Below are 284828 nucleotides of genomic sequence, written 5' to 3' on the forward strand. Positions count from 1 at the left end.
CAGCCACTGCCTAGACTCACCAAAGCCAATAATTTGTGGGTTTTTCCTTATGTGTAACTGGATTTGCCATTCTGCTGTGTTTGTGTAGGATTGGGATGTGGGTTTTTGCTGAGCAGACAGCTGGAGAAATCTATTAAGCAGTGCTTTGTGCTCTCAAAGGTCTGACTCTGATGCCCTGTAACAGTTTCTGTGTCAGTCTGCAGACCCGACTTGCTGGAATTTCTAATATTGAATCCAAAATAATGCTGGTTGTTGGATACTGGACAAAGGGGCTGTTTTGTCAGGTTTGCCTTCAGAAGAAAATGCATTATTTTAATATTACTGCTTGCCCAAAGAACAACATATGCAGCCAAGAAGCAGAATTTGAAAGCATGAAGGGAAAATAGCTTTCAGTGTGGAAACTATTCAGCTCTAAGTCCTAGTAACAGTTTTAAGCGAAACATGGAATGAGAGGCTTTGTTATTTCTATCTCCTAGTCCTATCGAAATTATACACATGTTCTCACTAAAATTCAGAGGTAAATCATACTTGAAGTTCTAGCTAAGCCTTTATTTGGTCTCTGTGAATGCAATGTAGAAGCTGGAATTCAGCCAGAAGCTGTTATCACATGACGAAAGTGTCTCTGGAAGTTACTGACTTGTAAAGTGGAATTTGAGTTGTGTTTTCCCCATCTCCGTATATATGAAGGACTCTCACTATGCGGCAGCAGTTCTGGAACTTGAGTATTTGCTCCCAGGTCAAAGTTTATGTCAAGCAACATTAGAATAATTCCCTTGCATATAATGTAGTGTAAACAGGAGTAAAGGAAAGCACAACTTTGGCTTGATCTGCACTTGACTGTCTGCGCTGCTGCTGGCGTTCATTTAAACCAGATAAGGCTGTGGAGTATATTTGTAGTGAGAAGCAAGAGTGGGGCTGCTGGAGCGAGTCCAGAGGAGGCCATGAAGATGCACCTCCGCTCCGGAGCCAGGCTGAGAGAGCTGGGCTGGGGCAGCCTGGAGAAGAGAAGGCTCCTGAAGGGGAGACCTTAGAGCAGCTCCAGTGCCTAAAGGGGCTCCAGGAAACCTGGAGAGGGGCTTTGGCCAAGGGCCTGTAGGGACAGGCCAAGGGGAATGGCTTTAACCTGCCAGAGGGGAGATTGAGATGAGCTCTGAGGCAGAAGCTCTTCCCTGTGAGGGTGCTGAGGCGCTGGCACAGGGTGCTCAGAGCAGCTGTGCATTCAAGGATTCATGGGCTCTGGCCAATCTTGCTTATACTTGAAGTAGGGAGAAAAGCCAAAGCTCTTGCTATAAGGAATAATTATGTGAAAAACACAGATCTAGAGGTGTACCAAACCATAATTTCAGGTGCTGACAGTTTGTCCCAGCAGAAATAAACATAATGCTGGTAAAGATACTGTTGTTCATTTAAAATAGAACCTGGTAATGGATGTAATCAAAGCTTCCAAGAAGCTGCTTGACAGCTTTTCCATTGTTATTGTCCACGTTGCTGCCAGGGCCTTCCCTCCGTTATTGTTTTACTGTGGTGACAGAGGAGCAAGATGAGCAGCCAGCTGCCTGCCTTGGACTTGTACCCTGTATCCTCCTTCCCTATATCTGGTTGGCTTCATGGCCATTAATTTTCCAGTTACTTCATTCCACCTGTAGGTTTTCTTTCATCCTTCCAGAAAAAGTTGTTTTGAAATGAAAATAAGTGTTGTCTTTGGTTCCTGTTTGCTGATGTTATATTGACCCGATGGTGCCAGTCTTTGAGCACTGTGAAGCGTATTGATTTCTCCTCCATCCAGGTAACCCCGCTGGCCTGCCCAGGGCTAGAAGCTGTTTCCATGTTCAGAGTATATTGCTTGAAAATGAACTGAGATGATTTTTATTTTGTTTATGCTATTGCTTTGATATAAAATGTGATTTGGAAAGAAGAGTAAGTTACAGTTTGCCCATGAATGTTTTATAAGGCCACTTAAGCCATGAAATATTATCTTTACCCTTGCCCTTGGCAACAACGGAGAAGACAGATGAGAATTCACAAGATGTTCACATGCACAGCACTAGTTGTGACTATAAGTGGTCAAAATGAGCTCTCTAGCTCTCAAAGGCTTTATTCTGTGAAGTGACCCAGAAATGGTGATGAGGAGAGAAAGTGTTTGTCAGGGTACAAATCATGGGAGTGAGCTGGCAGCAAATATGGAAAAGGGGGGAAAAAAATAGGATGGAGAAGTCCTGGATAGAGTGAAGAGAGCGCAGGTAATCCAGCAGGCTGCATGCAAGTGCAGAGATTCATTTGCAGTGCTCATAGCTCTTGCTCCCCTTTTCATTTGTTGTAATTTAAAAGAGAATCCCAGCTATGGCCAGGATTTTCAATGGAGCCTGGACTGGGCTTTCAGTGATGTTTGGAATATTAATTCCTACAGCAGTTAATGTTGTAACTGTTGGGTTGCTTTGCTGTACAATCCCCCCTTTGCCATGGACCCTAACTATGAAAAAGATATACAAGTGCCATAGAGGATTTCATATTCGCAGCGCTCCTGCCTGATGAGAGGTAATTATTTTCTCTACTTTATGTGCTCTGTACTGAGTCACAGAAGGACCTTGGCCCAGAAGGACTTGCAGTTCTGAAGCCAAGGCTACAATGGAATTTAGACACTCAAGTCCAAGAGTGAAGTCCTCCAACCCCTGCCTCGTTAGTGAAGTGCCAAACATAATTGGTGCCTTTGCCAGGGCATGCGCAGGAACACTGCTGGTTTGATCTGTGGAAAAGCTGGATGCTTCCCTGCCTCTGCACCACTGATAGATAGTGCCTGCTTTGGATGGTGCTCTTTGAGGTTGGAGTAATGCAGATCCTCTGCCTGGGAACCCAGAGGAGCTTGAGCTGGCAGAAATTCCTATCTAACACTGTGTGTGAACAGGAGTTTACAAGGAGACGTACGAACTTTGCACATCCACCTCTCTTCTGCAAGCTTCCAGTGAGATCTGCAGTAAACAGCTGATCTAATAATATATTAAAGGAAAATAAATGTCTGAAGTACAAGCGTTGCCTTCAATCAGCTCTGCTCCATTTAACCAAGGCTTTCGTTGTAATGCAACACCATTCTGCGCCCATCCGAAAGAGACAGTCAATAGCAATGGCCTGAGCAGAAGAGAAGCACGAACGTGATGGCAGAGGTGGAACATGTGTTAGATCTGGAAGCTTCACCTTCAGCTTCAACATGAGTCATAGTGGCCTTGTCTAAATACTGTGGAAAAACTCGACTGTTGTTATGGCAGCAGTAGATGCTCTCAGAAGCCAGCAGCAACAATTGAGTTTTGTTCTCGTTTATTCTACATTTTATAGCTGACACTGGCAAAACCACCAGCTTCTTGGAGCACTGCCCGAGCAAGTGCTCTCTACTGATAGTGCCACTAATGGAACGAAAACAGTGATAGCGAGGAAGGGAAAGGGTTGGCCCAAAAAGCACCTTTTTGCAGGAACCTTTCTACTCCAGCCCTGGCAACGGAACGTGAGGGAGCAAGTACAGCAGCTGCTCCATGGATAAAGGGAATAACCTCAGCCTCCAAGAGTGCCAAGTCAGCACTTTTTACAGCTTTATATCAGTGTGAAAAAATGTGCAGAAAGAGGTGGTGCCACGCCAAAGCTGTGGTAAAACTGGCAGTGTCTCCTCTTTAAACCCAGGCACTATCCCACCACTGAACAATGGGCCAGCCTTGGGTTAGATAGCCAAATATTTAGGGATCCGGAGCACCTCTTTTGTGAGCAGAGACTTCAGGAGCTGGGCCTGTTTATAGAAGAGAAGACTGAAGAGTATTTTGTTAATGCATATAAATATCTCAAAGGTGGGTGCCAGGAGGACGGTGCCAGACTCTTTCCAGTGGTGCCCAGTGACAGGACAAGAAGCAATGGCCATAAACTAAAACACAAGAAGTTTCACCTGAACAGGAGGAAGAACTTCTTTCCATTGAGGGTGGCAAAGCACTGGAACAGGCTGCCCAGGGGGGTTGTGGAGTCTCTCTCTCTGGAGACATTCCAAACCCACCATGGACAGGTTCCTGTGTAACGTGCTTTGGGTGGCCCTGCCTTGGCAGGGGGTTGGAACTGGGTGATTTCCAGAGGTCCCTTCCAACCCAAACCATTCAGTGATTCTGTGAAGTATCTCCAGTTGGGTCAGCGTTGTTGGATTTTGCTAGTTTTAAAACTCCTCCACTGCACCCAGAGGTAATGCAGACAGACACTGAGATAGGTTGGCACTGAGACTGCAGGAAACCGGGTCAAATAGCTTCAGCTTGCTTATTTTCAGTCTTCCAACTTGCCGAAGCTTCAGCAATTAATTTGCTCCCAATATCAATTCTCTTGGCACACAGTATGCAAATCACGTGCAGTTGGGAGAGATTAAAGGTTGAGTAATTAAACTACATGGTGTAATTCCTGCAAAATAATAACAACCTCTTCAAGTGTGTTTATTTCCATTGCAGCTTAACCAAGGAAATCTCTACAAACAAGTCAAAATGTGTCACTGCTGTAACCTCAGCCAGAGAACCTGGAAAACAGGAAGGGAATGGGATTTTTTTTGTGCTCTCCATGAAAACAGAATGAACATGTAGAAGTTAAGACACTTCACTAAGTGTGTTTATAGCAAAAAGTCATGTTGCATGACAGTTTCTATGGAAACCTTTTTATAACTGAATGGCAGAACGTTTTAAAGTCTCATAAATGTCTTTTTAAGAACACATAGGGAAAGTTTAGCTTGCGTTGCATCCTTTATGCCAGTTTTCCATATTTAACAAGTTACAGCAGTTTTAAGGACAAAATATGGGGGTGTTTCAAATTCCATCTCTGCTGGCAGGGATAAATCACTGATGGGTTGATCAGAGCAAAACAAAGTGCTGGTAAGATGCCTGTTCACTCACTGTATGTACGAGTGATTCAGTTAATCATATCAAAGATTTTCTTATAATTAGCCAAAGACGGGGCTGTAAATAAGAAAGCAACAGAGATCATAGAATCCTGGAATGGTTTGGGTTGGGAGGGAGCTTAAAGCTCATCCAGTTCCAACCTGACACCTTCCACTAGAGCAGGTTGCTCCAAGTCCCTGTGTCCAACCTGGCCTTGAACACTGCCAGGGATGGGGCAGCCACAGCTTCTCTGGGAAAAGTCTGTGCCAGCGCCTCAGCACCCTCACAGGGAAGAACTTCTGCCTTAGATCTGCCCTGGACTTCCCCTTTTTCAGTTTGAATCCATCACCCCTTGTCCTACCACCACAGTCCCTGATGAAGAGTCCCTCTCCAGCATCCTTGTAGCCCCCTTCAGATACTGGAAGGCTGATTGATTTACCCTAGTGAACGCTTTAGTTCAATACTGTGATTTCACTATTTTTTGATGTGATATTATTTCACAATTTCCTCTGAACTATCACTCTCGGTTTACAGTTCCCAGAAAATGGGCCCTTACAGAGAGTTTGAGACAGAATGATTTGAAACTATGATTTTGCAGCACATTAACACAATAAAAACACTCTGTGGAGCAGTGTGGGGTTGTACCTGCTTTTGCTAGAAACTCAAGGAACAAAAGAGAGGGAAGACTGGTGATTCAAAGCAGGGAAGGCATTGATATATAGGAGAAAACATTGCTGAGGCTCCCCTGTGAGTATCTTGTCCTTTAGGGCTATGACTGTACTGAAAATATTTGTTTGATCTCATTTTCTTTTGTTCTCAGTTATTATTCAAGAAGCTGGATTTGGTTTGTGGTGGTTTATTTTGAGATTTACTCTCTTTTTTTGCTGTCTTCAGATATAATGTTCACACAGATCTGCTAATGATATATATTAGGCAACGAAGGTTATAAATTCTACTGCAAAGACCACGATTCCCAAAATAGACCATTACATTCTGTTTCAGCGTAATGATTTCCTCAGCATAGTTACTCACTTTGGAAGTTACAGCTCTTGCCTCTTTTATCTTTTCACTGTTTATTTGCAGACCACTGTGTTACAGAATGGAAACTCAGCAGAAGCTGCTAACCAGTCTGTTACTGAGGTAATCCATCACTTCTGAGACACTCAGGAGCAGTGTTACACCACATTTAATAGCTGTCGGGTTCCACTTAAAATGTTCAGCTGTGGGCAGAGTCACTTCAAGTGGTTTTGTGTCTGTGTGGAAAAATGTTTCAGGAGTAAAGAAACATCCCAATTGTGGGCATACGCAGCAGTACCTGACATATTCCAGGGATTGTATATGGTACATATAAGGCTCCCTCAAAGGAGCATGAGCCAAGTGAAAATATAAGTGTTTACTGGCAACACAATTCCAAGTGAAGCGTGTGGCTGTTGTGGTCTCTGAAGCAATCTGTTGCCCATCTGGCACCTCTCTGACAAGATGGGCACTGCTGGGATGCAATCTGATGGACCTGCAGTCTGATCCTGTATTTACTGCAATTCCTAAGTGCTTGGAGACTGAAGCATTAATCAAAATACCTGTGGTATTAAAAGGAGCTTAGCGGTTCATTTGGAGGACTTACCATGGCACAATACCTGTCTCAACAAAACTGCAGTCTAGACCTGCCAAGTTAGTTATTCTAATGGTTAATTAGTGAATTGCAACCCTGCAGAGCAAGCAAAGCCTGAGGCTCTGCTACCTGCAGAGAGGGGTTACAAAGTTCTTACTTCATCAGAATGCTGAAGGTATCAATTGCTCACTGTGCTGTTCTAGGTTAGTAATTTGATATGAAATTCCCTTTGTTTAACCATCCCCACTGTTACTGCACAGAATGTTACACTGAGAACACCAAACGTATTTAAATTCGTTAGAAAAATGGTGGAAGGAACTTCTTTTGGCACCTCTGGTATATTTTGGAGGCAATATGCATATGTGAGATATGCGATTGAGCATTAGATGATCATCACTGAACTGGTGCTGACAAGCGAATCTTCATCTTTTGGTTTCAAAGTCTCAGTTTCCTAATGAAACAGAAGGAGCAGCTAGAGCTGGAAACAGTGGGCACAATGCAGGCTGAAGAGGATGGTATTGGTTGCACTTTGTTCACCTGAAGTGGGGCTAGCAATCAGGGGGTTTATGGAGGCTTCAAATTCACAGCAGCTGATGGATTCCACACCGTCATTGCAGGAAACAGCAATCACATGGTTTCAGGTGTCAGAAAATTGTTTAGATTTCTCTTTTCTGTAAGAAATCACTTATCTAAAGAGCTCACAGATACTTCCCTAGTATCTTGTATACCTGAGAATATGAGATGGGCTTTTGAGATCCAGCAGATGTTCTAATCTTGGCTTTTATTGGCTCCCACAGTTCTATTTTAACACTCACATCTCATAAAAACGAAAAGATATACGTGGCTTGTGTTACTTCAAAGCTGCAGAAGCATGGGTAAATTAATCTGCAGCTTAGAAGAGCTACAAGAGCAACTGCTGTGGATGGCTACATTACTCTTAATTAACAAGGAATTTAATGAACTAAATTAAATTACTGCAAAGTGGCTTATCTGCACAATAGCATCAAGTCAGCAGTACAACCAAAGTTGCAGATCACTGTACTTTTCTGCTGGTTTTTAAGTTGTGCTTTTTGCTTTCGTGGCAATTTTGAAACATAATGAAAGCACATCAGAAACCTGAAGACTGTTTGGAGGACAAAGCTTAACAGGTAGGGCTTTGTTTTGAAAGCAACACAAAGTAACAGTATGCTTATACAGACATATCCACACAATGTCTGCACATAGCAGGAGGGTCTATAATCAACAAGATGAAATTCTTTGAGGAAAAAGATAACGTTCTTTAAGGAAAATACATACATGCAGCAGTCTCACTGTCGTCTTCCTCTCCTGGGTATATAGGATCGAGACAGTTACCACTTGCATTTTATCCTGAGCTGCAGCATCTGAAAGTGAAACAGAAATGGGGGTAGTAATGATCGTCCTGAAGACCCTTTCCTGCTCCTGTGGCAGGGGTCAGCAAGGACTCTTGAAGCTTAGCCAATGTATTTTCACTGTTCCAAAGTAGTTAGCAGTTAGAAAGAACAGAGCTGAGGGCAGTAAGGGCTGAGCTGAAGGAGGGCTGGCCAAAACCAGCAGAGAGGACAGTAACCTGTGCTACCAGCCCAGCGTTTTGGTACTTCTGCCCAGAAACTGTATGGCAAAATGGGAGAATTCCTGAAGGCAGAAGATTAACTTGTCAAATGAGAGAACTGCATGTCTGCAGTTGATAGGCATTGAGGTTGATGTTCGTGGAGGTTCAAACATACCAAACTCCATGGATATGTTTGTGGACGTTCAAAGGAGGTTGGATTATTGGCTTGCACAACGTCTCTGCTGTATTAATGTGCCCACTGATGCTCTGTGGGGGCAGCTCTAAATGGACCGGAGTGTTTTACTTTATTGATGCCTAATTTTGATTGTTCTTTTATTTAAAGTTACATTTTATTTCTCCAGGTACCTGCTTGAGGGTGTAGTTCAAATCATTGACATTTGGGGTCAGGAGGGACTATTCCCTCAGGACAGATCAGTTATTGGTGCTGATGCCTGCTTGGCTGATTTTGGTTGTCATATGAGGAGATGCATGGCCTAACTCATCCTTTTCGTGGACCACCTCCATGGACGTTGGCAACATCTTTGACCTTTCCTGCTTTCTTCCTGCAGCACTTTGTAATTGCTTTTTAGTGCAGGCAGTTCCTTAATCTACCTGTGCAACATCAACTACCTGTATACAGAATGAAATGTGAACACTGGGAGGGGAAAACAAGAGGAGTACTTTTACCTCCAGAGGACAATCTTTTAAATATGTATTCCTAAAGCAAGGAAAACACACTTCTCCAGAACTCTTTACAACTAATACTGCAGCAGTTTTGCCATTAATATCAAACTATTCATTTCTGAACTATTTCTTTTAGCAATGTGCTTTAACTTTTAATGAATTCCACTCAGCTACACCTGCAGCCTGGTGTAAAAGCCTAAAACAACAAGCAGGCAGCTTTTGAGAAGGAAATTGCTATAGGTAGGATTAATTATCAGTAGCGTACGGGTGAATCAGTGTGTCCACCTTCAAGCTGGCTAAATTAATAGTATAATTAATTACTCTGCTTTCACTCCTTCATTAGCTTCACTAAACTGTGTGATGTTTGAGCAGATCCATGATTTTACTTTAATAGCTTCATCTCGCAGTTATTTCTGAGGAGATAGTTGTGTGTTTCAGTGTTCCAGCTGCAACACATATTTCTAGCAGAGAAATCTTTTTCATGGTCCCAGAATAATTTACATCACATAATCTTTGACATGCTTCAGATAGGTTTTGAGGAGACAGTATTCAGTATCCCTGCTTCAACTGTATAGCTTCACCTCAAAATCAGTCTGTAAATGGTCAACAGCAGACTTTTCACTTATAGTTTTTTATCTTTCCCAAGGATAATTTTATAGACAGCATGATTAATACTTTGTAAATCCTTAGGACTTAAGAAGTCTATACCTCACAGCTTGTGCTGGAGAAGATACTTGGTAGTTTTAAAATGCAAATCATCTGCAAGTTTATAAAATACAAAGTATATACCTTATTATTCGTTATATTTCTTGTTATTATATTTCTTCTTATTATTTTTCTTATTATTCGGTTATATTTGTATATTCAATTATTTCTCAAAGAAAGGTGACTTAGAGAAGTCTTTTTCTAAGAATATGAAATTTTCCTTAGGTCAGATCTCACACTAACAATTTGTTCTAATAGTTTTTCCTGTTTCTTGGTGTAAGTATAAAGGCTATGCTAATGCTGTTCAGGACAGGCTGAATTTGGCAGTTCATAGAATCATAGAATGGTTATAGTTGCAAATTAAGACATTAAGATCATCAAATTCTCCTGTGACAAATACATGAACTATTTACAATGTCCTTCACACTTCTGATTTCCAAATCTTCATGAAACGTAATGCAAATAGTGAAGGAGGAACATTACCTGCTTAAAAAGATAATGGGAAAAGGAAGCCCTTGAACAACAGCCTGTCAGCCCTGACAATTTTTTTAATACTATATGAAAAAGAACAAAAAGTACTTTGATTGTTTGCTTAATAGGTTTTAAATTCATTTTAGAAGTAATGAAGATCAAAGATTCTTTGTAGCCTTAACTTGCTAGCTTTGCTTTGGACTAAAGCAGTTTCTAAAAACACTATTGTTATTTGGTGGTTGGTTTTTCTTTTTCCCCCCGTACCTGGAAATCCTATCTTTAAAATTGCACCTAGTCAAGAATTATCATCCAGAATTACTTGTCTTGGTAAGAACTTAGTCATATATACCCAATTTCTCTCAAAGTGAGTTTCCAGTTTCCTTTTTAAGACTACAGTTTTTCAAGTTTGGATTCTCTTTTCCCTGTTCTTTGTGGTCAGCTTCATAACTAAAAATGGATACAAATATCTAAATGAGTCTTCATTCATTTATAGCAATGATGACAACGTTAAGAGCTAAATTTACTGTGTTGTAAATGATGTTGCAAGTAACTATGCTAAGGAGGACTGAATTTTCCAAGAGAACAACATATTTTATTTATTTTAAAGCAAGTGCTGACTACCAGAGCGAAACATTTTTACAGATGGAGGCTTCATAGAAGAGGCAATTTCTCTTGCAGTGACTCGCAAGAATACTTTCCTTCTGTGGGGATTGTATTCTTTGCATTTCCTTTCCAAGCTCCATGCCTGCCCGTCCATCATTTCCTGGTGCTTTGCCACAACAGGGTGACTTTGGTTGCAAGCACAGCACCCAGCCCTTGGTTTACCCATTTGGGTGCTTTGTAATTTGTTTGGTATGTTTCTGATGAACATAAAATTAGAACAAGATCATCTTGGGCCTTTGCGCCTGCTCACCTCAGACAGAGCATGTGGGTTCACTTGAGATCGGCTTTATTTTGTTGTCAGTCTTGCATTTCAGTCTCTCTGGGTGAACTTGATTGATTGACGGAGCTGAACATGAGCAGCTTGTGCCCTGGCAGCCAAGGAGCCACCAGCATCCTGGCCTGTATCAGCACCAGTGTGGCAGCAGGGCCAGGGCAGTGATTGTCCCCCTGCGCTGGGCACTGGTGAGGCCGCACCTCGAATCCTGTGTCAGTTCTGGGCCCCTCACTGCAAGAGAGACATTGAGGTGCTGGAGCGGGGCCAGAGAAGGGCACCGGAGCTGGTGCAGGGCCTGGAGCACAAGTGTGATGAGGAACGGCTGAGGGACCTGGGGGGTTTAGTCTGGAGAAGAGAAGGCTCAGGGGGGACCTTATTGCTCTCTGCAACTTCCTGACAGGAGGATGGAGCCAGGAGGGGGCTGGTCTCTGCTCCCAGGGAACAAGGGATGGGACAAGAGGAAATGGCCTCAGGCTGCACCAGGGGAGGTTTAGATGGAGCTGAGGAACAATTCCTTCCCCAAAGGGTGCTCAGGCATTGGAACAGGCTGCCCAGGGCAGTGCTGGAGTCACCGTCCCTGTGAGTGTTCACACCCCGTGTAGCCGAGGCCTCAGTGCCATGGGTTAGTGGTGGCCTTGGCAGTGCTGGGGAATGGTTGGACTTGATGAGCTTAAAGGTCTTTTCCAATCCAGTTGATCCTATGATTCCATGACTTGTACCCAAGCAAGGAATTGACAGTAGGACTTGAGGGAAACGATGCCCTCTGCCTGAGGTGAGCCACATCATGCCTCACTGACAGAGGAGGACAGTGCCCGGGCCTTGACTTCCATTAGGTGGCTCTTGGGGTGATTTTGGAACCTCAAACTCTCCTCCTAAGACCTGAACTCAAGATACACAACTATGGGGAAGAAAATCACCCTCAGACCCACGTTTATCCCCACACATGTGGGGCACTACTCCCTCCACACACACCCCCCTCGGGTCGAGACGCCGCTGCGGGGGCTCAGCCTCCCCCGAGCGGGCGGCGGGCGCAGCCCACCCTTGGGGCGGGGCGGCGAGCGCGGCGGGGCCTGGCGTGGCTCCCGGCTCCCCGCGCCCCGCCGGCGGGCCGTGCCGTGCCCCGCGGCTTCCCCCGCCGCCCGCCCGCCCACCGTGGCTCCCCCCCCGCTCGCTCTGCAAGATGGCGGCAGCAGCCGAGCGCGGCGCGGAGCTGCCCGCGGAGCCGCCGCGGGGGGTTCGGCCGCCGCTGGGCCCCGAGGAGGTGGCGAAGCGCTTGGAGAGCACCCGGCGGGAGCTGAGCAACAGGCGCAAGATCCTGCTGAGGAACCTGCCGGCCGAGAGCAGCAGCCAGGTACGGCCGCCGCCGCCGCCTCCCTTCCGCCCGCGCTCCCGCCGCCTCAGGCGGGGCCGTGCCCCGGGGAGCGGGGCCGGGAGCCGCGGGGGAGCCGCTCCTCCGGGGCCGGTGTGGGTGAGGTGAGCGGCGGCCGCGCTCTTCGTCCCCGAGGAGTTGTGGGGCTGCGGTTCCCCTTCCTCCCGCCGCGGGTCCGCTCGGGCTTCTCCTCCCGACGCGTTCTTTGTTAGTGCCGGTAGCCGCGGTGCCTGCGGAGAGCGGCTCCAGCTCGTCCTCCCCGCGGCGGGAACCGTCGCCCTCACCCGCGGGGGGTGACGCCGGGCCGGGCTCGGCTCTCTCCTCCCCGCCTGTGGGAGCCGGGGTCGGGCTCCAGGCCATGAAGGAGCAACCCCAGCCCACGGCAAACGGGGGGGATATGAGGGGCAGCGCATTTTTCTGCACAGGGTGTGTAAATTAGCCGGGCTAATTAGTGCGCTAATTAATTACACTTGTGTGGCTGCTGCTGAGGGGAAGCAGCGGCCGGTGGGGCCGTTAGTGGTACTGGTGAGGTGACACCTGTGTGCTCGCCATCTCCAGAGGGGCAGGGTGACTTGAAGATCCTGCGACACATCCAGTTTCTGTGTGAAATCAAAGGTAAAAAGCTTCAAGCCTGGCTTTTTTGTGCCTCTGAGGTGAGCAGTGTGTAGTCAGGGAAAGTGTTTTCCTGCGATCTGTTGGTGGTTTAGGAAAATTATGCTCAAATTACTGCTATTTGTAGGAGAAGATCAGTGAACTCTTAAACCTAATGCGTGTGAGTCAGATTTTGAGGTGATTTAGTTGTGCAGTCGCTTCACCAACTCCTTAATGTTCAACTTGATGCACAAGTATAAAAAATATAATTACAGCTTTTATTCTAAACGGTTCCTTGTCTCTCTTCCCTTCTCCTTCTAAAGCACAGGCAATATTACTACCTATGGGTAAGTGCAGCACATGTACACTATTATTTTCTCTGTATCTCCACTAGAAAGGGACCCTTCATGTTAGAATCTTTCAGCGATCAGTGTAATTTGAGCCAGAGTACCCAGCTTGCCACTGCACTTGATGTTTTGTTCCTATGTAGATGGTGCCTTTCAGTCTGTTTGGCCGTGTTGTAGTGTGATTGTAGGTACTTAGAGCTTTAGATTTTGACAGTTTCGCTATGATCCTACACGATGTTTACATGGAGAGCCTCACCTCCATTTATAGCAACCTAATGACCTAATCAATGAGCAAACTCACAGCTTGGAAAACCCTGCTAATCTTCATCGTCACTTCAAGAAGCCAGCACAGTGACTGTGTTGACAGAGCGAGCTTACTGCCGTATCACACGATGCTTGCCGTGGATAGCCAGAACAGGATCACTTTGTCTGACACTCAAACAGTTGTGTTACTTATTCCTGTTGCACGCAGCAGGTACTTCATGAATTCACATGGTTAAAAGCACATCTCGCCTGCATGGAAGCTGTCAAGTTTGGCATTGCTCAGTCAGACAAAGAATGCTACAGAGAAATACTAGCGTGAAGGTCTGGTTTGGCAGCCTCACAGTGTTCTGGAAGTTTGCCATTTTGTTTTGATGACTTTAAAAGTGGCACTTGGATGCCTTCTTCTCCACATGTCAGGTTCTGATGTTCCCCTGTTATAGGCTAGAACACTGCCACCATGTACAGCTCCTCAAACACAGTTTCAGAAGATGTCATTTTAATTGTTAACATCATTGAGCTGTTGCTGTTGGCATGTAAAGGCAGGATAGTTGTGCTGTAGGGAGGAAGTTTCTGTCCTGGAGCACTTTTGGAAAGAAGTCTGTTTGTGGTCAGGTATGTTAAGTATACCTGTGTATTTGGCTGTCATTAAATTACCATGAAACTTACCATTTCTTATGTGAAATTAACACCCTTGGTAAACACTGCATATGTGTTTTGTCTGCTGGTTTCTTCTTGAAATGGTTGATTAGCCAAGTAAAATCAGATAACTGTTGCTAACCCGGCCAATTTATTCACCACTGAGAAAGAGATGCATCATTAAAATACAGCAAAGTCTTCCAGAATAGGTTTTCATAAATGAAATCACTCATCTTGAATCATTGGGGTGGTGGGTTTGCTATCATTTGTTATCATTACATGAAGAGTGAAATTAGGTTACAGACATTTTCCTGAGCCAGTTGTAGCTACATATTAACTTTTTTTATTATTGTACTTGTAATCTTCTCTTACCTTTGGAGTTCCACCTGTGCTAAACTCAATTAAAACCAAATTACTCTTAAGGCCACAGAAGAAATGTGCCTTAGCCATGAAGTTTCTGAACCAGAAGCAGAGTACCACAAGTTTGTAGTCTTAGAAACCAAACAAACAGACCTTGAAGTGTCAGAAGCATTCAGCACTTTGGATGCTGGGTGGCTATTCTTATGGGGCAAAGGTTGCTCACGTTTGAATCTTGGCAAGTGAGATTTCTCTCTCAATGCATTTGGCAACATCTGTGTTCCTAAGGAAGTCCAAAGCCTGTTTTCAGGAGGAAGGGCAGCCTGAAGAAAGCACTTTGCAGTCTGTCACACCAAGTAAGTCAGCGTTCCCCTGTGAGCTTTCTTCATTGAGTGTCAGTATGAAACAAATCCAAAGGGGAAACAAATTAAGTCAAAGTTATGTCAAGAAGATTCTTTCTGTGTTGGGCTTTATAGCTCAACCTGCAAATGTGTCCTTGTAGGACTGGTATTTATTCAAGCAATTCTCTCACTGCAGGCATGGAGAAAGGTATTTTTGTGACAGATCTGCAGTAAACATTTCTGTTAGCACCTTTGCTGTTCTTTGAAGGCAAAGTCAACATTTACCATTTAGTTGGCAAGCCAGTTGAGTTTGTACTGACCTGTCGTGGTGAAATCTTCCAGAACTGCCAGTTAGTTCCCCATATTCATCCTTGTTTGATTCCACCAGCACAGTACCTGAACTGTGCATGTTCTCCAACGTGTGGTATGATAATGACCTAAAAATGGACATACACTGTTGCTGTGACCTCCCTAGATCTTGAGATGAGGCACCATTGATATCTGTGCAGATTTGTGTTAATTTTTAGAGTGCTGACCCTATAAAATGAGACAGAAATGCACTTGTTACTGCTATAATTCCTGTTAGCAGTGTTGTGAGTAAAACAGCCTACCAGATCAATTCCTGTCTTTAAAGTCATGTTTTCTCTCCCTCGATCTGATGTTTTTCTATCCTGTAGCTATATGCAAACTGTATTCAAAATCTGCTCGGTATTTTGCTTTACTTATGGGACACTCCTCCTCTCAATCTGATGTTCTTGCTCCAAAGCTCAGGGAGATGTGTAATGTGATAACACTCCATGTACCAAGAATATGGGACCCCTGAGTGTTGTTCTGAAAGTACTTCAGATTTTGAGATAATATTGTAGCAGTGACTTCTGTTTTAAAGAGAATTCAGTACTGAGTATGGACCAGGCTGCACAGAGGGTCACAACGGGCCTTCCCATTTCATCAAGGAATGCATCAAGAACATTACACTCCATACCAGCCTTCACAGCCTTTGCAGAACATACTCTTCTAACTTGGAATTCTTCTTGCAACAGCGGGGAAGTGTTACGTGCTCTTACTGGAGTAATCATTTTATGGCTTCATTAGGATGAAGGGCTGTAAACAGGATCTAAGGAATCCTAGCAGGGCGGTGATACGTGATGTTTTACAGTAAGACAGACAAGATTGTCCCGTTGGTGTCAGACTCAGAAATGTCAGGTAGTGGATCTTGTCAGCATCAATAGCCTCTGATGCAGTGTTGTGGTAGTGTGATGTTTGTATCAAGAATCTTTGCCAAGAGACTTAAAGGTAAGCTTGGTTGCAGTAATTTATTCTGTTCTCGTCAGTGCTTGGCAATGAATTGGCAGTCTCTTGGTTGGATGTCTCTTGTGATTGCCTTGTTGTGTTTGCATCTCCCTGCACCTTCATCTCTGATGAATCAGCTAATCCGTGTCAATGGCAAGGAACGCAATCACATGTGATGTTCAGAGGCATGTATCACAAATTAAAGGTCCTTGGAGCTACCCTAAAACTGCTCTGAGTGCTCTGGGAGGCAGGAGGACTGCTCTGGGCAGAGGGAGGGCAGGAAACAATAACTTCCTCTCTCCTTTACTGGTAAGGAGATGCCGCGAACTTCAGGATGACCAGAGTGTAAGTGAAGTAAGTACCTTACTAAATGTGAAGTTTTATTTTGCTGGAATATTATATGGCAAATCAGTTTCTGTTTGTTTTTGTAATTACCCTGATGGATTAGAAGAATTGTTTTTGATTTCCCACAAGTCATTGTTTTTTCCCTGTTAGTGGTTCCTTATTTAAGTCTGATAACTCCCATAGGAGCCGTGGCTGTCCCAGCTGAGGAGCCAGTGCTGTAGCAGATGCACTTGCTTCCAACCAGTTTTTTCTGTGTTTGATTATCTTTAAATGACACCATATTACATGCACATTTCTGCTTTTCTTCTTGAACATCTGAGGCTAGGAAATAAATCTTCTGGAGGGGGTGTTCTATTTTAATGTAGGACATGCAGTAAAGTAGGGCTGATTTAATTATTTTAATACCCTGTAGTTCTTCTTTGGCATGACAGAACCTAAAGAAAGACAAAACATTGGGGTGTTGATAAGAAACTGGTGCAGTCCAGCCGGGACAGGGATTTATTTTGTGTTTTGGGACTTGATGTAACTGTCCAGGTTTCAGTTTTTTTCCACTGGGGTCTGTTCCTGATCAAAAGACAAATCACTACTTAGCAGGATGCTATTTCTGGTGGGGTTGTGGGTTTTCTTTTTTGCCTTGTGGATTAACCACAGTTTTTCCTTGGTTCTTTTTGATGGAAGGCCTTTAATGAAGTGTGCTGATTTGAGGAAGTGCTCTCTCCCAATCTGTTGGATGCCAGACGTTTAAGTAGAAGGGGCCTTTGTGTTTCAGTTAGTCCTTCGTCACACTGCCTGAACATGAAAGGCATATTTGCTGGATAGTGAGTAGCTTTCATGCCTTAGGATGTACGTGCTTTTTGATTTTCTTTATTGCTTTTCGTTTGCTTTGTGCTCTCTCATGTTACCTCTTCTATGTCTTTTTCATCTTTCATTTTTCTTGCATACCGCCCAGTATACCCAGGCTGATGGAATTGATTTCCAGTTCATAGTGTTCCTTTTATCAACACTAATATGTCTCTGGAAGATCAGAGAAATATGTTTTTCATTCCATGTCCATCACAAGTTTCCTGAGAAACTGTTGTTCTTCTGTCTTAACGTTTTCTTATATTACTTTAGTAAAGATCTTTGGAGGGCATGATCTTACAAAAGTGCGTCAGTTCTTAAACAAAGAGATTTGCCCCAAAGGCAGTTTATGGCCTAGAATCACAGGCTTGGGTTTATTTCAGGTGTCACAGTTTGTGACTGTTCATGGATGTGAAGAGGGCACGTGCTGAGCTTTAGGACACTCCTCAGTGCTCACCATTCCTGGATGCCTGGGCAGATAGACATCTGCTACATATCTTGGACTTGATCCTGCAGTTGTTGCTCATCTGAGGACTGTCTTTAATACAGCATTGAAAGAAACCTTGAAAATCTGTCAAAGAGGAGAACATACCGTATGGTACAGTGAGCATAATCTTTGCCATTGTGCTTGTTAGGAGCAAGGGAAGATTTATCTGGCAGTCGATGCCCAGTTGCTGAAAATTCAAGGACCTCCAACCTTTGTGGTCATAAGTAGACAGGAGATGTTTATTGCACTTTGCATCAGTCCTGGTGCTTTGTTATCTGACCTTCTTGTTGGTGCTCTGGTCTCTGCTTCTTACTCTCCAACAAAGCCTTTGGGATTTCCCCTCAGATTGTTACTTTAAACTGTGTTGATGTTCTGTTGCTTACTACCTTTTTTTTCGCCCTCCTTTTTTTGTTTTTAGTTTTATGTCTGCAGTGAAATCCACGTGTTGTATCATGGACTCAGGGATTTAGTGGTGTAAAATTAAATGAACACCCCATTATATCATTGTATAAAGCTTTTGCCTCAGAAGTCCTCCTCTTCCCTGTGCTTCCTGCACAATTGAAAACAAAGTCTCTTTTAGTTACGAGATGATTTCAAAGTCCTTTGTTAGCCAAACATATTATTTTGTTCAGCTACTTGAAAGATAATTGATTCCTGTTTCAAGAACATGCATGTGAAGTTTAGGCCTTCAGCTACTTAATGAGAGCCAAGTTATAGACCAGGCTTGTGGAGTGTTTTTATTGGAAGCACCACCAAAGTGAACTGTAGAAATCTGGCCAGGCACCGTTAGAATTGTTAAATAGTTTTGTTGCCAAAAGAACACAATCCAGTATTATATCCTGAGAGAGTTTAGGGTGCTGTAGGCTTTATATACAGGGTGTGTTGTTCCAGATGATGATTGAGTATTTCTTACATGTTTCTTCTCTTGCACTGTGAGATCCTGGGTATGAAAAGCTGATTTTATTAGAAATAATACATTGGGCTTTATTAATTTGATAAATAGGGCAAATGTGCCTGTCAAAGACTCCCTTTCTTTGCATTTAAAGCAGTGCAGGTAATGAACCATAGAGGCAGATCCTCTCGGAGGCAGGAATTCTGTCCGTTTGAGAGAGGCGAATTTCAAACTGATGGTACATGATAAAAACTCCTGTTGACGTTTTTCTACCCAAGACAAGACAGGACAGGCCAAGAACTGAAGTATTTCAAGACCACTTTTCTTACAGTAATAAATAATACATTTTAAAGCATATTCAGCCTGTATTTACTACTGGTTTCTCTTAAACTCCCTTGAATGTAGTAAGTTTTGCTTTTTCTGCTGATTTTGAAGTATGAGCCGATTATTTTCTAGTTAGGGTTTTAATATTTACAGATGCTAAGATTAACCACCTTTCAAAGTCTGGTTACAAGAACTTTGAAGGTTTAAGGGGCTGTATAGTAGCTAAGTATTATAGGTTACATTTCTGTTCCAACATATTTAACTAGAGCCGCTGGCATGGCCCATGTGTTTATGCAAGTGCTGTTACTCTGAGCAAACCCTCCCCTCTGTTTTCTTTCCTCCTCTCCCTTCCTGCAATATGTATCGGCCTTGCTTTGCCCAGGGACACATCCTCTGGGATCTGGCTGTCAGGGACTGCTCGGGCACAAACACACCTCCATGCCCAAGAGATGATGCCAATTTCTACATCAGGTTCAGGAGCAAACTTTGGGTCGCTCCTTGGAGCCAAGATAGGCACCTCTATAAACAGTGTTTGTGTTAGAAACTTCACAGGATCCACGGCTGCTGTATGTCTGCCACAAAGCTTGATAGATTCTTGCAAGTTTTGGTGTCAAAATATTATCATCTAGCCTGACATTCAGTGTGTGACTCTCATGGCAGCTCAACCTGCAGCATGCTGGTGATGTTGCCATTTTGTTTAGACTTAATATGGTGCAGTTAAACCAGATAAATCCTGATTATTAATGATAAAATATAGAGGATACATTCCAGGGGGTATTCTGGGCACAGTTATCTGTTGGTTGCAAGAATATTCATTGAAAGAAGGAAAATCTGTTGAAGTGAACTTGAGCAGTTATAGAAACTTTTGAGTTTTTAGACTAGTAGATTGATTCCTTTATAGAAGGGGAAAAAATCCTTTAGGAGAAGCATATTGTAAATGTTATGTGGAAAAAATACTAATAGTGGTCAGCAAGTGGTTTGGATGTGGATGTTGTGACCATGGGCAAAGTGTTGGCACTGGGGATGGCAGCCACTCCTTGCACGTGGTACCACCACTGAGTTTATTACTACAGCTTTACTAAACCTCATGTGATAGGAAGTGGTGAGCGCTTGTGGTGTTGCCCAGCACAAGGCAGTACCATGTTAAGGGTAACCTGGGGAGGGTGAAAGGTTGTCCTGCAGCAGAGCATAGGTAGGGGTGACACTTCCTCCATGGATATGTGCCATGGTGGTGGTAAGTCCTAGCATGGGGAGAGGGTTGATGTAGCTGGCCAGGGGTGTGGAGGCCGGGTGCTCCGGGTGCATGAGCCAGCAGGAGGTTGGGAATGGGAATGGGAATGAACCGCAGCTGTTTGTTTCTGCTGTGCTCAGGGAAACAGCCCTCCGCTTACATTCCATGCAAGTTAACAGGGTCGCACCAGGGAATATACCTGGCTTGGATGACCCGTTTCTGCTCCTGGAGTAAACACTCCTTCATGGCCCAAATACCAGGTAGCTGCATACACCAAAGGGACCAACTGCGTTCACTGCTGTTGGTGTACACTGTTTGGTGGCACAGAGCAGAAGCTGGTTAGGAACAGCGGGTAAAGTGTTCTTGTTGCTTTCCCTGATGGTTCTGTCTCTGAACTGTCAGGAATAAGAACTGTTACAACAATAAAACAGTGGAAGTGTTCATTCTTTTCCAGCAGACCCAAGTGCTGAGAAATGTTAAAGGTAAAGTTTAGAGAAGTGCCTCAGTTCAAAAGCTGGCTTAGTAATTATGAAAATATTATGAAGAACCTTAGTCTAATGCACACGGGTATTTACATAGCTGATTTGAAGGAATATACATTTGTTCAGGAGCTGGCACAGTGTGTTTTGTTTTTGTTAATTGTCACAAACAGGCTTTATGTAAAAAATGCTTTCAGTGAAATACAACAAAACCCAGTTCCAGGGGTAAAGGTCTGAGCCCTGCCATGGGGGCCAGGAGAGCACAAGACCAGGCGCCTTAAATTAGGTTTTCATTTTAAGTCTTCCGTATGTTTTCATCATTTTTTGCATGAGACCTCATTATTATCCACAGTGTTCAGTGCAGGCTGTTTTCCCTCTCAATTCAAGTTTCAAACAGTTACTGGGAAATCATGTGGAATCATCTGATTCACAGACAACTTTCAAAACAGTGTTCAGAGCCATTTGAAAGAATGTTTCGTGCTACTTAATCCTATGAAACTTTCAGAGTTACTCTTGTAATATAGAAAATATAAAAGGTCAGTGTGTCCCCTTTTTTTGAAGTGGGACAGAAATAACTTTTGTGGAGTGTTCAGTGCCACAATACAGCTGAGCTGTACAAAACTCTGCAAAGTGTCTTCTCAGCCTCTCATGACTGAGAAGAACTACCCTCTAATTGTTGTTAGAGAGATGTCTACTGTCAAATCTCCTGCTGGCCTTGAATATTTGAATTGTGCCTGGCCTATTTTGCTCTTCAGAAGCCACATCCTCATCACATCCCATTAGAGAATGTCTGGGAGCTGGAGAAATGCTCCCATATTTTATTAATGCAGTATTTGACAGCTGTTAAGTACTGAAACTAGAGATTGGTGCTCGCTTGACTAAAAGGTATATACCTGATACCGGTCACGGAGAACCCAATTAACCTTTAGGGTATATGTATTGAATTAGCAAACTGGCATGTAGGCTGGGCAACTGGAAATGGGCTGCAGTTAAACTTTCACACAAAGCTGGTTGATTATTTTGCTTACTCAAATGGCCTTTTGCTATTGTGTATGGGATTTATCCAACTAAACCAATCCAGGTTACTACTCGTGGTTTCTTCTTGGGGAGGATTAATGTTCATCTCTGCATTCTCACCACTGAACTAAATCATAGGTTTTGTTGGGCATGTGCATACACCTAGCTCTTGGTGAGGAGTAGCTACAGCAAATTGGTACACACTTCTTACACTTGCTCCTGTACCACCCCTCCCACACTCCTACTCTCTTCCCATTAATTAGTAGGAGCCAATAGTGCTCTTGGGATTGATTCCTCATTGAGCATCTGTGAAGTAACTGATAGAGGATACTTTCCAGGGGGTATTTGAGATGCAATTATCTATCTGCTGGTTGAAAGAATATTTATTGAAAGAGTAAAATATGTTAAAGTGAATTTGAGCACTTAGAGGAAACTAAAGCAACTGTTGTATTTCATGAGAGCATTGCCTGCCCGCAGTAAACTGCATGATGTGATGCTGCCGGTATTTCTTGCCTGTGTGGTATTTTAGCTGTACTTCAGAGACATTGTGGGGGTTTTGCTATCTCATGAGCTGTGATGTTATTTATCTTTATCAAAACACACTCAGCAGGAGACCCTGTTGTGCTTATGTGACTTTATGTAATGAAAAGTAAATTAATCAAACTCAGTAAGCCAGTTTTTCATGTGATTGCTGCAGTAGTATAACCAGCTCTAAAAACAAATGTTTGGTAGTGTTTCTATGGTGAAATCTTCTGTTTATTGGGTAAGTTTTTTGTTTGGTTTGGGTTTTTTTAAACGAAGATGGATTTATACACTTATGTGGTCTATTGAGTTATTTATCTGATGTTACTTGTACTTTTCTCTTTCAGGAAATCCATGACTTATTTAAAGATTATGAAATCAAGTATTGTTACGTGGACAGAAATAAAAGAACAGGTAAGAACTTACAATCTTGCAGTGTCATACATTTCAATTCTGTGGTGAAACTGGTGAGGAACATCATCTGCCATGTCTGAAGTCATCAACTTCTCTGCCATCACGTAGCCTGATGGTCCCTCAGTGCCTTTTTGGCTGCATAGTTTGTCGCCTTCTACTCAAACCAGTGGAAAGCTGGAAACTCCACTGATGTCAGCCAGAAATAGGTTGGTCCACTGTGGTGTATCTCAGTGTATTCCCTTAGTGTCTCTTTGGGAAAAGCTAACCCCAACTGTCTGATTTCCTTGATGTCCTGGTCCTAGGCCTTTCTTAGGGGAAACCACATGTGCCTGTGACATGATCAGGGGAAAACGTACCTAGCTTCTGCTGCATTTGTGTCAGGTAATACAAGCCGCGAGCCATTATTTCCTTCTTTGAAGGAAATGTTGTCCTGAATTAATTCCCGAATTATTAAAGTCTGAGCTTCCATTTACAAATGAATTCTCTAAACAGGGGATTCATGGAGTTTTAGTGCTTGCGAGGTACAGAAATGGACAAATATTTCTCTGCATGTTCCTGTCCTTCCAGATCACCAGAGGTCCCACAGCCTGGGCTATCTCCTGAGGCAACCTTGGTTTTCAGGACAGAATCTTAATGCAGTAGCTGTCATAGACTGATATCAGGATTTTGTGAGGATAAGGGTGTTTCTGACACCTCCCTCTAAGGAGCAAAAAAACTGCGCTTTACTGTCCCATTATCTTGCAAATTTGATTTCTGACTCTGGAATAAGGCCAGTTTATGTGTGGGGTACTATAGTCTGTAACAATAGACTGAACATCTGGGTTCAGCATGAAAGGAAACACTTGAAAATACTTGGAAAGAGTGAGAGCAAGATGAATTCATTTAATGTAGATGCTCTCATATATATTACTAGTTTTTTACTGTGTATTTGTGTTGGTTTTCAAGTGTATACATACATGTGTCTGTGTATATGTGTGGTACTTTGCCTATTCATATGATTTTTTGTATGTTTTACTGCATGACTGTGACAGGAATACACTGCAAGTGCTTCATGTTTTCTTAGCTTCTGACTTGGATAGATTAAATTACTTTATCTCTGGATTCATGAAGGCTTTAAAACTATCTTCAGAGGCCCTATTGACTCAGAATCAGCATTACTATACAGTCAAGAAAGTTCGTGAGCTTCTCAGCTCTTTCTACTCATGTTCTTTATATTACAGACTATTTTTGGTGTTAGTTTTGCTGTACAAGAAGCAAAGGCTCTGCTCGTGGTTTTGACTGTGTCTGGGGGTGTTCTATTTGTATTCACTCTGTCTTGGCCAACAGACACAACAGAGCAGTCATCCACCGAAAAGATGGACATACAGATTGTAGTGTGAACTGTTGGTATAAGGAATTCCATTTGTGTTGAGGTTTATATTTGCTGGGGGGGGTGTGTTTGTTTGGTTTTGGGTTTGGGGTTCTTTTAGATAGATTTAATGCCTTTTTAGTTTAATGGGCATAATTGGAGCTTTGTAGACTCTGTAGAATTCAGAGTTCCACTTAGAACTTCTAAATTCTCCTGAGTTTTCACTTGATTCCACAAACTAATTTAAGATTAATGATAAACTTGGGGAAGTAGCCCTGAACAACCACAAACACTGGGGAAAACCCCATCTTTATCTTACAAAAAGCTAACGGGATTTTTATACTTCACTTTCTATCCATATCTTCCATGTAACTATACTTAGAATACCAAATAGGATCCTGTTAGAGAAGTACGTAATGCTGTGTCAAGATACTGGAGAGCAAAATAATGTAAATCAGAAGTGCCATTTTAATGTATTTGAGAAGCATGTTGTCAATTTCCACGCCTTGTCAATCTCATCACTGGTACACTTCTTTGGTTACAAGAGACTGGAAAACGCTCTACGAAGGCATTGACCACGCTGTGGGAATCATCTGGCTGGTTGCAGGACCTGGATGGAAGAGAGATACAGTAGGGTTTGGAGCTCTCCTTTGCCCATGAGTGTGGGCACCTTTTGGCTCTCTATAGGATGAGGATGGGGTACAGGTATTATGGGTGTTGAGGACATCTCTTTATCCACAGCTCCATGTTCCTTCCAGCTGCCTGTGGGATCGTAGCATGTTATAGAGGTGGTGAGTGTTAGGTGCTCCCAGTGTCCATGCATCTAGCAACCTGATTGTGGTACACTTACATTGGGTGGTGTTAACTCTGCCTTTCCCTACAGCGGTGGGCATCTTCTCGAAGGTCTGTGGTCATGGGCAGGTACAACGGGTACTTTGCATCTATATTCCTTAGGAGCATGGGCATCTCTCTGTAGGATGAGGATGAAGTTACACGAGCAGTGGTTGCAGAAATACCTTCCTCCATGGGTGCAGGTACCGTCTGGCTGCGTGAGAGACCTGGATGTGGAAGAGGTACATCAGTGGGTGTAGCACTCGGTTTGCTGTGGGCACCTTCTCTTAGGCTGCTGGAGGAGGACATGTTAGAGATCGTGTGGATGCTGCAGAGCTCCCATTGTCCTTGGCTACGGGCACCTTCTGGCTGCGAGTGGGACCTGGATGGATTACAGATAATTTATGTGGTGGGACTCTCCTTTGGCCGTGAGCATTGGCACCTTCTGGCTGTCTGTAGGCTGAAGACGGGCTAGAGATTCGGTGGGTTTCCTGAAGCCTCTGAGTCTTTGCTTGCCCGTCTCCTCCTGTGCCAGTCTGGGCTGCTACAGCCTTTTCCTAGTGCCCAGGGCTGAACTGCTCAGGGAATCCTTACCTGTGCTGCAGGGCACAGAAAGCTCTGTGTCTGACTGATGGGTTGGGAGAGGCCGGGAGCCCTGGTGTGGTTGCATCCCTGTCCTGGAGCCGGTGTGGACTTGTGCGGAGAAGCTGCAGAGGAGAAGTGACGCTGCATTGCTGTGGGCAGCCCCAACATTACCGTGGACTTCCCGTGCAGGGCCTCTGCTCTCAGCCCTCACTCTCGTGCCTCCTGTGCTGCTGGTCTGGGCTGGTGCAGCCCTTTTTGTACCTGTTTGGTGCCTACGATGAGCCTTCTGTTGCCTGTTCCATGGGCATGAGAAGAGCAGGAGTGGTGCCGGAGGTCCCTTTGTCCATGGCAGTGAGAACCTTTGTGCTTTCTGTTGGCCTTGGATGAGAGACAGGTACAATGGGTGTTTTGGTTCTGCATTCCTCAGGAGCATATTCTGTCTGTAGGATGAGGATGAGCTTACAGAAAGAGTGGGTGTTGCAGAAGTCCCTTTCTCCATGGGTGCAGGTGCCATCTGGCTGCATGAGAGACCTGGATGTGGAAGACGTACATGAGTGGCTGTAGCTCTCGGTTTGCTGTGAGCACCTTCTCTCACGTTTGTGGAGGACGACGTGTTGGAGATCCTGTGGATGCTGCAGAGCTCCCATTGTCCTTGGCTACGGGCACCTTCTGGCTGCGAGTGGGACCTGGATGGGGAACAGATACTTTAGGTGGTGGGACCCTCCTTTGGCCATGAGCGTTGGCACCTTCTCATGGCTGTAGGATGAGGCAGGGGCACAGATAGGTGGGTTTGTTGGAGCCTCTGTGTCTTGTCTGCCTCGCCCTGTGCCAGTCTGGGTTCCTGCAGCCTTTTCACAGTGTCTGAGGCGCAGCTTGTTGCTGGGTCCTTTGTGATGTGGTGCAGGTGTGTTGGAGTTGACTTTGCCATGGTATCACCAGGGCTGCTGCCAGGATCTATTCTGGGGAGTTGCAGTGGGAGAGAAGTTTAAGTTTCCCCTTGCACATTCCTTTATGAAGCTCCTTGCAAACCCAGCGTGGGGTAGAGACAAGGAGTGTTTTACCTGTGCTGCAGGGCACAGAAAGCTCTGTGTCTGACTGTTGTGTTGGGAGAGGCCGGGAGCCCTGGTGTGGTTGCATCCCTGTCCTGGAGCCGGTGTGGACTTGTGCGGAGAAGCTGCAGAGGAGAAGTGACGCTGCGTTGCTGTGGGCAGCCCCAACATTGCCGTGGCCTTCCCGTGCAGGGCCTCTGCTCTCAGCCCTCGCTCTCGTGCCTCCTGTGCTGCCGGTCTGGGCTGGTGCAGCCCTTTTTGTACCTGTTTGGTGCCTACGATGAGCCTTCTGTTGCCTGTTCCATGGGCATGAGAAGAGCAGGAGTGGTGCCAGAGGTCCCTTTGTCCATGGCAGTGGGAACCTTTGTGCTTTCTGTTGGCCTTTGACGATGGACAGGTACAATGGGTGCTTTGGTTCTGCATTCCTCAGGAGCATATTCTGTCTGTAGGATGAGGACGAGCTTACAGAAAGAGCGGGTGTTGCAGAAGTCCCTTTCTCCATGGGTGCAGGTGTCGTCTGGCCGCATGAGAGAGCTGGATGTGGAAGAGGTACATGAGTGGCTGTAGCTCTCTGTTTGCCCAAGGCCATGGGCACCGTCTCTTAGGGTGTTGGGGGAGGATGTGTTAGAGATCATGTGGATGCTGCAGAGCTCCCATTGTCCATGGCTATGGGTAGTTTCTATCTGCGAGTGGGACCTGCATGTGTTACAGATACTTTAGGTGGTGGGACACTCATTTGGCCATGAGTGTTGGCACCTCCTGGCTCCCTGTAGGCTGAGGACGATGTTACAGAAACAGGGGGTGTTCGAGAAGCCCCTTTTTCCATGGGTGCAGGTACTCTCTGGCTGCATGAGAGACCTGGATGTGGAAGACGTACATGAGTGGCTGTAGCTCTCGGTTTGCTGTGGGCACCTTCTCTTAGGCTGTTGGAGGAGGACGTGTTGGGGATCATGTGGATGCTGCAAAGCTCCCATTGTGCTTGTCTACGGGCACCTTCTGGCTGCGAGTGGGACCTGGATGGGGAACAGATACTTTATGTGGTGGGACCCTCCTTTGGCCATGAGCGTTGGCACCTTCTCATGGCTGTAGGATGAGGCAGGGGCACAGATAGGTGGGTTTGTTGGAGCCGCTGCGTCTTTTCTCGTCCGCCTCGTCCTGTGCCAGTCTGGGTTCCTGCAGCCTTTTTACAGTGTCTGAGGCGCAGCTTGTCGCTGGGTCCTTTGTGACGTGGTGCAGGTGTGTTGGAGTTGACGTTGCCATGATATCACGAGGGCTGGTGCCAGGATCTGTTTTGGGGCGTTCCAGTTGGAGGGAAGTTTAAGTTTCCCCTTGCAGATTCCTTTACGAAGCTCCTTGCAAATCCAGCATGGGGTAGAGACCAGGAGTGTTTTACCTGTGCTGCAGGGCACAGAAATCCCTGTCTCTGACTGTAGGGTTGGGAGAGGCCGGGAGCCCTGGTGTGGTTGCATCCCTGTCCTGGAGCCGGTGTGGACTTGTGCGGAGAAGCTGCAGAGGAGAAGTGATGCTGCATTGCTGTGGGCAGCCCCAACATTGCCGTGGCCTTCCCGTGCAGGGCCTCTGCTCTCAGCCGTCACTCTCGTGCCTCCTGTGCTGCCGGTCTGGGCTGGTGCAGCCCTTTTTGTACCTGTTTGGTGCCTACGATGAGCCTTCTGTTGCCTGTTCCATGGGCATGAGAAGAGCAGGAGTGGTGCTGGAGGTCCCTTTGTCCATGGCAGTGGGAACCTTTGTGCTTTCTGTTGGCCTTGGATGAGGGACAGGTACAATGGGTGCTTTGGTTCTGCATTCCTCAGGAGCATATTCTGTCTGTAGGATGAGGACAAGCTTACAGAAAGAGTGGGTGTTGCAGAAGTCCCTTTCTCCATGGGTGCAGGTGTCGTCTGGCCGCAGGAGAGACCTGGATGTGGATGAGGTACATGAGTGGCTGTAGCTCTCTCTTTGCCCAAGACTGTGGCCTCTTTCTCTCAGTGGGAACCTTTGTGCTTTCTGTTGGCCTTGGATGGGGGACAGGTATAATGGGTGCTTTGGTTCTGCATTCCTCAGGAGCATATTCTGTCTGTAGGATGAGGACAAGCTTACAGAAAGAGTGGGTGTTGCAGAAGTCCCTTTCTCCATGGGTGCAGGTGTTGTCTGGCCGCATGAGAGAGCTGGATGTGGAAGAGGTACATGAGTGGCTGTAGCTCTCTCTTTGCCCAAGACTGTGGCCTCTTTCTCTCAGGGTGTTGGAGGAGGATGTTTTAGAGATCATGTGGATGCTGCAAAGCTCCCATTGTCCATGGCTACGGGCACCTTCTGGCTGCAAGTGGGGCCTGGATGGGTTACAGATACTTTAGGTGGTGGGACCCTCCTTTGGCCATGAGCGTTGGCACTTTCTCATGGCTCTCTGTAGGCTGAGGACGATGTTACAGAAACAGGGGGTGTTCGAGAAGCCCCTTTTTCCATGGGTGCAGGTACTCTCTGGCTGCATGAGAGACCTGGATGTGGAAGACGTACATGAGTGGCTGTAGCTCTCGGTTTGCTGTGGGCACCTTCTCTTAGGCTGTTGGAGGACGTGTTGGGGATCATGTGGATGCTGCGGAGCTCCCATTGTCCTTGTCTACGGGCACCTTCTGGCTGCGAGTGGGACCTGGATGGGGAACAGATACTTTAGGTGGTGGGACCCTCCTTTGGCCATGAGCTTTGGCACCTTCTCATGGCTGTAGGATGAGGCAGGGGCACAGATAGGTGGGTTTGTTGGAGCCGCTGCGTCTTTTCTCGTCCGCCTCGTCCTGTGCCAGTCTGGGTTCCTGCAGCCTTTTCACAGGGTCTGGGGTGCAGCTTGTTGCTGGGTCCTTTGTGACGTGGTGCAGGTGTGTTGGAGTTCACTTTGCCATGATATCACGAGGGCTGGTGCCAGGATCTGTTTTGGGGCGTTCCAGTTGGAGAGAAGTTTAAGTTTCCCCTTGCAGATTCCTTTACGAAGCTCCTTGCAAACCCAGCGTGGGGTAGAGACCAGGAGTGTTTTACCTGTTCTGCAGGGCACTGAGAGCTCTGTGTCTGACTGTTGTGTTGGGAGAGGCCGGGAGCCCTGGTGTGGTTGCATCCCTGTCCTGGAGCCGGTGTGGACTTGTGCGGAGAAGCTGCAGAGGAGAAGTGACGCTGCATTGCTGTGGGCAGCCCCAACATTGCCGTGGCCTTCCCGTGCAGGGCCTGTGCTCTCAGCCCTCGCTCTCGTGCCTCCTGTGCTGCCGGCCTGGGCTGGTGCAGCCCTTTTTGTACCTGTTTGGTGCCTACGATGAGCCTTCTGTTGCCTGTTCCATGGGCAGGAGAAGAGCAGGAGTGGTGCTGGAGGTCCCTTTGTCCATGGCAGTGGGAACCTTTGTGCTTTCTTTTGGCCTTGGATGAGAGACAGGTACAATGGGTGCTTTGGTTCTGCATTCCTCAGGAGCATATTCTGTCTGTAGGATGAGGACGAGCTTACAGAAAGAGCGGGTGTTGCAGAAGTCCCTTTCTCCATGGGTGCAGGTGCCATCTGGCCGCAGGAGAGAGCTGGATGTGGAAGAGGTACATGAGTGGCTGTAGCTCTCGGTTTGCCCAAGGCCGTGGGCACCGTCTCTTAGGGTGTTGGGGGAGGATGTGTTAGAGATCGTGTGGATGCTGCAAAACTCCCAGTGTCCTTGTCTACGGGCACCTTCTGGCTGCGAGTGGGACCTGGATGGGGAACAGATACTTTAGGTGGTGGGACCCTCCTTTGGCCATGAGCGTTGGCACCTTCTCATGGCTGTAGGATGAGGCAGGGGCACAGATAGGTGGGTTTGTTGGAGCCTCTGTGTCTTGTCTGCCTCGTCCTGTGCCAGTCTGGGTTCCTGCAGCCTTTTCACAGTGTCTGAGGTGCAGCTTGTCACTGGGTCCTTTGTGATGTGGTGCAGGTGTGTTAGAGTTGACTTTGCCAGGATATCACCAGTGCTGCTGCCAGGATCTGTTTTGGGGCGTTGCAGTGGGAGGGAAGTTTAAGTTTCCCCTTGCAGATTCCTTTACGAAGCTCCTTGCAAACCCAGCGTGGGGTAGAGACCAGGAGTGTTTTACCTGTTCTGCAGGGCACTGAGAGCTCTGTGTCTGACTGTTGTGTTGGGAGAGGCTGGGAGCCCTGGTGTGGTTACATCCCTGTCCTGGAGCCAGTGTGGACTTGTGCGGAGAAGCTGCAGAGGAGAAGTGACGCTGCGTTGCTGTGGGCAGCCCCAACATTGCCGTGGCCTTCCCGTGCAGGGCTCTACTCTCAACCCTCGCTCTCGTGCCTCCTGTGCTGCCGGTCTGGGCTGGTGCAGCCCTTTTTGTACCTGTTTGGTGCCTATGATGAGCCTTCTGTTGCCTGTTGCATGGGCAGGAGAAGTGAAGGGCTGGTGCCCGGATCTCTTTTGGTGTCCATAACGTCACCCACCCAACTGTTCTTTCCAGGTGCCTGTGGGACCAGAATAGTTGCAGCCATGGCGCTGTCGCAGCGCTGCTGTTGCCAGTGTCTTTGGGCACCTTCTCACTGGCTTTGGGACTGTGACAGGGTGCGGTGAATGTGGATGATGTGGTGCTCCCGGTGAGAGTGTCTGTGGGCACCTTTGAGCTTTTCCTGTGAGCTGGGTGTGGGCCAGATCCAGTGGGTGCTGTCGCTCTCCCTGTGCAAAAGGGCTGTGGTCAGCTTCTGGCTGTGTGAGGCTGAGGACGGGGCATAGATGCAGCGGGTGTGTTGGAGCCTCTGAGTCTTTGCTCGCTCGTCTCCTCATCTGCCAGCCTGTGCTGGTGCATCCTTTTTATAGGGGTCTGGTGCTGACTGTGTCACAAACCCCGTTGTGACGTGGAGTGTTATGAGCTGTCTGTTGGCTGTGGTGGTGCCATGGCATCAGCAGGGCTGCTGCCAGGACCTGTTTTGGGGATTTCCAAGGGGAGAGGATTTTAGAGATTCCATTTGCACGTTCCTTTGCGAAGCTCCTTGAAGCTAGACTGGGGTGGAGACCAGGAGTGTTTTACCTGTTCTGCAGGGCACAGAAATTTCTCTGGCTGACTCTTGGTTTGGAAGAGGGCAGGAGCCCTGATCTGGTTGCATCCCTGTCATGGAGCTTCTCAGGAGAAGCTGCAGAGGAGAAGTGACGCTGCATTGCTGCGGGCAGCCCCAACATTGCCGTGGCCTTCCCGTGCAGGGCCTCTGCTCTCAGCCCTCGCTCTCGTGCCTCCTCTTCTGGTGATCTGGGCTGGTGCAGCCCTTTTTGTACCTGTTTGGTGCCTACGATGAGCCTTCTGTTGCCTGTTGCATGGGCATGAGAAGAGCAGGAGTGGTGCCAGAGGTCCCTTTGTCCATGGCAGTGGGAACCTTTGTGCTTTCTCTTGGCCGTGGATGATGGACAGGTACAATGGGTGTTTTGGTTCTGCATTCCTCAGGAGCATATTCTGTCTGTAGGATGAGGACGAGCTTACAGAAAGAGCGGGTGTTGCAGAAGTCCCTTTCTCCATGGGTGCAGGTGTCGTCTGGCCGCATGAGAGAGCTGGATGTGGAAGAGGTACATGAGTGGCTGTAGCTCTCTCTTTGCCCAAGACTGTGGCCTCTTTCTCTCAGGGTGTTGGAGGAGGATGTTTTAGAGATCATGTGGATGCTGCAAAGCTCCCATTGTCCATGGCTACGGGTACCTTCTGTCTGTGAGTGAGGCCTGGATGGGTTACAGATACTTTAGGTGGTGGGACCCTCCTTTGGCCATGAGCGTTGGCACTTTCTCATGGCTCTCTGTAGGCTGAGGACGATGTTACAGAAACAGGGGGTGTTCGGGAAGCCCCTTTTTCCATGGGTGCAGGTACTCTCTGGCTGCATGAGAGACCTGGATGTGGAAGACGTACATGAGTGGCTGTAGCTCTCGGTTTGCTGTGGGTACCTTCTCTTAGGCTGTTGGAGGAGGATGTGTTGGAGATCATGTGGATGCCGCGGAGCTCCCATTGTCCTTGTCTACGGGCACCTTCTGGCTGCGAGTGGGACCTGGATGGGGAACAGATACTTTAGGTGGTGGGACCCTCCTTTGGCCATGAGCGTTGGCACCTTCTCATGGCTGTAGGATGAGGCAGGGGCACAGATAGGTGGGTTTGTTGGAGCCGCTGCGTCTTTTCTCGTCTGCCTCGCCCTGTGCCAGTCTGGGTTCCTGCAGCCTTTTCACAGTGTCTGGGATGCAGCTTGTTGCTGAGTCCTTTGTGACGTGGTGCAGGTGTGTTAGAGTTGACTTTGCCATGATATCACGAGGGCTGGTGCCAGGATCTGTTTTGGGGCGTTGCAGTTGGAGAGAAGTTTAAGTTTCCCCTTGCAGATTCCTTTACGAAGCTCCTTGCAAACCCAGCGTGGGGTAGAGACCAGGAGTGTTTTACCTGTTCTGCAGGGCACTGAGAGCTCTGTGTCTGACTGTTGTGTTGGGAGAGGCCGGGAGCCCTGGTGTGGTTGCATCCCTGTCCTGGAGCCGGTGTGGACTTGTGCGGAGAAGCTGCAGAGGAGAAGTGACGCTGCATTGCTGTGGGCAGCCCCAACATTGCCGTGGCCTTCCCGTGCAGGGCCTGTGCTCTCAGCCCTCGCTCTCGTGCCTCCTGTGCTGCCGGCCTGGGCTGGTGCAGCCCTTTTTGTACCTGTTTGGTGCCTACGATGAGCCTTCTGTTGCCTGTTCCATGGGCAGGAGAAGAGCAGGAGTGGTGCTGGAGGTCCCTTTGTCCATGGCAGTGGGAACCTTTGTGCTTTCTTTTGGCCTTGGATGAGAGACAGGTACAATGGGTGCTTTGGTTCTGCATTCCTCAGGAGCATATTCTGTCTGTAGGATGAGGACGAGCTTACAGAAAGAGCGGGTGTTGCAGAAGTCCCTTTCTCCATGGGTGCAGGTGCCATCTGGCCGCAGGAGAGAGCTGGATGTGGAAGAGGTACATGAGTGGCTGTAGCTCTCGGTTTGCCCAAGGCCGTGGGCACCGTCTCTTAGGGTGTTGGGGGAGGATGTGTTAGAGATCGTGTGGATGCTGCAAAACTCCCAGTGTCCTTGTCTACGGGCACCTTCTGGCTGCGAGTGGGACCTGGATGGGGAACAGATACTTTAGGTGGTGGGACCCTCCTTTGGCCATGAGCGTTGGCACCTTCTCATGGCTGTAGGATGAGGCAGGGGCACAGATAGGTGGGTTTGTTGGAGCCTCTGTGTCTTGTCTGCCTCGTCCTGTGCCAGTCTGGGTTCCTGCAGCCTTTTCACAGTGTCTGAGGTGCAGCTTGTCACTGGGTCCTTTGTGATGTGGTGCAGGTGTGTTAGAGTTGACTTTGCCAGGATATCACCAGTGCTGCTGCCAGGATCTGTTTTGGGGCGTTGCAGTGGGAGGGAAGTTTAAGTTTCCCCTTGCAGATTCCTTTACGAAGCTCCTTGCAAACCCAGCGTGGGGTAGAGACCAGGAGTGTTTTACCTGTTCTGCAGGGCACTGAGAGCTCTGTGTCTGACTGTTGTGTTGGGAGAGGCTGGGAGCCCTGGTGTGGTTACATCCCTGTCCTGGAGCCAGTGTGGACTTGTGCGGAGAAGCTGCAGAGGAGAAGTGACGCTGCGTTGCTGTGGGCAGCCCCAACATTGCCGTGGCCTTCCCGTGCAGGGCTCTACTCTCAACCCTCGCTCTCGTGCCTCCTGTGCTGCCGGTCTGGGCTGGTGCAGCCCTTTTTGTACCTGTTTGGTGCCTATGATGAGCCTTCTGTTGCCTGTTGCATGGGCAGGAGAAGTGAAGGGCTGGTGCCCGGATCTCTTTTGGTGTCCATAACGTCACCCACCCAACTGTTGTTTCCAGGTGCCTGTGGGACCAGAATAGTTGCAGCCATGGCGCTGTCGCAGCGCTGCTGTTGCCAGTGTCTTTGGGCACCTTCTCACTGGCTTTGGGACTGTGACAGGGTGCGGTGAATGTGGATGATGTGGTGCTCCCGGTGAGAGTGTCTGTGGGCACCTTTGAGCTTTTCCTGTGAGCTGGGTGTGGGCCAGATCCAGTGGGTGCTGTCGCTCTCCCTGTGCAAAAGGGCTGTGGTCAGCTTCTGGCTGTGTGAGGCTGAGGACGGGGCATAGATGCAGCGGGTGTGTTGGAGCCTCTGAGTCTTTGCTCGCTCGTCTCCTCATCTGCCAGCCTGTGCTGGTGCATCCTTTATATAGGGGTCTGGTGCTGACTGTGTCACAAACCCCGTTGTGACGTGGAGTGTTATGAGCTGTCTGTTGGCTGGGGTGGTGCTTTGACATCAGCAGGACTGGTGCCAGGATCTGTTTTGGGGATTTCCAATGGGAGAGGATTTTAGAGATTCCCTTTGCACATTCCTTTGCGAAGGTCCTTGAAACCTAGGCTGGGGTAGAGACCAGGAGTGTTTTACCTGTTCTGCAGGGCACAGAAATCTCTCTGGCTGACTCTTGGTTTGGAAGAGGGCAGGAGCCCTGATCTGGTTGCATCCCTGTCATGGAGCTTCTCAGGAGAAGCTGCAGAGGAGAAGTGACGCTGCGTTGCTGTGGGCAGCCCCAACATTGCCGTGGCCTTCCCGTGCAGGGCCTCTGCTCTCAGCCCTCGCTCTCGTGCCTCCTGTGCTGCCGGTCTGGGCTGGTGCATCCCTTTTTGTACCTGTTTGGGGCCTACAATGAGCCTTCTGTTGCCTGTTCCATGGGCATGAGAAGAGCAGGAGTGGTGCTGGAGGTCCCTTTGTCCATGGCACTGGGAACCTTTGTGCTTTCTGTTGGCCTTGGATGATGGACAGGTACAATGGGTGCTTTGGTTCTGCATTCCTCAGGAGCATATTCTGTCTGTAGGATGAGGATGAGCTTACAGAAAGAGCGGGTGTTGCAGAAGTCCCTTTCTCCACGGGTGCAGGTGTCGTCTGGCCGCATGAGAGAGCTGGATGTGGAAGAGGAACATGAGTGGCTGTAGCTCTCTCTTTGCCCAAGACTGTGGCCTCTTTCTCTCAGGGTGTTGGAGGAGGAGGTGTTAGAGATCATGTGGATGCTGCAGAGCTCCCATTGTCCATGGCTATGGGTAGTTTCTATCTGCGAGTGGGACCTGCATGTGTTACAGATACTTTAGGTGGTGGGACGCTCCTTTGGCCATGAGCGTTGGCACTTTCTCATGGCTCTCTGTAGGCTGAGGACGATGTTAAAAGAAACAGTAGGTGTTTGAGAAGCCCCTTGGTCCATGGGTGCAGGTACTCTCTGGCTGCATGAGAGACCTGGATGTGGAAGACGTACATGAGTGGCTGTAGCTCTCAGTTTGCTGTGGGCACCTTCTCTTAGGCTGTTGGAGGACGTGTTGGGGATCATGTGGATGCTGCGGAGCTCCCATTGTCCTTGTCTACGGGCACCTTCTGGCTGCGAGTGGGACCTGGATGGGGAACAGATACTTTAGGTGGTGGGACCCTCCTTTGGCCATGAGCGTTGGCACCTTCTCATGGCTGTAGGATGAGGCAGGGGCACAGATAGGTGGGTTTGTTGGAGCCGCTGCGTCTTTTCTCGTCCGCCTCGTCCTGTGCCAGTCTGGGTTCCTGCAGCCTTTTCACAGTGTCTGGGGTGCAGCTTTTCGCTGGGTCCTTTTGATGTGGTGCAGGTGTGTTGGAGTTGACTTTGCCATGATATCACCAGGGCTGCTGCCAGCATCTGTTTTGGGGCGTTGCAGTGGGAGGGAAGTTTAAGTTTCCCCTTGCAGATTCCTTTACGAAGCTCCTTGCAAACCCAGCGTGGGGTAGAGACCAGGAGTGTTTTACCTGTGCTGCAGGGCACTGAGAGCTCTCTGTCTGACTGATGGGTTGGGAGAGGCCGGGAGCCCTGGTGTGGTTGCATCCCTGTCCTGGAGCCGGTGTGGACTTGTGCGGAGAAGCTGCAGAGGAGAAGTGACGCTGCATTGCTGTGAGCAGCCCCAACATTGCCGTGGCCTTCCCGTGCAGGGCCTCTGCTCTCAGCCGTCACTCTCGTGCCTCCTGTGCTGCCGGTCTGGGCTGGTGCAGCCCTTTTTGTACCTGTTTGGTGCCTACGATGAGCCTTCTGTTGCCTGTTCCATGGGCAGGAGAAGAGCAGGAGTGGTGCTGGAGGTCCCTTTGTCCATGGCAGTGGGAACCTTTGTGCTTTCTGTTGGCCTTGGATGAGGGACAGGTACAATGGGTGTTTTGGTTCTGCATTCCTCAGGAGCATATTCTGTCTGTAGGATGAGGACAAGCTTACAGAAAGAGTGGGTGTTGCAGAAGTCCCTTTCTCCATGGGTGCAGGTGCCGTCTGGCCGCATGAGAGAGCTGGATGTGGATGAGGTACATGAGTGGCTGTAGCTCTCTCTTTGCCCAAGACTGTGGCCTCTTTCTCTCAGTGGGAACCTTTGTGCTTTCTGTTGGCCTTGGATGGGGGACAGGTATAATGGGTGCTTTGGTTCTGCATTCCTCAGGAGCATATTCTGTCTGTAGGATGAGGACAAGCTTACAGAAAGAGTGGGTGTTGCAGAAGTCCCTTTCTCCATGGGTGCAGGTGCCATCTGGCTGCATGAGAGACCTGGATGTGGAAGACGTACATGAGTGGCTGTAGCTCTCGGTTTGCTGTGGGCACCTTCTCTTAGGCTGTTGGAGGACGTGTTGGGGATCATGTGGATGCTGCGGAGCTCCCATTGTCCTTGTCTACGGGCACCTTCTGGCTGCGAGTGGGACCTGGATGGGGAACAGATACTTTAGGTGGTGGGACCCTCCTTTGGCCATGAGCGTTGGCACCTTCTCATGGCTGTAGGATGAGGCAGGGGCACAGATAGGTGGGTTTGTTGGAGCCGCTGCGTCTTTTCTCGTCTGCCTCGTCCTGTGCCAGTCTGGGTTCCTGCAGCCTTTTCACAGGGTCTGGGGTGCAGCTTGTTGCTGGGTCCTTTGTGACGTGGTGCAGGTGTGTTGGAGTTCACTTTGCCATGATATCACGAGGGCTGGTGCCAGGATCTGTTTTGGGGCGTTCCAGTTGGAGAGAAGTTTAAGTTTCCCCTTGCAGATTCCTTTACGAAGCTCCTTGCAAACCCAGCGTGGGGTAGAGACCAGGAGTGTTTTACCTGTTCTGCAGGGCACTGAGAGCTCTGTGTCTGACTGTTGTGTTGGGAGAGGCCGGGAGCCCTGGTGTGGTTGCATCCCTGTCCTGGAGCCGGTGTGGACTTGTGCGGAGAAGCTGCAGAGGAGAAGTGACGCTGCGTTGCTGTGGGCAGCCCCAACATTGCCGTGGCCTTCCCGTGCAGGGCCTCTGCTCTCAGCCCTCGCTCTCGTGCCTCCTGTGCTGCCGGTCTGGGCTGGTGCAGCCCTTTTTGTACCTGTTTGGTGCCTACGATGAGCCTTCTGTTGCCTGTTGCATGGGCAGGAGAAGTGAAGGGCTGGTGCCAGGATCTCTTTTGGTGTCCATAACGTCACCCACCCAACTGTTCTTTCCAGGTGCCTGTGGGAGCAGAATAGTTGCAGCCATGGCGCTGTCGCAGCGCTGCTGTTGCCAGTGTCTTTGGGCACCTTCTCACTGGCTTTGGGACTGTGACAGGGTGCGGTGAATGTGGATGATGTGGTGCTCCCGGTGAGAGTGTCTGTGGGCACCTTTGAGCTTTTCCTGTGAGCTGGGTGTGGGCCAGATCCAGTGGGTGCTGTCGCTCTCCCTGTGCAAAAGGGCTGTGGTCAGCTTCTGGCTGTGTGAGGCTGAGGACGGGGCATAGATGCAGCGGGTGTGTTGGAGCCTCTGAGTCTTTGCTCGCTCATCTCCTCATCTGCCAGCCTGTGCTGGTGCATCCTTTTTATAGGGGTCTGGTGCTGACTGTGTCACAAACCCCGTTGTGACGTGGAGTGTTATGAGCTGTCTGTTGGCTGTGGTGGTGCCATGGCATCAGCAGGGCTGCTGCCAGGACCTGTTTTGGGGATTTCCAAGGGGAGAGGATTTTAGAGATTCCATTTGCACGTTCCTTTGCGAAGCTCCTTGAAGCTAGACTGGGGTGGAGACCAGGAGTGTTTTACCTGTTCTGCAGGGCACAGAAATCTCTCTGGCTGACTCTTGGTTTGGAAGAGGGCAGGAGCCCTGATCTGGCTGCATCCCTGTCATGGAGCTTCTCAGGAGAAGCTGCAGAGGAGAAGTGACGCTGCATTGCTGCGGGCAGCCCCAACATTGCCGTGGCCTTCCCGTGCAGGGCCTCTGCTCTCAGCCCTCGCTCTCGTGCCTCCTCTTCTGGTGATCTGGGCTGGTGCAGCCCTTTTTGTACCTGTTTGGTGCCTACGATGAGCCTTCTGTTGCCTGTTGCATGGGCATGAGAAGAGCAGGAGTGGTGCCAGAGGTCCCTTTGTCCATGGCAGTGGGAACCTTTGTGCTTTCTCTTGGCCGTGGATGATGGACAGGTACAATGGGTGTTTTGGTTCTGCATTCCTCAGGAGCGTATTCTGTCTGTAGGATGAGGACGAGCTTACAGAAAGAGCGGGTGTTGCAGAAGTCCCTTTCTCCATGGGTGCAGGTGCCGTCTGGCCGCATGAGAGAGCTGGATGTGGAAGAGGTACATGAGTGGTTGTAGCTCTTGGTTTGCCCAAGGCCGTGGGCACCGTCTCTTAGGGTGTTGGGGGAGGATGTGTTAGAGATCGTGTGGATGCTGCAAAGCTCCCAATGTCCATGGCTACGGGCACCTTCTGGCTGCGAGTGGGGTCTGGATGGGTTACAGATACTTCATGTGGTGGGACACTCCTTTGGCCATGAGCGTTGGCACTTTCTAATGGCTCTCTGTAGGCTGAGGTCAATGTTACAGAAACAGGGGGTGTTCCAGAAGCCCCTTTGTCCATGGGTGCAGGTACTCTCTGGCTGCATGAGAGACCTGGATGTGGAAGAGGTACATGAGTGGCTGTAGCTCTCGGTTTGCTGTGGGCACCTTCTCTTAGGCTGTTGGAGGAGGACGTGTTGGGGATCATGTGAATGCTGCAAAGCTCCCATTGTCCTTGTCTACGGGCACCTTCTGGCTGCGAGTGGGACCTGGATGGGGAACAGATACTTTAGGTGGTGGGACCCTCCTTTGGCCATGAGCGTTGGCACTTTCTAATGGCTCTCTGTAGGCTGAGGTCAATGTTACAGAAACAGGGGGTATTCCAGAAGCCCCTTTGTCCATGGGTGCAGGTACTCTCTGGCTGCATGAGAGACCTGGATGTGGAAGACGTACATGAGTGGCTGTAGCTCTCGGTTTGCTGTGGGCACCTTCTCTTAGGCTGTTGGAGGAGGACGTGTTGGGGATCATGTGAATGCTGCAAAGCTCCCATTGTCCTTGTCTACGGGCACCTTCTGGCTGCGAGTGGGACCTGGATGGGGAACAGATACTTTAGGTGGTGGGACCCTCCTTTGGCCATGAGCGTTGGCACCTTCTCATGGCTGTAGGATGAGGCAGGGGCACAGATAGGTGGGTTTGTTGGAGCCTCTGTGTCTTGTCTGCCTCGTCCTGTGCCAGTCTGGGTTCCTGCAGCCTTTTCACAGTGTCTGAGGTGCAGCTTGTCACTGGGTCCTTTGTGATGTGGTGCAGGTGTGTTAGAGTTGACTTTGCCAGGATATCACCAGTGCTGCTGCCAGGATCTGTTTTGGGGCGTTGCAGTGGGAGGGAAGTTTAAGTTTCCCCTTGCAGATTCCTTTACGAAGCTCCTTGCAAACCCAGCGTGGGGTAGAGACCAGGAGTGTTTTACCTGTTCTGCAGGGCACTGAGAGCTCTGTGTCTGACTGTTGTGTTGGGAGAGGCTGGGAGCCCTGGTGTGGTTACATCCCTGTCCTGGAGCCAGTGTGGACTTGTGCGGAGAAGCTGCAGAGGAGAAGTGACGCTGCGTTGCTGTGGGCAGCCCCAACATTGCCGTGGCCTTCCCGTGCAGGGCTCTACTCTCAACCCTCGCTCTCGTGCCTCCTGTGCTGCCGGTCTGGGCTGGTGCAGCCCTTTTTGTACCTGTTTGGGGCCTACAATGAGCCTTCTGTTGCCTGTTCCATGGGCATGAGAAGAGCAGGAGTGGTGCCGGAGGTCCCTTTGTCCATGGCACTGGGAACCTTTGTGCTTTCTGTTGGCCTTGGATGATGTACAGGTACAATGGGTGCTTTGGTTCTGCATTCCTCAGGAGCATATTCTGTCTGTAGGATGAGGATGAGCTTACAGAAAGAGCGGGTGTTGCAGAAGTCCCTTTCTCCACGGGTGCAGGTGCCGTCTGGCCGCATGAGAGAGCTGGATGTGGAAGAGGTACATGAGTGGCTGTAGCTCTCTCTTTGCCCAAGACTGTGGCCTCTTTCTCTCAGGGTGTTGGAGGAGGAGGTGTTAGAGATCATGTGGATGCTGCAAAGCTCCCATTGTCCATGGCTATGGGTAGTTTCTATCTGCGAGTGGGACCTGCATGTGTTACAGATACTTTAGGTGGTGGGACGCTCCTTTGGCCATGAGCGTTGGCACTTTCTCATGGCTCTCTGTAGGCTGAGGACGATGTTAAAAGAAACAGTAGGTGTTTGAGAAGCCCCTTGGTCCATGGGTGCAGGTACTCTCTGGCTGCATGAGAGACCTGGATGTGGAAGACGTACATGAGTGGCTGTAGCTCTCAGTTTGCTGTGGGCACCTTCTCTTAGGCTGTTGGAGGACGTGTTGGGGATCATGTGGATGCTGCGGAGCTCCCATTGTCCTTGTCTACGGGCACCTTCTGGCTGCGAGTGGGACCTGGATGGGGAACAGATACTTTAGGTGGTGGGACCCTCCTTTGGCCATGAGCGTTGGCACCTTCTCATGGCTGTAGGATGAGGCAGGGGCACAGATAGGTGGGTTTGTTGGAGCCGCTGCGTCTTTTCTCGTCTGCCTCGTCCTGTGCCAGTCTGGGTTCCTGCAGCCTTTTCACAGTGTCTGGGGTGCAGCTTTTCGCTGGGTCCTTTTGATGTGGTGCAGGTGCGTTGGAGTTGACTTTGCCATGATATCACCAGGGCTGCTGCCAGCATCTGTTTTGGGGCGTTGCAGTGGGAGGGAAGTTTAAGTTTCCCCTTGCAGATTCCTTTACGAAGCTCCTTGCAAACCCAGCGTGGGGTAGAGACCAGGAGTGTTTTACCTGTGCTGCAGGGCACTGAGAGCTCTCTGTCTGACTGATGGGTTGGGAGAGGCCGGGAGCCCTGGTGTGGTTGCATCCCTGTCCTGGAGCCGGTGTGGACTTGTGCGGAGAAGCTGCAGAGGAGAAGTGACGCTGCGTTGCTGTGGGCAGCCCCAACATTGCCGTGGCCTTCCCGTGCAGGGCCTCTGCTCTCAGCCCTCGCTCTCATGCCTCCTCTTCTGGTGATCTGGGCTGGTGCAGCCCTTTTTGTACCTGTTTGTTGCCTACGATGAGCCTTCTGTTGCCTGTTGCATGGGCAGGAGAAGTGAAGGGCTGGTGCCCGGATCTGTTTTGGTGTCCAAAACGTCACCCACCCAACTGTTCTTTCCAGGTGCCTGTGGGAGCAGAATAGTTGCAGCCATGGCGCTGTCGCAGCGCTGCTGTTGCCAGTGTCTTTGGGCACCTTCTCACTGGCTTTGGGACTGTGACAGGGTGCGGTGAATGTGGATGATGTGGTGCTCCCGGTGAGAGTGTCTGTGGGCACCTTTGAGCTTTTCCTGTGAGCTGGGTGTGGGCCAGATCCAGTGGGTGCTGTCGCTCTCCCTGTGCAAAAGGGCTGTGGTCAGCTTCTGGCTGTGTGAGGCTGAGGACGGGGCATAGATGCAGCGGGTGTGTTGGAGCCTCTGAGTCTTTGCTCGCTCATCTCCTCATCTGCCAGCCTGTGCTGGTGCATCCTTTTTATAGGGGTCTGGTGCTGACTGTGTCACAAACCCCGTTGTGACGTGGAGTGTTATGAGCTATCTGTTGGCTGTGGTGGTGCCATGGCATCAGCAGGGCTGGTTCCCTGTTTTGGGGATTTCCAAGGGGAGAGGATTTTAGAGATTCCCTTTGCACGTTCATTTGCGAAGCTGCAGAGGAGAAGTGAAGCTGCATTTCTGTGGGCAGCTCCAGTGCCTTGGCCTTCCCCTCCACCATTTAAATAAATTGACACGTCATAAACATACATAATGTTACATAAACACTAAAATGAAAATTTGCTGTTTGAGTGTTTCCAGGGGAGGCCCCGGAGCTGCTGCGAGGGCTGGAGCAGCTCTGCTCTGGAGCCAGGCTGAGAGAGCTGGGCTGGGGCAGCCTGGAGAAGAGAAGGCTCCTGAAGGGGAGACCTTAGAGCAGCTCCAGTGCCTAAAGGGGCTCCAGGAAACCTGGAGAGGGGCTTTGGACAAGGGCCTGTAGGGCCAGGCCAAGGGGAATGGCTTTAAGCTGCCAGAGGGGAGATTGAGATGAGCTCTGAGGCAGCAGCTCTTCCCCGTGAGGGTGCTGAGGCGCTGGCACAGACTTTTCCCAGAGAAGCTGTGGCTGCCCCATCCCTGGCAGTGTTCAAGGCCAGGTTGGACACAGGGGCTTGGAGCAACCTGCTCTAGTGGAAGGTGTCCCTGCCCGTGGCAGGGGTTGGAACTGGAGGAGCTTTAAGCTCCCTTCCAACCAGTCTGGGATTCTGTGAATTCGTTAAAAATAATTGCTGGGGCAGGGTAAGGAAATGAAGTACCTCTGTGATCACTGTAAAGAAGAGCAGCTCAGTAATGGCTAAAAAACCTTAAAAGCAGCAGGTCATTCTTGCTGATGTTTCTGGAGGTTATCTTTCGTACCTTTGGCATAGAAGACATGTCCCATTGGCCCAGCCTGCATGCACAAGTGGCTGGCTATGCTGGTGCTTTCTGTATTTGAACTACATGACATGCATTTCTCTTTCTGTGAAATAAAGGAAAGTTTTCCCATGACTTCCCTGTGCTGTGCACATCTCTGTCCCTGGAAGAAAACACCTGAATTATCATCCAGCTGCTTGCTTCAGTGCAGACTATTACATCCTGTGATTCAACTGGTGTCAGGCAGGACATGCAGTGGGAGCACAGGAGTTTCCATCTGGACATTAGGAAACTCTTTTTCGCGATAAGGGTCATTGGCACTGTTATGGGTTAGTCACAGAGGGTATGGAGTCTCCATCTTTTGAGATACTAAGAACCCATGTGGATATGACCCTGCACAACCAGCTCTGGGTGGCCCTGCTTGAGCAGGGGATTGGACAAGAAGGCTTCAGAGGTGCCTTCAGCCTCATCCTGTCTGTGATTGTGTGAAATGCTTTGTGAACTGGAAACCCTCAAAAGATCCAGTAACCCCAAAGTGAGAAGTTATGGATACTGTCATCATAGATATTCGGTAGAACTAGTAATGTGTTGACTTTTGATTCCCAAATATAACATTTTGTGCTACAAGTAGTGAGATCATGTGTGTCTGTGTTTCTGTAGTCACTTTTCGAGTTCATTACTCATGATGTTGATAATACCATATGTTAAAAATGCATGTGTTGCATCTTCAGGAAAAATAAGAGTTTGGGATTGACCCTGTGACTTGCACTGGTGGGTTTGAGGGGTGGGAGAGGTGTAGTCATGACCTCTGAGGCTGGAGAGAAGCTATGGTTGGTTGATGAGAAACTTAACATGAGCTGCTTCAGTGTGCGCTTACAGCCCAGAAACGAACTGTGTCGTGGGCTGCATCAAAAGGAGCTCTTGTGATGCTCCCCACATGGAGCACTGTGTGCAGTTCTGGTGTCCTCAGCATAAGAAGTACATGGAGCTGTCGGAGCAAGTCCACAGGAGGCTATGAGGATGATCAGGGGCTGCAGCACCTCCTGTATGAAGACAGGCTGAGAAAGTTGGGGCTGTTCAGCCTGGAGAAGAGAAGCTGCGTGGAGACCTCAGAGCAGCTTCCAGTGTCTGAAGGGGGCTACAAGGTTGCTGGAGAGGGACTCTTCAGCAGGGACTGTAGTGATGGGACAAGGGGTGATGGGTTCAAAACTGAAACCGGAGAAGTTCAAGTTAGATATAAGGAAGAAGTTCTTCCCTGTGAGGGTGCTGAGGCTCTGGAACAGGGTGCCCAAAGCAGTGGTAAATTCCCCATCCCTGGCAGTGCTCAAGGCCAGGTTGGACAGAGCCTTGGGTGACATGGTCTAGGGTGAGGTGTCCCTGCCCAGGGCAGGGGGTTGGAACTGGGTGATGTTAAGGTCCTTTCCAACCCTGACTGTTCTATGATTCTGTGATTCTATGATGTATCTTGTTTTGGTCTCTTCCAGCATTCGTCACTCTGCTGAATGGAGAGCAGGCACAAAGCGCCATTCGGAAGTATCACCAGTATTCTCTTCGGGGAAAAGAGATCTCAGTGCAGCTCCAGCCAACAGATGCTTTGCTGTGCATTACCAATTTACCCATTTCATTTACATTGGAAGAGTTTGAAGAACTTGTGCGTGCTTATGGCAATGTCGAGAGGTGTTTCTTGGTCTACAACGAAGTTACTGGCCATTCCAAGGGCTACGGCTTTGTGGAATACATGAAGAAGGACTCCGCTGCCAAGGCCAGGCTGGAACTTCTGGGGAAACAGTTGGAGGAGAGCACTCTCTTTGCACAGTGGATGGATGTGAACCAGCTCACCACAAATCTTATTCACTCTAAGTGCCTTTGTGTAGAGAAATTTCAGAAAGACTGTGCTGACTCAAAAGAACTGATCCAAGCTTTCTCCCTAAAGTATAAACCTGTGTTCTGCCAGGTATGTTGAATTTGTATCTTCTGGAAGGTCAAGGTTGTCATTTAAGTAGCTCTGTATTTACATGCTTCCCTGCTTGCTGCCTAATACTTCTGTTTTTCATTTAAATAGTGCATGGTTCTGCATCTGCACTGCGATGTATGATGTGGTGCAGATGCTTTGTTGGTGTGGGTTTGCAGTGGTGGTCGGTGTTACCTGGGGATTCTGCAGGAGAAGGCTCCTGTGAGCACCAATAAAATGTTTGTAAGACATCCCCCTCCTCATGGATTTTATTGAAAATCAATTTAGAAATATTACATCCTTTAAACTAAACGTTGATGATGGGTTTATTCCTCAGTAAAGAAAGCAAGTGTATGAATGCCACAAGTGCCACATGTTCACATGATGGAGAATATATATATGTGTGTATAATTAATATATTTAAGAAACCTCTGCAAATATCTGATATGTTTTTTCCCTAGTTGAAGAAGATGTAGGCTTGGGATCTAGATCTTGGGATCTTGGTGCTACATCTTTTGCAAAGCTTGCAGGTACAGAAGAGTTGGATCCCTACTAGCCTTTGCAACCGTGAAGGTTTCCTTCTCATCTTCATAGAATCAACCAGGTTGGAAAAGAGCTTTAAGCTCATCAAGTCCAACCGTTCCCAGCAGTGCCAAGGCCACCACTAACCCATGGCACTGAGGCCTCGGCTACACGGGGTGTGAACACTTGCAGGGACGGTGACTCCAGCCCTGCCCTGGGCAGCCTGTTCCAATGCCTGAGCACCCTTTGGGGAAGGAATTGTTCCTCAGCTCCATCTAAACCTGCCCTGGTGCAGCTTGAGGCCGTTTCCTCTTGTCCCATCCCTTGTTCCTTGGGAGCAGAGACCAGCCCCCTCCTGGCTCCATCCTCCTGTCAGGCAGTTGCAGAGAGCGAGAAGGTCCCCCCTGAGCCTTCTCTTCTCCAGACTAAACCCCCCCAGGTTCTTCAGCCGTTCCTCATCAAACTTGTGCTCCAAGTTCCATGGCTTGTGAGATACTAGCCCACAAATAAAACGTTGCTCATTGAAGTGCTGCAGACCAGCATATCATAAACAGGCAGTAGAAAGAAAGCTTGCTTTATAGTCACGCAGTTGGGTATGACTTCAGTTGTTGATTTCAGGGTTTTTTTTTCTTAAGTATCTTGGAAAGCTGCTCAGGGATTAGCTTCAGGGATAAGTAATCAGAGATTCTCAGTATCTCAGACCAGAAGGTCCATTAGGCTGTCTAATCTGACCACCTGCAGGCTGTCACATTGTCCCCAGTGCTCTTTTCAAGCCCCAGTGATTTGTAGTTTGCTAAAGTCCATCCTTACATTTGCTTGATCCAAATATATCAGAAGATGCATAAATTGGAAGTAACTCCTTACAGAAACTGCCCGTCTCTTCATCTTTGTCTCTTTTCTCAGTTGACTGTATCTGGCTTTAGCTTCACCTCACTGATGACTAAACTGAGGATCTTTTGCTCCCCACTGTTTTCTTCCTCTAAGAAGGTATTAAATGCTGTCATCAAGTCACTTGCTCAATCTTTGTTTAATTAGCTGAACAGGTTGAGCTTTTCAAGTCTTTTACTTAAGAGTTGTTTTCCAGCTGTCAGATAAGCTGGAGGCTGTTATCAGCTCCCCCAACAAGTTTTCAACATCCTTTAACAATTCAGCTCAAAGAATAAGAGGCTGCTTTGATGAAGATGGTTTTCACCAACCTGTGCAGTTAGAGGCTTTTACATTACTTCTCAAATCATAATGATACATGGTGTAGGTGACGAGGAATTAAGGTGTATGCTTTTGAATTAGGAAATAGGCATGTAGTAAAAAATACATCTAAGAAAATATTCTTGCCATGTCCTCATATTACCTATCACTTGTAGAAATACACTCTGTAATAGACTAATAGGTAGATTGTAGAATCATAGAATCCCAGACTGCTTTGGGTTAGAAGGGGCCTTAAAGCTCATCCAGTCCCAACCCCCTGCCACGGGCAGGGACACCTTCCACTAGAGCAGGTTGCTCCAAGCCCCTGTGTCCAACCTGGCCTTGAACACTGCCAGGGATGGGGCAGCCACAGCTTCTCTGGGAAAAGTCTGTGCCAGCGCCTCAGCACCCTCACAGGGAACAGCTTCTGCCTTATACCAGACCTGAACTTCCCCTCTAAGTTTAAACCCATCACCCCTTGTCCTATGTACCAAACTAGGTGTGTTCTCCAGAGCTCTTCCCAGAGGCCGGTTTTTAGCAGTAGCATTAAAGATCTGACCACCCTCTTCTTCCAACTATTTGAGATTTATATTTCAGTTGTTAGTTTGTGGTACCTAATTGCTGGGAATAGGTGGGGAGATTTATCCAGTGAAATCTAGAGGATATTCCCTCTGTTCCACACTAGTATCAGTACATCATTTCTGTTCATTTTGGGATGAAGATTTTTGCCTCAGCTTTATTCCCTCCCTTCTCACCCCTTTTTTTTTTTTGTTTGATTTAAATCTGCTCATTCTGCTATAGAACTCTGCAAACAAAGGACAGAGCATTGTTTCACACATAAGCCTGTTTCCAGTCTGCTTGATTGATCAGTCTGGCATCTTCTCTTGGCATTAGGTACAACCACAGACTTCATATCCTCCTGAAAGGCAGCGTATATCAGTGGAATTCGCATTGTTACATGTTTCAACAAAATCATGTAGTGTGATGAACAGCATTTTTATTATTGGAGGCTTAAAACTGAACAATAATGAGTTTATAGTTCTTGCAAACTAAAGTCATTGTAGCATACAGCTGTATTTACAATTTCCTTCTCATTCCTTCTTTATTCTGAAAATACATGTTAAATACATTTCATAGCTCAGGTTCTCCATGAGATTAGACAGAAGTGAAGGTGGTAATTCAAGTAGATAGAGCATGCCAAATATCCTAAAAAGATACAATATTCAACTTACATCTAGCATGTTTGAGAAAGAAACGTACTGATTTGGGTAGGCGTTACCATAGGGTGTCAATTGCAAAGTATTTTGCAAGGGATGGGTGGAAATACTGCAAAGCAGTCCCTGAAATTCCCCATTTGATTCAATGTGTTGTGAAATGCTTCAGTTTGCTCAGGATGAAGACAGTAACATCGGTGACTTTGCGGTGGTGGAGTATGAAACTGCAGAGCAGGCAGAGAAGGTACAAGAACTCACCGATGGAATGACTATCAAAGGAAAGAGAGTGCAGGTGTCCTACTGTGCTCCAGGAGCCCCAGGCAGAAGCACGTTGGCAGCACTTATAGCAGCACAAAGGATGGTAAGATACTAGTAAATCTGTTTTCAGAATGAGTTTGATACACCTCGAGCAGCCCAGGGTGGGTCAGAGGGATTCAGCTGCTTTGCATCAGGAGAAGGAGCCAAGCTTTTGGAAGCATGAGCCTTTATTTGTACCTAGTCAGCTCAATGCAGTCTCCTTCCTAGGCAAAGCACAGCCATATACTGCAAGGAGGAAGGGTAAAATATGGCCATAAGGTATCACAAAATTACACTTACATAGCTCTTAATAAATTTAATTTTCTGTAAGAGAAATTGTTCCAGTTCAAAACAAAAGTAACTGGAAGTGGAGTCATTTGAGAAGCTAAAACTTGGTTTAAAACAGAGGGGCAAGAATTTGTCAATTTTAAGATAAATTTCAAGGTAGGAGGAATAGTTTAATTTCATGCTCGATAAAGAAGAAAGCTTTTTACACCCATGTCTTATCAAATTATTTCCTAGAAAATTGGATGTGATAAGTGTTACATGAAGCCGTCTTAGATGCAGAAGCAGAACAGTTTCATTACTTCAGCTAGCTTTAGCCCACATCTTTGTAAAAGAGATGAGTGGTGCTATTATAAGATAATATGTGATGTTCGTGTTAACAGTGCCTTTCATATTGCTCTTTATTCATAACTCTGTCTTGGTTTAAGGGGAAGAAAAGAAATGTGTCTCAGGAAGCTTGGGGGGAATAGTTTCTTAGGTGTTTCATTTGAGGAAAAGGAGCAGGAAAAGGAGCAGGCAACAGGGAAGGAGATGTTACTTCTGTGTACAATGAAATGTGTCTATGACCATCACACGAGTTTGAGGGATTTAAATGTATTCTTTGTTTTCTCCCGATTCTAACATCTTTGTGTCTCTCTCAATTGGAGATGAGGAACAACAGGAAGGGCTTGCTTCCAGAGCCAAATCCAGTGCAGATTATGAAAAGTTTTAATAACCCAGCGATGTTGCAAATGCTGCTGCAGCCCCAGTTGCGTGGACATGCTGTTAAACCTGGTAAGTGACTTTAAAACAACAGAGGTAAAAAGGGAAACCCTGCTCTTGGTGATACAAGGCTTTCAGCAAAGGAGAGAAGCAAGAATGCTGCTTTAAAATCTGTGCAGACACTGTTACAGTGTGTTTGTGGAGACACTTTCACATTTTATGAAAGCAAAAGCAAGAGGTCAATTGCTACACTACTGTGCTTAGGTAAAATTTGATGTTACCTAAAAATGTCCTCATAGTAACACTGTGGTCTCTGAAAGTTTGTATTAGAAATGGGTTTAAAATGAAATGTCTTTTGCAGACATCATTAAAATGGCAAATTTAAGTCTGATTCTAGATCTGAATCTTGTAGCCTGAGCCTTTTTCCTATTGTTTCCAGTGTAAAATCTTTATTCACTTGGATGCTACCATAGCTGTACACAGCATTTCATAGAATCATAGAATCAGCTAGGTTGGAAAAGACCTTTAAGATCATCAAGTCCAACCTTTACAAAGGTTAATGCCATTATTTCATAATTCGTTATTTCATAATTCATTATTTCATAAAAGACAGACATCACTGTCTTCTCAGTAGGGTGGATGTGAATAAACACATAAAAAGCAATCTTATCACATTTCAAGTAGTGAAAGTATTAGGAACAGATAACTTGAAGAGTCAAGTGGGGAACAGCTAAGAGTTTGTAATAATCTGCTGACAGAAAATACACAGAAATGGTGTGTGAAGTGACCACTTTAGTGAAGAAACACTTTAGCTAATACTGACCATTCAAAGCACTTTAGATAAAGCTGAGGTCTTGCAATCAGCTGCAGGCATTTCTGCTTCTTGGAGTGAAACTCTCATCTTTAGAGGAGCTCCTTGAGGGTACGTTTGATCTCTCGAATCAGATCAAAGCTGGGTGTATTGAAAAGTTTCATTTTAGTGACCTTTAGTACGCTGACCAGTATCATGGAAAGCAAATCTAGAAAATACAGAATAACTCATAAAGATTTGTACTTGCCTAGCTTATAATACACTGCAACTTTTTCTCATGTTTCTCAAGCAGTTCTTGGAGCATCTGCAGGTTTACCTCACCTTATAAATTCAGCAGTTGGGCCACCTTTTTTGCAGCTGAATAAAGTTCCTCAGGTATGTGAGAAAATAACTTTATCCAATAGATATTTATAGAGATCTCAGCATGAAAAATATACTCAAGGTTTCAAGAAATCACAACTAAAATCAAGTGTTCTTGTTAAAGCTGTCTTTAAGAAAAGCACTCTATTAGGAGTTGCCTATGGGGATGTAAGAGCAGACTGTGCTTGCTATCCACAAGTGAGTTATTTTACCTTAACTGAGCTTTTGATTTGCTACCACCTGCTGTTGTAGAGACAACTTGCTATTACTAGCAAAAAAATCCTCTTTGAATTGGAGCTTGAGGAGCATGGCACATCCATTTCTCTTGGAGCTGCTCACACACACTTCCTGTAAAGACTTGATTGTTTTATCTCACTCAAGTAACAAGCTTAGCATCATTATCTTCACTTTAAAGCTTGCAGGGACCAAAACGTGCTATACATGACATAAAAAATAGTGATTTGCTGATGTTACTTATGATTTTACTTAGTCAAAACCCCCCCAAGGTTATGTTTAAAGTGTTCTCAGAGTATCTGTAACTCCAGATGGAGATGGGAATTTCTGAAAGGTTTTCTGAACCTTCTTCTGAAAGTCTATTAGTTGTTATTTCTTCTGTTCTTTTGGCAAACACAAACTTACTGGTCTTGGAAAAGACCAAATTAAAATGCAGAGCTACTCCTTATGGTAAGTATATTTAGCTTTGCTATTTTTTTTTCTGCTAAAAACTGGTAGGCGAATACATTGATTTTGAATAAATACTACTTAATTTTGCCCCATCAAATGAGTTGCTTTTGTCCCGTACAGTGAAAAAAAGATGTGTTGGTTTTTGCTGGTACTTCATTTCAATGACATTTTCAATTGGTATATTTAGTCACTGCTGCTCTCTCTTCAGCCTTGGAGAGCCTTATGCTTCCTTGGAAGGCAATGCGAATGTTTTCTAATCACAGCTGGAGACAGGCATATTTTACACAGTTAACAGTGTGATTGATGATGATCCAGTGTCTCTTGCTTTAAGTGCTGCAGCCAAACAACTTAGTGTTTTCTCTTTAGAGTCTAGTTCTATTCCTGGGACCTTCCTGTCATTAAATTCACTCCAAACCTGGTCTAATAGCCTGAATTTTATGGATAGTGATTTGATTATGCCAATTACTTCCATTAGGCACATTTTTCTGTAACTCAGTGACTTCTTTCAGACTATTCTTTAGAGCCAGAGAACCAGGTCACTGTTTTTATTGCCTTGAAGTTCAGTATTGTCACAAGATAGAGGAACAGACAGTGTCCTGGCTTGACACTCTCCCCCCCTCCCCAGTCACACGCTGATTCAGCTTCCTGTATATCTTGGTTCTGCTAATTTCTATTGAAGGGTTTGTAAAGTAATATGATGAGAAGAAACAATATTTTTAGGAGGATTATGCCAGAACATTATAAAATAATTGAGGAAAAAAGATTCGACAGAGGGGAATTTGAACAAATGGGTTATCTTTCAACTCTGGAGGTAGCGTGACTTTCAACTTCATTTAGTTTCTCTTAGTTACAATATCATGAGCAAAATAATGCATTTTAAATGTTCTCAGTGATGTGTTTTCCTCAGTCATACAGCAGTTTATTAAATCTTTATTAACCCAGGGGCTTTCTTTTGAGGATACCAACCAAACTGATTCTCCACTTTGTATTTCTGCAAGTTTTGCAATTGAACTAACCCATTTTCTTTGTTGCCATAACCAAATTTAGAAGGAAAAACCACTAGTACTGGTGACACTAAACAGTCCTGGATGATTTCTGCTGGAAATCACCAAGACAAAATATGTAACTAATCTAGATATGGCACTTTTTTGTTTTAAATTGCACATTTCTAGTCCAGAAGACCATATTCTAGGCATAGAGGGGTTTTTCCTGGGGAATTTGACCCTAATACACAACGACACAACTTTGGCTTCAAAACATTTTGAAGTGTTTTGCAGGAGGCTACAAAATCTGCAAAGCCATGCATCAGGAGAGCTGCCTTTTTGGGTTCCATCTTCATTAGCTGCTTTTGGTGATCTTCCCTCTGTAGGAGACCTCAAAAAAATGAGGAGGGCTATATTTGTCATGATTTGACACAGTCAGTGTCTCATAGATCTATTCTTGCACTGCTGTACGAAAAGGTTTGTAGGGCAACCTATATTTTGCCTGGCAAATCATGCTCAGGAGCTGCTGCCAGAAGGACAGTTTTAGGCCCATGTTCAGCTAGCACAAATCATAATATGGTTTTGTGATCCAGAGCACATAATGCTGAATATATCAGTAGCAGAATCTGAATGTGGTGCCCCAAAGTTGGTGATGAACTGGCCCAGTTGTGGTGGCAAACTGATCCAGAATGGTTTTGAATGAAAAATACTAATACTTTATAGACTTGACAATTTGTAGGCACTGTGATTTGTAAGCTTTTTAATGGTTCTGGAATAGAATTTGATGTAGATGGTTGCCACTAAAAAGGGGGGAAAACCACACCTGGGTATTTCTCTTTGAAAGCAGAGGTACTGTTTGGTGACTGTAAAGCAAGGGCTCAGAGTCCCTGCCAGTTACAACCGAGTCCTGTAAGGTGTGTAGGTGTTTGGTGAGGATTAGGTATTAGAGTTGCAGTGCAAGGTACAATGCGAATGTTAACAAACAATGAAGCCCTTATTCATAGAGCTCATAATCCCCTGAAGTCCCTGTGTCTCATCTTTCTTACTGGCACTGTAGGTAACTCCCTTATCTAGTCTGTCTGTGGAGGCTTTAAACATATTCAGTTTTCCCTGTTGGCTTAGACACAGTCTGGATTGTATTTGGAGGATACTCTTGATCCTTTAAAAGCCATCAGAAAGCACAGTTGTGGTTGTGAGGTGAAAAAATGGGTTAGGAGGAAGGGAAGTTAAAAGAACTCAAAATAACTTTCTGTGAGTGAAGCAAAGATTTTGTTCTGTGGAGGAAACAGTTATTTTCCTTTGCTGCATTAACTCAGAAATTAATTTAAACTTCTTTAAGCAGTATCACCTGAGAATGTTTCCAGAATATTCTGTTTTCCAGGAGTGCCAACTAACACTTCTTTTAATAATTCCAGAGTTCACTTCTGGGGAGTGCATCTAACTTACTGCTGCAGAGCCCTGCTCACCTACCACTGCCGCAGCAGCAGCTGATGAAGATAGAAAACATTCAGGCTAATAGTGTAAGGACATCCCTTTAACTTCAACTGTCTTTGGACATTCTGATAACTGCTCAAACAATGTTTTTCATATAATTTTAACAGTTTTGTGTACCTGAAAGGATTAACTGAATGTGAGTTGTAAGAAACAGCTACAGACAGATTGTTTTATTCGTTGACACAGTTTTCTGTTCTTCCTTGTAGAAACCGGGTTTGTTGGGAGAACCTCCAACAATGCTCCTGCAGACAGTACTGGGAATAGGGGTAATGCCATCAGTGAGTTCAGGCCTGGGAACCCGTGGAGAAGCTCTGAAGTGTAAATGACATTTTATTTCCTATCAAATCAGTAGAAATGCTCAGCTCGAAGTGATGCACCTTACTTTTTCCTGCTGTAGCAATAGCATTCATATGTTGGAACCTTATCACTGCCCAATAAGGCAGGCAGGGAGCTGGGCAATAACACAGTTTATAGCTGTGTAGTTAAGCAAGGTAACAAGTTTTATATCCATAAAAACAGCTGTAACCTGCTGGTTTGAGCAGGAAACAAACTTGAAATACCTTGCCTTATTGCCTAGCTTCTCTCAACTCTGTCAGGAAAGAAGGAGTACACTGTGAAACTGGTTGAACATTTACAGGTTGTTAAATATTCAGTTACTACCATTTTTAGTACTCTTGGAATGTGTATTTAGGACTACGGTTTTGGGGGTTACTGTTTCAAAGCAGATAAATCTGAGTAGCTGAAGAGGCACCACAAATAGTTTGGGGGGGGCTTGCATTCATTTCATTAAGCAATAGAGCTTTAACATCCTGTCTGTGATGGATATCAGTTTTGAATGGAAATTCCTGTGCCAGGGATGCCCTCAATTTTTATGAGGAAAGATCAGTTGTGATACTGCTGAGTGCATCTTTCTTTGTTTCCCCCACTGAGAGCCACACATTCTTGCAGTTCTAGATGTGGGCTGAGTAATGGTGGTAACCAGAAGCAAGCAAAAAGCTTGCAGAGGGCAGGATGGGGAGGAAACCAATGCTGAATGTCTGGATTTCAGTTTTGGAGAATAGTTTCTGGCTCTTTTATTTGTCAAATCATTTTGCTATGCCAGTTGAGGTGGAGTTTTCCCCCTCTGTTCCAATACAGGATCCTCTAGGATGTTGTTCACAGGTTCTTTAAACGTGACAGGAAACACTAAGTAACTTACTGTCATAGCAAATGTTTAGAAAAGTCAGAGTTTTCTTCTCTTGTATTAGTTTTAAATAGAGTTGTTTGCTCCTGGGATGGGAAAAGAATAAAAGCTATCATCAGAATGCAGTGTGCTGGGGCAGCTGTAAACCAGATCTCTCAATGTTTTTCTCATCACTTAGTAAAAGCCACAAACAAAATGTACTGATAAATCTTGTCGAACAGAAAAGTTTCTCCATTTATGGTTGACTGCAGCGTCTAATCTGACTCCAATTCCAACAGCAGCAGCAGCAGCAGCAGGGGTGGGCATGCTGCCATTCTTCCCGAATCAGCACATTGTTGGACAAGCTATGCCAGGGCAAAATAATGCTCCAGATAAACCAGCGCCTACCGAAGCAGTTGTCTCGGGATCACAGCCCTATCACCATACCTTAACAAATCTTTCTGCGGGAGCTTTGAGGGGTGGACATGCCAAACAACAAAATCAACTAAAAAGTACTGATGCGAATTTGGGGGTAAGGAACATTGAACACAAATATTTCCTGGTTTTAACTTGTGTTTGGATTTTCTCTTTCTGATATTCACAAGCTGAAGAGTTAACTGCAACTGCTTGGGGTAATTCTTCACTATAAAATCAGCCAGATCACAGGATCATTCATGAGACGTTTTAAGGTCATTTCAGTTATAATAGGGAGAGAACAATAATGCTCTTTGGTGGTCCAAATGAATTAACAAAAGAATCTTTACAGTGCTGGAGGGGGTTTTTCCAGTGTGTATCCCTCATAGTATTTGATGATGAAATTATCTCAAGGGCAATGTCTCTTCTAAAGCTTGAAAATTGAGCTCGTGGTTGAATTTCATGACTAATCAGGAGCAATTGTGGTGGTATGGAAGGTGTTTGGGTTTCTAGGTGGTGTCTATATATATATATATGTTTATATATATGTGTATGTGTATGTAAATTTTCCTCTTTTAATTCATCCCCTCTTAGCCATAGCTGACATATTCTTAGTCTGCATCAGTTCCAAGGTTTACTCCCTTGAAGGCAGGAGATGGAGGATGATGGGATGGGATTTAAGTTGAACCAGAATGGTCTGTTTTTCTCAGAAGCTTTTTCCTGTCATTAACAAATTTACTTTTTTGTATAATATACATAAATACTTTGACATTTATGGGGAAACATGTTCTTCGTTCAGATCAGGTCTGTTTACCTTACATACTTTTCTGAAGGACCTGAAGTGATTAGATTAGGTACAGTATTGGTGTCTGGCTTTGATAGACAGCTTGGACAGCTTCAGAAAGGACACTTTACATTTTATATATATAGCCATATGTAGATACACATGGATGAAATACGTAGGGTGCATGTGTATACATATATAAAATCAGTTTTATTTTAGCATTTTGTTTAGTTAAAATAAATTAAACCATTAGAAGTTGAGATAATTCATTTATTTCTATGACTGTTGTTTATTAGAAAAAGTTCTTTTTTTAAATCCTAGTAGATGTTTTAGTTGTTCCCTTTTCTGCATCAATTGACAGAAGGCCCAGTTTGCAGAACTCCCTTCCTTGACGAGACAGGCGCAGTCTGTGCTGATACTGAAGGGTCACACTGAAACACCTGGTTTTGCATCTAGATGAAGGATTTCAGCACTCTGTTGATGCTTCTTGTGTTTAAAAACTGGCCTCATTGTCTTTGAAGAGTTGTTGATTAATACTATTCTACTTGAAACAGTATTATTGCATTAAAATAATGGATTTTTTTTCCTTAATGGGCTTTGAAAAAATGAGCAGATGTAGAGTAGAATACTGTATAAATGTTTTTGAGCTAAATGTTTCAGACAAGCTATGTAACATGCTATAGCTACTTCATCTTTACTTCAGGTATTTGTTCTAACATAACGTAGTTAAGTATGGGCTCATAAATGATCAGTAAGATGTGTTACAATGGCAGATCACAGACAGTGTCATCTCTCCAGGGTTCATTCTTCATAGAATCCTACAATGGTTTGGGTTGGAAGGGGCCTTAAAACTCATCCAGTTCCAACCCCTGCCACGGGCAGGGACACCTTCCACTAGAGCAGGTTGCTCCAAGCCCCTGTGTCCAACCTGGCCTTGAACACTGCCAGGGATGGGGCAGCCACAGCTTCTCTGGGCACCCTGTGCCAGCACCTCAGCACCCTCACAGGGAAGAGCTTCTGCCTTATACCTAGCCTAAATCTTCCATTTCAGTTTGAACCCATTGCCCTTTGTCCTGTTGCTACAGTCCCTGATGAAGAGTCCTCTAGGTGAGAAGAGTTGGTTTTGTCTTGGCCATGTACTTAATGCTAACTCCCTGCATCTGGAGTCATTATTATTCCTTTACTTGAATATAAAAGGTTTTCTTTTGTTTGTTTGTTTGAATACCCTTTAATAACTTGCAGTCTAAAGAGAAACATGCCTACAAAATTATTTGGCAAGAAAGAAGCACAGGCAGCGTGTCAGGTAACTGTCCCCACTATTTATTTTAAGTTTTCCTGTTATGTTTCATAGGGCTAAGAGTTTTTCAGAATCCTTCTTTGACACTTACCTTATATCTGACAGATGTGGTGTGAATCTAATGCAGTGACCTGCCCAATTGTTTTGCAGACTCCCTTGAAAAAACAGACTTCCCTACTAGGAGACCCACCAAAAGAAATCCGTCTTAGTACCAACCCCTACTTGAACTTGGCAAGTGTGTTGCCTGGTATATGTCTTCCAGGTAAGAAAACATTTAGTGGTTTTAGTTGCAAGTGTCCTTGACCAGAGTGTTGCAAATGGTTATTCTGTTTGGCAGGTAATTCCAGTGACCACATTTATCTTTAAGGAAATCTTGTCTGTCTCAAAACTTCAGTGTAATCTATCCTCATAGTTATTTTATTAGGGTAAATTTTCAGTGTTAATGGATTTACTGACATAGACAAGCTTCTATAAGGCCTTTCAGTTATTAGTAGCACTGATTAATTTTGAGCACAGCCTAATCTGAAGTAGCAAATCTCTGCTTTAATCCCAGAATATTGCTAAACAGTTTATACAAACCATGTATTCTTTGTGTTACAAACAGCAATTGCCAGCAAAGCCTCTAGTCCACCACAGCAGACTGGGCTTTCAAACAACATCGTGGATGCTGCTGTGTCTCAGGGAACTACATCACAACATGCAATGGAAAACTATTTGAATTACTCTCAGCAGCACGGGGAATACACACAGGTGAGTTGGCTTGATGCTGTCTCCTGAAGCTTGGTTTGTCCCTGGGAGCTCTGGTAGCAGGATTTTTGGCAGAGGGCTGCTCTGAGATCCCTCCCTGGGTTGCTCATTGTTTTTCTCTGTGTAGTGCTAATGCACTTCTTGTTTTTGTCTGTGTACTCTTAATGCATTTCTTGGCACACATGTGGCCTGATAGCCCTGCGTACAGTTAAACAGCATTGCCCAACGTCATCTCAACCACTCTGGAGTAGTTCTTAGGCTTTCCTACAACCAGAGCCCACCCTCTTGTTCAGATTGAACCTTGTCGGTCCTCCTCACTGACAGTTAATCTATCTCTTTCAGTGTACAGAACAGACTTAACACAAAGTACACCTAATGCCAGTCAAAAAACCCCTCATTACATTCCTTTCTGCAGTATCATAACCATGGATAGATTGCTTCTTGAGAGCCTGAATTCATTGCAGTTGACTAAAAAATGACTTAGAACTTTTGGCTTGGCTTTTGTCTGTCTTCCAAACCATGAAGTTTTTCTCTTTCCCTTCCCAAGAAGTTTTAAAGTCTTCCTGAGCTTTGGCTAGATCCCAGAGAAGAGTGTGTTCTGTGTACCAGAAGTTCCTGTACAGCTTGGGGAGTTTCTGCAGTCTCAGCCAGCTGGTTTCACTGCACTATGTACCCTGTTTGGTGAGCAGAGCATGGCCATTAGCGTGGAGGGCTGCCCCTTGTCTGAGGGTTATTGCAGTACTGAGAGCAAGATTTGGGTTTCCCAGACATTGGGACACTGTGAATTAACATTTCCGTATTTTCATTAGCCAGCACTGGTCTGTGTAGAATTATAATTATATACAAATCAAATAGGAGAGCAGGATCATAGTGATCCGTATAAAATCTGTGCTGAGACACCCACCCTGGCTCTGCTGTATGTCTCCTCCTGCCCTGATCTCTCCTCCTGTGGCAGGAGGCAGAAACAAGCTTTGTGCTTCCCTCTGCTGCTGGCAGGGAAAGCTGTGCTCCTCCCAAACTCCTGGGGTGGAGCAGGGCTGCTATGGGAGTCGATGGGTCTGGAGGATGGAGAGCGGGCACACGGGTGGGAACGGGTTGTTTTGTATTAGGAGGGTCTCAGCCTGGTCAGGAGGAGTTCGCTGCAGCAGGGAGCTGCATGTGCCAGGGCCAGACCCATCTCCTCATCAGATCAGATCTGGTGTATGTCTGGTGACAGATCTGGTGACAGTTGTGGGTTACAGAAGCACGAGGTATGTCCTGTGAGCCATTGTGCTGCGTGTTCCATGTAAGCACTAATGTAGTCTTGAACAGTTTGTTTGAACCTGACTATTGGCTTTAAATATATTTTGATGTCTCCTGGAGGTAGTTCTTAACCCTAAATCCTTAAAATACTATCCCAAAACTCAGTGGTATTGTAGTATGAGCATTCTTAATATTACCTGTAGTAACATGAAGGACTCAAATGATGTCACTGGGGTGCAGAGGTGCCACAGTCAACACACAGCTGTATTTTTGTACTGCCTGTTCATTCCACGTGAGAGAAACTGCATTGTACTTGTGTCTGCTGCCAAGGCAATGATGCCTCTTGTATCTTCTGAGCACTTAATGTAGTTTAAATGTTTGGTTTGAGCATTATCACTGGTGTTAAGCATGTTCTGATGCTTCTTGGAGAGCTTTGCCTTTTATTCTTTCTCATGTCCTGCGAGGCCATTCTAATTGCTTTCATTTAAAGTCATCTTAGTAGACAGCTAATGGGAAGAGGTTTTCTCCTCCTTTATAGGAGGCTGTTCAGCAGTGGTATCAGCATTATGCTCAGGCATATAACCCTACCCAAGCAAGAGTTGATGAATTTGACAATGAAGCCTCTGAGGTGAGAAATGATTCTGTTTTCTTCCTGTCTCCATTGGCTGTTTCACCCATCAGCTGCAAGGCTGCTTTTGGACTCTGGACACATGCTTTGGTTGTTGATAGTGGCTGCTGCTGCTGTTGGTACTGCAGGAATAAGGGGCTGGAGAGTGTGGGATGAATGGCACTGCATGGTCACGGTCACCTTCTGCAGGGCAGCCCTGCACAGTTACCTCCAGGATTCATACTCACGCTTCCGATTGTATCCGCCAGGAATATCCCTCTCTAAAATCCCACAATCCAAAGTTACCTGTACAGGTCAGGAGTGTATTAAAATACTCCTGCCAGGAAAGAGCACACCATGATGTTAGTTCCCAGTGAGTGGCTGAAGGATTGTTCTCACCAAGGCCATTACATGGCCCGAGGTGTCTGTGACTAATGAGAAGGCACACTTTGATTTTTTAAGGAATTGTGTAAACCATCCCCAAATCCTTTATTTTGCTCAAGAAATTGCTGCATGCCTGAGCTGCTGTGAACTACACGCTCCTTTCAGCAACTGAGTGTGGCTCAGATGTTTGTTTTCAAACCTGCTGAGTGCTCATTACTATACCAAGTAAAAATGAATCATTAAACCTTTTCTCTTTCACCTTCTGGATGATCGTGGATCCTGTTCTGCATTTAGGAATCTACAGGTGGATCTTACCCAGACTACAGTCCCTGCTTGCAGGTCATGCCTACACTTTACAGTGGAGCCCAGGGATCATACCAGCCAGGCAGCTTGCAGCTTCCTCCACAAACCCTATTAAATAAGGTGAGAGGAGAGACGGGGCAGAGCTGTTGCAGATGCAGCTGGAGGCAGCTGCTGGTGGAAGCGCTTCTTATTTGTCTCGTGCTGCCACCGAGTGGACTTTGGACCCACAACAAGCCAAGGCAGAGCTTTTCCACTGCATCCATACTCCTCAGGATCCCGGGTGGCTCAGGATCACACGCAGTTCCTGGTGGATGTGATAAATACAAGCAGTGGCTGGGCACAGTGTGCCAGCACCAGGCCCCCTCGGAGCCCTCCAACACCCTGGAGATCAGTGCTCCTCACTGCCCACAAACACCAAACTCCACAGGCAAAGAAAGATGAGGTGTTAGAGAACAAATGTCTTGGAAGGATGGTTTAGTAGAAGATCTCCCTGCCCATGGCAGGAGGGGTGAAAATAGATGAACTTTAAGGTTGCTTTCACCCCAAACCATTCTGTGGTCCTATGATCTGTGAGTGTGGATGTGCAAAAATGCCTTAGAGAGGATGTGAAGTAGGAAGTGAACAAGGGAGGAGGAAGTTGTTCACACTGGGTTTAGATAATTTTTTTTGGCCTGACTTGCAGATGTTTTGCAGTGAGTGCCACTGAGATAAAACCACTGAAGTGGAGTTAGCAAGTCAAGGCAGTGTCTAGGTTACCTACAGCCTCCACTTTGTAATACTCTTAACTGGGTCCTGGGAGGAAAAACCATTTTTATATGGCTTTCATTTGAAATCATAACAGACTTCAGCCAGACTCATTGAGTGAAGCTTCCTTCGTCTCTTGCACACTGTAGACCCTTAGTTTTCATCAATAAGAGATGTGGGAAGACTCCCACAAGGATGGGGATATGCTATGGAAGCAGAGAGGACCAGCTTACAGGAGGCTGGTTTACTACAGGGTGAGACAGTGGGGATTAAAGCTTTGCTCAGTCTGAACAAAGGACTTCTCATTTCCTGAGTGCTTCAGAAATCCTGAGGAATTCATACCCCCATGCTGTAAGTAAATCACATTGCTCCTGTATGTATGGATGGGAGAGACCTTAAAAGCTGGATTGTCATCTGGTTTGGAGTGGTTTCAGACAAGTGTGCCCAACAAGCTGCTGCCTTTGTGTATCCAGCTCCAACCATGAGACCCGTGATGATCTCTCTGAGGATGCTGACCTGGCTCTCCAGCCTCCAGGGCAGCTCATGGCCCTCTGCATGGTGTCTGGGCACACCAAGAGGAGCCACGGCTGCAGCAGCAATCGCAGCAGGGAGAGCTCAGGGGCCCAGCCTCCTGCCTGTCTCTATCGTGACAGTAAATCCTCACAGAGGTTAGTAGCTGGACTCAGCACATGATGTTCTGGCACTTAGAAACTCTCATCTCAGACTTGGCATGAGATTCCTGGTTTTCGGAGGAGATTTAGGAGCACACAACTGTAGCAATTCAGGGCTCCTAGGCAGGAGACAAGGCCTGCCCGGAGCTGGCTTTGACATGGTTTGGCTTAAAGATGGCCAAGGCCTGAACATGGTGCCATGGGCTGTGAAATCTCTAGCTCTGTGCAGCAAAAAAATTGAGCTTTCAGGTTCCCAAAGCTCTGATATGGCTGGAAACAAGTGGAATTGTAACAACAGGAGGAGATGGTCTGTGCTTTGAGCTAACTGAACCCTTCAGTTTATCTCCAGTCTAAAGAGGAAGGTTTGTGTGTGGAGGTGATGCTGAACAGTTGCTCAGAAGCTTGTCTTGATGCCAGATGCCATAGAAGGCAGAAGGAGAGCAGTTGGTCCCTTGGCACAGGCGAAACACAAAATCATTCCTGGAATCAGGAGATAAATCCTAGTGCAGAGGGCGCACAGGCTGGTCCCCATGAGGCTCGATGTCGGTTCAGTGTGTGCTCATATGTGCATGTGCTTGCTTTAACCCTGTAACCTGTTTTCCCCTGCTGCTGTGGGCTGTGTTTTGGAGGGCAGAAGGAGCATGGTTGGAGGCTGTATGAAGCATGTGTTGGTGATGCTGCGCTCTGCCACGTGAGCCAGGACATGTGCAGGGTCACAGTGCACGTGTGACAGCCCCATGGCTGTCAGAAGTGCAGGAGAGAGGATGAGGGGGGAACTAGAAGTCTTTTCCTCAAGCAGGTTCCTATTTATGATAATGACAAGTGCGTCCTAAAATGAACTTGGACTTAGCAGAGGGTAATTTGAGTTGTGAATTTGAATTAGCAAGGGATGCTTCTAGGATCTGCAAGGAAGGGTTTGGCTCAGGGACATTTGGTCAGCTCAGCTGTTCCTTTGATTAAGGCAATAGTATCCCTTTTGTGAAATGTGTTAAGGTCTCTAAAACACTCACTCCAGCATGAATCAGAATCCCACATCTTCTGATCTAGGAGCCAGACCTAACCCAGGACGCACAGTGTGGTTGAGCAGTTTGTGGTGAGCTCAGGTTCAGGTGATTGCTGCAGGCCAGATGTTCAGTGTTGTACAACAAGTGACTGTTTGAGCCATTTGGTAATGAAATTAATGACACGCTGGGGGAAAGAGAGAAGTAGAGCAGAGAAGCTGTGGCTGCCCCATCCCTGGCAGTGTTCAAGGCCAGGTTGGACACAGGGGCTTGGAGCAACCTGCTCTAGTGGAAGGTGCCCCTGCCTGTGGCAGAGGGTTGGAACTGGAGGAGCTTTAAGGTCCCTTCCAACACAAACCAGTTTGGGATTCTAGGATTCTGTGAAGTGATTAAAAGTCATTGATTAGGGTGGTGGGCTCTAATGTGTATGTGCAGCTTCTACTGCTGTAGGTGCATGGATGGTGCAACATCCTCCTGTGATGGATCCTGACCTGAAGGGGGCCCTGAACCTGAGCCTTGCATACCCCAAGATGCTCTTGCTGGTGGGGCAGCCTTAGGCCTCCTGTATCCTCACCAGAAACCCTGCTCTGAGACCCTCAGCGCTTCCTGTGTATCAGAGGGAAACATTTTAATTGAAGCTTTGATTAAAGAACCATTACTGCTCTCTCTTTCACTTCGGTACCACGTGTAAGCTCAGGTCTGCAAGTGGCAGATATTGTTACCCTTAATCCACAACACAAACCCGCTCTGGCTGGCTGGAAACCAAGCCCTGCAGCACCTGACTCACTGTGATAGCTGTGCCAGGACAGTTTAACCCTTTCAGCTCTCCATGAGAAAAGAAAGAGGAATGAAAGGTCGCCCACTGGTGCCTTACTTTAAGGGATGAAGGTGTCTGGAGCAGCATGGTGATGATCAGCATGGCTGTTACTTGGCTGCTTTTTAAACACACACTGTGGAGCAGGGCTGCCTGGCCCAGCCAGCCCTTTGCCCTCACAAAAACGCATGTTCAGTGGGGCACCAGTGCATTTACCATTGGGTTTTGATAGGGAAAGGGCACAAACACTTGACTCATGAGCTGTGTATAGCTGGACCTTAATGCCAAAGGAGTCGGGCCTTTGGAGTCGGTTACTGGCTCCCAGTCCTTGATAATTCCCAGCTTTATTTATTGACACCATTTGCTCTGGCTTATGTGTCACTTGTTTTCTTGTCCTCAGGCGGCTCCAACGAGAAGTGAGAAGCGAGGCTCCTCGTACCTGCTGTCCCCCCCAGAGCCCGGCCCCGTGGAGTACCTTGCGCAGCAGACTCAGGGCTCCGCAGTGCGTTACGCTGAATCCTCGCTGAAGAAGAAGCGTGTCTATTGACACCGACATCACCACTCCTGCCCCAGGGTGTGAGGGCAGGCTCTTGTACCTCTGCTATTTATTGCTGCCTTAACTTCAGACAAGTAATTCTTCTTTCTGTGTGGGTTAGAAGTATCCCAAGAGGAACACCCTCTGTAATGGGCACGTCTGCCGAGGAAGCGGTACGTATGGCGACAAGGTGAGCCGGGCCTCGGGAGTCGGACTTGCCTTCTGAAGGGAGGGAATGGAGTCTCCTTTGTCATCTGCCACTGACAGTCACAGTGGGCTGAGGCTGACAACACTGAGTAACTCAGTGAGTGTGGGGAGCTTCCCAGCTGAAAGCAATACAAGTCCTGAGGAGGGATTGCTGAGCCTTCCTCTTCTCCTCAGACCGAGGGAGTTAAAAGATGAAGTCTTGATAGTAATTTTTTTCTTATTTTTTTAACTCAGAATGTGGGGGTTTTTTCAGTCTTACTTTTTTCCAGGATTAAGAGTTCTGCATTTACAGCCTTTAAATTTTTACTATATTTCCTCTTAATCCTGGAATGGAGATGATACCAAATGTATTACCAGAGCCTCTGTGATGTTTTCAATAAATGTTTGTTAAAAGTAAGATGCTACACTGTGTGCTGCCTTGCAATAGGAAATTCAATGGGGCTAGGTGATACTTGGGCGATGCAGTAACCTTTATCTGCTTTTAGGCCAAGAATCCACAGCTTTTCCTTGGATAAGTCATTTGCAGTTTGTGAATGCAGCTGTGTAAAGCGGTGCATGTGGTTGAAGCACCGGAATCCTTCAGTGGGTAAGGCAGGTAACGGAGAGGGGACAAAAATCAACTGCCTGTTGTCCTTCTGGCTTCTTCTGGATTTGGATGATTCAGCTGGAGCAGAAACACCACCCCCCTACCCCTCAGATGATGGTTTAATCCTGCCTTCCTGCTCCTCACTGTATTTATTCATTTTTTCCAAGCATCTTACCTTTTGAAACTTGCTGTGCTCCAAAGCCTCCTAACACAGAGGAGCCTGGCTCTGGGTTTCACTCCTTACATACTACCTTTTGCATGTAGTAGTTCTCACTAGAGGAAACAATATTTACTCACTCACCTGTCCCAGGGTGCAGTAGAGACTTGCACCCATACACTGTGAAGCACAGCACCCTCAGTGTCCGGGCTGCATCTGCCCATCCCCCCAGCGTGAGTGTATTTATCTTTTTATATTTAAAAACTGTATTTTTAGCTTATTCATTAAGCAACTTAGACCAGAGTCTCTCTTTCCTGCTGTTCATCCTTGTAGCTGAAGACTTAGAAATCATTACTTTTGCAAGCAATGTTTTTGACAGATCAGTTATGAGCCAGCGCTCTGTGACAGCCCTGGGAATCCTGCTGCAGCTCCGTTTGGACTGAAGTCTGAGCACTGAGACCACAGCCCGGGTCCTTCTTAATCTTGCTGTAGGTAATACTGAAGCCATATTTAATAGTGATACTCAAAAAGCAACAACAACAAAAGTCTTCACTTCTGCCTTTTAAGCTTTGTGATGTGATCAGGTTGCATATTAAATTCAACATAGTTTCTACCTGGGTCAAGGCCAGGTTGGACGGGGCTTGGAGCAACCTGCTCTAGGGGAAGGTGTCCCTGCCCATGGCAGGGGGTTGGAACTGGATGAGCTTTAAGGTCCCTTCCCACCCAAAAAACTCTCAGCAGCTGTGCTGGTCGCCCAGCAGTGCAGGTTCCAGGGGTGTTCCTGCGGTTCTCCGGTGTGTGTTGATCAATGCACTTGTACTATTTTGTTCCAACTGTTTGTATATGCAACTTTTTCAACTTATTATGCTTCTCAATGGAAATAAATTGTTGGTACACAGTTAAAGTGGAGTTCTGTGGGAGGAAACCAGCTCTGGCCTACCTTTAAAGTAATCACTTCATGTGGGGCAAGCGTGTTTTGAAGTCAGCATGTTCTGATGCCATTAGAAGATCTTATTGTGGCCTTTCAATACCTTAAGGGGCCAACAAGAAAGCTGGAGAGGGGCTTTGGACAAGGGCAGGGACAGGACAAGGGGAATGGCTTTAACCTGCCAGAGGGGAGACAGAGATGAGCTCTTTGAGCAACTTCCAGTGGAAGGTGTCCCTGCCCATGGCAGGGGATTGGAACTAGACAGTCTTTAAGGTCCCTTCCAACCCACACCCTTCTGGGATTCTATGATCCCCAGGGAAGTTAGATTTAAAAATCTTTCTTTGATTTCTGATTTAAAAAGATAGGCACGTGGAGAAAAAAAAATTTATTAGATTTGTTTGTATAAAGAGTAACAAAGTGCTGACAGCTTGAAATCAGGGTCATAAGTGACATACATACAGAAAAAACAGGTAATACTGTAAAAATAAATCTGACCTCCTTGCAGCTCATAATTACAATTATATATATATATATATAAAAAGACATCTTTCTGTTTTGCCAGACCTATCTCCTCAAAGCATTTTCAAAACCTGGGAGAACATGAGGGCCCAGGTTCTAGGCCACGGGGCAGCAAAAGGTTTCCAGTTCAAGCACTGTTCCTCGAAGCCTGGTGGGTTCTCAGCGCCAAGCACCGTTCCCTCACTTCACCTGCTGATGGGGTAAATGCTAACTCTGGTCCTGACACCACAATGTAGGTGGTGGTCCCAGTCTGGCCCCACTGGCTTCCCGTTGGTTCCTGAAGCCTGCCACGAGCATGGTTTGAGTCCAGAAGCCAACCTAACAAAAGGCCAATCACCATCTCAGGCCAAATGAAGGACTTTAGAGAAGATCAGCTAAAATGATTTAACATGCTGGCCAAAGAAACCATTGACCAAACCCCCACGTGCGACATGCGCGGCCCCGCTGGTCACAGAAGGGCTGTTCCACATGCTCAAGGTCTTCTGCTCCTTGCCCCGGGTGCTCAGTCCTTGCTTTTAAGCTAATTCTTCGTGGTTAGGGGAGCTCTCCCTGCAGTCTGTACGTGGATTCCTTTTCTTTTCCATCCCCAAAACGTGTAATGAAGTTCACAGCTTCATTACACCACAGCTCACTTGCGGTGCCGGCTGAGAAGCATTTGCAGGCTTAATGGCTACATAACCAGTGGAAACTTCAGCAGTTACAAATGGATCATGTGGGAGGGGGACAGCAAATGTATTCATCCGGAAATGGGGTTTCTCACTGAAATGGGTAACTCTACATATTGAGCCATGCTTTTGGGGGGTTGCTTTTTTGACCATCACGGTCAAGTAATTCTTTTTTCACGACATGTAAGAGCTCAGACCTGCAGACTGGGTAAGACAAGCCCATTATTTTGTCTTCTCTGGGTTTTTATGGTAGAGGTGGTTTTCTGTGACTAGAAGTGCACATGCACTATTTGTCAGGCAAACGTCTTTTAAACCTCAAAACCCCATAAAAATTAACATACTGCATCAAATCCTCTTACATTTACTTACATAGTTCTGGTCTTCAAGGACTACACATGCCCAGCAGACTTGTTGCAATGCCACAGGTAGCACACAGAACATTTTTGGACGTCAGAGTAGTTCACATTGTGGCAAGACCATAATGGGCTAAAGCTAAAACTGCCTTGCAGTAACGGCAGCAAGAAGAGTTGAAGCTATTGTTTCTGCCATACCTTTTAATTCACTTGATCCAACTGTTGACTAAAATTCAAAAGGAAAACTATTGGAAAAAGAATCCTTTAAAACACATTAGCACAGTCAGAGTACAAATTACAGCAGGTATAAAAAAAACAATGAAAGGTTTTGGGCATTTATATTTTGACACACATTGAAAGTACTGACAGGATATACAAAAAAAAATGAATTACATTTTACTCATAATTGTTTCAAATCCTTGAATCAGATTGTGAAAGGTCGTCCGTTCGTCGTGCTTGAAGATCCAGCACTTCCTCATCAGCTGGTCCACCTAACGACAAGAGACATTTATAAAGGAGGAGTGAAACATACCAATCCACATCACTCTGTGATTCTCTGATTCAAATGAATCTAAGTTACTAACCCTGGAAATGTGCTTTGTTGCCTGGACAAAGCTTTTGGGAACCAACATTTTCCCCAAAATATGTTAAAAAGGCAACAGATAAGATTTAAAGGCCAGGTAGGATGGGGCTTGGAGCAACCTGCTCTAGTGGAAGGTGTCCCTGCCCGTGGCAGGGGGTTGGAAATGGATGAGCTTTAAGGTTCCTTCAACACAAACCAGGCTGGGATTCTGATTTTTTTTATCCAGTAAATATAATGGAGCAGATTCTCACTGCTAAGAAATGAACAGTGACAGAAACATGCCTCAGATTTTGACCAGAATTAGTACATGTTATTAGTAGGGGGATTTTTTGTTGAAGTAAAGGTGTGTGTTCAACAGTGCAAACAGCTGATGCAGTGGCAGTGCTGACAGCTTGAACCAATGCAACAGCATCACCACAGCCCATCCCCAGGGCAGAGTCTGGCTGTTGCCCGGCTCTACCAAGGGCAGGAGAAGATGGGCTGTGCATGGGGGTCTGTAACCGAGACTCTGCTGAGGTGTTGCTCAGTCTGGATTCTGCACACCCAGGAAACCCGTATTTCAAAAATCAGAAGGATTCTGAATGCATTTTACATGAATCCAGACACTAAAGCAAAGTTCTTCACCCCTCTGAAGGGATGTCGCAAACTTGGGAACATCAGTGTCAGAAAGCGTTTAAAAATCATGCTTAAACCCCCCAGAAATGCCTTTTTAGCAGGTTTTCCTACCAAGACGAGTCAGACCATGAATGTCTGGTGCTATTTGGTGCTAAAGGGCGAGCACCAATGCAACAAACACGTGGGTACAGCCATTACCTCCTCCGGGCAGCTGGGTGGCCGTGGCAAACGCTTCTCCTCCTGCAAGACACGCACCAGCCGTGCCACTGTCATCTGCCCCTGCGTGGGGCCGATCATTTTCAGGAACTCCTGTGGAAAGAAAGAGCTGTGTCAGCCTCACATCCGCCCATCCTGCACTAATCCAGGGAGTTCCAGCTTGACAGGAAGGTGAGATTTGCATCCCACAGCGAAAATGAACAGTAGGTGCTTATTGTAGAGACGCACCAGATACTCGCAGTAGAAAATAGTAACGTTTAAATACAGCTTCCTCGCCAGGATGTGCAGTCACCACTTGCCTCCATACAGGCTCTTTAGTGAAAGACAACTATAAGGGTTGTTTTTGTAAGATAAAGAGATTCATCCACTTCTTGTTTCCAAAAATAATAATTTATATTACATATAATATCTGATTAAAGCCACTTTAGCAGCGATTTCCTTCCCAACCACTTACTGCCATGGGGCTGGACTCCGAGTCACAGTAGGTCAGCAGCTCGTACAGTGTCACCCCAAACGACCAGACATCCGAGGCAATGTAGAACTTACTCTGAAGCAAGCATTCTGGAGCATACCTGCAGACACAGTGTGACAGTGTTAACCTTATCCAGAGCTGCACGGATCTATTCACACATCTGGATTTAAAGTGAACTAAAGAGACATGTTGTGCATTTGGAGAGTCCTTGCACGTAAATTACTGTGTCCATAGGGCTTGGGATGCCACAGAAGTAGTAAACGAAGGAGAACTGTTACACAGTGGGTCACTGAGAAACTAAAGGAGACTAAAAATCATGGGAATTAAGGCATTAAGTGCAGGAAGAAATGAATGGCACAGAGTAGGTAAGTGTAGTCTACCCAGTGCCTTCTACTTCCTCTGATATTGGATCTTCATTTATTTTCCTTTCTCTGATGTTGTATATTTAGGTCTCTTACCAAAACAGGAAAAATCTTCAGGACACCTAAAAGCCAAAGTCTGCAGGAGCAGACAAGTTACTGCACTGCGCAGTCTGGTTAAAGGAAATGAGTTATAAGTTACTACCAGAAGACAGGGCTGTCGAGGTCGTCTTTGACTGTGTAGTACTCCTTGTCCGTCTCAATTGCTTTGGTGAGACCAAAGTCCCCAATCTTCACTCTGTTCTCGCTTTCGACAAGGACGTTTCTTGCTGCCAAGTCACGATGCACGTACTGCCGGGAGCCCAGATAGTCCATTCCCTGAGAGACAAGAAAACCTTTACACTACTTGCTCCAACTTAAATCACTTCCTCCAACTTCCCCTTCGAATGCTCCCTTGTCCATCTGGCAATACTCTACTCAGGTTTTCCATGGCAGGTTCTCCGTGGCACTATAAAGATCCTTTTCTGACCCCACTTTCCCCTCCTTAAACTCTTTGGGTTCCTCATCTGTTGAGATTGATGTTTCTGCTTTGTGCTTTTTAAGTTTCCCCTTAAAAAGGGGAAAGCAGCCACCATCTTCAGGCCCTTCTCTCCACAGCAGCAGATCTTTGTGTGCTGCCAAAACTGACAGCTTGTGCCCATGTTTCTCCTCACTGCCCAGCTCACCACTAACCACAAACCCATCTTCTTATAGTGAACTTTCAGGCAAGGGGACCTGGTAATTCTTCCCTAGCTGAGCTTTGTGCCAGTAGCACCTGAAGCATGGGAGAGACTCCTTCAGGATTCAGGTCCTTGGGACAAAGGAAGGACAATGGTTTTGTTCATCAAGCAAGGCTCTCCTCCCACTCCCTCTATTCAATTAAACATTAAACCGCTCAAGCAGGAGAGCTGCAGGAAAGCTCTTGTGCCAGGCTCACCTTGCAGATCTGAACCGCGTATCGGAGAAGCTGTTTGAGATTGATTTTGTTCTTGTTCCGTGGCAGATACTCCTTCAGGCTCCCAGAAGGAAGAAATTCCATGATGAGTTTAATTCCACTTCCACCTAAAAACAGAGCGAGTGTTTAACGTGACCCTTCTCACATCATTAACACCAATAATTCGTGGACAAGCCACTGGTAGCATTTGTAATGGCTTTGCGTGACCGTGGCCAAAGACTATGGGCTAAATCCCAGTATCAGTCCCTGCACGATATAGTGGAGAATCTATCCCAGGCAGGACAGTTATTGAACTTAAAGTTCTTAAAGTTTTTAATATTGGCTTAGAACAATCACTACTGAAAAGCAAAACTATAGGAGAACAGAGCTCTCTGCTATGAATATCAGATGCTCCCAACACTGACCTCTGGCTTTAAGGGGTGCTGACCTGGCTGTGATGGCCAGCTCACTCCTGAACAGACCCCACCACCCTGCCCAGGTGCTCATTTTTGTACGGATTTGGTGAGAACATAAACCACGTTGGTCACATCCAGGTTTGCAAAGCATAGATATGGGCAGGAGAAGGCTTCAGAGATAAGCCCTGGGGGACATTGGAACAGGGTGCCCAGAGAAGCTGTGGCTGCCCCATCCCTGGCAGTGTTCAAGGCCAGGTTGGACACAGGGGCTTGGAGCAACCTGCTCTAGTGGAAGGTGTCCCTGCCCGTGGCAGGGGGTTGGAACTGGATGAGCTTTAAGGTCCCTTCCAACACAAACCAGGCTGGGATTCTATAATAAATTGCTGCTTTTTGTGAAGAAAGCAATCTAAACCCATAAGATTGAACTAAGACTGTTTTGCTTTTTAAAATGCTTCATTTTTAAAGGAAACCCCTTCTACTTCTAATGCGTACTTTTAATACTCTACATGAAGACTTACCATCTTCTGTGCAAATTCCCTTGTATTTGACAATGTTCTCATGATAAAGATTCCTCAAGATCTCTATTTCCTTCTTGAGATCAGCGATGTGATTCCCTCCACTCTCTGGCTTTAGGGATTTAACTGCCACTTGCTCCCCTGTATTGTCACCTTCTGGGTCATATCTGCAGAGTTCCACCTTGCCAAAGTGGCCCTGATTGTAAAAGAAAGAAGGGAGAGTGTTATTTATAAAACACAACTCTTGCTAAGCTCAGTGTTACTGACATGCTATTTTGGGGATTTATGACTCCCATCTTCCTGTTGTGACACAGAAAGCACATGCAGCTGTGTGTACACACACGTATCCCGTGTTCTGCTCCTGACATTCCTCTTACCTCTCCCAAATCCCGGATTCTTTTCAAGAATCGCTTCTCAAAGACAGTGGGATCCACCTCTGTAACAGGCTTCTTCTCCGAGACGATATCAGGATCTAGGGGTGGAAAAAAGTCCCAGATCAGACAGATTCGTGCCAGGACATCTTGGTCTTGACACTTGAAGGCATCCTTGCTCACTTCCAATCTGCTGTTCTTAGTGTGTCTATCCCTGCTGTCACAACTTCCCTTACTTAAATCCTGCCTCCTGTTTGACAGGGAATTCCTTCCACTTGTACATGCCAGTCTGTCACTTGCTCATCTTCCCCCTCGCCTTGTGGCTTGCTTGCTGGGTCTTTTTCCAGAGTGATTCTGTCTTCTCTTGGTACACTTCCCACTTCCTCACTTGGAAACTGGGTAGTTACTCAGCTTCCATGACTATTTGTTACTAGGTATGGGAGGCAAAATTATGCCCTTTATTGACTGACTGCTAGTTGCTTCTGTAGCAACTTCAGCATAAAATGACCCAGGAACCAGAGCTATCTGAGCCCTGTGGAGATCTCATGGAGCTCAGAGATTGGAAATAAAGCTATTTTATGAAATATGGACCATCAAATGAAATGGCAGTGACACCGATACAACTGCAGCCACACAAGCAGCATGAATTGAACACTCACATCCCACTTGCACTCATCTGTAGAAAGGGTTAGTTCCATTCCTGCGGGGACACCACACTCCCGTCATCAGTACAACCAGACACACAGGAGAATGCTGCTGGAAGGTCCTGACTTAGCCAAATAAAGCAGCCATCCTTATCCCTCCCTGCCCCTGACCACCAAAGCCAAGGCCTTACTTTGCTCCTCCAGCTTGTTGATGTCTCTCATGATTGCTCTGAAGAAGGGTCTCTGATGGGGGTCGTAGTTCATGCACTGCTTCATCAGGTCAGCCAGCTCCTTGCACGACGGTGTTGCCAACACAAAATGCCCCTCGTAGAACCTCTCCTTCTGTAAGGTACAAAAGGAAACTCCTGCATGAATTTCAGCTTTTAACTCGATACACCCATGTTCTACAGCAGAAGATGTGACCATTAGGTCCTTAACTTACTGTGAACTTCTACTTAACTTTGCCAAGGAAATCCTCCTCTTTAGCAATAACTCTAAACCATCTCCTACCCACAGAGAATTATTATTGTGCTGAATGTGGTGTAGTTTGGAGCAACCACTTAAAACACACGAAGTTCCTACAACACACTGAAGATTTTGCCTTTCAGAAGTGGATTTTTCCACCAAGTTTACCACGTTACTTATGCACTAGGACAAATGGCTGAGTGGAAATGCTCACCAGGGAAACAACACACACTGGCTGCTCCTCACAGCCCCTGGGAAGGTACCAGCTTCGAGGTAGATGGGATGAGGATGAGCTTTTCTAAGCTCTGCCTGCCACATGCAGGAAGGGGACTGCACCCAGGGCAGCAAGTTCCTTTCAGCCACCTCCTGTGACAACATCTCAGGCAGTGACTCAAGGATTCAGTCATTTCCTTCAGATGAGCAGCAGCTGCTTTGCTCCATCCCCTTCCCAACACAGCAACACTTCAAGAGAGAAAAAGCACATTTGGAACACATGCTGAGGGACTCCAGCAGCGCTGAACAGACACTGCAGCAGTGAGGCAGGATGAGGCTTGTTCAATGTCTTTTAGATTTCAGGGTGAATAATGGTGTCCCACAGGAGACTAGTTCTGAACCAATGTCCAAAAGACACAAGCAAGAACAGAAGAACCTAACTGCTTGCAAGCAGAACCTCCATCAGTCTGTAACTGGACACAGTGCTTAGGAAAGGGCACGTCTGAGAGCAGCAGCAGTTCTGTTTAACTGTTTGAAAATGCCCAGCAAGGTCAGGTTGAAGCAATAATGAGCAATTTTTATAGTAAGGACAAGAATTCCTGCTGCAACCTGTGGCAATTTACATGGATCAGCCCCTTACCAAGTCCAGCTGAGCTGGTTTTCCTATAAGTTGAAAGCAACTCAAGTTGGGTATGGAAGCTGTAGTGTCAAAGAGGGTGTACCCGAAATGTCAAGGTAAGATTTATGTAACACAGTTTTACCTCTGCTAATGTCTTGTCTTTCAGTGGTATTTCTCCATTATAGCAGATTTCCCACAGTGTTGTACCAAAACTCCACTTATCTGCTGCAACACTTAAATTTTTGGAGTCTTCAACACATTCAGGTGCAATCCAGGGGATTCGCTCAACACATTCTGAGATCAAGCAGAATAGAGGCATTCTGGAGTTAGAATCAAAGGACTAAATAAACAACCTTCTAACTCAGTTATTCTTGTCTAACACCTGCTTAAGTAACATAAACTAAAGCTGCACTACTTGTTCACCATCAGGGAAATCTTCATTGTCAAATCCCTGTTCTCAGAAGGGTGTTTCTGTGGCTTTTACAAGCTCTTGCCTTGAGCCATCCAGAAACTGAGATTCCTTCTGTATTATCTCACTTGACTTTACATGACTTTTTAAGAGAAATGAATACAACAGGCACCCACCACCAGCGACACTGCTTACTTTTCAGATTCATGAAAGCCAATTACTGCTATTCTAGAGCCAGTTCTAGCTGATATAAATGGTATTTATATATTCTTAGGCAGAAGATCTTCCCTGTGAGGGTGCTGAGGCGCTGGCACAGGGTGCCCAGAGAAGCTGTGGCTGCCCCATCACTGGCAGTGTTCAAGGCCACGTTGGACACAGGGGCTTGGAGCGACCTGCTCTAGTGGAAGGTGCCCCTGCCCGTGGCAGGGGGTTGGAGCTGGATGAGCTTTAAGGTCCCTTCCAATCCAAACCAGTCTGGGATTTTGTGATTCCTTCCTTTCCCCTTCCCCACCACACCAAAGAGAGAAATCCAATTCCTGTACCATACCTTGTCTGCTCAGCACAGTTATTGGTATTCCTGGGTCGCTCAGCTTTATGAAAGGACCATATTCCGTGTCGATTCCCTCTCTTGCCAGTAGGATGTTTTTAGTACACACATTTCCATGTACCAAATCCTTATCCTCCTGCGGGAAGGAAGGAAAAGAACAGTGAGTGCAGTTGTCAATGCTCTGCAAGTGCTCTGAGCTACGTACGGCATCGGGGAGCACTGAAAAATACCCCAAGCTGCAATCTAAAAATACAGCTTGAAAGAAATTATCCTAGAGAAAAAGGGGAGTAGGGAATCATACTGTTCACTCTTATGCACCATAATATTCCCTTTTCCACAAAAAGCATCATCGCAGGCATATGGCCTGTTTGGCCTGCTGATAAGAAGGAGCTCATCACCTCCTCTGAGAGTCTTTCTCCTTATTTAAAGCAACAATATGAATATAAAAGGAATATCCCACACATTGTACAGTCCCACCTGAGAAAGCAAATTCATCAGTTACTAATGCACATGGAAGCTGCAGCTGCAGGCAGTGCTTTTGTCAGGAGGTTTCTTACCAAGTAGCTCAGTGCACTTGCAAGTTGTTTGGCAACTTTGAACTTCCAAGGAGTTGTCAGAACTTCACTTTTCCGATGCATAAACAGATCCAGAGGCCCAAATTCAACAAACTCTTCAACCATGATGTCTACAAAGTCAGGAGCATAAAGTCAGTATTGCAATAACTGGTGTCTGGAGTGATCTAATGGCCTGTTACCATCTTCCTCTCTCCCCCAGGCACGATGGTTAGAGTATGTCTTCACCTTCCCCAAAGGTAATTTCAGTGCTCAGAGTCCAAATTAAAAGGCTGAGACGTGTGGCTTTATGTGGTAAATGAACAGTAAACCTGAAGCAAAGCATTTTAAAGACTACAGGGCAAAGCCTTCCCAAGGAGGTAACTTCTGCCAGAAGGCTGGTTTATATGGACACTACCACTATCTTTCTGGCATTTCAACCTCGAGTCATCCCATAAGGCACTTATTCAAAGACAGCATTGGAAGAGGAAACTTATTAGTAGAAAGGACTCTGCAGAAGCCTTGCTGTTCCAGTTCCACCTCTGTCTGCACTGAGAATTGAGGCAGCAACTGCCATCCCTATCTCCTCTCGTGCTAGCACTGAACTGAATGATGCCCAGCCCCTGCCAAGCCTGGAGAGATGTTCCCAGAACTCACTTTCAACATCACGGACGCAGACTCCATGGAGGAGGACAATGTGCTTGTGAGACACCTGCCTCATCATACTTGCTGTTTCAAAGAATGCCTGTTGGAAAGTGAAAGAGGTCAGCCATGAAACTGCTGGTCACTGTCACACTCATCCAAGTGTTTAACAGCGACAGAGCATCCAGTAACAAAAACATCTGTGGAAGATCACTGTGTTCTCTAGGAACCTACAGGGTCAGCAGTGGTGGGGATGTGCTTATGGTCTGCATGTGTGCAGGCTGAAGTCAGTGCTGGCGTGCTCCAGCCAGACCTGGCGCTGCTGCCTAATGAGTATCTCCAAAATGCTGGTCAGTGATGGATCTGACTGCCTAAAATGGTGAGATACATCTGCAACATTTCCCATCCCCTTAATATATGCACAACCTCTTCTTTTAAAGGCTTTTCATAGGTAGCCAAGTACAAGTGAGGCCACAGCTCTAGTACAACAGACAAAAAGGAAAAAACTTGCCAAAGAAATGTCTCTGTGGCTGGGGTCCAAGACTTTGAGGAGGACTTTAATCTCTTTTTCATTTTGATAGCCTTCATTCTCATCATCTTTGTAGTTGAGGATCCCTGAGTAAATCTGTGTTCTCGTCCCTCTTCCAAGATGTTCATCCTAAGATATAACACACAATAGATGTTTCAAACCAGGACATGAAGCAAACAAGGGTAGATTTACACCAGTATTTGGATCTGCATTCTATGCTGCCTCTCCAAATAGAGTGGACTTAGCCCTCCACTTGATCTAACAACCTACAGACTTACAATTAGCACAGTGAGAAACTAAGGCAGTGTGTTACCCTTTGCTGTAGTGGTCTCTCTCAGCATACTCACCACTGGAAACTCATCTGATACAAAAGGGCTACTATATCTCCGTTAACATCACACAGGTTCAGTGTGATTTAACATTATCAGACTAAACACCAAATGAATAAATAACTACCGGCCTCTTATTTACAATAAGCTGCTATTGAGGCAACCTTTAATGTCTTTCCAAAAGTTGGAGGAAGTAATACTTCAATGGAACGCTTTGTTTGGGAAAGCAATTTCCTCCTAAAATAACAGAGGATGCTGCTGTGGGATATTTTTGCAGGAAGCCTGCACGCTGACTGCACACTGTAAATATCAATACCAATATTAACATAATCTATATCTCTCTGGGCAGTGATGCAAGTTAACAAAAACCCCAAACCTTTCTATTTAACTGGAGCAGCTGATTGCATGATTGAAGAGCTCAGGTCCTTTAGAAGCATTAAATGGGATTTGTGCATTCGAGCCACTGTGTGGGTTTGAAGTTTATTCAGGATTTAGCATCACTGACTGAAACAACTGACAGAAAATTTGGGTGCTGAATCAGTTTGGAACACAAGATTTTGAATGCTGAGACTCTTCAGAGCTTTTGAATACTTCACCTTTGTTTTTTTACTGTAGGATATTATCCTAAATCTCCAAGCTGCCTGTTTCCTGAAACATGAGGCTTTAACAGATACAGCCACATTTAGCAACAAACCACCTGGGAAAAAACAGCTCTTAAGACTTTCATGGTGTTTTAAGAATGACCTTAGAAGCATCTCTCTCCACAGCCATTAGAAACCTGCTCAAATATCAATCTGATTCCTAGTGACAGGCATTACTCCCAAGCTGCTCTTCTTTTTCCACACAAGGACATGTAAACATTTAGATTCTGCAGTAAGAGGCTTTAAGACAAAAATAAGGATTCAAATTCAGTCTTGCTGAGGAGAAATGGGAGAGGAAGAAGCAGCTGGAATGGGGTGATTTTGTATTACTGGCCGGGGTACAGTGGGCTGCCACACTTGTTCAGCAGCTACCTACCTGCATGATTTCCTCCTTGAGGATTCGATGGAAGCTCAGCTGCCCCAGGTGATAGACTGGCTGCCATTCCTGTGCCTTCTTGGTTGCAACCAGCAAGTTGGAGATCTCTGGAAGGCAAGGAGAGAAAAGATTCTTTAAGACTTGTCAAAGATAACAGCATTCACCCTTCTCAGTCAGTAACATTGCTGCATATGCTCACTGCAAAGTAAAACCCCTAGATGAATGAGGAAGAGGGAGAAAAGAAGAAACTTTGACTTACGTTGTGCTCAAGTAACTTCTGTCATTCAACAGAGAATTCACTAAAGCAGAGCTACATATATTATATACACAATGTTAGTATTAGCCATATTGGGGCTGATATTAAGAAACTGAATAGTGTTTACTGCACAGAGAAATACCCAGGACTGAAAGAGGTGATACCTCTGCTGTACACTAAGTAAAATAGCACACATTCCCTCCTTCCCAGTGTGCAGATGGGTAAGGGGAAGCTGGAATCTCATTTCTTCTCTTCACTGCCTTGAAAACTTCTTGCACCCTTGGAAACACCAACAGTGTGTTTCCAGAGCACTGGAATTAAATTGAGGAATGGGAAATGGCAGAAGGAGAAGACTCAAAAGACTGGTTCTTCGTCCCCACTGCTTCTGGTCAGGGAGAGGCATGGTTAGATCCCAAAGCCTCGCACATGAGTTTTGTCTTCCTGTGTTGAACAGCAGGCATTATTTATTACAATACAATGGCCTTAGATGTCTGTGTGCATCTGGCCTTCCCATTCCTGTGAGCAGCACATGTGCACCAGGGCTAAAGTGGGATCTAGCACTCTGAAAACAACCAGTCATGAATCATACACTGGAAACCAGCTTTATTTCTGCATTATTCTTTGTGAATAACCAATTAAATAGATTCAAACAGAAGGAAAGAAAACTAAACAGGGAAGAGACAGAACAGGGAACAGCACAAATAACGTGCTGGATCCCACTGTAATTCCAGTGAAAAGCTGAAGTGGGCAGTCAACTCCTTGATTCATTTCATTTTATTCCAAATACCGCTGTCAAAACGTAGTCAAAATGTATAATCTCTCCATGCTCCAGACAGTTACCAAGGCGCCTCAAAGTGCTGCTTTAAGCTCAGTGCCCATCTACAGGGAACTCTCCTCTAAAGCCATCAGAACAAGCAGGTAATTAATGCAGCTCAGTTATTTCCCTTCTTCCAACAGGAAACCACTATCAGATCACACAATCACACCACTGTGTTTCCCTTTCATACAAAACTCAGCTGCAAGACACTTGTAGTTTATAGCAAACCATTTCAGTAAGTGCTGGCATTGGCAGTTTAACAAATGCAGGATTGTCCCAGCCCTCTCAAATCTGACCTCGCAGATGGATTTACTGACTCCAAGGCTGTTCTGCTTGCTAACAGTTGCAGACCAAGCTTTCCCTGCTGCTTCATGCCTAATAGGCTAAACAGCAGCTCAACATGAGAGCAAACAAGCTTCAAACCAGAGGTTGCCACACAACCACTGCAGGCTGCAACCCTCCTTTGGTAGAGGAACATGACGTGATGAATGGTGACACTGCCTGGCATACGTGACACGGTGGAGCAAAGAACCTTATATGGTTCCTGCTTCCCCACAGCACTTCAGCCCATGGCTCTGAGTCAGCTGTGCCATTTTCCTTTCAGACAAATCTAGAGTCCACCTCTGCAGGGCCAGCTTCTAGGTGGAAAAAGGGAAACTCAGTGTCATGTGAAAAGTTCACACAAAGGCGGCTCATGAGAAGCACCACCTCCTGAGCATCCTGTGCTAAGCTTGTAAAGTGGAAAGGAAGCCCCTAAAACCTTGTTCACGGGGCTTGGGTTTGCTTTTTGATAAGACTCCTCCTCCACAATGAAGGAAGAAACCTTAAATATCATTTCTTAAGTGACAAATGAGCTTCACATGAGGACACAGAACAAACGAGACACCAAGAATGCCTCTTATCCTTGGAGTTTGTTTTCTTTCAACAACAAAGTTTGTTGCTTCTCTTAAAGGACACACTACCTCTTGGTTTTGGTTGGCAGCACCTCTTCAGTGTAAAGCTTATGTTGTCTGTCCGAAGTATTTGTCCCTTCAGGTGATCCATCAGCTCTTTTAAGGATGAGAAAGATTTGCTGGATCCATGTAGGAAGTACCCACCTTTCTTCACTTCAATCTGGAAGTTCTTGTACTGGACTGAACTATTTACCATCTGTTATTAGGGGGAAAAAAACCAAAATTTAATCATTAAAGTGAAAGACTGTTAAGCCACAAAAACTTCCCAAAAGCCTTTGAAATTACATGTAGGACCAGTAATGACTTGCCTCTATGCCAGGGTCCTCTAACTGAACTCCAACAAAGTAGAAACAGCCCTAAAATTCCTGTAACCTTCAGTCCCAGGAACACTTATAATAACAGAGTGCAACTTAAAGATGCAATCATCTAATAAATTCTGGCGTCTGTGTTTTGCAGAGCCTGAGAGTATGTGGAAGCCCTGACTCTTCCTGAAGGAGTCTTCTCATCACTTGATCAAGAATTGCAGAAGCTGGACCATGGTTTCAACATCTCCACTTAAAAATAGCAAAACTCCCTTTCACAACCCAGATTGTTCAACAAGTGAAACAGGATTTCAGGCTGTTGCTCACACTTCCCAGTTTCAAAGGACTGAACTTTTGCACTTACCTATCTCAGCCCTTTCAAGGCCTCTGCCTCACCTCTACCGTATCACAGCTTCGTGTCACCTCTCCCTTTCCTCTTTAAGCCTCACAAAGAGGTCGAATGTTTTCCAAGACAAAATTAATTTCTTATTTCAATGCCTCAGTTGCCCTGTCTTTTACAAGACAGTGATGATCATCTAGTTCTTCCAGAAATGTCTACAGAAGATGAACCCAGTATCAAATTTCCCTTCTTGACCTCATGGTTGATTCTATTTACATGTATTTCTAAGGGAAGAACAGCAGCTTATATGTGTTTATGCTATTATTATCCTTGTGTGAACACCTGAAGTATTTTCTCCAAAGCAGCAAGTCAGAAGCAGACTTCAGCTGAACTTCTGTGCAGTTCCTGCATTCTTCTTTTCTACTTCTCACCATCACCATCTGGTTTCCTCACCTATCCCCACATCATGAGCTTTTGCTTATCAATCACCTTTCAAGAAGTATGTTCCACCAGCTAACTGTGTATCTATCTCCTTCTGTGGTGCTCTACATGTAAGGGCAACTGTCCTCATGCACTGTTCTTTTACAGTGTGACAGAAGAAATACATTCATATAATTAAACCCATGTTCAAGAAACATTAGCTAAGTTGCAGTGACAAGTTGTGTATGCCATCCTCACACCATATGAGTTTAAAATGCTTAATTTCAACCATGTTCTTGCACAGCTTTATTGCTATGAATGGAAATGTTCTGGGTGTCACGAATCATCTTTGTAGATACAGCATATTTGTAGAGGGTCTGGGGAAAATGAAGCTATGAGTACAATTCTCTACCCTCTGCTGCACCAGCTATCGCATGGACATAAGGGTGACTGCCCTAAAGAACACAAATGCATGAGCATGGATTGCAGGGAGCTGCTAGTCTTCAGCTCATCATCAGATTACTGCTGGGGCTCCACACTTAACGTACCTCTGAGCCTTCAGAACAAGTCACTGTCATGAGAATGTGGTTAAAGTTTGTGCAGCTCCACCTCAGCACATACATTCCTGCTTCGTTCCCTTCCTGGCGCAGCTTGTTGATGGCGTATTCCGTGCTGAAAGAGTCAAGGTACACATGAGGAAAACCAACCAATGAACAGTTGCATCTCAAATCTATTATTAGGAAACACACAGGAAAGTAATTTGGAACAAAAATGTGTAACAGCAACTTAGAAATATTTATATTATTATTATTAAACCATGATTTGTGCGCATTACACATACTCGCATTTAGCTGCACAGAGCAAGGGAAGAAACATTTGTTAAGCTCTTAGCATGCTTAACGGGGAAATTCCACATCCAACACAGTGCACACATAAACTCCCAGTTTGCTATATACTGCATCTTTAAACACACAAAGAAAAGGCAAAAAGGTGGAAGTGTTCAAGGCCAGGTTGGACACAGGGGCTTGGAGCAACCTGCTCTAGTGGAAGGTGTCCCTGCCCGTGGCAGGGGGTTGGAGCTGGATGAGCTTTAAGGTCCCTTCCAACCCAAACCAGTCTGGGATTCTATGATTCTATGAAAGGAAAATAATTGCTTTAGCTATTTAAAACAACAAAAGGCTTTGTTCAGCCACCCAAGGACTCCTGGGGTCAGTGTAAATACAGTTCAATGCTGTTTACGTAAAATATTCCCATCTGTTCAACAGACAATGATCTTCATCTCTATTAGTGAAGTAAGCCTCAAAACACTCCTATAATGAGGAAACACGGGGTTTAGAGATGAGTAAATTTATGTGGAGAGAAACAGTGATGGTCTTTTTCCACATAATCCTTAGCAAACTTAAGTTGTTCTACAACTTACAAAAACCTTTTGGTAATTAACAGCCTTCCAAATGTCCAATTTCCTCAGTGGATTCAGTATCCTCAGTGCAGCAGTATTACAGGACTAATTATTCAAGTGGAAAAATAACAATCAAACATTTTACTAACCAAATGGGTCCATGGCATCCGTTTTTTATGTTGTGCTCAATCAGTGGGGGAGCCACATCTGTGCAGAGGTAATGGTGAGCATCTGCTGTAAGTCTGAAGTACCCATCTATCAACGATGCGAACGACAGGGCCTCTTCATGTGAGGACAGCTTTAATTCCTACAACAAAAGGGTACTTTAGTAAAGAATTCTTATAGTTCTGATAAAACATTTCATGGTGTTTCAATATCCACAGATTTTTGCATAGAGTGGCTAAAAAATTGCCCAGAAACCTTCAACAGAAAACCACATTTAGGGAGCCAATGCTGGCTATCCTCTGTCTTCCCCACCCGTTACTGACTAGAAACTTTGGTTCTCCAGCATGATGTGTTCTGCTGTAATCCTACACAAGATCTCTAAGGCAAATTCTCGTGCCAGCCTTTGTGAAATGCCACAGTTCAGGAATAGGGCAGTCACATTGGACTTGAAGCCAAGAGCATTTAGGCAGCTCCCTTCCCAATTCTAACAGTGGGCAGCCTACAGCAAGAAGAATCACTTTGGACACTTAAATCGCATATCTAGAAACCTCCTCTCCTTCCTTCCCAGGTCCTCTCTGTATCTGTCTCCTCTTTGCCATCCTTGATGGGCACCTTTCTTGATGCTGCTTGTGGCTATCCAAGGTGTACACAGGAAGGCCATGGGCTGAGAAGTGCAGCAAGGAGGCCACCAGGCACTGGTGGTATGCAGTAACAAGCTTAGAGAATCAATGGTGCTCACCAACTTGCTGATCTTCTAACACTTCTGCATCTAGACAATGTTAGGGACAGCATATTTAACTGTTATTCAAGAGTTAAACTGTTCCTCAAGGAGGTTGTCACCTCTTGGGCCAATAACACTGCGTCACTAGAGCTTCCCAGGGGAGGGAAACCTATCCAAGGTTTGGTTCTTACCATCCTTTTGTTATCTTGCTTGTTAATGCTGACTGTAGACTCCTTGATGACAATGTGAGTGATTTCAGGAAAATAAGAGAAATTGTTCCATGTGTCTCGAATTTTGTGTTTTTCTTCGTCTTTTCTGGTTTTACCATCAGTTTTCTTCTTCTTCTCTTTCTCTGTCTGTACAGACTGCAAATAGATTTTGGATAAAAGTATACTAATAAAAACATGTACTTTTTAGCAAAGTGTTTTTACTGTAAAACAAAAATTGATGACAAATTAATTTTCCAGAGCTATTTAGTTCTCTTATGCTTTTTGCATTGAATTATCAATTCATTTACACGTTCAGAGTATCTGTATTGCAAGGATATACTTCTATCAAGAACTGTCCATAAGAGAGAGTTTTTATGAGGATGAAAGCAAGTGATCATTAGACAGGTGACTTTCCTCTCTCTTGGCAGGGCTGAAGGGTCACAGAAAGGTTCTCACTGAGATGAAAGTCTTTGCTTTAGGGATTTAAATAAGTACAATCTATAAATCAGCAGAAGCAGGAACCTTACAAGAAAGAGGCTGCATTTCTTGCAAGCTTTTCTGCTCAAATATCAATTCTTCCTTCCCTTCCCCCCCATTAATATTATCATTTAAAACAGAAATTCCCCATCAGAGATAGAGATAGTTAAGTTACATCTAAATGGAGTGAAACACAATAGTTTCTCCTACAAAAGATAGTTATCGGTAGGGTTCTCACCACTCTGGGGAACTGAGGCAAGCAAAAAGAGGTCTATTTTTCAAGCATTATATGTGGAGAAAAACCATAGAATGTGCCATAACCCCTTCAAACCCGGAGCATATTTATGTCCACAAAGTACAGAAGAGGGTTAAGCAAAGTCACCTCAATGAACAGCACTGAAACAGGGAACATCATGTAAAATATCACTGAGGTGAGAAAGCTTAGCTTTAATGTCACCGTATTTTAGTTTGTTTATGAAAAGTCTGCGAGTATGAGCAAATACAGCACCTGGGGTGCCATATACGGACAGTATTAAGACTATGGTATCAAGACAGAGCACCAAACCATAAGGAACCCCACAGATGTTAATCTTGCAAGACTTGTGTCTGGTCCGGCAGATACATAGAATCACAGGATGGTTTGTGTTGGAAAGGACCTTAAAGCTCATCCAGCTCCAACCCCCTGCCACGGGCAGGGACACCTTCCACTAGAGCAGGTTGCTCCAAGCCCCTGTGTCCAACCTGGCCTTGAGCACTGCCAGGGATGGAGAATTCACAACTTCCTTAGGGCAACCTGTTCCAGTGCCCAAACACTGTATAGTCTTTAATTATACAGTAGAGTCTCTAATTTTCCTGGTAAACAGGTTGCCCAGAGCCTGTGCAGTGCCCATCCTTGGAAGTTTTTGAGACCAGAATAGATAAAGCCCTGAACAACCTGGCCTGATCTCAAAGCTAACCGTGAACAGGGCGTTGGGACTAGACACCTCCTGAGGTCCCTTCCAACCTGCATAAATCCTACAAAAGAAGTCCTTCCAATAAAAAGCTGATCCACAGGGTCTGAAGATCATGACCACTTTTTACCAGTTGATATGCCCCCCAAAGCAATCCTCTAACTCCCATTTATCGAGGGATACTTACATTTGGCTTGAGCCTCCACTGAATTCCATTGTTTCCCGTTACGATGACTTCATACAGTGGGAGCACCTCATTGTCTCCACAATTAGATCTATTTATTTCATTCTCAGATGAAATCAGCAAAAAAGAAGTCTCAAAGATTTCTGCTCCATAATGTTTGGTCAAGGTCTCCATGGTTGACAGGTATTTCACTTTCAGATCCCGTGAAGTCACGCTACTGTCACAAATGGTTTTGTTGTTAAACTCTTTGAGGAAATGCTTGAAAACATTATTTATCCGAATCCTGGTTAAGAAATTCCTCTGTCTGATAGTCTTGTTCAGAGTTTCAGGAATGTAATGCTTGTAACTAGAAGGAAAAACAATGCTATGAGTTAATACTGTTGTCTCCTAAGCTTATAACTCTAAAATGTGCAGCTGCCTTACTTGGAACGTTACAGAGAACAAGATGCAGTAAACCACTGCGTAGCTGGCACTGTAACAGTAGTTTACAGCATTAATAGCCAACAGCAAGTCAGGTAATAACCTTATCTGAAAGCTTTTTAGTCAGATGGATACAGCCCACTTAAATCAATAATCAAATTGATTTATTCTAACTGTTTTCTCATTAGGTTGCCACTTAATGCTGTCATTTCTGACCCTACTAACCCAGAATCCTGAATTTACAGCAAGCCACTTGGTACCCAACACATCAGTGTGCTGGCTGCACTAGCTTCATAGATTTCAAATACTGTCCAGATGAGAAAAAACCTCAGGTTTTCTAATACATATCCCTATTGACAAGATGAGGAAGACCCACTTAGCAATAGTAGTGTTGGAACTTGTAACTCCTGTACAGTCAGACCCTGGAAGGTAAAATGCTTAAAATCCCTTCTGGAAGAAAAGTACAGCAGACCCAAGAGAGACAAAGAAGTTATCCCAGCTCACCTCATATCTTTGGGAAGCTCTGGAAGCTTCACATTTTTCTTGATGGCATAGTGAGAGATTGCAAGGACAGCCATGCCCAGACATTCGTTTTCAATTTCATGAACCTCTTGATCATTTTTAGGATCACGGATCGGTGCCAGGCCTTTCACCAAGTCATACTGACCCTTGACAGGAAGCAAGGAAACAAAAAGGCTGCCAGATTTGCCATGGTTTATCTATGAGCAAGCAATATGTCACAAGATCTGAGGCTCTCCTTGAGCAAGAAGAGTCACCCAAAACTGAAAGCCAGGACAGGAAGGGGTAGGAAGAGAAGGGAAGAGCTGTGCAGTAAACACAGTCTTTTCTTGGCCAGCAAAACAGAAACAGAGGCAAGCACTAGTGACCCACAAACCCTGCCTATTAGAGAAGAAACCAACATTTGTGCCTGACGGAAGTGTTTTACAACCACAGTTTGTGGAAGAGGTGGAATCACCACGTGGATTGTCACAGCATATCCATCCCACAGCAGTCCATAGCATTGTGGGTTTCACCAGGAACATGTGTAGACACCCAGGTAGAACACTACACTGCTCAGACGCTTCCAACACCCCTGTCCTCTTCTTTTATATATTAACCCACACCAAAAATTAACTTTTCTTGTAATTAGCTAAAGAAAGCATCACCCTATCCCGTTCTAGCACCATCACGACTTTTTTATTCTGCTACACAATAAGTACTTGGTGTGTCTGCTTTATCTCTGCCCTTCATCATAGCAGCCTTCCAATATCTGGAGGGGGCCTATAAGGATGCTGGGGAGGGACTCCTCCTTAGGGACTGTAGTGGTAGGACAAGGGGTAATGGCTTCAAACTTAAACAGGGTAAGTTTAGATTAGATATAAGGAAGAAGTTCTTTACAGTGAGGGTGGTGAAGCACTGGAATGGGTTGCCCAGGGAGGTTGTGGATGCTCCATCCCTGGCAGTGTTCAAGGCCAGGTTGGACAGAGCCTTGGGCGACATGGTTTAGTGTAAGGTGTCCCTGCCCATGGCAGGGGGGTTGGAACTAGATGATCTTAAGGTCCTTTCCAACCCTAACTATTCTATGATTCTATGATTCATCACCTCATGGCTGTTCTCTTCTCCTAAGTGACAGGACAAGAGGAAACGGCCTCAAGCTGCACCAGGGGAGGTTTAGATGGAGCTGAGGAACAATTCCTTCCCCAGAGGGTGCTCAGGCATTGGAACAGGCTGCCCAGGGCAGGGCTGGAGTCACCGTCCCTGCAAGTGTTCACACCCCGTGTAGCCGAGGCCTCAGTGCCATGGGTTAGTGGTGGCCTTGGCAGTGCTGGCCAACGGTGGGACTTGAGCTTAAAGGTCTTTTCCAACCTGATTCTGTGTCTCTATGAATCACAGAATACCAGGTTGGAAAGCACCTCAAGGATGAACCTCACACACAGTCTCTAAGCCACATCTCAAAACCAAAACTGCAAACTCTATGGCGGACGCTTTGCTCTGTGACTGAAAAATATTTGAGTTACCAGCAAAGACATTTCTGTTGCCTTATACTAGCATCAGTGTTTTTCTGACGTTGTCCTTTTCCTAATGTTATTACCCAAAAGTAAATGCTTAATGCAACATTGTCTGACAATATCCATTAGGGTCCCTACTCATTCCGCAACTTAAAACAGCGTTTTCATTCTTTTTGAGGAAAAAACAGTTGCTTTTTTAACTATTTTAGAATGCAAGCAGCACCGTTAAAATGCACACATAGCTGTAGCTAACTTGGGTGTTTTCTTTTATTGTGATTTCACCATAAAACAAGGATTCACTAGAGCAGCTTCATGTTATTTCTTTTGCTGAAGGACACAACCACGTTTCAAAGCCTGAACGTTCTGCAGTAATTATACTCAGAATTATACTCAGAATTAACAGTAAACAAGTTCTTCTCAGTACATTTAATTTGCTCATTTCACAAGCCTTCATCAACTTTAATGTTCCCATTTCTTTGGTGAAACCAGATAGTTTCTGGTTTCCAAAATCATTTGTGTGTATACAAACCTTTCTGTACACGAGCACAAGCTTCCCGAAATAGGGACCCTGCTTTACTTGCCATAACCAGCGTGCTGCCTGTACTGCCAACAAGGGGAGGCACAACACAAGGAAGGAAAAACAGCATGGAAGGGCTGTGTGACAGGGGTTATTACTAGTCCACGTTTTAATACCACACAGCAAACACCCTCATTAAAAGGACACCGTACTGTCAGTTTTAATACTCCTGCTCCTCTGCAGGACTACAGATGTCAAAGTTACTGCAAATGTTTCACAAAAGAAAAGGTGACAGCATTTATATCCAAAAATAGTTAATATTGAAAGAAAATATGCTATAAAAATATAGCCCTTTTTGGACAGTGAGATAGTTTCTTACACACCTTGCATATGGGTAGGTTGTTCTTCCTATAGCACATTTTCTCTCCACCACACAGAATTATGAAGAAAACACTTATCAATACTAACAGGTAATGTCACATGTACTTTGGAAGTCTGAAAATAGGTCTTTAAAGCAGCTTCTACTGGATCAAATAGGTTTTGTGTGACTACAATGGCAGAGACACTTGCAAGCAACCTCTTACCTGGGCAAAGATGTATTCTAATGAGTTTGCATCAAGAATAGGGGTTCCTTCTGGCCCTAGCTTCTTCTCATAGTTCTTTGCCTTCCTTGGGAAATGCCTCCACACTGAGGGTTCATTTTCACTTGTCCCATGCCAGTTTGTAAAGTAGTATCTTGCAAGAAAAGAGGAATAAACTTTAAAAACTTTCAGGGAAATCCTGTGTTTATATATGTATTTTAAACTTCTAAAAGAAAACCAGTTAAAAGTCAAAATCCATCAATCTTCTGCCCTGAGGTTGGAACTTAAGTGGTCACTGCCGAAACCTCATGCCTGGCCTGAGGAAATGGGGAAAAACTGGGGGAAAATGGTCTATTAGTCAAAGGTTTTCAGCATTTCCACTCAACAGGTATCTCACTCTAAATACAACACCATGCCTGGCTGCCTGTCACATCCTCCTGCGAGAAGCTGCCACTCAGATGACAGTTACGTTTCCATCACCTCTTACATTGCTTGAGCAGTGCAAGAGTGTTAATACTCTGTGCAATGGTTGGCATTAGCATTCCAAGGTAAAATGACTCCTCCAAAGGGCTAACAAGACTTCAGACCTCCTCATCTATTGGCAATGAAGCAATGAACAAGGCAAGACTGTGAGTACCCCCTACGGCTGGAGCGGGAAGCAGTGTGATGCTTCCCTGGAATTTTGGCTTCTCTCACTCCCTGGAATTGCTGCTTCCTGCTGGTTTCAATGGAGCTGGTGAAAAAGGCACTAATTCAAACCATCTGGCTTTAAAGGGACACAGTCAATTGTGTATATTGCAAACAAGCTTTTTACTCATATCCGTACACAAAGATATTTCACTGAAAACCTGCTAAAGGAGTTGGCATCTGCTAAAAATAAACTAGTTTAGAGTTTAAGCCTCTGTTAGCAACTTCTGAGAAATCTTTACTGAGAGGCAGAGAGAGTTGGAGCCAGGCTGAGAGAGCTGGGCTGGTTCAGCCTGGAGAAGAGAAGGCTCCTGAAGGGGAGACCTTAGAGCAGCTCCAGTGCCTAAAGGGGCTCCAGGAAACCTGGAGAGGGGCTTTGGCCAAGGGCCTGTAGGGACAGGCCAAGGGGAATGGCTTTAACCTGCCAGAGGGGAGACTGAGATGAGCTCTGAGGCAGCAGCTCTTCCCTGTGAAGGTGCTGAGGCGCTGGCACAGGGTGCCCAGAGAAGCTGTGGCTGCCCCATCCCTGGCAGTGTTCAAGGCCAGGTTGGACACAGGGGCTTGGAGCAACCTGCTCTAGTGGAAGGTGTCCCTGCCCATGGCAGGGGGTTGGAGCTGGAGGAGGTTTAAGGTCCCTTCCAACACAAACCAGTCTGGGATTCTGTGATTCTATGACGAATGAAGCATTACATATCAAATTACTGTTTCAGAGACTTTCTGTACTCTGTTTCTGTCCATCCTTTCTTTTTGATAAGTCTTTTTAAGTCCCCCAAAAGCCTGTAGCTATAGTGTGAGTTGGAACACCAAAACACAACGATGTCAAACACTCCTGACAATACTGAAGATACTGCAGAACTCCCGGGGAAGGAGCAGTTTTGCACTTCACCCAGTCAATCTGGCCAATGCTGGAGGGGGACCTGCTGCTCTCTTTCACCTATACCAGCTCTCGCAGTCCTTCCTTCCAGAGGTGCCAGAAACATGTCCACTAAGTCCCTTCTCTGCACCAAGAAACACTGATACCTCTGGCTTAAAACACAATGCAGCCATTGAGTAGTTAAACTCCTCCTCCATCAGCTGGTGTGATAACTAGTCCAGGATATTATGAAATTTTGTGGTTTCTGATGTTGTAGGTTTTTGTTCTTTTAAACTTGGGGCAAGTGAAAGAAATACAGGTCCAGTTAAAGAGTTCCTAGTGAAAAGCAAGTCCTTTTAAACTGCTACCAGAAGTACAGCAGCTGGCACAGATCCGATGGGGAAAGGAGGAGGACGGGAAGTTCACACAGTCAGAAACCAAACCTAAAGCTTTCAGCAGTGGGACAAAAATCAAAACATCTAAAAGCATTTGAAACTACTCAGTCACATACCTTCATTCTATATATACAATATTAATAGGACATAACTAAATCAAATCTATCAATGTAATTTCAGAAATAAGGTTGTCCACATAAAAATGATTTAATGACTAAATGATTATATACAGACTAACACAGTGCACTATTACATAAGGCCAGATCATTTTCCTTTTTCAAGAGGAATTCTGCCTCTTGCAGAGCTCAAAATAAACAACATTCATTTAGGGAACAGTTTCACAATCCTGCGTTGCTTGTCATTTTTCAGGGCTCTGCTCTGCTCTCAGTTCAGATGCCCAAGCCAAGACACACAATAGGTCAGAAATGAAAGGAAGGAAAATACCACTTCACCAATACAGTATTCCGAGGGAGATGGGAATCTTTAGATTTTAGTGCTTAACTCATATAGCCTCTTCTTAAATGCATATGAGATGATTTAAATACATAGTATTGGCCCCAAAGTTTGCCAAGTCTCATGCATGGAGTACATCTGACAAAAGAAATGTCCCTGCCAAACTTCAAATCCCAGCTCCAAAGCTTAAGAAAATAAACCACCAGAACTTTTAAATATAGAAAGCAGGGCATTTTCCATAGCTTCAGTCTATAAAATGGTAGAAGAAAAGAATTTCCAGAAAACAAAGTTCAGCATAGATTAATTTTGCCCATATACCTAACATTTGATAGTTATGAACAGCCTAAGGTCTGTAAGAGGGAGCTGTTCAAGCAGTTTTAGAGAAGGTGGTGGTACCCACCGTGCAGGTAGGATGCAGTAGGAATGAAAGAGCACCTGGAGGGAGCTCTCATCATTCACCCAAAGCAGAAACACATTAACACCAAACACAGCAGAAACTACTTTTTAATCATGCTTCTACTCAGAGATTTAAATTCCCACAACTACACTCTTAAAATACCACCTTCTTCTACAGAGAAAAACAGACCACATCAAGGAAATTCAATATTAGGGGAAAATACCCCAAACTTGCCTTAAACCAAGAAATTCTTTTATTATCCAGTATATGGTTAATCTGACTGTGTCTTAAAGCATGAAAAGGCACTTAATGCTCTGTAAGAGGCCATTAGAGTCCTCAGAGATTCTTTTAGAGAGTCACTCAATTCCATTACTGTATAGTGTTTATCTGCCAAACTTAATCACAGCTGTTTAAATCTGAGATTAGCGAAGGTTAAGTCATTAATACCACTAATAGACTGTGTTAAAGCAAAAAGACAAGACTATAGTATCCTCTTCCTCTTCTAAAAATAGGTATAGGTATCATCATTACTTGAAAAGCAAAGATCTTTTTGCTGACTGACAGTATTCTTTTTGTCTCATAACAGTTCATCCATCAAAAATAACAATTCCAGCCTGGTACAAATGCGATCAGAACTGACATAGCTTACGTTCAAAGATCCCATTTTCAAATCTCTCTTTGTATCTGCAATAAGCAAAGTGGTTGTTACTCTCTATCAAGCCTAGAAAACAGTTTGAACGCACAAACTGCAGTTTCTACAGGCCAGTTCTCCCATTAGCATGTACAAGTGACAGTCATGTTGTTTAGCTAGAGATTATCAGGAAAAAGGTGTTAACATGCTGTATTATCACTTCAAATTTTTTCTCTATAGCCCAAACTGACCATGTATGTATTACACTTCAAGGCAGAGGGAATATTACATAGAAGCTTATTTTCTCACAGTTGTACCTTGAAGAATCGACATGAATGCTCTGTGGACTTGCTTTAGGAAGATGGGTAAAGCTTCTGCACTAATTAATCCTGAAAGCAAAGTTTATTCTATATATTTTTCTCCTGTATCATACACTTACAGCTCATACTGATGCAAGAAGTCAGAATAAAACTCAAGAAAATAAGGCAGTATAACATGCAGAATTTGGTTTCTATCAAATCCTAAAAGGAGGACATCCTTTAGGTAGAGTATGTGAGAGTGCTCAACAGTTGCCAGCATTACTGCTTTCCTTTTCCAGTGGATGAGGGCTGATGTGCACATTCAGCCCCAGAGATCGAAACAGGCTACATTCTGTATTATAAGAATGCCACCTGAAGTCCAACGTGATGGTACGTGTTGGATAAATGGGAACAAAGGTTTCTGTGGTCTGATGTTTCCTCCAGTGTAGTGCGTGCCACCCACAGCGAAGTCACACGGATTCCCCTACAGCCCTAGAGGAGCATTTCATAAGCAGCAGCAGCATGTTGCTTTTTCCTTTCAAGTTAGTAGTAAAATTCCCACTGACTTCATTAGGAGCACAGCTCACTGTGGACACTTCAAATGGAAATTGAAACATGCGAAATACAGACCTAAGAAAACGTTTTTGAGCCTTTTGGTTTTCAGCTTTTAGCTAATTCCATCACAACAAGCTTTGTGAGTTCTTGTGGGTTTTCAGCTTCTGGGGCTTTTCTTCAAGGTTATGTAGCAAAGATGAAAACAAAAATCAGGTGACATTTTAAGCCTTTACAGTTAACTTCTTACCCTTGCTGTGAAAAGCAAGCTGCTTCCTTCGCTTTTGCTTTCCTGCTTCTTCAATAGAAGGAGTCGGAGCATCCACATATGGTTAAAGAATCATTTCTCAGATGTTTTACACTTACCTCATTCGATAATGGAGGCGGTATGATGTTTTTTCATCTATCTTAAAGAGCTGGTTTGGTGCATACCAAAGTCTTTTGTTCTCATCATACAGTGCAAAGAGATTGTGGCACAGAGGAGACACAGCTGTCAGAGAAAAGCAAACAAGCGTATGAATCACAAGGCTACAGTGCACATGCACACCCCAAAAATACAAATGCGTAAAGCAAATATCTGATCTTGCAAAACAGACCATAAAAAGAAACTGATACTAGGATTAGTTTAAAACAAACAGTAGGAAATTGTGGGTGAAGTGGAACTGCAAAGTGCACATTGGTTCACCCCATCGGTTATAGCGTGTATTAAACCTATTTCAGCTACTTCAAACATTAAACTTACTCTGAAATCCTGATTTTGCCAAAGGTTTTCTATCTTAAAAGGATCTAACTTGAAAATCTTCACCTTTTCCTGACCACAGAAATGGGTGTTTGAACAAAACCACTACTTTGTTCTCAGTTTTGTTTTGTTAATAAACTTTACTGCCATAGTCAAAAGAGAAGGATCTAGTGAAATGATGAAAATCCCCTTTTCGTTATCAAACAAGCAGAAAACAGAACGTGTCATTTTTCCATTCTTTGCTAGTTCAACAGAGGCTTTTCCAACAAAGAACAAGACTTGGACTTGTATGTCTGGGCTGACCTGCTTTAACCTTCGCATTTACATCACCCCAGACAAGAACAGGCTACGGTATGTTTCCAGGTCTACCCTTGTTTGAATTCCTTGCTTCAGTTTCCTGCTCAGTAGGAGGCAATAAGCCCTTGGTCAGGCAAGGAGCTCTCTGGCATGTGCTTAAGTGTCTTTCTGAAATCAGGCCAACTGCAGAGCACTTTGTTGGGGTCCTACAGGATTCAGTGAAACTATTTCTATTGTGAACTGTGGAGAGAGCAGAAAGGAAGAAGAGAAGCCAAGGAAACAAAAACTGAGAGGCCTAAAGGTGGGGTTGGGCAGCCACTGCCTTCTGCAGGTCAACAAGCAGTATGTAGATGCCACCAACAGATTAACATCCAAGTTGTGATTTGAAGGAAAGCTCATTTTAAGCCATTTCTTCAAAGGTTTTAAGCTGACAACCGAAATTACTGGGAGCAGTTGCACAGAATGTGGGTTCACACCCATACAAACAGCAGCAGTTCACAGCTCTTACATGCTGACATGAACAGGTGGATTTAAGTACTCCTCATTTTCATTAAAACTATTCAAAACCAATGTGAGTACTTATTTGATGAGGTTTGTCCTGCAGATTCCCATCATTCCTGTCTTTCCAATGGAAGAGAAGCAATTAGGCAAATGAACTGAAGGCCACCAAATGCTAGAGGAATCAAAATGGTATGGGAGAACATTTTAAAGCTGCAGGAAACCTTAGGCCCAGTTTGCCCGTTTATACAGCCAGATTCACCACTCCCATATCAGCTGAATGATATTTAGTGTTCCATGAAGCTTGGGGAACACAAAATTGGGATCAGGGCAGGAAAGAACCTTTAAATATAAAAGTACACTGGTTCCTGAGGCTGAAACATAGATTAAATCCACTAATTCCAGTAGAATTACATATATTCTATGTTTAAGTATTTTGCTGACTCAAGGACCACAGGACAAAGCAAGACATCTTCATCATACATTTATGCATTACTGCAATTGTGTGTAGTTCAGGTAATCTTAACTGGTGAGTAACTCTCTGCAAAGAAGTGTCAAGTAAAAGAAAACTAAAACTAGCAAATAGATTTTGGTTGGGTTTTTTTTTTCATTAGCCCTCTCCAAACTGTTTTATAAGATGGGACAGATCCTGACTAGTATATGAGGTAAAATGAGTTTTGTGTTAACTTCTATACAGTGTCTCCTCTTCTCTTAAAAGAAACCTAATCATTCCACCCAAATTGAGAAATCAGTACCTGTACCTGACACACAAGGGTGGGAGCTCATCACTTCAATGAATCTCAAGACAGTCTGTCCCACCATTTCTTCCACTCCAAAGAGTTTAAGAACTGCCCAAACCAACCCTAGACTACTAACATGAGTATTTCTTCTACAGACATTGACTTACATGCAGAGAAGGATGCATCTCTTTCAATACTGTCAGGCCTTGAGAACCTGAGAACTTAAAGAAAATCCATATACTCACAACACCTCTGGGCCGCTTCAATGCACAGCTCCTCTGAGGTGAACTCGCCACTGGTGTAACAAATGGGAGTTTTATCTTGCAGGTAGAAAAGTATTTCTAAACCCTGATGCTGAGCTTCCAGGTTTACTTCGCTCTTCTTTGTGCTCCTCATCTTCGCACAGAAAGCCATGGCTTTGCAATCTTCTTTTACGTTTAGATACTGAAAGAGGAGGAAAAATAGTTAAGCAAAATGCGAAGAAGAGTTTGTGAGAACACAAACCCATTGCTTAATGAGGGTACTGCATACTACTATGGGCTAAGCACAGCATTCCTCAAAGTCTTCACATTGGGGAACCTGATTATTCCAAATCAGCACTTTTCACAAAAGAGGAGAAAAGTGAAAAAAAGACACGTCAATGATTATTCTGTTTCTGGTAACTCTGTTCCAGGTAATTCCCTTCTGTTTTGGTGGTTCCACAACTATTCTACTAGAAGGTTTCTCTTCTTACTGTAAAGCAGGAATAACTTTCACATCCTTAAGAAGTTAACTGGCTGGAAAACAATACTTGAGGCTGGGTAATATAAACAGTACAATTTATATTTCCTTTAAAAATAGAAGCTCTTTTTGTTTTACAATCTCCTTAACAGCTAAATATTTGGTAGTTTTCTCCCCTCTCACCCTTTGTTTTTAAACTCCTGATACTTAACGTGTCACAGTGAAATGAGCATTATTGGAGAGTTGTTATTTATTATTACTTCTCTCTCTCCAGAAGGAAAGAGCAGCACTAAGTAGGTTTAATGCAATAGCTTTTAGGCTGCCAAGAACGCATAAAAGACAGCTCTGATCTGAAAGAAAATCTCTGTTGCATTTTATACCCAGTGCTTAAATAGAAAGAGCAGAAAGGAAATGGATGAACACACACTCCGGGTATTATGGGGTCTGTGTTCCATGTTTTACTAAGCTTTAGCTCAATTAATAACGAAAGCCCAAACCACAAAGTCTATAGTTTATGAAATTAATCCTCCCACCAAAAACCAAACAAAACCAAACCTCAAGAGCCAACACACCTGCATTTATGTGACTGTCTGATCCTCTACGCAACTGAAACGGATTATCTTCACGCTCTCCAAGGGCAACTTGACTTTGGCTGACAAAAAAAATACAAAACATGTCAGGATTTGCTTTGTACAGTTTCAGACACAAAATACATCGTCGGGCCACTTGAAATCCAAGGGAAACTTTCCATTAATATAACTGATAACTGAATCTAGCCTCAACCAAAGACACTCATAGCAAGCATCTAGCAGTCTGTGTAAGTGCACTGATTTCTTTTGGTTCTTTGGGTGCATTGACTGAGATGCAAACAAATGAGATGGTTATTCTTTCTTTTTCTCTCTTTTATTATATTTTCAGAGTGTCGACCATCAGTTTGGAGTCATACTCATTGCAACCCTCAGCTGTGCCACCAATGCAGCATTCTTCTCTTTGCTTTACCTCTTTCACAGCTTTTGAAGTCACCTACTTCTTCACATTTGTAACTACATATTGCTAATTCCATTTTCTCCCCAGTCTCTATTGTTTCTTCCCCATCCAAATTATCAGGGTTTTTTCTTTGTTTTAATCTCCTTTGCTCTGTGAAAAGTGCAGAGAATAAAGAAACTATTCAAGAGAGTATCATTGCAAGGGTCATATTTCTCTCAGCAGAACCTTCATAGAATCACAGAATCCCAGACTGGTTTGGGTTGGAAGGGGCCTTAAAGCTTTTCCAGTTCCAACCCCTTGCCACAGGCAGGGACACCTTCCACTAGACCAGGCACTGGAAGCTGCTCTAAGGTCTCCCCAGAGCCTTCTCTTCTCCAAGCTGAACAACCTGGCTTGCAGCCTGTGACTTCAGTGTCTTCAAGCAGCAGGAGCACCTTCCAAGACCCTACATTTGTTTTTTAAGCCTTATCCAACACCACAAACCACCTCAGTATCCTGGAGCTAGTTTGCAAAACTACTCCCACCCAAAATTAGAGGTTATCCTTGGCACCTGAAGCAAGCCAGGAAAATATCAATACCATATTTTCCATCTTTTTCCAATGGCAGGCGTGACAGTGCCTCTATTTAAAGCATTGTGTGACACCAGGGCTGTAAAATCAATGAGATGCTACAGGAATACTTCAGAAGCAGGTGATGAAAAAGTGGGCATTGGTAAGATGTCTCCCTAGTCCCAGCCCTGATGGTAGAGTGTAGAGCATCAGTGAAAAGAGCTGGCGTGCTTGGAAGGCATGGTTGTATGCTTCTTTCCAAAGGTGGACAGGCTGCTCCTTTCCCATTGGCATGGGGATAAGCCAGGTGGGGAAGAGTCTGGACTTCTCGAAGAGAAGAAGGATGTGAGAATCTGTTCTGCATCTCCAGAGAGACTCCTGTCCTCTGGCACCTGGGCTGCATCACTGCCCACCAGCCACAGCTCCATGCTCTCAAAGGGAAACCATCCATGGCTTCTCCTGGGGTAGGCACTAATTAAGTGTGACAGTAAACTCGATGTGACAAAATGTGTCTAAACTAAACATGACAGTAGTGCTGGGTTGGTTAAACATCACCCATCGCTCATCTGAGGCTGAAAGACTCCTCCGTTTGTATTCTCCATCCCTCCTTCTTCTCTGCCAAACATACTTGAACTAAATGTGCATTGCTTTTGCTGCCACAGCAGACTTCAACGACTATTGCTTTATAAGCCTTAGGCTTAGTCTGGAGAAAGTCTGACACTGCCACACATCTTCCCCTCTGCTTGGAAACTGCCCAACAAACATGATACTGCCATAGACAAAAAGATAATATTTAACAGCACAACACACGTTTACAATTGAATTGTGTGCTCCTTCCATCCGTGCCACTTTAATGCTAAATTTGAGTTTCCAGACACATTCCCTCAGCAATAATATGGGGAAGAAGTAATCGAGAGCGTGACTACTGGAACATTCAGACAAGGCAGGAATTATTTCTGCACAGCACCATCAAATTGAAATGCAAAAGGTTAAAGATATCAGCTTTAATCTAAGTGAAAACACTCCCTTTTAAACAGCATATCTTATAAGTGAAATTCAATATATTTTAATGTCTGTGTGGGCATAATATTCAAAAGGTTGTCCAGATGTTTGAAAATATGAAGGGAAATCTAAAACCATTGCTTTCTTGTGGATTCATAAATCAAAATTGTTGCCTTTCAACACAGGGTTCTTTGGTTTTGCTCAATAGCTCCTACTCTTGTTTCTAATCACAGCAGCAATTCCCAGAATGCAAAAAAAATCCACCCTCAAGTGCTGCTTCATTTACAATATGCTTTGGGGGATGAACCAAACCAACCAACATCCAATCTCTAACTTCCTAATGAGTTTTCCAGATATTCCCATGCTCAATGGAATTCACCTTTTTAAGAATGTGTCCTAATCTTCCAAAGTGTCTCCTCAAACAAGACTAATTCCTGCTGTCTCAGCAGCGGCAGCTCTCACCAGTCCTACACTGTAGTGTTATGGTACATACAGGTCACAGCACGTGGGGAGAGCCAGGACACCCCTTCACCCCTCCAGACCTTGCTGCCTGCAAGCACGTACCGGCGCATCTGACCCTTCCCTCTGTGTGACTCAGAGCTCCCCGCGGCCATTCCATTCGGGCTCTTGCAATCTCAGGCATCACATTACACATCATGCTTCATCTCCGAAATCTGAAGGGGATTTTTATCCTTTGACACTCAAAAGGGTTTAAAGCCTCAGGAGACCATTGTTTCTTGTGTGTATCCTGCAGATTATCTCCCTCCCTTGCAAGCATTTCCCTGATGAACTTACAGATACCTGCTGTATCCTTTCTCAGGCTGCATTTTGCTTGGCTTGTGCCATGTTCCACTGGTCTCTTCCTGCACCACAAGCTCCACTTACCCCTGCTCATTATGGCAGGATGCACTCGGTTTCTGCTGGGACTAGTCTGACTGACAGGACAGCATTTACTTTGTTCAGAGAGTATTTTCTCTTCACCTGATTTCTGTTTCTCATGGTGGAAACAATCTTTTGTTATGCACGCTGCAAAATATCATAGAATTCCAGACTGGTTTGTGTTGGAAAGGACATTAAAGCTCATCCAGCTCCAACCCCCTGCCATGGGCAGGGACACCTTCCACTAGAGCAGGTTGCTCCAAGCCCCTGTGTCCAACCTGGCCTTGAACACTGCCAGGGATGGGGCAGCCACAGCTTCTCTGGGCACCCTGTGCCAGCGCCTCAGCACCCTCACAGGGAAGAGCTTCTGCCTCAGAGCTCATCTCAATCTCCCCTCCGGCAGGTTAAAGCCATTCCCCTTGGCCTGTCCCTACAGGCCCTTGGCCAAAGCCCCTCTCCAGGTTTCCTGGAGCCCCTTTAGGCACTGGAGCTGCTCTAAGGTCTCCCCTTCAGGAGCCTTCTCTTCTCCAGGCTGCCCCAGCCCAGCTCTCTCAGCCTGGCTCCAGAGCAGAGCTGCTCCAGCCCTCGCAGCATCTTCATGGCCTCCTCTGGACTCACCCAGGGGAAGGCAGGATGGCTCTTCTCAAGATACCACTTGGTAACTCCACACCTCAAAACCTGATGCATTACAGCCTTTTGAGTACTCCCCAAAGCACAGGGTTTCTCTGGTCATTTAAAATCCTGACCAACATACACACACCAACCTGTCACCTTCTTTGAAGTCTGAATTTCAGGCTCAGAGTAACTCAGAGTGAGCACATCCCCACTCAGTGCACCACCAGCAGAGGGGGACAACAGTTCATCCTTCACCTAATGGGTGACAACCACAAAATGAGTGTTTTTCAGCACGCACAGGCACAAAACCAAAACCACTTGCCCATGATTGCCAAAACTCACATTTAATTTCTCTGAGGGAGGTCAGTGAACAGATCCTGGAGCCCAAAAAGCATTTTTTTTTTTTCCCTCATAGACAGATGAGGAAATATTATCATCACAATATTTTGGTATCAGGAAGATGAAAAGTTGCAAAATAGGAGGAGAGAGTTCTAAAGGTGGGTTCTTCAAAATTAGTTTGCTTCTGGTTTGACTATTAATCTATTAAGATAGTGAAATATATAGAGAGAATAATAATTGGTAAAACCTCAAGTTCCTGCCAAGGAACTGCCAAGATCTCCTTAGTAAAAGCAGAATGGTTCAAGTCCAATAGTCCTGGCATTTCTAAGGCAAAAAAAATCCCATAAATGTACAACACTATTTGTTAAATAACCCCCTGAAACTTTTGTGTGCCTCAAAAATCAAGGAAATCAAAGGTGGTGGCATAAATGCAATACTTCAGAAACTATCTGCAAATCTTCCTTGAACCATAGGGAAGAAGTTAAGCTGCTGTTGTGGAAGGAGGAGCCCAGGAAAGCCAGCCTGGCTCCAAAGTCTCTTGTGCAGTTGAGACATCTGCACCCAGCTCTACCAAGAGTTCCTCTCCACAAAATACCCTGAAACACAAAAAGAGCTTTGCTTCAATAAGGAAATGGGATAAAACTGTCAGTTGGGAGATAGTTCAAGATGTCAGATACCAACAGAAACCTGCTACAAGCTCCAAAGGGCCTTTTTAAGAAGACTTCTCACTCAGAAGACTGAGTTCCAACAAGGCTGTAGATGCCACATAGCTTGGGCTCCCCATCTGAGCATATAAAGGATGTGTTGGGTTTTTACCCCAGCCCTGTTTTCTCACTCTCAATGGGACACACTTCAAAATCTCCCAGCAGAACTGCTGCAATTCCGAAAAGAGAGGCAGGGAAAATGCCTGCCAGGAGAAATGCCCTCAGCTGCCTCAAAGCTGCTTCCCATCCCAGCAGGACCTCATGGACCCAGCACCCTTTGTTCTCCACTCACAAAACATCATGACAGGCAAAGGGAAAACACAAAACCTTCCACCATAAGCAAAGATCATGGCAGCGAAATGCAAAGATGGAAGGTCTGTTGCAGGGGCAAAAGTCCCTAAACTGTGAGGAGAGGAAAATCCCAGATAAAACCTGACCAAACCAGAACTGGCTTTGAAGCACCATTTGCAACCTCTTCCTCTTTTTTTCCCCTCTTCGATGATTTAGTTTCTGGTTTCATGACACGGACAGAGCCAGGGGATGTTTATGATTGTTTTTGCTAAGAATGTAACAGACAGGCTTTCCTTAGGCATGCAGGGCATAAACACTTGGTAGTAGTCATAGTTTATGTGAGCCCCAAAGGTCTCAATTATTATAGTTTTTCAACACACTAGTCAAGAACTTGTCACAGACCATTCTGAATGGGGGATACGTCTCATCTAGCATAACCTAGAACCTCTGGTAGTGTTCCAGGCCAGGTTCAAGAGGGCCTGGAGCAACCTGCTCTAGCGGAAGGTGTCCCTGCCACTAGATGAGCTTTAAGGTCCCTTCCAACCCAAACCATTCTATGATACTATGATAACCTATTAGAGACTCATTTAAAATAAAACCAGGTGCTCTACTTCATAAATTTTAACGAGAGAACATGACAGTAACAATACAATAGCAAAGCAGCACATTAAAATCCCAAATCACTGATGGGGCCATCGCACCACTGACTGACCACATCCTACAGCAGCCCTGGGAAGGCACAACCACCACTGCAGTAGACAAAGGTTGGACCAACCTTGATGAACTGCAGCTCACTGGAAAGAAAAAGGTAAGAAAGTAGAACATGACCATGCACAGAGCTCCTTCAGGTCTAAAACTCTTGGCCAACTAAGTCTGAGGACAGCAGAAGGTTCAGCCTATGGTGCCCATGTCTTCTTCTGACCTGTGGCTCTGCTCAGGTCTCAACACTCAGCTCTCAACACTCCCATTCACTAATAACAAACACTTTAAGACTCACTCTAACAACAACTATTGGTGCTCTTTTCTAGGGGGTGTTTCTTTCCAGTCATACTGAAGAACAAACAGGCTTTTAAATTATTCCTGGAAATTCAAGAACCCAAATGCTACAGGGCAGAATCAGGTTGCCTTTTAAACTCTATTTGGGTCCTTTCTGTGCACATGCAGTATTTCATCATCTTTATATATGTGAGCACATACTGTTTTTTCCCACAGGACTCTTCCACTGAATGTGTAATTCAGTATTTATTTCATTTTCTTCTTTTATTCAGAGTGATCTCACCACACGCTGCTCACCACTGGCCCCAAACCAGACTTACTAATTCCCCTTGGGTTTTTCTATAGTATTCATTCTGTGACATGACTGATCTATGTTGTAAAGCTTTGTTTTAAAAATGAAGCTGAGAGAGCATATAACAGAAATTTTCAGCAAAAATATATTAAAGCACAGCTTTTTTTCTTACGAAGTGAAAAACAGGGTGCATAGGATTATAGAATCATAGAATCACAGAACAGTTTGGGCTGGAAGAGACCTTAGAGCTCATCCAGTTCCAACCCCCTGCCACGGGCACGGACACCTTCCACTAGAGCAGGTTGCTCCAAGCCCCTGTGTCCAACCTGGCCTTGAACACTGCCAGGATGGGGCAGCCACAGCTTCTCTGGGAAAAGTCTGTGCCAGCGCCTCAGCACCCTCACAGGGAAGAGCTTCTGCCTCAGAGCTCATCTCAATCTCCCCTCTGGCAGGTTAAAGCCATTCCCCTTGGCCTGTCCCTACAGGCCCTTGGCCAAAGCCCCTCTCCAGGTTTCCTGGAGCCCCTTTAGGCACTGGAGCTGCTCTAAGGTCTCCCCTTCAGGAGCCTTCTCTTCTCCAGGCTGCCCCAGCCCAGTTCTCTCAGCAAGGCTCCAAAGCAGAGCTGCTCCAGCCCTCGCAGCATCTTGACCAGGACGGGGTACGTCAGCCAGCCTCCATTATTCACACACTTATGTTAATAGATGTTCTATATTTCCGTTTTTAGCAATGTAACTCTGAAAAGCAGAGGGGGCAGACTCCTGCTGTCTGCTTCACTCACCGATTGCTTCGGACCAGACCCAACTTCAGACCCAGACCTTAGGAACCCACTCAATTCACTGTCTCACTATGAGAATGAATCGTGCTCGTTTCCTCTGCTTTTCCAATGCACTTTCAGCAACTTCTCTGAATTTCATGACGTGTCACCCATGTGGAAAGAAGTTTTTCAGCTCGCTCAGAAAGCTGCCTGTTAATTTACCACCTTTATCGTCCCATCTGTAACGGCTGCCATCGATGTGTGAGCATGGACACGAACACAAAGTCACACTTCCCCCTGAATTCCCTGATTTTTCCAGCCTGATGTTCCTTTGGGTGTTTATAGTGACCAATAATTTCTATAGCTTGCTTCTAAACTATAAATGTGTGCAATTTCTGGTATAATAACAACTTTTAATAACACGATTCTTGAGAAGCTTACAATCTGTTACTAAATCCTTGTATAGTCAATACTAACCACTTTTCAGCTTAAACATTATCAGTTTAGCGGCAAACATATTCTTCTACCAAGCTTCAAGCCATCACGGAAACCTACCAAACAATGACATGAATTTTATGTAACTACCATGTAGCCAATACTCCAAAACCTATTACACACAAACTAGAGAAAGTTTTTTAGGTTTTTTTCCCTTACAAGCCAACCATCTAAATAAGAGCTTTATTACTAAGACTGATGCTAACGGGACTGAAGGGGGATTCCAGCCTTAAGAGATTTACATGGACAATCTGTTTTTATTCCTGCCCAGGACACAGCACTAATGATCCTTTTCCTTCCTTTATGTTCTTCTCCATGCCACTCACCTCCATCCCCACACCAGCACGCAGCTAGCAGCGTGCACCTTTCAGATGTGATGGAAGCTCGCTGGCAAAGAGCCACGTCATCTTCCCAGCAATGAAGCAGATCTTCAGGAAACACAGCCTCTTCCTGGTGGCACTGCACTGATTTAAGGGGTTTCCTGAAGTTCAGCTCAGATGCGTGGAAAACCTTTCAGGAAAATCAGTCGCTGTGGCAAAGACCTCCAAATCCATGTCTTTTGGGAAGAGAAAGTGTTATGGGTGTGCAAAGCTTGTTCCTTCTGGGTTTATCTGGCAAGTGATCCTCATCAGGTCACTAGAACTGGACGTGGCAAGACTACGGATGTGCTGTTCGTGCCCCAGTTAAAACTGCAGTGAAAGCTCACATCATGTGCCTCACAACTGGGGCAGAGAGTGAACACGGGGTCACGTACATCAGCTCCACTAATGCACAGGAACTCTTTCAACTCGAGAGTCTTTGGTTGTACACCCAAGCCCAAAGTCAGCACAGCACCTGGGTCTGCAAGGAGGTGCCGAAGCCCAGGGAATGGCTCTACCTTCTCCAGAGAGGAAAACACACTGTGTTCATTGCACAGATCCATCAAAAAGGCAGGGGTGAAAATGAACATAGACAGAATGGAAGAAAAATCACTACAACACACACAACATTCTCTGCCCACTGAAGACTACATTGGCACACAACTGTGCTGTGCATGTACATGGCGAGAGCAGCTGTCTGGCCAGGAGGGAGCTGGGGTTTAGAAGCACAAGGGGGTTCCTCATACAACACTGTGATGGGACTTCTACAAAGCTTCAACACCTACCCTCCTCCTCCCCAAAACAACCTAGTAATTCAAGGTACCTTTGCTTCCTGAATATTTAGGCACTACCAGTAGTTTTCCTAAGCAGGACATGCCACCAGGAGAGAGATAAAGCATTTTGATTGTCCATGTTTTCCAGATGAAGGTCTGTAACTGCAGAACCGGACTGGAGCAAGAGAAGTCACTTTGTCCTGCTCTCCCAAGCCTTAAAATCTCAGAAATGGCACCATGCTGAAATGTTCGACGAAGAAACCTGATGTCTGGGGACCCGCTATGCATCTATAGACTCTCCTCCAAGTTCTCCTCACAAGCCAAGTGTTCCATAAGCCACAGTCCATCCCACCTCCACCTTGTTCACTGATTTTATTTGCTCAGTAGTATGTGCATGTGGAAAAGAGACGAACCCCAGGTCCTAGATGTGCCATCCTGGCACCGCACTGTTCTTAGAGTAAGAGTACCCTCCCTGTTGCAAAACAGGTACAATGACCATCTCCACGATCCAGTGGTGCTCCTCAACAAGGAAATCCTACATTTTACTAACTTTCAAGGAAAAAGCAAGCTTAGATTTATTATGACAGCACCCGGATTTCCGATCACGTCTTAGATCTTTAGTAAGAAACAAACCAAAACAAGCAAACAGCTGATGTCTCACACAGCCAAGACGGGTGAGACAGCACAAGAAACCTTATCAGCATGTCTCTTCTGCAAATGAGTAGAGGAGAAGGAGAAATTCAGTGTCTTGCCCACTTACCCAGGAAATCAGCACCAGCATTGGTAACCAGCCTGGGTCTCCCACATCCCCCACTTGCAGCCTCCAACACGAGAGGTAGAATTAGAAGCGATAGTTCCTCCAAACACCAACGGTCTGAGTAGGTGGACTTCACACACGCTACTTTCTAGTTTGAGAGTATGTAAAACATGCAAAGGGGCTGGGACTTCTTGGTGACCACAGAGCTGCTGCAGAGCTCCCTCCTCTGAGACTCGCTGCCTGGTCACGGGCCACTCTAGCAGAGCTCCCAGCACCGTAACCACACACGGTCATTTCCATCATGTTCACAGCTCTGTGGCCACTTCCTTGAGAGCAGCTACAGATGCTCTAAGCCTTTTTCGCTTTCAAATCATGTCACAAAATGGAGACTTGTCCCAGATCTCTCCACCCCCTGCTTCCTCCTTCCTAGAGCTGGCAGCACTAACTGCACAGGCTGTGCATTACAGAGGTGGCAGCAAAGAGGGACTTGAAGCAAGCCCCATGCTCCCTCCTCATCCTCTATGCCATCCCCCACCACTTGGCCTCAGAGACGGAACTGGCGAGAGAGAAGATTTTGCTATACCAAAATGTCTTTACCTCAGAGGAGGAACTCACCCAGGGTCATCCTGCAATGGGGCTGAGCTGCCCAGAAGCAGTGCTGGCACTGCAGCACATCCCGAGGAGCAGGAGTTATTGATGTTCACCACAAGCAACCCCAGGTTGACCATACCAGCCCTCAGAAGAATGAACTGAAATACTGGCACATGTTTGCATTCTACCTGGCTTAAAAACAAGCGTCGCTAACTTGTTTAAGTGCTTATGGCAAGTCCAGAGGAGGCCACGGAGCTGCTGCGAGGGCTGGAGCAGCTCTGCTCTGGAGCCAGGCTGAGAGAGCTGGGTTGGGGCAGCCTGGAGAAGAGAAGGCTCCTGAAGGGGAGACCTTAGAGCAGCTCCAGTGCCTAAAGGGGCTCCAGGAAACCTGGAGAGGGGCTTTGGACAAGGGCCTGTAGGGACAGGCCAATAGGAATGGCTTTAACATGCCAGAGGGGAGATTGAGATGAGCTCTGAGGCAGAAGCTCTTCCCTGTGATGGTGCTGAGGCGCTGGCACAGGGTGCCCAGAGAAACTGTGACTTATAAAGGCCTTAAAGAGTTCTGTCAATGCGGTCAACATCTACTCTGCAAACGGCAAGACATTTGAATCCCCTCGATGGCTTTATTCATAAAGACTTCTGGTAGTCGTGTGCTTCCTGTGGTGGCTTTGCACTCTGGTAAGTGTTTTTTGATGGTTTGCCTTTTTCTTTTTTTCTTTTTGTAATGTGGTGAGAAGATATTGTTAAAGTTCCCTCTTCAGGGCTCACCATTTAAAACAAGTCATAAACAAAAGCAAACAAAACTTTACCAGTTATCTTTGTCTTTCTGCTCAGAGCAAACCACCAACAAAGACATCCCCTAACCAATAAACATTCTTTCTATAACACAGTTGCAAAACCATACAATTTCATAGCCACCTTGGGATTTTCTATCAACAGCAAAAGCAATTTGATCTTCAAAGTCTCCTTCCCCTCTCTTTGTTCTCTGCTCATCATTTAGTAAGTTACAATTACCCTGCTGTAATGCTGGTAGCCCCAACTGAACACTGCATGCAATGATGGTTGGAGGAGGTATGGCCAGATGATACAGAAACAGTCCCAGGGTTAAAGACAGTGTCCCAACTAAAGTCCTTTCCACTAGACACTATATACATACACTTTCCAATGCAACAAAGTAAAAAGCTGAGGTTTGAAGTGCAGAAATCCCTGTGAAGCAGCTGGTGCTCTGATAGCAGAGGAGGTGCTGATCGTAACTGTATGGTCCTGTAAGTCACAGCGGAAAAGCATCGGTAAGGCCATCACACATGGTAAAACAGGAGTGGAACAAGAAGAAAAACTCCAATGGGATTTCAGAGCTGAGCACAGATGACCTCTAGTTTTACCAACAGGGCTCCAGGTTAATCCAATTCAGGAAAAAACTTTAAGGTACAGCCTTACCTATGGCTACCAAATAAATGTCACCAATCTCAGAGAGGGGCTTTTGATGGTGTTCAAGGCCAGGTTGGACACAGGGGCTTGGAGCAACCTGCTCTAGGGGAAGGTGTCCCTGCCCGTGGCAGGGGGTTGGAGCTGTATGAGCTTTATGTCCCTTCCAACTCAAACCAGGCTGTGATTCTATGAAATACTAGCCTGAAAAGCAGCATTACCTCATCCTCTGCCAGGTATAAGCTGCATTATGATTTCTGCTACATCATTCAAACCACCACTTACTTTAGAAAACAGGTTGTAGCTCTCTTCTCCATGACTGTAAGCAGAGTGATTCCAGCTTTCCCTGCCCATCCCACTGACCACCCCATGCCACCACGGTCACACACTGTGCAGGCCAGAGAGTGACCTACCAATCCTCAGGTCTATGGGGAAATTGCTGCATTGCATCCACAGACCATTTTTTGTTGCTTCTGAGATAATTTATACACAGATGTTCTCTTGCAAGCGTTGCCATGGAAAGCCACAGCCATCTGAGATAGAAACAAGCTTTACAGTAGCTATGCCAATGCCACCCAGAGCTTTGAAAAACCAATACGCTGACCTCCAACTAAAACCTATCTGCTGGGGAACTAGTGAAAGAGTCACAGTAACATCTCATCCTTGCCTTCCTACACCTATTAACTACTGTATCTCGAAGCAGCTTTTGCTTTCTCAGACAGCAGGTTTCATTCTATTCACTACAGCAAACGGCAGTCACCATGCTTGAAAATAAAGGGTGGATTGCTGTTCCCACTGGTGCTAAAGCAGTTCACATATTGAGGGTGAATGTTCTAATGATGGTAAATGTAGCAACAAGGAGCTACTATTTAAAACTGAAAGCATTCAGGTTATCAAGGTAATGAATGCTCCAATAAACAATAGGGAAAAAGGTATCTGTATTTAGCCACATGGGTGCACCAGAGGCATGCTCAGAGGAAAGTGAACAATATGGAGTTTTCCAACCACAAAAGCTCCCATGGGAAGTTACTGGACTACACTGGATCACTGCATATAGAAAAAAAATGCTCTAAGTTTAGAAAAGTGGGAAGAGAGTGACAGGCTTAGCACATCATGTTAGAAACCAGCCAGCCCAAAGAAGAGGCCTCCAACAGTCCCACCTCTGCCTCCAAATGTGATGCCTGGGAATGAGACCCATACACTTGGACCAGAGCTGTGTGCTCTGGTCCTTATCTCCTTAAGGAGATCTGCTCACCAAACTGTGAGGACCGCAAAGCAGCTCAAATGTTGTATTTGCTTTTAGATGTCTTTGGAAAAGCAAACACTGGATGTAAGAGGCCGGCACATACATGACTCAGTGGGCTTCAGAATGGGAAGGGTCTGTGCAGATATTCACTGTCACTTTAGCTAATGAGTCCTAATGTCATCTTCCAGACACTGTATTTAGTTATCCACACATGTGGAAACAAACTAACAAGGCATACTTAGAATTATAGAACAGTTTGGGTTGGGAGGGACCTTAAAGTTCATCCCGTTCCATTCCCCCTGCCACGGGCAGGGACACCTTCCACTAGAGCAGGTTGCTCCAAGCCCCTGTGTCCAACCTGGCCTTGAACACTGCCAGGGATGGGGCAGCCACAGCTTCTCTGGGCACCTTGTGCCAGCACCTCACCTTTGGCAGGTTTCTCTTTGGCTCAAGAGAAATGCATCTAAAGTGCATTTCCTCCTGGTTCCCACCAGCATGACGGAGAGCAGAAGGAAGATCAGGCTTCAGAAAGGAAAACCAAAGTCAAGTTCTGACACTGCTATTGGAAGCTAACTGTATGTTTTAGCTTTTAATTTCACCAACTACTTCTCAACAGTACAGTGTGTACCCACTGGCATGCTCATACCTGTGTATACACTTCAAAGCATGTGTGACTGGAGCTGAGAAAAATTTACTGCCATTGAGACATAGTTTTTAATACATGTGGGAAATACATTTCTTTATTGCCCATCTGTGGGGATAAACGCACTTAGCAATTACTTTTTATTACTGACTAATCACCAGAATACACCTTTATTAATGGTTAGCTGTAAACATCTTTATCCCTCTTAGTCAGAGGAAGGAACTACGACTAGGTGCAATTGGCTTGTGTGAAGGAAAATGAGACATAACACTGAAGTCCCTCTAAGTTGATAAAAACCATCTTATGGATTTCTTTCCAGCTTATTTTCTGCTTTCCTCACCATCTCACCAAGGTCAGAGCTTCTTGGGGCAGGCAGCAGGTCAGCTCATCCACAGGGGCCCTGCTGCAGCCTTGCCACCAAAGACTTCTCAAGCTTCATTTCATGCATCCCAAAGGCCAACCAGGGGTGGCTGCAAGGGTGTGGGAAACAGAAGAGTGCAGAGAATGGTGTCTAAACCAACCTTTAGAGAGAAAGGATCACAGTGACAGAACTTGAAACTGGTTTATTTTTAGTCTTTGCCTGCAAAGCGATGGTGCAGGCACCCATCTCTTCAAGAAGCAGAGCAGAGTTGTACCTCTTCTTCCACAAATTAGCAGCGTGGGTATAACAACTTAAGAATGAGTTTGCAGTGACCTTTACTCACCTCAGCCTCAAGAAAGTGGTTTGTTAAGAAAGAACCTGTCTTCAAAACAGGTTTCTCAGACAGAGCTGAGAGGTGACACTGACAATACCTGCACATTGTCCTGTTTCCAATACATCTGGCTAAAAGCAGACACGGTGTCCTCCTCTCCTGTCACTCCAGACAATTGAGTCCAAGATCTATTTTACCTTATCCTGAAATGGAAGTCTGAAGTAGGCTGGATGAGGTTTCTGAGTCTTTCCTCTGACTGAGAAGGGATCTCAGCCATGTGCATCTAAGCTTGTCTCTTTAAACTGGAGATTCAGAAGCTGGATGAGCAGACTCTCCCCCCAGGATATACTTCAGTTTGCTTGCAATTACTATGATGTTCTCAGGCTTTAATGAATCCTTATATTGCCTACCTTACTTAAAAAGAGGAGGCAAGCCCAAAATATCACATGTAAAGGCAATAAAGAAATCACATGGTATAGATGTCTTTTTTCTCTGACAACAACTGTGACAAAGACTGAAAAAAACATCATCATTTTTCACAGTCGCAGGCTCTTTTCTTCGTAAACATCATCAAATACAAATAAATTGGCAGAAGCCACTTGCAACCAAGGATGCAAATTGTTGAAAGCCAAATGAAGCTATTTAGAAAGCTGAATAAACAACTCAAAGGCAAAGCTCTGCCAAAACACAAGGATCCTTATGTTTCTATTGGTGACCAAAAAGCAGAGTCTGAACTGTGGTGGCTCTTCAACAGCAAAGCCAGATGCTCTTTTTTCTGCTGTTTTGGCCTCCTGTGTCCAACCCTACAGATGGTGCCTGCTGCTTTTTCACTTACATGCTCACACAAACACAGTGATCAACTACTCCTTTAAATGCAAACATGGTGTCAAGTCACATCTGGAATGCCCTCTGGCTACTAAAACAGCACATGTCCTCCACGGTTTCGTACTGGTTCTCCTACAGGATTGCCTACCCTCACAGCAATCCCACATGCTGAAGGCCAGGCTGCCAACTGCTACAGTTAAAGTCTTAGCTAATAGGTTTTTTTTGCTTGAAATGGAGAAACACCCTGATATTCTTCTAGCATCAGTTTTATCTCCTGAGACAATTAAAGTAACTGTATCCTCAGCTGCATCAAAAAGAGTGTGACCAGCAGGTCAAAGGAGGTGATCCTGCCCCTCTACTCTGCTCTCGTGAGACCCTGCTTGCAGCACTGTGTGCAGTGCTGGTGTCCTCAAAGTAAGGAGGACATGGAGCTGTTGGAGCAAGTCCAGAGGAGGCCACAAGGATGGTCAAGGGCTGGAGCACCTCCTGTATGGAGACAGGCTGAGAACATTGGGGCTGTTCAGCCTGGAGAAGAGAAGCTGCGTGGAGACCTCAGAGCAGCTTCCAGTGTCTGAAGGGGTCTACAAGGATGCTGGAGAGGGACTCTTCATCAGGGACTGTAGCGATAGGACAAGGTGTGATGGGTTCAAACTGAAACAGGGGAGATTTACGTTGGATATAAGGAAGAAGTTCTTCCCTGTGAGGGTGCTGAGGCGCTGGCACAGGGTGCCCTGAGAAGCTGTGGCTGCCCCATCCCTGGCAGTGTTCAAGGCCAGGTTGGACACAGGGGCTTGGAGCAACCTGCTCTAGTGGAAGGTGTCCCTGCCCATGGCAGGGGTTGGGACTGGATGAGCTTTAAGGTCCTTTCCAACCCAAACCAGTCTGGGATTCTATGAGTGGATAAACTTGGCCTGCTTGAGCTGTGGAAGCCAAGATAACTTTTGTTATCAGCCTCTTGGGAAGAAAGGTTGACCTGTGGCATGTACAGCAAATATGTTGGCAGTCATCGGTGGGGGGAGCAAGGCAAGACACAATGATTTGTCCGTGTCGAGTCACAGCAGCAGTGTAATGCTCCTGCAGTCAAAACTGCTGCTGTGAGAGAGTCAGCGGAAGGGAGGGAGGGAGAACCAGAGCTAAGCCATGTCTGCTGCTCTCTGCTTCTAGGGAACTGAAATAAAATTATATCTGGACTGGAAAGTGAATTGACCATAGACTTTTATGAAACTGTTCTTGGCCAAAACTGGAAATTGAGAAACAGTGAGTTACTGCAAATGTTCATAATATAAAGACACTGCTGGGAATGCAGACAGACTCTGAAAATGGAAAAGCTTTTATTCATCTTGTTTTTGACTTTGAACAGACCTTATAGTTGTGCTTTGAAGAGTGCCACTTGCTATTCTGAAATAGTGTATGCTACTCAGACTTTGTTTTTCAGCTCTCGTACATTGTGCAAGCCTCACAGGAGGATGATTCTGTTCTTCTAAGGAAGACCACCAAGTCAGATGATTCAGCCCTACAAGAATTTTATAGAAGAGTGCAGTTGGTTGGTAAACTGGAAGAGATCTACAACTTTCTAGGTAGAGAAGCACTTAGACTGAAATTGTATGGGGTGAGATCCTGTGTATTGCCACTTCTCTGTCAAATGCTGAGTGTGGTGGAGTCTGTGGGTATGGATGAGTGTAAAAGACCAGCTCTAGTCATTCTGGGACCCAACCGTCAGTGATAGTGTAACTATGCAATCTGTAGTACAGACTCTCAAATCCATAAGCCAAGCAGGACTCCCTAAGGAAAGAAGTCATCCCACTGCTCACCGTTGTACACTAAAGGCACTGACGTGTATTACCATCTTTGAACCACTGTTCGACTCCGAGAGTTGGCACAACTCTTGGAGGTAAACATGTGAGATTTACTCCTATTTATCTGGTTAGTTAAAAATAGAGTATGTATTTGGCTAAGAGATTGAATTAATTGAGTGTAAATATTTAGTTTGCTCGACAGGGTGATACTGGGGTATAGCTCATAGTTGACAAAAGACTCACACCAGCGGTTCTTTTAATTGTAACAAGTACACCACGTCAAGCCACAGCATTCACAACTGAAGTGGATAGTGGAAATTCACTACACAACTTGTAGAAAATAATGGTTAGAACTTTAGATGGTTGAAAAAGTCCATAATTACTGATACGGCATCTTGAAAAGCCCTACTGCTTTGCTCAGATTATCAGTTCAGATAAATGCAACCTGGGGAAGTGCTTATGTCTGTGTTAATAGGCAGTGATGGAGGAGTGGACTGGATTTATGGTTCCTTCTCAGCCCTGTGTCCCTGCAGAACATGCTTCTTGTGGCAAAGTCTGCCTGTGCTTAAACACTACATAAAATCAGAGAGTGGTTTGGGTTGGAAGGGACCTTAAAGCTCATCCAGTTCCAACCCCCTGCCACGGGCAGGGACACCTTCCACTAGAGCAGGTTGCTCCAAGCCCCTGTGTCCAACCTGGCCTTGAACACTGCCAGGGATGGGGCAGCCACAGCTTCTCTGGGAAAAGTCTGTGCCAGCGCCTCAGCACCCTCACAGGGAAGAGCTTCTGCCTAAGAGCTCATCTCAATCTCCCCTCTGGCAGGTTAAAGCCATTCCCCTTGGCCTGTCCCTACAGGCCCTTGTCCAAAGCCCCTCTCCAGCTTTCCTGGAGCCCCTTTAGGCACTGGAGCTGCTCTAAGGTCTCCCCTTCAGGAGCCTTCTCTTCTCCAGGCTGCCCCAGCCCAGCTCTCTCAGCCTGGCTCCAGAGCAGAGCTGCTCCAGCCCTCGCAGCAGCTCCGGGGCCTCCTCTGGCCTCGCTCCAGCAGCTCCACGTCCCTCTTGTGCTGTTGCCCCAGAGCTGGATCAGGACTGCAGGGGGGGTCTCCCCAGAGCGCAGCAGAGGGGCAGAATCCCCTCCCTGACCTGCTGCTCACGCTCTGGGGGTGCAGCCCAGCACACGGGGGGGCAGTTCTGGGCTCAAGCACACACTGAAGCTGGGTCATGGGTCGATTCTTGTCAACCAACCACTCAACCAAACAGCCTCTGGTCTGAAGAGCTGTGACCCCAACCTCCCTCCTCAGCTCCAGTGCCAACACAGACCTCAAGGAACCTGGCTGCATTACGCGCATCAAGGAAAGAAAGCAATTTCCAGCTAACATTGATTTCACTGCTGCTCTGCAGCAAACACCTCAACCCATGGCTACAGTCATTCCTCCAACAACTTGCCATGAGATGCAAGGGCAGACCTGTGTAACAGCGAATCCACAAGCCACACTCTTGTACCTTCTCTGGCCCCAGCCCAAATCCTCAGTCAGCAGCAGTAAACAGGAAGCCACTGCTGAACTCCGTGACACACATGCGCACCCCAAGCAACCTCCTGAACTTGTTCCTCCTCCTGCAAATACAGCTGTCAACATCTGTAAAGAAGGGAGTCAGGGCTGCACCTCAGTGGTCAGAGCTCCATGAGCTGAACATGTCGCTGTCCTGGGAAGGGCAGCACCCTAAGGAACATGGAAATTGCAAGCAGGGTTTTACAACACAAAAGCTGTGACTTGTATATTCCACTGTGGCCAAAACCCAGGAATATTTTTTAATATATTAAATCAGGTCCTTTATGAAACAAACTTCTACTTCGTGAGGTTGAAAAGCACCCCTAGGTATTACCAAGCTACTCAACGCCACCCCTTCTCGCTGTTTCAGCTGTGCCACTGATCTGGTTGCAAGCTTTGCAAGGTCCAGCCTTGATGTCAATTTATCCATGCAGGTCTAGATGCGATGCCATGAATCCTGGACTGAAGCACTTCTGGAAGCATCAACCAGAACAACAATTATGCCAAGATCTTAAAAAAAAAAAAAAAAAAAATCTCAGAAAAGGCAGGACTGAAGACATCATTCCAAATCAATAAAATGAGCTGTTGCCACAAAAAGCAGCTTTAAGACCTTACTACAGCTTTTAAGTACCTTTCCTGTAAAGAGCTTAGTACAGTAAATGTGAGTAAGCAGATATTAAAAATAGCTGAGCAGGGACACTCTTGTTTGATCACTTTTAGCAGTGACTCAAACACTTATGACTCATGCCAAGTATATCCTGCTGTATCTGCTTTCCCAATGCTCACTGTAACAACTCCTGCTTTACATACTGGACATCACCACTGCCGATTTAGACACCTCTGGGACAGAGGGGTCATGTGTGTCAATACTCACCACTGAAATTTAATCTGAATTTTCTACATGTTCATTCAGCCTTCAGTGATGGTTTCTAAGTAAAACACTCACAGGATTATGCTACAAAAGGACTGAAAGCCAGCATTGAAAAGGACTAGAAATTAAGGAGTTGTCATGCTTAGTTTGACAAAAGGTTTGACAGGGAATTATCAAGCATCTCACTTCAGAACATACTTTCTTATCCTTTCTCCCTCCCAGCTGTAACCACACTGAGTTACTAAGTCACCTTCTAACAAGATTATCCTCCTAGTAATCCACAAGTCACATAGACAGGCTTTGTGAATGCAGTATCTCTGCTGTTCTTTGTTCAAACCACCCAAAAAAACAGAGAAAAAAACCCTTCTAAAGCACATCTAAGTCTTGTTTACCGGAGTTTACAGGAACAAGTGGTCACATATAGGGAATTTCCACCTAGTTAAATTCATAACTTTTAGACTTCAACTGTACATTTACGATCAAAACATCAGAGAAGGGAAAAGCCATTACAAAACCTTCTTAATAGATGTACAATTCAATCAAGACTGATCAAGCTGATCAGATATCAATTACAATCTTTAATACTACATACACACCGTAAGTAGCAATATGTGATCCTGTGTATTTTACATATAACTGGTCCTCCACAACTAGTTATGTGCTTAAAAATCATACATATATATATACACAACAAAGTCTTACCCAGACTTGCAGTAATATCCCCTGACCCAAATAATTGACAGTAATGCCTTAAGAGATCATAAAGAAAATGACAAAGGGAAGAAAACAGAGAGGCCAGTGGTAGCAAAGCAACATCATGTAGTTAATCCGCATATATATATATATGTTGGTTTTATATATTATATATATTATGAAGGATATGTATCTGAAGGATATCTATATCTCCTTCAGAAGTTATGTCAAGTTTTTATTCCATCTTCACTTCTCATTTGGCAATATAACAATGGTATGTTTCTTTTGGGGTTGAGTGGCTTTTTGGGGAAAAGAAAAGGCAGGAGGAGAATCACTACCCTGAAACCTCTATGAAAAATACTTTGTATTTTATGGAAGCCTCATGTTGTTGAGTGCTGTATTTGCACAAGTCTATTAGGTACCTTACGCATGAGTTATTCATAGTAACTTATACTGTGGAAGCCTTAAAAATCATCACTTTTCTGCTATTCTTTGCCAGAAAAAAAAGCATAAACACAAGTAGTTTGGGGGATATTTTCAGTGTAACTCAGAAAAAGAAGCTAGATAAACATTATGCCCAGACTGATCCATTTCTAACTATCAAACAGCATTTGCCTGCTTCCAAATCTAACAAAAACTAGCAGTGAAGACCAAGCTCAAATTGTCAAGTCAGAAAAACAGGAACTGTGCTCTAGAATTGGGGTTTTGTATTTCCCCTTTTGAACTTGGTACTAGAACTAACAATGTATTTTGCATCTATGAGAACATGAGACAAAATCATCTGAATTTGGGGGGGGGAGAGGGGGGAGGGTAAACTTCAAAGCAATTATTTGCTGCAAAAACTCAGTTCTAACTTCACCTAAACAGAGTAGCTTCACTCTATGTACTCTTCATACTTCTAGGAATGAGAGTGCATAGAAGAGTGAATACAGCTGAAAAGGAAGGGCTACCAGAGAGGTCCTCCGATGAAACTCCGCCACCAGAAAATTAGGAAATATGGAGGGGGAAAAAAAGAGAGAGGCAAGTCTGAGGCATATTAAATCACACCTCTCTCCTGTTTTATGCACTGTGATGAAATTGGGTGTTTTACAATTACAATTCTAAAGCCTTGATTTCAAAACTAAGCACTATGGAGAAAAGGAACTTTTCAGAGGCAGCTGGGCATTTCATGCTTTGCTCCAGGTCTGCAGCCAATCTGCAAATACCACAGTGCAGCTACTCTGGGCAATAGATGTTTAACTATAGTAGGCAATACTTGGTACAACTACTACTTTAGAGGGGGGAAAAAGGCATTCGGGAGCAAATTGTCTGTTAAAGCACATGCACTTCAGTAGGAGATTATGAAAACTAAAAGCAGAAAGCACTCTATGCATACAGTGCCTTCTGGTTTTCTGCCTGTCACAGCCTGTCAGATCTGCAGCGCAAGATGGCTACTGAAGCCTTGGCTCTACTCTTCACCATAGAAGTACTTCCTTCTCGCTGTCCTTAAAAGCAACTTAGAAATGTAAGTTGCTTTTTTTAGTAAAAGCAATTAGAAATTGAAATGCACATTCACATGAAGGAATCTTAACAAAGCCTCTTCCAAATTTCGTTATGTTGTTGGTTTATCCTGAAACATCTAAAATATCCCCAGTCCTAAACTGTTCAACCCTTACAAAAACTAGTGATACCACATCGAGCATTCCTCATCATTTACAGAAGCCTCATGGATTTTAGGGAGACTGGAAGCTTCACTCCAAACCACTGCCCTAAATCACTATAATTGCCATGTTATCCCATGAAAAAAAACAAACTTAAGATGCACCAACAGATTAAAAGAGTCATGCTTGACTTGTTTCAGAATTGAAACACCAGTCAAAAAAACCCTGGTAGTTTGTAACCTAATACACTGAAACAGTGTTTGTTACATGAAATACATCTCTGTATCAAAAGGTTAACTGGAGACCTCAAAGAAAATACAGAGAAATTAGTTACAAGTGATCTCTTAGGAAAAAAGTATCTGTAATTCCTGTAGTAACTTGGATGTATCACCCCTCCAGCACCTTTCTTAAGCAATCTGAGAATTATCAGATGAATTTCACAGAGAGGAAATACCCCATTTTCCAAACAACTACTCGAAATCTTTCCCTGTGTCTTACAACCTGGAAACCTGGCTGTTACCAAGCTGCATTTCTGCTCTGGTGGTTACTTGTATGTCGTGAAGTAAAATCAGTTCATTTTCTCACATGGCTAAATGCACCTAAGTTGTACTTAGCCAGAAACTACAAAGCCAACATTTCTTCTTATGTATGTGACTTCTGTGCATATGCAGTGTCATAACTTCGTATATTAAGTGGTTATCTTTAATATGCAAGGTTATTTGCAGTTAGAAACAGCCTACTGCATGTCTCTACCACTCTAGACACAGTCCTTCCATTCAAATAGAAAAAAAAAATAAATCATATCCCTCACTTTTAAGGGGAAATCAACTCAAAACCCCCCATGTGCTCCCAATCTATAGACATTTAACAACTCAGCAGTGCAGAACTTGTCACTTCCATGTTTGTGCATCACGATGACCAACACCACAACACACAACAACCCACACTGTGATCCTCACCTTTGTATCTCCCCAAATGTAGTGCTGGAGGCTCCTGGCCCTATTACTCAAGGATTACACAGATGACACTCAAACCCAGGTGATAATCCTACAGTAGTAATCCATCCTTGCAGGCTTCTGAGGCATACAGCAGTGGGGAAGAGGGGATCTCAGTGCTCCTCACAGTTTCTCCTTTCCACTCCAAAACGTGTCTATGCCAGCACTCAGGATGGGAGATGAACTTTGGAGATATATTTCACAGTTCCTGCTCTGGCAGGATCTTCACCTGCATGGAACGAGGATGTTCCTTGCATGAACGCCATGCCCATTCCACTCCACGCTGCTCCGCTCCTCTTAAATCACAGGCTTTTGGGCAGAAAGAAAGGTTCTCAACAATGCTTGTCAAAGGGGCTCATGCACAATTTTACATGACACCTACAGCTAGGAGAACCTCAAGTTTCTCATTTTCTGTTTTCTTACCAAGCCACCAGAAAGCTGACTCTCAATATCTACTGGCTTCCAACAAGAGCTCACAGCCTTTTTCCTCCTCCCTCCAGTGTTCAGTGTACAATTCATCTCTTCATATCTGTTGAAAATCTGGAAGCCTACTGGAACAAGACATGTAAAAAACACTCTCACGAGCAAATTCACCTGAATTTAAGCAAAAGGCCACAAGCCTTTGCCACAAAATCACCATGAGTAGAATTCAATTCCTAACATCTGCAAAGACAGAGAAATCCATGTTACACTATTTTGTTACCAGTCATAGCAAGCAAGCAAAAGTTCACTTAAATACAAGTGAGACTCAGGAAAACATTTTTCTTTGATGGTAATAGAGCTGATTTGTTGTGTTAAACACGTCAGAAATACAATACCACTCTTTTTCAGTCTCAAGAATTTCTGAGCACTAACAGATTGTGACCAGAGGTCACTGAAATCAGGGCAAAGGACTTCATTTGAGCTGCTTTAAACTTTGCTTTCTGCTAGTTAGCATCACATACTTGATCTAGATCCCTGGAAAATACTTTGGATAGGAACTCCGAAAGAGCCACCCTGCCATTTTAGCTAGGAATGGTGAAAGTTTAATTGAGAATTACAGAAGCCAAAACCACCATCTTTTAAATCTCAGAGATTCTTTTCTGTTTACTGTAACAAGAGAGCAAACAGATGCAGCAAGGGAAACAAAATAAGCATGCCAGATATTCCAATAACCAGATATTCCAATAACCAGCCATTCCCTACTGGTTGTTAGCATCTACTTAGGTTTTTTTAGAGGACTGAAACACACAAATTTAATCTGGCAAGAAATGTAACTACAGAATTAAATTGAAATTGATGTATTGAAATGTTGGGTTTATTAAACTACAACTTCCATGAAAAAAAAAATATACCAACTGCCTTTTTTAAGCTTCTGGAATTGAACAGGATCAAATGCAAATCAAACCAGGAAGAGACACCTCATCTGTAAACTAAGAAAACCTCCGTATGCAAATTCAAGAGAGAACTCTACACCAGCATTGCTAAGTCACCAGTTTATTGCAGAATGCTTACAGCCAAAGAACAGCCACCACACCAGGCTTCTCCACAGCATTTGACTTCTCAGGGCAAATTCCCAGGAGTTTAACTTCTCCTTCTATCCCTTTTAAAGACATTTCATAGCTCATCCCTAATTCTGGATGAGGATGAGATAGATGGGGGGGAAAGGGAATTGCCCCGTTGTAGCACATTTTATAGCTGGATGTTCATGGAGTAGACGGCTTGCTGCTCTACAGACCTATGCCATATTGTTCACAAGAGTTTGATTCTAAGTCAGTCCTGCAAAAAATAACCCTATTAACACAGGGATAGAACATATTAACATCTTAAGCCTTTGGATGGGGCTTAGCAAATTATACGTCAGTGTTTGTAGGTTATGCCCTCTCTGAAAGTCCACACCATGAGATGCCCCACTAAAACCAGAAGAGCTTTGTAGAACCACAAGTGTGTATTTGTTTATGTGATTGGGATCATTGTGTCAGTCTTACCTGCTAAATAAACCACTCTCAACTTCCCTTGTCTCTGAAGCTGAATAGCAATAGGTTTTGAAAAACAAACACCTTGCAGAACAAGTGCTGATTAAATTGCTGTAAAAACAGGAGCTGAAACATGTGGTAAATCTTATTTCCAGCCAGAGCCATGCAAAAATGCTGCAGTTCTAGCAAAAGCCTTTGCCAGCTTCAGAAAAACTAGGAGGACATCTGTTTGCATCTCAAGGACAAACTCACCACCAAGCTGGGGACAAATCAAGTTCTTTAGGTAATTACTCAGCTTCACTGACATACACCAGTTTGTCTGTGCAAACCAAATTGCACGGAACCCTAATGAAAAATAGGAGTTAACAGTGTGTATGGACACAAAAAGCATAGCAGTTTACATTAACCCCAATTAAATTTATCAAGCATTTAAATAACAAAGATATAATAGCTTGGAAAAGTCCTAAGGAATTTGTTCATTAGAGAAAGCACACAATGAGCCAGCATAGCAGAGGTGAAGGTAATGCATGATCCTGACTTCTCTCCCTAAAGAGAGAGAGTCCAGCCATAGATTCATTGCTTGGCCGCTCCTTCCCTTGTCACGTACAATTAATTCTCCAAGCATACAGAGCGAGAGGGTGGTTCTACCCAAATGCTTCTCTGCATGCTAAATGACGCATGAAGCACATCAACAGGTATATGCTGTGGTGCAAGACAAGCCTAGAGAAAGTTATTCAGGTTAGATATAAGGCAGAAGTTCTTCCCTGTGAGGGTGCTGAGGCACTGGAACAGGTTGCCCAAAGAAGTGGTAAATGCCCCATCCCTGGCAGTGCTCAAGGCCAGGTTGGACAGAGCCTTGGGTGACATGGTCTAGCGTGAGGCATCCCTGCCCACGGCAGGGGGTTGGAACTGGATCATCTTAAGGTCCCTTCTAACCCAAACCATTCTAGGATTCTATTTAGTTGGACTCTATGACGAAGTTAAAGTGCTCCCACTTAAAAGCATAATGGTGTTTCTTCTCCAGGATTTTCACAACACAGGGTCCAAGTTTGCACATCCCTACGGGAAGCAGGGGAGGGAGCTGATCAGAAGTGATCCGAGCTGGAACAGGTATCCATCAGAGCATGCTAGTTGCTCAACCGAAGGGGTGGCATGCCACAACAGGAGTGCCTCAAGAGAGCTCTGCTGTGATCTGCAATGTGAAACCACAGCCCCAGTGATACCCAGGCAGCATTGCTCACCTCCTCCCTCTGCACACACACCATAAGCTAAGAAAAATGTGGGCTCATTTCTCACTTAATTCCACAGCAAACTTGTACCAACACAGTGAGATCAAACCTGGAGATACCACACACTTTTATGGCAAAGTAAACTTTCAGTCAATACCAAAGGGTGAACAATTCATCTGTACACAGCCAAGCTAACATGACCCGTGTCTAAGGTTTTAGTTGTTTAAGGCTGTGCTTGAGTATTTAGGATTTAAAAGGTGCCTTTTTTTTAAGCTAAGTGAGCCCTCTGTTTGCTGATGTATCTTGCTTATATAGATGCAACTTGGCTGTGTTGTAAGTCACATGTACAGGAAGCTGAAAGGACTGTAAAACCCACAGGACTGTGTTTTCTTTTTAAACTTGGCAGAAGATAACTGTTCTTCTTCTGTAAAACTGAAGCCCTTCAAGTCAGCTATCCCTGTATGTCCTTTCACTTACCACCTGTGGCTTTGACAGTGAAGTCAAACCCATTCTCTCCTGTGTTAATCAGTTCCACACTTGTAGGGAAAGGTGTTCATGGCCATGAATTACTACTAAAATAAGGGCTGGTACAAAACACCACAAGCTGATTGCTTCCAGGTGATGCTGGTGGTAAGACAAAGGTAAGACAAAGAATCCCAATGCTTCTCCTAGCAACTTGCACCTACATACAACATGTTCATCAGGCTATGGGGGCTTGTTCTAGACTATCAATAAAAACAACCTCTATGTCCCCTTCATGAGGGCAATGGTACAGAAGCATGCACACAAGCATAAGTTTTCTTGGCAATGAACAGTTATGACCCTACAAAATAAATGGGGATCAGACAGGCCCCTTTTCTCTGACTATACCAGCACTTTCCAGAATGTGGATGAATATTGACTATTCCCTATCTTTAGGGGACAGAGTTATTAAGAGACTTCCTAAAAAATCAATACTAACAGTCAAATAAAATACATTTTAGCTATTCACTGACTAAGATAGGCATTGATGTTCCTAACAGAAAACCAGTTAAGAGAAGTGATGAGGTTATAGCACCATTTCAGAAGGTGCCCATTACAGCCTGCAGACCACTAAATAGACTTTACCATTAAAAACAGTGGAAGGCAGCAAGTGCTAAGTCTTGGAGTTGCTGCTGTGACTTCCATAAGCCTTCAGAAGAAAGAAGGGTAGAAGCTTCAAATAAGGAAAAAAAATATATAGTTTAATACAAATGCAACACAAATCAATAGCAGGGAAAGGCAAAAAGACAAACAGTGGATCTGTAACCTTCCATTTTCAATGAGGGTAACTCCTGAAGAAGAGTGCTCCAGCAGAGGTTATAGAGCCGTAAAGGGTGCCAACAGAGGCTGATACATACAGGTCAGGCTCACTGATTTAACAGCCTGGTTCCTTTTGAACTTTTAAACTCTCTAAATAGATGGGCTCTGGCAATTTCAAAATCATTGGTGTCTGTTTTGCTGTGTTTTGAGGAAAAGTGAAATACAGAAGTGTTCAGGAAGTGAAAGGTTATTTCTTGCGCATCTGCAGTAAACATGAAAGACAAGAAAATCATATCAACTGAACTGCAAATGCCAGCTTAGAGCTGTTCTTCATTAAAAACCTCAGAACTGAGGGTGGCCACACTTTCCTTCCATGCAGGAGGCCACCAGCTTGAGTTAAGATGCAAGAGCTTGACATCCTAGGGACAAAACCAAACCAACCTGTGCAAAATAGCAGATTTAATTATAAAAGACTGAGCCTAATGCAACACTTAAGCTAGATGGTACCTTTTATACTTCCCCCCACCGCTTCCCCCTTAAACACCTAATGCCCTACAAACTGAAGGGGCCTACAAGGATTCTGGAGAGGGACTCTCCATCAGGGACTGCAGCAATAGGACAAGGGGTGATGGGTTCAAACTGAAACAGGGGAAGTTCAAGTTAGATACAAGGAAGAAGTTCTTCCCTGTGAGGGTGGTGAGGTGCTGGAACAGGGTGCCCAAAGCAGTGGTAAATGCTCCATCCCCGGCAGTGTTCAAGGCTGGGTTGGACAGAGCCTTGGGCGACATGGTCTAGTGTGAGGTGTCCCTGCTCATAGCAGGCAGGTTGGAACTGGATGATTTTAAGGTCCTTTCCAACTCAAACCAATCTATGATTCTAAAATAGCAGATTTAAATATAAAAGGCTGAGCCTAATTCAGCACTTAAGCTAGATGGTACCTTTTATACTTCTTTTTCTCTTCTCCTTAAACATCTAATGCCATACAAACTAATATAACTTTACCAAAACCACCCAAACAAAAAAAGTCTGCTTTGAATTTGTTACCATCCCCTGGTAAAATCCCGAGGAGCGCAGAGATGGGTATTTCTGGCTGGCAAGCAACAGGAAATAATTTAGACTGTACAAGTGCCAAGGCTTTTAAGGTTTGTTTTGTTTAAGGTATCTCTTCATGCTGCTCATGTCTCAAAATGAGTATAGAAGTTTGTTCTGCCAAATTGATTTCCTGAAAAACTTGAGTCCACATACAAACAAGTGTTTTGCAAGTGTTCCCTCTCCTCTCACAATCCCCTGTGACTCCAAGTCACAGATCCAGCATGTTCTGCTTTATCTGCCTTACCTATAAATGTAGAAGGGTTACATCTGTCCTTCCTCCTGACGTGGAAGGTGTAAGGACTTTTTCAGCACTGCTGTCTCCAGCAGAGCCCCAGGCACAGTAGCTCTGCCAGCAGATCTAGGGACAACCTCCTAGGTTGAACAAGAACTCTTTCCTGTTCACAATAGCGTGAGTCAATATTATCTCAATACCCAGCCAGTAAAATTAAGTAGTTGAAAAGATCTGAAGTGGAAGATCAACAAAGTTATTTTGATAGATTATGCCCCAGCTTGAAGGGTTGTTATTAAGAGTATTGCTAATAAAATTAAGTATTACAATAGCTAAATTCCAACTGGGCCACCTGATGGGCAATCCAGACTCTGCACAGTGTTCAAATAGCTGGAAATGACAGGAAACAAAACATTCAAGGAACACTTTGAACAGCACTTGGTGTCCAAAACTGCTAAAAACTCACACTCTATTGATGTATTGGTGCGTCCGCAAGCCAGGGCCCCTCTCAGCTCCACTCTGCAAACAAGGGAGATTGCATACCAAGGTCTAAGGAATACGCAAATTTTCCTTTAGGAGTTTCCTCCTGGAAGTATGAGTAACATTTGTCACTTGGATTTTGTGTTCAAAGCCTTTGGGGACTGGGGAGGGAATGCAGTATTGCCAGGAGACAGTGGGGGAGAAAGGTGTGAAAGGAATAACCTGTGCCAGTGGCACAGCTGAGATTAAAACATCCCAAAGCTTCTAAACCCATGGAATGCTGCAGGATATGCTTCTCCAGCTGCAGACCGACTCCTCATCTTTGTGAACCTTCCTGTCCCCTCCTCCAGTACACACAGAGTCAACCAAAGTCTTGACTCACGGTAGATCCTACATGCTTCAGAAGTCAGAGAATATAGAATCATAGAATCTATTAGGTTGGAAAAGACCTTTAAGATCAACAAGTCCAACCATTCCCCAGCACTGCCAAGGCCACCACTAACTCATGTCACCAAGGGCCTCGTCTACACAGTTTGCGAACACTTCCAGGGACAGTGACTCTGCCAGTGCCCTGGGCAGCCTATTCCAATGCCTGACCAGCCCTACAGTGAAGAATTTCTTCCTAATAGCCAGTCTAAATACTGACTTGATCCCATGTATTAGCAGACCCTCCTTTATGTAGCAGGCCAGCTTCAAAGGAGAAGTCCAAAACACTCCACAAAGCAAATCTTTACGATAGATATGTGCATTTATGATAGATACGTGCATTTATGATAGATGAGCTTCTCAAAGCCAGTTGCCTTGTGAAAGCTTGTTCTCGACCAGCAAGCCCCTGCTGCTGCTTTGGGAGCTCCATAGCTACAGCAGAGCAGTGACTTGGTATTTCTCAGAGACTGTTTGTTTACTATCAGAACTGCTGACAAAGCAGAATCAACAGCAACCCAGAGCCACTTACTCCAACACAAACAATTCTCCTATTCTTTGGGAGCTGTAACAGCACTTGTTCAGAATCTTAACTCTGCAGTTAGGTTCCTCCTCAAACAAAAACTCCAATTTCATTTTCCCATGGCTTTTACTACTACTTCACTCCATAGTTTGCGATGATGCACAGATCTCTGGTTTTCCACTGACTTCCAGTTCTTTTCCTTTATTTCGTATCTTACCTTTCACATCCAGCAGGGAAAGAAAAAAAGAAGTCCAACAGACTAACAGAACGCTTTTATGGCCCAGCTGTTTTAAAGTGTAATCATCACCACCTAACATGCAGAGAACCATATTCACGTCACTTATCAAACAGCTCACTTGGTGTCAGAGGATGGTAAAAGGTAATAACAGGCAACAAACGCTACAGGATGTACTTTTCTCAAGTAGAAGCTGCTCTTCATTTCCTGCAGCTCAGTTTTTCTGTCAGTTATGCAGCTTAAATTACATTTATGTAACAGGTCCAGGGGTGAAAAAAGCCTCAAGAACTACTCTAGCTAGCTTATAAAACTGTAGTTTCATAAAACAGTAGTTTTATAAGCCTGAAGAAAAACTTCAAGACTTGTTCCTTAAAAATGCACCTGTTTTCAACAGACCAGGACATTAAAACCACTAAATCACACTTCCTCACTTTCCCCTTCCGATTTTGATCAAGAGGAATTGCAACCAACTTGCCCAAGAGAACCATCATCAGCCTCTTAATCCAATAAGCTCATACTTTTAGCACTGTTCCAGGTTTTTGGAGGGATGGGGTGTATGGGGAAAACAAATAGTGGCCAGGGTACCTACAGCACTGCTAAAGACATCAAGTGAGAGAGCAGAATAATCCCCCCTAATCTGTCGCTTCATGTAATCTATAGGAACTACCGCAATAGACGGAACAATTTAGTAGCCAAACACTCAAAATGCTGTTCTTTTGAGACCCCAATTTCTTTCTTGATAAGGTTCTGGCATATTGGTCTCAGCCTACTAGCAAAACCGAGTAGTATCAGTCCATGAAAAAGCTTTCTAAAAGGCAGGCTCTGGCTATTACCTGACTGAATCATGTGCTTGAACTGTAAAAGCCATTTTCTATCAATTTGGCAAGTGTTTGCCATTACCAATACCTGAAATCTAATTGCATTTTAAGTGCTTTAGAGATCTAGAGCAACTCTCAGTGTGTTTACAGGAATAATGCCAAATCTTTGAAGAAATTGCGAACTGTTGGAAAGACTACAAAAGAACAACTTGAATATTGACAGTTTATCATCCAGAAGATAACATTTTATCATTTTTAATTGCTGCTGCACATGAGACTAGGCAGGATCCAAGACCCAACTCAGCCTTCCCTCCATAACCTGGCTCCTCAGCATGCTTTGTGTTCCCATCTAAATACAAACCAGTCTAAAGGGTTTATTTTTACGCATAAGAGCTTTAACTTCTCAAAACAATTCAAACACCTTCCTCTATGTAAACACAGAGCAGCTCCTCGTGCAATTCACGCCCAACACAGCATTCAGATACAAGAATTCTCTGGGTTTGTGCTCTATTTTGAAGCTTTCTCTTCCTCACACCAAGATGGGCAGCAGTAAGGTGCCAAGAAATGTGAGGGCCAGTTCTGCAAGTGAAAAAGGTGTTTCACTTCCAAATCAAGGAAGGATGGGGAGGTATGTGGTAGGAAAGAGATGAAATCTTCCTGCCCACAAGAGCAGACATCACTGTCAGGATGCTGCCTATGACAACAGAAAGATTTTTTCCCCTCTACACAAAAAAGGGAAGCTGGTTTCTGTGAATTCAGTCTTTTACTTGAAAGACTGAACTACTACAGAAGTGTCCATCTAAGCTTACTTTATTAGTATCACTTAGTCTTCCAACCAAGAACCCTGGCTTACTTCCAGCCCTAAAGAGGTAAGGTAAAAGAATTGAAGCAAGTTAAATTGCACATTCTGTTTGACTATGGAAAAAAATTAATTTAAAACGTATGTTGATTTTAGCCACTGTTCAGGTACACTACAGCATTTTGCTTTGCAATTCATATAGGTTTGCTTTCCAAAGCTTTTGTACCAGATATTCTCTCCAGATCTTGCTTCCCATTTGTTTTTTAAACTAACTCATTGAGCAGACAAGCCAATTTGAACGTACAGAAACAGCATGTTCTTGAACAGCTCAACATTTATAGAACTTACTTCTCAAAAAAGGCCACTTTTATATTAATTCTGAAAGACTTTTGCAATGCAAGAGACTTCCAGGAGTTCACAGACTTAACATTGTTCCAGTTCTGTGTTTATACTCTTGTGCAAATTTAAACCCACTCACCCTGGCTTTTTATGAGCTTTTCACCTAACCTTTCCCAAAGGTCAAGTGTTTGCAGTTTTGCTCTGCATGTGCATAGTGTATTCTCTGTTCCACCAGGCTTTGGGGCAAACAGCTTGCAGATACTTAGATGAGATTTAGGAAGTGAATCGCTAAAAATATGTTGACAAAAACACTCATAAAATCTGCCTGTGATCACTAACTTTTAACACCACAAATGACAGCAAGAGCCCGCTGTGATCTGTTTGCTCAGATGTGAGCAGCACGTCCTTCAGTGGCTCTGTATTTCAAAGCACCTGTGTCAGTATCACCTAGCACAAACCCAGATCAAGGTGCAACTTCCTGCGTGTTTTAAAAACAAGTGCCAGGAGGAAATGCCAACCACTCCCCTTATATAGTCAAAACTGAACCCATCACTGAGCCCCAGCACCCATGAAGAAAATGGTACCAATACACATTCCGCTAAAGAATTAAACTGCTGAAAATCTTCTTCAAACAAGAGTTACACTGGGCTAATTGGGGTTAAGTTTAAACACTGGTGCAACTCAATTATTTCTACCTCCCCAACCAAAAAACCACAACTTTCTTGCACTGCACTTATCTGCCCCCCCAGGCTGCCTCAAAATTTACCCCTTATCTATCAGCCACGCTGTTAGCCACACACTTCCCCAGCAACGCTCCATCCTCCTTCTAAGCACACTCTGATTAAACAGAGCCAGGTCCAGCCTCTCCTGTCACATCCAGCAACTGCCAGGTTGTCTTTCTGCCACCAACTTACATGGTTAGCAGCAGGGTTGACGTACTTCAGGCTTCTGTGTCCTGGTCTCCTCATAGATGAGCTTTCGATCCTGACTCAACAGGGCTGTTTCCCCACACACGCACACAGAGCTGAATTATACTTTTAGGTGTCTGGAGAAGGCAGAATGTAGGTGCCACTTGGTAGTTACCTGCTCCGCATCCCTGCCTGTCCTTTTGGGTGATGGATACTCAACCCACAGGTAACCTGCCTGCTCGATGGCTGTCACCACCCTCAGAGGAAGGAGAACGGGTCTAAAAGATCACCAAAAAGTACCTCTACTCCTTCCACACAAACAGATGCCAGGCTGACAGCTGGACACAATCAAAGTCCCCAAGCTCTTAATTTGCACAGAAGCGTGAAGCAGTTGCAACTCCACTTGCAAAGCACACCGAGGCCTCCCGGCGGGTCCGAGCTCACTCAGGAGCACCCGGCTGCGCTCCAACTTCACCCATTTCCACCAGCGGCCAAAACCGAAGTTATTTCATTCCGGTTCCTCCTCTCGCCAAACACCGGCCTCCCACGCCGGGGCCGCCGCTCGCCAAAACGTGGCTCCTAAACCCCCTTCCCGGCCCGGCCGGGCTCGTCCCCGCTCCGCGCTGAGGGGAGCCCAGCGGCACCGCACACCCGAGCCGAGGCGCCGGGCCCGGCCGCCGCGCTGAGCCCGGGAAGGGGCCGCCGCGCCCGCCGGGGAAGCCCCACGCCTCCCCCGCGCCATCGGCCATCTCGGGAGCCTCCCTCCGGAGAAGCGCCCGCCGCCCGCACCGCCCTCCCCGGCTCCCCCTAGCCCAGGGCCCGGCCGGGGAGCCGCGGCAGCCCGCTCCGGCCCCACTCACCCCTTCCGTCGCGCCTGGCTGGGCGGGCGTAGCCGCTCAGCCGCGGCCCCGCGGGGCTGGGGGGCGGCTGGGCTCGGCCCGGTGCTGTCCGGTGCGGTCGGCAGCGAAGCCCCCGGGCGCTCGGCAGCAGCAGGGCGGCGGTCCCGGCACGGCGGCGGCTCCCGCCTGCGGAGCATGCGCCGGGCCGGGCCCGCCCGGGGGCGGTGCCTCGCCGCGGCCGCCTCCGGCGCTGAGGGGGCTGTGAGGGCAGAGGGTGTGATGGCGGCTTTAGCTCCGCTGCTGGGGTATTCTGCTGGCCCGCGGAGGCGGCTCAGGCCCTCGGCAGCCGCCGAGCCCCAGCGGGACGGTCCTACCTGGCCGCAGAAAGACAGAAAGAGGGAGTTAAAATGGATCTGTGTCCTGGGTGGTGTGAAGGGAGATGGAGAGTTCAGCGGGTGTGGTGGGTGCCCAGGTCGCACCTGGGTGTTTTAACACCAGGTGATTAAAAACACCTGTGTTGTGGCACAGCTTGGAAAGAGCTGAAGTTGTGGGGTTGTCTTCACCACCCCAGAGCTGAGGCCGTAGCTGTTATTTCCACAGGTCTCCATTGTCTGCCATGGTGTGGGCCGAGCTCTTGGCGTTATTTGGATTGTAGAATCCCAGACTGGTTTGTGTTGGAAGGGACCTTAAAGCTCACCCAGTTCCAACCCCTGCCACGGGCAGGGACACCTTCCACTAGAGCAGGTTGCTCCAAGCCCCTGTGTCCAACCTGGCCTTGAACACTGCCAGGGATGGGGCAGCCACAGCTTCTCTGGGAAAAGTCTGTGCCAGCGCCTCAGCACCCTCACAGGGAAGAGCTTCTGCCTCAGAGCTCATCTCAATCTCCCCTCTGGCAGGTTAAAGCCATTCCCCTTGGCCTGTCCCTACAGGCCCTTGGCCAAAGCCCCTCTCCAGGTTTCCTGGAGCCCCTTTAGGCACTGGGAGCTGCTCTAGGGTCTCCCCTTCAGGAGCCTTCTCTTCTCCAGGCTGCCCCAGCCCAGCTCTCTCAGCCTGGCTCCAGAGCAGAGCTGCTCCAGCCCTCGCAGCAGCTCCATGGCCTCCTCTGGACTCGCTCCAGCAGATCATCTGTAAAAACCCTACAATCCTATCTTTAACTTCACACAGACATGAATGACCCGGCGTAAACAACTTGGTGTTTACACCAAAATGAGGAGACACACACAGTTCTCCCCTCTGCACAGAAAAGAAATGGGTTTCTGCATTGCGGTTTCAAACTCTTCTTAAAGTGACAGGAAGCTGCACAAGTTATCAGCAAGAAGATGATTCAGTTCAATAAAATAATTTCCCCCTTCCCACACACATGTATTTGGCATTTTATTCTGAAAGAAGAACCAATCTGCTGCTGCCTTTTGGGAGAATTGGCCTAACAGCTGAATCAGTCAGTTAAAAAAACCCAACGCTCTGGTAAAGGTGCCCCCTTTCAGCATAATGGTTCATGTAATTCAGACTCATCAGAGCACACTGGTAACATCATTTTATCAAGTTCTTCTCATGCATGGCAGCACATGGGTGTGCAAGTCCCATTGCCATTACAAAGTGTTCAGACGCCAACACAGTTAATTGGTCCCAGCTCATCTGCCCCAGCTTGTGCCTCAGCAGTCATGAGTTTTGAAGCTCTTCTCCAGGAAATCAACCCAAACCTTTTCATCTCCCACATAGGAGCTGGGAGGCGAGACCTGACTGTGTGTGATTGCACATGTGTGCATGTGCAGCCTTACGGTATCTGAAGGGGGCCTACAAGGATGCTGGAGAGGGACTCTTCATCAGGGACTGTAGTGATAGGACAAGGGGTGATGGGTTCAAACTGAAACAGGGGAAGTTCAGGTCAGATCTTAGGCAGAAGTTCTTCCCTGTGAGGGTGCTGAGGCGCTGGCACAGGGTGCCCAGAGAAGCTGTGGCTGCCCCATCTCTGGCAGTGTTCAAGGCCAGGCTGGACACAGGGGCTTGGAGCAACCTGCTCTAGTGGAAGGTGTCCCTGCCCGTTGCAGGGGCTTGGAACTGGATGATCTTAAGGTCCTTTCCAACCCAAAACATTCCGTGATTCTACGATTCTATGTTGGGTGGTTGTAGTTTACAAACTAAAGGTAGATAATCATGGATTATTTCTTCCCCCTCTCCCAAGAGGAAACAAGCCAGTGCTTCCTCGCCTGTGTCCACAGCTGTCAGGGAACCAGCAGAGCATAATTTGGACACTTTCACCAAACATGATTTCACCATATTAAGCTTTTTCCTCAGCCACATGTCATCGTTGGGTCTGGATTAACCATGTGCTGTGGGTGCCTGGGAAAGCACTGGAGTCTCACCCCATTTCCATCACTCTGGTAACCTTAACTCGGGTTAGAAAAGAGCCTGAGGTTGGAAGGAGAGAGGTCATAATCTGCAGACGCGTGGCTGTGTCACAGCTCTCAGGTCTGACCTTTTCTTGTTCCCTGCTCCCCATGATCTGCCTGCAGAGGCTGGGCTTCTGTTGATTAGAATCAGAATCATAGAATCATAGAAAGGTTTGGGTTAGAAAGGACCTTAAAGATCATCTAGTTCTGACCCTCTGCCATGGGCAGGGACACCTTCCACTAGACCAGGTTTCATTCTTGCTAGCCCTTTCCATGACTTTGCCTTTATAATGATAAAACCAGGTTTTCTTGGTGGGTTTTCAGGCCAAATAACAGCAGATCTTTATTGTTATTTACATGCAGGGCTTGTTTCCCAGCACAGCAACTGATGCTGCGAATGTCCTTAAATCCTGAAGCTCAGGGTTGCAAAGCAAAGCCAAGGAGGTGGCTGTGACGGAAGGATTGCATAAAGGGCTTAGCCTGGGGCTGCTCCTGGCTGCAGCAGCTCAGAGGAGAGCAGCTTTACCTCTGCCTCCATCTAAATCGGTGCCCAGAGCCCAAGACCACATCCAGGAATGACCCAGGCTCCCAAAGGCCACGTTCTTCAGTGAGAATTCAACTCTTACATGGTCACAACCCCACTTTAAAAAATGGGGCTGAATTCCTATGGCACGTTCAGCCCCACAGAAATTGTGTATTCACAGTTGTGTATTCAGTCTCCTGGTCCTGCCTGCAATGTGAGCTTTTTGCCTTTTCTCCTTAACGTCAGGACACTGGTGCCTGCTGATTTCTACTTGCTGTTCTCTTGACATGTAACTGGAGGGAAATCAATGTGCTTCTAAAAATTACTCCAAGAACTATGTTAATAACAGGGGATGATTTCCAGCCTATGGACAAAACAGTCTGTTTTTACCACAACATACCATCCCATGGGAAAGATGTAATTTTGCATTAAAGCCTTTAAAGTAGTTTTCTCTGAGGAATTAATCACATGGATTTGCTTATAAAGAGAATAGGCTTGCAAAGAGCTGCAAAAAAGGCCTTCGATGAACAATAAGTTTTTCTTTCCCCTGTAAGTACTGTACCAGGGTGCAGTGATGGTTCAAAAGAATTATTTTGTATCTTGTGTTCTTTATTTTGCAACTTCCAGGGTGCGCTGATACCCTCCACAATAAAAAAAGCCAAAATACAGATGACTGCCTTGGTATTTGTGAATTAAAAATCAAATTCAAACAAATTCCCTGTTGTAGCCTTCTTTAAAGGAGGGGTAGGGATGGATGCAGAAATCATCCCTTACTTGCCTGCTCTGCAGTTTGGTTTTCAAGCTTCCAGAAGCCAAACTTCACCTTTGCCTCTGAAATGGTGATGTTTCAACACTACTTTAAACAGCATAAATGTTTAAAAGCCTTTTTTTGTGGCATTTCAAGGTACAGCAAGGGGCCCCGCATACAGTAAAGTGCTTTAAATCACTAACGCCATCAGCCTGGGATTGACTAGACCTTTACCTAAATGTGATTTAACACTATCTAAGTGGTTTCAGTTTGTCATTGATTTGTTCCTGGCAGTACTTCTGGAGCCTGGTTCTTCTCAAACGTCCTAGTGAAAATCAGGAGGAGGTAATGAAGTCAGAGGTCCTGTGTAATGTGTAAAATGGGCCGCTGACTTTCAATGTCAGCAATGCCTTGAACTGTAATAGCATTAGAAAATATTCTGAGAGTAATTCTCTGTGCTCTTGTATGCTTCTGCAGAGTTTAAGGCTGCGTTCAGTGCTGCTCAAATTAGAATTGATTTCTTAAACTATTATTTTTCCCCCCCAAAGAAACGCATCCTTCCATTTTTATCCCCAGGAAAAACAAAGTGGGAGTTACAAAGGAGAGCAAGTCGAGCATCTTTTCCTCAAAATCAATAAAACTGATCTTTTCACTTAAGAGTTACTTTTTCTAACACAGGCTTTGGTTCACCCTTTGGCTGGAGCATGGGAGCTGCCAGGCAGCAGGACCAGGAGGAGCAGAAGGAACAGAAGGAGCAGGAACAGAAGAAGGACTAGAAGAAGCAGGAGGAGCAGCCATCAGGCAGCATGGAGTTGGATCAGGCGAAGGGGCTCACACACCACCAACCTTAGGTGCTCCAAACCAGCCATTGGGTGCCTGTTGGATGGGTGAATTCACTCTGCACCCTCCTCCCCATTGTGTCTCCCCATCAATGAAGTGGGTACCACTTTACACCATCACCACCCAGTATGATCATTCTACGATTGCTTCTATGAGTATCCGAGAGACTGTGAGGCCCCCGGATGCTGCAGCAATGGGTGGGGGGGACTTGCCACAGGAGCTATATAAATAGATATGCGAGTGCACGAGTTCTTTCATCTGATCTGTTGCTGAATTTATCTTAAACTTCCTGTGCTCACATAACATGCGTGAACCCCTGTTTGTGACACTGTTTTCAGAGTGCTTGTCTCTGCTTGGAAAAGCAAGTGAGAGAGTTTATTTTGAGACATCAGGAATGTGTGAATTGCTTCTTCACAATTAACTACTACTAAATATGGTGCCAAACCCTTTGGGTTTTTAAGCTAAGCGGGGTTTCCAATAATCTCAACTTGGGGAAGGAGAAGTCCTTCATGTCAGTATTCCAAATTCACTTCGCAAAGGAATGATTAAATTCCATCCAAATGCCATCCAAAGCAGTGCTTGTTCTGAGGGTGCCGCGGCAGCTGCTGGAGGAGGCCAGGCTGCAGGGGGATTTCCTTCACAGGGCTGAAGCGGGCTGGCAGAGCAGTGTGGAGGAGGTGTAACACGGAGCTCTATTTCCCAACTGCCCAGGGGGATGGAGTTCGCTCACTGTGCTCCAAGCTTGGGAGAGTGGAGATGCTGATGCCGTGTCTCGGCCCTGCATCAGGCATGTTCATGTTGCTGCTTGCCTTCATCGCTGTTTTCTCACTGCCAGCTTTCTGGTTCTTCATTGTTCTCTTAACAAGCCAACACAACAGCACATTTTTCCCCCCCAAATTTCTTTACTGAAAAATATACCTTATGTTCAGCTGTTGTGCAGCAGAAACTGGGTTTGTGTGAAAAGCTGTAGAGCAGCTGCAAAGGCTGGATTTATACCAGTGCCCATGGCCTGGCAGCTGGCACACTGCAACCAGTGCAGCCTAAATCATGGAATCCCAGACTGGTTTGGGTTGAAGGGAGCTTAAAGCTCCTCCAGTTTCAACCCCCTGCCACGGGCAGGGACACCTTCCACTAGAGCAGGTTGCTCCAAGCCCCTGTGTCCAACCTGACCTTGAACACTGCCAGGGACGGGGCAGCCACAGCTTCTCTGGGCACCCTGTGCCAGCGCCTCAGCACCCTCACAGGGAAGAGCTTCTGCCTCAGAGCTCATCTCAGTCTCCCCTCCAGCAGGTTAAAGCCATTCCCCTTGGCTTGTCCCTACAGGCCCTTGTCCAAAGCCCCTCTTCAGGTTTCCTGGAGCCCCTTTAGGCACTGGAGCTGCTCTAAGGTCTCCCCTTAACGAGCCTTTTCCAGGCTGAACCAGCCCAGCTCTCTCAGCCTGGCTCCAGAGCAGAGCTGCTCCAGCCCTGACTTCTTGTCTCAGCCATCACTGCTCTGAGACAGAATGGAGTAGGGTGGTGATGGTGGCCAGCTCCAAATCCACTTCTGATACCCCTCCACTGAAGTAAGATTCGGTGAGTGACTTTTTATCATGCTTTAGGCAGACTAATAAAAGACAGAAAGTCAAATCAATACCGCCCAGAACCTCAAATGCATTTTCTTCAGCTCATCTATTTTCTAGCACAGCCATCTCCAGAAGGATGAGTTTGGTGCTGGCACAGTTCGCATGTACCCACTTGCTGCCTGGCTGCCTGCCAGCCACACCACTAGAGCTAGACACACTTGCTTATATACTAGTTCCATATAATAAATATAGATAGATATATATATAAATCCCAGAAAAAGCTACATGTGCAACAGTTGGCTTTTATAAGGACAAGTCTGGCACTAACTGGAACTGGAGGGGAGGGGCAAAGCAGAGCAGTGACCTCAACCAGAGCAATAATTAATGTTGTTTTTAATTCTAATTCAAGTTTTAGGGTTGGAAACACCGCCTTTGTCACCAAAGCATTCACCCTTCTGGAATGACACACAACATTGATTCACATCCCTCACGTTCCACAGATCCCAGACCTTGTTTACATGGCTGGGGGCAGTTCTCAGGTCAGTGTCCAGCATCCAGGTGCCCCCATCTCTTTCAGAACACACGTTAACGTGGAGCATGCAGCATGTCTGGGATCTTTAACAAGTGACTAGCAGCCAGGATATACAGCCCTGCTTGGACAACTTCCAAAGCACATTCTGTCGCTGCTGGTTTTCTCACATGTACTTTGGGAACTGCATTTCCTTGGTCTGTGTTATAAAGCTGCATTTTTAAGCGGCGTTTGCCATATTCCCCCTCCCTCCATTGTATGGAGATAGAGAATTAAGATCATGTTCCCATTAAGGTTGTTGCTCATAATGGCACAGAGGGTTTGGAAATACAGCCAGGAGGGCAAACAAACTCCAAACCTGGAGAAACTTGGACTTCTTCCCAAGCCCATTAAGGATGAACAGTCTCACCATCAGCAGCTGAGTGTTCCAGCCTTCGCCTTCATCCTGCTGTGCTGCTTAACCATGTGCATCATGGATTCAGCAGGACCATGCGGCTGTTGTGAGAGGGAATGGGAAGAGAAAAATGAACGATGTCAGTTGATCTGACAGAGCAAGGATTGCATTTGAATGGCACAGTCTACAGTGAGAGGGTAATGGTTACAGTGCATTTGGATATTGTTAGCTATGGGTTTCAAATGGACTGAGAGCATCCAGGCTGCAATACATCTGGTGAAAATAGCTGATGTTACCATTTCATTCCATGAAACCTGTGGAGGTGAAAAGTAGTATTTTTCTCCCATTTTATGTAACTGATTTTCCTCATTTCCTCTTAAGTGAAACACACTATATTTCATGCAATTATTTTAGAAGGCTGTGGAATGTTTCCTTTAACTTAGCTGAGTTAAAAGGGGTGAAAAAGTGATAAATCCTTAGACTAAGAAGGAACTAAACAGATATTATGTTCCTCTAATAAATTTTCAGATAAAACACCCACTGTGGATTGTGATTGAGTTTTTCTTTAATGGGAAGGCAAACGCAACTGCAGCAGGAAGTCACATTTACACCCAAAATTAATCAGTCTTCATTAGCAAACGTTCATTTCCAGGGTCCCCTGGAGCAGTGCATTTCAAACCAGGGTGCAGCAAGGCTTTGGGTGCTGGAGGGGCAGCATCACATGCTGCCTTGAGATGCTGCTGTTCTGCACTGGGCAGAAATTGTTCTAAAACAAACGTGACTTTTATTATCACTCTGGGAACGTGAAACCAACGCGTTTAAGGAAGTTGCTTGCATATGGAATACACCAGATCAGCAGGTAATCCCAGGCATGCATCAGAAACATGGACGTGGAGCCTCTCACGTTGCCCCTGCTGATCTGTGCCCATCTAAATCGGCACAGCCTTTATCAGTGTGCTTCCACAGGAAAGGTACTGACTCCTCCTCATCCACTTCCCTCTGGAAGGATCACTTCTGCTCTGGATCTCCAAAACACTGACCCTAAAGGGCATCTATGTGCTCCTGGTTTTGCTTGTGTGTTTTTGTTAAAGTCATGTTCTCTTTATGAAAAAAAAAATGCAGGAGGCAAGACTTCCAGTTATGGAAAACTGCTCCCTCTGTAACTTCAGAGTAACCATTAAAACTGCTCATGTTGAGCCCTGTTACTGGCCTCACCTACTCCTCTACCAGCCCTTTCTCCAGAGCTCTTTGCTATGAGCTCTTTTCTACCACCAGTCCAAAACTGCCTGTGCTGGTGCTGCCCTTGTGCGTGCAGCCCTCGACTCATTGCCAGAAACTTTCCACCATCATCAGCCCCAGGCTGGTCCCAGCAGAAAGGACGAGAGCCACGGATGGCATCTTCTTGGGTGGAGCAACACGATGGTGTTGGGATGGGGTCCATGGCTCTGTTGTCCACCCGAACACCTCAACCGGAACCATGTGCTCTCTCACAGATTGATTTTTAGGTAGGTGGAATCTGAAGCTTTGCAAATGTTTAAACACATGTCCCTCTTGAATTATTCAGTGTACTTTGCCTGCTCCTGGAGTTAATTAAAATGGAGGGTAGTCGATAGCAAGCTCTCACATTTACTGTAGGGAGAAGGCAGCAAACTGTAGCAGAGGGAGTGCTGATACCACCTGCCCTCTCCACCTCTCCTGCACCACAAGCTGCCACCCCACAATTGCTGCACTCCCTTAGCAGTAGAATCCTACAACGGTTTGGGTTGGAAGGGGCCTTAAAGCTCATCCAGCTCTCACCCCCTGCCACGGGCAGGGACACCTTCCACTAGAGCAGGTTGCTCCAAGCCTCTGTGTCCAACCTGGCCTTGCACACTGCCAGAGGTGGGGCAGCCACTGCTTCTCAGTACTGACCAGCAGCAGCACAGCACCAAATCTTTATGATTTTGCTTAATTTAAGGAGACCAGTGTGCGTGTGCACAGCACTGGGGACTCACCTATCCTGAGCTACGTTTGAGGCTGCAGTGCCCGATTTCAGATGACCTAGTGAACCACCCAAACCAAAGAGCTGTTTCCCTCCCAAGGGGCCTCATGCTCTTTTCTCCCTGTTCTCTGCTACAGTTGAATGAGGCTATTTCCAGTGTTAGATGCACACCCCTGTGTACCAAATAAAACCCAGACTAAGCGCAACTCTTGTCCTCTTGAAGCCAATGGGGAGCTCGAGATTGGGATCAGAATTTCGCCTATGATCTGAAGTACAGGTCTAAGACAAAGCCCTTTGGAGTCAAGAGGCGTCTCTCCCCTGGCTCCAGCAGTGTTAGGTCCCAGAAAGCTCTTAACAGTAGCCCAACTTAAATGCATTATCTCATGTAAGAGTATATTAATCCAGACATAGATACATGCCCCTCTCCTGCTCCTGCGAAATGTTATGAAGAGCAAACTATGCACCAAGTTGCACAATCCTGACTTTATCATCTGCCTGAATACAGCAACGACAGCAGTAACTGTGGCACTGTACCACACCGAAACACTCTGTTCCTGATGAGTGGTTTTGTCCCCAGTCAGACACCAATTAAAGTCACATTTTCCCTTGGTGAATCAAGCTAATGACAACAACATGGGGTTTACTATTACCCAACAACTCAGCTAGTCACTATCTCCTAAATGCGAGATACAGTCAGAAATATTTATGCATGAAGGAGAAATGATCGTGTCATCCCCTGTTCACACAGTACTTCTGGGGACTACTTTTCCCAGTAACGGGCACGTGTAATTGCTGTTACCATCCCTGCACAGTGTTTGCACTGGGTGGGAAAGGACCCCTCACCTGGAAAAAGGAGCAAGAACATAATCACACACTGACCCCGTTTTACTCTGAGAAAGTGAAAATATTATCACAGTTGAGCTGAGCATATTTGTAATGAATGAATACTGTTGAATTCTTGTGAAGCTCATGATCTCTTGCAGGGAGGATGCTCCAACAGCAGTGTTTGGAGCTGGCATGCCAAAAAGATACCTCCGCACCTGAAGAAAAATGATGTTGCATGGCTGAACTGGTGACGTTTCTGATCACACAGGCTGCACCAGGGGCTTCAGCAACTTGGTGTTTTCATTCTGCTTTGCCCAACATCTCCAGACTCATGTTCAGTGCCATGGTTTAACCTCAGCCAGCAACTGAGCCCCACACAGCTGCTCACTCTCTCTGCTGGTGGGATGGGAAAGAGAATCAGAAGGGTAGAAGTGAGCAAACTCGTGGGTTGAGATAATCATAGATTCCCAGACTGGTTTGGGTTGGAAGGGACCTTAAAGCTCATTTAGTTCCAACTCTCTGCCATGCCCAGGGACACCTTCCACTAGACCAGCTAAAGCAAAAGCTGTGCATGAGGAATTCATTCACCACTTCTCATCAGCAGGCCATTGTTCAGCCATCTCCAGGAAAGCAGGGCTCCATCACAATTAATGCTGACTTGAGAAGACAAACACTTTCTTCTTTACCCAGTTTTACATGCTTAGCAAGACATCCTATGGTCTGGAATGTCCCTTGGGTCAGCTGGGATCAGCTGTCCTGGCTGTGTCCCCTCCCAACTCCTTGTGTAGCTCCAGCCTACTCGCTGGTGGGTGGTGTGAGGAGTAGACTCTGTGTCTCGACTCTGTGTAAACGCTGCTCAGCAATAATGAAAACATCTCTGCATTACTAACACTGTTTTCAGCACAAATCCAAAATATAGCCCCATACCAGCTACTATGAAGAAAACTAACTCCACCCTAGCCTAAACCAGCACATACAGAAATTGCCTAACCTGACCTAAAAACAAGTTACATTCTGGTACATCTAATATTTGCACATATGGGGACATTGCAATTAGGCTACTTGATTTGTAAAGATGTTTAAGCAAGAAGGTCTGGATTAAAGTTCAGGGTCAAGTGCTCTGCACTAGCCAGAGAGGATCTGAATGAACAGTAATTAAAACAGTCTGATTCACATGGGGCACTACTGCACTTCGAAACAACAACTGTGTGCTTGAAACTCCGCTGGGAAGGATTCTTTCTATTTTAGTACTATTAAACTGAGGCTTTTTAGTACAGATGCTTCACACTGAACAGTCACAGAAGTCACAGCCTTTAAAAAAAGGCATTTTGGGGAAAGGCAACATCCTCACCTGGTTTCAGGGCTGGGTGCAGGCTGACAATGGAAGTCTTCTATCCTGACAGCAGCTGGCCAGCTTGCTCAGGGTAGAAACTTGGACCTTTAAAAGGAGGATTTGTGGATGAGAGGCAGGAACAGAACAGCCACCCTTCCCTGCAGCTCCATAGCCCCAAGGAGATGTCACAGGAGCAGAGCTTCTGCTCTCCTTATAAGAAACGTGGGTGGGAAGGAGACGGCCTCCAGATGGGAAAAGGGACTTTCCTGATGAAACAGCCTGAGAACCACCGGGTTAGAACAAATCCATCTGGAATGACAGCAGAGACATGTCACGAGCAAACTGCCTTGCCTTCGGATCAAACCCATCCATTACAGACAGCTTTATCACAAAACGGATGGGCCTCAGAGACCTTCCTGCTGAGCAGACAGCGATGGGACGGATCACTGTTTGCATGTTGTTTACATCTTTGCTTTAACATCATTTGTGGGAGGAAGTGCTTCACTGCCAAAAAAGACTTGATAGTTGCATTGTTTGCGTGCAGCAATATTTAGGCATAGCAAACCCACCAGTATTTGTAAGAAGTCTGTCCCATTATGATATCAGTGTGAAGCTACAGGAAGAAGAGATGGACTCTCCATCCGCTGAGCTTGAGGGAGATAAAGGCTCCCAGTAAATCTCATTGGAGAGGTGTTGTTTTCAGGCACAGACAGTGTTTCAGTTCCTGTCCCATGCCAGAACTCGGAGCTGTACTTCTTGTAACAGGAAACGAGAATCACAGTCTGAAGCCAGAGGCACATGTCATTTGAACAGGATCTTTGCTCTCTTTTCACCAGTACTCAACGTATGCCCCAGCATACAGTGAGCAGCTCTGCTGCACGTCCCTCTAAACCAGCCAGGTTGGTCATTAACCCTCCAATCTGACCCAAGGCTTGGTAGGTGAGGACCTGGTCCATAACAAACCCTATATCTGCCTCTGTGCAGTCATCTTACTTCCCATGGGAAGGAGGGAGGACGTGGCTGACCGCCACACTATTTCCAGCTCCAAACTCCACTGCTGCCTGTATTTCTCCAAGGAAAAGGGATGCACATTCCCTGAGCACCTGCTGGATCCTCAAACAACAGCAGAAATAGGTACAAAGAGATGAAACCCAGTCCTAGCCAGCCTGCAAGCTTACAAATGCTCCCACCCACAAGATCCCACAGCTCCTCTTCTCTCCCATTCATCCTGTAACCAAAACAGGAGTTTGGCACAGCACGTGGAAGAGGAGCTGCTGTTGTACAGCGAGGAATGGCTGCAGCCACGGGAGACGACCACCTCTCCTTTTTGGAATGAGCATATTCCTTCCCTGGTCAGGGGGTCCCTGCAGGCTTCAGAAAGAAGCAGAGAGGAAGGTGAGGGTGACTCTTCTCAGACTTTAATCCATCTAGAACTTAAACTCTTGGTAGCAGGATGTCTTTTCTGTCATTTGCAGTACCTACTACACCAGAGTCCTCCTCCAGACACAGGCTCAAGCCACTTTCACAACAGCAGTAATAATTTCCCCCGTTAAATGGCGCACGCTGGCAAAACGTTCCACCAGAGCTGTACAGCACTGACCCCGTCTGGGCCCTCAGACATCGCCAGCAGCACCGTCTGGCAGACCCCTTCCAGTAACGAAGATCAAAGGAATAACAAAACCCGTCTAATTGCCATGTTGGAGCAGAGCACTGATTGAGCTAATCCCCATTCTCTCCCTGGAGCAGTGAGGGCTGTGCAGGAAAGCAGAGGGCAAAGCCCTGGACAGTCATGAATCATCCAGTTTAGAAGGAAGACTTTTCCTAAATACCACCAGGTCAATGACCACGCTTAATGCTGATATCAGGAATTAATTGGGACCTCTGGAGATTGCTGCACCAGCCTCGGCAGCCTGAGGGCCATCCACTTCCCTGGGATGAGGGGGATCTGGGGAACAGGCATTGCAGTAACAAGTCTCTGCTTATTTTACACAAACCCCCCCGGATTTCACACTCCCCAACACAATCCGGCCCGCGGGGCCCCTCTGCTGTCATACACCAGCACTGCAGCCCGGCCCCTACTCCTACATCTTTTAATCCACATGGCACAAAAATCAGACCAGCTTCAACCAAGAGCAGGTTCCCCCCCAAAAAAATCATCTTTTCTAGATATTTAAATAACATCGTTATAGAAATGACCCGGGAAATTTGCAGTCTGTCTCTTGCTGGGGCAGAGAAGCCCAAGCAAACCCTGCAAGGGACAGTACCAGATGCATCGCTATCCTGCATTGCATTGTCCTCACCAGACTTTGAAGTAACCTCTGCCTTACCATCTATTTCATAGAATCCCAGACTGGTTTGTGTTGGAAGGGACCTTAAAGCTCATCCAGTTCCAACCCCCTGCCACGGGCAGGGACACCTTCCACCAGAGCAGGTTGTTCCAAGCCCCTGTGTCCAACCTGGCCTTGAACACTGCCAGGGATGGGGCAGCCACAGCTTCTCTGGGCACCCTGTGCCAGCGCCTCAGCACCCTCACAGGGAAGAGCTGCTGCCTAAGAGCTCATCTCAGTCTCCCCTCTGGCAGGTTAAAGCCATTCCCCTTGTCCTGTCCCTGCATCCCTTGTCCAAAGCCCCTCTCCAGGTTTCCTGGAGCCCCTTTAGGCCCTGGAGCTGCTCTAAGGTGTCCCCTTCAGGAGCCTTCTCTTCTCCAGGCTGCCCCAGCCCAGCTCTCTCAGCCTGGCTCCAGAGCAGAGCTGCTCCAGCCCTCGCAGCAGCTCCGGGGCCTCCTCTGGCCTCGCTCCAGCAGCTCCACGTCCCTCTTGTGCTGTTGCCCCAGAGCTGGATCAGGGCTGCAGGGGGGGTCTCCCCAGAGCGCAGCAGAGGGGCAGGATCCCCTCCCTGACCTGCTGCTCACGCTCTGGAGGTGCAGCCCAGCACACGGGGGAGGGATTCTGGGCTCAGGCGCACACTGAAGCAGGGTTATGGGGAGCTTCTCATCGACCAACACCCCTAAGTCCTCCTCAGGGCTGCTCTCAATCCATCCTCCACCCAGCCTGTAGTTATGCTTGGGATTGCCATGTATTGAGACATATGAAAATGAGCTAGGAAACAAGCTAGCCAAGATCATGGAATCTTTAACAAGATGTATTAAAAAGTATCTTAAAAAGGCTCTATTTTCTGTACTGCTACAGTTGTTTCCAGTTTTTCTTGTACCAAGTATCACCCACTGACCCACCCCTCCACTCTTCAATACTCCACTGTGCTGCACAGGACCCTGTTTTCTGAACCATTTTGAAGATCTCCAAAGCACGCCACTTCTGGAAGGCATCTTCGAAGGCAAAACAGTCAGTTAACAGCCAAACTCCCAATAAAGTCCAATATTTTATTCAAATAAAACATTAACCTTTGACTTTTATGCAAAGAGGTACATTTCAGACGAGTACACTCTGCTTCAGGAGGCCGCTGCTGCGCTGTACGTGCATCCCCGGGGCACAGAGAAGCTCAGATGGCTGCCATCCTTCAGTTATCACAGTACTGTACCTTTACAAGAGACAGCATCAGCACTGTGATAACTGAGCCAGGGCAGCCTGTCAGTCATTGCGGCCCCTCCACAACACTGCCAAGCCCAGCAGGCACGTCCTCCATCTCCTCATCCCTTACATGTCCCAAAAACCCCGCATCACCCCAACCGATGTCCATTTGCCAGGTGAAAAGCTCAGCAGCATTTAACAGAAGTGGCTTTGCATCAGCAGTTTCAGTCCAGCACTAATTATCTGGATAATTTGCTATCTTAATCACCACGGTGGCTTCTGCAATGCAGCTCAAAGTGGGTTTAAGTAGTAGCTTCTGCTGGCTACATCCACCAATGCTGGATTTAACGGAGAAGGGGTAACTAACCGCTCTACAGGTATCATCAGAGGGAATAGGGGCAACCCTCTCTTCCCCCTTAAATTCACTGGCGTTAGACAGCAGCATTTGGTTTATGCTGCTTGAGTATTGAATGTCAGGAACCAGACAGTCACCGGGTGTAATGGCAGAGAGCCAGGTGAGTTAATGGAGCTACACCGCCTGTGACAGCTGAGGAGGGGGATCACTAACACCACCAGCACGAGGGCTCTGAGGGGAGCAGCATCCAGCTGCGTTCACCAGGGGCTGCAGCTGGAGGAAGCACAAGAGGGGCCTAAAGGCTCAGCTGGCATTTTTAGGTCAGAGGGTACAAAGTTGTGAAATAAACAATTCCACCACAAACTTGTTAAATTACAACCTTATATCAACCTGTATTTTTACCTCCCTCTCTTTTTTGTTTTCTTCCTGAAAAACAGGCATTGCCGAAAAGATCATGGAAATATTTCTACATACACACACACTTTGGTTAAGAGAATCAAGTAGATTAAGTTCTGAAATGAGTTTAAAAAGCACAACGGTTTTACATAATAAAAGTTAATGTGTTACAGAAAAAGTTAATGTATTATTAAGTTTTTCATAAGGAGTTCATTTCAGATGTTGATGGCCTTCACTAGTACAAGTTGCTCTCACGTTTCTACCAAGAGGAAGCCGAAACTCCAAAAGTAGCCTAACACTCTATACAACTTACCTGGAAAAGAGCATGTCCCGAGATGTGACAGAGGCTGTTTTTAAGAGAGAAATACGTACCAGCCAGCTGGCTCCAGCTATCAAAACGGCGTCTTACAAGTTTTTAACTCCAGAGGGCAACGGAGAGACAAATACGAACTATCTGAGGAGAAGCACGCAGTGGAAAAAAAATATTTGTATGTTTTAAACCAAACTACAAACATACATTACACAAAAAGGGGACAGCCAACAGATTATGCAATCCTGACGTAAGACACAGATGACTTAAACGTATCTCCTCAAACTTACAGATTTACCACCATTTGTAGATTAATCATTAAAGAGTCTGCTGCTGCTGCTAGAAAAAAAAACAGACAACAGAAAAGCTTGGTAAAACACATTAATAAATTCTATATATACAATGGTGACTTCTGAAAAGGAAGGAAGCTGTGTAAGTAATGAACCATTTGCTCTCACTTGGAGGTGTTCTTACCACACCACTACTATTCCAGCAGAAAAACTCTACTGATTTCCACAGAATGGCATAAGCGTAGGATTGGGAATCTCAGATTTCACAGGCTGAAGTGATGGGAGAAGATTTGTCATTTTATAGCTCCAGTATGCCTTGACCACTCTTTCCACATTTTATTCCATGCTCTGGTAGTTACTATTATGCTATTTAAAGGCAGGAGCTACATGACAACAAAGGTGAACAATTCCTGCCTGACACCCCCTGGCACAAAGGCTGTTGTTGGAGTTACATATTCTAAGGGCTGATGCCATTTTCTCTAGAGGATCGAGCTCTTACTCCAACACGCATACGGTTTGTTTCCTGGCATCCAACACTCACATGGTGATTTTTGCTTGGTCAGCCTAAAGATACAGAGACCTGACTCAAAAAGCCTACAGAGGTTCACCATTATTATCTGAAGAAACCCCCTTATAAGCAAAACTCACATCAGTTTTGGAGTCTAGCACATATTTTTGTCCTCGTTATTACTAAAGCATTGCATATTTCTATATACCTTAAGAAAAACCCTCTAGTTTCCAGTGTTTGCTGCCAGTTCCCGCTTCCGAAAGCCATGTAAGTTTGTGTGGCCGGTTTTCAACTCCAGTCCCACCTCCTGCCCCTTTGGGGCTGGCAATTCTACGTATTTTGGGATGGGTTTTGTTACTTGTTTTGTATGCACCAGAATTCCTTCAGCCATCACAGCGATGGGAATTACTGATGTGCCCTGGCCACAACCCGCACGCTCGCCACTCCCCGGGTCAAACCTCTTCCGAGTACTACAAGCCACGCTCGCTCTGTGGCAGGGTATGAGGCACGCAGGGAGCAAACCTGATTTCCATCGTGATTATCGCGACAGTCACAGAAATAAAGCCTGAAGAGGAAAGAAACAAACAGCTAGTTACGAGGATAGAATGAAAGGGAGTAACAGGGCTCCGTGACGGGGACAGGGGATGCGCAAGGAGAAGGAAGGGTGTTGAGAAGCGCCCGGTCCCACAGCAGCTCCCTCCCAACCCGACGGCGCTTCCCAAACCCTCGGCAGCACAACGGAACGGGCGCGGGCATCCCCGCACCGTCACAACCCGCTCCCTAACACCCCTCCCCAGGGAGAGACCGACCCCAGCCCTCTCCTCACCCATCCGGAGCGCTGGAACCCACCCGGCGGCCTCGTCGGGGCCTGTCAAGCCGCGGCGACAGGCCCCGCCCGCGTAAACACCGCGGCCCGGAAAATCATAGTGCGCAACGGGGGAGCGCCGCGCCCCGGTGCCGCCCGCCGGGGTGCGTGTGAGGGGGGAGCGGGCGGCGGGGGGACCCCCCGCCGCCCGCTCCCCCCTCACACGCACCCCGGCGGGCGGCACCGGGCTGTAACGGACCCACCTGAGGGCGCAGCGCTCATCGGGGCCGGGGGGCGACATGACGCAGCACGGGCTGGCGGCGTGAGGGCCGCCATCTTGGTGTGTTTATGGCAGCGCCGCGCCGCCATGTGACGGGCGCTTCCGGGGCGGGCACACGGGGTGTGTGTTCACAAGCGTCTGTGTGTGCACAAGCGCTTTGCACGACGGAGTGCACAAGCGCACGCTTCTCCCGCCCCCTCTTTTATCCCTATTATAGGAATCTGGTGCCCGCCGGGGTGTCCCGGTGCGGCGAGCAGTCGTGCACACACACGCGTGTGGCATCAGCGCCATTCACGGCAGTGCAAGGAGTGACACTTCCCCCCCATCACCGTTGTCACCAGCGTGGAGCAGCCCCTGAGCGTGTGCAGACCGTCCCTTGCACATGGGTGTTTGCGCGTTGTGCGTGTTAGAAAACGTTTGCGGGCTGCGGGGTGTGCGTTTGCACGCCGTTGGCGGGCTGCATCTGTGGGTTGTGCGTTTGCAAGCTGTTTGCAGGCTGAGTTTGCAGGTTGTGTGTTTGCAGGCTGCATCTACACGTTGTGCGTTTGCAACGTGTGCGTTTGCAGGTTGTGTGTTTGCAGGCTGCATCTACAGGTTGTACGTTTGTAACCTCTGCGTTTGCAGTCTGTGCCTTTGCAGGCTGCGTCTACAGGTTGTGCGTTTGCAGACCGTGCGTTTGCAGGCTGCGTTTGCAGGTTGTGTGTTTGCAGGCTGCATCTATCTACGGGTTGTGCGTTTACAGACCGCGTCCGCAGCCTCTCTGCTGGCAGCCGAGTTGTTTTAGCCTCGCATGGCCACCCTGGCTCCGTACGGGCACAGCCGGGGGCTCTTAGGGTCAGCCCCGCAGCGCCTGTTGCTGCCCTGCCCGGTTGCAGGACGCGCACGGGCCGCCCAAAGAGGCGTCGGATGCCTTTGTAGAACCGGCAGCCCCGGGTCCGAACCCCCCCGCAGCCGTCCCCTGTGCTGAGCCGTGCCGTGCCGTCGGGACCCCGTCGGTCCGCGGCCCGGGGCGGGCGGGCTCCGGGACTACAAGTCCCAGGGTGCCGCGGCCCGAGGGGGCGGGAAGATGGGGGGGCGGGCAGTGCTGGCCGCGGGGGCTCCCCCCGCCTTGCTGATGTGTACGGGCCGCGGCGGCGGCGGCTGGATGCGGGGCGAGCGGCGCGGCTCGGCGCGGCTCCGCTCGGCTCGGCGGGGCTGGGACCGGCTGACGCGCTGTCCTGCCCCGCGGAGCCCCGGGCCGGGCTCCGGCAGCCGGTCATGGCCTCCAAGCTGCTGCGGGCGGTGGTGCTGGGACCCCCCGGCTCTGGGAAGGGGACGGTGTGCGAGAGGATCGCACGCAGCTTCGGGCTCCAGCATCTCTCCAGCGGCCAATTCCTGCGGGAGAGCCTCGGCGGCGGCGGCGGTGAGTACCCGCGGGGCGCCCCGTCGGGGGGGACAACGAGGGGGACAGCGGCGGGGACCGGGGCGGCGATGGTGATGGGAATGCTGGTGGAGACGAGGATGGTGATGGAGATGGTGATGGGAGCCTCCCCCGGTACACCACGGGTTGTTTTCTCTCCGTGGGGTTGGCACAGCTCCTTCATCGCCTTCTCCCTTCAGCCGGAGCTCCCGGAGCTGCCCGATAAAAGTGGGGTCTGGTGCTGCGAGGAGCCGAGGATGTGTAATAGTTTCACTCCTGTGCCGAGCGGGTACGGCTCTGGGGAAGCCGGTAGGAATAACCCGTCTGCTCCGGCACCGATGATTAACGGTGGCAGCGGGGGACACAGGTTGTGTGTTATTAATAACTTCATCTTGCCCCATGCATGGGAATGGGGTATAAACTGCAAAGCGGTGGACGGCAGATGGCTGAAATGGTGGTGCCTGTGCAACCACGGTGGGAGGGACGGGTTAGGAACGTGCGTTCATGCACGGGGGAAATCCCACTGGGAAAATTACTGCAGGTCACAGGGTGCTGTGATGTGCCGTGTTATACCAGCCCCTGTGCAAGCCCAGTGGGTGTTATGGGCTGCGGGTGTGTGTCTCCACTCCTTATGAAACTCCCTTCTAGGTCCAAAGCCCTGGGGAGAACAGATGGTCTTTGCTGTGTTCATGCCCCGGGCGGCGCTGCGAGATGCTCCCCAGCCCCAGTGATGCTCAGGAGCGGGCGTGCTGCACCCCACCTTGTGCTCCCGTTCCTCTGCAGCATCCATTAGGCAATCCCAGCATGTTTCTTTTTCCAACTGTTCCTTCTCTCCTCTGCTAACGTGTGAAAGACCGACCCAGGGGGGAGGCTGACTCACCGGGCAGAGGAACGGTGAAACAGCATCAATACAAAACAAGGCAGAGAACAGAGGAGGGGGAAAGTTTTGGAGAGCCGTGTGCTCCAGCAAGGGCGTTTCACACAGCCCTGCGCTGGTCACTCGTTTAAAAATATCCAGATTTCCTTTTATAAATAAAAGGGACAATAATATTTCCTTTGGAGGGAAGCTCAAATTTAGGAAAATCCCCATGGCTGCTTTGGCTGGAGGACAAAACGCGGGTGGAAAGAGAGCAGGAGCAGGGCAGTGCAGTGCAGGGAGACTCTGGGTCCACCTGGGAACACACACAGTCCAGCCCTAAATGAGCATTTTCCCTCAGTTCTCTATTTCGGTTCATACTCTTGCTGTAGAGCTCCTCTGGGGACACTGGGGAAGGAAAAAGGGGCTGTAAAAGGTGTTTCCCAAAACGCATCAGTTAAATCCAGCTTCCCAAAGGAAACAACACTCAGAAATGCTGGTAAAATTACTCAGAAGTAAATCAGTCCTTTTTTTTTTGGTATAGCTGGCATGACGTTCTCATCCCACCTTTGACTCAGCCTCTGGTTACAGCTCTCAGTAAGCTGCAGCTATTTGCTATTTATTTTTTGCTATTTGCTTTGGACAAGCTGTAACACGACTGTGCTGCCGTGTGCCAGCTCCAGGGGAAGCTAGATGCAAGTAGTCTCTCCTCTTGAGTTTTACCATCTGCGCCAGTGGGTTTGCATTTTAGGGGAGCTGGGGCCCTTTGATTGATACACACATAATCATCTCAGAGTCATCATCCCAAAGGGAAACATCCCTCCAGTGGTTTTAGTCATCTTGGTCTGAACGTGGCAGAGACCTCGATGCACAGGGGATTTTCCCACTTGCCACTGCAGGACATAAAGAAGCCATAGTTGTGGGGTTCAGGCTTGGGTATCAGCAGTCTCAGGGATACAGGACTTTGCAGCTGAATGAAGCATCTGAACACATGTCGAAGGGCTTCAAGTTTTGCTACAGCAACGCTGTGAGTGCATCTGCAATTGCACATTTGTCCGTTAATAGTGTTTCGCTTAGTGAGTGGCCACTCTGCTGTAGAAAAGGGTCTTTTAAAGCTCTTGGAAGGCTTAGAAACTGATTTTGGTGCTAAGCAGGGATGCTGGAGGGTGGTGAGTGATTTCCTTGCCAGTACTTGCCCCAGCACCCAGGGGGTTGCTCTGGTGTTGGCAGCATCTCGGGGTCTTATCAGGACTTGGCAGTTAATTTGCAATACAACTTAATTTCTTTTCCAAGTGGCTTTGGCTGAGGGTCAGCATCCACCCAGGGACATGTGGGACTTGTGTCTGTCCCAGTGTTTCCCTTTAATGTGCTTCATTGGAGGCAGAAGTGGCTCCTGTCCCTTCCTCGTGATGGGTTTTGTTTGTTAGCATCAACCAAAGGAAGCACACGTAAAAGGCCAAGGCTTTTGTGCATGACTGAGCCCCATGGACCTTCTCCCCACCTTTCCCATGGGCAACAGGCTTTGCTGCCTGTTGGAGCTGAGCCCAGGAGGTGCTATCTGCCAGCGCTCTGGATTTCCGTAGGGTCTGTGCTATATCTTTATGTCCAGGAGCAGCCACCCCACAGACAGACCCCACTGTCCATCAAATGAGCAGGTCATGGCCCGAATTTGGGCTCCAGGCTCCAGCTCCCCAAGTCACATCCTGCCAGTGGGGATAGGGTGGGAGCAAGAGACCTGGGTAGAGCATCCACATTGGGAACAAGGTGCTGGGGTCCCGAAACTGGGGTGAGGTTTGGGGTTGTTGCAGCTCAACTGTGTTGGTGCACAAGCAGCTGTGGCCAGTCCCCTATTAACCATCCAGGGTTTCTCCTCTCCATTAACTCCAGATCGTGTGCTGCAGCCTAAATAAAAGCAAAATCATGTAGAAGGTTGTGCCGCAGGGCAGAATGTCTGGGGTTATCTATCACACAGGGTCTGGAGGCTGCCAAGCGCCGTGTTTGGGAACAGCCTCTCCTCCAGCCTGGTCCTGGGTGGCTGTTTTGCTGCTCATGGGCTCGGGGGCTGGAGACACCTCTTGGGGCTGTTGCTTTGATAAGGAGGGATGGCTGCAGATCAGGGTCGCACGGGGGGAAGAAGCCACAGAAAGCTTGACATCCCAGGCGTTAAAGGACAGATTAAACCCATGGTCATTAGATTAATGGGATTAAGTCCATGAGTCAAAAGGCTGTTTTGCACTGAGCTCAGCACTCCTGGGAGCACCCCGTGCCAGCCCAGGTTAGGCAGCATGAGCAGCATCTAAGGAGCCCCTTGCTACCTGGAGTAACTGCAGAGCAATGCATACAGCCCTCCTCTGCACCCGGCTGTAGCCATGGGGATTGCTTGCCTAGGAGCTGTGCAGTACAATAGGGGTGAGCCCCCGCTCCTCACACAGGGGAACCAGGATCTTCCATCCTGGTCAGGAAGACTGCCCAAGCCCTGCTCCCCTTTGGGGGAGTGCTGCACTGGGGGCTTGCATGGAGCAGGTTGGGCTGGTGTGGCTGGGAAGGGGAGAACAAATGTAAAAACTGGAGATCATGGAATACCAGAGCGGCTTGTGTTGGAAGGAAGCTTAAAGCTCATCCAGCTCCAACCCCTGCCACGGGCAGGGACACCTTCCACTAGAGCAGGTTGCTCCAAGCCCCTGTGTCCAACCTGGCCTTGAACACTGCCAGGGATGGGGCAGCCACAGCTTCTCTGGGCACCCTGTGCCAGCGCCTCAGCACCCTCACAGGGAAGAGCTTCTTCCCTGTATCTAACCTGAACTTCCCCTGTTTAAGTTTAAACCATCACCCCTTGTCTCATCACTACAGCCCCTGATGAAGATAAAGGCTGCCTTGAGGAACCCTGTGGGGCAGGGCTGTGCTGCAGGGATGATGTGCTCCAACACACCCTGGGTGTTTGGGGTCTGGGGACCAGGCAACTCTCAGGTCCTTAATGCAAGATACATGCCCATTCTCTCTGTGAGAGGAGCGGTGGTGCCACATGTACTTTGGAGCAGGGAGAGCCTCCATGAGCTGTCTGGAAGCAGTCAGCACCCTGTGCTGGTGCATGGTCATGCTTTCCCCCATGCTGGTGCATGCCCCTCTGTCCCGGTGTACATCCCTGTGCTATTGTGTCCCCCCAGCATGCACAAGGCACATAGAGAGCAGAATTCCTGGCAGAAGGAATTGTCCATCTGTCATGGAGCAGTGGAGAGCTGTCCACCCATATCAGGGCCACGAGAAAACTGCAGCCTCTGTGATGCAGAGCTGTATTTCCAGACCTCACAACTCAGTTTGCAGCACCAAGCCCGGCTCTAGCAGCCATTCCCTGGGCTGGCCAGCGCTCCTTGGGACCTTCTCCTGCAGCTCCGTGGCTCCCGGGCTGTGCTCTGGGATCAGCTCTGCCCTGCAGGCCCGTGGCAATGTGCAGACCATGTGAATAAATATTAAAATATGCAGGCAGATGCGATAATATTTATGCCCTGGCAGGTCTCTGTGCTGGTTGCATAAGGCATCATGTATTCTTTCCATCCCTGTGTCCTTTGCTTTTCCAGGCAGGATTGCTGCCAGCAGCCCTGGCGACCGAGACAAAAACACATGTCATTGGAAAAAGGTATTTTCTGCTCTCGGTGCCTGGCAGCCACCGTGGCTCTGAGCAGGGAACTGAAATGCCTTTGTGGAGCAGAGGGAGACAGGGAGGTGGTCCCCATCCCTGCGGTGACTCAGCCCTGCAGGCCCATGAGTCAGTGCCTGATGCCAGCCCGTTTTGGACACAGGTTGGATTCCAGGCGGGAAGCACGGCTCGCCTGGCAGCCCCACTTCCCTGCCACGCGTCCTCTGCACATCAGTTTTGGAGCCTGAGAGGTTTCCTGTGCACATCCCGGCCCCCTGCTCCCAGGGGATCCATGCAGGCTGCGTCAGGTTCCCTGTTCGATCAGATGAACCCTCTCCAGGAACTGTATATTGTGCAAAAACCCCTTCCTGCAACTCAGGAATTCAGGTGTACGTGCCTTTTGCTTTAACATCTCGCTGCAGTTGGGAAAGCCAGAGCCTGCCTCCAAAAGCAGGATCCCGTGCCTTTTTTTAAGAGAGTTCTTGTACTCTGAGAGGCTAAAATGTGCTGTCCTCACCAGAAATCCTGCAAAAACTGATGGCAGAATTGTTCATTTTGGTGACAAATACTATTTCACCTGCTGGGGGAAGAGAGCAGAGGTGTCTGTGGGGTCCTAGTCCAAGAGGAGAGAGGACCTCTTTTGGTGGCAGGATCAAGACATGTCACACATGGTGGTAAAGAATATTTGCATTTTTTAGTCTCTTTGTGTCTCTAAGTGGCTAAAATTGAATCGCAGGCAAACCATAATATAAGAAGCAACTGAATTTATTGCACTTCTCCTTGGAGTAACATCTGCTTTACCCCAGCTGCAATAACAATAGAAGCAGAATAAACCCTTATTGCATCCTGGGTGATGCCAGGTTGCTGTGAAGGTGGATCCAGACGTGGTGTAACCTGTGCAGAAACCGCTGTGGGCTTCCCATCAACACTGCTGGCTCCAGCTGAGTGATGTGGGGGAGAGCCAGCAGGAGCCTGGTAAGGGATATTTGCCTTGCAGTTACACCACAATTAGGTTCTCAAGGGTTTGATCTTGGGAATAGTTTTCTTATCTGGGTGTATCTTAAGTCGAGGCTTTGAAGTCTTACAGCCCTTTGGATGGGAAGCTGTCTTGCAATACTTAAAGGGGCCAACAAGAAACGTGGAGAGGGGCTTTGGACAAGGGCCTGTAGGGACAGGCCAAGGGGAATGGCTTTAACCTGCCAGAGGGGAGATTGAGATGAGCTCTGAGGCAGAAGCTCTTCCCTGTGAGGGTGCTGAGGCGCTGGCACAGGGTGCCCAGAGAAGCTGTGGCTGCCCCATCCCTGGCAGTGTTCAAGGCCAGGTTGGACACAGGGGCTTGGAGCAACCTGCTCTAGTGGAAGGTGTCCCTGCCCGTGGCAGGAGCTTGGAACTGGAGGAGCTTTAAGGTCCCTTCAACCCAAACCAGTCTGGGATTCCATGATTGTATGTTAGCCAGATCTGTGGTCCAGGATAGGGTGACCATCCCACTGTCGGAGGTGTGTGGAGTTGGTGCATCCCTTGCAGCTGGTTCAGTGTCTTCAGGACATTTAACATCCATGCCAGCATCAGCTGTAACCACACTGGTGCTGTCTCCGAAACCAAAGGAGCTCTGTGCATGGCACATGGTGCGTGCATGGGCATAGCAGGGACAGTGCTGGTGACGACAGGGCTGCCACAGCTCATCTGGTGCTCACTGTGTTCCTGCTCTTGGGTTTTTCAAGCATTTCCATTTCTACAGCATGAAAAGGACCTCATGGCCTCCAGCTATCAGGAACAGCAGCTCTGAGCAGAGGGATGCTGCTGAAAACATCCTGGATGAGCAATTTGGGAGGACAGGCAGAATTTGAGGGGGAGCGCTGTTTTTTAAGTGGAAATGTCATGCTTTTTTCTTTTTCTCTCTCTTTTTTCTTTGCTTCTCTTGAACAGAAGTTGGTGTCTTGGCAAAGCAGTACCTCGAGCGAGGCCTTCTGGTGCCCGACCACGTCATCACACGCGTGATGATGACAGAGCTGGAGAAGCGGCGAGAGCAGCACTGGCTGCTGGACGGTGAGTGCGCTGCTGGCATTCCCTGTGATGGGAAAATCCCAGCTCCCTTTAAAACACTATTTTGCTGCTTATGGTTTGGCAGCATCAGGAAAGAGAAAACCTTTGCTGGTTGTGGAAGGAGAGGCAGGAGCTGGGCTGCTGGCAGAGACATCTGCCCTAAGCAGCAGCACGTGCGTGTCCAGCTGAGCCCTTGGCACGCGTCCGGGAAAGGGAAAGGCTGGGAAAGGAGATGGGTGTTTCATAAAGCAGAGCCAGGGAGCAGAGCAGGGCTGGAGGCAAGCCAAGAAAAACCTTTTATCACCTCCATATGTGCGCAAAGGAGCTATTCATCCCAAGGCTGAAAGCCACCTGAGGTGCGGGTGGAGAAGACGCCAAGAGCAAACCGGCAAGGGAAGCAGTGAGAGGAGCAGCAGAGGGTTCACCAGGAGCTCCTGCAGCCCTCGTGGTGAAGCTGCATCCCAGCAGCCGCGGTGCAGTGCTGGAAGTGGCCTGGGAGCTAGCAAGTGCTTATGACAGCTCTAGGAACTGCTGTGGGGCTTGGTTAGGGGATGGGGCAGAGCTCGGTGGGTTGCACTGAGCTGCGGTGCTGGGCACAGGCAGGTGTGATGTGTAGGGGTGTGTAGCTGAGACTGTTCTAGGGGGAGAAACCTTCCCTTGCCAATCTGCTGATGGTCTTTGAAATGGTCAGTGAATATGGAGATAATCACAGAATCCCACCCTGGTTTGGGTTGGAAGGGAGCTTAAAGCTCATCCAGTTCCAACCCCCTGCCACGGGCAGGGACACCTTCCACTAGAGCAGGTTGCTCCAAGCCCCTGTGTCCAACCCGGCCTTGAACACTGCCAGGGATGGGGCAGCCACAGCTTTCTCTGGGCACCCTGTGCCAGCGCCTCAGCACCCTCACAGGGAAGAGCTTCTGCCTCAGAGCTCATCTCAATCTCCCCTCTGGCAGGTTAAAGCATTCCCCTTGTCCCGTCCCTACAGGCCCTTGTCCAAAACCCCTCTCCAGGTTTCTTGTCAGCCCCTGACAAGCTTTTTGGCTAAAAAATACCCTGCTTGGGAAGAGCCTGGGAGGTCTCCGAGGGTTTTATGGATATAAAAAAATCTAAAAAACATTAAAAAAAGGGTGTTGTCAGCAGAGAAGACTGAAGAGGGGACTGGCTCAGAGTCACCCCTTGTTGCAGTCTGACGGCAAGAACAGATGCTCCACCAGCACCGGCCCCTCTGCAGGGATCTTAGCCCAGCATCAGACACGACTTCGCAGGGAAAACATGAAGCCCACAGCGACCTGTGGTGTTTATATTTTGGGAGTCAGCGCTGTAGGAGCTATTTTTATTGCAGCCATATGGTGGATGCCTGACTCTCACACCGCTTGTGCTTGAGCAAGGAGCTGTGGTGGTTCTGCAGCTCCGGGGCGGTGGGTTTGTTCCATCATTGCTGCTTCCTGCCTTTCACGACAACCCCTTCCTGATGCTCTGTCTACACAGGTTTCCCTCGGACGCTGGGGCAAGCTGAGGCGCTGGACAGGATCTGTGAGCTGACCTGGTGATCAGCTTGAACATTCCCTTGAGACACTGAAGGACCGCCTTAGCGCCCCCTGGGTCCACCCAGCCCAGCGGGAGGGTGTACAACATGGACTTCAACCCCCCCCACGTCCAGGTAGAGCCCGTAGCATCCCGGTGGTGCCAGCTGGGAGCCATTCACAGAGGAAGAGATGAGGGAAACCTTTTCTGTGTGAGCTGAGATCATGAAAAAGCATTGGGGAAGAAATCCCAGGTAGTGAGCGCTGAGCATGAAATGCTTTGCCCTCGGAGCCAGCCTGAAGGAGTTATGCTAAAAATTAGGAAATGGGATTTATCCAGAGATGCTCAATGGATGCTGAGCAGGAAAAGGCAATTTGGCAGTGGGTGCATGGGAGGGAGCTGCAGTGGCTGGTGGCTCCATCCCCTCGATGGTGTTTGCCTTCCTGCAGGGGCATCGATGACCTGACGGGCGAGCCGCTGGTCCAGCGTGAGGACGACAGACCCGAGGCTGTTGCTGCCAGGCTCAGAAAATACAAAGATGCTGCAAAGCCAGTGATAGAGATGTACAAGTGAGTTGGACCATGTGAATAGACCACAGCGTGACCATAAAAACAGGCACAAGTGCTGACTCCACCAGCCAGCCCAAGGAGCCCTGGCATGGCCCATGACAGATTCTGGGGGGCAGATCACTGCACTGAGCAGCATAAAGCCCAGCCCTTCACTGCAGCCAAACCCTGGCCCTGTTTGGAGGGACGAGGCTGATGTGAAGACATTCACAGCTCCTGTCATGCCGGGTCCACAAAGGGTTTTGCTGGTGCTGGTGATGGGAGGGATTTTTTGGCACTTGCAAATCCCTTCTGCCCTCCAACTCCATTCCATAGGGTGAGAAGTCTGTTTGCTTTGCAGCACTATGAAACACAACCAGTTAAGACTTTTAGCTTCCTTTAGGGTGAGTGCCCTCCAGCACAAGAACTGGAAAAGCTCTGAGGTGCCCCACACCCTGCCCTCCCCATGAAGAGTCATCACTGAGGTGGGGATGGAGATGTTGCAGGGAGCAGCCCTGTGCTGCGCAGATCCAGAGTGGTACATGCTGCACAGTCACCCTGTAAAAATCAGTCCAGAGCAAGAAATCAGTTTAGATAAAGTACAGGGTGATTGACAAGAGGGCAGGAGGCTCAGATGGGTCTGCTGTGAGCACAGAGACATGTTTCAAGGCTTGTCCCTTCTGCACTGCTGATAGTCTGGGACCAAGTTGGGAATAGATGGATGCTGTTGGTGGCAATCCATTGCTGAAACAGCGCGAGCACCCAGGAGCTTTTATAAAACCAGAAGTGGTCCAGAAGGGGGCAAAAGTGCCTTTGCAGGGGAGGGAGGAGAATTGGGGCCCTGAGTTTCCCACTTGCTTAAGCACATGAATAAATCCTGCTGATTTACATCTACAAAGCACTTTAATAGAGTAGTCTTTAGGGGTTAAGGGTGAGTTGTGTCCTGGGTAATGGCATTATTCGTGGTTATCTGGGTTTGGTTCATCCGTGTGTTGAGTGCAGGTGGGCTCCTACCAGTGAACGCCGCTGCTTCATCCCCTTCATCCCCATCCTCTCACCCAAAAAAGCCATTGGTGAGCTTCCAGCCTGGCTGGGATGTCCCCTGCCAATGGCCAACCTGACCTCAAACACCCCTGTCGTCTGGAAGGGCTGGTGCTGACTTCTCCCCAAATCTCTCTTCTAGGAGCAGGGGTATCCTTCACTCCTTCTCGGGCACAGAGACCAACAAGATCTGGCCGTACGTGTACACCCTGCTTTCCAGCAAGATCCCACCCGTCGTCTCGGATGAGGAGAACTAAACAGCTTGTGCCAAGGACCGAGAGTTGATTCCATCACGGATTTGGTTTCTCTGTGCGGTGCTGGGGCTGTGCTCAAATTAGGCGACTGTGTGGTATCTAAAGTCCCTTCCGTGGGTGTACTGGGTGACATTGGTGGGTACATGGTTATAGCCAGTATCAGGGTGAAAAGGTCTTTATTTATAAGGTCAAGTCTGCTGCAATAAGGTGGTTTTATTCTCTTTTGAGGCTATAAAGTATTCTTGTCTGTGGTCCAAGTACACACAGAGGTCGGGTAATGGTCATACCAGGTTTACACAGCTTGCCATGATGTCCCTGCGACCCCCATACAAACCCCAGTTGCTGTTTGAGCCTACAGTGTGCCACCCTGTTGCTTCCACAGTGCCGTTTTCTGTAGATTATTCTCTAGGTTGTTGTTTGTGTTGGTTTTTTCCTATAAATTATTTTCTATTAACTTTATTTCTCAGAAAAATAAAGCTCTAAAAAGCAAGACTTAGCCCAGTGGGAACTGGTGAGCAACATGGAAAATGTGTACACTACAAAGCTCTGGAATGTGAAGATCAGATTTCCAGCATTAATACATGTCAAAGAGGGAAAACATTGGAGGTAAAACACACACTTGTGTTTTTTCCATGGAGAGAGAGGAAATCCCTGTCAGAAAAAGCTGCTGTACAGTCCAGTTTTCATGCAATGCTGTGACACCGAGCAGGATCTGTGCTGGGGATGCGTTGCACTCCTTTGTGCTTTCCTTGTTTATAGCTTTGAATACTACAAGATACAGTCATAAGACTTTCTCCCAAAGATCTATTTCAATGTGTGCTTCAGTTTCGGGGAGAAACCAAGTCATTCCATCTTCTGTGCTGCCTTTGTCCCTGAATTCCCCTGGAGATGGGGTGTTCCCTACGCGGTTCCTGCTGCAGCATTCCTGGCAGAAGCAGCTCCTTTGCCACAAACCCCAGAGGGATGAGAGCCTCCCTTCTTCAGGACACGTGCTGGGGCTGCTGAGAGCTGTGCCCAGGCATTTCCCACCATTTACAGCATCTTCTGAGCGTGTTGCTCCTCTTCTCTCATGTGCAGGAGCTTTGTGGCTGGATGGAGTGGCTTGTCTCAACTGGAAGTACTGTGACCCTCCTTGGTGGTAGGATTGCAGTACCTAAGCAATGGGGATGCTCTTTTTGTCTCCTCAAGTTGCCTTATTTTATAGACTATATATTTAAAGAAAAATAAAGCAAAATGTGTATTTTTAAAGGTTAAAAAAAAAAAAAAGCTGAATTTTAGCATCAGTTTTCGGGAATTCTGCAGGAAGCTGCAGTCTGCCATGGGTGGCTCAGCAGGAGGGCAGGAAAATTCATCAAATGGGCCACAACACCCATTTGATGAATTAGAGTAGCCTAGGCAAGTTTTCATTGCTGAAGTGTCACTATTCCTATTTTTCATTTGGAGAGTGGCCCCATGGCAGGGGAAAGTGGAGCTGACTCGCTTTTTTAGGGATGCATAGGTGAAACCTCAACACATCCCTGGATGGCTTTTATCCCCACTGAGCCACCCGCATCCTCATGCTGTTGGAGGACGCCCTGATGTTTGCCCTCTCTGACAAAGGCAGCTTTGCCCTAGTGCTCTCCTGAAGCCACCAGGCATCTGCTGAGTGAGATCTCTGCCTCTCATTGCCTGCCTGTGGGTGAAGGTGATGATGCAGGTGAGGCTCTGCATCCCACTCCGGATGGGATTGGTGGGAGCAGAGGGACCATCAGGTTTCGCTGCTGTCCCTAGGGCCTTTCCATTCCCCTGGAGCTCCTGGGCTGGGAGGACACAAATCTTCCACCCTGCAATGAAATCCTATTTAAGCAAGATTTTCCCATGACCCTCAGATGAAGGTCTGGGCTTTTTTTAAACACAAATCTAGAAAGAGCCAAAATGTGTGCGCTGTTTTCTTTGAACTGATGGGCAGGAGGGGAGGAGATGATGTTGGGGGAGGATTTTAGGCTATAAAAGCAGCCTGGCCATGGCAGGCAGCTCTGCCAGGGCCGAGTGCTGGGCAGGGGGGCTGCTCCCTGCTTTTCCTTGCTCCTGTGTCTCATCCATCCCTGCTGCAAAGTGCCTCCTGCAGAGAGGCCACCCCATGCAGTGCCCAGTGGCAGGACAGGGCTCGCAGATGCCTTTGCCCCAGGAGAGCCGCCCAAGCACTTGTTTTAAAGCCTTTGAGTCCTACAGTAGGTGTAAATCCCACGACTGTGCATGCATTGAGCCTTTGGGATAGAGTTTTTCTACAAGAGTCGTTCTATGGTGCATTTTCATAGACCAAATACCAGCAGGGACACGTGTCCCTTGTCTTTCCTCACCGCCGCGCTCCCCTTTGGTACTTTACTGTGAACCTCATGCCTTTTGTAAAGCGATGGCAATTTTGTACTGACCCAAGATACTGTGTGGTGGGAGGGGGGTCTCCCTGTGTGTGGGGCTCTGCTGGCATGTCACGCTGAGTCTTCTTCCTGGAGTTTCTTCCCAGTGAATCGCTGCAGCCGTGTTACTGCTCAAAAGATGTAAATAAATCTTTTCTCCTGCTTATCCCTGTGCTGGCAGTGTCTGTGTGTGAGTTATGCCCAATCTCCACTGAAAGCCAAGCTCTGCATGAGCCCTTGCCCTGCCCTGAGGCTGCTTCTTTATATGAGACAAGGAGGAGGAAGACGAGGAGGAGGAGGAAGGGGGAATAAGAGGAGTCGGAGCATCCCCACTTGAACACAATCCCTCAGTAAACGGAGTCCCCCAGGTTTTGGGCTTGGGCACAATACTGCTATTTGGGTCCTGTCATACAGCTAACTTCTTTATTTGATATAACCCAAAATAATAGTTAAAAAGCCAGTTCTGACAGTGCAGATTAAATCAGCTGCTCTTTCCCTCCCACCCTTGTTGCACATAAAGTGGTTTTTATGCTCCTAGTTAACTTTCCCAATAAAAGTAATGGACAGCATTAGGCACAGCAAGGCTCTGGCTATTGCCTGCACCCGTGTAATCCATCACATTATTTGGTAGCAGGGATTAAAAGCCCTAAGATGAGGTGCCTCCCACCATCACTACCCATCTGCAGATCAAATTGTTTTGTGTTCCCAAATAGCAGCTCAGGGCCCTTTGTTCCATTTGGAGCAAACAGAGACTCAGAAATGATTAGGAGAAATAACAATACGGTGATAAGCAGCAAAACCACTGCCTGGGAGGTGAGGAAGCAGAGGCATGGTGAGGGTGATGCCAGGGTTCAGGGTCATGGCAATCCGAAGGCCAAGAAGGGATGTATTGCCTCTGTGTGTGATTTGGGATGTATTGCCTCTCTGCAACTCTGGCTGAGGGTGCAAGGGCAGATAAATACAAGGAGGAAAAGAACTGCTGCGTAAGCCAGAAAATGAACTCAGTCTAAAAACAAAAGATTGAAGGTCAAAAAGCAGAGGAGTATGTGAGGAATGCCAAAACCCAGCTGAGACCAAAGCCTTGGCTTTTCCCCGAGTGCTGTCAGGGCAACACGGGGGGCACAAGGGTCGGTGTCCCCATCCCTATGGCCTGACCTGCGGCACGTGCGGGGGGGGCTGACAAGAAACCTGGAGAAGGGCTCTTGACAAGGGCCTGTAGGGACAGGACAAGGGGGAATGGCTTTAACCTGCCAGAGGGGACATTGAAATGAGCTCTTAGGCAGAAGTTCCATAGGATTCTATGGATTGTATGAAAGGATCAATATCACACAATGTATAGAAATGGCAGGGAAAGGTGGGAATTTTAACGCATTCAGTGTTGTTCTGAAATTAAAAGAAGTATTTAGCAGCACCTCAGGAACAAGCTGCTTTGTGGGTGCTGTGGCTGTCCCCGGCCATGCCAGGTTTGGGTGTGTGTCCCCTATAGCTGGGGAGAAGCCCCCCAGTTTCATAGAATCACAGATTGGTTTGTGTTGGAAGGGACCTTAAAGCTCACCCAGTTCCAACCCCCTGCCACGGGCAGGGACACCTTCCACTAGAGCAGGTTGCTCCAAGCCCCTGTGTCCAACCTGGCCTTGAACACTGCCAGGGATGGGGCAGCCACAGCTTCTCTGGGCACCCTGTGCCAGCGCCTCAGCACCCTCACAGGGAAGAGCTTCTTTATGTTAGGTTTGTAGTATATTACTCCTTATTTGCTGTCTATGCTCCGCGCTGCTTATTTACAGCCCTGTCACTTTAACTCATCCTTTTGCGTACCTGCCCCTGGAGACCTGTGCCTTGAGCTCCTCTGTTTTTTCCCCATCAGCCCCTACACTGCTCTGCCTCCCCTGGGCATTGTGCAGAGTGATTAAAGCTTCTGGGATGCTCAGATACAGGGGGGATAAGGGATAGCCAAGGAAGATAACCGGAATTACCGATGACTGCTTGGAAGAAATGGCACTGATAGTCTGTAACTCCATCGCATCTGTAGTTATAAATGTTATATATAATAGTTGATATTATAATACAGTGGTATTACAGTTATCTGCTGTGATAAAGGTTTGGGGGCAGTTAATAGCATCTTTATAGCATCAGATAGTGCTGGGGACCCAGGGAAGTGCCTCAACCAGCACATTGCCCCATTCCCAGCTCTTTGACATGCCACATCCCCACTGACTCCATCCAAAGGATTTAACCTTCTCCAAAATGCAAAAAATCAGGGGAAAGAGAAAAAAAAAATAAATAGAGAAGATGGGTTCGTTTTGCACTCGATGGCTCAGAGCTGCAGACTCCAGATCCCACTCCATGCCACATTTTAGAAGATGTGATATGTCTGCCTCCATCCTCATCCTTTCCTGAGTCTCTGTAATCCCAAATATAACCGGGCAGGGCCCGGAGCAGCGCGCAGTTCCCAGGCAGCAGCGCCCCAGCCCATGGCCACCGTCGTTGTCATCATCGTCTTCGCCCCGTGACCCGGGACCGCCGCCGGATGAGGAGCGGCAAGGCGGCGTGCGGGAGCGCAGCCGGGATCCCGCCGCTGTGCCGCAGGAGCCGGGAGCCGAGGATGCACGCAGCTGAAAAGGGAGGTAAGGAAAGCTTAGCCATGAGCGGGATGCGATGGAAGAGCAGCGAGCCGGCGGCGGGTGCACCATCAACCAGGGGACCTTGTTTACGGCACATTTGTGCTGAGTAATCATTGGGAACGCACGCCGGGATCCTGCAGCTCGGGAAAAATCCTGCTTTAGAGCCTTGTTGTGTAATGGGTTTGAGGGTTTGCACTGAAAACTGCTGCTCTTGGCAGCGCAGCACATAGCCCTGTCTGGTGGGCAAGTTGAGGGGCTGAAATTCAGCAACCTCTGCCTGAGCATAGAGTGTTGAATAACCTCCCTCCTGCTCTGGGTACCCCAATAATTCCACGCCAAAACGAGCGTCTCTTCTTGCCACCCCAAAAGAGGCGTTTGTGCATTTTAGGACGGCGAAAGCCATTTGGGCATATTACCTTTACTGAAGAAAAATGAAGTGATTTTCAGGCTTGAAATAATAGTTGTAGCCTGTATCTGAACATAGCTGTACTTCCTGCAGGAGGTGTGATGGGGTATATATAAATGCTGCTATGAAATACTGATGTCCAGCCTCTCACAGCACATCCACTGTGAAGCTGACCTTCAACCCCCCCAGTTTTTTATGCTGACACAAACACAGAGCTGCATTCCCTTTAAAAACACTCCTTTAGGTCAAAAAAAGAGTAAAAAAATATAGCTATATGCATACATCATTGCTTTTGCTTCGGTCTCACTGAGGGAGCCCTGGCCAGGGTGTTCCGGGGAGGTACAGCAGGGATGGGGCTGCTCCTTTATGGCACCACTGCTCCAGGTAGGTGTTTATCCCCCTCGGCATCACCTTGGGAGCACTGTGACTTTAAATCAGAACATATTTAATGTCTCGCTGATGTATTTGTGGCTGTCATTACTATAGTCTTATTTTGGATACTGCCAAGGAGAGGAGAGGGAGGAGGAGGAGAACGGTGAGGAAAATCTTGGACAGGCCCCCAGGTCTGCAAAGTACAGACTTTATTCACCTTCTGCATCTGGACCAGGGCCTCCATCTTCTGATATCCCTTCAACTGTGAATTTCTCTTAGTCATAGCCCTCCCCAAGAACAAAAAATAGATGAAAACTCAGCGTACCAAGGAATTCAGATGGCACAGGCAGCACGAAGGCAAGCCGGGCTGCACTATATTTAGCTGCCTGTCACACAGCCGGCTTGTTTATGGTCCCAGAAACGCTCCCAGTAGATAGATGCAGCATTTTGGAGTGGCCGCAGCCTTTAAGGAGGAACCACATTTTGTCCTTGAGCGCCGGGTTTTCCCTGTGCGCCGCCGGCAGCGTTAAGCGCCAACGTTTAATTGCTGACCTGACTAATCCGCTGCGGATTAATCCCGGGGCCTCCCGCTGCACCCGCTGCCTCGAGTCCTCAGAGCTGGATTTTGGGACAGGATTTGCTAAAATCCATCCCGCTATGCTGCAAAAATGTGGTTGGCAGCCTGGGGCTGTGTGGGAAAGGGAAGCGCTGGACTGTAGTGATGGAGAGTTTGGTACCCAGATGTGCCGCACAGGTCTGGGGATCAAAACTGGTGTATTGCTCAGTGCTGACACCGCAGGTTGTGTTTTATCTCCCTCCCAGCTCTGCTAGGGTGGCTGAAGTTCCCTTTGCAAAGGCAATTAGCATCGGCAGCACATGAGGGATAGAATCCTAGAATGGTTTGGGTGGGAATGGACCTTAGAGCTCATCCAGTTCCAACCCCCTTCCATGGGGTATGTGTGGGATGTAGCAAAGGATATAACCCAAGCACCTAGTTGAAGATCTAGTTGAACCCTGCTGTAGTTGTAGGTGTCCCTGCCCGTGGCAGGGGGTTGGAACTGGATGAGCTTTAAGGTCCCTTCCCACCCAAACCAGTCTGGGATTCTGTGATTCTACGATCTATAATGAACAGCCAGAGCCAAAGGGGTGACTGCTCCTCCTGTGGGATGCTCTGGAGATGGGGAGATATCTGAAACCACTGTGGAGCTTCTCATGTGGGTATGATCTTTGCTGGGTGTGGATTTGGGGGATCATAGTGTGGAAATCCCAGCTGTGCCTGTACTGGATCCAGATACTGTCATTTCCGTCCACCGTGAAAATTGGATTATAGATGCTTCTTCAGGGTGGATAAAGCAGCTGCAGGAAGCTCTCACTGTGAAAATGCTCTAAATATTACTTTTTATTATTTACATTGAATTAGAAATAATATTTTATAAAGTCTTACAGTAGTTTACATTACAACAGCATACGAGGCCCTGTTTTGACTGGCACTGTAAACAACGTATAGATTTCTTTCTCTTGAGTAAGTTCTTGTCTTCAGTAACCAGAAATAATGAGGATGGGAAATTATATCATTTACATCCCTGAATCCTGGCTGGGAAGCAGAGAGGTGGAGAAATCATGTGTGCAGAACAAAGTCAAGCAGGGAGATGGAGGTGAGGGCAGGATTTTCTCCAAATCCTCTGAAATGGGGTTTTTGCCATGTAGGAAACTTGTGAAGTTTGTTCCCTTCCCCAGACCATGTTTTGAAGGGACAAAAAAAGACCCAAACACTCAATTTCCTTTTCCAAGTAATAGTTTACATGGAAAACTTTCGAGGGATCAGATGCAGGCAGGCTCTGGCTCTGCCCACATTTACTCCCAGCATTTGTTTTCCACCCCAACAGATTTTGGAAGGTGTTTAAACTGAAGCACATCCACACCGAACTCCCAGCCTGGGAGCCACAAGGCATAATTAGTTTAAATCCACGTGGTACAGAGCAGCTCCTGCAGTATTACTGAGTGAATGTATGTGATGATAAACTCTTTCCTGCTCTAAATGGTGTTGAAAGCCTGAGCTGGGTCTGGAGGGAGCCGTGAGGGGGGAACCTGCCCCTTGCTCAGGGCTGTTTGAGAGCATCCCAGTGTGGAGCAGCTCCCACTGAACCCTTACAGCAGTGCAGGAGGCATTGCCAGGAGAGGAAGATTGCTTTGAATCCTTTCTGCTGAGTCAAGCACGCTTCATTTGGATAGAATCATAGAATCACAGAATGGTTTGGCTTGGATGGGATCTTAAGATCATCCCGTTCCAACCCCCTGCCACAGACAGGGACACCTTCCACTAGAGCAGGTTGTTCAAGGCCCTGATATTTTTAAAGCTTTTCTATTGCCTGGTGTCTTGAAGGCATCCCAGCAATGCATTCCCAGACAAGTGACCAAGCTGCGGCACCTACAAGAATGCTGATTCAGTTAGTGCTGTAGAAAACACCAAAGTGAGGTCTGCTGCCTTTCATGGTGTATATGGGTCACCAGGAGAAGGATGAGGGCATTCATACCCAGCCTTGCTCCCTGTCTCGCTTAAAGGGGCTGTAAAGTCACTGAGGACCAGACTTCTGGCTCCTGTACTGCTGAATTTACAGCCTGCATCCAAAGTGATGATGATCTGTTTCAAGCTATTCCCATGCCGATGCAACTGGGTGACTCTCTCCTTGAATCATGTCCAAGCCATTCTTCCAAAACTGCAGAGCACCACATGGATTGAAAGCAGCATCGTGGGAGAGAGCAGATGCAGCCTTGTAGAGTCTGATTCAGTATTACTTTGGAAAGGATGAGCAGTTATAACCCAAACTGCATCAGTCGGGTTTGATGCAGGGCCTGTAAGTCAGGAGATGCTGTGAGCTGAGAGAGGCATCATTTTTTAATGCTTTGTATAGCAGCCAGAACAACAAAGCTCTACTAATATAATTTTTCCTATTAGTATTAGATAAAAAATATGCTGCCAAAATCTGTAAGAAGATAGAACCACTTTAATGGGGGTGTGGTGGGTTTCTGGCTAACCTTCCTATGCTGTCAGACTCACCTGTATCTTCCTACCCTTCATCAGCTGGATCTCACTTGCATATCCGCCCAAGAGAAACCATCACTTCGAAGCTTGGAGTGAGGATATTCATCCCCTGGCCCATTCCCCCAAAGGAAACCTTCATCCTATACATCCTAAAATGAAGTAGCAATAGGAGTGGACGAGGTGAGCAACAGCCACCAGCATGGGCTGGCAGAGCCAGTGTAATTTCCCTTCTGTTTTCATGGGAAGACTCACTGTGTAGAGGGATCTTCGCTCAGCTTGGTCTGAGCTCCCTGAGAGCAAAGACCTGGCTATTTTCATTGTATTATTTGGTGCTGGAGTCTGACACTGAGCACATCAGCAGCAGCTGAAGCCACCCTGTGATGACTCCCTTGGATCGTTTTCCTCCTTGTTTTTACCACCAGCCATTTTCCCAATGCAGACAATCACCTGCTGAAAAGAAATTCAATATTTGGACTTTATTTGTTTAAAAACCCCAAGATCTGGGCATTTTATTGTTTTAAATGCCAGTGCTAATGCACGCTTGCATTACAAGTGAGCTGAGTAACTCAGCTTTGTAACTCGTTGCAAGGAGGTTTAACATAAAGCTGAGATTTTTCCAAGGTACCAACTACGGGCTCACCTCTCTCTTGGTTAATGAATGTGGAACTTCTCCTGTTGCTAACAGAAATATTTGTGTGTTTCTCAACTCCTGCCTTTCATTCTACCAGGGATCACACATACACATATTTTGTAGGCTCACAAACAGGCTTTAGGAGGGCTGTACCCGGATTTTTCTTGCTATTTAGCCACTTACAATGAATGGGAAACGATGAACAAATGGTAAATAGGCAGCAAAACATCTGATTCTTACCTAAATGTCTGATTTTGGCCACAGGAATTGTATGAATGGCTTTACAGCTTCCAATTTTCCAACAGGTTGCAGGCTGGGGACCTCCTGAGCGCACAGTCCTATTAAAGACCCCTTACAGATTGGGTTTTCCCATACATTTCTCCACTCTCTTGGTGAAGTAAGTACATTTTTAGCATCTACAGCAGCCTTTGGCAAGCAGCTCCACAGCTCAACGTTGCTGAGGAGCCAGTCAAATCCTTAAATACTCCGAAACTAAGTCTTAGGCTGAAATGAGTAAGTTGTGTATCATCCTGACAGCATTTCAACAAGACTGAAAGGCAAGAAATATAACAATATGCAGACACAGCAATACACTTAATGGTGTGTGCTGTCATGGAGAGGAAAGGATGGGAGAGAAGATAGTAAGAGAGTCAAACACTAGTCATATCCTAAGGTGTCTGATAGCATGGGGTGAAACTGTCCCACTCAAAGCCTCCAGATGCTTTCAGGAGTGTTATACTCAAGTTTTGGTACTCTGAGCAGAAGGAATGCTTTTATGGGAGTGGTTGTGATGCTTTTTCTGCCATAAGAGTTCTTGTCAACAAGGGTTTCCTTCTACAGATGCTTGCATAAGGACTATGAACACCTCTGAAATGAAATTATGGCTGTTGCTTGACAAATCCTCGTGAATATGTTTGTCAGTGTCCATCCACTGAAGAACACATTCACTGGAGCTTTGGCTGCTGAAGCTGAGTTCAGTTGCAGTTAGGTTTCACCACAGCAAAGGCTCAAGGCTTCCTCTGATGAAGGAAAGCAAAGGTTTAATTGAGCCTAACACTTAAAAACAACTCAAACTTTCTCAGGAACACATTTGCTTTTCATTAGAGATGAACAAGACAGGAATGGCCAGTTTGGAAGTTCCTGCATATTGAGGGGGGTTAACAAAGGATTAGAGCATTTGACACCCATTTCTCCATCTGGATCCACATAAACCAGCCCCATTTGTCTGTAGCACACTGCATCCCACACAGGTAACTGCTCATAGGCAGGCTGTGATGGCTCCTTATTTCTCCAGCAAACGCAGGCATGGACACACTATTCCCACGTACAGATAAAGGAACCACATGGGCATCCTTGACTCCAGTCCAAATACCACTTATTTATCCTCAGCACAAGCCCAGATACTGCTTTGAAATCTTATTTCTGGCTCTGTACCAAGAGCCTCTGCCCATTTTGCTATCACGTTATAGGAATCGATGCTCCTGGACAGCCCGTGGCACTTCCTAACTAATGAATGGAGCCTCCAGATGAGAGGGCAAGATCCTTGCTGTATGTCACATATACCCCAAAGCAAATTGTGCTTGATCCATACCTCATCTGAACATGGAAATTTGAAGAGCTTATTCTACAGGAGTAGGAACTGCCATGGGTTGGCTCCTGGGGGTTTATTTTGTCAGCTGTCACCACTGCTATGACAGTGAACTGTCAGGCAAGAAACCCTTACACATCCTCCCTGATTGCCTCAGTGCATTCAGAGCCTGCAAGAGTGGAGGGTGGTGCCTATAGATAGAATATAACAGTGATGGGAAGGCTCCTGCTAGGGGGAGGGAGGGTCTAGCTAACACTATAACAGGATGAGACTAAGTTCAAAGCAGTCCCAGACTGAGGATCTGGCTAATTTTAGAGATAATGATTGTTTAGAAGACACTGTTTTTCCTAAGCTCGCCTCAGAGATGAGTTGTAAAGTAAATCCCTTGGATGTATATGTAAAAGTTTATTCACTGCTCCTTATAAAGGCTGAGACTGATCTGACAGTTGTTTTGATGGGAAGACAGGAGAAGGTATTTTGGTTCTGGTTTTCTTATGACAAGTAAAGCAAAGAGGGTTAATATCACTTGCAGTGGCAAGAATCAGGTGAGTTGAATGGAGAGCAGCAGATGCAATCAAGGGCCAACACCTTGAAGCTAATTCAAATGATGCTGCATGGCTTCAGTTTTTATGATCTTTGGCTGCTGTTTGAACACACGAGGCCAAAAATAAAATAGAAAATTTAAAATAGTCTTTATCTGTGGCAGTAAAAACCCACAATGCAGCAGCATTATTTCTCACAGTTCATCTGTGCTGCTCGCTGATGGTAAGTGGGGCGGTCCTAGCCAAGGAGCTTGCTGGCTGTCATCAATTCAATCAGGTTTGCTTCAGCAGGGTTAAACAAGAGGCTCTTCTTCAAACTGCTGGCAGCTGTGGAGGCCTTCAGTATCCTGTGGAGATGCTGGTGTCAGTGCTCTCTGGAGAGGTAGGCAGTGGGACAGATGCTTCCCCTGAGAGTATGAGGAACGGGTACTTGCCAAAGTAAAATTGCTATGGGGTAGGTGCAGGAGGAAAGAGCCAGCATCAGAATGTGGTGATTCTCTTGCTTTCCTGCTGGAAGAGTGCTGTAGGCTCTCTGACTCACCAGGGTCAGAGCTGCTGCTTGTGGAGCATGTTCTTCCCTGCTCAGTGGGGCTAAGGGCTGTGAGCAGGGTTGTGACCCTGTGGCTTGGTGTAGTGGCTGAGGAAGGGATGGGGCTTTGGTTTGGTCTGTGTTTTTATCAGGACATGAGGTTTCTGGGGTAAATGTGATGCTGAGATAGACATAATTGTCAGTTCTACACCCAGTTAGGTTTTAGGGCAGGAAAGATGTCAGTACTACACCAAGTTTATGATGACTAACTAGATTAAGCGTCAAAATACCTTGCTACCTAAGATGTATGTCAATGGCTGTGCTGTAGGTCTGGGTACTAAACAAACACAGAAAGGTGGTGGTGGTTGTTTTTTCAGGCCATTAAAAGCTTATCAAAGTGCTTCAGTTTATACAGGTGTTTAAGCCTCCTTCTGCTGGCAGCCTGGCTCCTAGCACAGCTCCGAGCCCTGGTAACATGGTAGTGTGTGATGGGGTGGGTTACTAAAGGGTGTAACTGTGGCTGAATGCCACGGACACTCCTCACGGGGTTTCAAGGAAGGTAAGAAGAGTTAAAGAGCTTGTGCTGTGTTGTTTTTGAAAGCCCATTTTATAGAGCACTTGTTATAGGAATGTTGAGGGCAGCCTAAATTCAGGAGTCTGTGAATTAAAGGTTAATTAAAGGTGCTTTGAGGAGGGAAAAGGCAAAAATGTTAATTCTCTGGAGTATGTTTCAATGGCCTAGTGACCCACTGCAAGGAGCATGTAAGCATGAGGAGACAGGCACGAGGAAAGAAATTACTGCTGCTTGGGCTGCAGAGAGGAGCTGCCTGTGCAGCAGTATGAAAGCGGAAATATGAAACATGCTTGAGGAATGCGAAAGCTGCTTGAGCAAGTCTTATTTTTCTTAACAATACATGCATTTTTGTTCAGGCAGTGATAGAAGTTCATGTTATACTGCATAGCTGGTACTTCCTGCATGCCTACCTATGTACATACAGCTGGGTATGGACTTCTTGCGGAAACCCTTTGTGCAGGGAGAGTTCATTGTTCACAGTGAAGTAACTCTGGAAAAAGTCTTTAGTATATTGAGTTTTAAAGGTATTGCTCTAGATATGAAATGAATTCTCAAGCTATAGTTGTAATTCGTGCAATACTCCACAGTTTGAATGTGTTCATGGAGTAATAAGAGTATAATATTTCAACTTAACTGTACATCTAGTCGGAGGAGAGGTGGAAAAAATGAAATTGCGCCTTAGTATAGTTGGTGCTTGATTACAGCTACGAAAAGAGACTTTCCCCAGGAGAGGCTGCAACCCAGACAAAGAGAGGTTGGCAAATCAATTGACTCTTCCAAGGTCAGTAATGGGGAGAGTTTATATCTCTTGAGTCTTGAGCAACATACAGTCCTCCTTAGCATGTCATTAACATCTCCCACAGCCTTAATGGCACCTGCCAGCCTTAGCATTCAAACAGAATACATCATCATTCTGCAGTATCATTAGCCACCGCTCAATAAATCTGCAAGGATGTTAATGAATTTTCCCAGCTCTTCCTTCTTCACTCTCCTTTTTGAAAGTCATGTGCCATTTAACATGTTATTTGATTTGGTTTTCTTTGTATATAGCATTCTTTATACTGTAAATCTCTAAAAGAGAGAAACCGTGTGGCCCTTCATTAGCCCAACTTAAAGGGAGAACTGGGGGAGAAGGGAATATTATTCGGTATGTTCTCCCCAGCTAAACTTCCCGCAGGGCTGAAAAATGCATGGATAAGTGCAGCTTCAACTGAATCCCACACAATGGGCTTCCCTAATCCCACCTCTTTGTTTTTGTAGCAATGGTAATTACAAGCAAGGATGGGACTTTGAAGTCTGTTTCCTCCTCCCTCCTCTGCCCCTGGATTCCCTGGAGAGGCTGCTCTGTCCCTGCTCGATGCCTGTGCTGATGCTTTGCAGAACCCTCTTTCTCTAGGGTAGAGCTTCAGGATGTGGTGGTGGATCTCCTTGGAGGGAAAGCAAGCTCTGATCCCCTAAAGCTCTGGGACAGATGTGGAAAGAAATGAATTAATAATGGATTCAACAAGGAGAAGCAATTTATTTTCCAAGTATGACTGTACTTTGACTCTGCAGACATGGCAGTAGCATTAACATTGGTTAGGAAATGTTGAGCCAAAGACGTGCTGTGAGGCTCCAGTGGGCAGTCACAAGGAGACTGCAGCTGGGGAAGTACAAATTCTGGGGTGAATATGGTACTTGGAGAAGGGTGAGCTATAATTCCTGCTGGAATGAACCTCTCCTCTTGCTTGTACCCTTTTTCCATGAGAACATTTTCAGTACTTTCAGGACTTTGCTTTTGCTGCCTAATGCAGACAGACCCTTGGTGCTCAGCAGTGAGAGAGATGATTTCTGGAGTTAGGAGATGAAGGTTTGTCTAAGCTGAGCATCTCAAACTTGATGGGTAAAGGCAGCAGAGCAGGCTAGAGATCACAGGTGATGGTTTATGATGGGGAATAGATTGTGTAGGGCGTTACGTTGTGCCAGGTTCCCCAGCTCATTCACTCTAACAGTCTGCAGTTGCCTTCAGTGCAAATGTGCTTGAGTACCCACGGAAAAGTTACACAGCCTTAATGTGCCCCCTTCACCTGACAGCCGGGGAGTTTTTTGTGTTTGGGCTGTCAGCTGAGCAGGCAAATTAAATGAAAATCCATCTTGATCTCCCAGATATCCCATTTTTATCTTACAGCGCAGGAATTGTATCTAAGGTTGACTGGGAGAGATCTACAGATATGATCCCTAGTAAATATACCTGTGCTTTTATTATTTCTTTATTAGTTCCTGCATACAGGTGCCAAGGAGAAAGGGGACCCTTTCCTACTGGTGAGCATTGCAGTCCATGCACCATTCCATACAGAGCAATGTATTAAGATCGCAGTAATGAGGGGGTAGAAAATACATTATTCTAACCTTGAGTTCAAGGTCTTACTGCTGCGAACTGCAAACTGGTTACACCAGGTTAGTTCCTTTTAGTTTGCTGCTTGTAAATCTGCTTGGATTTTTCTGAGGAAAATTCTGGGTCACAGATGTACCTTGTTCACACTGTAATGTCAAATTGCAGGAGTCATAGAAACATGACAAGGTATGGCTGTACCAGATGCTCACTGCCCTGGAGTGTTAAGCAGGAAAGTTTAAGCCAAGTGTCAGTAATAGAGAATCCTAGAATGGTTTGGGTTGGAAGGAATCTTAAAGCTCATCTAGTCCCAAATCCCTGCCATGAGCAGAGACACCTTTTACTAGACCAGATTGCTCAAAGTCCTGTCCAATCTGGCATTTCAAGTTATGGCTAGTGCTTACTGTTATTACTTTAGAAGCAAACACTATTTTTCTAAGCAAGGTATCTTCTGTCCTCTCTGTAAGAGATTGAAGGTATACTCCTGTCTGGATGCTATTGCTTCTTTTTGCCTTCATTTTTCCTTAAAATTAAATCCATTTAGGAGAGTTTAATAGTGGTCATTTCCGTTGGGCCATCCCTCAGCTCCTCTGTTCCATGTAAAATGAAATTATGATTTACTGTGGCTGCAGAATGTGTTGAGCGAGATATGGCTCATCAGTTGTTCAAGGACAAGGACACACTTTGTGCTGGTCTAAAGTCTGTTTACATATGAACAGCTAAAAATAGATTGCCGAGACCTGACAACAAAAATGCCTCAGCAGTCGGTGGTAGCACTTCTTCACTTGGGTGCCACTAGTTTTAGAACAGTAGTGGCACAGGCCAGAGCTTGGGATGCTGCATCCCTTGTGTGCTGTGTGAATCAGCGCTGTGGTTCTGGACACGTACCAGCTACTTGTCCGCAGACAGATGCGGTGTTACACTGAACCAGTGATGCCCTTTAGGTTTTTGGAGGCTCAGTGCAGAGCTGCTGTGCCATCCCTCCTCCTGTGAGACTGCAGAATTGGCTGTGTCAGCCTGCAACTCGGTGACCTTGGCTCGTTCCCAAGGAACACACCTTGCACTGGGGTGATAGATCTTAATGTCGATAGCTATCTGGAGAATACACCTGCAGTACAGTCCAACCCTCCGAGCTGAAGGACCTCTTTTGGGCAAGGGATGTGGCTGCTAGAACACATCACTAGCAGCCCCAGACAAGGAAACGGCATAGATCCAGCACTTCTTGCTAACTAATCTCTCTGGCCACTATCGCCCTGTGGCTGCTGCAGCGGTTCCAGCGCCTCACACTGATTAACTTAACGATGCTTTTACCGGGGGCCTGAAGCCCGCTCAGCTCAGACGTTCGGGCGGCGGCCTCGCCGATTGCTTCCGGGCCCCGGAGGGGCGGGACGGGGCGGCACCGGTGACGGGGCGGGGAGGGCAAGGCAGGGAAGGGAAGGCGGGGGGGCGGCCTCCCGGTGCCGTCCCGCCCTTCCCCTCCCCTCGGGGCGGCCGGAGCACTCGCCTTCCCCTCCTGCCCGCGGCGTCAGCGGAGCTTCTCCGCCCGGTTCGCCCATGAGCCTGCTCGGGAGCTACCGGAAAAAGCCGGGCAGTGACGGCTATGAATCTTTACAGCTGGTGGACAGCAGCGCTGACGGCGGCGGAGGGGGCAAGGCCGGGGCCGGTGCGGCGGGGACGGGCGGCCGGAGCCCTGCGCGGCACCACCAGCATCACCAGTACCACCAGTACCAGCAGCACCAGCAGCAGGCGCAGCCCCGCGCCGAGGGCGGCAGCACCATGGACAGCTCAGGTAGGGGCGGGCCCGCCCGCCGCCTCCACGGGGGTCCCCGCTGCACGCGTGGGGATGGGGAAAGGGGGAATGTTGGGATGGGAGGTGCGGGGCTGGGTTTGCTGCTCCGTGGTGGGGTGGTGTTAATGGGGGATGCCTGGGGAAGGGGAGGCTGTGGAGACGGGGACAATAGCGGCCCTTTGTCCAAGGGAGGGCAGCGAGAGGAAGGTGATCCCAGCAAGGGTTGCACATGGAAATCACTCAAGGTTGACTCCTCTATTCACCCCCAAAGAGAAAAAGGTTGTTCAGGAGCTAAAATGGATGGAGTGTTTTGGGCTCTTTCCCCAGCTGACTTATTTCCCAGAATAGTCATTACTTTTTCCCCCCCTCACCAAACTGAATTGGATTAATTGTGATAGATGATGCACTCTGCATGCACCATTTTTAATCGGGGAGTAGGGGACCAGATGGTCTTTATGACTGGTAATGGGGTAGAGAGCTCTCCACCTCTAAATCACAGGCTCAAATTTGCCTGGATAACCAGTAATCGAGAGTGCTCATCTGATGGCTTTTAAGTGATCTCTCCAAACCAACTGGTTCTGGTTGGTTACATGTGCCCATCACTATGAACATCTACAGCCTTTATGGAGAACTTCCAAAGCACAAACTTGGGCAAAGAGATACCCTGACTGGTTGTGGGAGACTCAATTTGATGTCTGCCTGTTATAGTGGGGTGATCTTGCAGCAATACCTGTACTGCTTCATGAAAGAAAGGGGTGGGTCCAGGGCACTCAGCAAGTACTTAAAATATATCACCTTTGGTTTAAGGTTTTAACCTTAAGGTTTAAGGTTTTCGCCTTAAAACAACCTTTTTCCCAAGGGGGGGAAAAAATCCCCTAATGACCTATGTCTGGACTTGGAAAGGGAGATTCTTACCTTGATTTTGTTTTCATATTTGCTCTGCTGTAATAAGAGTTGTGTTTTCCTCTTCCCCCTCCTTGTCATCTGAATTTGCTTTCAAGAGTTCTTTTGAGGCTTGGCTTTGTTTTTTAACTTGTTTTACTCCCGCACTTTAGAAATGCATTTGAATTTGCTGCTGTGAGATCTCTGCTACAATTGCTTGTAATCACAGTATCTGTCAGTAGATTCCTACTCACAGTAGGCTGCTGTGTTACAGTTATTTGGATTCTCACACTGGCATCTGCTGAGATGGTTAGATATTGCGGTCAGCTTAATGTCTATCATTAAAGCTATTACCTGAATGAGTTTCCTAGAACTTTAAGAACCAAAGGTGTCAGTGTGGTGGAAGATGGTGTTGGCATCCAGACAGTGTGGGAGCATGCTGCAGCTCATGTGAAGTCACAGCTTTTGTCTAGCACCAGCTCAGCGTATCATTTGAGCATTGCTGTTGCAATTGTTCTGTTTGGTTTCCTCAAGCCAGTCAACTCCCTGACGAGCTCATGGATAACTAGAAAATACCTTCATTTAGAGGCTTTGTGCAATATTCAGCTCTAACTATCAAGACATCCCACAGCATTAATTGTGTTAATGCCCTCTATCAGTTTCTAGGGTGTTCTCCCCTTAACCTTCTCGGCTTGATCAAGGGCTGTCCCTGAGATTTGGAAGCTAATGGTGGAGAGATCTGTGCCAACCAGAGTTTGCTTTCTTTAGCTCACTTTGGTACTCTCACTGCCTAAATTTTACAGGCACTACACATGACACACCTGATACTTAAGCAGCATCAAACCTCAGGCCTTAATATGGCCCTTGAATCAAATTTATAGGTTTATTAATGTTTAATCTGTTTTATAAGGGCTTTTTGGTAGGTGATTCTAAATCTTCACATGAAATTAAAACCAGGTGTATTGAGTGTGATGCTCTATTCTAAACCTGAGCTCCATACTGTATCTGCCTTGTTCATTTGAACACTTTATGCTGATAAATGCCTAATTTTAATCAGTTCATTACAAAAACATTTTTCTTTGTCAAGTATGAAATTATGAAAGCTTAAAGAACCTCAGGTGTGCTTGTGATTTTTGGTGCTTTGGTAATTGGAGCTGCTCATGAATTGTGCGACATGATTTATCTTTAATGCAGTGGGAGGATGGATCATTATTGGGGGGAATGGGAAGCAGTGTGAGAGAGAGACAGGAAAATCAAGTGGCTGGGGATTTGGCTTAATAGGAGCAAGGAAAAAACACCACCCACCTTCTGGGCTTTGTTTTTTAAAATAGAGAATATATTCATGTTATAAATACTTCAGACTTTTCCCACTAATGATGCCAAAGTCTAAATTGCAAAGATAGGCAGTGGTCAAGCCCACCAGCTGGGAAAAGAGACCTGAGTTCCTTGGGAAGAAGAGTGAGAGGAATTCATGACAGTGCAAGGGAGGTGTGCTGCTGGGTTTTGGTGGGGCAGGGGAGCCTCTCGTCTGTGTCATTAGGTGGCAAACCCTGAAGGTGAAGCCCTTAAGGTTTTATGTGCTTCCCACACACTTGACCTCCCTTACGTTTCTGGTTTTCCTTTATTTTCTGGTTTAAATAATGGTTTCTCATGTGGTGGGACCAGCAGCTGCCTGAGTTATTGAAATGGCTCTTTGCAGCTGAGGAGTGAAGCTGTCCTGAGGTACAACTCAGTGTCGCCAGGCAATGTGGGACACTGGGTGCAGCAGGCTGTGAGTGCAGTGCTGTGGTTTGTCTGCCTCAGTGCAGTTAAATAGCATCTTCAATTATGTTAAATAGTTGGAGAATCGAACCTTCCTTTTCTCTCCTACGTATTAAGTTTCATCTGCACCAGGGCAAGGCTCTCCAGGCACAGAAAAATGGCCTTTGCTCTCTGCAAGATGTGCCTGTGGATGAAGCAATTACAGAAGTTAGACAGGTGAGGATTTGTGCTGCAGGCAAAGTGCTGGCAATTCTGGGGCAAATTGCTGTCAGTGGCTGTATTTGCTATTGCTGCAATGAGACTAACTCATATGAGCTGAGAAAGTCGGGGTTTGCCTATTAATTTTCTTTAACTAAAGTATTAGATGTTAAAATATCATCTCTTAGTGTGGGTTTGCAATCTCATAAACAGCTTCTTGCAATGAAAATAATCAGTGGTTACATCTTTGCTGTAACTTCTGAGTACTTATGATTATTGGCTTAATATTTTTTTGGACTGGTGTTACTTAATCTTGAAAGAAAAAGGAAACAAAAGCTGGGAACTAAGATCACCATGTATATAGGAAGGGGATGCTGTTGGAAGGCAGGATCTGATCAGGACTGGGAGGGAGATGGTGCAGAGGGGCTCTATGCCAGTGTGCTGGGGGTGCTGGCACTGGGATGGAGGGTCTGGCCAGGCTGTGTCCAGTGACTGAGCCTGGGAAAATCAGATTTTCAAAGTCTCTGGGACTGGTAAAAGCTTCTTGATTCAGTTTGTTTAAAAATTCTTCTGCCACCATCACCTATGCCATGCAGAGGAGCACTAACATAGGCTGTTAAAGTGAAGTAGTGATGATTTAAGTTGCTCAAGGTATAGCCTGGTGTACCTGTGTGCTCACGGGCAGCATAAATGGAAACTCCTGCCCACAGTGATTTGAGCACCTTGCTGTTAAGCTTCGGTTTAGCTAAAAGGAGCCAAGAGCAGAAACTTTATTTCAGGTAGGGTGGCTGTATGAGTTTACTGCTGGTATCTGATGCTGCTGGTGTGATGACCTTGCCTTTTGCTGCTTTAAACTTTGCCAGAATTGAACCAGTCAGAATGAAATATTGGTCAGTGTGTGGTTTAAATCTCAGATTTATATTTCACAGTGTCATCTGTTCATGCTTACCTGTAGATTTAGATTAGACATTAGGCAGAAGCTCTTCCCTGTGAGGGTGCTGAGGCGCTGGCACAGGGTGCCCAGAGAAGCTGTGGCTGCCCCATCCCTGGCAGTGTTCAAGGCCAGGTTGGACACAGGGGCTTGGAGCAACCTGCTCTAGTGGAAGGTGTCCCTGCCCGTGGCAGGGGCTTGGAACTGGATGAGCTTTAAGATCCCTTCCGGCCCAAACCAGTCTGGGATTCTAGGATTCTGTGACGCCTCGAGTGAGCTCTGTGCAACTTTAGCACATGCCCTTAACTGCTGAATGTTCAGCTCCTGATGTAGTGTTTAAAGCAGCTTCTATGGAATATGCTAGATGCAATACAGTAATGTGATCACAGCACGTAGCTCTAATGGGACCTATACATTACTGCTACCTGCCTGTTCCTCCAGAAACCGTGCTGGACTTGGGGCTGGAAGTTTGAGGATGGAGAGAAGGAGAGATAAGGGGAGACTTGAGCTTAAGCTGTCAGGACACAAACCATTGTGAGTTAAGAAAACAAATTGGTGTCTTTAGTGTTAAGTGCTCACAAGATGAGGAGCAGGCAGAGAAGCAGCAATTTATTTAGGTTTTTGCTGTGGCATTCAATAATGTTTTCTTAGCAGTTGGCTGAGCATTAAAAGAAGAAGAGGTTCTAGGAAATAAGATATAAAAGTAACAGCAACGATACATGTTAGAAAAGGAAAAAAAACCCTCTTTCTGTGCTCTTGTGTGGTGTTTATAAACGAGCCAATCTACAGAATAGCTTTTAAACACTCAGGGGATAGGCTTGCCTGTGCTATGTGCTTCCTTGGGCAGAGTAACCACAAAAGAAAAGCGCTTTAAATAAATAGCAAATGTTGAAGCTGGGATTTCTTGAACTGTTGTACACTTGCAAACATAATCTCTTGTACTCTGGCGATTCCTTTTCACTGAGTCAGAAGAGAGACATCTCCATGTCACTGGCACGGGGACAAAGACCGCCGCTGACAATGTTGTCTTGTATTCTCTTCTAGCTGCATTTTCAAACGGGGAGGTTGGGTTTAATAACTCTTTTGTTCGGTTGGGTGTTTTGGACACTTGAATGGTTTGGGGCTGGCAGTAGTGCTTTTCTTGTTGTTTTGACAGGGAGGAGAAGCAGAGAGAATGGCAATCAACTTCAAAGACCAATTTCATGGATTGTGCTGGTAGTTCAGTATTCCAGCCTCACATGTGTTTTGTTCACTGCAGGACGAGCTTCATAAGGGAAAATATAGAACAAATGAAAGAAATTTAGCACATTATTGGGGGGTGATTCCCCCTCCCCCAGCATCACTACTCTTCTAAACAAGGAAGCAAACCCCCTTCTTCATGGAAATCCTCCATATCGCTTAGTTGGTGGTGCAAGCAGCATTCTTTACTTACTATTTCTCAGGAAAAAGCAGAAATAGCTTAATTCTTTGCATTCCCATGAAGTTTACATTTGGGCAGTCTCAAATGAACCTTCAAATAAAAAGCCTTGGGCTCATACAATATTAGTTCTTGCATTTTATCATAGGAAAGCACAAAAAAGAAGCTCTCGGGCTTCTCTACCCTACAGAGTGCTAATGTGGTGCCAGTGGCTCTAGTGCTTCCCAAGGGAGGTGAGGGACCCTGTCCAAGCCTGGGCAGAGAAAGGGACTGTGGCATCTGGTGGGATGTGCATTGCCCAACAGAAATACACAGAAATCTCCCCATGCCAGCAGTTCCTTAATATGTGAACCAAAATCTGCTCCTTTCCAAAGCATTTCCTTTAGGAGCTTCTCAGTGCCTCTTATTGCCTCTCCTTCTCCCAGTGTCTGTAGTATCTGAGCACCTTGTCAACTTATAATGGCTTTATTTTCCCACCCTGACTTCATCTGAAAAGGATGCTCATAGCTTTTGGGAGTGAGAAGGGCAGAACAAAATGGGGTCACCCGTCTGTTAGAGGCAAAGCTGCCAGGAACCTCTTGGGCAGGTAGTAATGCATCTTAAAGTCTTGAGGCAGTTTCTATCTGTTCCAGGCAAAAGGCCTGGATAGGTGCAGTGCCAGGCTGGAAAGCTGCAGTTAAAAAACCCAAGCAACAACAAAAAAGCCTCAACTACTCATTCATTTGGATGAATTATTAAAGATCTCTTAATGCTTGGGTTGTCTGCATCACAAGATGGGTCTATGCTGAACACTGAAAGATTCTGGCTTTACTCCTGTGTTGGAGCTGGCTGTGTTCTGAGGGGAGACTTGTGATCTGATGAGCCTTTATCTTGCATTAGGCTCCTTGGCTTGTAGTGCGTCTCCTGCCTCCCTGTGCCCTTAGAGAGCCCAAACATCTTCACAGCCTGCTCTGAAATTGCCCTTTGGCCAGCCCGAAGTCATTCCCAGGGGCTTTAACCTCTTTTCTTGGGGATTACACTTGCTAAAGCAGCCTTCTGCTTGCCTGCCTCCACTATGCGTTTTGAGGCTTCAGGATCAGTGAAACCTGGTGTTGAGGGTCTCAGTGATGGTGTTACCAAGGTTTAGAGCCTGTTCTGCTGTTGTTGTCCTGCAGCTCTACTCTGCACATGTTTTGCTGTTTATTTTTACAGAATAACGCCTTAAGGTAGCTATGCTCTCAGCCTAGTAGGGAATTTACCAGGAATCTGGGACAGTGGTGGAAGAGGGGACAGATGAGACTGGTAGCAAAAAAGATTAGGAAAATAATCAGTTTTCAGGGCCTGTGTGAGTCTGAGCAACTCCCCAAGTAATTTCTGCAGGTAGAAGCACTCTCCTTCCCTCCAAATGCCCCTCTATCACTATCTTAGCTGCCTCTGTTGCTCCTGATTTCTTCCCAGCCCCATTGTAAACCACTGCTCAGTGCCTGTTAAAAAGTTGATGTAATTATGACATGTGGGCTACGTCTGATGTAAGAGAGGATGTAAGTGCATATAATAGCATAGATGTTTTAGAGAGTTGCTTAAATATGATAAAGCTCAGCTGTCCAGAAGACAGATACGTGCTGGAAAGTTAGGGAGGACTGGGCTTTAGGGTGCTGAGATTGTGCTCTTAAAGTGTAGCTGACAAAGCACTCAGATCTAAAGGCTATCGATTATCACTGGATGTAAAGGAGCCACCTGCCCAGAGATATTCATTTAGAAATACCAACCACCCTCCCCCTTGAAAGGGGAGCTTAAACCCTTCCAGTAATGTCTGCAAATTGCTTTGTGATACCCTGAAAGATGAAGTGCTGAGCATGGAAGAAAGACTTAGTGTGGGGAATGGCAGGAGTGGGGAAGGCTGAGGGTACCTGCGGGTGCCGAGGGTACCCAGGAATGAGAGGACTCTGCTCCGTCTGGGTCTCTTTGGTTGTCTGTCCATTTTTTACACACATATACCCCTCCATACGCGCGGTGCCTATATGAGGATGCTCTAATAATGTGGCAGGAGTGCCTACACCAGGGCTGCTCCTCCTCCCCTTCACACGCTGCATGAGCTCTGCAATGCTGAGGTAAACCTGTAAATACAGTGAGCAACCTGGTCCAGTGGAAGGTGTCCCTGCCCGTGGCAGGGGTTTGGAACTGGATGAGCTTTAAGCTCCCTTCCACCCAAACCATTCTATGATGATGAGGCCACAGCAGCCTGGCTGTATATCCCTTAATGCTGGTGTGAAATCACGTCCTGTGTCACAGAGGCTTTGCTGGGATCGCTGCCTGCAGGAGGAACGTGAGCTGCGGCTGCTCCTCCGCCGGCTGCAGGGTGCTGGGGGAGGCAGCAGCACAAATAGTATCACTTTTTGCTGAGTGTTCCTTAAAAACAATTCAGGCTTTGTTGCCGAAGCCACAACAACAATGGCTCAATTTCTTTCAGATTGGCGACCTTTAAAAGGCCATTTCTACAAAGGCTCCCTTGCTCCCCTTTCATGACGTGCCCTGGTAATAGTCTAGGGGGGAAAAGGCAAGCAAACAACCCTTCCCCCCTCAAAATACTTTGTGGGGAAGGAGAAGGTTGCAGCAAGTGGCAAAAACCTTCCAGAAATGTGGAATTTGGGACACGTACGCAGCGACTAACAAGTTTTTTTCTCATCATTGTGTCAGGCTCTCACGGTACCATAGAAAGAGAATACAGAGGAGCCTTTAATACTCCCAAACTAACGTCTTTTTGGGAGGGTGGAACATGAAGTCTTTAATGCTGTTCTAGATGAGAACCATGGTGAGGAGCAGGGAAGGTTTAGTTCTTTCCTCATTCCATCGTTACAGAAAACACAGGCAGTAGCTCTCTGAGGGAAGAAAAATACAACTTGACATTGAAGATACTGTTATATATAGTCTGGGCAGACTGAGGTAAACCGGCTTCCTTTCCTATGTCTGCTTTTTGTCTGCCCTTTACAGGCAAAAAAGGGTCTGTTTACTCTTGATAAGTAACCTACGAAACGCAGCACTTCAGTTTCTAGACGTCTTGCTTTCACCTCCTTGCTCTCAAGCTAAATATTGCTTCATCAGCATAAATCTGCAGACTGACACGGTCTTAAATGCCTTTTAAATGTCTGCTCATTTCCCCCTTAATTCCCTGGGGAGCTGGAATTCATGGCCTGTGGTTTGGAGGGTTTGTGGGTTGCCTGAGGGAGGCTGGTGCTCAGAGGCCTCCCAGGCAGATAAGAACCACAATGTCCTCATCTTCCAAACGTCCTCAGCTTCTAAATCAGGTATTTCTTACCTGATCTGACCAGTGAGCATCTCCATCAGCTGGTGGTGCGTGGAACCCTCTGTTGCTGGTCCTCCCATGGTCCCCTGGCTGCAGGAGATGGTGGCTGGTCCTGAAGCATCCCCCATCACGCAGGGTCACACAAGTTTTATGCACCCATTTTTAGGTCCAAAACTCAGTCTTTAGAGCTGGACTGGTTTAAGTGTCTTTGCTTTTGAGACTGAGCATGATCACTGCTTGTGGGACTGCAGCAAGGGGAGTTGGGGCGAGTGGCCCTTTGTGAGGGTACGGGAGGAGGGAGATATTTCCCGTCAGGATACAGTGCAGTTTCTTCCTCTGTCTGTGTGCAGAAGATGAGTTTTCCACTTGGCTACTATAGACACTTTGATGTTTTTGCCCTATTAAGGGAAGACAGATGACAGCAGGTCTCTTTGACATTATCGGTAAATATTGGTCTCTCTGCAAGCTCCCAACATCCCAGAGCTGTCCTGTTAAAGCACTTCATGTCACTCTGGAGTAATTCCTGTGCCATTGTTGAGCAGGTCACAGTGGGACATCAGGTAGAAGAGGTTTGCTCACACCTTCCGGTACAGGGCTGATGGTGAGAAAGGACTGTGATAAGAACTCTACTATATGACATATATTAGCGTTTGTAAGGAGGTGCAGCAGGTTGTCACTTTATTTGGTGATGGCTGGAGGTTTATCCTGAACACAAAGTAGCCTCTTCTCGGAGTGAGCATTAGCTCATAGCAAATATCTTCACCCAGAACAAATACAAACTTCACTTTGTCAACTGAATGAAGTTGTCTCTTTTCCACACTGCCCCATTGACTTGAAGTGCTTCAGTGATATTGTCGTTGCCATCACCTACAGAGCTATTGAGGAAGAGCTGTCCCTTGCATCTCAGGCAGCAGTAAAACCACTACATTAGAAGTTCCTTTATTAGGAAATGAAAAGGCTGCTGTTAGCAAGTGATCCCTCTGAAACCTGTGCTACAAATACAGGTCAGAAGCTCGTCTCTGAAGTGTACTGAGTCTTTTGGGGAATATCCAATAACTGGGTTAACAAAGAGTTCTTGCCCTGTAAGGAACAAGATGCATCTCATAGAGGCTAATTCTCTGTAACAAGACTTCAAGACAGCAACTCCAGCCCATGTCAGCTGTGTGTCAACATGCCAAGAGCTGGGATCCGAGCCATATGGCAGGCTCCTGCATTGCTAACTTGCAGCAAGCTATTTCTGTGCAGTCAAGCTTGTGAGCTCCTGTTTCTGCTGTATCAGAAGATGCTTCTGGGACTCGTATGGGGTCTGTGGGGGTTAATTTTGGCTTTGGCTGCAGGATAAGTGAATGGGCACATTGGATGCAATTCCTGGAGGGAAGGGATGGGGTGTCCTGTGCCTTTTGTCTTTGTGCTAAGGGGAAGAACTGTTTCTCTCCTTTGGGTTTAGCACCCACCTCTGGTAGGAAGATCTTTCCGAGCAGGGAAGTGCTATTACACCACTAACTCAATATCCTGACCAAGGTAGTGGTGATCACCTTATCTGCATGGTGAAACCTGAACCTCCTTCCTGCTGGGCTCCAAGAGGGAGCAGCGACTGGCTCATCCTTTTGGACTCAGTGAATGTCCTTGGTCCTCCTTCTACAACAGGATAGGTCATAGTCCTGTGTGGGCTGACCAGTGTGCTTGAGGGAAAACTTAAGTCTCTTTTCTCAGGACTTTTGTGCTCCATAAGAGCAAACTTATGAGGATGGCTGTCTCTGAGAGTGCTTCATGGATGTGCAATGGTGGTGGTGGGTGATGCCTGGCCAGGTGGCTGGTTTCCACAGAAGACATGTGGGATGTGAGGCTCAGACCTCCTTGTCCTGGTGGCTGTTGCACGTGGCCTAGGGAACCCCAGTCCTTTGAAAAGGTCTGCAGGAGTTCTGAAGGTCTCCATTTACAAGAGAGACTTAGCACAGAAATGTTTTATTCATCAAAAAATGCAGGGGTAGGCTACGTTTCCTTTTTAATCAAACCTGTTTGGGGGCTGTTCTTGTGGGTTTCTGTATATATTGTCAGGTTCATGTGTTAATGCATTAACCCTTTCTGCCCCTTTCTGTATCGTTAGGCTCTGTAGGAGATGCTGACTAGCAAAGGAGCCTTTGAATATATTTATTTTGTTCTGCTATGAACAGTTTGTGAAGACTGTATCATTCCTAGTAACTGAGAAAGACTTTGTCAGCCCTGAGGATGCTGCTCTCATTCTGTAACTAAAAGATACCCAGGCAAATCACTGCACTGGGTATAGTACCAAATGCTGCTGCGTTGTAAGCTTCCACAATGGCTAACTAATACCTATCTCGTGTTAAATCCTAAATACCACGTTTGCGCTCTTGGCTAAGTATCACCAGCTTGTGTTTCTTCATTAGCCATCCTTTCTCTGGTTTAGTGTACATAGTAAGCTTGGAATTAATTGCTGCTGCTTCTAGAAATATAGTGAAATTCTCATTCTGTGTTTTTCCTCCTCGCTATTTCCTCCCCTCTTAGGGTTGATTTCTGAAGATTCTAAGTTTTACATACTCTTGAAGCCTCTCTGATGCTCTCCTTTAGCATTTCCAACTGTAACAACTTGCCCAGTGCCATTGGTCCCCTGATCCTTTTTGTCCTCCCTTTCCCTGTTCCAAGTCACCACCTTTCTGCCTTCCTTTCTTTTAAAAGTTGACCTACAGAACTGAAAGTACCTTCTGAACAAAACCTCCTCATTCTACCCCTGGCTCTTCTAGCACAAAGTTATTGAAGAGAGGTCAAACACTGATTCCGTCCTTGGAAGCCACTTTGATTTTCTTTCTTTCGTTCTCATTTTTTTTAATCATACTTGAAGTAGATACTTACAAGTGGTTTGGCAAAAGAAATATTCCTGTGCCTTGAGAAGGCATCATTTGTTCTGAAGCTGGCAGAGTGCAGAGGAGAAGAGATGGCCTCTAATTTTACTGCTCTAGCACGCGCATCAGGTGCATGACCACATCAGAGTGCATTAAGCACCCTCTGTGCATAGGGGAATAAATAGCATCATTTTACTAATAGTCTCCAGTTTAAAGATGTGTATTATATTTATTGATAGCTCACTCTGGGTTTGAAAGAGTGAATGCCATTTAAATGGGTTTGGTAATCTATAGAGTAAATCAGTGGGAGCTTTTTTAGCTGTAGCTTTTTTCAGAGCATCACAGAATCCCAGACTGGTTTGTGTTGGGAGGGAGCTTAAAGCTCATCCGGTTCCAACCCCCTGCCACGGGCAGGGACACCTTCCACTAGAGCAGGTTGCTCCAAGCCCCATCCAACCTGTTTCTTAATAGTTTGAATGCCTCTAAAATATTTCTTCTGATAGTGCTGATTATGTGAGTGATGTTTCAGTAGCATGTATCTAACACCACTTAGGGACATGCTGTAAAGCCAGAGAAGCGATAGCTGTAAGGTCTCTTTATAAAATATATAACAAGCACTGGCAATGCCCCAGCCTGCATTAACCATGCTAAATCTTCCCTATTTCTGGGCACCAGAGTGAGTAATAATGACCAACATGTTCCTTTTCCAAAGCAGCTGTCTCATGGGTCTAGAGTGGGACAAATGTTCTTGGACTTTCTGGGTGCTCTGGGAAAGGCAACTCTTAGTAGATACCACCTCGATTATGGGACTACCTGAGAGTGTGGCATGCTTTTACGTACGTTGCTTGTTGCTTCATTTGCTGTGCTATAGGATCTAGGTCTGCAGGCAGATCTTGCGTCATGAGGTAACAAATGTATAATTAAAGTAATTATACATTTAGTAGTTAAAGTTTGCTAAGATCAAAACAGTCAAGGCCTAGTGAACAGAAAACCATTTTTAAGTAGGCAGGAGCTTAATTTGTAGCTAATCAGCAGTTAAAATAGCATTTTATGAGATAAAATGGTTCTCTGCTTTAAAACAAAATCACGTTTACTGAAGTCTACATCCAATTTGTTGTACTTGAACTGTTCAAAGAATGATGCTATTAGCACAGCACTGCTGTAATATGGAAGGCTGTAAAAATCAGTTCTTGGTTAAGACAGTGGAATAGTTATTCTAATTGCAAAATGCAAATACCTGAGGTGTAAGGCCATATCACAGCCCACCAAAAGAACACTTCAAATGGCTCTTGGTCTGTGTTAGTCTCCTATTGACTTTGCAGTTTTGTGTCACTTCAAGCTGTGAAAGGAAAGCTTATCAAGGAGGTCAGCTCTATTCTGCTTTAGCCTTAGCAATTCCCGGAGTCCTGTACTAAGGCTGCAAACATACAAATATCCAAAAAGGTTCTGGTTCTCTGCTGGAATATTTAATTCCCGAACTTCCTTTTCGTGCCAAACCCCCAACTTGGATCATCTTCCACTCAAGCAAACCTAACTGAGCTTGTAAGTGACCTAAAATTCCTCTAATGACTTCTCTTATAGCCATAGAAATGGATAGTCATAAGACAACCTTCAGTCATCTATCTGCAGTCAAATGGCAGCTGTGATTGTGACCCTGAAGAGCTGTCATACATTCTAGTGCCTTTGTCTTACCCCTGTGGAGGTGGTTGTTGGTTTGGTCTTGGTTATGATCAGCAAACTAGCCATGTGCAGAACTGGTCTTGCTTTTGGTTGGGTTGAGGGATGAGGGAGATATTTGATGGTTGTCTATACTATACTGATACTAAATAGTCAACATACATGCAATGCTGAGAGTTGATGGTGGTTTCTGAGCACATCTGGCAAGAATGGGCCATCTCTCATCTCTGGAATATCATGACTTTAATAAGTAAAACTTATTTGCCCTATGCTTGACGTGCAGCAGCACATGTAAATATGTTTGGTCTGGACAGAGCGGTGGGTTTGTTGCAAATAAGTGATGTTGGCTTTTGTTTTGTTGTCCTTAAAGGTGCCTCATCACCAGACATGGAGTCCAGCTATGGTGGAGGCTTGCTAGATATGGTCAAAGGAGGAGCAGGGAGACTCTTCAGCAATTTGAAGGATAACCTGAAGGATACCCTGAAAGATACATCTTCAAAGGTCATGCAGTCTGTTGCCAGGTACAGTACAGCTGAAGCTGCCTAATGCAGGTAAAATCTCTAGCTGCATAGTGCCAGTCTGAGCTGGCACAGCACAACTTCCAGCTAACCTTATGAAGGAAGGAGGTGAAAATCACAAGTGACTTTGATTCTGTCTCATTGTTGGTATTTGGCCTCAAGGAAGCAGGGAAACCAAAGTAAAATTTCTAAGCTTCATAGTAAGTGAGCATCCTGAAATCTGGAAAAGGCCCCCAGTGAATGTGGAGCACTTGGTCTCCTATTCCTTCACTGACCCTTACGGGGTGTATCTATTCAACCACTGCTTGAATCTTTTGTCACTGAGAACTGGCTCATGTTCTATGCCCTGCCTTTGCTGTGCAAGGAGGCTTTGCTTGCTGATGCAACCACTCCTTTCACTGAAGCCACCTTTTAAATTGAAGAAAGAGCTGAGGTGCTTTGATTACCTTCTGCTGGCATCATTCCCTGTTCCTGGCACTCTACCTGCCTCTGAGGGATAGAGGCTACAATAAATTAAAGAAACTTAATGCATACAAGACCTGAGAGGCTTTGAGGCATCTGCAAAGTGGCAAACTCCTAGAGATTTCTCCTGAAAACTGACACTGGAAATTAATGACAAAAGGGAAAAGGGATCTTTTGTGCAAGCTTCTGCATCCAGTTAATTGCGTATGTTGCAGGGAAGGCTGGGTCACTGTCTGCAGGAAGCTATTTACTGATTAAGGAATAATGACAAAATAGAAAGAATCAGGTTTAAGATCATTCTTTCCTTGTGTCATAAGTAGATCTTTGTGGGAAGACGCTCTTGTGGCTCCTGTAATGTGCTGTCTTGTGTAAATATGAGCATAAAATCTGTCTCCTATTTTGTCTTCTTTTAGTTACACCAAGGGGGAGCTAGATATTTCATACATTACCTCGAGAATCATAGGTAAGTTCTGCTTAGTGGATAAATACAACTTGTAGTATTTCAGGGTTCAGAAGTCCATGAACATGTTATGGTGCATGCTCAGCCTGGCTTCTCCTTACCTTTCCAGTGATGTCTTTCCCGGCTGAAGGTGTTGAGCTGGGATTCAGGAACCACATTGAAGATGTCCGGACATTTTTGGATTCCAGACATCCTGACCATTATACCGTCTTCAACTTGTCACCCAAGTATTATCGCAGTGCCAAGTTCCACAACCGGGTGAGTGTCCTCTGATGGGTTAACATGAGTAGGGGGTGAAACCCCTTAGGAAAAGGGGCACTAGGTCCCGTTTCTGTCTATCCTGAGCATGGTAGAATACAAGGAGATCAAAAAGGAATTATATGATGTGGCTATTTCTGGGTTTTAGCTGATACCTCAGGGATTAAAGAGCCTGAAAGTTCAGGGCATATTGCTTGTTTTAGGAGCCTGTGAGAGTAAGTGACATTGCAGTAAGTTGAGCCTGTGCTGTTCTTGGCTCCTACATAGCTGTTAGAAGCTGCTGCAGAGAAATTAGGAGTAAAATGAAAGAGCTTTGAAAGAAATTACCAACAAAAGCAAGTAGATTATTTTCATGTTGAACAATCCTTCAGTTGTGCTTCAATCAAGAAGGAGCCCTGAGCAGGCAAAGCTCAGGGCTGGAAACTGGATCTAAGGGGCGTTTTGGCTCTTCCATTAATGTATGATTTCAAAACCCACCTCCATGCTCTGCCCCAGTTTCCTTCTCTAAAACCAGAACAGCATATGGGAGCACTGCAAGGCTCTGGTTCATTAATGGCTTTTAGAGGAGATCTCTTTGAAATGCTGCTGGTGAAATGCAAGATTAGATCTAATCTTTCAGAAAACTTCCTGTTCTTTCCCTCACCCACAAGGGAATGATGATTCCTCCCTTTAATTTCTTATTTCTCATTGCCTTCAACAAAAAAAGGCAACTGCAGTTTCCAAGCTTAACCCTCAGTCAGGGTAAGCAACTCTCATGCAGCATAAGCCTAACGTAATTTTAATTTGAGGTGTAGCTGTATCTATCTTCAGCAATTGCTCTGATCACCAGAAATCACTCAGTCATACTTGAAGCTAATTTCTCAGTGGCAGTCAGTAACCAGCCATGACTTCAAATCTGAATAAATGAACAGGAAAGCGTAATTAAAAGGTATCAAGGGCTTTGCATCTTGAGTCTCGCTTGGTTCTGGTGCGTTGCTGTTGTTGGGAGGAGAAAGACAGATCTAGTTTTGAAAGCCCAGCATTAAACATCTGTTGGTATATTGCTTGACCTGGCCGTAACTCTTCCATCCCCTGTGCTTTTTATCTCCTTCCCTACCCAATGGCTTAACAGATGACTTTGTGTGTCGCTGTCGAAGCATGACGAGGTGCTTTGTAAGTTACTGCCTTGACACACACAGGAGGAAAATGATGCATCTCTTAATAAAATATTGTACTTTCAGCTTATGGGCTAAGAAATACTGACTCCAAGTATTTCTCAGGAAGATGAAATGTGCCCAATGAAATACATGAGATGAGATGAAGCATGAAACAATTATAAATATGAGTTTGAACTTCATCTATTTTGGAAAAAATACTAATCGGCTGTGAAGGAGGTGAAATCCTGTGTAGAGTGTTTTCTGCTTCAGATGAGGATGCCAGCTGAGCTGAAGTTTTAAGATACACACTTGTTCTTGGAAGTGAAAGGCTTTTTAATTTGATGGGGCATTGAGCAACCTGCTCTAGTGGAAGGTGTCCCTGCCTATAGCAGGGGGTTGGAACTGGATGAGTTTTAAGGTCCCTTCCAACACAAACCAGTCTGTAATCCAAGTAGGTCACTTTGCTGCATAGGGACGGGACACAGGAGGGAGATGAGTTAATGTTCTGGTGGGCTGTTTTCCTGCCCAGTTGTGGCTGAGCAGGTCATAAAGCCCCAGGTGCCCAGTCTATTGAGGAGAAGAGTGGACTATGAACGCTAAACCTGCTACTCCAATCTGGTCATTCTATTCTCCTCCCTGCCTTGCCTCCCTGGCAGAAGAGGAAAGCTCTTGTCTGCTTGATGAAGTGTGAGCAGTTTGAAAACGTACAACTCAAATATAATGTTAAACAAAACCAAACTTCAAATTCCCTCATGGGTTGCGTTCTTGGCTGTTGCTACCCTACTGCTAAAGTAATAAAACAAGCATTGGTTGCTTATTTCCAAAGCTCCACAACAATTCCTGTTACTTTGCTGTAAGGTTTCTTTCAACCTGCTGGAGCAAGTCCAGAGGAGGCTATGAAGATGCTGCAGGGCTGGAGCAGCTCTGCTCTGGAGCCAGGCTGAGAGAGCTGGGCTGGGGCAGCCTGGAGAAGAGAAGGCTCCTGAAGGGGAGACCTTAGAGCAGCTCCAGTGCCTAAAGGGGCTCCAGGAAACCTGGAGAGGGGCTTTGGACAAGGGCCTGTAGGGACAGGCCAAGGGGAATGGCTTTAAGCTGCCAGAGGGGAGACTGAGATGAGCTCTGAGGCAGAAGCTCTTCCCTGTGAGGGTGCTGAGGCGCTGGCACAGGGTGCCCAGAGAAGCTGTGGCTGCCCCATCCCTGGCAGTGTTCAAGGCCAGGTTGGACACAGGGGCTTGGAGCAACCTGCTCTAGTGGAAGGTGTCCCTGCCCATGGCATGAGTTGGAACTGGATGAGCTTTAAGGTCCCTTCCAACTCAAACCAGTCTGGGATTCTGGGATTTGTGAGTGGTGGTGAGGTTTTGTTTGAAATACATGCCATGCTACGTAGCGTGTATTTAATTTCCTAATTGTGAACCAGCAATCAGATGTGTAATTATAGGCAAAGTAAATATGTAATTATAGACTGTTGGTAAATGTATATTATTTACTTGATATGAGATAATGGCTTTTCCAGATGCTTGATAGTGTGTAGTCATGAGGTCTGTTCAGAAAATCGTCGGTGAAAGGGTCACTGGTCATATTAATTCTAGCAGCCACTTGGAATCTGAGTTGTGGTTTAGTGATTTAATTGCAAGTGGATCTTGTGCCTCCAGAAGCCTGCTGCAAAATCTTTGGGGTTAGAAGGAGAAGACTGTTTTGCTTAATGTAAAATAACTGGCGTGATAATATAAAATACTCTGGTTCTGTTAAAGAATTGAATAACTGTTTATGGTCGCTCTGTAATTCAGATTTTGCAATGGTCCCATAACTGTGCGACTGTACAGCAGTGCATACCCTGTCAGATCTGTGGAACAGAAAGCTAACTCTAGCTGTTGCTGCACTGGGGATCCCCGTAGTGAACCTTGGGGTGTTTTGTGCCCCTTCAGCCTTTCCTGAAAATGCACAGACAAGGTAGAGGCAAGGAGGAAATTAAATATATACAACAGAAGGAATGAAATAAATCACAGCTCTTGAGACAGGAGAAAATGGGGGATGAGTATAATAGTGTAGAGAGGGTAAATAGAGGCCTTCCAAAGCCTGGCCATGGTTTGACTTCTTCGATAGCTTCTACAATGCTCAACAAGCACACAACTGAATTTCAGTGTATTGTGGAGACCAGAAACTTTCCTGAGTCTAAAAAGTGAGTAGACAAATATCTAATTAGGTATTATATTAGACAAGAATCCCCCAAATGCTAAGCAGAGGTTCTCCAGCTAAAATGGGCTGACAGGGGGGATGGATGTGCTGGGTTAGCTAGTGCTGGCTGCTTGCTCTGTCCCTGTATCCTCTGGCTGTCATTGGAGATGCTGTTTGAAACAACACAGCTTGGTTGATCTCTGGTTTGAGTCAGGATTCCTGTTTCTATGAAGTGTTGTGCAGGTGTATGTAAGAGAGAACCTCGAATGCAAGTTTTAGGAAACCTGGAGCACTTTGATCCTCTGAGAGATGAAATGGTCAGGTATAGAAATCCATATGGCTATTTAGGAACATCTGGGCAAACCACCTTCTTCCTGCCCCCAGGTCTTATTAAACAGGATCCAAACATCAGCTGAGAGAGAACCAATTCTTTGTCTGAGAGCAAGCTCCATGATATTTCTCCTTTAAATCTCTTCTAGCTAGAAATGCTTTTAAGAAAAAAAAGATATTTCAATTAAAACCAGATGAAACAGAGATGTCTGTGGAAGGCTATTTGATGTTTGATGTGCTGTTTGAGACTGCAAGGACTGTTCTTGAGATAAGTGTTATGGCTCAAAACTAGCACATTGATGAATAGTAACTAGACACACTGTAGGATTTGTGGGTTTTCAGCTCGAAGTAATTCATTTTTGTCTCATATATTACCTATACTTACTCAGATGTGATATTTTATTGAACACAAGTTTCCCTTTCATCAGCCTAATATCTGCCAAATAGGGCTTGAAAATCCTCTGACACCAAATGACTGAGAACAACAGATGCTCAGTATCCTTTGAAAAACAGAGCCATAGTTTTTAGGGACAAGTTGTACAAAGGCTTCAGAGCAGAAATCGATGCGCTGCTGCAAGGCCGGAGTGTTACAAAAAGCCCCTCAAGATAATCTTACTTGGAATGTGGATTTTACAGATGTATACTCGGTGACAATACCTCAATATCATGTTATTAAGTGAGGTTTCTTCTTTGTTCGTCATCTCATAATTCATGGAAGTCACGGAGCAGAATTATACATGGGAAAAGATGGAGTAGGTTTCCAGCACATAGATTGTAGAAGAGAAGTATGTTTCTTGGCAGAAAGCACTTGTAAAAGCAAAGCATGTCTTGCTTCATGCTCTTAGGAAGATCATCCTTTGTTCATGCTGTGATTCCTGTAGGTATCTGAATGTAGCTGGCCAGTACGACAGGCGCCCAGCCTGCACAACCTCTACGCTGTCTGTAAGAACATGCACAACTGGCTACAGCAGAACCCCAAAAACGTGTGTGTCATCCACTGCATGGTAAGTACACCTGAAAGTAACCATGGTTTTAGACCTAGATGTCATATTGCACATTGCAGGTCTGGAGTCTATGTATAAGGGTGGTGACTTTATAAAAGAAAAGGAAATGTAGTAAAATGGAGTCCCATAGAAAGGGACATTATCTTCCATGTGCAGCTAAATAGCTAAGCTGGAAGACCTAACACTAGAAGAGAAGCAAGAATACAAAGCAAGAGAGGTCACAATCATTCTAGCAGTGAGCTACTAGAAGTGATGAGTAGCAAAAAGGTTTCAGCTTCATGGAAGAACGGGTCATAGGAGCTGTCAACCTGCTGTGGCTTTGCATTTATTGAAAGTAGTCACAAAATGCAGCCTCTGGACTGAAGGTTACTGATAGAATTTGGGGAGAAAAAGCATAGCTGGGAATTCTGTCAAACTGGGAAGCTGAGACTGTTGAAGTCTCCTGTGGTCTCTAGTCGTGAGGCCTGGCTGAGGAAGTCCATTAGCCTTCTGCTCCTCCTTGTGCACCACAGCTGAAATGGTTTCTATATCACCCTATAAAGGTCATTCAATACTGGACAACGTGTAGATGGGATGCATGAGTGGTGTGCGTCTGTGTGACTAACATGTAATGTACTCCATGCTACCTTTAATATTGACAGTAATGCCCAAAAGGGGAGTTCTCTTTTGCTCCTGGAGCCTAAATTAAATCCAGGAGACTGTCAGCACTGATCAGTGTAAATTGGAAGGAGCAGAGGAAATGACTGATCCTGAGCTAGAATCTGGCATTTCTGCCTTACATAGCACAGCCAGTGGCTATAGGATGCGAATTCCATTCCAACAGAGATGAAGATGCATTTGATGCCTCAGTCCTGGAAATGCAGCTCAAGAACCAATTCTTTTAGTGTCCTTTGGGCAATGAATATCAGGATAATGCTGTAAAGGACAGGGAGGTTTTTTTGACACTTCCTAAGAAGCCTGCAGAAGCCACTTAGTTTATATGAACCTGAAAGATCTTTTCAGAAGCATTTGGCACAGGCTAAATCTTAAAAAGGCAAATAGCCTGTTAACCCTGAGCACGTGCTCAGGCTCAGCAGGTTACTGGGGTCTGGGTCAGCTCTGGTGTGGTGAAGCCTATGTTATGGCTGGAGTGCCTCAAAGGTACCTGAAATAAGCCATTGCCATGAGTGTGCACCTGAAACTAAGCAGGCATCAGACCTGGCTTTTGGTGGAAGGGCTTTTTCTCTTTATTTGGCTTGCCAGAGCTGGGGTGTGGTCCATATGGCTTATCACCTCATGTTCCTGGGTATAGCAGGACCCACGGCATTGGGGATACTCTGATTTTCTCCTGCTCTTGCTGTATTATGTTATCAGCAAACATACTTTCCCCCATGATCACCCTAAAGAAATCACAGACTTGTTCAGGAGCAACCTGTAGGTTGAGGGCTGTGGAGGTGTTTGGCTGAGGGAGCCTTGGGCTGGATTTTTCTGTTTGTGAACTCTTCCAGGTTAAACTCCTGTTAGACAACTGCCTGCAGACATGGGATGGGTGTACTCTGACCCCTGTGGTCAGTTACAGGCCTATGTCTGAATAATTATAACATTACAGCTTGGGAGCAGCCATGAAACACCAACATTTGTAGACAAAATGTATTTCTGGGCTTTCAAAACAAGTCCTTGGCTGCTTACTGGATATTCTCTTAACTTTGGTCCAAGCTGGTGCCACTCACTGAAGTCCTGGGTATTAAATGGCACAGGACCGAAAACTTCTCATCATCTTGTGGTCTCAATCCTAGTGTCTCTAGAGAAATGATTTTATGTGCTTTAAGGAAGAGTGGAGAGTGTTCTGCTGAAATTTGAAGGATGTCTTTGAGACTTACACATTTTCCTCCCCCTGCCCTTTCCTTAACAGGACGGCCGTGCAGCATCAGCAGTTCTGGTCAGTGCGATGTTCTGTTTCTGTCACCTCTTCTCTAATCCAGGCCCTGCTATGCAGCTGCTGAATACAAAGAGACCTGGAATTGTACTGTGGCCATCGCACAGGAGGTAGAGTATATTGGTTAAATGCTACGTAAGCAAGCTATATCCCTCACGTTAAAAACTGCCCAAGTACATGTCTGTGTTCCAGCAATGTGTTCCCAGCCCCTAGGCTGAGATAGGCATTCAGATTCCACTTTGTTCCTCAGAAATCGGTGGTAAGGTGGCGATCAGGAACAGGTTGTTCAGAGTGGCTGTGGGATCTCTGTCTTTGGAGATCCTTGGCTGGGTATTACCCCCAGCAGCATAGTCCAGTTCTGAGATACAGCTTTGAAGTTGGTCCTGCTCTGAGCAAAGTTGGACCAGTTGGTCTTCAGAGGTTTCTTCCAACCTGGATTATTCTATTAGTTTATAAAATAATGCATATGACCTGCAGGGTGTATATGCTGCATGCCCCAGCCTGTTCACCCAGACCAGCCTGGAGGCACTGGAAGGAGGTGACTGAAAACTCCAGAATCCCTACTGCAGCATGAGCAGAGCTCATGCATTAGCCATGGTACTTAGCTCTGACAGGTCTTAACTAATGTTTGTGGCCATTTCCACTGATAGAACAGTAATGGAGGAACAAAATCAAGTACTACAATAGCTTTGCTCAGCGGTTCAGGAAAGCTGACAAACCTATAGTGAATCCCTCTCCCTACGTCAGCTTCATCCTTATAGGAGTTTACACTGTAAAACTGTCTTCTTTACAATTTCCATTAAGCAGAGGGAAAGCTGCCTGCCAGAGCAAACCAAAGATATAGTGTTATGTATGTAATAATGATCCTTCAGTACATGGCTAACAAAGTAATTCATGGGCTGTGTGCACGTACAATAGAAGGCAAACTTCTCCTGCTAAACCAGAAAAAAACATTGCTCAGCACCTTCTCTTCTAAAAAGTGAGAAGAAATGATCTTCAGCTCAGAGCTAAAGGTGAGCTCCTTCCTCCTGACCTCCAGATCTCGTAACTAAATAGAAATAGAAGTGTAGATTTTGTGACAGAAGTAAGGATGCTGGGGTATGTGGAAACATGTAGATGAGGCCCTTAGTGACATGGTTTAGTGCTGGTCTCGGCAGTCCTGGGGTAATGGTTGGACCTGATGATCTTAAGGGTCTTTTCCAACCTGGTTGATTCTATGATTCTATGAAACTCCAGTCCTGGAATTGTGAGGGTCACACTTTCCCTGGATTTCAAGGTAGACCTCAAGTACAGAATGAAAACTGATCACCTGGGATGGAGGTTTCAGTAATGGCTTTCTCTGTCTGCAGATACATAGGGTACATTTGTGATCTAATAGCAGACAAGCCCATCATTCCTCACTGCAAACCACTTACTATCAAGTCGGTCACCCTCAGTCCGGTCCCTTGTTTCAACAAGCAACGGAATGGCTGCCGACCCTTCTGTGACATTCTCAGTGGAGAAACCAGGATCCTTACCACTTCCCAGGAGTATGAAAGAATGAAGTGAGTTGCTGTGATCTCCTACCATCCTTAGGAGCTAAATGCCATGAGACTTTGTGTTTGCTGGAATGTCTTATGTCTTTGCTGCAGTCATTGCCAGGCTGCTGAGAAGTGAAGGAGGGCAAATATTGATTGAATGTTTCATTCAATTCAATTAATTGAATGAAATAAACAACCAGAGTGAACCTGAAGTTGTCATGCAGTGGGATACCTTCATAGAGATAGTTCAGTGCTGTCTCGATTTCCCTTGTTAAATGTTTCTGTTTCAACTAAGCCTAAAACTAAGCAAGGCACTGAATGCACCATGGTCTGAAGGAGATGATGGCTTTTACGTTGACACTGTTGATGGGTGGTAATGGCATCATGGAAGGGAGCTTAACTGTGGATTTCCTTCTCTTCCCCTCAAAGAGAATACCGTGTACAAGAAGGGAAAGTCCTCATTCCACTGGGAGCCACTGTCCATGGAGATGTTGTTGTTTCTGTCTATCATATGAGATCAACCATTGGGGGACGCCTTCAAGCAAAAGTAGGCGTTTGTTTAACTTCTTTTGCATGGTAGAGGCAATGTAGCTAGGAGATGGCAAAATATGGGATCTAAGGATGCATGTGGCACTTGTGATGAAAGTTGCCTTACTTGACAGTAGACATAACACAAATTTGAGCAGTGCCAAGTGAAAACATAGAACTGCATATGGAGAATTCCATGATGCCTCTGGTATCTCTATGGAAATGGTATCTACTGATACATTATAGGATCCTTCCAGCTGATGTAGAAGACATGGGGATAGGAAAGGCCATTTAAGCTGCGGGCTGGTCAGACAACCACCCAAAAAGCCTCTTCATTCTGGCATATTGAAGAAATGGGAAACAGAGAAACTGGAGAATGAGAACAGTGGAGTGCTGGAGTCTGCTGTCTCCTTCCCAAACACAGTAGCAGTGCAAAAAGTGAAAATGTGTATTGGCCTGTGCTGTTCTAGGGTTTGAGACTGACCTTAACATACTGTTCTCTGGCTCTTGTAATTGTGGAAAAGGAATTTGGAAATGCAGACCAGAAAACTTGGATCTGCAAAAGCTGAATCCGTGGTTGTCGCACACTAAGTTGCTTCATTAACCTTTGTAGTGAGGAGGGTTGACTCACTTGGTGAAATAAGCTGTTTAATTTGCAGTGACTTAAAGCACAAAATGTGAGGGCAGAGCCGAGTTTTGTCAGTGGAAACAGAAATTGGTCTTATTTAACTGCTGAAGTGTCAAGTGGATCCCAGAAATAAAGACAAGCAAGGAAAGAAGGCATATTCCTGAAGGCTGTGAAGGCATTTTGGTGTATGGAGGCAGCAGAAGCAGGGTTTAAGGCAGCTGGAAACATTTGGGTTTGAGAAGGAAAAGCTTTGCTTTCTGTACAACAAGCAGAATGAATTAGCTTGTACAACAGTTATGATTAGTCTATGTAGTAACTGGTAGTAAGGCAGACTTAACTGTCTGCATGTGCTATAAACTATTTTAATTTCATGAATTTAAGCCTTTGTTCAATCTGGTGTTCTATGTTGTTTTGCAGATGACCAACACACAGATATTCCAAATTCAATTTCATACTGGATTCATAGCTCTGGGAACAACCATGCTAAAATTCACCAAGTGAGTATTTTAAGCTGAACATTAATCAAACCTGAAGCATAAAAGCCCAGTGAAGTCTGAAAGAGAATATTCACAGATGAAATGTGAAAAGTCTATGTTCATGCATATATGGAAAGACTTTATATAGCTTTGCAGAAATATCCTTTCCTTTTTAACTGTACATCTCTTGTCCCCATTTAGGCCTGAACTGGATGCTTGTGACTCTCCAGACAAATATCCTCAGCTCTTTCATGTTATACTGGACATAGAAATACAGTCTACTGATAGACAAACTGAATTAACTCCCCCATGGGAGAACTTCACCACAAAAGACATCAATCCAACCATTCTCTTCTCCTCTCATCAGGAGCATCAGGACACTCTTGCTTTGGCAGGTAAGAGCTGCATAGGTTTATTCCATTTCTATGCTACCTGCATGCTGAACTTTGCTTTGCTTGATTTGATTTATTTGGTGCTCTGTGCTGCAGGTAGAGGCCCCACTGATTCACCCCAGGATAACATAAGAAACGTTGGACAGAGTGCATTCTTCTCATCTCTCAGCTGGCAAGGTATGCACACTTGGGCTTCAAAGCAAAATCTGCTTCAAACAAGATAAACAACTTATTTTCCCCCTCCCTGGAGCACAGAGTGAGGCTGAAGCATCTGATTGTAGCATTTCTTTCCTATTAGATCATGGTGTAGTGCTGGTCACACCCTTGTGTTGCAATTGAATGGGAATGAATTTCTTCCAACGTCCTCTTCAACCATTGCCTGCTTGTGCTGTATATGACAATTATTGATATAGTTCTAGTGTAAAGCTTTGCCTGAAGCCTCTTTTGATGCTAAACCCATCTTTAAGCTGCTTTTTCCTAATGTTGCACTTTATATGTAATGCCATGAGAATATAGCACCAAGAATATTTGTCTGAGGCCATTTAATAATGCTAAGCACCTTGAAAATATCTCAGCACTGCCAAATGCAGCATTCCTCCTCCAGTATCAGTGCTACATTAGGTAGGAACATTATGTAGATTACATTAGGTAGGAACCTGGTGTGAGAGATCCTTGTGGGCACAGCTAGGAGGCTGATTTATGTCACTACTCCTTTACAATGAGCCTTGTTTTGCCTGGATTTTAAGGCATGGCTGGAGATTTATGCTGGATGCTTGGTCCTGGCCCAGAAACTCATTCAGTTTGTATCTCTGGGCGTTACACTTGCTGACTCTTCAGGCTAGAAGAGAGTCAATTAATCTGTCTCTCTTTCCTGATCAATAAAGCTGGCTCCTTACAATACAAACCAGGAAAGGCTTTAATCTTTGCAAAGGACTCTCATTTTAACATCTAGCAAAAGGCTGCTATGATAGTCTCAGTAGCTCTATGTTCTGCTTGTAAGTTGATTTTCCTGGGACCTTTGTGATGACAAAACTAACAGTTACCTCATTTTATTTTTAATCATCATTTAGACCAGAAATCTGATAAAAGTAGCTCTCACCCCACCTCAGAGGATCGAGCAGCGTTGGTGCACGAGGAAAGCGAACAGTCAGATGATGAACTCTTGTCCCTTTCCAGTCAGCACAGTAATGCCAGCAGTGACAAGCCTCACGGGACACCAAAACACAGCAAAAAGCAGCAAGAGCCTCCAGCACCGCCTCCACCTGAAGACGTGGACCTGCTGGGCCTGGATGGCAGCCCTATGAGCAAGAGCTTTCCCTCGCAGCCCACGGCTGCCCCCTCTAACTCAGACTTGCTGAGTGATTTATTTGGGGTTGGTGGGGCAAGTTCCCAGAGTCAAAGTGGACAACCTGCTGCTGAGGAGGTCTTCCATGTGGGGGGACCTGGATCTGTGCAGTCAACTCCTCGGCGTTCCGCGGCTTCAGCATCCCCGTCCCCGTCCCCAAGGGTAGGAGAAGGTAATAGTGCTATGCCTAGTGCGTGACATGGGGCGCATGCTTTGAGAATCCCACCTGGGTGATGTGCTCTGGGCTGTTGGATTCCTCTTGGTACACTCATGTCATGAAAAATAAGAGCTGTGAGGGATCCCAAAAGGCCAGCCAGCTCCTATACTCTGAGACAGGAGAGTTGGTGCATCTTCACAGCCAAGAAGACAATGTAGATTATCATCTAGTTTGTTCCCTAAAGTCTCTACTAGAGCTCACCCAAGTGTTTGGTTGCTCCTTACACTGACAGAAACTGGAGATCATCAGTTTTGCTTTTACTGTGTGTCCAATAATGCATATGAGGAGAATATGTATTCATTTAAAAAACAAAAAAGCCTCTTAGGTTTTGGGTAGACCCATAGCAGTTTGAATTTGATTTCCCCTTTAACTTTATGGGGTTTGGAGCTGTGATACTGATCCTAGGCTCTGAAATAAGGCTACACAGTTTTGCTGTTTCTGGTCTTTCTGCAGACCATGGCAATCATAGAATGTGAGAAGGTCTTCTGTTTACTCAAAGACAGATTGAAACAGGCTGGCAGAAGGAGTGGTTGAATAAATATTTAGAAAGAGGGATTTGGGGGGGGGGGTGGTTAAGTGGAGAGAGGAGAGCAAGTGAAAATCACTGGTAAGTGAGCAGGTGAAGAGCCCAATCCAAGTTGCTCAGATTATCTTGGGTGATGCTGGGTCTGATACCAGTAGCACCTACCACAGGATGGCCATCAGCCAGCTTCTGAAGGCTCTTCTTTGAGTCATACAATCATAGAATGGTTAGGGTTGGAAAGGACCTTAAGATCATAGCTACAATAAAAACCCCCATAGGTTTGGGGAGGTTTGTCTCTGGTCTTTTTTGAAGTGAAAGGGACAGGAGCAACTTGTGAAGGGAGGGAAGAGATGAACACTGAGGACTGCAGGCAGGAGAGGGGAGAAGAAGACAAGTTTCAGTGGGTGAAATTGAGCCACTTGTATATAGAAGGTCCATCTTGCTGTGGCTGTTGTATGCTCTAAGAGCTTTTACAAGGCAGAGATGCAGCAACAGTATCGGGAAGAGACTTCTGGATATTGTTGTTGAGCTTTGCAGAGCCAGATAGGTTCTTGAAAGAGAAAGGGAAAGTTTCACACAGCTGCATTGTCCCAAGCCAGGAAAGCAAGAATAAAAGCTTGCAAGATAAGTGAAGACTAGTAATTTATTAAGTATCCTAAACAATGAGTAATATAAGTAATGAGTAATAAATAGCACTAACACAATGCATAGCTTCTCAGGATTTTGTCTTGCAGTAGTATATATTGCATCTCTGTTCAGGATGCTCTTTATCTTAAACTTGTTGGCAAGTAAGAATTTGAGTGGCTTCATAGGGGTTTCTTCTCTTGTTGGTGGGGTTTTTTATATGAAATACAGTAGGCTGAACAAATTGATGAAAAAAGGAGTTTGAGAAGGAACTGGATTTTTGTAACACGTGATACCAGTTGTTTTCTAAAGCTATTTCTAGATTATCCTTTTACCCTTGACATGTATAAGCTCTGACAGCCTCAAATCATCTTGGACTGCGTTCAGCTCCTGAGAAGAAGCAGGAATTGCACCAGGGCACTAACTCCAAGCTCCGGGCTGACCATCCATTTACATACTGGCAGCATGTGCAAGTTGAAACTTAGATGAAGTGTCTAAGTATCTAATTATTTGCTTTGACCCCTCTGAAATTCAGCTCCTCTCTTTGGAAAAAACAGATGGGATCAACAGATGTGTTGCTGTGACCAAGTCATGCAGCTCTCTAGGTCCCCATGAATTTGGCTGGGGTCCCGATACTTTCCAGTTGCTCTCCCCCAGTCACATGCTGTCTATTACTTGGCGTCTGGGGGTATTAGGTTTTCTTCTCCACACACCAGTGTCTTTTCTCTGAAGCACATTCATTATATGAGTTAATGATTTAGTTTTCTCAAACATGTTTTCACAGCCACTGCCTTTGATCCGTTTGGAAGTAGCCCTAAGCAAACTGGTCCAGACCTCCTGGGTTCCTTCCTTGGTTCATCAGCTGTCCCTGGTGATCCTTTCCTTCAAGCAACAAGAAGTCCTTCACCAACTGTGCACAGCGATCCCTTTCATATGGGTAAGAAAGTGAGGCTTTTCTAGTGTATTTAAGTAAATGGGAAATGCTGCTTTTAAATAGTGATGGAGCCATTAAGTGCAGACTGATGCTTACCATCAAATGACTCTCAACCACAGAAACCCCACTAAACAGGAAAGAGCTTTTTTGTCTTCAGACTTAAAGCATATTCATAACTCGAAGTGTGGTAGGATGAGACTAGTTTCGCTCAAGTCTTATACTTAATTAATAAGCTATTTGTATACATGAAAAAAGAGATGATGAAGAATGTCTGCCCGCATATTCCTGTGGTTATGAGGTCTCATTTGAACCAAACTACCATTAATTGAGCTAAATAGAGCATGGCATATTAAGCCTGCTAGAGAAAACACACGTCCTTTGGTGAATTTAGTTACAAGCATCTGTTTTCTTTAGATCTGATAGTCACCCTGGCCACATTCACAGTTGAGTTTGACACTTATTCGAAGAGAAGGAGTTTTTATTTCTTTATTGGACTTTTTCCTTCTCATGGTTTGAGATGTTCTTTAGTTGTTCCCTTCTCCCCCTGTGCCAAAATTTAATGTTATAACCTTCTCCGAAACGCATTAAGTTATGAATTTGTGTCTGATCATCTAACACATGTCCCTTGGGTGCAACAGTCTTGTTGGAAAGCCAAAATGACAAAGGAGGGAACTAGCATGCTGCTGGCACTGCTTACATCCTTGCTTTGCCAAACTCGGGTACTGGATATTAATTCTGTGAATATGATTGGGTCACACTTGGAGCTGGCTGCACTAATGAGAGGAATTTAACTGGTATCCCAGTGTGATGAGGTATTCCATTACAGTGCTAGTACCTGTGGATAATGAAAAGCCAGCAGGGTGAACTGCATGGTTGTACAGGCTTTATTTGATGCGAGGTTAAAGGAAGGACTGTGTGTGTTCATTCTGGTTTACATCTGTGTGGGCTGCTCTGCTTTTTCTCTATCCTTGCCCTTTATATGTAGTGTATTTCCTTGAGTCGAGATGCATTCTGAAACACAAAACCCCATGCGTTATTCTGGTCATAAGGTTTTTATAAATGAATATATAAAGCCTTTGATCAAAGCTATCATTAAATGAATGCTGCAAATCTGTGTCCTTCCCCACTTACCGCTGTACAATATGAGACAAAAAAAACCCCATTAAATTTGTAATGCCCATATGGAGGAGAAGTTAACTTCTAATGAGCAAATGGTAGATGGACCTAATACTGTCTCTCCTCCTCATTTTGCCCCCTGCTGTTCACAGACACTGGGTTGTGTTGGTTTTGCTGTACTACTTTGAGATATTTATGTGTATTCATTCTGCTTAGCTTCTAGCACACCAACGGTATCCATACAACCAGATGTTTCTGGTGGTTGGGACTGGCCCAGCAAACCAGGTATGTATCATAAAAATTCAGGGTGTTTACAAAAAAACCCCTTAAATAGCTCTGAGAGAGGAGAGGTAGAGAGAAACTGCTACCAGAGACTGCAGAGAATCCATTCCCTCTTTCTGCTGCTTAGCACTTTGAGTAATACAACATAACTTCAGTCAAGATTTTAGTCTCATGTGAACTTGTTGTCCTGGTCTCCCAGTCATCCAGGTGAGGATTTGGCTAAAAACTACTAAATTCTTTCTGTTCAAAAGAAAACCTGGGTTCACTTCCTCAAGAAACCACGGCCTGAAGCAGGACAAGTGCTTGGTGAGGGTGTACATAGGTGTGTTTCATTCCAGCGTAGAGCACAAGAAGGACCTAGGAAGCGCTATGCCTTCCTGGGATGCCACTAAATAATAGCATGATTCTTTCTAATCTTAGGAGAGTATGTATGTCCTACTAAAAGTTGCTTCCCGAAGGCTCCTGGTTCTTAAAATACATCCATTTGTCATAATTACCCTGTCACTGCAGACAGTCTAGGGAACATTCTTGTTGCTGCGCCTAATTGTAAGTGGGTGTGCAACTAGTCTGGAACAACACTGAGTTGAGACTGCTTAGAAACATGGCAATAGTACACTTAATTTTAACAGCAATCTTTTAACCTCATGTGACAGCTGCACTCATGTAAAATAGGGGTTAAAACTGAGTTATTTTTTCTTTATATATATATATATGTATTTTTTTTCCCTTTAAGGTGGCCTAGGAATGGGAAGTAAGTCAGCTGCTACCAGTCCTACAGGATCCCTCCACAGCACTCCCACCCATCAGCCTAAACCCCAAACACTGGATCCGTTTGCTGATCTGGGGACTCTTGGAGCAAGTTTAGCAGGTTTGCATCCCTCTTTAAACCTAAACAAAGAATTACCAGCTCTGTTTTTAAAGAAATAGGATGAACAGCTTGGTGTGTGACAAGGAGCTCTGTGGGTCCTCTCAACTGATGTGTACACCCGTGCTGCTTTGAAGCTTTCCCTTCTGCTTGATTCTCTGTAAGCTCTCACAAATCTGTGCTTTTACTGATCCTCTATCAAAAAACCTGTCAGTAAGTTGCTGGGACCTCAGTAGACTAAATGAACTGCAAAGCTTAACCCCTGTCTGCTAAGTTTGAACAGTCTCTGGCTAAGGATGCTCTGTGTTTAACTGGAGAACTGTTGCTACACACCTTGGAGCAGTGCCTGGGAGGGAACTTCGGCTCTTCAAAGCAACTGGGTCCTTGAGGAATTGTCTGCTTCTAGACTTCACTCATTTTTGTCCTTTGTGAGGAAACCTGCAGAACCTCATTAATCTGCCTCTTATTTTTAGTGGAGTCAGAACCCATTTTCCTTTGTACCTGGCTACAAAGGACTGTGTGCTTGGCTACTTAGGCAAGCATCTTCTCTTTGTTTTCTGTCAGAAAATGATCAGTAAACCCTCAATGCCAGTGTTAAAAAGGCGGTTCTGAGAAATTATTGAAGTTTTCCTTAAAACCCAACATCTCAGCTTCTCTGATGAATAGATTTTTCTTCCCTTTGTCACTTCCCTCAGCTCTTTGTGAGCCACTGTGGTTTTATCTGATGTTTGTTTTCCCCTTTGCGTCAGTACCAGCATGGTTCTGGAATTAGGTTTCCCAGTTCCCTCTGCTGGAACACGAGCTGCTCTGCAGGAGCAAAATAAAAAGTCTGCCAAGACCTATGCCAGAGCCATTGAGGTGCTTTTAAAACATGTATTCTCTAGCAAAGTTCTGGAGTTTAAAAACAAATTACTTGGCATCCACAGGATATTTAGCCACATTTTTGTTGTTCATGCCTAAGTCAAAAGTACTTCATCAGTTTCCATGACATGTTTCAGAGCTCAAAGTTGAGCGTGAATGTTAGTCTCAAATAATAAAACATGAAGACTGCATAATTTCCACCACAAACTAAGCCAGAGGAGCATCCCCTAAAGTAATACGGTGCTGAAATGCCAACTCTGTGGGGTAGTCTTACATCAGCACAGGATAAGGAGATGCTATTTCAATGACCTGGCTTCAGTGTGCGCTTCAGCCCAGAACCCCGCTGTGTGCTGGGCTGCACCCCCAGAGCGTGAGCAGCAGGTTGAGGGAGGCGATCCTGCCCCTCTGCTGCGCTCTGGGGAGACCCCCCCTGCAGCCCTGATCCAGCTCTGGGGCAACAGCACAAGAGGGACGTGGAGCTGCTGGAGCGAGGCCAGAGGAGGCCCCGGAGCTGCTGCGAAGGCTGGAGCAGCTCTGCTCTGGAGCCAGGCTGAGAGAGCTGGGCTGGGGCAGCCTGGAGAAGAGAAGGCTCCTGAAGGGGACACCTTAGAGCAGCTCCAGTGCCTAAAGGGGCTCCAGGAAACCTGGAGAGGGGCTTTGGACAAGGGCCTGTAGGGACAGGCCAAGGGGAATGGCTTTAACCTGCCAGAGGGGAGATTGAGATGAGCTCTGAGGCAGAAGCTCTTCCCTGTGAGGGTGCTGAGGCGCTGGCACAGGGTGCCCAGAGAAGCTGTGGCTGCCCCATCCCTGGCGGTGTTCAAGGCCAGGTTGGACACAGGGGCTTGGAGCAACCTGCTCTAGTGGAAGGTGTCCCTGCCCGTGGCAGGGGGTTGGAACTGGATGAACTTTGAGGTCCCTTCCAACACAAACAGTTCTAGGATACTGATATGTCAACTTGATGTTACCACTACAGCCGCAGCAGCTTGGGTTCCTAGTTAGCTGCACATAGCAGAAGCCAGTTGCCTGGAGGATTTTGTTTAGGTTCCCCTTTCAGAAGGCCAGCCAGTATCCTGTTTGCTGATGCTCATTGTCACTCTTTTCCCTATACTCTGCAGGTGGCCCTTCATTTGCCAGTAAACCAACCACACCGACAGGCATGGGTGGAGGATTTCCCCCCTCGCCGCAGAAACCCTCTCCCCAGCCCATGGGTGGCAGTGGTTGGCAGCAGGGAGCTGGCTATGGCTGGCAGCAGGCACAAACCAAAGCCCAGCCAAGCATGCCTCATGCCTCCCCCCAGAACAAGCCCAATTACAACGTGAGCTTCTCAGCAATGCCTGGAGGACAAAATGAACGTGGGAAAGGACCTGCTAACGTTGGTAAGCTCTTCAGAGATTGGCATCCAAAAGGTTGACTCCTCCTAATACTGCTTTAATGCTAAACAGTTCAACAGGTTAGGGTCTAAGCAAGTGAGTCATGCTGATGATATATAAAGTTCAGCACTAGCTGTCCTGTCCTATACTCTAAAGCATGCTAGTATTTATGAAATCCTCTATTCCAAATGGGCTTCACATCCCTGGCAGTGTTCAAGGCCAGGTTGGACACAGAGGCTTGGAGCAACCTGGTCTGGTGAAAGGTGTCCCTGCCCATGGCAGGAGGTTGGAACTGGATGAGCTTTAAGGTCCCTTCCAACACAAACCATTCTAGGATTCTGTAATTCTATGAATAATAGTTCAAAAATAACATTAACCTGTAGGTCTTCTGTGAGAACCCGCACACTTATTAGCACTGGGAGTTTGTTATAGTGTTAAGTTTGGGGGATAGCTTGGGTAGATAAGCAGTGTTACATAATCTGTATTGTGACAAAAACTTCAAATCTTTTTGTTTTTCAAGATGCGAAACCAAAAGTGTCTGCAGATTTTGAAGATCTATTATCTGGTCAAGGATTTAATGCTCACAAGGACAAGAAGGGCCCCAAAACAATAGCTGAGATGAGGAAAGAAGAAATGGCGAAGGAGATGGACCCTGAAAAACTAAAAGTAAGGAATAGTCTTGTTTATGCTCTTAGTCATTTAATGTGTCTTTTGTTCTTATCATACTGGAGGCTGCTTGAAAGATGGAGGGGACAGTAAGCACCAGCCATCCGGCACGTGAGGCAGCTGAGCAGAGCTCTCGGATCATTCAGTGTCACAAGCTTCCTCCTGTTTTAGCACTTACTTAGTGTGCAGCCTCCACAGCATTGCTGGATCCCAAGGACCATGTGCTATCTTTCATGCCTGCTTTCCATAAAGGAGCTATCTAATATACTCAATAGCACCATACACTGCTGTGCTCCCCATTCACATGTCATTGCCAGACAGCAATAAACTAGTGTGACCAGAAAGACAAAGTCACAAACCGCAGGTGTTAGGAGGTATCTGGAAGAATCTCCCCTATCTCATCAGAATGAGAGATGCTACTCTAGAAAAGTGGTAAGTTTTTACAAACTCTGTTCTGAAATAGCTTCTTACAAATAAACCAGATAAAAGAGCAGTGACCACCTCTGCCAGTCCTTCTGCAAAACCTAGGGTTTGGTGAAATGAGGGATGTTCTCCCCATGATGAGAAAGTGAGAACTTGCTGCTCTTTGTTCATATATTTCTCATGCCTTCCCTGGAGATGTGAACATCCTTTGGAATAGATTTAAAACTCCAAGGTCACACTTCTGTCCTAAACCAGACTGCGGCAAACCATGGCTTGCCCAGTGTTACTGTCAGTGCTGCCGGTCTTCCGCAGCACTCCAGCCCTGATTAGCAGGCACAGCTAATTGAACTAATCCTCCATCTCACTAATCTTGCCTGCTTTGGAATTCTCTCATCTCTCCTCAATAAATTGCCAAGCTAAAGATCTATTATGAAGGGAAGGAAATTTATTCTGTCCTGCTTGATGTTTGAAGTATGAAACCAGGAATTATAATTACAGAAGGATACAGAACTGAGAGGAAAAGCCCAAGCAAACTTCTACAAAACAGAATGAATGACTGTTTTAATTTTTAACCTTGTGGAAAGGTTTTAACCTTTACAAAGTGTGTGCCAGCATCCATGCTGAACATGAACGTCAGCCACTTGTAACCAAGTGGGCAGCTGTCAGGCCATCAAGTGGGCACTAGTTTTCCCAATTCATAAGCTGTACAACTTTATAAATTCATGTGGTGCTACTTAATGTGTGCAGCATTTCCCCCCAGCAAGCTGCTGAATCACTGAAGCACCCAGCTGATTCTTCCTTCCCCATATAATTCCCTTTGCTCTGATGATTTTTATTTCATAGAGTCACTTCAGTTCAGCCTGGAGTTGTTAAATCTATTTACTCTTTGTTTTTTCACATTTACTTCCTCTCGTCCTCTCCTTCCCCAGCCATTGGCTAAGATGGCAGCTACTAAGGGGGATTACATCATGTAGGAAAGTGACTACCTATTGCTTTATTTGACTGCTGGATTGCAGGTAGCAAATAGGCCTGTGGAGAGACTTGAAGCTTCTGACTTAAAGCTTGAAAAGATTTGTATTGAAGCCAACCTTCAATGTGAGTCTTTAGAAGACTTAACTCAAAAGATACACATCCACAGGAGAGTTTTAGTTGAGTTTACTGTAGGTGTGCAATTAAGCTTGCTGAAGAGCCACACAGTTAAACATTTCATTTATCTTTTGACTATTCCACCTAATAGCTGTTCATAAGCGTTGCAAACTCGGTATTTTTAGCAGGGATGTTGCTTAAGGTGTGTCTTAACTTTCAAGCAGTGATATAAAAAATGATGACAAAGTAGAGACTGACAGATATCTTCCAAAGGTTTTCTAAAGCTTGGAAAGAAATGTAAGATGCTCCTTGTGTCATTGCTATTCAAATGAAGAAACTTTGTGCTACTCAAATGTCTAAGGCATAAATTAAGACTCACATTCTTCTTTCCAGATCCTGGAATGGATTGAGGGGAAGGAGAGAAATATTAGAGCCCTGCTATCCACAATGCATACAGTCTTATGGGCAGGGGAGACCAAGTGGAAACCTGTTAGTATGGCAGATCTGGTCACGCCAGAGCAAGTGAAGAAGGTCTACCGGCGGGCAGTGCTTGTCGTTCATCCTGACAAGGTAAGGTTTTCCTGGTCTTGCATTGATCAGATATTGTCACTGTTGTCTTAATTACCAAGAGGTGAATGTGATTGCTTATTTTATCTGTGCAAACAGCTTTGTAGAAAGTAGTAGTTCAAGATTTTTGCTGGTTTCTGAAGGGTGAGAACCATAACCACTTCCAGCCCCAAGACTGTGCTTGGCACATGCTGCTCCAAGCAACAGAGATCCAGATCTTCAGCATTTGTCACTCTCACTTTGGCTCTAAGCCACATTGGTGGTGAGCAACAGTCCAGAATATGGCACTTGAAAGGAGATGAGGGTGTGCTAAAGTCATATGAAAGGACAGGGGTCTTAAAATCAAATATCTAAAATGGAAGAATCGGGTTATCTGATTATCCAACCCGTGGCTGGTGGTTTTGCTGCTTACACTTTCCAACCAGATTGCAGGGATGCCATCTGGGAAATCCTATGGTGATGATGAGGCTTCCACTTTTAAGGAAATGGAGGTCCTGAGGGTTGGAGGACAGTGGGCAAGGCTTCAGAAGATGTGGGCTGCACAGAGGCTTGCAGGAATACTGCTCTTACCAACAACTGTGTCAGGTGGTAGCTCCTTCCCTTCAGTGCAGATAAAATGCCTTTTGCAGGACCTAGGTTGAATTATTTTGCCCCTGGGAGTGCAGTGCTTGATCACACTTGGGGGTTGTCAGCTCTGGGAAGCTGAAGAGCCAAGAAATTCTTAAGCTGTAAACAAGGCAAGCAGCCCTCAGCAGTAGTTTATGCTTGCCAAAGAAGTGAAAACCATTTGTGGAAAGTAAATGATAACTGCTTGAGAATCTAGCTGCTCAAATGTCAACTTTCTGTAGTCTGATTTGGTAGATGTGATATCCCTCTTTCTGTTTTCATTCCAGGCTACTGGGCAGCCATATGAACAATATGCAAAGATGATATTTATGGAGCTAAATGATGCCTGGTCAGAATTTGAAAACCAAGGACAAAAACCCTTGTATTAGGTACTTTCTCATTCTCCGCACAGACCTGTGCTAGTGCTTATATAGTCTCTTGTCACAAATGTCACAGATCAACCAAACTCTGGCTGGAAGTTCAGACGTTTCAGAAAACTAAGAGCCTAATACTTATCATGAAGAGCAAGAGGAAGGTTTCCTTGTACCAAGAATCCTGAGCTTAGAGGAACTCTAGCCACCTGGCTTGCCCTGTGAGAGCCACGGGGCTATGGTTTCTTGTAATTTTTTCCATTTTCCTTTGGATTCAAGTGGGGTGAGATGGAACACATTCTAGGATAAGGTAGAATTGTTCTGTCTCCAACACAGTGTAGCTGCTGAATTTCCTACTTTTTTTTTTTCTTTGTGATATGGCAACACTTCAGTTGAGTTCAACAACTGGTGGTGAAGCCTAAACTTCAATGTACTTTCGTCCTAGGTTTGGATCAAACTTTATCAAATTTAAGTGCTCAGATGTGGTTTAGGCACACTTCTAACTGTCACCATTTGCTGCTTAATTATCCATATAGTATAGTATCCCTGAGTAGACACAAAGCTGAATCCTGGGTTAGGTCAGTGTGGCCCCTGACTGCTGCTTTATGTTCATATTGTACTTCACCTCACAGTCCAGCAGTGAAACGTGCAGATGAAATTCCTCAGTGTTGTGGAACAAGTGTCTGTTAAACAACAAGTAATTGGTGTTAAACAGCACCTTGTTTGTTTGTTAAACAGCAGGTTTAGGGGGTGAATCCTCTGACAGAGAAAGGTTGAATCCACATCTGTAAAAGTGAGGAATGAGCATGTATTGCATTTCCCAAGTTCTCATCAGTAGCTTGAAACCATCAAACAAAAGAAATACCAACAAACTAAAACTCTACTGCACAGTTCTAGAAACTTCCAAGTCTTATAGGTCACACTTCTCCTCCTGAGGATTCAGAAGGCTTTTTCCAGCCCACTTGTATCACCTCTATGCCTTTATCAGCTCCAGAGCATGTGGCCAAGGCTCTTGGCAGAATGCAGTCTGTGGAAACTTCACTTTTCAGATCATGGTGTACAAGCTGTCATGTAGATATCTGTGGACCAGGTCTGATTTTTGAGGTAAATACAGTGCAAATTGATTATCTTAAAAGTTTATATTGGACCAAAGCAATAATATCACAAGAAAATATCTCTGATGCTGAAAGATGCTGAAGCATCTTTCCTAGTTAAACAGAAAGTTACACTCTTCACCCCAAATTCTGGTGTTCTCCTTTTGTAGAATAACTAAAGCTAGCAGTTTATTTAACAACATGTTGTATCTGTACTTGAGCTTTGAAAGGGCAGGCATATTCAGAAGATGGGCAGGAAATAATGTGTATTTACTGCTTAAGGAACAGGTTGCCATCTGATGTGAGTCTTTAAAGCTGGTGGTTTTTAAAGACAATCCACTTCTTGTTGCACTTATGTTTTCAAGTGGCAAAACTTTTACTGCAAAGAGTGTGTCAAAGTACATTGCTTTCTGTATAAAACTCCATCCTTTTGTTGTATTGGTCCATTATTTACTACCATTAACTGAAAATGTGAAACCAACACATAGGTCTCCTTTTATATAAAAGACCTTAAGATAATAGTAACAAACTGGATGTTATTTATTAATGTTTTGATCCAGTATGTGCTTGTCTTATTTAAAGAGATAACTGGAATGTGAATCATGTTCCTGTGATTTGTTGGTTTATTGTTTCTCATTCACATTTGTAGATATTGTGACCTATGCCTATATAATAAAAAGGATCTCATTACTCTAACGTCCTTTTTTAATGACAAAAACTACATTAGCTTTGTATCGAGTTCGTCATGGCACATAACTCTGGATACTCATACGTTCACAAGATACAAATCCATCATTAAACTTTATCTACCAAAAGAAACCCTACCCCACTTAAGCTTTGATTACTTCCATCCCTAATGTTTTTATGGATGCATGAAAGTATTAGGATGTATGTATATCAAAATAGTTAACTAAAAATAAATTCTTGTCATATCTGGTAGTGACAGAGGTTATCAATGTTCAGGTTTACTGTTTGACTAAATTATTGTAATTTTTGTAAATACAGTATATACTCAATGAAATTGTGACTGGTCTAAAACATTTGTATATACATTAAAGAGCTCAAATTAACATATTCAGGTATGTTTTGTGCTTGGGGGGGAACCCTTTACCTTCTTGCTTTAAACACACAGTTCAGAGCAACTTTTCTGTGAATGCTGGATAAGCAACAACAAATGCATGTATGGTAAATGGCAACTTCTTTTCTCTACACCATCTTACACATATGACAACACCTCTGTCTGTCGCTCCAGCGCAGTTTGGTGGGATCTGTGTGGTACACATAAGGTAGCCAGAAATTACTTGCTTTAGAGCCAAATTCGTTTTTTCCTGAAGAGTTTATTTCCTCAGGAGCAAACTAACTACATGAAGAAGCCAGTTCTCATTACTGCAATAGTTTGTAAGAGCAGAAAGGCTTAATTTAGAGAAAGTTTGCATGGAAAAGGTGCAGCCTTTTGTGCTTAAGAGACAACCCCTTCAGAAGATGGTAACTTAACTTTTATGATTTGATTTTTAAAGACAAGGTAATTCAGGTGTGTATTTACATATTTATTGCAGGTCCAAAGCTGTCTACATAGAGGCAGCTGTACCAAATGTAAGCTTGTAGTGAAACTCCTAGAGCTTTTTTCTTGTTGAAGGCAGCTAAAAGATCTGTTCTGCTCCTTACAGTATGGGGAGGATACGGTAAAAAGGTCTCTATGTAATTTTATGTCTCAAAATAAGCCCAGAAATGACAAGACCACAACATTAAAATCCTACATCCGATCCCATGACAGGCGAGAAGTCTTGGTCAGTGTCAGTATTGCCTCTTTAAAGTGCCATAATTCACAGAATGGTATTCCAGGTAGTTTTACAACTCCTCACTTGCTGCTCTTATGCTACTACGCTTCAGAGACCCAAAGCCAAGTAAGTCACCAAATGTAGCACCTACTATAATGTTCAGTTGAAGCATTTAGCTACTTAAGTTGCTGTTATAATTAGGCAGCCTTCTTGGCTCCGAATTGTCATAGAATCCCAGACTGGTTTATGTTGGAAGGAACCTTAAAGCTCATCCAGTTCCAACTCCTCCCACTAGACACCTTCCACTAGAGCAGGTTGCTCCAAGCCCCGTCCAACCTTGAATTTGAATTTAATAATGAAATTGGGAAAAACCCCACCTGTAGTAGAGAAGATATAAACTAAGATGAAGGGCTGAGAGGCAGAAATGGGAGATATCTAAAGAAAGCCTCCCTGTGGAGATGTATGCAAAGGGTTGTGCAAAACCTCCATCAAAAAGGCTGGGTTTGGGTCAAAAATGGGATCTCAAAAATTTAAGGTTTAAAAAATGTGCTAAAAAAGATGTGCCCTTTCTTCTTGTAGGCTGGCGGGAGGGTGGATGAGAAGGCCATTTTTGGGGTGAAAACAGGGCTTTCCATAAGTAGCCTATAAAATGGCAGTGACTGATGCATTAGGAGTCATTACAGCTATATTTATGTATTTAAATCATGCCTGTGCACACATATACACGTGTGTTTATGCACTATATATAAGAATATATACGTGTGTTTGTGCCTATGTGCATTAAACGCCCGCCCTGCGGCCTGGCTGGAGGCGGCGCAGCACCGCCCCGTTACTATGGCAACGAGTGGCTCTCGGCCCGGCCACATCCCCATAGCGACCCACCGCCCGCGCCTTAAAGTGGGCACCGCCCCTGAGCGAGGGCCGAGTAGCGCGGGGCGCGCCTCACCGCTGGCGCTGCCCCTTTAAGGCGGCCGCTCCCGTGACGCGACAGGAGGCGGGGCAAGCAGTCGGTAGGCGGAAGTCGCCCGCCGCCACCTCAGCTCGGCGTCGGTCAGAGCCGCGAACATGGCGGGTATCAAAGGTACTGAGCGCCGCCCGCCCGCGGGTCGCGGCTTCTCTGAGGGCGCGGAGCGGCCGCGGCGCTGCTGCCACTTCCTCGGCGGGGATGGGGAGGTCGCGGGGGAGGGGTCACCGGTGACCGGTGGGGCAGTTCCCGCCTCACCGCCCGCCTTGTGCCGTTGCAGCTCTCGTGGCGCTGTCCTTCAGCGGAGCCATCGGGCTGACGTTCCTCATGCTGGGATGCGCCCTGGAGTACTACGGGTGAGCGGCACGGCTTCGTTTCCAGAGCTTCCCCTTCCTCATGTGTGTTAAGGGAGGTGTTAGTCTTTAACGGAGCTGTTTGGTTCTAGGTGTCTGACAGCAGTCGCCTGCTTTCAGGCTCTTGACATACGGCAGCTTGTTGTGGTTAAGTACCGCCTCCTTAGCCAGTACTTGAGCTTCCTTTAAAAACCGAGTGACAACAGCCCCGTATTCTCTCAGGAAAAGCGGTGCCATCTTGCTAAACAGTGACATTTAACCTCGCAGAGTTCTTTCCCTTACTTCCCTGTTTCTATAAAGAACCTTCCTATCGCAAGACTCCAGTTGGGATGTCTGGTACAGTTAAAACTCCGGGTGAAGCTAAGGATAGCTCTCGCACAGAGCTGGGAATGCGAGGGTGTGCCTTCACAGCCGGCTTGTTTATACTCCAGGATCCCTCTAATTTGGGAAAGCTTTTAGTCCTTATCCCACTTGTGTGTGTTTCCTGTCCCTGTGCGGTGACTCTTGTTTTTCTGTGGCTGTGGGGTGAGTTGAATCAGCAAGGTGATGAAATAAACTAACACTTGGCCATGTGGGAGAGTGGATCCTGCTCTGTGTGAAGTCATATGGGTGTGTGTACAGGGAAAATGAACCAGGATTGTCTCTTTGGGTGAAAGCACGTGATTAAATCCACTTTTCAAACCATAAAGTAGGATCACAGCAATTGCAATTACTTTTTCTAAGCAGAAGATACTTTTTATTGAAGCATCCATCTAAACTGATTATGTATTTCCTTTTTCCCCCTCCCCAGTGTATACTGGCCTCTGTTTGTCTTAATATTTTACTTCATCTGCCCCATTCCCCACTTCATTGCAAAAAGAGTGAGTGATGACAGTGATGCAGCCAGCAGTGCCTGCAGGGAATTGGCATATTTCTTCACAACTGGAATTGTTGTTTCTGCCTTTGGATTCCCTATAATCCTGGCACGGGTTGAAGCGGTAAGTTCTGCTCACTGATTTTTGTTATAAGACACCAGTTACTGAGTATAATCTTTAAGTGCTCTAAATCCTGCTTTTAATTTCATTATCGTGATGTTTCTCGATTCTGATGTAAATAAGTACTGCTGAAATCTTGTCTCAGGGCCGCTTTTTGACTTGAGCAAAGAACTTGCATGACCAGAAAATTTGTAGCTGGGTGTTTTCCAGTTTTGTTTTGGTCCAACATAAGATACTGTCTCCTGCATCTCGTGCCTCTCTGTTTCATCAGCTTTCACACCACTTCCTGCACCACCTTCCTTATTTTTATCTCAGAATATCTGCTTTCTCCATTTAGGATGCTGAAAACTTGGTGACTGGAGTGCATTAGCAGTTAAAAGATAAAAGGCCAAGCTTCCAGAGCTGCCCTTCTGGTTTTGAAAGCATTTCCCAAGCTCATGCTTTGCCCCCTCAAAGTCTGAGGACATTCTGCTAGCTTCTTTTCTCTTTGCTTTCTGAGCTGCTCTTCAGTGGTGAGATTTTTTTGTCACGTTTGTTTGCAAGGCAAAGAACTCTCTTGTCCTGTCTCCCAAACTACCCAACGACGGTTTTATGTGTTGCGTTGTCTTCCCTCTCAGTCTTTTAGTTTTGCTTAAAACCTATGCGCTTAGTTCGAATTTATTTGTAATGCACGATTTCCCTGACGCTGCTTTTTTGGTTTTAAGTTGTGGACCTGACAGTAGGCAGAACCAGAAGTGACCACGAGAGGGAACTCTAATTCATAGCTCTGTCTTCTAAGCGTAAACGTTGCTTGAGTACATTTAGTCGAGCAGCTTCATAAAACAAGCTGCTTTTAAGCCCCCGTTCTATTTTCCAGGCTTGTTACTGGCATTTAAAAGGCGAGCTTTTATTTCGTTGCATAGCAGTTAAAGGAGAGCATTGGTTTCACCAGAATTATCTATGATTCAGGAATGTTTTAGTGATTTGTATGGCAAGGTAATTATTTTGTTGTAAACCAGCCTTAGCAGCCTCTTGAAGAGTTGTATGAGTACATGTATGTAGTAATATGAGTGGTTGCTAATTGAATAATTCATCACATAAATCGAACTATTTCTTGTTTGTCTTTATTTTCTTAATGCTTTTAGCACCTTTCTGTAGTATTTCATTTAGTTTATCTAATGCATATAAAGAATTGGCCTGAACCTGGAAGAACTGCTTTGATTGTTTCATTTCCTTGCATTTCAGATCAAATGGGGAGCCTGTGGTCTGGTGCTGGCTGGCAATGCAGTCATTTTCCTTACTATTTTAGGCTTTTTCCTTGTGTTTGGTAGAGGAGATGACTTTAGCTGGGAGCAGTGGTAGGACATCGCTCTGGTGCTGGTAATATTTCACAGCATGTATCACCATATGTATCCTCTGTGTGTGTATATGTGTCTGTATTATAACAGCTGTGTGTGTGCATGCTGAGGTGGATGTATGTGCATATACATGTAGCTTTACATTACCACATCATGATATGCTTTTTTAAAGTGCATTTCAGCCAAAGGGAAAAAGCCTTTGTGACATCTGTCCCAATGTAGTCACTAAAAGCTGGAATCACTGTTGCAAACCTGTCCCTAATCTGAAAGTTTACAAAACATAAGCCTTTTTACTCATTTTTTTTTACTATGTGTGCATTAACTTTTGTTTTAATCACAGTAGTACCATTGATACACATGATATTGGTCAGCCTGCCTGTTGGGTTTTAACCATGTAATCAAAATAGCCCAAGATAAAGACGATCCTACTTGGTATTCTTCAACTTGATCATCTTTCTGCTTTGATTAGGGATGAACGAAGACTTGCTTTTCATTTCCATGATCATCATTTTGGTGGTATTTTTCTTGATAACATCAAACCAAACATAGGTTATGTCAACTCTTTTACTGCCTAATGAAAGAAAAAGAAACTAACCCTGGTTAAACATCCTTCCTTCCACATATGGTGTTCATTTGAAATATAAGTCTCCCTCCCAAGGATACTCAGACCTAACACCTGTGGTTATACTTTGGGAATAATATAATCTAACGCTTTGAGCTGACATTAATACTCTTAGGAAGGTTCACAAAAGAAGAAACTATGCACAGGACACTTACAATGTAGTATTGAACTCTGTGTTCTTATGCGTGAAATGCCTGAGTTGCGAAGTGAGTGTTCTGTGGGGTAGGACTTCTCATCCCCCAGTTCTCACTGCTTTCAAAACATACTTATTCAACTGCTATTTTTTGTCTGTAACGAAAGATTGTTATATTAAAACACTATGTTTTTAAACCAGCATTATCTTAGTAACCTTCACATAATCACACTTCTAAAAGTAAACCTTCCTAATGGTTGAATCCTGCAAATTGTGGAGGCGTGTCAAAAATGCATTCTGATGCGACCCTAACTCTAGAAGACATCTCAGTAATCTGCAAAGGGGTAAAGAAAGAGACACCTTAGTTTATCCTTTGATATTAAAATGGACATAAAGAGGTTTCTGCTGTGTGAAATAAGAAGCTGAACTCCTGCCTAGGGTATGTTTTACACTTGCAAGTTCTTTAGGCTAGAAGGTTGCAGCTTAGTGTTTTATAGTTGTGCGAGTCAGTTCACAGCTGACTGCTGGCACCCTGTGTAGCTGTGAGAGACACTGTGTGAGGAGGTAATAGAATCCACCCTACAAGATGTGGCAGCTTCACTAACGCAATGCTTTTTGCCTCCTAAGTTGTGTGCAACTACTGCTGCTGCTCCCCAAACTCTCCCAATACTCATGTATTGCAAAATGGGGCCCTGTGGATTGCTGTGCAGAGCAAAGGTCCAAAACTTAACGTTACGTGAGCACTCTGCTGCTGGGTACAGAAATCGTGCTGTGGGCCAAGTAATGTAACATGACTGAAGCAGGAATGGAATATCAGGTTTCAGGAAGGTTGATTACATGTTTTAAGTTTAAACTTCAGATGTGTGTATAGTGAACAGTGCTGAGGAACGCTGAGTAGCTCTGTTTTATACTGAAGCATGTCTAGGCTGTCATTCTTGTAAAGAAGAATTAACATTAAAGGAAATGTTCTTTTCTGGATGTTAATGCTTCATCAAAGACATAACAGGAATATACTTGTAAATATGCTGTGCATAAGCAAGTGTCTTCTTCCTGACATTAGATGAAATCTCTTGGACACTACTAATTTGTGAAGTACTATTGTGGAAATTGTTCTAACTATGAGCCAAGTTGTTTAAAGTAAACATGGCTTCCACCTAGAAGTCCTGCTTTGAGTTTTGAAGGAGGTGCTTTTATTTCCCCTGTAAATGGCATTTTTCATTCAAATTACTGAAGTAAACCAGCAACAATAACACACAATATCAGTGCCTGATCCTGTAAATGCCTAATGTCATTGTTAACAGTTCTCTTTAACTCCTGTTAAAATACTTATGTGCTTGCAGGATTCTTGAGTATTTTTACTCCTTAGAATTGATGTAGCAAAGGCTGGAGTAGAAGTGTACACAACTACTTGAGTACTGATGAAATGATGGAATCATTCTCTGTAGAATCTGTAGTGGATCTCTTACTAGATAGTGTGCTTGTGGCAGATGGGATACAGGCAGTAAACAAGTGACAATCTAAAATGAAAAGGATGACTAGGAAGTGCAATCTTGAGGTTGTTTCTTTGACAAATGATTCCATTGTACTGTATTTCCTTTGGTATTCCCATGTTTGGTGGGTGCCTCAGGAAATGGCAGGTCAGCGGTGAGTGGAGAAAGTCAATGCTTTGCTTTATGTCTTCTTTTGAAGCAGCTCGTGCACTAATCTTTAATGTGAACTTCCTGCAGTTTTCACCATGGACTTTTATTTTAAGATGTGTTAACTTTCAAAATGGTGTTTAACAGTGTTTAAATGATGGAAATCTTCCTTGACCTCTTGAAAAGTAAAACTGCTTCAATGAGTCTTCGATACCAAATAGGGTAAAAGAACTTGTCAGTGCTTTTTTTTATCAAGAGCTTCACTCATTCACACAAACCTGGTGCTTCGATGGCCAGTACTGGGCATGGACTGTCACTATCCACCAGTAGCTATTTACTGTGGTTTCTCTGAAATTGTTTTCCTCTATGGAAGTGAATACTATGTATCCAAAGTGCCTTAATTTCCATACTATGCTGATTTTGTGAATGCGTATACGTGGCAATATCACTGTGTTTCGTAGTCAGCTGAAGTTCTGTTACTGCATTTTATAAAGCTTCCTTGTGGACTAACCATGTTTTCTGTAATTCAGAATGCAGTGCAGCTTTTGTAACTTTTGTAAACAGGGTTTTTATTTCCTGTGATCGCCAGGTTCTTCAGATGAAGTATTAAAACATGGAAATTGAAATATATTCTACTTTTCTTTTTGAATTGTCTAATAAAACTGACTTTTTGAATTGTCTAATAAACATATCTGATGCTTACATGTTTGTCTGTCTTATATTTGAAGAGGTGACAACAGAATCTTGCGTGAGAGGAAAGAGAAAACATCCAGTGGTGCTTTCATAATAGTGTGATGAACAGATTTGGGAAGCCATGATGTAATTGCAGTAAATGGAATTACTTTTATGGCATTCATTAGAATGTATTGCAGAGGCTGTATTCAAATATGCAGGTAAATTACTATCACTTATCTCTTATGGACATGGTAAATCTGTGAGCTTTAAGGTGTTCAAAAGAAAATGGTATGTGAGATAGTAGTTGACCTCTTCCACTTTTCTTGCCGCAAAAGACTGTAGAGTAAGACACATCAGCACTGATGGGCAGGGATGCAACAGGTATCAAAGCTCTTTTCCAGGTAAGTACTCCTGTAGTTAAGTTGGTGAATATATTGGAGTGATTCTGATCCCACCAGTGCTTGTGAAAAGGAAGCCTGCTCAGTTAGTTTACTCACTGTGAAAGCACCCACCATCAGGAGAAGGTGGCTGTAGTGTCTGTGTTCAGAATAACCAATGCTCTCTGTTGACAGCAATGATTTGAGCAACTAGGCTTTAAAGAAGGGGAGTATATTTGTGTTTTGAATCTGTTAGCTTCTGGTTTTGTCCTGTTTAGCAAAACGAATGCTTGGGATTGCTGTTCTGTACTGCCTAGTTCAACTCGTGCTTTGCTTACAGAGTAACTTCAGGCTCTAGGCTTGGTTCCTGAGCTCCCTTATTTAACCTGGTGCTGGATTTGCTAGTATTATCTGTATGGTATAATTTCCTATCCCTCTTACCCTTGTAGCTGCTTGTTTTGGTAGTTAACAGAGCTGTTCCCTGTCAACATATACTTAGCTGGAGGGAAGAAATAAAATACATGTAGGGGGTCAGGATCAATGGATACCAGCCACATTCTTGCACTGCTTTTGGAGTCTCTTCAGTCCTTTTGGAAAGCTGGTGACCTTCCTAAAGAGTTAGGACCTTGAGTAACTTTCTAAAACCCTTAAACAGACTTTAATCCCTTAAAATGAGTGTAAACTCATTAATACTCAGGAGTTAAGCAAACAAAGTTGTCCTAGTCAGCTACATGAAGATTTTTTTTATTGTTAAAGCAAAACCAATGTAAAGCTTTCAAATATCTCTCTAACCCTGATCTCAATTGTTAACACAGCAGGACTTTAAAGATACCACATCACTTACTCTGCAGGGATTGTTTCTGATCTAGGATAATGGATGAAAAGACTATTTCATTAAACTGGATGCACCCCAGGTACTAATGACTAATTGATTTGTTTAAGTGGCCCCTGCAAATACATGACCAGTATGTACTGGAGGGCTTGAGAGGGAAGTGTCCCTTGAGAACATATGTGAGGAAGCACTGACTGATGGATTGGGATTAAATTTTAAAGATCAGATGAACATTCTGAGAGAAACATTTTCTCCAGTGGCCTGTTCTGTCTTTATCTTGTTTCATTGTTTTTGCTGCTTTATGTTGAAGTTTATTTCAGCTGCATCTCTGGGTTATTAGCAAAAATTGCTTACCGTAGTAGCACTTCAGCTGGAGATATTTCACTGATTTCTTTTGGAATTACTACTACTTCCCATAGACTAGTTCTAAATTTTAACAAATATTCTGGATACTATTTCTTTCTAGTGGCTTATTTTAAATGGACTGGTTCATTGTTCCCTGCTTCCACATCCATGAGGGTGATCAGCCCTTGTCTGCATGAGCAGATGGTTTTCCTCCTGCTGACCCTCAACACTTGGAGGTCCTTATGGCCATCTATGAGGCAGATGCTGCTGGGGAGGCAACAGGGATTATACAAACATGTCCTTTTTTTCCCCAGAAAGTTCTTAGGAGATAGGAGGAAGGTTGTTTTCAAACTGAGACTAAACCTATGGCTTCATTTAATAGAGTAATTTGTGTAATGAACGTAATTGTGCAAAATTACACATAATACAGTCTCGCTTTAGAGTCTTTGCTGATAGGGAGGACTTCTTCCTGTGGAACATGCTTATAACATTGCTGTCTATTAAAGTAAAGAATTTAAAACGTAGTTACAGTGGCCCTCCGAGGTGGTGTGCTCTGAAAGCCTGATACATTCATTGTTAGCTGTTTGCTTGCTGACAGCTGAGCTGGTGAGAGCCGCCTGTGTTATGTTGTGTTTTAAATTGCATGTTTTCCTGGGGAACCTGATAAAATTAACTGCTTGTTATGTGGGGTTTAAAAAACCAAACCACACACACACAAAACCCCCCAAAATCATATTCAAGCTCGAGCTGTATATAGTTCATTTGAAACCCTTAAATGGAGAACAAGGTGCTGAGGCTCAGACAGAGCTTGAGGCAAAAAGGGATGTTGATGTCTCCTAGTAGGTCCAGCAGGTCAGCTGAGGCTGTGAATTTTGGGTTTATCACCTCCGTTGAGCTTCATTTTGCAGTGTACTGGCTAAGGTGCTTTCATTTTCCTGGTCAATATTAATGACAGGTGCTGGTTGGATGTTTTTGTTTGCATGAGGATTTGGGGAGAAGTCAAACAGTATTTCTTGTGCTTTACAAAGCATATGCTTGGAATAGGAGGATTGATCATGACATTTATATGTTTTGCTTACCCTTTGTTGTGACTGATCTAGGCTTGTGATTTTGTTACTCATTTAATTCCTGCCTAAGATTGTATCTCACAGTATAATAGGAGCTTTGTTACCAGTCTTCCATCTTTAATAGAAAAAAGCCTTTACATGACACAGAAACAAAAGCTGCAATAGTTGTAACTTGCTGGCTACTGATGAAGTGCTCCCTTTTTGAAGCTGGTGGGAATTAGCTGTTGGGGTTGATGGGGTGGGGAGGAGGGATGAGAGAGGCCCAATGCAGTGAGCTGCTGATACCCTGATGTCTGAGGGCAATGTGTGAGTGTGCTCGAGTCACTTCTGTGCCACTGACTGTCCATCGTGTCTGAGTGTGTTTCTTCTGGCTGCACTACACAGAATATGGGGGAGATGTTGGCTACAGAGGTCCATATGCCTCTATTTTCACAGAGGGCACTTCACTCCTGGAGAGGATTTAACAGCTTGTCCTTGTTTCTAGTAACATGGCTCAGTGTCACCCACCGTGGCCAATCTTTCTTTGGTATTCTGTTTTTGTTTTCCTAACTAATGACTGCAATGAGACATGAGGGCATTTACACAACTTTGTGATGATAAAACAATTTCCCGTATTATAAATCTCGAAAGAGAACTCTGCTCTTAGGTTATTTTTAAAACATTAAGAAGTGCAGGATGTTTCTCATATGCATACAGAAAGTAAATCTTACCTTTTGAATCAGCTAATACAACATAATATACCTTAGGCAGTCCAGAGCAGTGTTATCTCTTCTGTTTATTCCTTCAAAGGAGATAGATTGCATTCTTAACAAATATTCTGCTGTTTAATTAAAATCTACAGCAGAAAATATATTAGTTTATAAGGATCTTTTAATAGTTAGACTCATTAGAAACAACTTTAAAGGTGCACAGTCTTTGTCTGGTAGTCTCATAAGTGAGCAATGTGTAAAGTTAATCAGGATTCAGCAAATATCCTCAGTTTGGACTCAGATTATTCAGGTCCCTTCAGACACCAAAAGATTGATGCAGGTGTCTCTTTGTCCCTCTCCTCTTTTAGAGCAGTTGTGCCCCAGTTGCTGGAAGTTCCAGGTTCTCTGGAATAAGAGAGTGAATTTTCAACTCCCAGAGTGAGCAATTGCAACCGGTCCTTGTTTCCCTGCCCTGATGGGAGTGAGCTATTGTCAGCTCCAGGTGTCACAAGCAGCTGAGCCAAAAGCACGTCACACATTCAAAACAACTTGACAAACACTGATTTATGGATGGTATTAAGATGAGAAGAGGAGCAGGCAAGTGATGATTTAGAACTATGTCATAAAATACTAATTGGTTCTGGATGTAAATTGATGGCTCTAACTTCCAATTTCTAATTACTTAAGAAGTGTGTTTAACAGAAGGAGGTTAAAAGTACTCGGTGTTCTTCTGTAGGGACTGACTCTCTCAGATACAGCAAGAAACCACTCTGAGATAAGAGTTTCTTTATCCAGCGAGAAACAGCTTTGGCAATTATAGTTCCTCCTATTGAGTGCTATTATCTTAATTGTCCTTGCCCTATTTTCCCTCATTTGCCTTTTGGTGTCTTTGCTGTTAAAGCCAGGAGTTGTGTATAACTTGCTATAGCAACATGTATATAAAAAAAGCAAATATATATAAGCTCTGCCTTATTTAAGGAAAACAGCACAAGTGGTGGAATAACCATCTCTGGAAGTGCTCACAAACCATGTAGCTGAGGCCCTCAGTGACATGGTTTAGTGGGGGCCTTGGCAGTGCTGGGGGAATGGTTGGACTTGATGATCTTAAAGGTCTTTTCCAAGCTGGTTGATTTTATGATTTAACTCTTTCAACTAGCTCTGATTTGGCATATTTGGATGTTTTGTAATCTTCTGTTTTAAATATAAACTCTTACTCGTGTCCTAAGCTCTGCACAGTACGGAAGAATTCTTATTTAACATAAAAACCTAATGTCTGTTTTATCATTCTTGAAAGTATATGCTCTGGTAGTGTTTATGATTTACTGTGTTTCACTGGATGAAGTCTGTTCAATAATAGTTTCTCAGGCTGTAAGGTATTTTTAAAATGCCTACCTCTGATTTGGTATGAAAATGGCCCAATCTTAGTTTCATCTTCTGTTTATACAATGAATGCTTCTGACAAGTGGTGGAAGTCATAGTCAATGACAGCACTGATATCTCTGCATGCATGATATCTATGCCAGGTTGGACAGAGCCTTGGACGACACGGTCTAGTGGAAGGTGTCCCTGCCCGTGGCAGGGGGTTGGAACTGGATGATCTTAAGGTCCTTTCCAACCCAAACCAGTCTTTTGTTTCTTTAGTGACAAAAATAACTACACCTACAGAAAGAAATAAAGTCAATTTTGGTGGATCATTTACACATAGGTCCCAAACTTTCTGACTCTTTGTAAAAAGCTTTATAAGTAAATCAAAGGGTAAAACCATCATTCTTCCATCTGTTTGTCTGACATTTAAGTGCCCGTTTTTATTGTACACAACTCTTCTCAGTTATGGTGTAAGGTATTACACGTTACTGAAGCTAATTGTATTCTCCTCACTAAATCTCTTGGGTAATGTGCAGGTAATGAGGAAGTCTGTAGGTAAACTCATTATGAGGATCAGTCAATACATGTTTTCCTGTAGCACTTTTAGTAATCATGTTGATAGCATTGCCCTCACCTTCTGAAAACTTTCAATTGCAGTAATAGGCCATTTGTTATTACTGTATTTTTAGTTGGAGACTGAGCATGTCCCCATTTAAATATCAAACCTTCCTACCCAAAATGAAACCTTTCGAAGGCCAGGTTGGACACGGGCTTGGAGCAACCTGCTCTAGTGGAAGGTGTCCCTGCCCGTGGCAGGGGGTTGGAAGTGGGTGAGCTTTAAGATCCCTTCAGCCCAAACGATTCTAGGTTTAGTTTTATTAATCCTGTTCAATAGTCAATTGTATCTAACTTCAGCCCACACACAAAGAAACTGGAACAGTGGAAATAAGAAGGTGAGGAGGGAAAGGCACCCGATGCGTCACTGGGGTTACCCGTGTGTGCCGCAGTGCTAGAAGCCATTCAGCTGTGCTGCAGTCAGACGTGTGATGGAATAGTGCTGCATTAAATGTGACCTTTCTGAAGGGAAAAGCTGTCTGAACTGAATAATCAAATCAGGTTTGTGTTTGACACCTTTCAAGTGGAGACCTTCTGGCTAAAATATCTAATCAATAAGGGAGAATCTTGATTTTTGGAGATGCAAAGTACCTCTAAATGTACAAAACAGAGGACTATCATGTTTTAAGCAGGATGCAAGGCATAGGATATGAGTGAAAGTCTAGAGTGTGTTCTGTACCCGAATCTTCTCTTCTGCACTAGTCTTAGCACAGTGTTTTGTCTCTGTGTGGAAGGACTGAAATTCATGTTTGCTCTCCTTCTGATCCAGATTTGAAGGTTCACTGGTGTTTGTGGGGGTCCTTGCCAACAGAAACCAGCGTGAGAGGGCTGATTCCTTCCCTGCCCATTCTTCTTGTCTTCTCCAGCATCAGCAGTGGCTTAGTCTTTACCTCCTCATGCAGAAGCAAGAGCACTTGGCAAAGGGAGGTAATACTGTCTGAGGGAGCGTTTCCCATGGGGAGTTCATGTGGTAATGAAATATGCCATACAGATCTTCTCCTTCACCACAAGCCTCACTCAATGCGTCAGCATACTCAGAGCCTACTCCACATGGCAGTGGAAACTGGGGTTGCTACAACAGGAAGCAGCTGTCCAAGCCAGTGGTTGTTGGCTTGGTGTCCATGCCTTACTACTCCTGTTTTTGCGGCCAAATATAGAGGGTAAAGCTTTCAAAATCCAGTCTCCCAGCCCCTAAGGACAAGGTGCAGTACCCTTCTTGCTAGCGGTGGGTGGGTGGTTCCTGCTGGTGGCATGAGCCCCTTCACAGGGACTTCACCCCCCTTTTGTTGGGGCTCTGTATCCTTGTTGACTCCATTCCCTCATATCAGAATCCCATGATCTTCTCTTTAGTCACACCTCCTCTGTGCCAGGGCTATCTGTACACATCATTTCCGCCCTGACAGGGTCCATCTGCTTGTTCTTGCTTCTTATCTGTCCCTTCCTAGCCTGTTTTTCCCTGTTTTCTTACCACACACTCTTTCTATACCCTTGTATTTTTTTTCTCATGCTGTTTTCCCATGCTGTGCCTTCCTTCTCACCCATTATTATTTGTCTAGAAAACAAGTCATGCCCAATGTCAACATCTCAGCATAGGAAGGAGTTCACTCATTCCCCACTTCTTTTTCCACTCTGTTTTTCTCATTTCCTTCCCAAACTATTGGCCACTTATGTTGGAATGTTCCCTGATCTTTTGAAATTCAGATCTGGCTCCGAAAAGTTACTGAGACAGAAGTGTCTTCACTGCTTCACATAATGTCTCAGCAATCCAGTACATCTAGTTTTGAGATGCATGTAAGATGTGCTTTTGAATAGGTCTTGATCACAGTGCATCTAAATATGGATGAAATACTGCTGGATTTTGGAGTCGCCAGTCAAAGAACACCATTGGGTTTGCTTCTTTTCTGGACCACCTTTTTTGTCCTACTGTAGAAAGCCCTCTTGAGCTATCATGGACTTACGATGAGTTCCTTTATCAGAGAAAAATAATGCATCTGAAAAGAGCCATGAAAGACCTATGCAATGTTCTCTCTTATTCAGGAATTCTTTTCCCCTTTTGATCCACTCCCCTCACCCCAAACCCTTTTTCCTAGTAAGTGTTTAAGCACATCTTTGGAGAGGGGAGAAATTGTGGAGGATCTCATTCTGCTACTCTAAGTTGGAAATGTATTAAATGCTCTAAGATCATAGAATCCCAGACTGGTTTGGGTTGGAAGGGACCTTAAAGCTCCTCCAGTTCCAAGCCCCTGCCATGGGCAGGGACACCTTCCACTAGAGCAGGTTGCTCCAAGCCCCTGTGTCCAACCTGGCCTTGAACACTGCCAGGGATGGGGCAGCCACAGCTTCTCTGGGCAGGGAGGGAAATCAACATGTAAGAACACATGGAGGGCTTGTTTCTGTTTTCCCCACCACAGGGACATGTGAGAAGAAGCCTTCAACAGTTGTTTGTATTGTAACTTGATCGTGCCTTTGTACTCTCAGTCTTTATTCCTGCCCATAATGAGACGAACTATGGAAAGGTGCAGCAATAGGCACCTGTTCTCTAGTATTGTATGTCCTTGCTTCATTTCCTCATCTGCCAAAGAGGGGGTCACATTTTGCTATCTAAATATCTTGTTTCTGTACAGTTAGAACAGAGTTTAACCATGACGCCTTGTGGCAGTAAGACCTCTTGGAGAGCACAGTAGGTCTTCCAGCACTAAATTAGGACACTGCAAGCTTGGGAGTGTTCTGCCAGGGATAGGGATCCCCAAGAACAAAGCAGAACTGAGCAAGATTAGAATCACAGAATCATAGGTTGGAAAAGACCTTTAAGATTAAGTCCAACCGTTGCCCAGCACTGCCAAGGCCACCAGTAACCCATGTCACTGAGGGCCTCGTCTACACGGTGTGTGAACACTTCCAGGGATATCTGTGTTCTGTGTCTTGATTACTCACTGTAACTTTCATGAAGTAAACTGATAGGTATGGAGGAGTGCAAAGACAGGAGATGTAGAGAAGCACTTGAAAATGATAAATCAACTGGTAAGAGGCTGGAAAAATCATGGAAAGGACAGCAGAGGCAGAGCTCAGAATGGGCCAGGCTGCTTTGCTATTCTAACAGGCTAAAATAAAAGCTACAGGAGAGAAGACTGTTTGTCCGAGGAAATTATAATGTGTCATGTTACCATGATGTAACTACAGGAGGAAACTAAATTACAGAATGACTAAAAACCAAGATTTGTCTTATTTCCCCATACTGCAGTTTTCTTTCTACATCCGTTCTCCTTGTTCCCTCTGGAACCAGGTTTCATGATCCCACACATGGGGCTTAGTCATGTAAAAGAAAATCAGATCAAATGTATTTTAATTTATAATTAAATGAGAAGTAAACCGATTAGAGAAAAAGACAATTCATTAGAAAACAGGTTTGTTGAAAACGCTGCTGAAGTACAAAGGTTAACACAGCAGACTGGTTTGCTGGAGCTCAGAGGCAGCGTAAGTACAACCTATGATGTAAATGTTACTATAGTAACTAGTGTTTTTATTTAAAAGCCCAGTAAATAGACATATCAAACCCTATAACTTGTCAAAATGTAAGTTAAACTGCAGAGCCTGCTAGTTGAAGGAACACTTTTTTTGGCTAAACCCAGGTTTTTGCTGCAATTTCCCCTCTGAATGCACTCTATGTTCTTGCCAAATTGCATTTTGGCACTTAGGAAATAGGCTTCACTAATGGAGACAGCACTAATTACATGGGACCTCTCATGCAGCCTTGTGAAGGGTTAAAAAGGGATGAAAATGCCTTCTAGTGAATTTCCTCTAGACCTTTCCCTTCTGGCTCCCTCAAAAGCCTATTCCTAACAGCTACAGCTACCGAACTATAAAAGGAATTAAGAATATGTTATGAAATATTATATATTCCTCCCTCATATTCCACTGATTCAGCTGAACAGGAGAGAGGTGTCCCGTGAGAAACCACGTGTGTTTAGTGCTGCTCTGTTTTCCTCTCTTCCTCCCGCTCCATCTCTGCTCTGCCAATCTGCATTGAACGCTTTCATTACAAAGTAATTACAGATTTGCATAAAAGAAGACTCATAGCTTGTGAATATCAAGAATATATGGTTTTGGGGCTCATCTTTTCCATTTTGAAAACTTCCATGTGCTTTCTATTGTAACCTCATAGAATCCCAGACTGGTTTGAGTTGGAAGGGAGCTTAAAGCTCATCCAGTTCCAACCCCCTGCCACGGGCAGGGACACCTTCCACTAGAGCAGGTTGCTCCAAGCCCCTGTGTCCAACCTGGCCTTGAACACTGCCAGGGATGGGGCAGCCACAGCTTCTCTGGGCACCCTGTGCCAGCGCCTCAGCACCCTCACAGGGAAGAGCTTCTGCCTCAGAGCTCATCTCAGTCTCCCCTCTGGCAGGTTAAAGCCATTCCCCTTGGCCTGTCCCTCCAGGCCCTTGTCCAAAGCCCCTCTCCAGGTTTCCTGGAGCCCCTTTAGGCACTGGAGCTGCTCTAAGGTCTCCCCTTCAGGAGCCTTCTCTTCTCCAGGCTGCCCCAGCCCAGCTCTCTCAGCCTGGCTCCAGAGCAGAGCTGCTCCAGCCCTCGCAGCAGCTCCGGGGCCTCCTCTGGCCTCACTCCAGCAGCTCCACGTCCCTCTTGTGCTGTTGCCCCAGAGCTGGATCAGGGCTGCAGGGGGGGTCTCCCCAGAGCGCAGCAGAGGGGCAGGATCCCCTCCCTCGATCTGCTGCTCACGCTCTGGGGGTGCAGCCCAGCACATGGTTGGCAACTAAGTCGTGTTAGTTCTTTGCCTAAAAGATGATTGAGTCCTTGCTGTTTAATCTGTTGGCATTATGTATTTTGTGCTGAACAGTGAGGCTTTTGTCTCTAGACCATTGATGCATTGATTGCCAGGAGGAAACCCATGTTGTTTTGTGTTTGACATCATTTGTCTCCTAAAAGATCCTGCTCAGTAGCATTTGGGAACATCACAAGCTCAGCAGGTCCTTACAAAGAGGTTGAGATACTACCTTTGCATCTGCCAGCTCTAACTTCTTAGAGGGGTTTTGGGATCCTTCAGGCTTTAAACATGTGGGTATGTCCTGCAGAGTTCTTTTGGGAGAGGTGGGATTTGGGGAAGGAGATGTGGAGGGAACAAGTGTCCTACATGTAGATGCTTCAGGCAGATTTATTTGGTAAACTCTGAGACAGCTCATGGAAGTGACACAGATGCTTGAAAGCACAAGAAAACATAAAAATCTAAAAGCCTGATGTGTCTATCGAGTTGAATTCCTAATGTGGGGGGAAAAAGCAGGAGGGAAAAGCAGGCAATTTGTCACATATGAATCAAACCTTTTACACTTCTCTCATGAATAATTTTCAGTGTCTCTATTATCCTTGAGCCTTATCAGCTTTGTGTAATTTCTGTCTGACTCACTGAATTACTTCATCCTCTGCAACTACTTTCTTGTCTCAAACTTCCAATTAAGATGGCAATAGTAGTTTATATCATAATCTACATATATTTACATCTCTCCTCTTTTTATATAGGAAATTCCTGTATTATATATATAGGAAACTTCTTATTCCTATATTCATACAGGAAATTCCTATTATATAGGAAACATTATTTTCTATATAAGAAACCTATTATATCATAAGGTTTGCATCTGTCCTTTGGTATCCTTCTGGTTTTCTGCATGCTTTATGGGATGTAGGAGGGAGCATCCTCTCATAGTGTGTTGTTAAAGTATCTAAACCATGAAGTTCCTTGGAGAAAGAGTTTAAGGTTAATACAGTTCCGCGAAGTGAGGTGGGTTTTCCTTCAATATGAAATTTAACCCCCACATCAGAACTTATTAACTCTTTGTCAATCATTTCACCTGGATTTTTCTCACAGGAGAAGGATCTACTTGCTTTTGGGTGCTTGTCCAGTGTCTTGAAGGTAGAGATAAATTTTATTCTTTCATATAAAGATATGGATTTGGAATCCCACTTATATTTTTCCTGGTGGGCATCTTACCCGGGCACTCTGTGATAACTGCCCTGCAGACAAGATGCTTCAGCTGTTCCACTATTCACAGACAAACTGGTCTTATCCTGCCATCATGTGAGACAAAGGCACAAATTTTACAAATCTTTAAAGAAGAGAAGATCAATTCCTACTACACCTTGTTCAAAAGTTTCTCTTGATGATGGCATAACACATCCGAGAGTGAGTCAGTGTTTTAAGATCCCTGTTTCGCTGCCAGCATCTCTGCTGTTACAGATGTGATTCATTCCTATGTGCCTCTAGGGGGAATCACTGTCAATGAGGTTTAGATACCTAACGGTGAACGTTTCTGTCCTGGAAAGTAAACGTGTGTGTGCTCCAAGAACTGCAATTGTTTCTCCAGTGCAAAGCAACACTTTGTGACCTATAATGAAATGAATCAACAGGGGACTTTGGAATAATAGGATGGAATTATCACAGAATCCCAGACTGGTTTGTGTTGGAAGGGACCTTAAAGCTCATCCAGCTCCAACCCCTGCCACGGGCAGGGACACCTTCCACTAGAGCAGGTTGCTCCAAGCCCCTGTGTCCAACCTGGCCTTGAACACTGCCAGGGATGGGGCAGCCACAGCTTCTCTGGGCACCCTGTGCCAGCGCCTCAGCACCCTCACGGGGAAGAGCTTCTGCCTCAGAGCTCATCTCAGTCTCCCCTCTGGCAGGTTAAAGCCATTCCCCTTGGCCTGTCCCTACAGGCCCTTGTCCAAAGCCCCTCTCCAGGTTTCCTGGAGCCCCTTTAGGCACTGGAGCTGCTCTAAGGTCTCCCCTTCAGGAGCCTTCTCTTCTCCAGGCTGACCCAGCCTGGCTCCAGAGCAGAGCTGCTCCAGCCTCGGGATTATCCTGCTCTAAAGATGTGTCCCTGGGGTTATGTTTATTAAATGAATACAGTAACATTTGCATCAATCTTGAGAGGAAATCTAAGCATGCAGCTGCGTGGGGATTCCAGCAAAGGAGGAACATACACGGAATTACCTGGTTGTGTTTGATAACAGTATGTGTAATAAGTTTTAATGTCTATTCAATTGTTCTTCCTTCTGGTTATAATGCAACTCTATTTTATTTACTTTTTTTTGTTATTTTTGGTTTTGATTCTGCAGCTAGAAGTTCAGTTTGTTAGTTTATTTGATGCCAATTTACTGTATCGGTCTAAGTACAGCACTGTGATATGTGTACAACCATGGGAAACGTGAATCTTTCAGGGGAAAGAACATGTATTTTGCACAGGACATGTTTAATCACCACCTCTGCTATTGTTAGGTTGCAGTGGGGGTTGCAGAGAGCATTTCTGTGGGTGCGCAAGAAGTAAACTTTAGTTTTGGTGGTAGTCCTAATACAGTAGCAAGCTTTGGGTTGGCTGATGAATGTTGGATGCTGGGAAAGAGCTGCAGAGACATTAAGTGCAAAAGATTCTTGCAGCAGCAAAAATGAATTATTGAGAACATCCCCTCATGGAGGCAGAGCCCAACTTTGCATTTTCTTCCTTATGAAAACCGACTTTTCACTTCTGGTAGTCATTAAATGGTTTAGAAAAACAATTGATATATACATACATACATGTGATCTGGTTTTATATAGAATAATAATAATTGATTTTTCTGTAGCAGTTCTGTAGTTAGGCTCTTTCACCTCTTTAAATATCAACTGTTTGACCTGGCATGAATCAAATTGGAGGGATTAGAAGGGAAAAAAACAAAGGAAAATGTTGAAACCCATGCTAAGGGACGAGCCCTGAGGAGCCCTGCTGTCCTCAGAAATGACAACTTGAACCTGGTAGAACCAAAGCTGAATTTCTGACACCTTTTCTAGCTCTTTCTGATACACAATCTCACAGTTTGTACCAAGTAGCTAATGTTGATATGCTTCAGATTTCTGCATCTTTATTCAGAACTGGAAACCTCAGAAAAGTACCCCTGTTTAGATGTTGTCACTGACCTGTCACTGTTGGGGCAGATGGCTGGAGTGTTTTCCCTCACTACGGGAGGAAAATAACTTGTGGTTTGGGGTTTTTTTTGCTCTTGAGCAGGAAGTTTGGAGGTTTTTCTACAAGCCCAGAAGAGGTTTGGTTGTAGTACTACCTGCCAGCAAGATTAGCATCATCCCTATAGATATGGATATAAAGCTGTGCCGGAGATTATAGGTGGATTTGTAAGAGGTCAGAGTACTCTCATTGTATGTGAACGCAGTGGCTATATGTGACTGTATGTGACTGGTGGAAGGGAAGGAATTGCTTTAATGTTGAGTTTTTAAAATAAATAAACCTCAAGCTTAAATAACATTAAGTACTTTTGTTCTGTCAGAGGAACTTCCCCCACAGTTACATGTTTCTTGCTCACAGTCCATTTCAAAGCACGCACATAAGTCACTGAAGTCTTCTCACGCGCTCTGCAAAAACACTTGGGGCTTGGTATTTAGTGGTATTTTGTTGTTCCTCAATGTGTAACTCTTTGAAAGGCTCCTGGACCTTTGTTATTTTTATCATGCTTCAAGGGAGAAAGTCTGAGGGGAAATGTGGAGGCTGAGAGAAAATAAATTCCTTGTTGTTTGTGTTCATAAAAAGACGCTCTCTAAAATATGTTCCACAAAGGGAGAGGCCCTAAGAAGTGGGGATGCTGTGCTGAGGCTGGGAACATTGTCTTTGGTCACAGGCCTGCTAAACCAGAGTGGATTCCTTTGAACTCAGACTGGCAGGGGCCAATGTCATGGGCCCAATGATTAAGTATGAATTTGATAACATTGAAAAGGTGAAAAGTTCAGGAGCTTGATCAAGGTACAGGCACAGGAGCAAAGGAAGGAAAATCATGAGTCAGTTTGCTTAACATCCTGGGTGTCCGTATACTAATGGATAAAGTATGGTGTCGTGGTTTGAGCCCAGCTGGTAACTTGGAACCACACATCCGCCCGCTCACTCCCCCCCTTCTTCCTCCCCCTGCTCCCGGAGGGATGGGGAGGAGAATCAAAAGAATGTAACTGCCACGGGTTGAGATAAGAGCAGCCCAGTAACTAAGGTATAATACAAAACCACTACTGCTACCACCAATGATAATAACGATTAGTGAAATAACAAGGGGAGAGGATACAATTGCTCAGCACCCGCCGACCAATACCCAGCCTGACCCGAGCAGAGATCTGGGCCTTCCGGGTAACTCCCCCCGGTTTATATACTGGGCATGACGTGCTGTGGTATGGAATACCCCTTTGGCTAGTTTGGGTCAGGTGTCCTGTCTCTGCTTCCTCCTGGCTTCCCCTCCTCCCTGGCAAAGCATGAGACTGAGAAAGTCCTTGGTTGGAATAAACATTACTTAGCAACAACTAAAAACATCGGTGTTATGAGCGCTGTTCCCAGGCTGAAAGTTAAAAAACACAGCACTGCACCAGCTACTAAGAAGGAGAAAAATGACTGCTACAGCTGAACCCAGGACATATGGAGAAGCTGAAGAGTCAAAATTATACCTGCACTGGCAAAATAGAAACTTTATGAGATAATTCAGATGTGAAAGCTGTGTTCAGAGAGGTCTGAAGGCATGGGAGGAATGAGGCCTGTGTCACAAGGATGCATATGATTTTTGTGGAGATCCAGCACATCAAGGAGGTGAAATAACTGAAGGTCTTGGAGCAAAGATATGAAGAAAAGATCAAGGTAGGTGTTTATTGGATATTGACAAGGAAGTCATAGAATCATAGAATGGTTTCGGTTGGAAAGGACCTTAAGATCATCCAGTTCCAACCCTCTGCTGTCGGCAGGGACACCTTCCACTAGACCATGTCACCCAAGGCTCTGTCCAACCTGGCCTTGAACACTGCCAGGGATGGAGCATTTACCACTTCTCTGGGCACCCTGTGCCAGCACCTCACCACCCTCACAATAAAGAACTTCTTCCTTATATCTAACCTGAATTTCCCCTGTTTCTGTTTAAACCCATCACCCCTTGTCCTATCGCTACAGTCTCTGATGAAGAGTCCCTCTTTGGCATCCCTGCAGGCCTCCTTCAGGTACTGGAAGGTTGCTATGAGTTCTCCACGCAGCTTCTCTTCTGAGGACCTTTTTAACCAGAGCTGGTTAACATCTTGAGAGACAGCTCTTCTAGATTGTAGGGTTTTTCCCTAAAAAAAAACCCCTAAATTTAAGAAAAAAACCCAACCATAAATCTCAAGGGATTGAGAATGTGAAAGTTTAAGGAAACAGAACAGAGACAAAAGTATTTGAGAAAGAAAACTTCAATAAACAAGTTATGGTGAATATCAAATGTAAAGTCAGTCTAAAGTGAAGAGTCATTCAGAAGATTTGGCTTTTTCTTAGAAAAAATATCCATGAAAGGCTGGAAAGCTTCTCCAATGTGAATTAAAGCTAGGAGAGTTAGTAGAGGAGTAAATAGTATTTTCCTCAGTGAAACGCAACTTCAGTTGGAATTGAAATCTGGGTTAAGTTATAAGAGGACTTGCAGAAGAATAACACAAGCACCTAGGGGTAAATCTGAAAGACAAAAGACAGAGCAGATGGAACCAAGAGGGCTCCTCAGGGTGACCAAGAAAACGTTTTTGGTGTGAGGGGAATTCCTACGCATATGGAAAACTTCTAACTTCATAGTATATTATCTTTAGCAATGTTGTTGATGCTGTCTTGTGACTCTCTTGAGCGAGCTAGGGAGGTCTTGTCTCCATTAAATGACTGTAAAGTGTTCAGTTGGGTGGAAAGGAACTTTCCAAAGGAAAAGAGCTGTCCACAAGTCACAGACTGGCAGAATGTACGTGGGGTGGTTGTTCAGGGGTACACCTATAGTCTAGAACTGTTGGGTATTTTCAGTAAGTTCTGAATAGTTAAAAAGTGCATGTTATATTACATCCTTGGGTAACAAAATGTTGCAAATACTTTAGAGAACAAGATCAGAATCTAAAGAGATCCTGACGAACTGCTGAAGTGGTCTGAAATAAATAGGCTGCAATTCAATACAGTGCAAAGCACTTCACTGAGGCATAATCAGCTGCACAAAGAGGAGTTCTGCAGGAAGGATCTGAGAGTTAGGGAGATGTGCAAACCAAGCCTAAGTCAACACCGGCGCACTGCTGGGAGGGTAAAAAGCAAATATCCTTCTGGGATGTGTAAACAGGGTGCTGTCATGTAAAGAGTGAGATAGTTCTTCCCCCTAAAGAGTACTACCAAGACTTTGGTTGGAGCACTTTGGGCATTGCTCTTCAGAAAAGAGAGCAAGCGGCAGGAGTAAGTCCAAAGGAGATGAGTTCACCTTAGTAGGTCTCCAGAAAAGATGATCTCTAAAGAAAGACTGAAAGAACTGGAACTTCGGTTGATGCAAAGGATGACCCATATGAGACAGTGACATAACATACATCAGGGCTTCTGAAAGGAGGAATTACCTGTCTTTTGACTTCTTCAGGTGTATGAAGAAGTAAGAGGATTAAACTTCAGGAAGATTTAGTTTAGATATTAAGGGAGGGGAAAAACAAATAGATACTGGTGATATAGGGGATTTTTTTTTCTGGTTCACTGAACATGGGGAAGTGAAAGAAAACTTAAATCTGTCAAATGTTTGTCTCAAGATGTTCTAACCTACATGGAAAGTTATCTTCTAGTGGTTCCTCTTTGGATCCCACCTAGCAGAGACATGGCAGACGAGACAGCTCGTGACATGTTTTGCTTACACCATGAAAGTCTGGGATACTCATACTTCAACGGCTTCCTAACCTCAGACACAAATCAGATGTACTCAGATTTCCAAAACTGATGTATCAGAACCCAGAAACAATTTAAAATAGAATTTATCTGTTAGAGATGGTGGTTATTTTAGTAAGGATTGAAACTGGCTGATGCTACTTGGAGGAAATGGCTCATGAATCACAGAAAGTCACTAAATTAAAGCCCATCAGTAGGTTTGTTTATACAGCCGTGGTAGAACTATTTACACAATACAAGATAGTTTGATACCACCTTTAAGTCTGTTTACTGAGAAGAGCTTGCAGTAGGTAAATAAAAATATTTTTCTTCATAGCTTATGAAGCAGAGATACTGCATTTGCACTTATGTGAAACCAATATTGCTGAAAAGACACTGTAAGAAAAACCTCAGTTGCACATATCTGGGACTTAATCAGTGTCTGTTACACTGGTTCTAAACTCTTTTCTATCAGGGCTCAGTCCTCACTTTAAGTGCCTTGATATAATTTCTGGGGTTTACATTTTTAATTGGAAGTTCCTTTTAAATATGTGGTATTGCTTTACATATGCATCAGCTCTTTTCTCAGAGCTCCTTATCCACGAGGGCAAACGCTGAAGTGCAAAAGGATCACTCACTGCTTGTGGAGTAAAATGTGACTTTTATCCAGTACTCTTGAAAACAAGAGCCAGCAGGTAATGGATACATGCATTTAGTGATGGGACAAGGGGAATGGCTTTAACCTGCCAGAGGGGAGATTGAGAGGAGCTCTTAGGCAGAAGCTCTTCCCGGTGAGGGTGCTGAGGCGCTGGCACAGGGTGCCCAGAGAAGCTGTGGCTGCCCCATCCCTGGCAGTGTTCAAGGCCAGGTTGGACACAGGGGCTTGGAGCAACCTGCTCTAGTGGAAGGTGTTCCTGCCCGTGGCAGGGGTTGGCACTGGAGGAGCTTTAAGGTCCCTCCCAACCCAAACCAGTCTGGGATTCTGTGATTTTTTTTTTTTTTTTGAGATCTTTGAGATTTGAATGAATTAACTTCATTAAGAGAAAATAACCCATACAAGGGAATACCAGGCAAGCCTGGAAAACACTGTGGAAGTGAGGAAGCAGGAGATAAAGTGTAGCTTCATTTCAAGCAGCAGTGTGGTGAAAGGTGTATTCAAACAGAGAGGGAGAGAGAATTGACTGACAGTGTAAGAAATTAAATGGGTGACTGTGGGAAGGGGAGTTGTACTGAGTGGTCTGAAATGTGGGTGAAATGGGTGGTCACTCAAGGAACTCTCACTGGTAGCAAAGAAACATGAGGCCTGAAATAGTATATTTCATTGAGTTTTGTTTTTACTAGAGGCACAAACCTGTGTAACCATTCTTCTAATAAACTTATTATACGCTCAATTTCTTTTCTTGTCCTGTTATTCCCTTAGAAATTGCTCCAGAAATGAGTCTTCTACTGGCCAAGACTCAGATTTTAATAACAGGCTTAAATGTTTCTGTGCAGGTTTATAACCATCTGACTTAGTGCCAGTATTGTCCTTTGCTTTAAATAGTTCATAATTCCCTTTCCTTGGGGTTTATTCCCCAAGTGTTCAACCCTCCCACCCCAATTTGTTCTGAAGTCTTGTATGTTTTAGATATTATCACACCCTGCATTGGGTTTTTTTGTTGTTTAGTTAGGGGTTTTGTCCTTAATTTTTATTGTACTACTATTTAACAGATTTGGTTAAAATACTGGTGCCTGGGTCTTGCAATTTTATGGGCTAATTTGTTCATAACTCCATTTTCATATATTAAACTCTTTCAGTGTTCTTCCTACTGTGCCTATAGCAATCCTAGTTTCCTTGCTCCTCTGTTTTCCTTCATGCTCCTAATGCTATGTTCAACATTGTTATCTTCATGGTAAATGGAACAGATTCTTTATCTACGTTGGGGTTGTAGCAAACCTGTAATCTCTGCTTCTGCTGTTTGGTTTAGTATTTGTTCCAAGTCCCCTTTGGTTGGGTTTCTTGCCATATCTATAGTGACACCCGGCATGTGCTGGTTTGGGCTGGGGTGGAGTTAGTTTTCTTTGTAGTAGCTACTATGGGGCCATGTTTTGGATTTGTACTGAAAACAGTGTTGATAACAGAGATGTTTTTGTTACTGCTGAGCAGCGCTTACACACAGTAAAGCCTTTTTCTGCTCCTCACTCCACCCCACCACCATGTGGCTGTGGGTGCACAACGAGCTGGGAATGGAGACAGCCGGGACAGCTGATCCCAACTGCCTAAAGGGATGTTCAAGACCGCAGGACATCATGCTTAACAATAAACTGGGGGGAAGGCTGGTGAGGAGGCTGCTGCTTGGGGATGGGATGGACATTGGTTGGTTGGTGGCGAGCAGTTGCTCTCCTTTGCATCCCTTGTCTTTCTTGGGTTTTATTTCTCTCTGATGTTCTCCTTTTCATTACAATTATTATTTTTGTCATGATCCTTTTATTTCAATTATTAAAATGTTCTTCTCTCAACCCATGAAATTTCTCACTTTTCCCTTCCAATTCTCTTCCCCCCCATCCCACTGTGGGGAGTGAGCAAATGGCTGCATGGGGCTTGTTGCTGGCTGGGGTTAAACCACAACTAGTTAGGGACAAGGTACTCTGGGTGTGTGTTCTACTGTGGGCCTGATCCAAACTGGAAATTCACGTGTGTGAGAAGAAAGAACAAACCTACAAGGAAGTGGCATTTTTTCTCTTAGTAACTGGAATTCTGACTTCCATGTGAAGGCAGATCCTAAGCTACACATGGTGCAGCTTTTTGGAGAAGTACAGATTGCTGTGGTGTAGTCATTCATTCTAGAACCATTTTGTATCGCCTGGGGATGTTCACTTTTCTACCTGCAGACCTAGTCTTCATTAATACCCGAAAACCTCATTTTAACAATTCAAGTCAGGACTGAAATTTAGTTCCAGTTATTAACGTTCACTGTCCCATTTCTTCAGCATGGCTCAGAACCTTTAAGTTAAAATCTTCATGATAACAATCCAGGTACAGTTGATATTAAAACAACATTAGCTATGGAAGAGTAGTATAGTGAAGAGATGAAAATAGTCTCCCTGTATCCAGCTTGTTCACAGAAATATGTAGTTTTTAAAATAATAGGAAATAATTATCCATGTCAATATATTGTCACAACTAAATTGTGTAGCACTGCTTGATGTGCTGTTCAAATGAGCTGTATCTGAATCAGACTAGTTTTTAAACACTAAGCTTTGTCCTTCTGCTGACAAGTAGGTACATTTGTGTTCTGAATAGTAATCCACAACATTTATGTTTATAATTCTGTGAAAATTCGGAGATCCTTGGAACACAATGAATAGGTTTAATACACAGAAACCATTCCCTGTGCTTCTGATTTATGTTACATTTTACGTTAATAATTGGCTATTTTGTACAGCCTGCATTGTTAAAACCATTAACCAGAATGTTTAAGCTGAACGTTAATTAAATTCTTAAGAAATGTTTGTGTGGATCTAGACAGCACCGATTGTTTCTTGAAGGCTGGAGAAGAAACCTGGAGAGGGGCTTTGGACAAGGGATATAGGGACAGGCCAAGGGGAATGGCTTTAACCTGCCAGAGGGGAGACTGGGATGAGCTCTGGGGCAGAAGCTCTTCCCTGTGAGGGTGCTGAGGCGCTGGCACAGGGTGCCCAGAGAAGCTGTGGCTGCCCCATCCCTGGCAGTGTTCAAGGCCAGGTTGGACACAGGGGCTTGGAGCAACCTGCTCTAGTGGAAGGTGTCCCTGCCCGTGGCAGGGGGTTGGAACTGGATGAGCTTTAAGGTCCCTTCCAAAGCACGGCCTCCCGTGCTGGGATGTGTGGAAACTTTCCACCTGTTCACAATGAAGGCACTTAATTACTTGTAGGCTTTACTAAGAGAGAAGTGACAGCCTGTGCTGTAACTTCTCAGGTCGATGCACCACAGCTTAACCCCGCTCTGGCGGGCAGCCGGCGGTGGCTGCAAGGGAAGGGATGGCGGGTGGCTCTGGACAGGGTTTGGGCTGCAGGGTGACAAGGGCTCTAAAGTGTCCCCGTACCCCCATATTGCGTGTGAGGAGAGTACGGCCCCTGCTCCGTCCTCAGCCCGGGGGCTTACGGCTGTGCCTGGTGGGGGACTGGCCTCACCGCCGCCGCCGAGCCGTGAGGTAACGCGGGCGGGGCGTTAGGACGAGGCGGGGCCGCGGCCGGCGGCGGGGGCTGAGCGGGGCCGCTGAGGGGAGCGGGCGGCGGCGGTGGGGCCCTCCTGCTCCCGGCGGGACGCGGCGTAACTCGTCGGTTGGGACTCCGGGCGCCAAGCGAAGGAGATCCGTGAGTTTACTTTTGGCTTTTATTTCCTCGTGTTTCTTTAGTTCAGGTTTCTTGCGGCTTTCCCGAGGGCAGAGCGGGGGGTGCCACGCGGTAAAACCCTTTGGCTGTCGCCAGAACACACTGAGGTGTGTGTTTAGTGTGAGAGGCTGGTGGCGAGCGTGGTCCTTCCCCTCCCAGGTCAGCTCTCTGGAGGACCAGCCAACTTCGGAGGTCAGCACAGAGCACCCACATCAGACCTTTTTCTTCTTATTCTTTTCTCTTGAGGCTTAGTGTCTGAGGCAAAAGAAGAAATCTCCATGAATGTGGTTTGTGAATCAGTGACGCTGCTCCGTTCTGATAGAAGAGTGCTTTGGAAATGTAATGTTCGTTATTGACATGGCATTCATAAACAGAGTTTATAAGAACACTGAGAACGCTGTAACTACCAAGCGTGGCTATAACACGAAGGAGCTTTAAGTGGCAGATAACTACAGGAGCCAGCTGCGTGTGAGGAAAACCAAATACATGTTCAGTGAAAAGCAATGAGGGAAAGTGCTTATTAAAAACACTTTTCTCTATTTCTGACTTAGAATCAGGAATATTTATGAAGCTTCAGTCTCGAATGGTGTGTCAGGAGTGTGCACAAAGTTTAGTACTGCGTTCCAACCCAAACCATTCTGTGACTGAATGCTGTGGTAGTGGGGATGTAGGAACTGCTGTGCTCCCTGCCTTCCATCTGCTGCTGAGGGGAACCTGTCCATGAGCAGTGTGGACATCTGAAATGAAGAGGTAGTTTCACCAAAATAAAGAGAAATTGCACAATCTGGAGAAACTCTCTAGAACTGGGGATGTTTTGCTGCTGAGTTGCAAAGAGAGGCTCCATCAGCACACTTGGAGCTGGTTTTGTGGCTCTGTGGTCGTGCACAAGCAAGACGGGGGTAACTCTGCTGCTAGTTCCGCTGTACTCAGCATGTAGGAAAACATGCAACTCGGGTTGATTGGTTAAAGATTTAATATTAAAAAGCAAAACTATTCAGTGCTAGTCATACTCATTGCTATTTAGCATGTTGCATTTACTCTGAACTCCTCATTAATAATGTTTTCTAATACACTAAATGACAAACAAACGCGATGAAATTCCAAGCCCAGGAGGGCTGACCAACAACCACTGGTCTTGCCAAAACCAATGGGACTGGGAAGCCCTCAGCACCATTAAAGAGCAGGCCAGGAGATGTGCGTAGGCATGATTACTAAAATATTTCTATGCTTTATAGAGATCTTTTAAATATTTAAAGCCAGCTGTAATGGAGTGCTTACAAAAGTCAGGGACAGTTTGTGTGCCTGCAGGATTATGTTCCTGTTTCCCATTAACTAGCAGCTGTTGTTGTTTTTTGGGGAGGGTGGGAATAAGAATGAAGAACTCCAGACTCTGTATGTGTGTGGGGTACATCACTTGAGGGAAAAGAGGAGGTCCTGGTGACTGAGTTTCTATACATTTCTATAGGCTTTCAAATTGCTCATTGGAAACCAGTAACTGTTAATACTCTGATCTTGCAGCGTCTGCTCATCTACTCTTTTTGTTGCTGTAAAAGCTGGGGAGAATTTTACAGCTGAGTTTGGTGGTGTCAGGGTTGTGCTACTCCGCCGCATCCAGGACGTACTGTGGAGATTTGGCACTCGTGGTCACCAGTGCCACCCTCTGTTCACTGGTGTTCACACTGGACAGGTAGAGCTGCCTTGTACTGCGGTCCTGTTTTCATCAGACCTCTTTTGGAATCCAGAAAGGAGACCTGCACAAATGTAAGTTGTCAAGAAACTGAAATAAAAAAGCAGCTCCAGAAGGAAAACTTTCAGTGCATTTTCCATGCCCGGTGAGCAGGTGTCTGTGGACCACCAACTATGTTTGTTTCAGGCTGTGCTGAAATTTTTTCCCATGCTAATATGCCAGTGGGTTTTGTAACTTCTCAGCTGGCCTGTAAAGGCAAATGATCTCACTCTCATTGTTGTCCTCCTTGCTTGTCATACCTGCTGTGTTTTGGTCAGATGTTTTTGTCGAAGCAGGGTTTGCTGGAGTTCATTGTACAGTGTTTAGCATGGAGAGGAACAAACTATTTACATATGAAATTGGAAATTTCTTGTACACAGCAGCAAAGTTGGTGGTTTCAGAATGCAGTATGTTAACATAGATGTATTAAAAAGGGCCCTGTTTCCTTCTATTTTATGAATACTTCTCCAGCCACTCATAAAAACATTTGTCATTGCTATGTTAACTTACTCTCTCCAGGGCAGAGCTGTAGTTACAAGCTTTTATAATTCTCCTTTGTTTAACTTCCTGTTCCCTGTAACTGTTCTTGTAAAACTTGTATTCTGTCTTACAGTGAAGTTAGGAACTGTGAGAAGTTCCATATTCTAACTAGAAAAGATACTGGATAGTCTTGTCCAGTCCAGTAGTACATTCAGCTTGTCCTGTCTGTAGGTATCTCTTTTGACCCAACTCCTATGTAAAGTTTACACTTTGAACAGAAAAGGAGTGAATGCTGGTGACGTGCAGCTTATTTTGCTTTGAGGTCATGTACAGCACTATTTATTGCTCATGGATGTTGTTGGAACCAGGATTGAAAAATAACACCTTTGTAAAAGTCAGCCTCGGGTAGATTCAACAGGAGTAGGAAGAGGTGTCTCAAGCTGGTCTGAACTGTATTGTTGCCTTCTGGTCCAGATATTGTTAATTATAGTTAAATCAGTGCTGATATCAGAATCTCTTTGATTGTTCTATCTGGCCATTTTATGGCAGCAAGAAGTGAAAATGCCTTTATCTCCAGCAGACTACGGAATTATAACTTTACTTCTTTGAGGTGTAGGTGGTTTGGGGGACCTGTGGTTGCTTTCTTTCCAGTCTACAGTAGGTATTGCAGGGGTGAAACTAACACAGCAGCTGCTGTTAACAACATTAACTATTTGTCTTCTTACTTGCCGGAGCAAATGAGAGGTGGTGTTTAACATTCTGCTTTGAAATAGTACAATGAAATACATGTATTTACCAAAATAGTGGTGCTTTCCTTCAAGAAGCAATAACGCGGAGACGTCGGGGTGCCAGCTCTTCTCATGGTGCCTATGATGGGAGAGCAAGTGATGTACCACGACTTTATGGATTATTTAGAGCTCTTGATGGTGGAATTTTTCTATTTGTTTTGAAAGTGAGAGCTTTAAAGCCTTTGCACTAATATCTGTGATGTATTGGTAACTTTTATGAGCTTTTGAAATATGTGTCTGGGTTTTTTGTGCTCCATATGGAAGTGATTTCTGCCAGTTTCCTACTGGGAAGTGGTTGAGCTGTAAACAGTGAATTTTTGGTGCACCTGTAGAAGAGGAACATGGCCTGATTTTCATTAAACCATACATTTAATGGTATGAATACTGCCCACTTATATCAAGTAAAGTATTTTAAGAGGTTGGAGGTTTTTATTCAGTCAGAAACTTTGGAAAAATCTAGATAACTTCAATCATCTGCTTTTGGAAATGATCCTGGCCTGTACCTTTGTGAAATGGCAGATTTAATAGAGGTTGCAGCTACATAATTCCTCTGGCCTTCATGGCTCACCTATTAGGAAATAGGCTAATGGAAGAGGTGTGGGTAAGACTGGCCTTCTAACAGCTGTGCTGAAAGGCACATTTTCCTCTGAAGCAGGGGTTTATGAAGCCTTTGAAATGTTGAGCTTTCCTCTTTAATTGCTCAAAATGTAGCTTAAAATGCACTCTGATTATAACCTGGGTGAATGGGGAGGAAAGTGGCTGGGACTGACTCATCTTGCAGACCAAAATGAAGATGGTCTGTGCTGAAGAAATGGCTTGGCTCTGGTTGGATTTGCAAGGGCTTTCCTTGAGGGAAACAGGCTTGCATGGAGACAAGGATATTGGAATACTGTAACTTAGTTTGCCTGCTGCTTCAGGTAGATGCTATTTCTATTGAATCACCTCTGCTTTAGGCTGTGCTCAAGGCTTAAAGCAGTGTCAGGGTCACTGGATGATCATATCAAGGTCTCTGGTGAGGGCAGAGGGGGGGATAGCTCTGAGTGAGGATGGCTTTCCTTACTGTACCCTAATTCTTTGGTTTTATTAGCAACCACTGGTTCCTCTGACCCTCCACTCTACAGGGGCTTGTTGAAGTGCCTGGGTGAGACAAGGGGGATGTATTCAGAGCGCGCCCTGAGAGAAGTGGTAAAAACCAGGAAGGAATCACCCTTTTTCTCTCCTTCTGGTGTTCTGTGTCTACATGTACTTTCCTTCCTGGCTGCAGAACGAGCTGCTCTGTAGCCACTACAGAGACTCTCACATCATGACAGTCTGTATGTATCATACATGTACATATAGTCCAGTATGTGAACCCTAAACTAAAAGGCCAATGGATTGCACTGTTGGCACCAGTTCTTTTGGCAACATAGACGTTCTCAAGGAAATTGTTCTCAGAAATATTCAAGGAACGAGAATACTTTGGAGGGACTCCCCAGGTCTTATTTCTTGCCTCAGCATTCTTTGTCTGACTTGAGCTGTAAACTCTACTGATCATTTAGTTCTGGTTAACTACAGCAGCGTCCAAACTCTGTATGTTTTACTTTGATATACTCTACTGAGCTTTTTTGTTTGTTTGTTTAAAAATGCTTCTATCTGGGGTTTAACAGAATTTATGTAACTATGGGATGAAAATAAGAAAGAACCAAGTACCTGAAATGAAAGAACAGTATTGAAATACTACTGTGAAGTTTAGTAAAGTCTTCACGGTTGAAATGGGTGCTTGAGTGCTTTTGTGTGTACTGCACTTTGAAAATTGGGTCTCTCTTGTGCATTTTGATTGTTTGGGTTTGTTTGGATAGTGCCTTTCAGGTGACCAAACCCAGAAGGTGAACAGTGATCAGCAAAATCCTGAGAATTGAGGTACAATATAGCTCCAATGATGAAAGGAGCTGAATTGATATTCTAAGCAATGGGGTTTTTTTCCTTAAATGTCATTCTGATTTTGTTCTTCCTTTCTGCTTATAAAGCTGTATTAGATTAACTGAAATGCACCAAAATGAAAGCCCTGTGGAATAACAGACTGATAATTATCAGCTCTCAGTTAATTTTCTGTATGTTTTTCAGGTCAGCTCTCCAAAACAAGATGTATTGGCAAATGATTCTGACCCTGCTTGTGCTATTGGGTAAGTTACTAAAACACATTAAGTCTGTTGGAAATTATGTAGAATGAAGAGTAATCACCATTTCTGTTTTACAGTGGTGTTTCAAGTCATGCTAGTGGGTTAGTATCTTATCACAACATGCAACTAGAATATGCAAAGGATTCGATGTTATCATTGTGTGGAATTGAAATGTTGACACCCTCAGGTTGTGCCTATGTGTCTTATCCCAAAAAACAGTGCAACTTACTTTTAAGATCAGGAAGCATCAGTAGAAAGTGTGTGGTGAGCCAAGACGCATTCAAATAAGTGTCCCAGTCAGAATTTGGTAAGATGGAAATTCATGGGGAATTTGTTTTGTTTCATAGGTCCAAAAAAGAAGGGAAAATCCTGGTTCCATCAGAACTGCAAAGTTTCTGTTTAGTTCAGTGTAGCCAGGCTGTCACTGAGTTGGAGCTCTGCTTTTTCAGGTAGCCAGCATTCCTGCTTTCATGTGCACAGTGCTGCTAAATAGTGCTCAGCTAACTGCACATGTTGGATATAATAAACTGGTTTTCCAGTTGGGAAACATCTGTAACAATATTGGTGTATGCAGCTCAGGGACAGCTGGTGTTTACTCTTTTTAAACTAAAGTAAGAACTATTTAAAGGCTTTTGGTGGTGATGCTTAGGAGAGAGTAGATGCTGTCATCCAGTGAGGTCAGGTTCAAAATTTGCATCATCTTGTGTCTTCACAAAAGATAAATAAATCATTAGCTTTATCTTTTCTGTATACATATACCTCTTTGTATAGAGATCTTTTCTATATACATCTACAGCTTTATCTTTCTATATACATACATTTATCCACTAAGATATTGCATTGTTGAATTTCTTCTTTTAAATCCCTTACATAATCTAAATGCATTGTCTGCCTTTTAATCAGAAAATCTGGATGCCTCAGGGAGTCTTCATTAGGCTTCAGAGCAGTTTGTGGCTCCCTGATGGCCTCTGATGGCTGCAGGTCAGTGTGTCTATTGAGTAGCCGTCTCCACCTGATTCTGAATGAGCAAATAGCCAGGGCTGGTATCTTTGTAGCCCTGTTAACCCAGACATGCAAATACACTGCTGCTCTGGGGACAGAACAGTGACACTTCCTCTGTGTCTGTGTCGTGGACAAACCGTTACATCTGTAGCTGGAAAACATCCTTATTTCATGCTGTGGTTTATTAATGGGCATTGAAGAGCAATAGCAGAGCAGTATTAAGCCTTCTTGCAGTGTGTTATAGTTCTTTTCTGAAGAAGTGGAAAGTAGCTGCACGCATTTTGACTTTATAGGATTTAATTAATCCCTTGGGATTTTCTGGTGTGATATGTGAGGGGGAAGTGGTTTTGTAGGAAAAGAGATGATGGGCAGGAATCCCTTTACACCCACAATCGATGCTGTGGGCTGGGTAGTATTTTACTTATCTGTCCAGCTTCACAGGCAGTCATGTCACTTACTCATTTGTCCCTTTTTAAATCATGTATGATGGACTCGTAGTGTGTTTGGTCAGCTGAATCCTCCACATGCAGCCAGGAGGCCCAATGAAACTGGGATTTACAGAGGCACAAACTCTGTTAGATGAGGAAGGAGCTGAACCCTTCAGGAGTCCAGAATCCAAAATCTGTGTAAAGAGAGAACAAACCACTTTAACACTCTGCGTAGTAACACAGTGTCTGCTTTTAAAGTAGCACGAATCCACTCTTTTAAAGCTTTCATTCTGTGGTTTTATATTATTTAGCTTATACGCTATTAATCAAACAGTGCTAGAGAAATTCTGGTTTTCTTATTTTGACTATTCAAGGCACAAAACATCAATTAATTTCTATCTGATGAACTGCTTAAAATATTTCTGCCCTTACTGAGTGAAAAGCTACATGCAAAATGCACATATCCCCACCTGCCTTTCTGTAACTAGAGCTTTACTCTTTGAAATTCACACAGTGTTTTACAGAAGCTATTTCCAAAACCAACATGCTCATCATTCTGAAAATCAGTGTTAGTGTAATTCAAGCTATGACTGACCAACAGGAGCTATAAATGTGGTCAGAGCAGTTTTATTTTGAAGAATGCAAGTCTGATGGAGAAGATTGTTCTTTTCCTACCTCTCATTTCCCACATAATGCCCTGGGGTTGTGTCATTACCTCCACTGGATATTCTTGTAACACTATTCTTTGGTATTTAACAGTTGAAATGTGATTATGTGTTATATTTACAATGGAATTACTTTTTCTACAGTAATGGAGCGCTGTTATAAGAGCTGGACTGCAAGTGTCCCAGCGCTGCAGGGAGAGATGAGACCTCTGTGAACTTAGGTTTAGGGTTCACTGTATTTTGGATTAACATAAGCCAATTTATCCCAAAGGATCCTTCCCCTCCAGTCTTGGTTTGTCTTTCAAGAGGTTGAGAAAACAAGAAGCTAGGTGTAGTGACTCTGGGGAGAAGGCTGACATCTGTCAGTTGTGACATCAGTTCAGAGGGGATGATTTTAGTCATTTTGTCTGCAGCTCAGAGAGTAGCCCCTGAAAACAGTCCGATTTTTATGTAACGAATGCATTTCTGTGTAACATCAGTCCTCTCTTTTCATTGTCAAGTAATACGAACTTTTTCTTTCATTTCTGATATCTTTGCCTTTGTATTTGCAGACGTTCTTCAGATGGCAGTTGCCCACTGTATGCTCCATCAAATTCCTCCCCGGAACTTTACATTACCCTGTATGCTGCTGAATGAGACAGTTTTGAGTCCTTTCTCTGCTGGAGCTGTAGAGAGCTGGTCTGGTTTGAGCAGAGAGCATGGAGCATCCAAACCCAAATCTCCCTTGCTAACAGATGAAGAAAGTTTTCTGTGCTGCCTTAGGAATGATAGCAACATTGACTGTTCTTTGTACAGAGCAAGCATGCAAGCAAGGAAGTTTATTCCTTCAGAAATAAGTACCTCTGCTTCTCAGGAAAAAGGTTGGTTTTCCAGTCAAGGGAATAAGAAGTTCCTACTTCAAAAAGTGTTTGGGGTTTTGTGTTGGTTGGGACAGGGTGTAGCTGGGTTGTATTGATGGGTGTTCATTTTTATCCAGAGCAGACAACATAGTCTGGTCAAACCCTTCCTCACAGAAGTCTGTACTGGAAGATGAAGGAAATTGTATAGCACAGTTTCAAAGGGTAAAAAAAGTTGGCTGCCTTTCTGAGGGAATGCTGAATAAAATATGTGGCGCTGCACAAGCCCAGATCTTCAAAGATGTTAGATGCTATGAGAAATATTTTAAGTATTTTTGTGGATATGGGCTTTAAACTCCCCCGGAAGGTGGGGGAGATGGAGAGCAAGTGCCATCATTTCTGCCTGCATTGTGACTGTGCCTTAGTAAATACCTGTACATGGCTTAGGTTGAATTAGTTTTCCCTAGGCTGGTTTTCTCCTGTAAACCACAGTCTCTGAGCAGCATATGGCCCGTTGGCATACTGCTATCAGTGGCAGGAGTCTCACTGACCTCAGCAGAGTAGAATTTCATTCTATAAGAACTATCCCATGGAACAAATAAATCCCTGTTACAGGCTGCCACACTAAATGTGTTGCTGTTGTGTGTGCAGTACAGCTGCATGTATGCACAAAGTGTGGCTACATAGAGGCTGTACCAGTTAACAGTAGCAAAACCCTCAACCAGCAGCAGCAGCTTCATTTCTTTCTTCCCTTTGTGGCCTGATCTGTAATATATTCCTTCTCTAACAATTAGAATGCAGCAGTATTAGCCCTTAAAGTGTTTAAGGGCACACACTGGTGCCCAGTTCAGCAGGGATTACTCATAAGCATTTGCACACTTGTGGTCCACCCTCACCTTCATGGACATCTGTTACTTGTCCTCTCTTTGTGAGTGAATTTTATCCTGGCTCTTCAGTTGGGTTTTGAGATTGTTTTAGTATAGTTCAGAAATGTTTAATCCCTTTCTTTTCCTCAGATTCAAATTGGAACATTGAATGTTGGACTAAAGGCAAACTGGACCTGCTGATTTGTACTCTGAGGTTTTTGGGGTTGTATTTGAGAGCTGACCTGAAGGTTAATCTTTTCTATGCTGTGTAAGTACAGACTCTGTTAAATTTGTCACTATTAGCATTAGAAATCCAAAAGCATTTCCTAAAGCATCACATTGGCCTCTCAAGCTTGCAGCATGGTGGTTGCATTAGCCCTGCAAGCAGATGATACATTATGAACCTGTGTCTTATCTAAAAGTAATCTTGGAGAATATGAAAATGGTTTCTGTCTTTGAATGAGAAATGGTTGCAGTGGAGAGTCCCCCTCCTGTCCTTTCCATGTTTCTTAAAATGCTTTAATGAAATCAGTATTGACAATTGCTTAATTTAAAGCTGTGCTCTTGGTTCTGCTTTTTTTTATGCTTTTGACCATAATGTTCTCTCTCTTGCAGTAGTTATGTTATTTAATATTAATACAATGCCAAATGCTACTCTGGTCACGTTGATGCCTCTGAGGGACACCCACCTGTGCAGTTGTCACTGTGGTAAATGTCTTCTGGTTTGGCAATAGATGGTCATTGTCCTGACTGTGGGATGTGCAAGTCTTGTACATGACCTGCTTGAATTGATCACAAAAAGATCCATTTGATTCCACTTATGAAGCCACATAGTTTTTTTCCTGAATTACTGACAGGTTGGAAGGAATGGGATGAACACACAGACTTAGGAAACAGGTTAAACATAAATAGCTGAGTTAGCTGAATTTACAGGTGATGACTTCTACTTTACAAGCCAGATATCACATAAATTACCCCTGTAGTCAGGGTAGAAGCAGGTGTACTAACTAGTAATAAATATAGGTGTTTAGTTGACATAATACTTCAAAGCTGAAATCAGATTTTGAGTGGGTTCCTGTTTCCAGAGTTCCTCATTACTTCGATTTCTGAAATACCATTACTGGTGTGTTTGTGGGAGAAGTAGATCTGACTTTACCTCTGTTCCATCCAGTCTCAACTGCAATAGAAAGATCTTTGCCACTAATCCTAGTGTGGTAATCTCTCTATTGAATTTTTCTGGTATGCCTAACATCCATGGAACAAGGGATTTGAGTCCAAGCTGGGATGAAGAGGCTCTTTGTATAAGGAAGGGCATTCAGTAAGTGTCATGCAATTTATGAGAGCAGCCCCTGTAGACTCACCAGAGTCCCTGTGGCATTTCTGTCTTTGATTACTTTGTGCTGCAAAGCTGAGGTGCAGCACAAGCCCTCACATGGGAGAACTTACTTTACTCCCCAGATTTCATATTCATGCTTCTCTTTTCAGGTCCCTGTGTTCTGGGGGATCAGCTAGCAAAGCATTTCAGGTTTTGGTGAGGTGACAGCTTTCCCTGTTGGCTTGCTGATACCTTGACATTTTAGTCACATCAGCCAAAATACCTTGAAAACATTCCCAGTTTTAAAAATATGTACTCCTGGCATGTGTTTCTCCCTGGGAGTCTGGAGATCAAGCCAGAATTCTCACATACAGGACAGGCAATGCACAAAAATAATGACCTAGAAGAATCTACAACAAAAAAGCTCAAGTCCTCAGCAGCTTTTAATTTTTTCAGCATTAAAGTAGCATCCTTTGATTTTACACATCCTGCTTGTAAACGATAACAAGTTACTTTGAATAGGAAATGCTTTGTCCTGTCCAAAGCAGTGCTATGACAGTATATTCTATAAGAGGTAGTGACAGGGCTTTTACCTTCCCTAACAGCATGTCTTTGGGAGGAGAAAGATTATTCCGCAGCTTAAGTAGACAAATGAAGCTGATTTTTCCACCAGAAGTCAATAAGCTTTCCAGTTGTATGTATTCTAGGAATGCTGTAAACCCTCATGGTTAATTACATCAACGGAAATCGCTTTGCCTTAGGGATCCTTTTGTAGTGACACAGATGAACGCTCCCAGTTTAATTTTGAGCACTGATTATAATTTGCCCTTTCAGCAGATGGTGATGTGTATGATGAACTCATATTTCAGACCTATTTGAAGTATCTTTGAGGCTCTCCTTTAGTTCTGTGCCTAAGCTCCCATGTTTTTAAGGAGAAATCATGCAATTTGCCTGGAGGCTGATGTCTGAGTTGAGTGCATCAGTTACACATTGAGCCTTCTTCAGCTGGAGAACATTAACCTTGCATTAGAGACTTACCCTCTCTGCAGCCAGGCAGCCATCAGGTGTTCTGCAGTTTAATGGGGCAGCCTGTTCCAATCAGTATTGTCCTAGAGCTACTGTCTTATCAAATACATTGAGCTATCTTATTGAATATCCTTAGAATCCCAGACAGCTTTGCTCCATCAATTCCTAATAAAGGAATTGCACGATAAAGGGCTTGCACAAACATAGCATATAGAAATATTGGAAGCAGAGTTACAGTGATGACCTTATTTCTGATATGCCTCACTATAGCTGCCTAAAAGTGATGTTCTGCCTTTCCTGAAATTAGAGGAATTATACAAGGTCATGTATTTCTTCCTAAAATAATTCTGACCTTTTGTTTTTGGTGTTTCAATTGCAAGAAATTGATTGAAATTCAGCAAAGACATTCTGCAGGGTCTAATGTAAAGTCTCCAAGTTCACCACAGGGCCACAGGTTAATTGAGCAGAAGTACCACCACCCTCTGAAGTGTGTTTGAGCTGTGCACCAAAATACAAACCATCTAGGAGGTGTTAGCTTAAGGTGTTGACTGTGAGAACTCTCTGTGCAGTGTTTGGAGTGGAGAAGACAGGCAAGCCTTGGACACATGCCCTTGTTGCAATGTTAATGACTTCTGGGGTTCATGGCATGCAGTATTACTTATTTGAGTCCTCTTCTGCAGTGTCTTATGCTTTAGTCCCATGTTTCCAGCTTAAAGTCACATTGCCTTTGCTCATTGTCCCTCCCTTCTCTGCCAGCCATTAAAACTTCAGTCCAGTTCACTAGTTTGCTGTTGGATCTCTGCAGTGGGCTGTGGTAATCCTTTCTCAGAAGTTCATATGCTTAGTTTCTATCTGGTTCATGCTTACCTCTCTGTGCCAAGACAAATCCCTCCAATTCCAGCAGCCAGCACTATAAAGCTGAATGGGGACATAGTATACACTCATATATTTTATAAGTCCTCTGTCTTGCCTTCCCCCCACCACAATTTGAGTCTGGCTTAGATGTGATCACTGCTGCATGATGTGAAGCACTTGTTGAACAGGGATTTATAGCTCCTCTCAGTCAGTGTGCTGTAAGTCTGATGGAACACTCCAGTTTTCAATAGTCCATTGCTTCGTTTTAGGTTTACCCCAGATATCTCCTCTCATTCTACTGAATGAAGGCACTGACCTCTCCTGAACTTGTGAGGGCTTTATAAGCATAAGCTCCTCTAAAGTCAGTATGTACAGTTTAGGAAGGATGGTTATTCTGTGACAGGATACATCTGCAGCCAGATTGAAGATGATGGGCTGCTCGTGCAATCGCAGGCTGCTATTGATCTCTAAAGCACTTTGGCTTTCTGTTGTTTTGCTTGTAATCAGGTCTCATGCATTTAGCCCAGGCTTGGCAAGTTGGAATCAGTTGATGCGGGGCCATCATGGTCATGTCCTGCATTGATCTGTTGAGATAGTCCATATGTCTTGCCAGTTCATGGGAATGCAAAGCTTTTGTATCTGGATATCCTCCTCCAGCAGCAGACCTGGCATCTGATAACATAGCTTGGTCTTTCCCCTTTCTGTGCCCTGGCTGCCTGCAGTTGTAGTGAGCTGGAAGAGAAGTCTACAGCAGAGAAGTGAGATACTGGTAGTTCTCTGTCACACAGGCATGGAAGACCTGCCTGGCCTGGAGCCATGAGTGTTCCTCTAGTTATACTTGAATTCCTGCACACAGCATTTTATACAGTAAAGCAATGAAATGGGCTGCCCCATCCCTGGCAGTGTTCAAGGCCAGGTTGGACGGGGCTTGGAATAACCTGGTCGAGTGGAAGGTGTCCCTGCCCATGGAACTAGGTGGTCTAGGATTCTATGAGAAGGTTTGTGTGGTGGGAACAGGGAGAAATAACACCCCATGCCTGTTTACTCACAAATAAGTGGCCTTTGAAACATAATGGCACAATACAACATGGGGAGGAGCTCTCTAGCACTTTCCCCCCACCACCCCATGCACTGGTGGTCATCTGGGTGCAGATAAGCTCAGTTTGACAGTTAAAAGATGAAGTAATGATTAGGAGAAAGCTGGGGGCAGTGGTGGGGTGGTAACTGCTCCCCAGATAGATCAGATTAAAGACATGGTTTGATGAGAAGCCTACATTCTTATGGATTGATTGTGGGTTTTTTGAGACTAATAACATCTGTGATCAGCAGTACAAGGCAGGGAAACTTAAAAGACAATTCTGCGAAGTCTTTGAAAGGAAATTCGGAGAAAGAAGTGGAGCCACAACTAGAAAACCAAAAATATTCCAAGTAATTTAAAAGCTCTGTGTCTGCCAGATACCATCAGCATAAGGTTCCATAATTCTCCTGTCCTAAAGTCTGTGAGTCCTGGTAAAAAGAAACAGCTTCAAAGAGCATCCTAAATATGAGGTGGATGCATAATATGTGTGTGTGGTGATCAGTGAATGATGAGGGGAGTTGGCCCTGATTCCAGGGGATCCATGTGTGATCACTGCAGGTTCCCTTTCAGTCCCAGTCAGCGTGATTCACACAGGCTCTTCCCTAGAATTCATCAGCCCTTTGCTCACTTCCAACCTCTCCTCAGATTCCAACCTTTTTTAAGTAGGGCAGATGATGGTGATGGGATCAGTGAATCATTTCCATTTCCCCTGTGCTCTACGGTCCATTAAATGTGCTATACACAAAATCCACTAAAACAAGGCAGAAAATCTTGTCCTTTCTTCTTTTCCAGTGTAGAGTTCTCTGCCCTCCCTGAATTCAAGTGTTCCAGTGAGTCACACCAACTTTAAAACTATGTAACGCTTTCACAGAAAGGTTCTTATTGTATTAACTTCGATTGCTTTCTCTGAATTAGTAACACAAACCCTTTACTGTACAGAACCAATTCCAGAATCACTTCAGAACAATTCAAAACACAAGATTTTTGTTACAAGGATGAAATGTCAAAAGCAGGAGAGAATCCAGGATGCTTTAACTCTCAGGGTTTGTCTTGGCTTTGCTGCTGTGAGAAGTTTGGCCAAAGTATTCGTGCTATGAAATTCTGTACCATAAGGAGGCCTGTGTGACCGAATACCTGCAGTGCACCATAAACATGTAGGTGGGTTTGAAAGAGCCTAAAGAATATCTGTGAAAGAGAAATATGAATAAAGAATATAATAATTAGAGCCTTATCTTGGAATTAACTGCACTATGTTAAGACTTTTGGAGGATCAGGTGTCTTTTTGTTTCAAATACTATAAGTTGTTGAAAATGAGTACTAAAACTTGTTCTGAATGGTGGAGTTCTTTAGCCTTTTACTTCAAGACTTGTTTTTCACTTGGTTATTATATTACCTGTAATGCTTAATTGTAGCAGAAGCTGGAAGGGATGTTAAATTGTTTAGATTTCATTTCAGTGCCTCATGAATAGGAATTGGAACATAATCTTTATGAGGGTGGTGGAGAGCTGTTACTCTACTGTAAGGTAAACTAACTTTGGGTGCCTCAGATGTACCTAGTAATAGTTACCATCAGGAATCAGAAACTAGTCTGATTAAAATACAGATATCATCTAGTGTTGTAACACATTTGTTTTAAGGTCAAACCTTAAGCATACTTCTAATGAAAGCATCTTAACAACTTGGAAACCATTTCAAAAGGGAGAAGCAGCGAAGTAAAAGCAATACTTGTTTTTACTTTTTTCATTATTTTCCTTTTTTATCAATAAGCCTTATCCAGAAGGACAAACTCTGAGATGCAGGTTTGGTTTATGGTTTGTTTTTCCCTTGCAGGTCAGAGCTGTCTCTGGGGGATGTATCTACGAGCTCTCTGAAGGGGCCTGTCACAGCTGCTCAGTGTGACTGCAGTGAGTATGGTGGGTGTGAGTGCTGTGTGCCTGCCCTGAGACTCAACTACACTTACATCATGTGGCTGAAGATGGTGGTTGGTGTTACACCTCTGTGGTCACCTTTGATGTCAGTCAAGCCCATAGACATAGGTAAGTACAACCTATATTTTAAATGTTTTTGATGGAGGACAGCAGCAGGATGTCTCTTCTGGAGAAGGAGGGCACAGACAGAACAGGAACAGACCTCCTGGTGCTGTCTCACTTGCTCAGAGTGGTGCTGTACACATTTCCTAGCCTCCTAATGTCTCTCTGGGCTCTGGTACAAAACCAAACTGAGCAAAGGCCAGGCTGTCAACATATTCCAGCTTTCATTTAGACAGGCTGAGAAAATTGGGACTGTTCAGCCTGGAGAAGAGAAGCTGCGTGGAGACCTCAGAGCAGCTTCCAGTGTCTGAAAGGGGCTACAAGGATGGTGGAGAGGGACTCTTCATCAGGGACTGTAGAGACAGGACAAGGGGTGATGGGTTCAAACTGAAACAGGGGAAGTTTAGGTTAAATATAAGGAAGAAGTTCTTTATTGTGAGGGTGCTGAGGCACTGGCACAGGATGCCCAGAGAAGCTGTGGCTGCCCCATCCCTGGCAGTGTTCAAGGCCAGGTTGGACACACGGGCTTGGAGCAACCTGCTCTAGTGGAAGGTGTCCCTGCCCATGGCAGGGGCTTGGAACTGCGTGAGCTTTAAGGTCCCTTCTAACACAAACCAGTCTGGAATTCTATGATTTCTAGTTCAGACCTCTCTGTGCCTGAGTCTGGGGCAGTGGTGGAGCTTATTTGTGTTGTGAGGACTTAAATTAAAACAGTGAGGGAGGGAAAAAAAGCTGTTCCTAAAGTGACTTTTTGCAAATAAAACTCCCTCTTTTCTCAAGTAGCTCTGTCGTCCTGATGCTTTCTTCCTTGCCAGTGTTTTCCAACTATTTCCAAATACATTCCTCTGTGTTTAATCAAGTTGAAACTCTACTGATACTATGACTTTGATATGTGTTGCTATCCAATATGCACAGTTATTGCAGATCTTGACAGGTTTCAAAGAGGTGGGCAATCTGTCAGCTGTGGGGGGAAATAATAGGAGTTTTAGAAACTTCTTCCTAACTGATGTGCTCTGCAGACAGAATAAGTTAAGATAACACAATCAGTTTGTGCTGCTTAGTGACATGTATTTAAAACATGCATAATATTATATGTTATATAATAAAACGTGGAGCTGTGACTGAGGACAAGGTAAACCAAAGGACACTGTACTTACACAGTGATTTGAAAAGGTCTCAGCAACAGGTAAAAGCAGGATCAAGGCTCCCTGCCTTTGTCTAATGGGGAGTGAATGTAATCCTGATGATCATTCTAAATTGCCCATCCATTTCCCTCCCCAGAAGGTCCTCTTCATCCTCATGGGAAATTTCTGAAAGCCTCCATTTTTACTTTGCCCTAATGTAGCAATCTTGGAGACCTTCTTTCATGGTCATAATCACTGTGGAAGGCATGGGATTATCTAGCAATTCTTTGTGTACAATATGAGGACATTATCTCCTGTCTCTTCAGGAGCTGAGCAAATTGCTTTGCTCAGCACTCCCATCCCTCTCAGTCCTCTTTGCAGCAAAACAGGTACATTAATGTTTGGTTACTGGGGAGAATCATAGCCCAAGGCAAGAAATGAATGCAGTTTTAAGGCAAACATTGGGTCAAACAGCATGTCCTGCTAACTGTAACAGTGCCAGGGTGCACTTTTCCAGTGATATTACACATTACACCAGCTGTAGAGCAGCTCTTGGAAACCGAGTTCAAAGAAAAGGCGTGAAAAATACCCGTTACCACCAGCAGTCACAGGCAATCAGGTTAGTGGTAAACTTGTCATTTAATTTGTCTGCAGTAAAGCCTGAACCTCCTTTGAACCTGCATCTAGAAATGACAGAGGAAGGTCAAATGAAGATCTGCTGGTCCGACCCTGTGTTGATGCCATTCAGACTTCAGTATGAAGTGAAGATCTCTGCAAATTCAAGTGAAAATGGTTGGCAGGTGAGTCAGCTCTGCTCACGTTGTTTTACAGTGCATGTTGGTGGGTCTCTGTGGGAGAGCAGGATTTCTTAGCACCCTCCTTGTCCTTGGGCAGTGGATCTGGTGGGTTGAGAACAGGGCTGTTCTGGTGGAGCTGGGCATGGCACACTGAGCTGGTGTGTCCAGCAGCCCCTCTAAACAGCAGCAGTGTGGGAAAGCTGGTGAGATGGGCTTGACATCTGCTACGCCAAGAGAGTCACTACACAGAGATGAAAGACCCCTCTCCTGCTGGGTCTTACAAACTCCCATCTTTCTTTTTGGATGAAATGCTAGACTCTGTGAAGTCTAAAGGCAAAGCTCTCTCTTTTCAGCAAGAGACATTCCATGATAAGTTTAACATTTATAGCTTTTATTAATGAATTGCTTTTTCCTCTTGCTACCATGCAGCTGGCTCTGGAATAAAAAGCAGCTGTTAATTAGGAGTTCATAATGAAATAACATGTTTTCCAGAGAGTCATACAGTCTCTAACATGTTCAAATATACAGTAAATTTAAAGAAAAAAGCTTTTTTTAATGAACTTGCTACCTAGAACCTATTCTCTAGACTCTTTGTTTTGGTTCCCTCTGTCTGTCTTTATCCTGTTTCATTATACAATAATAATGGCTTCTCATAATCCCACAGATGGTTCAGGTTGCTCTGGAAGCCTCACTGGCCATAGACAATATGCTGCTTGGATCTTCATACTTGGTTCAAGTGCGGTGCAGGAATCACCATGGTTCTGGGTTCTGGAGTGACTGGAGCACACCATATAACCTCAACTTGGGAGGTAGGTCGCACACAGTTGCTTACGTGCAGTAAGTAGTGTTTTGGAATAGAACACACTTCCCAGTTTATTTCATTTTGTGGAGTATTTGAGTGTTGAAACCTCTGGAGTCTTGAGTGTTTTCTAGGGTGCCAGGGATGGGGCAGCCACAGTTTCTCTGGGAAAAGTCTGTGCCAGCGCCTCAGCACCCTCACAGGGAAGAGCTTCTGCCTAAGAGCTCACCTCAGTCTCCCCTCTGGCAGGTTAAAGCCATTCCCCTTGTCCTATCCCTACAGGCCCTTGTCCAAAGCCCCTCTCCAGGTTTCTTGTAGCCCCTTTAGGCACTGGGGAGCTGCTCTAACGTCTCTCCAAACCTTCTCCAGGCTGAACAAGCCCATGCTTCAGTTTCAGCTAATGAGATTTCAACACCCTGCAGGGTTCAGAGAGTCAGACGATATTTCCCCCCCACCCCTCTAAACCCAAACATTGTTCTTCTATTATTTGGATCTTCTCTCAATTTTACCTGAGAACAATTTTATGATTTTATGTGGTGTCTGTCTTTGTGAGATGAGTTATGGAAGCAAACCCTTTCTGGCTTGCAAGTACTTGCTGCAGTGTTTAAATAAGCTGACCTGGTGCCTTAAGCGGGCTGAGCAGAAAGCAGCAGTGTTAATCTGGTTTCCTGAGATTTAATTCACAGGAGCCTCCATGATTCCCTGTTTGCCTTGTGCTGCTGTATATTGCTTTCACTGGAGCCTCCAGTGATTTCTGCTCATTTAATTCATGTTTGCCTGGGGATATTTAAGATATTTAGCAGAATTTACAAATGTCAGTTATGGAGTGAGACAGTCAAAGGCTCATTCCTGCCTCTCTCCCCTGTAACTGTTAATAGTAATTAAGAAGTAGGAAATTTAGAACTGGATTATAACAATGTTTTTCTATTGTTATATGCTTTTATGGGTATTTTTGTTTGGATTCTAACCTCAGTGGATATTTTTTCCCCTTTTTTCCCCTTCTGTGTAGCTCAAGTCCTGTACTTCCCTCCTAAGCTACTGACCAGTGTTGGTTCTAATGTTTCCTTTCATTGCATCTATAAAAACAAAACCAAGCTTGTAGCATCCAAGAAGATTGTCTGGTGGCTGAACTTAGCAGAAGAAATCCCACAAAGTCAGTATACGCTTGTGAATGACCGTGTAAGCAAAGTTACTCTTTTCAACTTGAAAGCAACAAAACCTAGAGGAAGTTTCTTCTATAACGCATTGTACTGTTGTCATCAAAATAGGGAATGTCATCATAGATACGCTGAATTATATGTAGTAGGTAAGATTCCAGCTGATTTTGAATTATCATTTCACTGCATTTTAATAGTAAGGTCAGAATATTTCCATTGTAAACTCCAGTTAAATTTTATTGAGCAGTTATTGCTTGTAATAAATGTTTTCTCTATAAACAATTATATCTTTATTAATACGAACTTTCCATGTGTTTTAATCAGATGTGAATATTAATATCACCTGTGAAACGGATGGGTACTTAACTAAAATGACTTGCAGATGGTCTGCAAACCCAAACACTGTGCTCCTGGGGAGTTCCTTGCACTTAAGATACCACAGGTGTGTACAGATTTTAATGCACTCATTATGTTTGGAAAGTGTTGCTCTGGAAATACTATCACAGCAAAGAATTCTGAGTAGGTGTCATTATAAAATGTCCTCTGTTTCTGTAAGCTGGAGTTTTCCCCAGCTGGAACTCCAAAGGTATTAACTACATATAGTGCCAACCATATGCTGGGCTGCACCCCGAGAGCGTGAGCAGCAGGTCAGGGAGGGGATCCTGCCCCTCTGCTGTGCTCTGGGGAGACCCCCCCTGCAGCCCTGATCCAGCTCTGGGGCAACAGCACAAGAGGGATGTGGAGCTGCTGGAGCGAGGCCAGAGGAGGCCCCGGAGCTGCTGCGAGGGCTGGAGCAGCTCTGCTCTGGAGCCAGGCTGAGAGAGCTGGGCTGGGGCAGCCTGGAGAAGAGAAGGCTCCTGAAGGGGAGACCTTAGAGCAGCTCCAGTGCCTAAAGGGGCTCCAGGAAACCTGGAGAGGGGCTTTGGACAAGGGCCTGTAGGGACAGGCCAAGGGGAATGGCTTTAACCTGCCAGAGGGGAGATTGAGATGAGCTCTGAGGCAGAAGCTCTTCCCTGTGAGGGTGCTGAGGCGCTGGCACAGGGTGCCCAGAGAAGCTGTGGCTGCCCCATCCCTGGCAGTGTTCAAGGCCAGGTTGGACACAGGGGCTTGGAGCAACCTGCTCTAGTGGAAGGTGCCCCTGCCCGTGGCAGGGGTTGGAACTGGATGAGCTCTAAGGTCCCTTCCAACCCAAACCAGTCTGGGATTCTATGATATGTTTTTAGAAGGGGGACCATAGATACCTGAGTGTTTAACATATATTCTATGAACAAGCTTCTTTCATTCAGGATGGAAAAAGTCTTGCTTATAAAGAGAAAATAAAATCTTAGTTCATAAAGAGAATATTGCTTTATGAAGGTAGGTAGGATTTTTGGTGGCCAGAGCAATTCTTAGTTTTCAAGTGTTTTTTCAGATGTTTTCAGGTAGGTGGTTTAATTTTGTCTGTCTTGGGCAGAGCAGGAGAACTGGGGTTTGGAACAAACACATTCCTGCTTGCAAAACACAAACCTGATTATTAAACTAGTGCTGTGATCATCCTTACCTTCATTCAGGTGTGCAAATATTGCCTCTGATAATGATGTTTTACCATGAAGCTAAAAAAATCCCTTTGAGTTAACTAACATATTGGGCTTGAGAGTTTTCTAGAACCATGTTAATCTTCATATAAACAAGACAGACAAACAACCCTTCATGAGAAAACAGCTTTAGTTTTACTGCTCTGCTGGACCTGATAATGCAAAAGTTTTGGCAGACAAGCTTGAATCAGCCCTGAGGTTCTAATCCTTTGGGAAGCTGAACTGTCTTCTCTGTTGGAGGTGGACTATTGTAGTACCCAGGTGAATATTTCTCAGCATTTTCTGGACTAAAGTAAGAACTGGAATGGCTGAGATTTCATGTGGAGGTTTTTAGGGCAGGATTAGTGACTAACTGGCTGCTAAGGTAGGTTTTGTTTAAATTGTCTTCACAAATACGAATATAATGAGTGTGCAGCTGGGCAGGGAGCTTGAAATAAAACCCATGCTGCTCTTGCCAAGGTTTCTATTCCCACTTTTTACTTGCTCAGGTTTAACTAAAAAGGTTCTTTTCTAGCAGGAAGTGATACCTTGTGCATTTGTTACAGTCTGCTAGATCACACAGTGAGCATTAATACAGACTGAAAATGCTTCCCGAATGCTGGTATTTATTGTCCTCTTTCTTTGGTCTTTTGTTTGTTTGTTAATAGTGAGATCTGAAAGAGGAAAAATAAAAGCAAATAAATAATGGGTGACCACATTCATGTAGTGATTTCCAAACAGTCGAAGTATAAGATGTTTAAAAATGTATACTTAATGAGAATACCAGTATCTTAGAATCCCAGACTGGTTTGTGTTGGAAGAGACCTTAAAGCTCACCCAGCTCCAACCCCCTGCCACGGGCAGGGACACCTTCCACTAGAGCAGGTTGCTCCAAGCCCCTGTGTCCAACCTGGCCTTGAACACTGCCAGGGATGGGGCAGCCACAGCTTCTCTGGGCACCCTGTGCCAGCGCCTCAGCACCCTCACAGGGAAGAGCTTCTGCCTCAGAGCTCATCTCAATCTCCCCTCTGGCAGGTTAAAGCCATTCCCCTTGGCCTGTCCCTACAGGCCCTTGTCCAAAGCCCCTGTCCAGGTTTCCTGGAGCCCCTTTAGGCACTGGAGCTGCTCTAAGGTCTCCCCTTCAGGAGCCTTCTCTTCTCCAGGCTGCCCCAGCCCAGCTCTCTCAGCCTGGCTCCAGAGCAGAGCTGCTCCAGCCCTCGCAGCAGCTCCGGGGCCTCCTCTGGCCTCGCTCCAGCAGCTCCACGTCCCTCTTGTGCTGTTGCCCCAGAGCTGGATCAGGACTGCAGGGGGAGTCTCCTCAGAGCGCAGCAGAGGGGCAGAGAATCACCACAGTCATTTGTATAACTTTCTATTGTATATTGGGAACAAAAATACAGAAAAAGAATATGAATTTTGAAACCAAATAAAACAGTGTTTTTAATTACCTAACTTATTTGTAAGAGACACCACAAGTATGTTGGAATTGCTGCTATTTGCTTAGATATAGGCAAGTCCTTATGGTGAAAGCTGGAAGTTAGATGTGTCGTGTCAGCACAGACGCATCTGGTTTTCCAGGAGCCCACAGCTATTCTTTTTAGTGACTGATGCAATTACATCCTGCAGATGAAATCCAGTGTTCTGCAGTACACTGGTGTGATAGCTTTGCTCTTGGTTGTGATAGCTTTGGTCTTGTTTTGGTTGGGTTGTAACTACGTCTTCCTCTACAGCCAGTGCTGCCAACAGAAACAGTGCAGAGATGATCATCCTGTAAACCCAGGGAATGCTGAGCTGAACCTTCAAAGCACAAGGTTTAATCACTATTAGCTATGTGGACAGGAAGAGATTCGGCTAAGTGTAACTTTTGTGGTTCAGCTGGATAACTAATCCCTATCTGGCCACTCTCACCACAAGTCTGAGCTGGCCACAAGCTTAGGAAAAACTAGGAGGAATTTGAACCCTTTCCATCACTGATAAGGTGTTCAGTGCTGTTTTACCCGGAGTCCAGCTCTCCTCTCTTCTGTTGCCAAATGAGATACTGTCTGTATGTGGGATTTCAATAGCACCCTCCAGAATTGATATTTTTTATGGGATTTCCATCTCCTGGAGACTTCACTGCCTGGCTGATCCATGTGGCAGCTTTCCCCTGGATGCCCTTTGGTGTTTTGAAAGCCATATTCTCAGCTGGAGTAAATTCTCGGCTGGAGATCTGCCTTGCTGTGTGTATTGCTAATACACAGCACCCGAGGAACATGATTTAGATTTAAGGGAGATTTAGATTAGACATTAGGAAAAAATTCTTCACTACGAGAGTGCTGAGGCGCTGGCACAGACTTTTCCCAGAGAAGCTGTGGCTGCCCCATCCCTGGCAGTGTTCAAGGCCAGGTTGGACACAGGGGCTTGGAGCAACCTGCTCTAGTGGAAGGTGTCCCTGCCCGTGGCAGGGGGTTGGAACTGGATCAGCTTTAAGTTCCCTTCCAACACAAACCACTCTGGGATTCTATGATTTATGAGTATTTGGAGGTGCCTGGGCTTGTCATACCTGTTTCTTCCTATAGTTAGTCTCTTGTCAGAAGATTTTGCACAGGGGAGAGCCTTCATGTTTTGCTCTTTTCAGGCTAAGAGCCAGAGCTTTGAGGAGTAACACTGCAGTGTTATTTGTCCATTTTGTGCAGATTCAAGTTCAAGATCTTTCCAAATAACCATCAGAAAACCCCAGATGGTTCCAGTGACACCATTTGTTTTAATTGCCTTCATATTTTACTGATGCCACAAGCAGCTTATAGTTGCAATGTGTTAACTGAATGTGGCTTTTCTCTCTTTTTTTAAGGAGCAGAATTTATTGTTCCGACTTTCCAAGTACATCTCCCAAATCAGAGGTGAAGGAATGTAATTTACAGAAGAATCATTCTTACGAGTGCACATTTCAGCCTATTTTTCTTTTATCTGGATATACCATGTGGATAGAATTTAAGCACTTACTAGGAACACTTGAATCCTCACCAACTTGTGTCGTTCCAGCAGATGTGGGTAGGTCCAGATTCGTGCACGTCTTTCTTCACTTGTGACCTTGGATTTCATTCCTTATATGGTGTAGGTAAAGTACTTCTTCATAGCATTTTAACTCAATTAGATTGTGGAAAGGACATAAAAGCTTTGCTACTGTCTTCTAAAACACATTGGATTAAATGTTATTTCCATACCTTTGCTTGGCACAGGAGCAGATTGTAGCTGCAGCTAACACCTATAACATGAAACATCCAGTTTTGTGTGTTTATCCTCTGGGGAGTTTTGCAGAGAGATCTATAGAAAATGCAAGAATTGTATTTGGAAGCACAGTCTCGTTTTGAAGGTTCTGGTTATCTTATGTTTCTGAAGTCTTCAAGTAGTTGTTTATGCTTTGATACACAGCACTATATGTGTTACTTACATAGTTGTCTCTTTGTTTAAAATCATAGGGACTGTTCATGCTCTTGCATGCTTTTGCAAAGCTTCTTTTGTGACACAGAGCCCTTAAATTTGTATAAAAGCAAGAGGCAGGGACAGTGTTTGAGTGTTTTCAAGCACTGCAAAATGTGAAAACACTTATTATCTGCTTTGTGACTCAGAGCATTCATTGGGCTATGTATTTTTTGGACACAAAATTGGGCAATATGTAGAGAGAAGACATGGCAGCTGGAGCACAGAAGTGCTACATGAAATAAAGCAGAACAATAAAACACATCTATTATGTATGTGGGGAGCAGCTGTAGCGTTAGTCTGGGGTGGGCATGGCTGTGCTCTCAGTTGGCTGTGCCCTTTTGGGTGGAGATGCTGGCTTTGGACAGTGCTGCCCAGTGAGGAGTTGAAGCAGGACTTCAGGAGTCTGGTTTATTCAAGTCATCACTTTAAAGGCATGACCTACACTGGTGAAAGGTGCTCTGTGTCATGGTAAACCAAACCAGACTCATTGTAGCACTGCCCAAAATTGAAAGCTTATTTTACTTGTTTTGTTATTTTCTCCTCACTCACCATTTGATGAGCCAAAACAAGCTTTATATATATATACACATACATATATAAAAATATATATATAATCATTTCCTGTTTGTACCAGGGGAGGTACAAGGTGCTAGCAGCAATATAAGCTATTGGGGTTTAAATTCAAATGAAATGTATTGAAACTTGCCCATGGATCATCATTTTTTTATTAAATGAAATGTTTATTCTGTCAGAAACTCAGAAACTTTGATTTTGAGATTTCAATTTAAGATTTTCTTTGGTGATTTTACTTTGGGTCAAGATTGGAATGAATTAGACAAACATTGTCTTTCTCAGTCAGCAGTGCTCTGGCTGCAGAGAATGGTGCAGGCAGCCTGGCTTGGTGAATGGCTACATTTGCCTTCTAGTCCAGCTTTACTTGGGATGGCAGAAGCCACAGTGTGGTACCTGCCACCCTCAGGGCAGAAGAAAATAACCCATGATGAGTGGATTTAAAGAGGAATATCCATGCAGACCTTAGAGCCTTTCTTTTGCTTTCCATTTTCTAGTGAAGCTGCTTCCTCCCTCCAGTGTTAGAGCGGAACTCACCAGGAATGTTGGGCTGCTGAATGTGAGCTGGACAAACCCTCTGTTTGCAAACAGTGATCTGAGATTTCAGATTCGGTATGCTGTGAACAGGGAGGAAATGATGTGGGAGGTACTGTCTCTTTTAATCTAGCTCATGGGTTGGTGCAGTGTTGTCATTGAGTGTGTTAACTGGTTTCAGGTGGAATTTGTGGCGTGCAGTGAAACATGGTTATAATGGTTATGTTACTGATTAATTCACTTTCTCATTGGATTCATTTTCAGGAATTTTGACTCTAACAGATGCTAAAACAGCCTTTTGTTCTTACTCAGCCTATTCTGACTTCTCTTACAGGTTTATGAAGTTTCAAACGCACCCACAAGATCAGCTGTGATAGAAGTTCAGAACCTCTGTGTTGAGTATGTTGTTCAGGTCCGGTGCAGGGAGCTGGATGGATCAGGCTACTGGAGCAACTGGAGCAGATCAGCCTATACCCTTGTAAAAGATATCAAAGGTACTCGTGCTTTCAGAGTGCACTCTTTGGGGCTGTGCAGCTCCAGACTGAAGAGTGACAATGTTCTTTCAAAACTGCAGCTCCCTTACAAGGCCCTGAATTTTGGAGAATTATTACTGAAGATCCCATAAAGAGGCAGAAGAATGTCACACTCCTGTGGAAGGTGAGAACAATTCCATTTTGGTCTTTCACTTTGCTCCAAAGCCCATGGGTAGAATGCCAGAAAGGGAGTATGATGAGCACATGCTTCCCTGGGAGGCAAAGCTGGGCAATCGCTGCTTCATGTACAAGGCAGTTGGGATATGACTTCTTCTGAGTTACTGCCTCTTGCTTGGCTAATACTGGAGACAAGTGGAGGTTGCTGGTGAATATTGACTGTAATACTGTGATGCAATGGGAGATGGGTTTGTCATCTTTGCTCAGTCAGCCTGTCTTGGACTTTACTCCCTTCTGTTACTATCATTTCTTCCCCCCGCTCCTTCTGTTTTTATTCTTTTTAATCTCTCCTGCACCTTGCTGGCACATGTTGAGCTGATTTTGTGCCTTAATCATTACCACGTTCATAGTGATGTAGTAGGACAAGAAGTCTCCTAGTGCTGTGTGGTTGCTGTGGGTGGTTGTGAGGTGAGTGAGGCTCAGCACAGACATACAGTGGCCACAGGCATGTTCCATACTTGGGAAGCTCACAGGACAGCCTCCTGAACTGATGTTTGTAGAGTGGATCCATCTGAGGTCCAGTTACCTGCAGCACAGCCATGCTGAACTGCGTGTGGGGCTGCATCACAGCCATGGGGAACATCCCATTGTTCCTGATGTCTTACAGTCCTCACTACTTCAGGAGATCCCTCAGATCTCCAGGCAGGCTACAAGCTTCCTTGCCTTTATGTGGAGACCTCTACCTTCGGTGTTAGTTATACAAATGCTATGAAACAGAGACTTAAAATGCAATTTGCTCTTAATACTCTGAAAAAAGAGTAACACAGAATCACAGACTGCAATTTAGAATGAGCTGCAGTCTTCAGCTGCCAAGTTCTGCTGACTGAGATCCCTGAGCAGAATGTGCCACTGACTCCTAGAGAGCTGCAACTGCACGTAAGCTGGGCACACTGAAAAGGTTAACACAGGACAGAGAAAAAAAGCCTGCTCCTGTTTGCCCGTGTGTAGTGTGCAAACAGTCATCTGTGCTGCTTTTTCAGTCCTGAAAAACACTTAACATGAAACGGGGAGTGACGAGAGGAGCCTGAAAGTTTCTATTTCCTTGTTCCTCCTTGTCTCCTCAGGAAAGACAGCAAGAAGCATGTCAGCTCTCAGGGAGGGAGATAGAAGAAATCAAGTCTTTAGATGGACTACAGAGCCTTTGCTAAAAGGACAGTAGACAGCCTATAGAATATCTTTACTGGGTCATGTTTTCTTAACGTTGGAACAGTGCCATCTGCCCAAATAACGTTTGCTTTTGAAATTCAACTCTGGGAAATTAATTCATGGCAATGTTTGCTGCAGCCACTGATGAAGAGTCACTCCTTGTGCAGCGTGAGCCGGTACATTATACAGCATCAGATGTCAGGAAACACCACGTGGTCAGAGTATGTTGACAATGGCACTACCTGTTCGTTTCCATGGACTGAACACACACACACCGTTACTGTTCTGGCCATGAATTCAGTTGGAGTTTCTTCAGTTAATTTCAATTTAACTCTATCCCAGCAAATGAGCACAGGTAAGAACACATATTAGTGACCGTTTTGAGATGTGGAAAATGCTGGGAATCCTTGAGATGCTTTTGGACAAAGCTTTCTTTATAATCAGATTCCCTTTCTTAGAGCAAAAAATGTTCTGTGATGATACATTCAGCTGTATATGGGAACCAGATTCTGCATCTCACCAACAGAGCTAGTTGAAAAATGAATTTTCCATCACATGAAAACCTTAATGACCTTTGGGTTGGGAAAAGAGTTGTCTGTCACTTTCCACTAGCAGAATATAAAGTAATTAATCAAAGAATAAGGAATTATTACTGTAGAACTGATCTTTCATCTACTTTGTCTTGGGAACACCCAACATTCCTGCTAGGGAATGTTTGGTTGTTTCCAAAATGAAATATGGTCTCATTTCTCTGGCTGCTCACCTGAGGGGCTGCCAGAGTACATAGTTTGAGAGGTTTGGCTTTACTTCCTGAGCAGCCTCTCATTGATTCAGCTGCTTTATTGATTCACTCTGCTTTACTAATGAAAGAAAGCCTCTTGCTTTGGAATACTTCAATTTTGTAGCATTCACTTGCAAATATATGCTGTGGGAAACATCACTGCAGCCTATTTGTAGAACTTTTCTGCTGTAATGCTGTTTAAAAGCATTATTGTGGCTAAAATTCTTTCTGATACTTTGTGTAAGTACTGTGGAAACCCTGTGGTTGGTAACAGATGTCACAGGAAGCCTTTGTCCAACTGGATTGTTATCTTGGTGTATTACTTAGATTCAGTAGGATTTACCTTACAGGGCTCTCGGTGTGTTCTTTACTTATTTAGATGTTGATAGTTCAGTAGCTGTTGATAGTTTTTTGGTTAAGGAGTGATAGTTAAGGATGTGCACATGAGAATCAGGATATTTGTTTTATGTCTGGTAAGAAACTGGATCTGTTTAACATTCAGGACTGTTTGGTGTGAACCAAGCTGTGCTGGCTTAAGGAGAAATATGTTTGCTTATGTGAGCTAAAGACCAAGCTTTCTTATATAGAAGACAATTAAACAAGTAAATGATAAATGAACAGGGTGCCCCGATGAGCTGTGGCTGCCCCATCCCTGGCAGTGTTCAAGGCCAGGTTGGACACAGGGGCTTGGAGCAACCTGCTCTAGTGGAAGGTGTCCCTGACCGTGGCAGGACTTGGAACTGGATGAGCTTTAAGCTCCCTTCCAGCCCAAACCAGCCTGGGATTCTCTGATACTATGATAAAGTGCTGAAACTGTAGCAGTCACTCACTTGTGTGCATGTAGTTTGTAGTAGACACCTCTCCTGCTAACCCATCATTGTCTCACCTCTGTCTGTGCTCATGTCGCTCACGGCTGGTTTCTCCTTGCTCTGTCAGTGAGTGTTGTGCGGTCCCTCAGCGCTTACCCAGTGAACAGCACTTGTGTGATTCTGATCTGGACACTCTCACCTCAAATGTACGTGATAACGTCTTTCGTTATTGAGTGGAAGAACCTTAACAAAGAAGAGGAGATGAAATGGCTGCGAGTTCCTCCAAATATCAGTAAATATTACATTTATGGTGAGTGTGCACTGAAAAATAGAATATGTTACGTTAATACACAACAGCAAAATGGGACATTACTGAGCTCTCTGATTCCTTTTCCCCCTCTCTGTTTTTGAGTTATGATAAGGACCAGCAGAGCAGTTCCTGATCATCATTAGAGCACTGACTGTAAAGGATTGACTGCTGCATTAACAATCAGGTTAACAAAGACTGAAGCTCAGGAGTGTGTTAACTTTTTGGCAATACAATAAAATGAGCTCTGGAATATTGAATACACCAGCTAATATCTAAGTTAATATGCCCATTCCATTTGCATTTTGGCTTTAATCTGAAAATTTTTTACAATAGCTCCATAAAGGTGTTAATTCCATGACAGAATAATGCTAGATTGTCCAGTATAGATTAATGGGTTTAATATTCTGATATTAAAGTACATATCTATAAAAGACAGCTCTCATTATTCCCCTCTCTGGGCTGATCTGAGCTCTGATATGTGACCAGAACCTCTGTGCAGGTAATTGTTTAAAAGGAGGATAATAGTTGTGATTCAAAAGGCTGATTTCCTCATTCCAGATCACTTTATCCTGATTGAGAAGTACCGGTTCAGCCTGTACCCTGTGTTTGCGGGAGGAGTTGGCAAATCCAGAGCAACGGATCAGTTTACCAAAGGTGACTTAGAGGATCTTTCTCTGTGTTGTTTGTGAAATAGGAGCTTGTAAAAGTAACCTTTAAATGCAGAAGCCTGTATCTTACCAGAAAATGTCAGTATTAAACTGATTGATTGTAATATAACTATGGACAGTGATCTAGATGCAAACTACTTGTTCACAGACAAACTATTTGACTGCATTATTAGCTGAATTCCTTTTATTTCCAGCTGGATATGAAAATGAGAACAATTCCAACCTTTACGTGGTTCTGCCAATAGTCATTTCAACCTCAGTTTTGTTGCTTGGAGCACTGCTGGTTTCACACCAAAGGTGGGTTGTTCATTGTCATCCCAAAGGCCCAGAGGCCTTCAGAAGAAGGTGGTGCAGCTTAGGGGATGCCTCAGTGCTGAACTGGTGGGCAGGATGTTTCTGGGGAAAGAAGGAATTATTTTTAATGTATATTTTTGATGTACTGTACTGAAAGGCAGTGGACTGTGGAATACAGCACAGAGAATTAAAGTGTCTTGAGTGCAGAGACTTCTTACCTTGTGAAAATGTCATTGTCATAGTGCTCTGGATAAACAAAACTGCAGAGATTCCTTTCCTGACACAGCAGAGGGGAATGACAGCAGTACAGAAGGTGAGACCAGTACCAACTCCAGAATTTACCTCGTATTTCAGAATGAAGAAGCTGTTTTGGGAAGATGTTCCAAACCCCAAGAACTGCTCCTGGGCACAAGGAGTTAATTTTCAGAAGGTGTGTATTCCCCTGGTGATGCCTCTTCCCCCACCCCATGCTCTGACTGCTCTTTGCTGGGTACTGAACTCTATCTGTTGGGTAGATGATACCCTGCATGGAGCCACTTGGGCCTCTGAAGTTTCCAATGCAGCACTTCTCTTGGCTGGAGAGAGCTGATACCTGGGACCAGGCCAGGACCAGAGACTGACACCTCTTTTGAATGTAGCTGGTGTTTAAATTTCAGGGCAATCAGTAAATCAGTTGCAGAATCCCATGGGTGTAATGCTTGTGCACCTCAGTGAGTGCCACTTGTATATCAAAGGCCAAATTCTTTGCTGGGATAAACAGCCTCTCTGTTTAGCCTGTGATTCGGGAGCTGTGATGGGATGTGGAGTCTTCATGTGGGCTTAGCTGCTTTGTGCCAGCAGACAAGGCTTCTTGTGGTCCTGGTATCTGACAGCGTGCAGTCACTGAGACAATAATGCAAATTCAGGCCTGTTATTTCTAAAAGAAAGAGCATGTAATGGCAGAAGATGTTTCAGGTATTTAATTTGCATTCCCCAGTGAAGGTTTCTTTTCTCATCTTTTATTTCATAGAATCACAGAATCCCAGACTGGTTTGTGTTGGAAGGGACCTTAAAGCTCCTCCAGCTCCAACCCCCTGCCACAGGCAGGGACACCTTCCACTAGAGCAGGTTGCTCCAAGCCCCTGTGTCCAACCTGGCCTTGAACACTGCCAGGGATGGGGCAGCCACAGCTTCTCTGGGCACCCTGTGCCAGCGCCTCAGCACCCTCACAGGGAAGAGCTTCTGCCTCAGAGCTCATCTCAATCTCCCCTCTGGCAGGTTAAAGCCATTCCCCTTGGCCTGTCCCTACAGGCCCTTGTCCAAAGCCCCTCTCCAGGTTTCCTGGAGCCCCTTCAGGCACTGGAGCTGCTCTAAGGTCTCCCCTTCAGGAGCCTTCTCTTCTCCAGGCTGATCCAGCCCAGCTTTCATCCTTTCATTTCACTTAAACAGAGAATGGACATTCTTTGAAGTCTAATCATGGCCAGTGCCTGCTGAACCACTGGGCCAGCTCCCAGGCTTCCTATGCAGAATTGTTAGATGATTGGTATATTCAGCAGACAGGAAGTGCAGATACAACACTGAGTTGTTTAAATATAACTAATCCTCAAAGTAGCTTAATCAAATTGCCCTTTGAAAAATTAAGAGCAAGATCAAGCCCCAGTTTGTCTCTTGCACAGGCAGAAACATTTACTTTGGATTTGGTGTTTTTAACTTTTCTTTGCTGCTCTGCAGACTAAGGCTGTGACTGGCAAAGGGCTCAATCCTCTCAAGCCCTGGCTCTCAGAAGGAGTTGGGAGAGCCCAGCCCTTCCCAGGATGCAGCCCAGGAACCAGAAACATAGACTGGTTTGGAATTTATCCAGCTTGAGTGCAAGATCTGCCCAGTTACTGACTCCACTTGAAAGTGGTTTTTCATTCTAATTGAGTGTTTGTTCTAATTGAGAGCCAGCTTGGGAGTTTCCTCTGACTCCAGGCACATCAAAGTGATCACATCTCTATTCACACAAGTACTTGGTTGTCCCAGTATAGTCTTTTGAGCTTTTTGTGTGCATTTGGGTGCAGCAGCAACTCAGGGAATGCAGAAACTGGGTGTGTTTTGTGCCTTACTGGGCTTTTTATTTGCTTGCTTTTTCCTGGAAATACCAATGTGCATGTTATTTATACAGCTTCTTCATTTGCTATCATTTAAACATGCAGCCACCCCAGTGCAGATGTCTGAATAATCTCTAACATTCTATCTGTACCTGATAAAAAAGGCCATAAATCCTCAAAGAAGATCTGGTTTTGGTGGTAGGTGGAAGGGCTCTTTGAATAGCTATTGATTGCAGGGGTATGAGTAGCACCAGCACAACTGCATTTGTCTATTTAATCTTTTCATCTATAGCAAAAGGAGCTCATGACAATCCTCACTGACCCCACTTGCAGAGAGGCATGAAGTTTGCTTGTTGGATTTAGCATGTTGGAAATGATTCTCCTCACTGAGTGGTAGAGCTGAAATAAGGGTATTCAAGTTGATGAAGTCCTAACTAGGAAGGGAGGGTAAAGCTGACACCCTGCTGATCCTGCTCCGTATTCCTATGCCTGGCTCCACAATTAATGGGGAAGAAATGGCACAAGTCTGAAAGAAAGGGAAGTTTGACATGCTTTTTGACAGCTTGCACAGTAGGAAGCATGCCTCTTCCATGCCTTGTACTAACCTCACTGGGAAATGTTAACTCACTCCGAGCACAGGGCCTGTGCTCAGGTTGGCACGACCATCTCTTGCTCATGAGTGTCCAAGGCTGGAACATATTCTTTGAAACCATGTTTTTGGAGCCAAATCCTGCTTTTTGTATGTGTGGAAGGAATTTCCTGTACAAAAAGCAGTGTACAGCCCACATGTGATATTTTTCCTTCGTTGGGATAAGCACTGATTACATAAATAGCCTCTAAACCAGGGCTGGGAAGTTCTGATGTCATTCTGAAGGCGTCTGATGTGGAACTCCTGTCTTGTCCTGGAGTGCAGCCACATTAAATCAGTGAGTCAACATCTGATCATTACTTTGTATATTCAGTATATCCCATGTGATATTTGGTACTTCAGAATTGCATTTATAGACTATTTTGTCCTGATTGTATTGCTCACAGCAGTAAGATGGTGTTTAAGGTCCCTTCCAACCCAAACCATTCTATGAGTCTATGACTCCTAATCTAAACCAGGCAGGTCTTGCATCTAGACTCTGTCTTGCAAGCTTTTACATGTATGCATAACGTCAAAAATCATAAAAATTCCTCTTATCTGCTCAATAAAATAGTAAATAAAAAAGCTGTAGGACCTCCTGTAATGTTGGAGAAATGACTTAAACACAACTACAGATGTGATTTTACAGGGAAATTAATATCAGTCTTGCAAAGACTGACGTGTATCTAAATTACCCTGCTGTGTCCATGGGCTAATCTGCAATGTGTGAAGTTAAATAGTTGGGAAAGTCAAAATCTGGTCATGGCAGAATTAGGCCAGTAGCATATTTTGATATATCTGTGTTTAGCAGCTGGAGTGCAAAGTAATTCTGACCTGAACCCAGCTCAGAGGTAGCCTGGGGCTTCTGAGACAAATACAGCTTAAACCCTAGACTGAACAGGAGAGCAAAATACAGCCTTGTTTGACATTCCTGGTTTGGTTGGATCTTGTTTTGTCTGCTTGGCAAAGTTTGAGAGCCGGTGACTTGAGACACACTTTTCTCCTGAGTTTATGGAACTGCTTTGTCTGTTGTTTAACACAGTTTGTGTCCAGATTATATTGCACATGCTTCTGCTATGGAAATCCAGCACTGTTCTCCCAGCTCACTCAGTAATTGTGAGATGAGAGAGTTCTACATCTTCTCAAGACATTGGAATATGTGTTATACTGGATTAAATACCTGACATGTTTTAATAAGAGATGGTGGCCTTTGCCAGGCAATGCACCTGCCTCTGAATGGGATGTATTTAATCTTTGCAGGCAACATTATCTTTGTCTTTTCTGTGCTTCCCATGTGCATTTGTAAGAGCAGATACTGGGGCTGGTGTGAGGGAGCACACAGCTTTTAGAAGGAATAGAAACCATCTCTGTTGAGGATAAACTGGATGCTGCTTGTAGGAGGGCAGGCCTATAGGAAGGAAATGTGAGGTTTTGGTTGTTAAAAGCTTCATTTTAACAGAGAGGGAGGAGATGGAGATGAGCTCTGAGGCAGAAGCTCTTCCCTGTGAGGGTGCTGAGGTGCTGGCACAGACTTTTCCCAGAGAAGCTGTGGCTGCCCCATCCCTGGCAGTGTTCAAGGCCAGGTTGGACACAGGGGCTTGGAGCAACCTGCTCTAGTGGAAGGTGTCCCTGCCTGTGGCAGGGGTTGGAACTGGAGGAGCTTTAAGGTCCCTTCCAAGCCAAACTATTCCATGATTCTATGATTCCTATTAATATATATGTCTCATTTGAAAATGTCACTGGGGCAGTCATTATACACTGGTTGGCTTTTGCTGTGTCGGTGTCAATGCAGAGCAGACCTGAGAGGGAAGATGACTTTCACCAGGCAGTATCAGTTACGATTATTACAGCTTGATGTATACGGACAGTAGCAGCCTACAGCTCATTTCACTAGCCTGATAATGTTACATGCAGTTACTGACATCATTTTGAAGAGGAGGAGAGATTCCAGTGCACAGATTGGTTTCAATGTAGGAAGATGATGGACTTGTGCAGGGCAAGTACCAGAGCACCAGCTTTGCCACATGAGGGCATAGGTGCTACCAGTAGCTAGTCTAGACTAAAGCCAGGAGAGGTAGTATAGACTCTTTTCTATAATTGCAGACTAGTTTAAGTATTTTGACATGTTTCTAGTTGTTTTGGCAGCTTTCCGGCTGTAAAACATGGTTTGCTGATAACACACAGAAACTGTTTCTATCTATTTGGTTTGCCTTGAATTCATTAGGAAATACAGGGTTTTCAAGTGAATTCTCCTTTGTAGCTAGGAGACCCGCTTCATGCTGTTGTGTGTTTTATGTGCATATATACTGGGTAGTAGTAAAGCATATGTTTCTCCAAAATAAATGTGTGTTTCTCTTTGTGCAGTTCAAACCTACAGCTCCTATTCTGATGGGAATGCTCTAATAATGCTATGGAAAGGCTGAATTTGACCCCAAATATATAATCCTAGCAGGGAAAGTTCCTTTAGTTGACATGTAAATGATGGTGTCTATGGTTTATACAACCTAAATAAGAAGCCAAGGGTGTGCTTAACACAGGGTAAGCAGAATATTTGCTTTGCAGCACTTCACACACCAACAGCTTCTTACTTCTTTGTCTTGTCCTTGCTCTTCACTTAAACACAGACATAAAGAAGAGAGGAAATGTGTTTTAGAGGATTTTCAGCTATATACTTGTACTAAAACTATGGGGGGGTTTGTCTGTGAGTCTTAAAATCATGAGCTTCATCCTGAACTAAAACTGAGCATTAAAATCTATATTCTCTTCTAGCCTGAAACTTTTGAGCATCTCTTCATCAAGCGCCCCGAAGCAATGTCATTTGAGCCTCTTCTGGAACCAGCAATAGTGCTGGAAGACATCAGCGTCACTGAAGTGTTGAAAAAAGACGACTCACAAGATTTTTTAGTCACTGATTCCATGTTTACAACACCACAAGACTCTGCACATGACTCTGCTTGCTCCAGCAGCCATTTCCATAGTAGCAGCTTCTCTGAGAGCTCCCACGATGGCCAAAGCAGTGCAGAAGTGACAGGGGAGTCTGATATTAAGTATGCTACTGTCCTGAGTAACTCCAGATCAAGTGGCCTTTATGAACACAAAGTGAGGCCAAGAAGTTGCTTTGATAGATGCTGCTTAGCTGAAGACTCTTCAGCTACAGGCTCTTTCTCAAGCAGCTCCTGGGTGGTGAGGAATGGGGCATTTCTGGTACTACCTGATGCACCCATCAGGCAGGCCAAGACTCTCTCCTTGTCCCTCATCTCTTCAGAGGGATTTTCAGAGCCTTCAGATCATGATGATGCTTTCCCAGATGGAGACAGTCCTGAGCAGAGCTTGTGTTACATTGGAATAACGTCACTGGGAAAAAGGGAGAATGACATTTTCTTAACAGACAGCTCCAGGGTGATGTGTCAGTTCCATGCAATGGATCTGCTCCAGCATGGGGGGGTTCTGCAGCACACACCATCTCATTTAAATGCCTTTATCCAAAGCAGCCTTCAGTACAAAGCCATCGTGCCATACATGCCACAGTTCCAGATGACTGCAGCCAAGGTGCAGGAGAGCACGGAGAAGACCTCTGAAGTCACCACACCGTGATCTGATGCACTTAATGGTATTTTAGGTGTTGATACATTCCTGGTTTTCCCCTCTCCTGACTTGTTACAGGAGCTCTCCTGATTTGAAGCCAGGTAACTGGTTCTGTATTTGAGTGCCAGGGTTTTAGTAGGAAGAAATTCCATTTCTTCACCTATTTTTCAAACGGGGACCCTTGCTTTTAAGATTTGTTTTCAAACTAGCCTTTGGTGCCAAATTCTCTGTGTCGATGCCTGTCAGGTGTATGTGTGAGCACTCCAGTGAAGAACTGCACTTGGAATTGGACTCAGTGCCATGGACATTCAGGTGAAAGGATTGGATGTGATCCCAACGGACTGTGTTTTCCACCACAGAGTGTGCCTGTTGGCAGCACAGACCCACACGCACATTTCTTCTCTCCTCAAACATCGCAGCAAACTGCCCTGAAAGAGCTTGTTCTTGGTTTAGGGTTTGCTTTGGGACCTCGAGGGCGAGACAGGAAGGAGTGAGCTAACATGGAGGTTGAAATATGTACATGTGAGGTGGTTTTTTGGGGTGGGAAAACTGGAATGAGTCATTTCCCTGGGAATGATTTGTGACACCGAGTGCAGTGGGGTGAGTCGACCTGGATGCGGTGCAGACTCCAGGTTACGATACACTTGAGCTGGTGGGAAATGGATGAACTATACACATACCAGATACATTTGTTAGGCTCTTTTCCTCCCAAATCCTGATGTATTTATTGCTGAGCTGACATCTGGGTTAAACAGAGCTTGTGAATACACAAATGGTCCCCATGAAAAAGCAGTGGGAACGCTGTGTTTCAGCTGCTGGAAGGGAGGCCCTGACCAAGAACAGCAAACTCAGGGCTGCTCTTACACAGTGTCTTTCAAAGTGAATTGAAAATACTCATCAGTAGCATCAAAGAGCATCATGAGGTCAGATAAAAGAATCAAAACTCTTGTGGGTGCCTTAATTGTGGGGTGTTATCCAGGGAAAACCATGTCCTTGGAATTAAATGTCCATGTTGTTGTTGTTGAATGTGAGATTCTAGTGCAAATGGTAGCGCTGGCAAACTAGCATCACTTCCAACCCCCTTTGCTAAGAGCCTGCAGTAGCGAAGGCAGTGGTTTGATCCTGTGTTTTGATCTGTGGTGAGCTAGTCTGTCTGCATGGACTCGGAGACGTCACTTTGCCTTCACAAGCCCTGTGCTGCTCAGCTGGAAAGCTTCAGGTGGGAGGAAAACCGCATCTTGCATCTGAGCTGTATTTTCTGGGATGAGCAGGTAAAGAAACCCCACTTGTTGGAAAGCCAAATATATCTTTTTCTACTTGATAGTAAATATTTTTGTAGACATGCCAAAGAACTATTTTGAGGAACTAAGAAAGATCGATATATTGTGTATTCCAAAGCTAAATTCATGTAAAACTTCTACAGGCACTTAAACCCAAAAGGGCAAACCCCAGCAATGATAGTACATGGTAGGAGAGGTGTGGAAACATTGAGTATTTGTGATAAGAAATCCTATGGAGCAGAAGGGACCGCAGCAAGTGTGTGTCTGCATTTTGGAGTTAAGATGAGCTTTAGCAAAGACCCCACTGCTTTTTCTCACTGAATGTGACACAAATCCCATGTACTTGTTTCAGAGCTGTTGTGTGTGGTGGGGGGATTAAAACCTGTCTTGTGTGAGTGACCAGAGCTTGTTGTCACTTGAAAATGTGCTTGGAGGCTGCAGGGACAAACCAGAAGGTTCCTGGAGAGTGCCAGGAGCAAAGCTGTGATCAGCACCCAGGTGAATGCTGAGCTTGGAACTCATCTGGAAACAGAACTTCCCTCCTGCTGGCATGTGAACCTGACATGGTGCAGCCTCTGGGGTTCCATGATTCCCTTGGGAATGGGCTCAGGTGCTGGATTCTGCCTATCCTGATGGTTTGTCCACCAGATCCAGCATCCCCTGAAGGTGTGGGCAGACTGGTGATAAGAAATTGGTGATAAGCAATTAGCTCGGCTGCTCCCCACACTGCCCCAGCTAATGCCACAGGGATACCTCATGGTGTGGCAAATTTGGGGTGGAAGACCTCAGTCCCTGCACATCAGCCTCCTCCTCTTGCTAGCCTGGGGTGCAGAGTAATAGGAGCCGCTGAAAGGTGGTTGTGTGAGAGCTGGGGGCTCTCCAGCATCTCTGGAGACTGGAAAAAACGTGGGGTTCACCATCAGGTTTGGGCTTGCTTTAATTACAGTGTCCAGAAAAATCATTTAGTTGTGTTTGAAGATCATCACTCTCCAGGAAATGAAAAGCTCACATTGATTTTACCATACCATGTCCTAATCCAGTGCCTCTGTGAGGACAGGAGGGCTATCAACCACGGGAATGATCAGAACCAGGGCAGGCTTTCCTGGGAAAAGGCAGGAGTTCATCATCTCTCCTTCATCCCGCAGGACTGTGATGTGCCTGAGAGCTGGTGGCAGGGGAACAGTCACAGTTGGTGTTCCTCAGCTGTGCTGGAGGGTTCTGTGTTAACAAAGCAGTGCAGAACATCTCCTTTGGGCAAGCAGGTGGGTATCCAGCTATTCCCACCTCTGGGAGCGCAGCCTGTCCTCCTGGGTGCCTCTGTCATCTCACCATGGGGTTCTAATGGCCAGTGCCAGCGGTGCTCCTTAGAAACACAAACTGACCTGGTATTTACAAAGCCCCTGCTGTCCATGTAAGAAATACTGCAAATGTTACGTGATCCCTTGTGCTTCAGCAAACCCAAAAGATTTGAAGTGTAATTACTGTGGAACCAAGCAATTTAATCCCTTGTGTAGTTGTGGCTTTTCTGACTCCATCTCCAGGCCATATCCCCAATCCCGAAGTGTCTGACAGTGCAGGTGAATCCGGTGCTGACCACGGGAAGGGCAGGATGCAGCCGTGTGGGTTTGTGCAATAAACACTTCCTGACGCTGGCTCCCGGTCTGGCATTTCCATCCCTGCGGAATGGACATTCAGTCTGCTCCTCACCTCTTCTGCTCCTGTAGGAAGCCAAAACCTGCATATCCTGAACACACCATCTGCTGCCGCCTGCACTGGCCCAGGCTCCGGTTGTGGTTTAGCTCCTGTGGGCAGTGTCTGCTCCTGGGAAAGGGAAAGAAGAGCTGCTGTGAGTTACCATGTGCTTTCCTCACTGGTATTTTCCCCCTCAACTTCAGGTCGTTCCCTTGTTTAACAAAGCCAAGTAGTTCCCACATCATGTTGTATAACCATGGTTCATTCCATGTTCACAGCAGCCTCTTGCTTTCACAGGGCAGCTGATACATGTGATTTACACAGAGGCAAAACCACCTTTGCTTATTCCTGTGTGCACAGAGATGGGCAGAGGCCTTTGTAAAGTGATGTTGGAGGGTGGTTTTCCCTGTCTGCTGCTCTGTTGCAAGGAAGGGGCTGGAGCAGCGGGCACCTGGCCAGTGCTGAGCTGCTGGCCTGTGTTCAGGATTGGATTGGGGTTGGTGGAGACTCAAAACTCAGTTCCCCCTCTGTGTACTGGAGACACACTCCATCCGTGCCAATGGAGTTCTGCTTGTGGCAGTAGTTTGAGTGTTGGTTTTTAAGGGTAGGTATGTCATTTTTAAGTGTACAGGAGTTCTAAATGCTGCACAGCTCCTTCTCAGGCACAGTTATAGAAACACAGAATGGTTTGGGTTGGAAGGGACCTTAAAACTCATCCAGTTCCAAGCCCAGAGCAGAGCTGCTCCAGCCCTCACAGCATCTCCGTGCCCTCCTCTGGACTGCTGCATTCCCAAAGCCTCAGTGGCAGCGCTGTGCCTCTCCCAGCAGAGCACTGCACTGCTGGCACACAGAGCACCAACAGCACCCACCAGAACAACTCCCCTTCCATAAGAGCCAAACTGGAAACATGCAGCACCTTCAGGGCTGGAATCCCGCTTGCCTTTGGCAGGTGTCCTTCTGTTCACTAATTAGCCTAAACAAAGGCAAAGTGAATTGTCTGTGTGAGACTCTAATTAGAACCCATCAGGAGCTGCTTATGCAAGAGCTGTCATCAGCAAGGCAGGGAGAGGCACTGAGCAGCTCTCTCCAGGAGAGCTGAAAGTCACTCTTGATGGCTTAGGAAATAACGCGGTGTCCTGCTGTTGGGGAATGAATGGGAAAACAAATGATGAAGAGAGATGGAGGAAAGGAGATCTTGGGGGGCTTTTCATGTTGATGGAAAGCCGTGGACAGGGAGGTCTCTGGGCTGCGTGAAGCCTGTGTGTGATAAAGGTTACACCTCTCTTTGTAGTCTGGCTGTAATTAAGTGTCTTGTCCTGCCTTTCCTATCAGCAGTGAGGTGCAGCACCTCGTCACATGGCCCTGGATGGGTCCATTCTGATTGCGAATGAACCTTTTTTCCTATCCCCCAAAATTACTTTAAAACCATCTATTTATGCCTTAAAACCTGAGCACAGCATTGAGGACTGGCACCAAACAAACAACCTTCTGGTCCTACTTGTAGAGAGAAACTCAACATTGATGGGAAGCAGAATGGGCATAATGGGAAAGCCACAAACAGCCTCACTTGTAATTCTCCCAAATCAAAGCTGGCAGTGCTGGGAGCCGCAGCTCTGGCTGCAACCTGCGCTGGAAGGAAACACTCAGAGCCCTATTTCAAGCTTCAAATGATGATTAAAGATCTGGGCCAGAAGAGCCTGGCACTGAGATAATTATTTAGTCTTCTGCCTGCCTAATGTCAGAAGGGAGCTGCAGAACCTGATGCTGTTTTGCTGGAACAGCTTGTCATCCCTCTGTTTCAGTGGTGGGGCCATGAAAACACCAGCTGAGGAGCTGCGCGGCCGCTGTTCCTCCCCAGGCGGGGGTTTGGGGGTTTCTTTTTAGTTTCAATCTGCGGGATTTGGAAACGGGCTCTGAAAATACAGCATGTCATCTGCTTCTTACAACTGTGAGTCCCTTTCGCTCTTTCTCTGATCGGTTGGGAATGACACATCAGTGTGCGCTTGAGACCAGAACCCCCCCGTGTGCTGGGCTGCACCCCCAGAGCGTGAGCAGCAGGTCAGGGAGGGGATCCTGCCCCTCTGCTGCGCTCTGGGGAGACCCCCCCTGCAGCCCTGATCCAGCTCTGGGGCAACAGCACAAGAGGGACGTGGAGCTGCTGGAGCGAGGCCAGAGGAGGCCCCGGAGCTGCTGCGAGGGC

The 284828-nt window shown here is 45.4% G+C and overlaps 6 protein-coding genes and 2 long non-coding RNA genes across 23 annotated transcripts; 5 read left to right on the plus strand and 3 right to left on the minus strand.

Annotated features, from left to right (window-relative positions):
- The first annotated feature begins 12014 nt into the window (after window positions 1-12014).
- On the plus strand, window positions 12015-66142 carry RAVER2 (ribonucleoprotein, PTB binding 2). 9 transcript variants are annotated; one of them, XM_030494794.1, is made up of 12 exons: window positions 12015-12210; window positions 22539-22605; window positions 44586-45055; window positions 48143-48334; window positions 49203-49329; window positions 50358-50443; window positions 53511-53615; window positions 53796-53907; window positions 55051-55283; window positions 57397-57508; window positions 57851-57996; window positions 64160-66142. In XM_030494794.1, the coding sequence occupies exons 1-12, from the start codon at window positions 12040-12042 to the stop codon at window positions 64304-64306; spliced, it is 1968 nt and encodes a 655-aa protein (XP_030350654.1). In that variant the 5' UTR covers window positions 12015-12039; the 3' UTR covers window positions 64307-66142. The 9 variants fall into 9 exon arrangements, with proteins under 9 accessions (XP_030350654.1, XP_030350656.1, XP_030350657.1 ...); XM_030494796.1 differs by having other exon boundaries at window positions 50361-50443; XM_030494797.1 differs by having other exon boundaries at window positions 50361-50443; window positions 55054-55283.
- A 400-nt stretch (window positions 66143-66542) lies between these two features.
- On the minus strand, window positions 66543-130298 carry JAK1 (Janus kinase 1). Of its 2 annotated transcripts, none has more exons than XM_030493960.1 (25): window positions 130104-130298; window positions 96748-96827; window positions 95701-95899; window positions 93548-93671; window positions 88918-89068; window positions 86312-86475; window positions 85391-85733; window positions 83759-83932; window positions 82831-82988; window positions 81831-81954; window positions 80230-80419; window positions 78195-78301; window positions 76831-76977; window positions 76335-76422; window positions 75684-75811; window positions 75127-75262; window positions 74313-74464; window positions 73065-73215; window positions 72236-72330; window positions 71862-72054; window positions 70931-71055; window positions 70160-70332; window positions 69578-69695; window positions 69106-69216; window positions 66543-68200 (listed from the first exon to the last, which is right to left on the minus strand). In XM_030493960.1, exons 2-25 carry the CDS (start codon window positions 96751-96753, stop codon window positions 68099-68101), a joined length of 3459 nt encoding a protein of 1152 aa, XP_030349820.1. In that variant the 5' UTR covers window positions 96754-96827; window positions 130104-130298; the 3' UTR covers window positions 66543-68098. The 2 variants fall into 2 exon arrangements, with proteins under 2 accessions (XP_030349820.1, XP_030349821.1); XM_030493961.2 differs by having other exon boundaries at window positions 67893-68200; window positions 80230-80416; window positions 130104-130277.
- A 9089-nt stretch (window positions 130299-139387) lies between these two features.
- LOC115611706 lies at window positions 139388-142414 on the minus strand. Its single transcript, XR_003992665.1, has 2 exons — window positions 141228-142414; window positions 139388-140272 (listed from the first exon to the last, which is right to left on the minus strand). It is a non-coding gene; the product is annotated as an uncharacterized LOC115611706 (long non-coding RNA).
- Window positions 142415-144336: 1922 nt separating this feature from the next.
- On the minus strand, window positions 144337-147821 carry LOC115611707. Its single transcript, XR_003992666.1, has 2 exons — window positions 147664-147821; window positions 144337-147160 (listed from the first exon to the last, which is right to left on the minus strand). It is a non-coding gene; the product is annotated as an uncharacterized LOC115611707 (long non-coding RNA).
- A 1021-nt stretch (window positions 147822-148842) lies between these two features.
- Window positions 148843-159168, plus strand: AK4 (adenylate kinase 4). Its single transcript, XM_030495016.1, is given in 8 exon segments — window positions 148843-149082; window positions 155496-155615; window positions 157101-157148; window positions 157151-157177; window positions 157180-157220; window positions 157222-157292; window positions 157586-157705; window positions 158865-159168. Coding segments are annotated over 8 exon segments (768 nt in total). The 5' UTR covers window positions 148843-148937; the 3' UTR covers window positions 159061-159168.
- Window positions 159169-163501: 4333 nt separating this feature from the next.
- On the plus strand, window positions 163502-214672 carry DNAJC6 (DnaJ heat shock protein family (Hsp40) member C6). 2 transcript variants are annotated; one of them, XM_030494816.1, is made up of 20 exons: window positions 163502-163996; window positions 175664-175838; window positions 189219-189369; window positions 190242-190291; window positions 190398-190546; window positions 195069-195191; window positions 197083-197216; window positions 198456-198650; window positions 199056-199173; window positions 200200-200279; window positions 200460-200653; window positions 200747-200827; window positions 201721-202167; window positions 204144-204296; window positions 205626-205694; window positions 206425-206559; window positions 208533-208793; window positions 209308-209453; window positions 211356-211532; window positions 212423-214419. In XM_030494816.1, exons 2-20 carry the CDS (start codon window positions 175826-175828, stop codon window positions 212522-212524), a joined length of 2778 nt encoding a protein of 925 aa, XP_030350676.1. In that variant the 5' UTR covers window positions 163502-163996; window positions 175664-175825; the 3' UTR covers window positions 212525-214419. The 2 variants fall into 2 exon arrangements, with proteins under 2 accessions (XP_030350676.1, XP_030350675.1); XM_030494815.2 differs by lacking the exon at window positions 163502-163996 and having other exon boundaries at window positions 175500-175838; window positions 212423-214672.
- A 1694-nt stretch (window positions 214673-216366) lies between these two features.
- LEPROT lies at window positions 216367-226611 on the plus strand. 5 transcript variants are annotated; one of them, XR_003992643.1, is made up of 5 exons: window positions 216367-216459; window positions 216623-216698; window positions 217486-217672; window positions 218007-218181; window positions 218894-222100. XR_003992643.1 is itself a non-coding variant. In XM_030494818.1 (5 exons), exons 1-4 carry the CDS (start codon window positions 216444-216446, stop codon window positions 219008-219010), a joined length of 396 nt encoding a protein of 131 aa, XP_030350678.1. In that variant the 5' UTR covers window positions 216367-216443; the 3' UTR covers window positions 219011-219057; window positions 221585-222100. The 5 variants fall into 5 exon arrangements, 4 of the variants coding, with proteins under 4 accessions (XP_030350678.1, XP_030350679.1, XP_030350680.1 ...); XM_030494818.1 differs by lacking the exon at window positions 218007-218181 and having other exon boundaries at window positions 218894-219057; window positions 221585-222100; XM_030494819.1 differs by lacking the exons at window positions 218007-218181; window positions 218894-222100 and adding an exon at window positions 225754-226611.
- A 16763-nt stretch (window positions 226612-243374) lies between these two features.
- Window positions 243375-281340, plus strand: LEPR (leptin receptor). Of its 2 annotated transcripts, XM_030495295.1 has the most exons (19): window positions 243375-243391; window positions 248507-248565; window positions 251209-251517; window positions 252510-252627; window positions 258464-258669; window positions 260442-260587; window positions 261249-261393; window positions 262393-262536; window positions 262865-262982; window positions 266921-267120; window positions 268620-268768; window positions 268991-269150; window positions 269231-269313; window positions 270651-270867; window positions 272230-272412; window positions 272971-273066; window positions 273275-273377; window positions 273729-273804; window positions 278841-281340. In XM_030495295.1, the coding sequence occupies exons 2-19, from the start codon at window positions 248526-248528 to the stop codon at window positions 279663-279665; spliced, it is 3318 nt and encodes a 1105-aa protein (XP_030351155.1). In that variant the 5' UTR covers window positions 243375-243391; window positions 248507-248525; the 3' UTR covers window positions 279666-281340. The 2 variants fall into 2 exon arrangements, with proteins under 2 accessions (XP_030351155.1, XP_030351156.1); XM_030495296.1 differs by lacking the exons at window positions 243375-243391; window positions 248507-248565; window positions 251209-251517; window positions 252510-252627 and having other exon boundaries at window positions 258404-258669; window positions 262393-262689.
- The last annotated feature ends 3488 nt before the right edge of the window (window positions 281341-284828 follow it).

This window comes from Strigops habroptila, chromosome 8 (genome assembly GCF_004027225.2).
Source record: "Strigops habroptila isolate Jane chromosome 8, bStrHab1.2.pri, whole genome shotgun sequence".
NCBI classification, from domain to species: domain Eukaryota; kingdom Metazoa; phylum Chordata; class Aves; order Psittaciformes; family Psittacidae; genus Strigops; species Strigops habroptila.

What these genes read in the sequence shown, in the direction of transcription:
- RAVER2 (XM_030494789.1), top strand. Translation starts at nt 12,040, where the DNA reads ATGGCGGCAGCAGCCGAGCGCGGCGCGGAGCTGCCCGCGGAGCCGCCG. An exon ending in AGCTGAATAAAGTTCCTCAG is followed by an intron (nt 50,444 to 53,510) that starts GTATGTGAGAAA and finishes TAATAATTCCAG; the next exon opens with AGTTCACTTCTGGGGAGTGC. An exon ending in GTACTGATGCGAATTTGGGG is followed by an intron (nt 55,284 to 57,396) that starts GTAAGGAACATT and finishes ATTGTTTTGCAG; the next exon opens with ACTCCCTTGAAAAAACAGAC.
- JAK1 (XM_030493960.1), bottom strand. An exon ending in CAACAAGCTGGAGGAGCAAA is followed by an intron (nt 72,331 to 73,064) that starts GTAAGGCCTTGG and finishes TTCCACCCCTAG; the next exon opens with ATCCTGATATCGTCTCGGAG. An exon ending in ACGCGGTTCAGATCTGCAAG is followed by an intron (nt 70,333 to 70,930) that starts GTGAGCCTGGCA and finishes CTTGTCTCTCAG; the next exon opens with GGAATGGACTATCTGGGCTC.
- DNAJC6 (XM_030494815.2), top strand. Translation starts at nt 175,604, where the DNA reads ATGAGCCTGCTCGGGAGCTACCGGAAAAAGCCGGGCAGTGACGGCTAT. An exon ending in GAAAGGACCTGCTAACGTTG is followed by an intron (nt 208,794 to 209,307) that starts GTAAGCTCTTCA and finishes TTGTTTTTCAAG; the next exon opens with ATGCGAAACCAAAAGTGTCT. An exon ending in TTGTCGTTCATCCTGACAAG is followed by an intron (nt 211,533 to 212,422) that starts GTAAGGTTTTCC and finishes TTTTCATTCCAG; the next exon opens with GCTACTGGGCAGCCATATGA.
- LEPROT (XM_030494817.1), top strand. An exon ending in TGCGCCCTGGAGTACTACGG is followed by an intron (nt 216,699 to 217,485) that starts GTGAGCGGCACG and finishes CCCCCTCCCCAG; the next exon opens with TGTATACTGGCCTCTGTTTG. An exon ending in TCCTGGCACGGGTTGAAGCG is followed by an intron (nt 217,673 to 218,893) that starts GTAAGTTCTGCT and finishes CTTGCATTTCAG; the next exon opens with ATCAAATGGGGAGCCTGTGG.
- LEPR (XM_030495295.1), top strand. Translation starts at nt 248,526, where the DNA reads ATGTATTGGCAAATGATTCTGACCCTGCTTGTGCTATTGG. An exon ending in CTCTGCTTCTCAGGAAAAAG is followed by an intron (nt 251,518 to 252,509) that starts GTTGGTTTTCCA and finishes TCTTTTCCTCAG; the next exon opens with ATTCAAATTGGAACATTGAA. An exon ending in CAAGTGAAAATGGTTGGCAG is followed by an intron (nt 260,588 to 261,248) that starts GTGAGTCAGCTC and finishes ATAATCCCACAG; the next exon opens with ATGGTTCAGGTTGCTCTGGA.